The sequence below is a fragment of the Schistocerca cancellata genome, chromosome 2, assembly GCF_023864275.1.
Source record: "Schistocerca cancellata isolate TAMUIC-IGC-003103 chromosome 2, iqSchCanc2.1, whole genome shotgun sequence".
Taxonomy (NCBI): domain Eukaryota; kingdom Metazoa; phylum Arthropoda; class Insecta; order Orthoptera; family Acrididae; genus Schistocerca; species Schistocerca cancellata.
Window position 1 is genome coordinate 1,039,355,813 of NC_064627.1, and position 288,358 is coordinate 1,039,644,170.

General features: G+C 43.0%; 1 pseudogene; it reads left to right on the forward strand.

The window, feature by feature from the left end:
• The first annotated feature begins 13,039 nt into the window (after nucleotides 1-13,039).
• On the forward strand, nucleotides 13,040-13,157 carry LOC126163487 (5S ribosomal RNA; annotated as a pseudogene).
• The last annotated feature ends 275,201 nt before the right edge of the window (nucleotides 13,158-288,358 follow it).

Below are 288,358 nucleotides of genomic sequence, written 5' to 3' on the forward strand. Positions count from 1 at the left end.
CTACAACATGTTTTTTATTTAGATTTCTATATGTGTGTAATTCTATTTAATTATGTTTCTGTGTATTTATGTATGAGTAAGAGCAAGAGGAAGAAGCAATAGCGATGTAGAGTTTCTTAGTTTTTTTAGGGGAGGGGAAACTATGATGATAGACATAAGCGTACAGCAGTGTGATGGATTGTGAGTTAGAGGAGAAGGTGAGGAGCGAGAGGTCAAATGAAACTTTGAGTTGGGGGGAGGGGGGAAATTGTGGGGGAGTGGGAGGGGGTGAAGGATGGAAAGGGCTCTTTTCTTCTTCAAGTAATTTCAACAATTATTCTACATAGAGGCTGGTCTCCAATATTTATGTGGTCATTGAGCAACTGTTTATTTTGTGTTAATGCTTTTTGTATGTAGAAATTTTCTTGTAAAGGGAGGAGGTGTCTGTCTTTATTGTTTTTTATGATATTCATATCGTTTTCAGTATTACTAGGTGCAATGTGTTATTCTTTTAGATGATCCGCAAATGTTGCATGGTTTTTACCGTATTTCAATGCTTTGATATGTTCTTAATATCTCGTGTCAAATGTCCTGCCAGTCACTCCAGTGTGTATCTTCTCACAATCTCTGTAACTGAGCTGTTAGATACCACATAGTTGGTGACTGTCTGGTTTTGATTTTAGTTTTGGGATGTGGATTGTATGTAATTATTTGTTTTGTAAGCAATGTCTATGCCTTGTTTTTTGTATATGTTTCCTATTTTATGAGTGAATTTGTTGTGGTAGGTCATTGTATGCCAGTTTCTTGTTGTAGTACAAGTTGTACGAATTAGTGTGGTTTGGTTAGTTTTTTTATTATTCGTCTTTTTATTTTTTTGTTTCGTTTGTCTACCATTGTTTTTTGTGTCCATTTTTAATGCTATTTGTTTTATAATGGCTAACTCTTTCTGGTAATTAGAATTGTTTAGGGGGATCCTGTTCAGTCTGTTTAACCTGTATCTGACTGCTGCTTGTTTGTGGTTCTGTGGGTGGTTTGAAGTTGCATTTAAGATAATGTCACTTGTTGTGGGTTCTCTGTATATGTCAAATTTGTGTTTATTATTGTCTTTTCTTATGGTTATGTCTAAAAAGTCGAGTGTGTTTTCTTGATCTTCTTCTATTGTGAACTTTAGGTTTTTGTGTACAGTATTTATGTCTCTGTGTAGTTGCTGTATTCTATTTTTAGGTTCATCTACCATGCATATTATGTCATCCATGTATCTGTACTAGTAGACGACGTTGTAGCTTTTCTCTGTTATTATGTCTTCAAATATTAATTTTCCTATGTGATTAATGAAAATGTAGGCTAATGTTCCTGAGATAGTTGAATCCTTAGGTAAACCTTCTTCTTGTATGTAGTATTCTTCATTGAATTCAAAATAATTTTGTTGTGTTATCAACTGTAATAATTTTATAGTTTGATTTGTGTGTTCATGAAGTAGCTGGCTGCGTGTTTTCAGGTTTTCTTCAATTATTTTTATGGTTTCATTAACAGGGATGAAGCTGTACATACTTTCTACGTCAAAGAAGAACAATATTGCTTTGTCAGTGATTTTAGCGTCTATTATATCTTCTACCAGTTGAAAGGTATTTATGATTGTTCTATCATTGTCTAGTTTATAATACTGGGTGAGCTGTGACTGCATTTGTTTTGCTGGTAGGCATGAAGGAGCTGCTCTGAAATTCACTGGAATGACGTCAGTGGCATAGGAGAACTGAGAGGGAGGGGCGTGAGCTATACTGCGCCGTCATACACAAGGTTATATAACTTTGATGTATCCTCCCGTTTTGATTTCTTACCTCCTTTCACATTGCCCCCCCCCCCCCTCCGGAGATCAGAATGGGGAACTATTTTACCTCCGGATACTGATTTAACATGAGAGGAAGCCATTTTTGTGCATAAAATGGAGACTGCATTATGCAGGGAAGATAATCTACGGTGGTATTCCGTTGCCTTAGAACTCTGCTACAAGCAGGAAAACTAGAAAACCTTGAAAGAGAGATGGAAAAGAATCATATGGGCCTCGTAGGAATTGCTGAGGTAAGATGGAACGGATGTGGAGAGTTACAGTCAGATGAATATGTATTGTACTACTCAGGAGGAGAAGTAAAAGGAATGAATGGAGCAGGAATGATTATGGCAAAGGAATTGGCCAAATGTATGGAATATGTGGACTATGCAAATGACCAGGTTGTTGGTGTAAGGCTGAAAGGAGCACAGAAAGACTTACTGATTGTACAGGTGTATATGCCAACTTCAGAACATGATGACCAAATTGTAGAGAAAACGTACAATGTAATAGAGAGAATAATGGACGAAAATACAAAATGCTGCAAAATACTAATGGGAGACTGGAACGCCATTGTAGGAAAGGGGAAAGATGGAAACATAGTAGGCAGTCATGGTCTTGGAAATTACCAGGGGATAAATACAGAAACCAAATAGATTTTATACTGATAGAGGAAAGATACAGGAATGGAATCAAGAAGGTTAACAGATTACCAGGTGCAGATATTAATAACAACCACAACTTACTTATGGCAGAAATAGAAATAAGAACGAAAAAACTGAAGAAGGCGGTCATGGTGAAGAAGTAGGATCTAGAGAAGATAAGATCCAACAAAGAACAAATTACAGTAATGTTGCCACTTGAGTTTCTAAACACATTACGAGACAAAGAATCACCTGATAATGTCAACGAGTACTGGAATATGCTGAAAGAAGGAATCATTAAAGCAGGATAGCAATATATAGGATATGTAAAAGGGAAAATAGCAAAAAAACCATGGGCCACACAAGAAATGATTTCCATGATGGAGGAGAGAAGAAAATTTAAAAACAAGAACACTGAAGATGCAAGTAAGATGTAGCGAAGGTTAAATAAGGAACTGCGAAGAGAAACAGAGCAGGTTAGGAAAAAAATGGCTAAAAAGGGAATGTGAGGCAACTGAAGAACTGGACAGGAAGGGAAGATACGACTTACTATACAACAGAGTAAAGACTATGATATGGGATCAAAACAGAGCAGGACGTGCTACTATGGAAATTTTGAGTAAAGACGGAGAGGTAGTGTACAAAGATCGTGACGATATCCTCCAGAGATGGGAAGAATATCTAAAAGAGCTATATGACACAGATCGCAAAACAGAAACTCAGGAACCTGAATCACTCAACATAGTAAGTGATGACGAGAAAGGACCAACCATCATAATGGAAGAAGTAAAGTCTGCCACAGCTGCAATGAAAAATGGCAAAGCAGTAGTTACAGATACGATACCGGGAGAAATATTTAAAATGCTTGAACCAAGATGTAATAAGAGACATATTGAGGTTATGTAACAAAATATATGACAGTGGTGGATGGCCTGAGGACTTTTTGACAACAGTAATGATTCTATTACCGAAAAAACAAGGAACCAAGAAATGCAGTGAGCACAGGACAATCAGCCTCATTTCACATGCAGCCAAAGTGATTTTAAGAATAATTAATGAGAGGCTTGAAAAAGTAATGGAGGAGAATCTTGGCGAGGAGCAGTTTGGCTTCAGACGGAATACGGGCACCAGAGATGCAATAGGGCTCCTACGAATCTTGGGAGAAAGGAAGAGACCTCTATACGTGCTTCATCGATCTAGAAAAGGCATTTGACAATGTGGCTTGGGACAAGCTGGCGACTATAATGAGGGAAAAGAGAGTGGACTGGAAAACCAGAAGACTTGTAGACTCATTATATCTGAACCAAAAAAACCTCAATTAAAGTGAGAGGAGAAGGTACAAACTGGATCGGACTAGGAAAAGGAGTAAGACAAGGATGCTGTCTATCACCTACCCTTTTCAACCTCTAATTGGAATATATGATTGATCAATGCTCATTAGATGACAAAGGAGTAGAAATTGGAGGAAGAAGAGTAGGGTGTTTCAGGTTTGCTGATGACATAGTCCTTCTAGCCACAGGGGAAAAAGAATTACAGGATTTAGTGGACACCATTGAAGCTAACGGAAAAAATTACGGAATGAAAGTGAACAAGAAGAAAACAAAAGTACTGAAACTAGGAGGAAATAAAGAAATAAAAGTTGTGCTGAATGGAGAAATATTAGAACAAGTGCAAAATTTTTAGTATCTTGGAAGCAGGATAGACACCGACTGGAAGTGCAGCACAGAAATTAAAAAAAGGATAGCGATGGCAAAAGAGGCATTTCATAAGAAAATGAGAATTTTCTGCAGCAGTCTGGACAGAGAACTGAGGAAAAGACACATAAAATGTTTTGTATGTAGTGTTCTTCTGCATGGCGCTGAAAAATGGACTTTGAGGAAGAAAGACAGAGAAAGGCTGGAGGCTTTTGAGATGTGGACATGGCGGATGGTGGAAAGAATAAGCTGAATGGACAGAGTAAAAAATGAAGAGGTACTGAGAAGAGTGGGAGAGAAAAGACAGTTACTAGATGTAATAAAAAGAAGAAATAGAAACTGGATTAGGCATATATTAAGAAAGAATGACGGACTGATAAAATCAGCTTTAGAAAGTTATGTAGAAGGGAAAGGAAGCTAGGAAGGAAGAGACTGCAGATACTGGATGACGTAATGGACGGTACAACATACAGCAGCCTTAAGAAGGAAGCAATGGATGGCAGAAAATGGAGAGGCAAAGGACCTGCTAATATAGCAGAAAACCGATGATGATGATGATCCTCCCGTGCAAATTTTCGGTATAAAATAGATGTCAAAGAAAGGCAGTTTGTCACGAATTGCTCTTCCGTGCCATCCTCTTCATCTCTGCATAGCATTTTAACTCAACATCTTCAACTGTTGCGAAATATGAATGACTTGCTACCACAATATTTCGGAGCGACATTTTGTGGAACAGTTTTTAATTACTTGTCGGATATACTCCACTTTCTGTTTTCCTCCTTAGTTTTTACACTCTAAGCTCCATAAAATGCAGTGGAAGTTACTTATTCCTTAAGTCTTAACACGTGTCCTATCATTCTCTCTCTTGTTGTTGTCAACATTCCTCTCCTCGCCGATTTTAGCGGAGAACCTCCACATTCCTTACCTTATCAGTTTATCTAATTTTCAACGTCCTTCTGTAGCATCAGATCTCAAACGATTCGATTCTCTTCTTGTTCGGCTTTGCACACATTCACTTTTGACTGTGCTCCTAACATACATCCTGGGAAGTTTCTTACTCAAATTAAGGCCGATGTTTGATACTAGTAGATTTCTTTTGGCGAGGAATGCCATTTTCGTCTGTCCTAGTCTGCTTCTTATACTGTCTTCCTTCACCTTCATACGTACTTTTGCTTCCAAGGCAGCGGAATTCTTTCACTTTAACTACTAGATAGCCCCCATTTTGATCTTAATTTTAACGCTAATCTCATATCTGCTACTCCTCATTTTTTCTCTCAGTTCAGGATGTGAGCTCATTAGACTTTCTCTTCCTTTAATAGGTCCTGCTATTCTGTTTCAGCATCGCTGAGGATAGCAATGTCATCAGCGAATGTCATAATTGATGCCCTTTCACTCTGCATTTTAATATTGCCTCTGAACCGTTTTCTTTGTTTTCGTCATTTAATCTTCGATGGCCGGCCGAAGTGGCCGTGCCGTTCTAGGCGCTGCAGTCTGCAACCGCGAGACCGCTACGGTCGCAGGTTCGAATCCTGCCTCGGGCATGGATGTGTGTGATGTCCTCAGGTGAGTTAGGTTTAACTAGTTCTAAGTTCTAGGGGACTAATGACCTCAGAAGTTGAGTCCCATAGTGCTGGGAGCCATTTAATCTTCGATGTACGGATTGAACAGCAGTGACGAAAGACTACGTTCCTGCATTACACCCTTACCAATCCGAGCACATCGCTCTTGGTGTTCCATTCTTATATTTCCCTTTCGATTATTGTACACATTGTAAAGTTACACGTCTTTCGATATAGCTTAAACTTATTTTCCTGAGAATTTCGAACATCCTGCAACGTTCTACATTGTCGAATTATGTCGACAAATCCTACGAAGATGTCTTACTTACAATATCAAGCGCGTCAGGAATGCGTCTCTGGTGCCTTTACCTTTCGTAAATCCAAACTGTCCGTCATCCAACAGATCTTCAATTTTGTATTCCATTTTTCTGTATATTATTCTTAGTTCAAATTTACACAAACAGAAAGAATGCGAAGAAGACGAATCTACATTAAGAACTTTAGTGCGCAGATAAATTACAGCACTCTTTCATCCATGTGGTGATTGAGTTATCCTTTACTGACAGAACCCGCTGAGAAGTATATTTTTTCAGAGAATTGTCACAATGCAAATATCCAGTCATATATTTATGCCGTAAGCGTGCTCTTGTTAATACATAAGACAATCGTAATTTAATTCACGTTACTCGAGATGAACTAGGACTGCCGCAAGTCCGAAGAGTTTATTGAGACTGTCTTTTGCGAAGAATAAAACTTTCCGTCATAAATTTAAATAAAGTTTTGTATTACTGTCTATTCAGGGCGTGTTTAAACTGGAAGCTGGACAACGGAACAGCTTGTTTTTACTCTTGTTGTCACGAAATGGAAAGAATAAGGCGACCAGTGTTCCATGTTTTAGCCATCGCTCGGCTTACTGGTAAACTCACATAGATAAGCGAAATGCCTCATTAATAAAGTTGAAGAATAAACTTGAATAGTTTGGTCCTCTGGACAGAACAACGTTTCGCGGCACCCCCAGTACGTGTATGTCACGCACCAAATCGTAGCCACACATCTGCGTGGTATCGCATAACCTGCGTTGTGCTTAACCAATAATAGCCAGTAATAACAGTGCGACATTTAATGGGAGAGGATGAAAACATTGGCGTACCTGAAAGGGTTACACACGTAATCGCGCACGAAAACATGCAGAACTGCGTTGTGCTGTCTCAGCCAGATGATGCAGTGTACAGCCACAGAGACAGCCACGCTGCAAAGCCAGTTCCACATGAACAGAACACAGTTGTGGTCAGACGCCAGAGAGGTCGCACAAAACTTGCACTTTGTTGTGCTTCCGTCATACGTCACGCAAATAGTTTCCAGGTGAAGATCCATTTACCAAACACGGACTTAAGTGGACGCACTACTTCATTCAGTCAGAGTGTTTATCAGCTGTGTATTGGAATGACGAAAATTTTTGGCGTACCTGTAATCGAACCTGGATTTCCGGCTTATCGCGGGTGGTCGCCTTACCTTTTTTGTAGTTGAAATCACTTTGCTCGTCATTGTTCGTTCGATTTGTTTGGGGCGGACTTCACGTGACGCTTGTTTAAGTTCATCGTTGATCCGTTTCCTCATTTCTTTTTATTACAGAGCGCAGCTAAGCCTCTGACAGGACACGCTGAACTACTGTGCCGGCTACCAGTAGACTATGCGAGGTCTATTGACGGCAAGACTCAAATTTCCAAATTTCGTCTTCTGTGTGGCTATGTCCTGTACTCGTACATTCATTATGTACTGTGTATCTCCGTGCAGGGGAGACATTATAAATGAAGTAAGTTTTCCCGGTGTCGGCGGGTAAATACACTCCTGGAAATGGAAAAAAGAACACATTGACACCGGTGTGTCAGACCCACCATACTTGCTCCGGACACTGCGAGAGGGCTGTACAAGCAATGATCACACGCACGGCACAGCGGACACACCAGGAACCGCGGTGTTGGCCGTCGAATGGCGCTAGCTGCGCAGCTTTTGTGCACCGCCGCCGTCAGTGTCAGCCAGTTTGCCGTGGCATACGGAGCTCCATCGCAGTCTTTAACACTGGTAGCATGCCGCGACAGCGTGGACGTGAACCGTATGTGCAGTTGACGGACTTTGAGCGAGGGCGTATAGTGGGCATGCGGGAGGCCGGGTGGACGTACCGCCGAATTGCTCAACACGTGGGGCGTGAGGTCTCCACAGTACATCGATGTTGTCGCCAGTGGTCGGCGGAAGGTGCACGTGCTCGTCGACCTGGGACCGGACCGCAGCGACGCACGGATGCACGCCAAGACCGTAGGATCCTACGCAGTGCCGTAGGGGACCGCACCGCCACTTCCTAGCAAATTAGGGACACTGTTGCTCCTGGGGTATCGGCGAGGACCATTCGCAACCGTCTCCATGACGGTCTACGGTCCCGCACACCGTTAGGCCGTCTTCCGCTCACGCCCCAACATCGTGCAGCCCGCCTCCAGTGGTGTCGCGACAGGCGTGAATGGAGGGACGAATGGAGACGTGTCGTCTTCAGCGATGAGAGTCGCTTCTGCCTTGGTGCCAATGATGGTCGTATGCGTGTTTGGCGCCGTGCAGGTGAGCGCCACAATCAGGACTGCGTACGACCGAGGCACATAGGGCCAACACCCGGCATCATGGTGTGGGGAGCGATCTCCTACACTGGCCGTACACCACTGGTGATCGTCGAGGGGACACTGAATAGTGCACGGTACATCCAAACCGTCATCGAACCCATCGTTCTACCATTCCTAGACCGGCAAGGGAACTTGCTGTTCCAACAGGACAATGCACGTCCGCATGTATCCCGTGCCACCCAACGTGCTCTAGAAGGTGTAAGTCAACTACCCTGGCCAGCAAGATCTCCGGATCTGTCCCCCATTGAGCATGTTTGGGACTGGATGAAGCGTCGTCTCACGCGGTCTGCACGTCCAGCACGAACGCTGGTCCAGCTGAGGCGCCAGGTGGAAATGGCATGGCAAGCCGTTCCACAGGACTACATCCAGCATCTCTACGATCGTCTCCATGGGAGAATAGCAGCCTGCATTGCTGCGAAAGGTGGATATACACTGTACTAGTGCCGACATTGTGCATGCTCTGTTGCCTGTGTCTATGTGCCTGTGGTTCTGTCAGTGTGATCATGTGATGTATCTGACCCCAGGAATGTGTCAATAAAGTTTCCCCTTCCTGGGATAATGAATTCACGGTGTTCTTATTTCAATTTCCAGGAGTGTATGATATTGCAGTGCCTGTGTTGTTCAGAAATACGATGCAAAGTTCCTTCGGATATGCATGCTTAGGACATGCATGCATATCCGAAGGAACATTGCATCTTATTATGTCCAAAGGTACTTTGCATCGTCTTCTGAACAACACAGGCACTGCAGTATCGTATTTATCCTCCGACATCAGGTAAGCGACTTTCAGTTAAAATGTCTCCCCTTTACGGGAATACGCATAATGGATCTAAGGGTGCAGGTTGTAGACACACGGTTGATGATATACGAGGTCTGTTCAAAAAATTTCAGAACATTCGTAATTTCGCGCCAGTGGCGTGCCGGAGCGAAACGCTGCTGGCGTCCCTCTGCACGCCTGTGGTTAATGTGTAGCTGCCGGAAGTTTCATTGTTGTATGCCTGTTAGTTTTTGTTGAGTGCTGGATCGAGTTGAACGTTGTGTCGCACAGTTTGCGAATTTCGAGATGGCAGAGTTAGAGGAGCGACGCGTCTGTATTAAATTTTGCGTGAAACTAAAAAAAAAGAAGACCTTTACAGAGACGCCAAATTATGCAGAAAACCTACGGTGATGAGTGCTTAAGCGGTACTCTGTGTTACGAATGGTTCACACAGTTTAAAAATGGCCAGACGGAAGTTACAGACGACCCTCGCTCAGAGCGCCCTTCGACGTCTACCGACTACCCATACGTCAGGAACGTCAACGAAATTGTTGTGCCAATCGAAAACTGAGTGTCCGAGAGATTGCAGAAGAATGTAACATTTCAGTTGGATCATGTCATGAAACCATGACACAGCATCTTGGAATGCATCGTGTTGCCTCCAGTTTTGTCCTACGGGCGACGGCTCATCAGTCAAGGCCAGAAAGACCTTCGCCTCGCAATCTGTGAAGAGCTTTTGGATTGTGCAAATGGGGGAATGAGATGTTCCTTAAGAGAAACATAACTAGTGATGAGACGTGGGTGCCGGCCGCTGTGGACGAGCGGTTCTAGGCGCTTCAGTCTGGAACCACGCTGGTGCTACTGTCGCAGGTTCGAATCCTGCCTCAGGCATGAATGTGTGTGATATCCTTAGGTTAGTTAGGTTTAAGTAGTTGTAAGTCTAGGGGACTGATGAGCTCAGATGTTAAGTCCCTCCCACAGTGCTCAGAGCCATTTGAACCATTTTTTGAGACGTGGGTCTACGATTATGATGAAATTAAAGTCGGGAAATGTTGTCAAACAACAAAAAAAGCTCGTCAGATCAGGTCAAATGTCAAAGCCATGTTTTCTTTTACTTTGAAGGATTCGTTCATCATGAACTCGTGCCACAGCGACAAACTGTTAATCGATGGTATTATCGGGACGTGTTGCGACGCCTGCGAGAAAATGTGAGAAGAGAACGGCCTGAAATGTGGCGTGACAATTCATGGCCCTTGCATTACCATAACGCATCCGAACATTCATCCGTGTTGGTGCGTGACTATTGCACAAAAAAACGAAATCACTGTGCTGCCTCATGCTCCGTACTCTCCAGATCAGGTCCCTGTCGACTTTTTTTTTATTCCAGAAGTTGAAAACTCCGTTGAAAGGTTGAAGATGCGCAATGAGAGAATGATAGATAAGATAAAAGAAAATTTACAGAAGGCGCTCCGCGCGATCGAGCAACAGGCGTACCAAGACTGCCTCCGGAGGTGGAAACGGCGTTGGAAGAGGTGTATCAGTTGCGGAGGAGAGTGTTTCAAAGGCGACCTATCACAATAAGTAAAAGTAAGTGTAGAAAAATTTTGTAGACAAAGTTCTGCAATTTTTGAACAGACCTTGTATGGAAGTTTGGGTCTGTCAGTCGTGCTCGGATAGCCTAATGGTGAGGCGACCGCTCGTGTTAGAGGAAAATCCAGGTTTGAATGCCAGTCAGGCACAAATTTTCACTGTCGTCAGTCCATTATACAACTGATGGCTGTTCATATTCGCTACTGTGAATACATTTCATGTATTTTATAACGGCTGTAGTCGCCGCATTGCCTGTTCCTTTGGACGTAAATGCGTGTCCGAAGGAACTTAGCATCGTGTTTCTTAACAACACAGGCACTGCAATATCGTATTTCTCTTAATTGTTTATAGTGAATTGCTGCTGCTTTGTGTTGCCTTTAGTCTTTCCGCAGTTTGGCTGCCCTGTTTGGCCTCGTGACAAGGCTGTGTATTTGCTGCATGCAAGCAAGGCATCTCAAAACAGCAACAGTTTTCGGTGCTAGGAGGTTCTCCTATACCACATTTTTGTCGGATACCAAATGTATTTTCACATTGAATCACGGTAGGCATACACACTATAAAGACACACAGTGGCTCAATTTAAGATAAATCAAGTAATGTAAAGCAGAGTCACAAAAGCAACAAAAAGTGGAGAGTATCATTAATTTTAATTCAGGCGAATACCTGTCAGTCCTCAGGACTATCCTGGTTACGATGAATCACCGATACAGTGCCTCAGTCATTATTTTTATTTTAATACAACTACGCGTTTCAGTGGTCACGCCACGATCTTCAAATGCATCCTGAAGATTATGGCATGATAATCGAAACGCGCAGTGGTGTTCAAATAAAAATAACAGTGATTGAAGCAGTACACCATTTATTGTTTGTATCTAATCAGTCGTAGCCTTAACAAGCAGTACATTCTGGACGACGTATTTGTTTTTATTCCGGTTGTCTGACCATTACTTGTGGTGCGAGGAAATGTGAACAGATGATGCACAACGATTCTAAAGAACTGGCATGTTATAGTTTACCTTATATAATGTGCCATTTGGATAAACCACCTTCTGGTAGTACCAAATGACTGTCAAGTAATCCGTACGTTCCGAAAACATCATGAAATCAAGTAACAGCTTTTAGATGACTGAGTTTGAAGAAATTTTCTACGTGTTAAGGGAATCATTGCCACTCCGGTTGCTTCGAACTTCGCAGTGCTTTGATGGATACCGGTATCGCTAACAGACTGCCAGGTCAGTTTCTGATTGACGATACTCACTTGTTTTCGTAAAGCAAGCGCCTTCTGTTTGCAAGACATCGTATGCCAAAAAGTTAGCTATGTTGGGGACGAATGTTGTTTACTAAACCCAGGAGCGAATTTTGCGAGAAGTTTCTTTTTCTCCAAAAAGTCTTCATTTTCGAGCCTAAAGTGCACTCAAGGATCCGCAAACAGACGTAAATTCCGAAAAATTCTTCATAAGTACTCGTTATTTTATTATTGCTGTAAAATGAAATATCTGTGCACTTTCCGTCTCGCTCGATCGTTCGCAGTATGAGAAATTCTCGATAAAAATGAGCTAGGAAAGGAGATACGTCCGTAGTTTGCATTCCGTTTCAGTAATGGGTGCGCTTATTTAGTATAACTAATTTCTGAGTGTGTGTGACTGTCGAGCTTGGTTGTAGGAAACTCAAGTGAGAATACTTTTTTATTGCAGACGTAAATATTTCGACTTTCTGCCTGTTACATCAGGGGAGCTGAAGAAGTTTCCGCTTAAGGGCGTTGCTGCGTAGTGTGACTCCGAAGCGGATATATAAGCACTGAGACGTATGTACATGGTGGCAATTATTGATCTATACGAAATAAAATCGTCATAACTTCTGAGCTGTTTATATTAGGACGTTCAAACAGCACGGCTAGGCGCGGAGCATGATGGAAATTGTATGGTTTGGTTTAGCGACGAAGCCCACTTTCATTTGGATGGGTTCGTCAATAAGCAACATTGAAGCATTTGGGGGACTGAAAACCCGCATTTCGCGATCGAGAAGTCCCTTCACCCTCAACGTGCGACTGTGTCCTGTCACGGAATAATTGATGAGATGTTCCTTGATGGCACGGTGACTACCGAACGGTACGTGAAGGTTTTGGAAGATGATTTGAATTTCGCTATTCGTCTGCGCCACATTATCGCCAGTGATGGTAGGCATAACGAACATGTCGTAACCTAAATCCTAATATCTGTAGTGACGTTTACATGTTGAATAATGTGTGTCCACGCCATAGTTTGTAACTAATTTACGTTTTTTTCATATAGTTCAATAATTGTCACCCAGTAAGTGATTGGGGGCAACGGTCTTGCCGCAGTGGATACACCGGTTCCCGTCAGATCACCGCAGTTGAGCGCTGTCGGGCGTGGCCGGCACTTGGGTGGGTGACCATCCGGGCTGCCTTGAGCTGTTGCCATTTTTCGGGGTGCACTCAGCCTCGTGATGCCAACTGAGGAGCTACTCGACCGAATAGTAGCGGCTCCGGTCAGAGAAAACCATCATAACGACTGGGAGAGCAGTGTGCTGACCACACGCTCCTCCTCTCCGCATCCTCAGCTGAGGATGACGCGGCGGTCTGATGGTCCCGATGGGCCACTTGTGGCCTGAAGACGGAGTGCTGTAAGTGATTAGTATGGCATTCGTGTCTTTCCGAGGTGCGTGCAGTGAATGGGGAAACGTGAAAAATGGCGACGTTATTACCAAATGTATCCGAATAGGACCAACGCGCTGTTATCCTTTTCTTGTCTGTCGAGGGACAAACACTGGTAGACATCTATGGGAGAACGAAGAATGTGTATGGAACAGCATCGTCCCCTCGTCCCAAGACGTTCACCAGCCAGCCAGCTGGTACAAAGGTGATGCTCAAACTGTTCTTTTGATTATTCCAGCCAAAAGTGAAAATGTAATGGGATGAAATAATCGTTTGTTGATTATGTCGACCACGTGGATAACGAAAAGACAATAAAAAAATCTCGAATTAGCTCTCGTTTCCAAGTTAAAGGGAGGCGGGGTGCATTTAATTATATTTAATTAGCTGTCATTGTCAATTCCTTCCCATATAGGCTTTGAAATCCCGCTGATGGTAGACAGACCGATGACGTTTCAGGCAACAATAGGTGCGTGTATTTTGTGGCTGTTTTTAGCCCGGGCTCGTAGCAAGAAGGGGATGGGGAGGGTACCGGAGGAGCGGAGCATATGTCATTTAAGCGTAGTTTCAGTTTGTTGCAAACTATATTCCGTTCATGTGATGGAAGAACGTGTTACTGAAGGGTAGCTAGTGCATGTACCAGATGTAGAAATATGAAGCCGGAATTTGGTTGCAATGATTAAACGTCTGTTGTTTGAAACTGATAAACAATAAAAAAGTAAAAATAAACTACGCCCGCACAGGCCATGGAGGCTCAACGGCACCGACCGGCCGCCGTGTCGTCCTCAGCCCATAGGTTGTATGTGGATAATTTTATTCAAAATAATCTCCATTGGTATTTATACATTTCTCCAAACTCTCCGGCAGGCTATGAACGCCACAGCTCTTCTTTTCAAGTGAACCAGTCAGCGAGCCATTTTTCGTACATTCTTATACGAATTGAGGAGTTGTTGAGCAAGAGCGAGTCTCAGTGATTCAAATAGATGGTAATCTGACGGAGCCAGGTCTGGATAATAAGCCGCGTGTCCTAGTATTTCCCAAATGAACGCCTCAGTCGATTCCCTGACCTGTTTTGCTGTGTGTGATCGGACGTTATCATGGAGCAATATGACTCTCTGTTGTCTTTTTCCATATTCCGGTCGTTTATCACGTAAAGCTCGATTTAAATCGATCATTTGCTGTTGGTAGCGATCAGGTTTTAGTAGCTCATAATGGATGACACCTTTCTGATCCCACCAAACACCGAGGATTGTCTTCTTTCCAAAGCGATTTGGTCTTGCAGTGGATGTCGATGGTTTGCCTGGATTCACCCATGATTTACGACGTTTGGGATCCTCAAAATATATTCTTTTTCATCACTTTTCACTATTCGATGGAGAAACAACATTCTTTTGTACCTGTCGAGCAGCATTTCACAAGTGGTCTTTCGATTTGCTTGCTGTCTTTCATTCAGTTCATGCGGAACCCATTTTCCCCACTTTCTGCACCTTTCCCATAGCTAACAACCGAAGATAAACGTCGCCATCTGCGTCACATTCAATTGTTACGCGAGTTCCTGTTGAGTATGAGATCATCTTGATCCAATAAGGCCTGCAATTAGTTGTCTTCGAACTTTTTCGGTGGTTTCCCGCGCTCGTCGTTTCTCACGTCAAAACCACCACTTTTGAATTCTTTGAACCACTTGAAACACTGTTTTTTCCCAAGAGCATGTTCGCCGAAAGCTTCGACAAGCATTCAATTGGATTCTGCAGCAGTTTTCTTCAAATAATAAGAGAAAATCAATGCTGTATGCAAATCGTAGTTCGTAGGCACAAAGCTCGACATGTTTACTGGTTTGAAGCAGATACCGATGTATGGAACTTGGATTACGTGTGTTGACATTTGTCGTCAGCCGTTACAGGAAGTAGGTGGCGCTGTGAAAGCGGGCTCACGGGCCCTACGCTGACGGCTAGCACCATCTACAGGGAAATTCCGGTTTCATAATTCTACACTTGGTAATTTCTATGGCTCAATATGCCTCGCAAATGCGTAAACAGTGCTGACAATTTTTGCTACATTTTCGAAAAGGCTACACTGAAATCGCATAGGATGCCAATTACGCCACATGTTAGGAAGGCGTACAGACTGTGAGATCCCCTGCTAGACCCGCGGTACAGGACAGATAGTTTAATTTGTGGAAAGGGCCAAAATGAGTGGCTGTCAGTTGATTCGAACATACTATTTTATTCATTTGACAAGCATTACAAAAGTAAAGAAAACATTAAAAACAGAGCAAGCCAAACATTAATTTTAGAACTTAATTACCGGCAAAATGCGCCATTCAGTCTTACGCCTTAAGGGCAAAACAACTTCAATTTAAAACCGGCTGAAGGCCAATCACTTAAGACTCAAAAACAAGAATTTAAATTTTAAAAGGCAGAAGGCCTCGAATTAAAACACTTCTCTAAATTAGGCTGAAGGCCCAAACAATCTCACGCCCTAAGGGCGAAACAACTTTAACTTAAAATCAGCTGAAGGCCAATAATTTAAGGCTCAAAACAGACCTCTAAATATTGGGACAGCGTTATAAGGGAGGCTATCGAAATTCGCACCAAGGAAGATCTTATCAACCGAGACTGCGGCTACAATCTCAGCAAGGCTTGGGACCCGGCGGTGAATGTAATTAAGAAGACTCTCAGGAAGAAGTACGATCTGGCGACCAGGGCGGACGTAGCAAGCACATCGACGCTACGACAGATTCCGACGCCCACGTCTTCGCGAATGCCGGCGCGCGGGTGCGGACGGCGAAGAGAGCGGCCCGCGGGGGGAGGGGATTTAAATCGTCCGCCCGCCCTCAGGAGCTCAGTACGTCAGCGCACCTGACGGTGGCGACATGTCTGTTCGCCGAAATATTGTGCCCGTTGGACACTATGAACTGGCAGTATACCCGTGGACTGTTCGAGCAACAAATACGCCTGGAGAAACTGAAGAATCACATCACTGTCAGGGTGTGTGGGATAACCGTGAGGGAAGACGTATAGACACAGTGCCACAATTAGGGCAACTGACGCTAAGAGGAAACTTCAACATCCCCCTCCCCCCCCTCTCCCCCCTGCTGTCATACGAAATCGCACCCAAGACCGTAACTCGAGATGTAGGTCTAATCTGTCTAACACGCAGACAGGTTGGTTTCATTAATCCTATACACATATGTTACTATCTTATTAATAATTACAGAAGCATATTTATTTGCGAAGAAGTTAAACTCATCCGTAATGTCATAATGATTAGGTGTAGTAAAGTTCTGAGCATTTTCATCATATTTCTCTGTAGCACCCATTTTCCCGTATTCAAATCGAAGACCGTCGGACTGCGTATACTCAGTACGCCATTTACACATCCTCCCGAAATATGGCCTAGTCAGAATGTTCCGTCGGCGTATCCAACGCCTCGGACGCGCACGGCGAACACGGGTCATCATCCTCGTCCGACGAAGTGCATAGAACCTCCTCCTCGGCCTCCACGTCCGACGTGTCCGACGCCACCTCCTCCTTCATTTGTAAACAATGAATGATGCGGCAATCAGCATGAACAACGTTAAGCCGTGATATTAAAGCTTCATCACCAATTGAAAATTCGTTAGACACAAATATAACCAACCCTCGGTGATTAATTACCATCCCCGGTTTATTTTTAACATTAACAGTTACAGGGCGTCCTTCAACAATACGTTTCAATATGGACGCAAACGGACGCCACCTTAACCACTCAAATTCTTAAAAAACTATAACTTTATGAACACGTGGATCATATCCACCAAATCCAAATTCTGAACAAAATGGAAGATAAACATGTTGCTTCCGTGACAATATTTTTTCCACTAGTTCGTACAAAGAAGTACATTGCCACTTCTCTTTCTCGTTTCTGAACTTGTGCACAAGCCTATACTTGTTTTTACCCTGAGACGGAGACCTCACTGAACGTGAGGCCATTTTCTAGGATGGCCTACGGCTGTGTGTCTGAGAAGGACTGTGTGGAGTATTATTGAGGTTCTAGTAAGTGTACCTAAAGTGTACCTAAAGTCGTAGTAACGATGAGCACACCTTATACCATTCGGCATGAAAACAAACTCTCTGTATGCATCCCTAAATTGTGCGATCAGTTGTTGCAAATTAGGCTTGTAGTACCACAATTCTTCTAAAACAATTACAGCAGCTGAGTAATTAATCTTGTTTCCATAGAATGTTAAAGCTAAATCGTCGATTCGTTGCTGTGAAGTAGGAACGAGGAAGGCCAGGCGCAGGTCGTCAGGATAGTTTCTGATATGGTCCCAGTTTCCATAAAAAAATTCCAACGCAGACATTAGCTGTAAACAATAATCTTTATTTAAAATGTGACCGTACCTTTTCGTTTACAAAACGTCATATACACTCTGTTCCTAACTACAAATGTTACACTGGCCTTCTCATAACCAACAAGCGGCCGTTACTGACGTCGCGCAGAGACAGCTGTCATCATAAAACACGAGAGACCTCTACCCCGCCCTTCAGTGAGCTCTCGCTTGACACTTCAGAAGTCGCACATGGCTGTCGGTTGGGCACGCTACTGGGCCTCTGGCTAGGAGATGTCCCAGAAGTAACCGATTTGTAACAGTTCGTTGTGTCTCTGTGGCGCCAACTGCTGTACAATGGGCCAAAGACACACGATGAACACGACGGTCTTCCCTCTCGGTAGTGTCACGTGGCCGTCTGGAGGCTGTCTTCTAGCGACTGTACATTATCGAGACCACCGCTGCCAGCAATCATGTACAGTGGCTACATTCCTGCGAGCTCTTTCCGCAGTATCACGAAAGGTACATCCAGCTTCTCGTAGCCCTTTTGCACGACCTCGTTCCAACTCAGTGAGCCATTCTTGACTAGCATCAGCTCACCACGTCCAATCTCAAAGGCAACTGACGCTCACGACCGTTACAGCTTTCTCATAGTGGCACTTGTAGCGCCATTCTTATGCTACTGTCGTGAAACTTGAATAGACGTCGTCTTTCATCTACATCTACATCTACATTTATACTCTGCAAGCCACCCAACGGTGTGTGCCGGAGGGCACGTTACGTGCCGCTGTCGTTACCTCCCTTTTCTGTTCCAGTCGCGTATGGTTCGCGGGAAGAACGACTGTCTGAAAGCCTCCGTGCGCGCTCGAATCTCTCTAATTTTACATTCGTGATCTCCTCGGGTGGTATAAGTAGGGGTAAGCAATATATTCGATACCTCATCCAGAAACGCACCCTCTCGAAACCTGGCGAGCAAGCTACACCGCGATGCAGAGCGCCTCTCTTGCAGAGTCTGCCACTTGAGTTTGTTAAACATCTCCGTAACGCTATCACGGTTACCAAATAACCCTGTGACGAAACGCGCCGCTCTTCTTTGAATATTCTCTATCTCCTCCGTCAGCCCGATCTGGTACGGATCCCACACTGATGAGCAATACTCAAGTATAGGTCGAACGAGTGTTTTGTAAGCCACCTCCTTTGTTGATGGACTACATTTTCTAAGGACTCTCCCAATGAATCTCAACCTGGTACCCACCTTACCAACAATTAATTTTATATGATCATTCCACTTCAAATCGTTCCGCACGCATACTCCCAGATATTTTACAGAAGTAACTGCTACCAGTGTTTGTTCCGCTATCATATAATCATACAATAAAGGATCCTTCTTTCTATGTATTCGCAATACATTACATTTGTCTATGTTAAGTGTCAGTTGCCACTCCCTGCACCAAGTGCCTATCCGCTGCAGATCTTCCTGCATTTCGCTACAATTTACTAATGCTGCAACTTCTCTGTATACTACAGCATCATCCGCGAAAAGCCGCATGGAACTTCCGACACTATTTCAGATGTAGAAATACGCCTACCCACTTTCTTTTATGTCGCACAAGTCATTCTTAGTGTTGTAATCTTTTTCCCGTGAGTGTAGGTAACAGACGTGCTTGTGGAATCCAAGAGATGCACAGCACAAATGCCGAAGGATAAGAAATGTGACTGGGAGAAAATTGCCAAAATACTGAAAGGTCCCACTGAGGACGTGAGAATGTTATAAATTGATCAGAAGCTTGCATCATACGGGCGGATAAGCACTAGCTGTGTAATTCTTTTTGTTAAAAATTAGAAGTACAACGAATATTCTTGAAAGTGTACAAATGCGAATATGTATCTGTTATGCTGAATAAAACAAAAAATATACTAAAGACTGATCACTCTCGTTGGTTATGATTATGGTATCTATAATTCAATGTCTGACAGACTTTTGATGATAAATAATAATGGTTCGCCTGGCATCACGCAGTATTCTCTCTATTTTAACTGAACAGGACCATCCGATTGTACAGTGTTTGTTCTCCGTTGGTGTCCCAAGAAGACAGGTCACACGTACATTCGGCTCGCATCGTCCAGGTCTGATTTTGTAAACACGACGATGAATTGTCGCATCTCCTGTGTCCGCCACAGTCTCCACATCTCAATATTATTGAGCCTTTGTGGACTACTTTAGCGAAGGGCACTTGGTCGCTACCCACCTCCATAATCGTTATCTGAACTTCCTACCATTTTGCAGAAAGAATGTTGTAAAATACCGTTGGAAACCATACAGGACCAGTCTCTACCCATTCAGAGACGATTGGAGGCTGTTTTGCTTGCCAACGAGTTTCCTGTTCCGTATTAGGCGTGGTAATGGATTGTGTTCGTGGTGTTTTCATATTTCTGTCCACCCTCTGTATATCTCACATTTCATTAATCGTATTATTGACATTATCTTCCTGATATACACCGTACTATAATAAAATCCATGAAGTGCTTCACAAAAAAATGGTTCAAATGCCTCTGAGCACTATGGGACTTAACATCTGAGGCCATCAGTCCCCTAGAACTTAGAACTACTTAAACCTAACTAACCTAAGGACATCACACACGTCCATACCCGAGGCAGGATTCGAACCTGCGACCGTAGCGGTAGCGTGGTTCCAGACTGAAGCGCCTAGAATCGCTCGGCCACTGCGGCCGGCCAGTGCTTCACATATGTCACTGCAGACATTACAAACAATCTGACATAAAGCAGCCATTGAAACGCTAAACAATCAGTAATGCAAATGTCTCCGGTTGCTTACATGTTGGTCACCGCTAATTAGTATTTTAATTTTAAATTTTCTTCTCAGTTGCAATGAGAAGTAAGCGGAAAGTGCCAACCGACATATGCGCAAAGCGTTGGACTAATGCTAATGAAATCTGGAGCTGCCTTTGCAAAATAATCCTATCTAAATACCGAAGTTCTGCATCGTTGCTATATGTGGTTATGTGTCCTGTGTGCTTGTTATTAGCGCCAGAAAACAATATCGGAGCGCCCTTGAGCTATGGTGACTATGTCGTGTTCTCCTCCGTTCCCTCTCGTGTAAACGCTTGTTCACAGATGCAAGCAAATGGTAGTGTCTAGTGAACACTGGCGAATAATCTGCGAATGCGCATTTGCTGTTTTCGCTTCCATCCACTCATTTGATAATGGTGCTTTAGAAATCGCTGTTCAAGCAAACGTAATTCAAACTTGATGTTAAACTCGAACCGTCTTCGACGTCGGGAAGTTTATCACGGAAGCTACGTGGGTTTCCCTCGTTGCCCGCTCAAGGCTCGTTAGCGAGTACGGATCTTCCCGTTTCTTTCCAGTAGGTACGGGATGTCGTTATCGGTATATGACGTGCCTAAGTATCGATGCCGAGGTGGCCTGGGATTCTCCTGCTGGTGCAAGATGGAGTCTGACATTCTGTATCCGTCAAAATAGGACTTATCAATTTACTGCTGCACAAAGAGATTCTTCAGAAATCTGAGCTAGGAAAGTGGTTAACTCCGCATCTTACCCAGTGTAAAATCTAACTGGATTTCCTGTAGGGCTAGTGTCTTGGTCACTTTAACTTACTCTTAATTGTTTATTTAATAATACGTTACCGAATCTGTGTTTTAAATTACTCAACCTTTTTTTTGAAGAAGGTAGGTCGATGCTTTCACTGGAAAGCAACTGTAAGTTAGTATTGGTCGCACTAGTGTACCTGGGAGCTAATAAGAAAAGAAGAATTTCGTTAGCACGCTGACCACTCACCAGCTGTGTACCACTGTGCTAAGAATTGTTGAAGAAAAAAGATGTGGTGCATTACTTTTAGTGCAACCCTCATAGATGAGTGAGTTATGTATGATGCTACTCTCTGGATTCGGGGAGACACACTTGGTCTAAATCGATGGCCGGTGTGCTGCCCAGTCTGGATGTGGTTATTAGGCAATTTTCCACATCCCACTAGATGGATAATACCCAAGTCCCATTTCCGTTAAACGATTCGGAAATTTCTTCTTAGGTGGGGGGGGGGGGGAGGGGGGGTGACGTCAATGGCATCCAGCCACCTCTACCAATAACACTGCCAAATCCGAATTAACTTGCCGACCCTGTGTAGATTAGGGATTAGGGTAGGACAAAGAAGTATCAAGAATGACAGTTTACGCTTCTGCAAACTCCATCTCGTTCTTCATCTAATTGAGCTATCATACGGAGGAGGCTGATATAATTTTCAGAGTTACTGTCATTTTTTCTTAGTGAAAGGGCTGTGACCACTCAGCCTTATTAGGACAACTGGGGAGCTACTCAAAGTGAAAACGGCGACTCCTGTTTCAAAAGCCAGCATGAACGCTCCTCCAACGTCGCTGACTAGTGCCGCCGTAAATATGGAATAAAGAAACAAGATGCCTATATTGCACGTTCCGCTGGACCTTGACAATTTTTTCTTCTATGGTAGGTAGCAAATAATTCGTCGGAACGTCCTTGGAACCTCCTGCCTCACGTTGTCACACAGATGAGCAATAACAACCATAAGCCCTACTCACAACAAAATTGTTGTAATTTCTCCAGTTGCAAAATTTACCAAGCCTTTATTAACTCTCATACACAGCGTTAGTCAGACATTCGCCACACACCCACGCTTCCATCGCAGAACATCACTGCATATCTTGCTTTGTCAGCCTATAGTCTCATTTTTCTCCTTCGTATGGCATGGCTTCATGTAAACATGCTCCCTATGCTCCTAGAGGAATTGCTTCTATAGTATCTCCTTACCTTAACTAAGTTCTGCTAAAATGTGGAGACTTGACTGAATGCTTCAGAAATGCGATTATCAAAGCATCAGGTTTAATTTCCTCTTGGCAGAGCGAAATTAAGACCAGTCTTCTTCTCGGTCACATTTGTCGTGATTAGAGCTACATATAATTTTTTGGGCAGGAGGGGAGCTCAGAAACCAATAGCCAGATAAGCATTGCATTTAGATTCGACTAAAAGACACAACCTTATTAATGGACGTCAAAAATACTGAAATATGGACACAATTTTATATTACAGAAGAGTGTCACATCAATAATAACCGAAAATAATAATTGGGCTGGTTGTAAAGATCTGTTGGGGATTTTGACTATACACTGTGATTACATTTACCAATAAATTATGAACATCTAAAATGACTTTGATAATTATTGCACAAACAGATCTATCCACAACCATAGAACGAGATCTGGCTGGTATTTAAGTTTTCCAAGAAAAAATAAACATAAATCTCGAAGCACCATTTTCTACATAAGACTAAAATTGTGCAATAACTTTTCCATGGAGATTAACACATTACTAAAACAAACTTATTTTAAAATGTTCTTAAAAGTGGCTGTTGAGCAATATATTCTATTCAGAGAATTACTACACACAGAGCAGGGATTTATTCAAAAGGTAACACAAGTTAATACTAAGAAAAAGAAACACAGCTATCATTTCACTACACACTCGAGAAAATAGATAATACTAATGTCCTTTATCTGATCTCAACATCACGCTGACTGTGGACAAATGCTGACTCAATTTTTCAGCCAAGCAAGCTACCAGAAAACTTTTCAGGCAATAAAATGGAAAATATGATACGCAAAATGAAGCCAAACATCGTCGTTATGGTCCTGTCGTCAGTAGACAGTGTGTGAATCAAATGAATAGTGTGTGCAGTGACTATGTTGAGAAAGGAATAAACAGAGTAGCACTAGCTTTTTAGGTACTAAATGATTTCTTTGCAAGAGTTTTATCACCAATTTGGTGATAATTTGTAATTTTTCAATGTTTGCTTTAGCAAAGATAAGGTATCAGAAAGGCAGTTCTGATGTTGCACTTAATAATGGAGGCAGGCAAAACCAGGACATCTTTATTGAATTTGTCGAATAAGAAACTACATTCAGCAACATGTGATGAAGCAAGCTGAGATAATATTACTTCCCCTCTTGTTTTACCATCTAGCTCCTTAAAATGCATTTTTCATGTCTGGCTAATAACAATTAACATACATGAGCATAATCTGCATTTGACCCTCAGTTTTAAAGAATATAACACCAGATCTAATTCTGTGCTTAGTTTTATGTGTGTAATTGATTTTCTAATTTATTTTGACTATTACTGGTTATTACCTTTCATTACAGGGTGAAATCACTAATTGTTTCCTAACTTAATTTCTCTTGTTGTCTTATAAACAAATATAAATTCTGTACTAATTATAAACATTTGGAGGGACAACTAGTAGTATTCTTAAAGGATCTATTTGCCTCTATTCGAAAACATGTTAGCAAAGCCAGCTCATAATTAATTCAAAAATAATTACCAGTTTTGTCAAAAATAATGTTTGTGTAACTATATCTGTTAATTTGATCATTTAAACAAATAATTCGGCCTAACTGTTGTGGCAGAAGAAACTGTTAAAAAGATGGAAGTTTTCGATGTATGCAGTTAATTGAAGGAGTTAAGTTTTAATTGTAACTTCTGTAAATTAAACATCGAACAATGTGTAGTGCTTATTATTATGTGGATATATAAGGGCCCGATTTCTAGTCACAAGACAGTCAGTCCACAGACGAGTTTCAGATGTATTGGTTAGACCAACAACAATGCACCAACTTAACTGTGAAATAAGTGTTACACCAATAGGCCGTGTGTTAAAGTAATGACAGTGTTTGTTCAGTTCAGTTGAAAGACTGTGAAATATGTGGTTAAGTTTTTACTGCTTGTAGATGTTCAACAGTAAATAATTGTAGCAGTATGTGGATGTTTGTCTGCAACCTATTAATGAGGCTTATCGAAAGTTAAACAATAGCTAACTGGCCATATTAAATGTGTATAATGGGGAGTTGTGAGCATTGAAAGTAAAGAACTGTGAAATGCAAATGTGTACTAGTCGTCTACATCATTTAAAATAGTCAGTGTTGAAATTTACCCCCATTTTTCAGGCAATATAGCAACACAGTACGTCGATACCGAGAACAATCAATGAGGGAATAAAGCAAGCGAACGTCACAAACATAAAATGGTGCAAGTTGTTCGAAAATCTCAACAAAATAGGCGCACACAATTTGGAAAGTCGGGTGATATACTATATGTACAAAACCCAAGAGAAAAGTTTTTTAGATTATATTATTATTAGATAAAGATTACATAAAGATTATAGAACAGAGGCATAATCTCTATATCAAAGAAGCAATGGTGGAAATAAAACAAATCCTCAAGAGTGGGATTACAATTCAGAGTTAAAAGATATCAATGTTAAGGTTCACTAATTATGTCACCATCCTCATTGAAAGTCATGGAGGACTGCAGGATGTGTTGAATGGCATGAACAGCTGAGCACAAGAGTGTGGATTGAGAATAAGCAAAAATAAATATGAAAGAAATTTAGGGTAGCAAAAATGAAATTAACATTAATCTCAAAATCGTATTTGGGGCCACTTAGTAGATGAAAGGAAGGAATTCTCAGACATTTTCTCTAGGCAGTTATCAACAGAGGTGGTATGTTTTGCAAAATGTGTGTAACAAAGCTGTAAGGTCTGTTGCAATCATTTATTATTGTTACCAGATTTGGTCATAAACCATCATCTTGGCATCTGTCTGAAAGACATGGAAACTAAAAAAATTAGCGTAGAGCAACATATAGAATCATGTGGGTGCGAGCTTAAGCTAAATAATGGCACTTTTATAATTGTAGGCATGTATAGATCTCCATTGGGAAATTTTCAACTAGTTTTGAAAAACGTGGATTCTTTGTGCTATCTGTCAGACAGAGGAAATCAAATTATGGTTTGTGGGGATTTCAATGTAGATTTTCTGAAAGAGTCCAATAGAAAGCTTGACCTTGAAGTATTACTTGGTTGTTTCAATTTGACATCAGTTACTGATTTTCCTGTTCGGATGGTACAGGAGAGCAGCACACTGACAGATAATATTTTCACAGACCAAGATAAAATTAATCAAATAATAACTTTTCCTGTTAAGAATGGTCTCTCTTGTCATGATGCACAGCTAGTAACAATATATGATACAGCTCCATACATTAATGCAAAACAGTCCTTGAAAGTAGTGCATTCAATTAACGATTTAACAATTCAAAATTTTAGGGAAAGCTTGCAACAGCTAGACTGGAATAATGTGTACAGGGAACATGATGCTAATTTAAAATTTAACCTATTTCATTATATCTTTGTGAGTACATTTGAAAACAGTTTCCCTAAGAAAACAGTGAAATATAATTGTAAGAAACCATGTAAAAAGCCATGGCTTACTAAAGGAATAAAAATATCTGGTAAACAGGAAAGGGAAATGTATCTTATAGCTAGGAGAAGTAATGATCCTGAAACAGTGAAACATTATAAAAACTACTGCACTGTATTAAGAAAAGTTATTAAAAAGTCCTGAAGTATGTGCATTAAGTCTGAGATTAGCACATATGCTAATAAAATTAAAACAACTTGGAATAATGTTAAAAGTGAAACAGAGCAACCAAGAGCACAAGAAGACTGTATGTCTATTAAACTCAATGAAAAGTTTCTTAACAAGAAGTCAGAAATAGAAAACATTTAAATAATAATTTTTTAAGTGTTGTAGAGAAAATAGGATCCAGCTATCCATTAGAAAATGCAAGGCAGTATATGGAAGAGGCAGTACCTATGCAATTTGATAAATTGAAATTCAACCCACCTCTCCTACTGAAATTAGGAAAATAATAAATTCACCCAAAAGTAAAAGCTCACATGGAATTGCTGGCATTTCCAATGAAGTACTAAAAGTTTGCTACCAACAAATAAGTGGGATTCTTGGCCACATATGTAGTAGATCACATAACAGAGCATTTTTCCAGAAAGACTGAAATACACTATTGTTAGACCATTGCATAAAAAAGAGAATAGGTTTGAGGCTAACAAGTACCGCCCATTCTAACTTCTGACAGCTTTATCCAAAATTCTGGAAAAAGTAATGTATTCAACAGTAGCATCACATATTTTTAAAAATGAAGTACCAACAAAAAGTCAGTTTGGTTTTCAGAGAGGCTTGTCAACAGAAAATGCTGTATACGTTTTCACTGATTAAATATTAAATCCATTGAATAACTGAACATGATCCATTGGGATATTTTGTGATCTTTTGGAGGCTTTTGATTGAGTAAATCATGAAATTCTTCTAGATAAGCTAAAGTGTTGTGGTATGAATGGTTTAATTCATACTTAACTGAAAGAATGCAGAAGGTTGAAATTAACAGTACAGATAATCTGCAAAAATCAACAGAGTCCTCTAAATGGGGGGGGGGGGGGGGTAATCAAAAATGTTGTCCCACAGGGTTCAATCTTGGGGACCCCTTATTGTTCTTAATGTACATTAACGTCTTGCCACTCCATATTCATGAAGATGCAAAGGTAGTTCTTTTTACTGCTGATACAACTACAGTAATCACTCTGAACAAGCAAGAATCAGCTGAGGAAATTGTAAATAATGTCGTTCAGAAAATTATTAACAGGTTCTCTGCAAGTGGACTCTACTAAATTTTGAGAAAACATAGTTTATACAGTTCTGTACAGTAAATGGCATAAAATCATTGATAAATACAGACTATGAACGGAAGTCTGTTGCTAAGGCAGAATACTTAAAATTTCTGTGTGTGTGTGCATTGATGAGAAATTGAATTGGAAGAAATAGATCGACGATCTGAAGCAATAAGGTTGAGCTAATTTTGCTATTAGGGTTATTGCACGTTTAGGTGATAATCATATCAGTAAATTAGCCTACTATACCTATTTTCATTCACTGCTTCCATATGGCATCATATTTTGGGGAAAGTCGTCATCAAGAGAGAAAGTATTCATTGCACAAAAGTGTTTAATCAGAATAATAGCTGGAGCCCACGAAATATCACCTTGCAGACATTTATTTAAGGAACTTGAGATATTCACAGTACCTTCGCAATACATATATTCACTTATGAAACTTGTCATTAATAACCCATCCCACTTCAAAAATAACAGTGAAGTGCATAGCTGCAACACTAGACGAAAGGATAATCCTCACTGTTCTGGATTAAATCTCACTTTGGCACAGAAAGAGGTGAATTATGCTGCCACAAAAATCTTTGGTCATTTGCCAAACAGTATTAAAAGTCTGACAGTTAGCCAACCAACATTTGAAAGCAAATTAAAAGAATTTCTGAATGACAACTCCTTTACTCAATAGATGAATTCCTAGGTATGAAGTAGTAACTGTAAAAAATTTAATTAATTAATTTGTGTAAAGAAAACTTATGTTAAAGTGACACATTCCACATCATTATGAAATGTCATATTCATGATCTATGGAATAAGGATTAATGTAATCTAACACAAAGAAAGCAACCAACAACAGAAATAACACAGCTCATCATGTAAATTACAGAACATATGATGATACAAAAGAATCAGCAATACTTCTCACATGTCACATAACTGAAACAAGGAAACGCATTTACTGGTATATTCATTACAACTGTGCACATCAAGCAAAGTGAAAATATATAAATATGACACTGAGGCCCATTCAATACCAACATAGTAACTGGACAAATGAAGTCAGAATAAAAAGCTCAAATATGAGAGATAAGTGACCACAACACTCACAGCCACAAAGATGAAGAAAAGTACTTGATATAATCGATGCGAGATGTATCATATGTCAATACAATTATAAAATAAATACAGTTTTTATATTACTACAAACTAACTATGGAACTTGTGTAGCTAGTCAACTAAGAAAAGTCAAATACAGTAAAAATAATAATAATTATTATTAAATATTTTTTTGTTCTGCAGAAGATGATTACTAAGTAACATACAATAATTCTTTATTCTCTTATATGGAAAAGCTACTATCAAGTGAATCATAGCAAATCAACAATATGCTCAGCATCATGATAATGTAATTTAATATGTAAAAATACAGTGTTATATCTTTTGCATAAAAGAGTATGGAGACAAGAATGGCAGATAACTTCCAGGCAAATACATAAATAATGTGTGTTTAATCAGAAACAAGAGCAGGTTATTATTGTTATCAATGCAAAGGAACACAATATCTGTGAATATCACATAGCAACACAAAGTAACGAAACAAACCGAGGAGTGAAGCGAAACCCCCAATGAAAATAAACAAACAACTAGCAGCGGTAACTAACCAGCAATGTGACAAGCCATAGCGCTGGCAGTAATACAACGCCAAAAACCAGTCTCTTACATGGATAAGCTAGTGTCAAGGGCACCCTATACAACACTAACAATATTCTCAGTATCATGCTATCATATGATACGTAAAAATACAGTGTCATATTATTTGCTAAAAAAGGAGTGGAAAACAAAAATGAGGCATAACTTCTAGGAAAACACATAAATAATGTGTATCTAACCACGATGTGTAACCTTTATACACTCCTGGAAATGGAAAAAAGAACACATTGACACCGGTGTGTCAGACCCACCATACTTGCTCCGGACACTGCGAGAGGGCTGTACAAGCAATGATCACACGCACGGCACAGCGGACACACCAGGAACCGCGGTGTTGGCCGTCGAATGGCGCTAGCTGCGCAGCATTTGTGCACCGCCGCCGTCAGTGTCAGCCAGTTTGCCGTGGCATACGGAGCTCCATCGCAGTCTTTAACACTGGTAGCATGCCGCGACAGCGTGGACGTGAACCGTATGTGCAGTTGACGGACTTTGAGCGAGGGCGTATAGTGGGCATGCGGGAGGCCGGGTGGACGTACCGCCGAATTGCTCAACACGTGGGGCGTGAGGTCTCCACAGTACATCGATGTTGTCGCCAGTGGTCGGCGGAAGGTGCACGTGCCCGTCGACCTGGGACCGGACCGCAGCGACGCACGGATGCACGCCAAGACCGTAGGATCCTACGCAGTGCCGTAGGGGACCGCACCGCCACTTCCCAGCAAATTAGGGACACTGTTGCTCCTGGGGTATCGGCGAGGACCATTCGCAACCGTCTCCATGAAGCTGGGCTACGGTCCCGCACACCGATAGGCCGTTTTCCGCTCACGCCCCAACATCGTGCAGCCCGCCTCCAGTGGTGTCGCGACAGGCGTGAATGGAGGGACGAATGGAGACGTGTCGTCTTCAGCGATGAGAGTCGCTTCTGCCTTGGTGCCAATGATGGTCGTATGCGTGTTTGGCGCCGTGCAGGTGAGCGCCACAATCAGGACTGCATACGACCGAGGCACACAGGGCCAACACCCGGCATCATGGTGTGGGGAGCGATCTCCTACACTGGCCGTACACCACTGGTGATCGTCGAGGGGACACTGAATAGTGCACGGTACATCCAAACCGTCATCGAACCCATCGTTCTACCATTCCTAGACCGGAAAGTGAACTTGCTGTTCCAACAGGACAATGCACGTCCGCATGTATCCCGTGCCACCCAACGTGCTCTAGAAGGTGTAAGTCAACTACCCTGGCCAGGAAGATCTCCGGATCTGTCCCCCATTGAGCATGTTAGGGACTGGATGAAGCGTCGTCTCACGCGGTCTGCACGTCCAGCACGAACGCTGGTCCAACTGAGGCGCCAGGTGGAAATGGCATGGCAAGCCGTTCCACAGGACTACATCCAGCATCTCTACGATCGTCTCCATGGGAGAATAGCAGCCTGCATTGCTGCGAAAGGTGGATATACACTGTACTAGTGCCGACATTGTGCATGCTCTGTTGCCTGTGTCTATGTGCCTGTGGTTCTGTCAGTGTGATCATGTGATGTATCGGACCCCAGGAATGTGTCAATAAAGTTTCCTCTTCCTGGGACAATGAATTCACGGTGTTCTTATTTCAATTTCCAGGAGTGTACATTACTTTACATGTCAATCTGGTATTCCCATCTTATTAAATGTTTCAGTAAGATTAACTTGATTAAATTTTTAAGGTGAGTGAAGGAAGTATGGACTGTTAGATTATGCAGGCCCTCTACAGTTTTCGTCACCTAGCTCTTTTACACAGATTATTAGAGATTGTATTCTTACATGAGAAGTGAAGTTATCAGGATGTGGAAGCCTTTATAATAGCGTTTGCATATAAAAAATAAAGCATTGCTGTATATGTGACCTCACATCCATTTTATATTGATCAAAAAAGTTATTTAATGATAATTGTTATTACTTTTTAGTATTTGGCTTTTCTTTCTCGACCATCTGTGCAAATTCTACACTTACTTAGCAGTCACATAAAAAACTGTGGTTATTTTATAATTGTATTGTCATATGGAACTGCTTATGTTGATTATGTCAACTACTTTGTTTCATCTGTGTAAATGTGAGTCCTTTGGTCTCACAGCTCTGACATCTGAGTTGTCTGCATCTTGACTACATATGTCCACTTACTCTGTTGCTGTTGAATGGGCCTCAGATTCATATATATGAAATTTCGCTTTGCTTGATGTGCGCAATTATAATGAATATATCAGTAAATGTGTTTCCATGTCTCAAATTGATTGACAAGCGAGTAGTTTTGTTCATTTTTTTGTAAGTATCACTGTGTATTCTGTTATTCATATGATGATCTGTTTTTTGTTATTTATGTTGTTCTTTTTTTTTCTTTGCGTTTATACAGATTCCAAGATGGTGGCTTATGACCGAAATCGGTAGTGACTTTGTGTCATGAAGAAATTCTGCTACGTTGGATGACAGATGAAACACGGAGGATATGAGGAGTGGCCAGGGAAACAGACCATTTCTCACTGAAATAAACACCGTACTAGGTTAAAAATGGCCTTAATTTTAGGAAGAAATTTTGAGAATGTACGTATGGAGCACCACATTGTGTGAAACTGAATCGTGGACTATAGAGAAAACTGACAAAGAACAGAATCGAAGCGTCTGAGATGTGGTGTTAGAGAAAGATGCTGAAAATAAAAAGAACTAGTAAGATATGAAATGAGGGGAGTCTTCACAGAATTCGAAATGTTAGGAATGTATATGAAGCACTGATTAGAAGACGGGTGAAGATAGTAGGACATGTGTAAAGGCATCAAGAAGTAACTTACATGATACTAAACAGAGCCATAGGGAGTGAAAATTGCAGGAAAGACAGAGATTGGAATATAGCTAACAAATAATCATGGATGTTGGATGTAAGTGGTACTTTGAGATGAGGAACCGATGATGTGGCGCATCGAAAAAGCCAGAAGACTGTGACAAAAAATGTCGCTATTTAACTAGCCGCAAAAATCGGTAACGTTGTTATGTTACGGTCATGTGTTAGTCACATCAGCGACATACAGATATTCAGATTTCGTTAATAACTCTTGAAGTTCACTAATTCCTGCATTATCACTTCTTCTACATAATTCTACGTGCTTTTCTGATATGTACATACAAAAGCCACCCATTTGAGGGTGTGGCGTCACCTATTGTTTTTCAGATAGCGGATTATGTGTAAATGCTTCGTAATGTAAACATAGAATACACGCAAAACAGTCATAATAAAGGAATGTGGACATATCTGGTGATGGTGAAGGTACTCTGTCAGGTCAAAATTATCCAGATGCGTCCTATGTAATGCAGAACTGATCACTCGCAGTCACGACAGGCGGACCCACTAGTATAAAGTGAGGCAGTAAGTATTATTAGCGGGAGAAGCAGTAACAGTAGAATGGCCCAGCGTCCTCGATCGTGGGCAGCTCATAGGATTCTTCAGGGACACTTCAACCCTTCCAAAGCAATCCAAGCCGACTGTTGGTTATGTGACTGAAGCTGAAACGCGAAGGAACAACCCCAGCTAAATGAAGGCCAGGCAGGCAGAGCCCGCGCACCGACGGACAGGGACCGTCGAGCATTGCGCAGGGTATCGGTAAAAAATCGTATGAGACCAGAGGGAGGAATCACTCGTGGGCTACACAGTGCCGCCAGCTGTACAGCCAGCGCAATGACTGTGTGTGTAAGGAGTCAACAAGAATCAAGAACAACGGTCGAGCCCATAAGCTGCTCATTTCTGCAGTCAGTGCTAAGTGACACTTGAGGTGGTGTAAAGAGCGAATCCACTGGACAGTGGATGACTGGAAAAGAGTCATTTGGAGTCATAACTCACGCTACACCTTGTAGCAATCATAGGGAAGGGTTTGGGTTTGGCAAATGGCTGCGGTTAGTGCCACCAGTGAAATTATAACATTGTTTATTTATGGTTCATTTAAATTTTTCATAATTTTTCGCTTCAAAATTTCCGCATTTTGGTACTATATTTTCTGTATTTTTAAAGTAAAGTGTGCTATACTGGAGTTTGAAGTTCTTTGCATGGTATGTGAGTAATGTATGTAAAATACTATGGAAATGAGCGCTTGGCGTCATTGGCCGGGAGGCCCCTTGCGCGGCCATCACTGAATAACCAACAACACGGGTCTATTGCGGGGCATTCCGCCTACGGTTCGTCAGCTTCACGTTTGCTGCCAGAGGGGTGGCCCAATGGCGAGTATAACACTGCTTGTTCATGGTTCATCTAAATTTTTTGTAATTGTTTCCTTTACAATTTTCGCATGTTGGTTCAATATTTTCTGCAGGTGTAAAGTAAAATGTGCCATACTGGAGGTTGAAGATCTATGCATTGTATGTGAGTAACGTATATAAAATACTGTATAAATTGTTTCGTACGCTAAATAATTTTCTGATGACATTTTGTATTTAAAAATATTTGTGTGTACAAAATGTTCGTGTTGATGTAAATTTGACAGGTGTAAGAAATGGTCACGCTTAGGAACAATGTCAGAAATAGGTGTTATGTAAAAGCCAGGGTGCTTTTGTTTGAAACGAAAGTGGCTCTGGGGAGAGGAAATGGTGACGAGGGCGAATTGGCGCGTTACTTAGAGCAAGTACGGGAAGTAATTCACACAATCTGTAGACAGCAGTGATTGAGGCAACACCTTTGTGGAGCAAGAGAAGCTTTGGCTGCAAATTTGCACAAAAATGCCTCGGATGAGGACTGCAAACGGCTTACGGCATACCTGCAAGTTTTTGGGCTACTGAATGTAAAATCGAAAGACGCCAAAAAGAGAAATTGAGTCCATACAGGAAGATACTTGCGGGCTATACTGTGCGTAGTGTAGCCGTCATAACTGTTCGCCACACCCAAGCTTACAGCCATCACATAGGATTTTTTTAAATTTTACTTTTGTACAGCGTGAACCATTAATTTAAACCGTGTTTCAATAATCATTCTTGAACTTGTTTTCTTAACTACTGTAATGTGCTATAGTAAAAGTTTGCTTGCATAAAATTCAATAAGAGGGAAGCCAAGTTATTATAATCTGTTTAATGACTATACAGAATTAATTCAAAGAGTAACAGCGTTTGAAATTAAATTCCAGTAAGAACTAGTTTTTCTTGAAGTGAAATGATCAGTGTGAAAAGTGCGTGCTTTAGTACCTAATTGTTTTAGTATTTAAGTTTTTTTGTTATGGAAAGTGCATTTCTAAAGGTCCCCCCTGGCCAAAATTTTTCAGCTTCCTTGAAGTTACCTATTGGGCTCTTTCTCTTTCAAAAAACTTAATGTATAAGAGTGTAGTCCAACATTGTTTGCGTGGAGTAACATTTATTTGAAGAAGCAACTTAAACAACAGCAAGAAAATTGGCAAAATTCATAGTTCTGCTTTCCCAGTACTTCACTGTTTCATTGCCTGGCTAGGCTGGCGACAGTTAATACATATTTTAAACCTCTAAATGAACTTGTAACTGAGTAGTCCTAGCTTCAATATAATATTCTATTTAACCGCTGGGTAAAATCTTAGGAAAAGAAGTGTATAGTCTGATTTACCTCTCCATTAGACACAACACATGGTCAATTCCTGTAAAAAGGGTAACTCTATTGATTAGCCTTTTCTTTTAACAGGACTGTCCTCCCATAGTGTACTTTATTTGGAAACTAAACTAAATTTTAGTAATAGGGTTATAGGTAGCAACATAGATACAGGTTTTATTATCTAGGTACAAGAATACTAAATTACAATAGTAGTGGCACGATTATAAAGTATGGAGGAGATGGTGTTACTGTGTGGGGTTGTTTTTCCTGGTTAGGGTATGGTCCCCTTGTTGCGCTTAAGAAAACATTAAATGCTGAATGATATGCCACACTTTAAGCATTGTACACTGCATACAGTAAAGTAACCATTCGGAAACGATGATTGTATCAGCATGACAATCCACCGTGTCATAAAGCAGCATTGTGAGGCAATGGCCAGGGGACAATAACTTTCCTGAAATGGAGTGGCCTACCCATAGACACGACTTGAACCCAACGGAATTCCTCTAGGATGAGTCAGAAGGTCGTCTTCGCTCCAGACCCCAGCATCGAACTCCAATACCTTCTCAGGTTTCGGAGAAGAATGGGCTGTCATTCCTCCGCAGATATTCAAACGTCTCACTGGAAGTTCAAGCCACCACAAACGTGGAGTGTGGACACACTCCATATCAATTTCCACTAACAGTCGTCCAGATACCTTTGCTCATGTAGTGTAGCTGATCGATTTTCACAGTAGGTTTTTCAGTGCTCGTCATTCTCTGAAGGATGCGCTTGGTCAGATGGGCAACTTAAGGGCTGCTCTCCCTTCATCCTGTTTCCACTTCTCTGTGGAGTCTGAAGTTCACGAGTACGATATTTTTAGACCTGTTACACAAGTAGCACTGTAACGTGTGACTTTCCTGGTAGCAAGGCAAAATTTCCGTCTATCGCATTAACCTGTTGCATCTGCGAATGCTGTGTGTATGTGAATCACGTGTCGTTTGTGTCACCGCCTAGTCTACAAAATTGTCCTTGGGCTCTGTAGTCACGCGTTTTGGACGCACAGTGTATATGTCAGTGAGCAACTTCATATTTAAATACGACTGAGCGTCACAATCTCAGAACACTACGCATCCTTCTTTATTTCTACAAGTTTTCAAATAGTCTCTATATGTCTATCTTTTTAGCGATGGTTGCGGGACTCGGCTGTTCGATACAGGATGTCAAATTAAACGCCTTTGAGCCATCAATTTTCAGCCTTATTTCATTGGGCAACCAGTTTCAGCGTTTGACTCCGCCATCTTCAGGCCCCTGACCGACTTGCAGAAATAATCTACCTCGCTTGTGATCAAAACGGGGGCCAGCAATGCTGCCTTTAGTAGATATTTGTTGCAGTGACAACTTCAGTCATCACCTGCCCAATAAAATAAGGTTGAAAATTGATGGCGGAAAGGCGTTTAATTCGACATCCTCAGTTTTCAAATATGTTACACACAAACACAGTTCAACAAAATGTTGCCACATTTGCCTCTGTGGGAAACAGTTCTTAAGTTGTGAACGGTTCATTTATCTTTATTTAAAAAGTGTTTACTAATAATTCCATACTCTGTTATTCTGTCACTCATCATCTTCAGAATAACTTAAATGTGATCGATGAATGAGCCCTGGCCTGGAAAGTGAATCAGCTACTCTCTTTGTGCAATGCTGGGTTCAAATGATTCTTTTACAAAAAAAAAAAAAAAAAAAAATGTTGCCACTGAATGATTCTTTCCCAAAGATTTTCTCTTTCAGCAAAATATCAATACAGTCGTTCAGAGTTCTCAGTTCATTATTATAACAGAACAATGGATCTTAAGACTTTAATAGGAAACCAACAATGGTGACTCTAGTTCCTTAACTAAGGAATTAGTGCATTTTATCAACATCAGATGCTCTTAATCGGGAGCAGCAAAGAACCTGACTCGCTAGCCAAGACAAGGCTCACGTGTCATAGCGCTCGGTCTGGTTGCACACTTCCCCTACCGCCACATCGTTCCCCTATCTGAGCTTGAGGAGGGGGAAGAGAGGCAAACTGCAAACGGGCCGTATTTATATGGCAATGCAGTCACACTGCATATGACTTCGGTTCATATTTCATATTTTTCAACACTACAGATCACAAGTGAAGGAAATTTTCATTAATTATGTTTGGCATGCTGAAGATATAATGTAATGTTTATCTGGTACACATTGTCGGCATATGGACAAACGAAGACAGTTTCACAGCTTCTTGCACGCAGGTTACCATATAATTGTGACTTAATTTGTTTTATGATAAAAAAGGTCTTTCACACCTATAAGTTGATCCAAATATTCTAGCACTTTTGCAACCTCGTTATGGAAACTTGGAAATTCTGCCATATGAAAACAATTCAATCATCTGGATAGTTTTGGCACAGTGGGATTTGTCTTTAAAACGGAAATTACACTGCCAATCAATCAGTTACATCTGCACATGCGCAGGGGAGCTTTTCAACTAAATGTCAAACGCTCTCGAAAAGCGATCGAAAACAAGTGTAAGATTGGCAGAATCTTCAAAATATTTTGAATCTGTCCTTGTAATTCTTTCAAAGCCACACTGAATAGTTAAAATCTCGCGTTTTCCTTAACACCAGTGAGCTTAGCGAACTGGACTGTGTTTCTCAGAAGCTGTCTCCTCTACAATCCGATTTTACTTTTAAATGCATCCCCATCAAATCGGAAATAAGTGGTTCCTCACTTATCAATGTCTTATTGTGGGCAGTGGGCAGTCAAATCCACTTAAACTGTGAGATTGGCGGTTCATTCCAGATGTTCTAACTTTCGTTCCTGCACATCATTTTCCTTCATAGCTTCAACAATGGCGAGTTTCAAATCTAAAAATAGTTCGAGACATTCTCCTTGACTTAACCAACGTACTTTGTAATAATATATAAAGTCTCCATACTCTTCGTTCAATTTCATCTTCAAAGACTGTTGCAAATGACAGTGGAGTAATGCGTGAGACTTCAGAAATTTTATTATTCATACCATCAGTTTCTTCATATGCTCCATGCCTGCAAATTTTGCACAAAGTGCTACTTGATGTTCAGAAGAATGCATTCTGTCTGTCGATCGTTGTAATTTTTTGATCTTTCATTGTCAACTAAATCTTTAAATTTTTTGTGCTTGGTACTGTAACGTCGTTTCATAGCAAATTTGCAGTATTCATCGATTTAGCGTTTGCATGATAGATATTGAGAATTATCTTCTCTCTGTACTGTCATTCCCATTCATTTTTAAAGGCTTGTGATGACACATTGCTAGACCGTCTCTTTTGTGCTTACAGTCACTGGACCTGTGAACGTGTTTCATACCATAAACCATAAACAAATAGTGAAGGATAAACAGCGCTGACATCATGATTCTGCCGAACTGAAGAGAGTTGTACCGGTCGAAAAGAACGACGCCGCAATACTAAATGAAATGTCACAGTGTACTGGCTACTTCCGGAAAGTCCGACCAAAGCCGAAACAGACAGAGCACAACGATGGATAATGTGTACAAGACAGCTACACACATTAATCAGTGCCTCCACAAGAAGCCAACCATCAACCCAAAAAAATTGGTTTCGTTAAAACCTTGTTGGACAATGCTCATAAAATTTGTGAGGCGATTTATTTACAAGGTAAGCTGAATCACTTATGATCGGCTTTAAAGAAAATTGGCTATTTCCGTAAGGAGGTACATCGAGCACTTCAGGCCAGTAAGTGATAATGCCAGTACTAATATGAAACAACAGCCAACAGCTGAGAGAGTTTTCCTTCTGTTTATTAAGATTGCTGATCGGATCGGGAAATTGTTTGCCAAATATGGAATTGAAATGATCTTGACACCCACCGAGAATATAAAAGAATGCATAAGAACGACAGAAGATGTACGGCAACCACCCGCGGAATATGGGGTATATAAAATTCCGTGTTGTTGTGGGCAAGTATACATTATTATTACTATTATTATTATTATTATTATTACATGTTTTGCCTGAAGGAAGGTCTTTGAACAGTTGCCCTCAATATCTTTCTGTCTTTTGCTGCTCTCTTCGTTTCAATGCAGCTTTCACTGCCTTTAGTGTCATCCATTATCTTGTATCTTTTCCTTCCTTTCATTCTTCTCCCACACATTAATCCTTCCATTGCATTCACCATCAAGAACTCTTGTCACAACAGCTGACCAAGCCAATTATTCTTTCTTTTTCTTATAACTTCCGTAGTCTTCTTCCCTCTTCCATTCTTCCCGACACTTCTTCATTAATCACTCTCTGTACACAACTAATCTTTTCCATCCTCCTCCACACCCACATCCTAAATGCTTCCAGTCTCCTTTTGTCGTCTCTTGTAGCTGAGTGGACTGCCAGTCTCCAGACAGAACATTTATCTAATCTTTTCCTGAGCTTTTCATTCAGTTTTCTACGTAAAAAGTTTCTCTTGCCATGGAAGCTACCGCAATTGGAGCTTTGACCTCCTAGTGTCACCTTTGATCCCCCTTCATTATGCTTTCTAGGTACTTCACAGCTGTCATTTGCCTAATTTTAATTTCACCTATCCCAATATTATCTAGTTTACCTCCTTTCCCAATGCTCTTTCCTCTTCTTGCTCTTCGCACCATATTCTCCACAGGCGTCATTCCTATCTTGTAACATTTGAAACATCCCCTTATAAAAATTAATGAATTACTGTGCTGATAAACCTCTTACATTATTTGATTTTCAAACAGCTGAGCAAAACTGAACGTACTCAGACATTACTCTCTTTACTTATTCTGATCAACACTAAACTGACACAAAATATTTTTAGCGCAACGCAGTCTGACTTTCAAAAATCCCTACAAAAGAATGGCCCTGACTAACATTAACCTATACGTTTCACAAATCACTTACCTCACAAAAATCTTCGTTATCGAACTACTGCAATACAGCGAGCGCCACTACTGCCAGCTAAATAAAAGATTCAAACTACTGAAGGCACTAACTACTGATAGGCATAGTTAGCAAATGAAAGATTTTGATAGAGAACAAACAATGTATTTACCTTAATAGTGTTCAAAAGTGATAATATATATATCAGTCCATGATACCCAATATTACAAATTTACTCTTTCTGATGGACACACGTCCAGATCGTCCGCTCTCAAAATTCTGCCATCTCTCTCCCCACATCCACCACTGCTGGCGGCTCACCTCCAACTGCGCAGCGCTTCGCTCTGTTAACAGCCAATTGCCCAACGCTACAATGGCGAGTATTACAACAATGCCAATGCCAATGCCACAGACTGCACACAGCACAGCCAGTGATTTTCATACAGAGCGCTACGTGGCGGTGGCGTTACCAATATAAGAACCTAAACAGCCTACTTACATAGCCCCCATGCTCCCCACAAAAAATTTTACAAATGGTTTTGGGCACTGACCAATACATATTTGTTAAAATTTTTTCACAATTACAATAACAAAGAAATCAAATGCACACACTTATTGATACAATGTTGGTCAAAAGCTAAAATTTTCTCACAGTCCACAAAGACAGTCCAGATCATTCATCACAGTAAAATTGCAGTGTTTTTTTCTCAAAGTCTGAGCAGTAAAAGAAAATGCACTCGGAAGTAGTGGATTTCCATGCAGTCTTGAAGAAGTAGTGTTGTCCTTCCTACGGAATGACAGTGCTGACTCTTGACATGCAGACAGGTAATGGGCCACAACAGAGCAAACCCACAGCAGAGTCAGTCAAAGTTGAAGAATATTGGTAGGTAGGTCATCACGGAGCAGACCACTGTAGTCTTGTTAGAGAATACGGTATTTGTGGGCCACCAGAGGTGCAGACCCACTGCAGTCCTTGTAGCAATAATGGTATTGGAGGGTCGTCAAAGGTGCAGACCCACTGCAGTCCTTGTGGAGACGGCCAGCAGCCATGTGTTGCGACATGAAATATGTGCAGTGAAATGAATACTTACAAGTTGCTTAATTTGATGAACTGGTGACAATTACAATTTTATAACATGAGAATACGATCACAAAGGTACAGAAAACATCATTAAAAAACGTAGTAATACAGATAACATTTGTAGTAATACAGGCTTTACAAAAGAATAGAAATAAACATGTGCATCAGTGTTACAGGAATTATGACATAAGAAAATAAATAAAATAATGAGAATAGTTTTCGAAACATTAATTTTACACAAGAGCATTGAAACAGAACAGAATAAATAATGTCTAAACATCTTTACAAAGTAACTAACATACTATTAATGCAAATTATATTTGAGGATAACAGTATTCCTCATCATAGTGAATGTAGCTGAGTATTAGAAAAATTCTACAACATAAGTCTTATCAGACAAACATATAAAGACAGGAAGAACACAAACACACAAGGGTACACAAACACATAGCGAAATAATACAAAAGGAAGGGACAGGGTTTGTTTTACTGCAGCATTTTGCAAACAAAACTTTCTTTACTTCTTGGAGATCTCCCTACACTCATCATTATTCCCAAAAAGTCTTATCTATACCTGCTTTCTGTATTCTATTCATATTTCTTCCAAAATAATTATTTCTCGGTGTACAATACTCATTTTGGCCCAAATCTTTTTCGTATAACTTCTCAATGCATTCTTTCCCTATTGCCGGCCGAAGTGGCCGTGCGGTTAAAGGCGCTGCAGTCTGGAACCGCAAGACCGCTACGGTCGCAGGTTCGAATCCTGCCTCGGGCATGGATGTTTGTGATGTCCTTAGGTTAGTTAGGTTTAACTAGTTCTAAGTTCTAGGGGACTAATGACCTCAGCAGTTGAGTCCCATAGTGCTCAGAGCCATTTGAACCTTTCCCTATTCTCCATAGTTAGGTTCTTATATAGTCTACCCCTCTTAAGCTAACTTAAATCTACTGAGCTCAGACATATATACTAAAGGACGAGGCAATGCAGCAGTACAAAACAATTAACACAAACAACAATGACAAAAAAATGCAAATTGGCAAAGCAAGCAGCTGTATATCTAAATTAGCAGAGCAAAATGCAACATTACAACGAATATGAGCCAATGTACAGCAACAAGAAAAATTAATCAGTAGTAAAACTGGCTTAACAGAGTAATACAAAGTGAAATTCAGTAGCACTATGCCTGGCAAACAGCAGCAGCAAATGCAATAACTTATATCTAAACATGACAAACCCACAAGCAGAAAAAATAGTACACTAAAGACAATAATGCAGATAAGGGAAATGTCTATTCACATCTTAATGTCTATATCATTAAAGTGGTGCACCACAACTATTTCTACAAAAGAAATTACCAAGTACTTGAAAAGAAAATTATGTATGCAGTAACTGTTATTAGTCCCTTCTTACTGGTCTTTCCTTTCCAAGTGCTCCCTTTTTGAAGAATGTGGATCATAAAATTATTAAATAATAGATCTGTTGACAGAAAGTGTTCACATTAGCAAATGCATTTAATTTTATTTTATAAAACCAATGCTGCAACACAACTGGAAACCAGATATCAAATGAAATAACCAACTATGTAAAGCAAAGCATAACAATATCATTCAATAGTCATGTGGCATTTCATAAGTTAGCAGAAATTCTCTCAATTCTTGTAGAAAGACACATGTCACAATCAGGTGTGCTGATGTAAGAATATTTCCCGTCAATTCATAAGCATTTCAGTAAGAAGCACAAAGTACGTGCTCCACAGTATAATCATATGTTTCCAAGTAATAGCGTGTCATATTTGCGATGCTTTCTACAAAGGAATGTCAATAGCGAGGATAGTGGCCTCTCTTTTTTTTTTTGTTGTGCCTCTGAAAGGCACGGCTTTTTTTTCCAGGCAACTGTCGCATAGCTTGGCGCCTACAGCGCATTACGTCAAGGTCACTTAGCTTTCTTACCGAAATATTTATGACAGCAGTTTGCGCTACAGTGACAGTCTCATATAAAAAATTTCACAGGTCGAGAATTTGCGTTACAAATGTGTAGAAACAAAATCCTATAAATATAAAAGTGTCCAAAAAATGTTCAGTGGCATTGTGATACATTCACACATGTACACACATTTCATAATGCTTAAAGTACGATTCTTGATTTCCAACATCCTTTTCCACAAATCAGATTCCCTAACCACTACTCATTATTCATATACATATAAACACGTAATCACATTCCTCACATGCGGTAGCATCATCTTATTGATCATAAACATACCTCAACAGCATAATACACATCGTCGTCGTAATAATAACATCATAACACCTCAGTTAAATCTCAAAAATGTCGTAGCCTTCTGCAATAATTTCAAAACCTAAAAAAAATTCTCTTCTCATTTCAATAGCGTCATCTACCTCAATCGTACTTTAAAAATCGTGATCCCATACCAAACATATCATTCAAAGCTCTCATAGTATCACAATGGTTCAGAAGAACTATGAACAGTTCACAAAGTACAGACAAAATACAATTTCATAAGTGTGAAATTATCCAACTGTGTAATTGCGTAAACATGTGCCACTGACATAGTAAAAAAATTTTTGTTTCTCTGTTAAATAATCAGATAGCTGTGTAATTCAGTGTTAGAGAAATATGGTACCGATGTGTAAAGTTGTATAAGCAAATACCATATTAGCTAGGACTCCTTGTGCTTGCCATACAGGTACCCCCCTGAGGATTAATGTAATTAAACCCTCAGGTGTTACAGATTACAGCAACGGAATGAAATGTATCACGGAAAACCTTTGTATCATTTAATTCAAAATTCTTTAAAGATAAATGTTTTAAGTACAAAATTAATCACTCAAATACGTGTACTGTAGCGCTAAATTGTGCATCTTGTTGTAAGATAACCTCTGTCATTACTTGAGGGTAAAAAATGTGCCAAGTGTCGTAATTATCGTCATCCATCAGCAAAGTTATGTAGAAGTCAATGTACTTACCTCATAATAAACAAAAGTGAAATGCTTTGCCTATAGATATCGTAGTTATTACGCTTATTGCCGTGATGAAGTAAGCACTGTACTGTAATTTATTGTTGTGCTACGGAAAAGGCTGTCTCATTGTAGCTATACCACAAAGTTACTACTAAAACATGTTTTACTTTCCACAATAATTCAGAAAAACTGTGCAGATATAAAACAGATACAGCATAAAAGCAACAATGTAAATTGTGTTACACGTTAGTAGCGTCGTGATATAATCGTGTAGCTGTCAAATAAACTAACCACTGCGTTATCTGGTATCTCTCAGAAAGTACTTTAAATCCAGAATGTATTTTCAAGTAAACCAAAATGTTGCATTAAAATCTCATTAGCAGTACCGGTACATGTATGGGAGCCTTATAGTCGTTACGTAATCGTGCAACTAACAAGCAAGAATGTACACACACAATAACACTGTGTCATCTGTTCACTATAACAATGCACTTGTAAATACTGTCTAAATATGTTCCCTAGGTTCTAGACTGGATACTTAACTTCAAAACATTGTTGCATGTTAACAGTTTCTCAGTGTGACAAATTGTACTAGTAGCGTGAAGTGAAAAATTTTATGGCAAAGCCTAAGTTAAAAAGCAGATTATCTTTCAATAAACGGTTTTACATATGAAATGTGGTGCAAGCCTTTTCCCTTACTACTATGTAGAGCTCCAGCTTCAACGGAATTATCATGTGGTATATGGTACATCGGTAAAGAATGCTCAAATTTTTCTCATTGTTAGCGTCTATGTTACTTTTCTCTGAGCCAGCCGGCGCACGTGGCTGCCTGCGGTGCGAGTCATTGTCTGTCTCTTTGTTGGCGTGCGTCGTTATTGGGATTAGGAGACCTAACTTCTACAAATTTACCTTGTCGAGAGGGCCCTGCCCTGTTTGAATCCCGCCAGTTCTGATGAAATTCAGGTCTGTCGTTACGATTATATCGTCTGTCGTCATGTCGGTAGATTCCATAGTTTCTCTCTTGTCGGCCACGTGGTGGAGAATTTATCCCTGAATCGTAACTGCGCGCTGAACTGTTGCGTCTGAAGTTATTCTGTCCCCCTTGATAATAAATATTTTGGTTCCCATATTGTCTGTTTCTATGGTTATCTCTGTCATATTCATTACTACAGAAATGTGATCTTTCTCTGTAACTATTATTCCGCCAACGGTTGTCATACGGGTGGTGTCTGTTTCGGTCGCGATTTTCGTTGTAAGAATAGCCTTGTCGTGTCCAGTTATTATTTCTTTCATTGCGGAATTGTGGCGGATGTGACCTGTAATTGTTATGTTCCTGTTTTCGCGTCCTGCGATTGTCAGTGTCGATTTCCAATTCTTGTAAGAGTCCCTGAAAAGCTTCAATGTCGTCTTTGCAACGTCCTGCCAAAATAATATGTCGTAAATGTTCAGGCAATTTGATTAAACAAATGCGGATGAGTTCTGAGGGGCTGTATGGATTTGAAAGATACTGATTCTTGTGTAACATGTCTTCAAAATATTTGACAGGACTGGAAAATTCAGATTGTTCGAAATGTTTCATCATTATGATTACTTGGTCTTGTGTAGCTTAAGACCAATATGCTGAGAGGAAGGCATGATAAAATTCTCCTTCACTGTGACAATCGTGAATGACCGATCGCATTCTTACAGCTGGTTCATTCTCCAGGTAGCCACACATAAATTCTAACCTGTGCTCCAATGACCAGTTGGGAGGAAAACAATGAGAGAATTGATGAAGCCACGCTTGTGGATGAATGTCGTTGCCGGAATTCTTAAATGTTTTGAATTTACGTGTAGAAATAAACAGCTTATAGTCAAAATCATTATGTCGGCGAATCGCATATCGGTCATTGTTACTTCATTTCGGCGGTTCCATCTCAAAATTCGGTGTACCTTGCCAATTTATTTCATAATTTCCGAAGTACCCCGTGTTATTATTTTGTGGCTGTTCCGTATTTCTATGTCCCTCTTCCCGTATTGGAGCGCGAGTGTCCTCTGAAATATGTAATTCTTGTATTACCTGTGTCAGCGTATATTGTACATCCTGGATTTCTCTTTGGTGTTGCGTATTAATTTGATTCTGATTTTGTTTGAATTTCCTAATTTGTTCGTACTCTTCTGCGTCATTAAAGACTACCGGCTTTGTGTCATTCAGATTATCATCTACCTTCGTAAATAAATTATTTAGCTGATCCGAAAGTTCTACTACTTTCTCTGATAATGAACTAATTTCCTCCATGTGTCTTTCTGAACCAATTTTCAGATTATCTACTGTGTCCTTTAAGTTTTCCTGAGTTTTTGCAAGTTGTGTAACCGAATCGGTAGATGCAACTGAGTCAGTTTTAGCTTGCAAGGTCTCATGATTTTCGTGAACAATAGTTTGCAGTTCTTTTATGGCTGCTTCGTGATTCTGTAATGCATTTTCATGCCGTGAAAAAATAGGTTGAAAATGCTCACAAATTTGTGTTTTTACGTCATTACAGACATCAATGATATGTAACTCAGTAGTTAAATCTTCACGTGTTAGTTCAAGCGTGGTATATAACTTCCGAAGATTTTGTTCCATTGTGTCTAACTTTCGAAGCTTTTGCTGTGTTTGTCTCTGATTTTCTTCCATTGTGTCTAACTTTTGAAGATTTTGTCCCATTTGTTTCTGATTTTGTTCAAGCGTTGTGTCTAACTTTTGTAGCCTTTGTCCCATTTGTTGCATTAACTGTAATAACAATGTACTGATGTCTGAAACATGTTCCTCAGTGCTATTCGGCAATGCGTTTGAACCGGCAATATTCGCATTTTGAAAAGCAGAAAATGTGTCTTGACTTATTTGAGAAAACGGTGAGGACCCAAAACCTGAATCTACAGTATTTGCGAGATTGTGTCCTGTCATTTCGGATTCCTGAGGCAAGCTGTTGCCGACCGATCGATCGATAATGCTTCCCTGTTCACTAATTGTTTCACTGTCTACACCATTATTTGCAGCCCGCTCCATTTCCCTATGCGCAATTGCCAAATTACTACTTTGAACATTAGTTAATTCATTACACGGCGGCGCTGATGCACTGCTTTCGTCTTCACTGTCGTTTCTCAGTTTACTTTGGAGCCTAGTATTATGTTTTTCACACGCCATTATTGTCACAATATTTCACACGATAACACAGAAAAGCACAATTTGAAGAGCATAATAAGAAAACACATTAATATACCATTGAAAATAATATCTAGTTAATTTGCAAGCGCAGCTGCGAAATACTTGGTGCAAATGTACATGCATGCCACAACTGTTTTACTGTACAACAATGAAAAACTACAACTACAAAGGAAATTTTCTCTATAATTACGTGCTAGCAATAAACAATAGCTATGCTAATTACACAAACTACAAGAAAAAATCAGAAGATTCCAGTGAGGTATCCTCGGCTAAGGGTCGACATATGAAACATCCCCTTAAAAAAATTAATGAATTACTGTGCTGATAAACCTCTTACATTATTTGATTTTCAAACAGCTGAGCAAAACTGAACGTACTCAGACATTACTCTCTTTACTTATTCTGATCAACACTAAACTGACACACAATATTTTTAGCGCAACGCAATCTGACTTTCAAAAATCCCTACAAACGAATGGCCTATACCTTTCACAAATCACTTACCTCATAAAAATCTTCGTTACTTGAACTAGTGCAATACAGCGAGCGCCACTACTGCCAGCTAAATAAAAGATCCAAACTACTGAAGGCACTACCTACTGATAGGCATAGTTAGCAAATGAAAGATTTTGATAGAGAACAAACAATGTATTTACCTTAATAGTGTTCAAAAGTCCATGATATCCAATACTACAAATTTACTATTTCTGATGGACACACGTCCAGATCGTCCGCTCTCAAAATTCCGTCATCTCTCTCCCCACATCCACCACTGCTGGCGGCTCACCTCCAACTGCGCAGCGCTTCGCTCTGTTAACAGCCAATTGCCCAACGCTACAATGGCGAGTATTACAACAATGCCAACCAGCCACAGACTGCACACAGCACAGCCAGTGATTTTCATACAGAGCGCTACGTGGCGGTGGCGTTACCAATATAAGAACCTAAACAGCCTACTTACACATTTTATTTGTGCTAATTCACTTCCTGGCAGTAACACCATATAATCCACACATTGCATACGTGCTATTAAGTTTCCTCCAATACAAACTCCATTTTTTTATCTGGGCATTTCAGAATAATTACCTCTAGGTATATGCTAAAGAACAGTAGGGAAAGACAGCAGCCTTTCCTCCCTCCCCTCTTACTCATTGTTTCCTCGGACTATTTCTTTCCAGCTCTTATCTTTTGTTCTAAATACAAATTTTCTACTAATCTTCTCTCCTTCCAGTAAACTCCTTTTTTCTTCAAAATACTGATCATCTACTTCCATTGTATTATCTCTAAACTCTTTTCTAGGTCAACGTAAACACTAAAAGATTTCCGTCTCTAAACACATCTCTCTTCTATACTTCTTGGTAGTCCACTTGCACTTTTCCACTTTCGAACTGTTCGTTTGCACTGTGTCAATCTAGCTTTTCCTGTAACCTCTTGTTAACACTCACAGTATCATTTGGTTACATGAGAAATTAAACTGATAGTCCGATGTTCTTCACAATACAGATATTCTTCTTTTAACAGGTGGTTACATTACTGTCATGATGAAGTCCTCAGGCCATTCCCCTTTTTCGTATATGTCATACAAAGGTGGACTGTCCCTCTCCTCCCTCTGTCTCCCAAGCTGTTCATCATTCCTGCTAGCAAATAGTCAATTCCACATGCCTTGCTATTTTTTATTTCATTCAGTGTTTTTAGCAGTTCATCCAAAATATCATATCCTTTTCCATCACCTGGCACATTTACCTCTCCTTGATTCTTTGTATTGCTTAGTCTTTGATACTTCTCATGCAGACATTTCCTTTTCATATATTTTTGTCTTGCATGTTCTGTCACTCTTCTTAATTCATTATTCAGTTTCCTATACGTTACTTTTCCTTCTCTATTCTCCACATTCTTCCATTTTCCAAGATGTACCATCTTTTTCAGCATGTTTTCCGTTACCCATTTTTGCCTGATGTTTTTAGACTCTGTGTGTCCTACAACTTCTAGAGTCTCCTTAGAGTCTTCTCTTTAGCTTCTTTTGTCCATATTTTCTTCAACTTCACTTGTATTTCCCCTATCAGCAGGCCGTACTCAGATCTTAGGTCAGCTGCTGGGTAAGCCTTAGCATTCTTCTGGCAGTTCCTACGTATTTTATACATAAGTATGTAGTCCACTTGGTACCTCTCTTCATTCAGACTAGAAAGCTATGTATATCACCTTCTTGTGTTTTTCTGAAACCAGGTATTCCCAACAATTAACGAGTTCTCTGTACATACACCGTTAAGCCAAAACGTTGTGACCACTGCCCATTGTGACGTTGGATACCGGCTGGTGACTTTGTGGGCACGTGACGCTCTAACAAAAGTATGTACAGCAAGAGGAACAAACACGGACGGTGGATCAAATAAATGGTTCAAATGGCTCTGAGCACTATGGGACTTAGCATCTGAGGTCATCAGTCCCCTAGAACTTAGAACTACTTAAATCTAACTAACCTAAGGACATCACATACATCCATGTCCGAGGCAGGATTCGAACCTGCGACCGTAGCGGTGGCGCGGTTCCAGACTGAAGCGCCTAGAACCGCTCGGCCACTCCGGCCGGCGACGGTGGATCACCCTAGCGAAGATATGGGGTGCAAATGGGGAATTCGATTGAGATAAATAACAAAGGGCAGATTATTATTATTACTTAGAGCCTGTGAACGAGTATCTCGAAAGCGGCGAAACTGGTCGAATGCTCACGGGCTCCTGTCGTGAGCATCTACGGAAAGAGGTAGAAGGACAGTGAAACTCCCACTAGGCGCTAAATGGTTGGACGTCCACGACCATTTACAGAACGTGGGGTTCGGAGTCTAGTCTGCTCTGTAAAGCAGAATAGATGGTGATCTGTGGCATCTCTACCGAAAGAGCACAATGGTGATGCAAGCACAAGCATTTCGGAGCACATTGTTCAATTTGCAGCAGGCCACGTACGCGGGCTGGTGGGTGCATTGTTATGCTATGGGAGACATTTTCCTGCACTTACATGGGACCTTTGGCAGTAGTCGAAGGCAAGCTGACAGCTGCGAACCATCTGCATCCCTTCATGCTTGATGTCTTCCCCGACGACGATGTCATCTCCCAACAGTATAAATGTCCACATCTCGGAGCCAGTGGTTTGAGGAGCATTATGTGAACTCACTTTGATGTCTCGGAAATCAGTTTCGCCTGATGTGAATCCTATGGAACCCATCTGGTTCGCTATGCGGCGCCATCACCGCGTACGCAAATTAGCGGGCCGTTGTGTACACGAATTACATGCACTGTGCCTAGACATTCAGTGCTACATACCTCCACAAACCTGCCAACAAACTGTCGGATCCCTGATACGCAGAATCAGTAATATATTTCGTATCAAAGACGGACCAACAGGCTATTACGCAGATGGTCATAACGTTTGGGATCATCAGTGTAAATTAATCAACATTTCACCTCTATTGTTCCTGGTGGTTAGTCCCACGTTTCCAACAATATTTCCTCTGTTTTCTTCTCCAGCCACTGCGCTTCAATCCTCCATAACAGAAATATAGGAATTTTCGTTCTCTATTTCCTCTGAGACATTTTATCTTTTCATAGTATTCTTCTATCTCCTCATATTAGTGTTGGCTGGTTGGCATGTATACCTGTGTTAATACCACGTCTCTTTGTTTTCCCTGTAGACTTATCATTATCAGTCTTCCATCTATATATTCTATCTACTTTACCTCGTTTTTCAGTTTCTGTCCTAACAGTATTCCCACACTATTTGCTCCGTTTTCTACCTCTTCGAAATAGTACAGGCTTTATTTACCACTTTCTGTCACACTGTTTCCTCCGCATCTCACCTCGCGGATGCCAAGTACATCTCCTATATCTCTGTCATCTAACAGCAAAGTCGATACACTGAAATATCTATCATCAACAACTCGTCCAGCGGCATGTATGAGTAGCCAGTGGGCATTCAGAAGGGCCTGGGTGCTGACGTCAAGCCAGAGATAAGAAACTCGCTCTCTGGGCGGCTGCGAAACACTTTATTTTTTAATTTATTTGCTTTCGGGACGTGCCCATACAGCAATCTTAACGTTGGAATTTCAATTATGACGTGCGGACAACACAACACCCAGTCACCTAGCGGATAACACATCAGACTCAGTCGCGAAACGAACCCGGCCCCCTTCGGTTAGCAATACGCCGCGCTGGTCGCGCATACCTAGGTGGACCTGCAAGGCACTTCGAATCATGCTGTGCCAAAATCTCCACTTCGATAAGATCGTACTTTCATGAACTGGCTGTTCATTGGATTTGAACTCGATTACATTTTGAATTACACTTCTGCAAGTTATTGACTGGTTATCCTCTTGATGTTTGCTGCAATATACGACTATCTAGAGGTGACGAAATTACGAACTGTTAAGTGATTATACTATGTACATATTTTCTGTGTAATGAAGAGTGTGGTGCACTGATCCAGGTGTAACAACATGTAGTTATTCTTTACTATGTCTTGTTTAACATCCACTATCTTTCCTCTCTGTAGTAAAGTCAGTACCTTCCATGTTAAACAGTTATCATCATTTCTTGGTTTTCTTCTACACTCAAAATGTTCCCCTCTCGGAGGGAACTATACCTCTAGAACGTTTTATATGGAGTGTCGTACCATGTATGTCCTGGAAGATTATAGTGGGGTAGTAAGATGCTACTTTTCACTTTGTTTTATATATGTATACAGAGTATCCTGGTTGGAGGCATACAAAAATATTTCGTTCGTGTTTCAGTACCTGTTAAGGTTTACAACTTTATTTGGCCAAAGTTGTACACAGAAATGCAAATATTTTTATGCACGTTGGTACAGCTACAGTTTGTAGCTCGACAGACGTCGAAAAACGGTACTCCACTTCTCACCACATATTCGTATGCATGACGAATGTCATGACCTTTATTGTGGCGTGTCTCAAATCTAGCAGATCTCTAACCTTTGTTATGTAAACAATGTCCTTGATAAATCCCCATGCACTGCAATTCATCTGGGTAAGATCGGGACACCGAGTGGTCCAGCCAATGGGACTCCGCCCCCCCCCCCCCCTCATCCCATCCACTGCTCAGGAATCGTCTCATGGAGAAATGTGGACACCTCGTGATAGTGGGGCAGCGCATCGTCATCATTCTGCTGGAAAATGACGTCGGGCCATCTGTGTAATTGCATACTTAGCTGACATGTCGAGATTCCTGTGCCTTGTCACTGTAGACTCCATAAAAAAATGTACCTGTCACACCATGTTTATGATGTGTCCATTTCGTACTCCGTCACTTCTCATGCAGTCTCGGTTCCCCATTTTCGACAGTTATGCCAGCTAACTTTGTCACAGACGTGGAAGGTAGATTCATCACTGAGCAGCACTGCACTGAAGAAGGCGTTGTTTTCGTTAATACCAGTGGTTGTCAACCTGGTCACTATCGCTTACGAGTGGGCGTTCCAGGTTTCATGGTGGACGGTAGGCAGTAGGGGTTTTAAAAACATTTTCTTTAGGTTTAAAAAAATTGACGTAAAATACTTGGTACCTAATTATTATCGTATGATTTAATTCGATGACTGTGGCTGATAAATTTTAGAAAGTAAAGTTACTTCTGTAGTTTATAAATCACCATTACTGTGGAACCGGTGGGCAGTTAGAAAATTTTACTACCAACAGAGATACAAAAGTGGGTGTTCGGTGAAAAAAGGTTGAGTACTCCTCGTCTATAAAATGCAACATTTCAACAGCAATGTCACATCGTATGCAGTGATTCGGAGGTTTAATGTGATGTAAAAGTTGGTGTTCTTAAGCCCGCAAACTGGAGACGTTTGTGCACAATATCTGCACCTTCGAACGGGGAACGGTTAATTGCCTACTAGCGTGTCTAATGGAGTCCGCCTGCTTAGCTGAGTGATAACGTGTTTGCCTACCATGCGGTTCGATCACGGCCGGTTCGGAGATTTTCTTCGCACGTGGACTGGGTGCTGTGTTGTCCTCATCATCATTTCATCATCACCAACGTGCAAGTCGCCCAATGTGGCGTCACGTGCAATAGGACTTGGGGTGAAGAGGAAAGAGTAAATTACGTCTTCTTTGGTTGCGTGTACCTGAAGGACTTTCCAACCATTCGCTGTACCGTCCGCACGAAAAGACATTTTCATTCATGGGATGATCTTTACTTGCACTTCAAAAAAATTTTTACTTACAGGATAATAATCAAATTATGTTCCCATTTTACAAAATTAATGTTTGAAAAGGCTTCCACTATCTCCAACATTGCTCTGTCAGTTTGAACGACTTCCGCACGAACTGCTTTCTTCAGTTCTGCAAGTGGACGTGGTTTATGCAAGTGTATAGGCGACTTGCGGTAAACTCACAAAAAATAGTCGCAGATGGACAGAGCTGGGGAATGAGGAGGCCAACTATTGTCACCAAATCGAAAAATGATATGACCACGAACAGTCAGAATAGCTTCCATTAATATTCTTGGTGTGTGAGCTATAGCCATGTGCTGCTGATACCAAACTCGCTGGATAGGAATGCGTTTTCTTCTTAGTTCAGATAAGAAGAACTCAGTGACCATCTGTCTATAACATTCTGAGGTTACAATTACAGTGTTCTCGTTATCGTCTTGGAAAGAGTATGAGCCAATAACATCTGTACCGGTTACAGTACACCAAACAGTACATCTATATTTACGTGATTATTCTGCTATTCACAATTAAGTGCCTGGCAGAGGGTTCAATGAACCACCCTCTCTACCGCTCCACTCTCGATCAGTGCGCGGGAAAAAACGAGAACTTAATTTTTTTTTGTGCGAGCCCTGATTTCTCATATTTTATCGTGATGATCATTTCTCCCTATGTAGGTGGGTGCGAACAGAATGCTTTTGCAATCGGAGGAGAAAACTGGTGATTGAAATTTCCTGAGAAGATCCCGTCACAACGAAAAATGCCTTTGTTTTAGTGATTGGCACTCCAATCCACGTATCATGTCTGTGGCACTATCTCCCCTATTTCGCGATAATACAAAACGAGCCGCCCTTCTTTGAACTTTTTCAATATCACCCGTCAGTCCCACTTGATACGGATCCCACATCGCACAGCAATACTCCAGAATAGGGCGGACAAGTGCAGTGTAAGCAGTCTCTTTAGTAGATCTGTTGCACCTTCTAAGTGTTCTGCCAATGAGTCGCAGTATTTGGTTTGCTCTACTTACAACATTATCTATGTGATCGTTCCAAATTAGATTATTTGTAATTGTAATCCCTAAGTAATCTTTTAGTACTCATGTGAATAACTTCACACTTATCTTTACTCAGTCAATTGCCACTTTTCGCACCACACAGATATCTTATCTAAATCATTGTGCAGTTCATTTTGGTCATCTGATGACTGTACAAGACCGTAAATAACAGCATCATCTGCAAATAATTTAAGAGTGAAAGGTCTCTGTTGGATTCATGTTAATTTTTTTAAACTGTTGTCATTTACGGCATACATTCCACTTCTAAATTTTGCTGTGTTGTTTCTGACTATCTGGGAGAAGACTGAGCAGTGGAGCATGTTACTTTTACACATAAACAAGAACGATCTTTCACACTACTACACTTTAAAACACAGTTTATATGTAATTCATCTTTTATATACTGTATATGATAACATACTGTCATCCCCCTTTCCTTCTGTGTGAAAGGATGATTGAGCAAATGTATTTCTAGTTGCATGCTTGATGGTAGCATACAAGCCTGTCTGTTAGAGAACAGTAGGACCAACGTCGGAACAGGTAGCTATGCTTTCTAAAAGCAGAGAGGTTTCTATTCTTAGTATGGTGCTGTCCGTCCCTTGTCATGTTGGTATAGGAAGCTGCCTCTCTGGTCACTTCCGTTTGTATCTGTTAAGCACCCTCGGTGGGGGCCGAGGCCAGTCAATCTGCGGCGAGCGTCTGAAGTGGTAAGATCTCCGGCTAAGTGCGTCTCTGCTAAGTCCGTAGGACAATGGATTTCTTAAGTTCAGCCTAACTGAAAATTTAATCACCTTTATTTCAGCTTTAGATCTAAAATATCTAATATTATCTTAAATTGCAACGCAGTGTAATTTGAGTGTGAAGTTCAGAATATCTTCCAGTAGTTGCTTTGTCACTACTTTGTGAGTGAAGTGGAACCACGTGTGGATGATCCGTAACTCTAACTAAGATCATCAATCTTAAATGCGAATGTGCTTGAGATTATAACGTCTCGTCTTGACAATATTTTTCAATATAGCAACTTTTCTTTATGTTCAACCGACGTGGGGTGTACTTTGTGAGACCAGTACCATGTGCTTATATAATTGTTTGACCCATCAGGTTAATAGTATGACGATAGTAACCAGTTCGAGGTTTTTCTTTTGTAAATTGCGTTTCGATGTAATTTATTTTAATTATCAAAATTATTGTGGAGTTATACTCTTTGTGTAAACCAAGTTGACCACGTGAAGCATGTAGTGTAATCATCAAAGTAGCCCTCAGCTATTCTTTTCAGGAAGATTTCACAGAGAGTTAGTATGAATTTAGTATACCAGTGTGTGGTAATTTCATGATGGACAGGATTGCGCTACGAACGTAACTTCTTTGGGTGAAAATTGAATCGGTTGGTTGTGGTTAATTTCCTCTTGCATATGTTTCAACGTTCTTGGTGTGTTATTTTATGAGTGCAGTGTTGTATGCAGTCTCCCAACCTTGACTCCATATTTGATGTGTTCCGTAAGATTACAAACTCACATTTTCACAATCCTAAATAAGGCACCAGTTTAGTTATGAATCAAGTTTAATATGCTGAAATTTTAACGGAACAATGATCAGTGTTAAAATAAATGTCCAAATATAAACTGATTTATTTCTTTTTATTTAAATTGTCTTCTTATATGTATATCACCGGTTATCGTAAGACGACTACTAAAAGATTATAATTAATGTCAGTCTGGTTGGGAATTTGGTAAGCTAGACTGGATACCCGGTGAAACAGTTGCTCAGTAATGCAAGGTTAACTTCCCCAGATAGCTCACAGCTTTTAACCCGCTTTTATTGTCTTGAATATCATCACCGCTTTCAGAACAAACTAATGCATCAACATTACAAGAGGACTACTCAGATTGTCTCCCACGTCGTTAGTATAGACCAGGAGCAATAGAGGGCCTATAACACTTCCTTGGGGAACGCAGGATATTACTTCTGTTTTACTCGATGACTTTCCGTCTATTACTAGGAACTGTGGGACTATGTACTGGTCACTCGTGGATTAGTTTTGGATTTTCACTGGCCCAATAACGACAGTTGCACTGATGCCGCATGCCGTTCAAACGAAAATGAGCTTCATCACTCATGAACAAAATAATGTAATTTTGTTCAAGTATGGCCTCCATTTTCGAGAAAAATTTAGCCACTGTATATAATCTCTAGGGTTCAATTGTTTCACCGTGGACATTTTTTAGGGATGAAATCCTAGGTCAATATGCAGAAAAACGACTTACTGAACGATTACTGAGGCGCAGTTCAGCAGAAAGTCTCCTAGCAGATCGACGAGGACTACAGAGTATAACCTGCCGAACTCTTTCAACATTTTCTACTGTCAGTACTGAGAGTGGAACCACTATTTTCTGTTCATTACTGTTCCCTGTAAACGAAATGATTCAGTCTAACGTAAAATTCTATTATGAGCAGAGAACACTGTCATGTCTCGCAAGATTGAAAGAGCGACGAAACTCATGCTGAACTGCAATGGTAGTCTAGTTACTATGCACAAAACAATCGTATGCAAACACACGATGTTGCACAGACCACCCGCTTCATGACCTCGACTAATCCAAATGGCAGCAGCTACCAAACACTTGACCCAGTCCACCCACGCCTAGAACCTGAGCTTGATTACTACCTGTGCTAAAAACGTCCGTCCTTTCTGCCTCACCCTGTATCTTTATATAAGCGAGCCATGTTCTCTGGAGGCCCGCTACAGAGTAGTAATGTAATTATTATTCACTCGGTTTGTTACCATAATCACAACCGTTTCTGTGAAAATATCTTCACAGTGATGAAAAAAGCTCGGAATATGCAGTCACCAAAACGTACAGTCAGCGCAGAGGTAGCCTTACCGCCTACCACGCAAGGGGGCCCGCTTCGATTCCCGGAAGGGGACTGGGTGTTATGTGTCTTTCATCGTCATTGACACGCAAGTCGCCGAAGTGGCGTCTACCAAAAAGACTTGCAATACGGCGGCGAATCCCGAAGGGGATATACCAGCCAATAAATGCCATACGATCATTTCATTTCACCAAAACGTACAACACAACACTCAGAGTAATGCGACAACTTTCTGACGAAACCTCGTACAGTGTTGTGGCCGCCATCGCTGTAGGAACAGCTCACGGAAGCGTCGTTGTGCTGCACTTCCATTGCATATTGCATTCAGTGAATGTACGAGACACTTAACGGCCAACTCTTCACCAGTAAATCTATGCAAACTCCGGTCTTATCACTGCTAAGGTACAGCCAATACTTCCGAGAAAACAAAACCCGAGACAGGACCGAGCAGCACTCAATGGAAGCTTGGGGGCGAAGAAAAATGTGGGCATTACTGTTGTTAAGGGTAAGTAACGTGAGTAATCGAACAAATTTTTTTCGAAATAAAGCACAATTCAAACGAAATCTCTTGTAATAAACTACTCAGAATACAAATTCATGTACCACCTCCGAAATCTCGGAGGCTCATCTGTACAGGACATCATGACTTCGTAACTGAAGCTAAGCTTCATATTGTTACAGTAATTCAGTGTGGCTTATTGACGATTTACAGGGAATGAGGAAGAGGAAATCCCAGGACGCTTGTGGGTGCGGAGTTATGGTGCTGGTGGTAAAAGCTGTACTGTGGACTGATGCATAGTTAGGTTGTTGAGCATGGGAAAGTTGCGGAGTTCGTGTAAGACGATTCCCACACCCTAATGAAGTTTCTAGATAAAAAATGCACTGAGTCCAACAAAGAAATTACGGCAACCTCAAATGTGTATATTGCTGACGTTTGAGAATGGATCCACTCACTGGAAAAGTGCACGAGCCTAGAACTGGGCAACGTCAGAACACAAGTGCAATTGGACTTGACACTGACCTTGGGTGGCGAGCCCAGTACTTTCAGTCATATTAACGTAATTGCAAACTAGTTTTTTTTTTCAGACAAGGTCGAGATCGATGGCGGAAAAGCGTCGATTGTAGTAGATATTAAGCTTATCCATTATGGATTTTCTTCGACCAGTGATTGTGTCATGAATATGAAAACTACAACTTCCCATAAGTCTTCTGAAGTAAGAGTGATTTCAGGTGTGCCGCAGGGGAGTGTCGTAGGACCGTTGCTATTCACAATATATATAAATGACCTTGTGGATAACATCGGAAGTTCACTGAGGCTTTTTGCGGTTGTTGCTTTAGTATATCAGAAGAGTGTAACAATGGAAAATTGTACTGAAATGCAGGAGGATCTGCACCAAATTGACGCATGGTGCAGGGAATGGCAATTGAATCTCAATGTAGACAAGTGTAATGTGCTGCGAATACACAGAAAGAAAGATCCTTTATCATTTAGCTACAATATAGCAGGTCAGCAACTGGAAGCAGTTAATTACATAAATTATCTGGGAGTAGCCATTAGGAGTAATCTAAAAGGGAATGACCATATAAAATTAATCGTCGGTAAAGCAGATGCCAGACTGAGATTCATTGGAAGAATCCTAAGGAAATGCAGTCCGAAAACAAAGGAAGTAGGTTACAGTACACTTATTCGCCCACTGCTTGAATACTGCTCACCGGTGTGGGAACCGTACCAGAGAGGGTTGATAGAAAAGATAGAGAAGATCCAACGGAGAGCAGCGCGCTTCGTTACAGGATCATTTAGTAATCGTGAAAGCGTTACGGAGATGATAGATAAACTCCGGTGGAAGACTCTGCAAGAGAGACGCTCAGTAATTAGGTACTGGCTTTTGTCGAAGTTTCGAGAACTTACCTTCACCGAGGAGTCAAGCAGTATATTGCTCCCTCCTACGTATATCTCGCGAGGAGACCATGAGGATAAAATCAGAGAGATTAGAGCCCACACAGAGGCATACCGACAATCTTTCTTTCCCCGAACAATACGAGACTGGAATAGAAGGGAGGAGCGATAGAGATACTCAATGCAGTCTCCGCCACACTCAGTCAGGTGGCTTGCGGAGTATGGATGTAGATGTAGATGTAGACCTACATTTGAATCATGTTAGAGTTGATCTTCAGCTGAGGCACATACAAATTACGTATTTATTTTCGTAGATTGATACTGGGCAATGGTTCTGTGACAAGAAGAGAGGAAAAACTGTAATGTAGCACCATATTGTTACACGGTGATTTGTTTTGGAAAACGAACTGTTTTTAGTTACTACGACAGTATGGGAACCTTCCATTCTACTTGCTTAATCTGTGGCCAATACGCAATTAAGATGTAAGCTGCCAGTTGGCTACTAACTGCAGCGACGTCCATACTGCCGCAGTAAGTAAAAGAATCCGTTTTTCGACTCAGTTCACCATATATGACTATCACTTATGGCGATACATTAAAATTATTAATTTACCTTCTTGTCACAGAGCCAATCACGGTAGCACCACCTACGGAAATAAAGATTTAGCTTACATGTACCCCATCTAAAGGTGAGGTTGCAAAGGCTCGAAAACCACTTATGGGAATCAACAAATATTTCAGAAAGTGAATGGTTGCAGTTTCTCGCATTTGTACTGACAGAGAATGAGTTCTATGTTTAGTAGTACGTTTTGAGAGATCAAAAGTCGCTCCAATGACATAGGCAGTTTGGACAACTTGCATGAGCCAATAAAAACCTTAGGACTATTTTGTCGCCGCTTTCAATACAACACTTGTAATGTAACTTCAGAAGACGCGACGCAATTTTATCCGCGTAGGAAGTGGGGCTGCTAAAAAAATGTCGATAGTATCTTATCCTAAAAGTGTCGTTATACATAGGCGATACATTTTTCTCCGATATATAGATGTCGAAATGGCAATATCGACTGCCGATATTTTTATTTTATATTATATTTTTTTAGCAGTTTTCCTTAAATACACTGAAGCGCCATAGAAACTGGTACAGGCATGCATATTCAAATACAGATATATGTAAGCAGGTGGAATACGGCGCTGCGGTCGGAAACGACCATACAAGACAAAAAGTGTCTGGTGCAGTTCTTAGATCGGTTACTGCTGCTACAATCGTAGGTTATGAAGATTTAAATGAGTTTGCACGTGGCATTGTAGTAGGCGCAGGAACGATGGGGCACAGCATCTCCGAGGTAGAGATGAAGTGGGGATTTTCCCTTACGACTATTTCACGAGTATACCGTGAATATCAGGTATCCGTAAAACATCAAATCTCCGACATCGCTGCGGCCGGAAGAAGATCCTGCAAGAACGGAACCAACGAAGACTGAAGAGAATCGTTCAACATGACAAAAGCGCAACTCTTCCGCAAATTGCTGCAGATTTCAATACTGGGCCATCAACAAGTGTCAGCGTGCGAACCATTCTACGAAACATCATCGATATGGGCTTTCGGAGCCGAAGGCCCACTCGTGTACCCTTGATGACTGTACGAGGCCAGCCGCGGTGGTCTCGCGGTTCTAGGCGCGTAGTCCGGAACCGCGCGACTGCTACGGTCGCAGGTTCGAATCCTGCCTCGGGCATGGATGTGTGTGATGTCCTTAGGTTAGTTAGGTTTAAGTAGTTCTAAGTTCTACGGGACTGATGACCACAGCTGTTAAGTCACATAGTGCTCAGAGCCATTTGACTGTACGATTCAAAGCTTTACCCCCTGGCCTGGGCCCGTCAACAACAACATTCGACTATTGATGACTGGAAACGTGTTGCCTGGTCGGACGAGTCTCGTTTCGAGTTGTATCGAGCGGATAGACATGTACCGGTATGGAGACAACCTCATCAATCCATGGACCGTGCATGTCAGCAGGGGACTGTTCAAGCTGCTGGAAGCTCTGTAATGGTGTGGGGCGTGTGCAGTTGGAGCGATATGGGATCCCTGATAGGTCTAGATAAGACTCTGACAGGTGACACGTACGTAAGCATCCTGTCTGATCACTTGCATCCATTCACGTCCATAGTGCATTCCGACGGACTTAGGCGATTCCAGTAGGAGAAGTGACACCCCACGCTTCCAAAAGTACTGTGGAGGCGCTCCAGGAACACTATTCTAAGTTTAAACACTTCCGCTGCCCAATAAACTATCCAGACATGAACATTATTGAGCACACCTCGGATGCCTTGCAACTGCTGTGCAGAAGAGGTCGCCACCCCCTCGTACTCTTACGAAGTTGTGGACAGCCCTGCAGGATTCATGGTGTCAATTCCCTCCGGCACTTCTTCAGACATTCGTCAGGTGTATGCTACGTCATGTTGCAGCGCTTTGATCGTGCGCGCCGGGGCAATACACGATATTAGGCAGGTGTAGCTGTTTCTGTGGCTCTTCAGTGTATTTGAAACTGTTCTTCTGAAGTTTTAGTAGAACATAATTTTACTTTCACTGTGTCAAGGAGTCTTACTAGTTTTTGATCTTTCATCACATCCGCCGGCCTCTGTGACCGAGCGGTTCTAGGCGCTACAGTCTGGAACCGCGCGACCGCTACGGTCGCAGGTTCGAATCCTGCCTCGGGCATGGACGTGTGTGATGTCCTTAGGTTAGTTAGGTTTAAGTAGTTCTAAGTTCTAGGGGACTGATGACTTCAGATGTTAAGTCCAGTAGTGCTCAGAGTCATTTGAACCAATTTTTCATCACATTCAGTCTTTCTCTTTGACTTTGTGAAGCAAGTACAGGTGACACAAAGAAGCCCCATTGCGCTGGGGAGAGGGGGATGAGAGTGAAAATATTTACGATGTGAAAAAATAGCACACCAGTTGTGCTAAAAAAAAATTTCATGCAACTACGTGGTATTTGTTCACATCAGCACTCTCCAAAAACAGTTTCTTAAAATGATGAACAAAAAACAAAATGACAAGATTGGTCTTAGCCGTGGGCGGAGACGTGTTGAGGGAAATGCTGAAGTAACCGGCACTTGGTGTCGCCAACAGAAACAGCAATGTTTAACTTCTCCACACAGTTTTGAAGCACGCAACTGCTAGGTCACTTGCGTCTGCAGAAACAAACAGGGAAATCGACATGAAGTGTTCGAGACAAATCCGATATGTGACGAATCGAACGACGGACCCGTCGGACACCTTTCATTATGACACTTACATGCAGTTTCCATTGTTATCAAAGTGGTTATCGCCAAGCATGAACGCGCACTGTTTTCCCTTCTTGCTCCAGGTTCATTCAGGCTTCTAGCTTGTTGATGTTCAGAATATCTAATAATAAATCAGTACTTAAATATACAGTACAGGCAGTATATTTACAGTGTGCAGCCGATCTTTTTATTGGCCTGAACGTCGATACCTGTGCTATCGATATATCTATACCTTCGTCAGTATATCGAGCGTCGGCCATGATTTTTTTCTAAATATCGATGTATAGGATTCTCGATATATTTAAAAATATCAACAGCTATAATAGGAAGCGTGCAGCCGCTCACGAGGAAGACCGGAAGTCTCGCTGAGCGATGAGCAGTGTGTACTTGGTGGCCTTTGGATTACGAAACTCAGACAACCAGCTGAACCTCGCGTTGCGCTGTCGGGGAAATTCCTGGCAGTTGCGACGGCGGTGTTCCCGCTCGTTATAACAGCGCTGCAGCTTCTGTTTTCAGGCGCAGGGGAATCTCTTTCTCACGCAAAACAAGAATACTTCCATATCGAGCTCCTCTCTCCTCAAACTGCAGTCACGAGCTTACCTTCTCAGGTAACTTGGAATTTTACGTTTTTGTTTCCATTTCCTTAATATTTAAATGTTATTCATATTTTTTTTTTAGTTTAGGTTTCGAGATACAGCTGACTGTCGATAATTCGAAGAAAGAAAATTTAGGTACTCTTTCTTGGCAAACGGAAGTAGAAAGTCAACACTAGAAACAGGTCTTTTACGCGAATTATTGTTTTTACTTTTTTAAAGGTATCGAGGAAAGAAACATGCAAATTTCCGAAAATACCTCACAAAACTTCGATTTTATTTTCCAAAGAAGTGAACGAGCTTTTTCTGCTTCAATGATGTTCAGCGTGTTTAGCCAATTGAATTATCTATTGTGGCCGAAACCGAACATACATCGTCCTCTATCGTTGTTCTAAGGGTGTACACGCTCAAAGACTTTAACTCTTTCCGCGCGCTTCTTTTTTTTTCGTCTTAAATTTTGTCATCCAGAAGAGTTTAAACTTCAGCGTCAGTCAGGAGAACGCAGCATTCCACTATCATAATGTACGACATCATTAAATAAACAAGAATTTTTGCAGCCAATTTCGCGTGCTGAAATAGTTTTATTTCCTCAATGATCAGTTTCGACACATCTAGCTGTCATCTTCGGAGCTTCTGGAAATGATATTGATGAACCGGTTGCACGATTTATGCGCAGTAATACTATTCCCAGAAGATCCGAAGATGACAGTTACACCCGTCGAATCCGGTCATTGAGGATATAAAACTATTTCAACACTCAATCTTGGCTGCAAAACTTATTATTTATCAGTAAAGATCAGATCGCACCCAGCAACATGTGCAGCTTATCTGTCACCAAATGTATCGTTTTCCCACAATCGGGGATTGGCCCTAAGAGAGAAAAAACACTTGTGCTTCCTTGAAGTCATTATTACAACTTATTTATATATTATGAGACGTTATTCATAGTTGAGTAAACAGAGGAGCGCTGCCAAGTGCTGCAAATCGAAACAATTGCCGAAGCAATCGCGTTACCAAGCACCTGGTAGCTGCTAACTAGAAACTACAGAACGTTTATGGGTGATCTGTCATGACTGACAACTTCGATTTTTCGAGGATTTTCAAGGGACTGGCTAATTAGTTCGATTTATCGATAAATTCGATTTAGCCTATTGCCTTTCAAATCAGCAAGAGTCAACTGTACGTAAACAGAGTATCCACGTCATTTGAGCGCAAGTGAGATTTAGTTAACAGTTAACTGTAACACGTCCACGCTTATCATGTCCATGACATAATTTTTTATTTAGCTCTCTTGGTCGCAATGTTTTTTTGAGCAAGATTGCCGGTTTCAGCTATGCAATAGCCACCTTCAGAGTCCACGATAAAAGTGAAAGAAGACAGCTTTCTTCTCTTACTTCTATTGTAGATGCCGAAGATGGCTATTGCATAGTCGAAACCGGCAACCTTGTTCAAAAAATACTGCGATCAACACAGTTAAATAAAAAAATTATGTTAAGCTTATGATCGCTCTCCAGATGCTCATTTTATGTCAAATTTTACACAATTTCTGTGGCACTCTCTTCCTATTTTGTGATAATAGAAAACGAGCATCCCTTCTTTGAACTTTTTCGATGTCCACCGTCAATACTGCCTGGTAAAGATCCAATGCCCAACAGCAGTACTCGCTAAGGGCACGAACAAGCGTACCACAGGCAGTGTCTTTCGTGTATTTGTTACATTTTCTAAGTGATCCATCTACAAAACGTATTCTTTGTTCCCCTTCCCCACAACATTTTCTATGTGATGGTACCAATGTGTTCTTTAATTGTAATCCCGAAGTATTCAGTTGAATCGACAGCATTTAAATTCGTGTGATTTACTCTGCAGCGGAAATTTAATGTAATTTTTTTAGTACTCATGTCGAGGAAATAACACTTTTCACTGTTTAGTGTCAACTGCAACATTTCGCACCGTTCAGATATTTTGTCTAAATAATTTTGCAATTTATTTTGGTCTGCCGATGACTTAACTGGACGTTAAACGATAGCTTCATCTGCAAATAATCTAAGAGGGTATTTTTGTTTCTGTACTTGCAACTACAAAAATGCGTGGTTTTTTCACCAAACGCGTTTCGCTTTATTGAAGTAAAGCATCATCAGTGGTCTGTAATTAAGTTATTTACGTTTTGATTTGCTTTTAGATCGAAAAACAGTTCCTTACGAATAGGTTGATTTGTACTTACGGTGATTTTTTGTCTGATCAACTGAGCTGACAGATACCACATTGTTTTGATTTTTGTTTTGGGATGTGCTTTTGTATGGAATTGTTTGTTTTTTAAGCAATATTTATGCCTTGTTTTTTGAATATGTTACCTATTTTACGAGTGAATTTGTTGTGGTAGGTCATTGTATGCCATTTTTTTCCTGTAGTGCAACTATGAACACCATGGGCACACAAATGAAAAATCTAAGACGACCACCCAGTCTGTCTTCAGAATCGTTTTGATGTTAATTTTGAGTGGAATAGCGAAATTTTAGCTTTGTACTGGCGACGAGATTAAATGATAGGAAACGTGGTATTTGCCGAAATGACAAAAACCACTGTTACAATGACTAATTAGTTAGACGATGAAATTGTCAACAGGGGACTGACAACTGCACTGGTTTGAAAATAATTATGTTGTTCTGTTTGATTTTCGTAAATTCTGTGCCCTTATAACGTTTCAGACTCATTATGGTTTACACTACTTGGTAACAAGTAACAGGCTGCAGCATGATAAATTAATTTGCACAAACTTAATCAAAATTACCTCGAGTTTTCTTCCAAGTATTTTAGCAGAGGAGACCGCCACATTCGGCAGTAGAAGTACTTTTTACCATCTCGTTTCGTCGCCAATTGTCAGGCTTACGTTCACACGGTCACTGTTATTTGTCCGAGCGTAATGTCTGGAGAGAAATGACCATCGTGATAAAATAAGCGAAATCGGCCTGAAGATTTTTGTTTTTCCCACGTGCTGTTCGAAGGTGGAACGATGCATTCAGAGAGTTGTTCTATGAACCCTCTGCCAAATACTTAAGTGTGACTGCAAACAAATCGTTTAGGTGCAGTCTGAGCTTTAGAGTTACTTCGATTTGAAGAAACACTTCTCCTACCAAATTTTAAGGAAAGTATAGTACTACACTACTGGCCATTAAAATTGCTACAACAAGAAGAAATGCAGATGACAAACGGGTATTAATTGGAAAAATATATTATACTAGAACTGACATGTGATTACATTTTGACGCAATTTGGGTGCATATATCCTGAGAAATCAGTACCCAGAACAACCACCTCTGGCCGCAATAACGGCCTTGATACGCCTGGGCATTGAGTCAAACAGAGCTTGGATGGCGTGTACAGGTACAGCTGCCCATGCAGCTTCAACACGATACCATAGTTCATCAAGAGTAGTGACTGGCGTATTGTGACGAACCAGTTGCTCGGCCACCATTGACCAGACGTTTGCAATTGGTGAAAGAGGTGGAGAATGTGCTGGCCAGGGCAGCAGTCGAATATTTTCTGTATCCAGAAAGGCCCGTAAAGGACCTGCAACATGCGGTCGTGCATTATCCTGCTGAAATGTAGGGTTTCGCAGGGATCGAATGAATGGTAGAGCCACGGGTGCTAACACATCTGAAATGTAACGTCCACTGTTCAAAGTGCCATCAATGCGAACAAGAGGTGACAGAGACGTGTAACCAATGGCACCCCATAGCATCACGCCGGGTGATACGCCAGTATGGCGATGACGAATACACGCTTCCACTGTGCGTTCACCGTGATGTCGCCAAACACGGATGTGACCATCATGATGCTGTAAACGGAACCTGGATTCATCCGAAAAAATGACGTTTTGCCATTCGTACACCCAGGTTCGTCGTTGAGTACACCATCGCAGGCGCTCCTGTCTGTGATGCAGCGCCAAGGGTAACCGCAACCATGGTCTCTGAGCTGATAGTCCATGCTGCTGCAAATGTCGTCGAACTGTTCGTGCAGATGGTTGTTGTCTTGCAAACGTCCCCATTTGTTGACTCAGGGATCGATACGTGGCTGCACGATCCGTTACAGCCATGCGGATAAGATGCCTGTCATCTCGATTGCTAGTGATACGAGGCCGTTTGGATCCAGCACAGCGTTCCGTATTACCCTCCTGAACCCACCGATTCCATATTCTGCTAACATTCATTGGATATCGACCAACGCGAGCAGCTGTGTCTCGGTACGATAAACCGCAATCGCGATAGGCTACAATCCGACCTTTATCAAAGCGGGAAACGTGACGGTACGCATTTCTCCTCCTTACACGAGGCATCACAACAACGTTTCACCTGGCAACGCCAGTCAACTGCTGTTCGTGTATGAGAAATCGGTTGGAAACTTCCCTCATGTCAGCACGTTGTAGGTGTCGCCACCGGCGCCAAACTTGTGTGAATGCTCTGAAAAACTAATCTTTTGCATATCACAGCATCTTCTTCCTGTCGGTTAAATTTCGCGTCTGTAGCACGTCATCTTCGTGGTGTGGCAATTTTAATGGCCAGCAGTGTATAAGTTGTACTGTAATTAGTATGACTCAAATAACACATAAAAGACAATGTAAACACTTCGCGACAGAATAATACTTACCGATATAAGTTTTCACCCACTAATCTGACCAAACAACAATTTTTCTGAATGACGCACGAAATTATTTTGCACTAAAAATGGCAGTACAACAGCGGAATATTGACTCTCATGCCACAAAAAAGTCATTAAAATATATCAACTCTTGTATGCAACCAATATGAAGGCCAACGAGCAGTAAACTAACAAATGAATGCTTGTCCCTCATACTGAGTTTCCACAATTAGAAAGGCATTACTGATTTTCGTTGTGGTTATGTTCCGTATTATTTTACGTACTTTTGAGTTTGGTATGAGTTGAACTGCCAACTCTGAAGGTAAAATTGAATAATTTTGAAATTGTTATTGTGACTGTATAATTTTGAAAACGATATTGTGAATTAAATACCATAGAAACAACTTAATGTATTATTCAGTAGTAGTATATTAATTTGTGTTATAGTTAATCAGTGAAACTGCCTTTTGCATACTGAATAGTCTAAATTACATTCCTTACAAGCTGGCGACGTCTTGATTGCGGTGGCGTTGGATGATCATCTGCAGCAACCCACCGGGCTCCCATATACATGTCTCTGGCTCTGAACACGAAGTGAACGGCTAACTCTGCTTGGTTATTTAGCCAGACAGCACCTGGTTCACTGCTGTCCACATATACACTGCGCATACTCTCCCTTTATCTACTGTTCCAGTGCCGGCCGGGGTGGCCGAGCGGTTCAAGGCGCTACAGTCTGGAACCGTGCGACCGCTACGGTCGCAGTTTCGAATCCTGCCTCGGGCATGGATGTGTGTGATGTCCTTAGGTTAGTTAGGTTTAAATAGTTCTAAGTTCTAGGGGACTGATGACCTCAGAAGTTAAGTCCCATAGTGCTCAGAGCCATTTGAACCATACTGTTCCAGTAACGAGCGCTACGTGTTTCCAGACTACTTTTTCTGAATGAAAAACGGAAGATCGTCAGAGAATGTCTCCCTGGAGCTCTGTTGTTCTGTTTTTAAAGAACTCTGGAGGACCACCTAATTCTGTCTTATTCCAAACATTCTTTTTAACGTTTTGAATGTTGTCCTGGTCATTTCAACAAGAAAATCTGAAGTTTTTCAATTGTACGGGAGAAAGTTTTTTCAGTATTATTTATTTACTTTTGGCGCACTGAAGACATACAATTTTTATCTAGTACAAATTATCGGTAAACCGACAGACGCGCACAATTTCACTCAGCTTGCCACACAATCGTGACTTACTTAGTTTCATAATCGAAAAATGGTTTTTCACACAAACATGTCGATCGAAATATTGTAGCAGTTTTGCAGCCTCATTATCGAGAAGTGGAAACTGCACCCGAGAAAAACAATGCACACATTCTGAACAGTTTTAATGTAAAAATATTTGTTTTTGAAACGGGAATTACACTGCAGGTCAATCAGTTACGTCTACACATGCGCAATGGAACTTTCAGCTGAAATGGCAAATGCTTTGAAGCACAGATGTGAGATTGGCATTGCCCTCAAAACATGTAGCAAACGATCCTCGTAATTCTTTGTAGGCCACAATTAGTTCTTCAGACTTCGTGTTTTCTTCAGCGCCAGAGAGTTTATCCCTAAACTGAAGTGGAGTGTGTTCCTCAGAATGCGTCCATTCTACAACGCGATTTTCTTTTAAAATGCGTCCCCATCATATCAGAACTAAATTCTCACCTTGCAAAGTCTTACTATGGGCAATGTGTGCAGTCAAGTCCACTTAAAATACGAGGCCGTCAATCCATTCCGGATTTTGTAATTTTCGTCCCTGCACTCCCATTTACCTTCATAAATTCAACAACAAACTTTTTTTTAAACTCCATCGAATGGGCCATGGAGGTCCAATGGTACCTACCGGCCGCCTTTTCATGCTCACCCCACAGGCGTCACTGGATGCGGATATGGAGGGGCATGTGGTCAGCATATCGCTCTCCCGGCCGTATGTCAGTTTCCGAGACCGGAGCCGCTCAATCAAGTAGCTCCTCAGTTTGTCTCACAAGGGTTGAGTGCACCCCGCTTGCCAACAGCGCAGACTGGATGGTCTTCCATCCAAGTGCTGACCCGGCCGGACAGCGCTTAACTGCGATCCTCCGACGGCAACCGGTACTACCACTGCGGCAAGGCCGTTGGCATAAATTCAATAATAGCGAGTTTTAAATCGAAAAATCGTTCGAGGCATTCCTCTTTGTTTAATTAAAGTTCTTTGCAGTAATATATAAAGTCTCCATACTCTTCGTTCAGTTTCATCGAAAACTAGCAAATGACAATGGAATAATGCTTGCGACTTTTACTATTCAAACCACTAATTTCTTCACGCGCTGTATGCCTGAAAATTTAGCTCGAAGTGCTCCTTGGTGTACAGAACAATGTAACATGTCCGTCGATCGTTGAAAGTTTTTGCTGTTTCATTATCAACTAAATCTTTTAATTCCTTCTTCATATCATTTCACATCAAAATTACAGTACTCGTCGCTTATGCAGCTGCATTATTTATATTGATAATTCTCGTCCCTCTGTTCTATCATTCCCATTCATATATAAAGGACTGTGACGATAAATCGCTAGACTGCCTCTTTTTGTGCAAACAGCCACCGAATCTGTGGACGTCCTTCGTACCTCAAACAAACAGTAAAGGGTAAATCAGCGCTGACACCGCGATTCTGTCGTACTGAGGAGGGCTGTGCCGACCGAAAATGCCACACGCACTACTACACGAACTGTGGAGCTGTTTGGAGTATTTACGGGTGGGAACGAGCAAAGCCGATTCAGGCCAAGTCTTGGCCCTCATGCGACCTGCAGTCCAAGCACGCCTAAAGTTTGGCACGCGGTGGCCGGCCCTGGTCTAAATAAACTGGCCTCCATCTCTACAATTCATTTTTACGTAAAAAGAATCTAATGTAGTATGCTCTCTTTGCAGGTATACTCTCTCGTCCGCACAAGAGGTCAATTCGTTGCAACACTTTTAAAATCAGATTCCATATACGGATCAGTTTTTTTGTTTCTTTGCTAACGTGGACGTCCACTTCCATGCGACAACAACTGTGTATTTTTTTTCAAATATGGTATTACCTTATTTGTTTACAGTGTCTATGGATGTAAAAAAATAAGAGAGGTGGCACTATAGATTTACTCTGTACGATGTTTTGAAGCCTGAGTGGGCGCCATTTTTAGTAGCCCAAAACATTAGCAGACTATTGTTTACGAGTGCTTCTTGTTCATTATTTCTGTCGTGTGCGTGCAAAACTGTTTTAAATCCTGAAAATTATATAGCTCACATGAAAAACGTAGTGTGAGGAAGGCAATTTCGAAAGTTTTTTTTCTGTTTTTGAATGCTTATTTGCTATAGTGACACGACAGTCAGAGTGACGGGGAAGTGTCACCGCGGTGAACTGTGGGGATATGAGTGCGGTGACTCTGTTTTGGGCTAGTTAAGATGGCAGACATCAGCTTCAAGTCTGTGACGCTGATACCATCGCTGAAATAGTCACTGATAATGTTTAATTCCAGTCCTGTGTAGGTGATTTTAACAGCAGGTTGTCGCATTTCCTGCAAAGGTAGTTTCCACGATGACTTTCCACTTTCTAGCTGCAAGGTAACAGCGCACTCTACTTTAAGGACTGAAAATAGTGACGCGTCCAATTTAGTTCCTGCTACGGGCGGCTGACAAATTCGCCTTATCGAGTAATAAAGAACAGAGTTAATTTTGTTTTGTTATGGATGAGAAGGAATAGCCCACTCGTCTAGAACAACAGGAGATATTGCATGTATACAGAAAGGGCAGCAGGAATGGTCACAGGTTTGTTTGACCCATGGGGAAGTGAACTGGCAGACTCTTAAAGGTAGATGTAAACTATCCTGAGACAGCTTACTCACAAATTTTCAAGAGTCGACTTTAAATGATGACTCTAGGAACATACTACAACCCGTTACATATCTCTCCCTTAGGGATCGTGAGGACAAGATTAGGATAATTACACAGAGGCATTTAAATAAACATATTCCCCCCGTTCCATACGTGAATGCAACGGCAAAAAACACTAATAATTGGTACAGTGGGCCATATCCTCTGCCATGCACTTCACGTTGGTTTGTACTGTATGGGTGTACACGTAAATGTAGATGAATAACTTGCAGGGGACTGCCAATCTGATGGATGGATCATCATCGACAGTGTATCAGTTTCTCACTCTATGAGACACTGAGAAGAAGTTTGGAATTTGATCAGAACATAGGCAACCTCAACTATGGAAGTGGGTTACCGAACATGTCGGTAAGATATTTAAAATACTTTATTGGTGCTTGTCATTTCCAGGTTTCATTATCAAATGATTGCAGCACATTTACTTCTTATGACTAATGTTTTCTGTGAAGTTCATAATGAGACGGAGGAATTACGTGACTTGAATATTTCACTATGTAAGCGTTGGACATGTCCGAAACAACAGACACCACGCATTCCTATTACTGATTCGCCTCGATAGGCAATAAATCCACAACCTTCAGTGTGGATGCACATTTCGTTCGACCTCCAGCAGGATTCTAAAAATTAGCGAGCATGGAGGACATGGATGGGAACTGTGTAAAGGTGGCGCCGGGTGGGAATTGTGAGTCGGCCGGGGAGCGTGCCGAGGTAATCCGCGCATTTGCGAATAACTCGGTGGCGCAGTGGTTAACGCAACAAGCAGCAGATCCCGGGCTGGAGTCCTGGTCCGGCACACGTTTTCACTTGTCACCACTGATTCTGCATAAAGTCCCGATGCAGCTGGTATCATTATAGTCCGATAGACGATGGCGTTTCGCCCATTTCTAGGCACGGACGTGGCTGGCATTGTTGACGATTCCAAGCGACCGTTCCATTACGCGCATGCGCGTGCTTTCCGCTTGAAGGGAGCGTATATCCTGAAAATGCCTATAACTTGTTTACGCGGAATTTACCACTTACCACCACCGTCAGCTATAATAACTCGCAACAAATGAAATAGAAATTCACTAAACAACTCGCTGCGATCACATTTAATGCTCGCGTTAGCTACGGCATTCAGAGCAGAATGCACAGAACACTACTGAACGCTCATTGGCTGTCGGAATATGCGTGACGTAGGTGCGTAAAACAAGCCTAAACTCGACCGCCATCGTTCGTGACACCAGCTACAGCTCTTGTCTTTTCCATTCCTCCGCCTCCCCCCCCCCCCCCTCCTCCCGACACCTTCAATTTACGTAATAGTACCCCTTACTGGACACACAACTATAAATATGCGATCTATTTCTTTTTGTCATTTCTTCAGTTTTACTTGTTTATTTCAGGTATCTCTAATGAAAAAACTAAATACAATTTCTGGAAATCGATATGGCATAGCTCAACGATGAGTTACGCAGCTGTGAACTCGAAACTAGTGAAAATTCAGCACTTGCGCATAGTCATCTTCTGGCCACAAATTCAGAAAATGAGCTTTCAGACAGTGGTGAAGAGTTTGCGATAACAGGTGATCGTGAAACAGTACAACTGTATGCCTAGTACAAGTTGACAATTTGCATGACTTGTTCTATACCACTGCGCAGTTCATGCATGTAACTTAGCTCACTTTCACCATTGTTAAAATTCTTATAGAAGGATATTTTTTTATTTTGATGTTTTTAAAATGCACATTTTAGAATTTAAGAAATTCATTTAGTTTGTTTTTTATCCCTTTTCTTAGCAATTTAAGTAAGTGCAAATTAAAGTAAAAAATTGATTTTGCTAATTACAACGTTTCTTAATGTTTAAGTTCAACGTTTAACAAAAAAATTAAAAATAAAACATTTTTTTCTTTTCTTATCATTTCAAAATAACTAGGTTCAGCGGATTCGCCATTATAGAAGCGTTACAACTTCTCACGACTACAGTTAAGGGTTCATGATTTTAGGTTAGATTTCAAATTTGATTTGCACATTTTGTGTTATTTGGCCAATAAAAAAAATTACTGCACACTGAGCACGTTTTTGAGCCACGACAGTTTCAGTAATGGATAAAAAAGTCATTCTTCCGCTAGTGTTGTAATTATGATCATAATTATTTTTCGCAATTTGTGTTGCATTATTTACGGCTAATTTCATTAGCGAATATCTGTATTGTGGTCTGCAGTTAAAGTGCCTAACTCCTCAGCAGTACGTACATCACGACTGCTGGTGAAAATCATTTGTTATTCTCACTGCTGGCTTTTGTGTAATCAGTACTTAATTTCTAAGTGATGAGTTGCTCCAGAAGATTAATCCATAAGACACGACTGCATGGAAATATGCAAAATAACGCTGTTGTAACAGGTAAAATTTAAGGTGGATTGCTTCTCACAAAACGGTACTGCTAAGTAGTCGCCACGTTCCATATCTTCTGCCAGAAAAAATATTTTTTGTATAATGCTAATTAACATTTACATTCGGATGCGTTTCTGTTTATTTTCAGTGTGAAGGTATCAATCATATAATGCCTTTGTGTTTTTTTAATTGTACACAAATCATTTCGTACTCTTTCCACATCATTTCGATAAAAGAACCATTCAAATGATCTATGGAGTTTATGACTAACTATCCGTACTCAAGATGACAGTGAGAGATAATATTAGACGTCGTTTAACAGAGTTTACAGGAAACTTCTGGTTAGGATAACGATCTAAGGTCAAGGTAACTGTTACGACCAGACGAAACCACAATCGTCCGACCGTAAATGTGGCTTCTTTGAGTGATCTGGGAGATGACTCATCGGAAGTGCAACGGATGAAACATTAGTTCACTTTATTAGGTGAATGAAAAGAGATTTACTTAACAAGTTAGTTTGCGTGGCCATCGTCCGCAGCAAGCACAGAAATACTCACTGTGCAAATAAAACCGCCTTTTCTTGCAGCAACTTAATTTATTTTTCCCGGACACATTTCGCCTTTTTCTTACTCTAGGGCATCTTCAGTGGGATCTAGAATGATACATTTTTGTTATTTTTAGATTATCAATCAGTTCACCTCGCGCTTTTTTATGTAAATAAGTAATTACTTACAGTTCGTTGGCATCTGCGTTGGTCGCACTATCGCTTCATTTCCAAAGCATAAGTACAATTTGGTATCCCGAATTTTTTCTTTCACTCTGTTCGCCATGTGTTCTCCTTCTTCTTTGTGGTGCACTATTATTCCTTTGTCACCAGTTATAACCTTTTGTTCGGACACTGTACTTTTAACAACATAAATATTATGACTTCATTACGCTTTCCTCTTGTTTGATTTGTTTACCTATATGTTGTCAACCTAATGAAGTATATGTTGGAAACCAAGGTCTGTTCATGATATTTGTACCCCTGTGTGTGTTTGTGTGTGTGTGTGTGTGTGTGTGTGTGTGTGTGTGTACGAGAGACAGAGAGAGACAGAGAGATCAAGAGTGTATATTTTTCGTGTGTGTGTGTGTGTGTGTGTGTGTGTGTGTGTGGGTGGGTGTGTGTTTGTGTGTGGGTAGGCTGGAGGTGGAGGGGGTGTTGGTGGTTTGAGTTGTAGAGTGTTGAATATATGTTATAGCTGTTAGAGTGTGGTTGAAAGCTTTGGTGATCAGCTGATCTGAGTATTGATTTAAATGTTCTGTGGAGGGCTTCATGACAAGTAAGTGAAAAGGTATTGGGTGGTATTATTATTATTATTATTGTTATTATTATTATGATAACAATCGTCTTTTGGAGTGTTAGTCTGTTATTTTATCTATTAGTATAAACAGTGAATTTTTTGGCATGTGTACTTGATCAATCAACACGGTCTTCTTTTCTGCTTTGGTTTTCTGTATGTGGTAATTTTCTTACAGGGTTAGGAGTTTTTTTTTTTTTTTTTTTTTTTTTTTTTTTTTTTTTTTTTTTTTGCTGTTGATTCTAATTATTTTCATGTTTTCTTCTCTAGTGGTTGGTTTGTGGATATGTTCTCTTAGGTGTTTGGAAATGTGGAGTGGTTTGTCCCATACTTTAAGGCTCTCATGTGTTCTTTGTATCTGACATCAAATGTTCTACCTGTTTGTTCTGTGTATCTGCCATCACAAGTGTTACGATATAGTTCAAATGGCTCTGAGCACTATGGCTCTGAGCACTATGGGACTCAACTGCTGAGGTCATTAGTCCCCTAGAACTTAGAACTAGTTAAACCTAACTAACCTAAGGACATCACAAACATCCATGCCCGAGGCAGGATTCGAACCTGCGACCGTAGCGGTCTTGCGGTTCCAGACTGCAGCGCCTTTAACCGCACGGCCACTTCGGCCGGCTATGATATAGTTCATATATACTTGTTTTCTGGTATATGTCTCTGTCTTTTGTCAGTTTTTGGATGTGTTTTTTGTGTAGAATTGTCTGTTGTGTATGCAATGATGTCTTTGAATATGTTGGTGATTTTATGTTTGCGTTTGTGTTTGTATGTCATTGTGTGCCATATTGTGTTTTCTTTCATATTTTTCTGATTGTGTTGCGTAATTTTTATGGTACTGAGTGTGTGTATCTGCTTCTGTTGAATTGTTGTCTGTGGTTTGGTGCTTCTGCTTTTATTTTACTTTTAGTTTTGTTGTTTAGCTTTGTGACTATGTTACTATTGTAACCATTGTTTTGAGCAATCTGCGGTATTATGTAAAGCTCTTTTTGGTAGTTTTCTTTGGTGAGTGGCACTGTGTTGAGTTTACGCAGCATGTGTCGAACTGCTGCTTGCTTTTGTTAGTGAGGGTGGTTTGAGAATTGGGAATGATAATGTCCATTGCTATGGGTTTACCGTGTATTTCAAACATATGCTTATTGTTTTGTTTTTTGATTGTTATATTCAGGAAGTTTATTTGGTTATTCTGTTCTCTTTCAATTGTGAATTTTATATTTTTATGAACCTTGTTGGTGTCAGTATGTAGTTTTTCAATTTTTGTTTGCGGTTCATCTATTAAGCAAAGGATGTCATCCATACACCTGAACCAATATAATATGTTGTATTCTTTTAGTATGTTGGAGTGCTTGAGGAGTGCTTGATAAGTTACAACTGTCACTGGCTATTAAAGCATCACTTGAAGCGCTAATTAACGAACTCATCTCTTGAAGGGCAATATTCAACGTTTACAAAAGTACATTTGCATTTGAGATGATATGGGTAACTCTTCAGTCCTACTCGATGAAGTTAACTGCTTCTACTGAGGTCACGAGCTGGGCAGAATGCTTCCAAACTCGGCTCCGTATTGATCTCCGTGCGAGGGCATCGCTCTGTTGAGAGAGAGAGAGAGGGCATGTTTTCTTGAGCCTCTCCCATTTGTGGTTGCACATTGCAGAAAGACGTCGCTAATGTCCGTGGTATTGCTGTGCACTGGCGACTCTGGCGAGGCGCCGCGATCTTTAAACGATACCGCGGTAACCACTCACACTTGTCTGGCAATCTGGCTATCGCAAGTAGTACTTTCGTGGTCGCTACGTAACTTGACAGCAATCGTGTGTCAAGATAGCCGCCCCCCTTTCCCTTCCACCACCCATGCCTGTAGGTCAATTGTGTGACTAAAGAATGGTTGAAAAATGAAGACCGCCCATCAACTGTCACACTACTGAAGTGTTAATGAGGTGGGGAATGGTCGCTTTCTGTCACAGGACGAACCGGTAGGTCATTTCGAATAAGATTTCAAGAACACTTTAACCCGCGATCTGCATAACCAGCGCACTTACGCGATGAGGGCACAGCACACAACACCTTCAGTAGATTTAAAACTACTCGACAAAAAAGGAAAAAGCCGTTTTTTTAATATACCGGGTGATCAAAAAGTCAGTATACATATGAAATCTTAATAAACCACGGAATAATGTAGACAGAGAGGTAAAAATTGACACACTTGCTTGGAATGACATGGGGTTTTATTAGAACAAAAAAAAACTTCGCAAAAGGTCCAACAGATGGCGCTGTACAGTAGAACGTCAGTGACTGCGCATAACAATCGTGTATAAAAGGAGCTCTAATGAGAGAGAGAATCAGATGCGCCAACAGTCGCAGCATGTTGACGTTACCTGAAAAGGCGCTTTTAGTGAAGCTGTATTATCAGAATGGGCAGCGTTACGATCCTATCGCCATAGGAAGGGAATTCGAACGGGTAAAGGTTCGTTGACAAATGCAGCTGTGGCGAGAATGATTTCGAAGTTCGAAGCCACGGGTTGTTTACACGATAGACCCCGTAGTGGCCGACCGAGCACAAGGCGTAATGCTGCTGAGACAGTTCAGGACGAAATGGAGACTGTAGCGGGTTCGTCTATGCACGGGGAAGTCAGCGCTCGTGCAATTGCACGTCGCACCGGCATTCCATACACCAGGCTGTTCCAACCGAGCTCCAGGGAGCCGGAGCGCTCCGGAGCGCTCATTGCGGCAGCTCGGAGCCCGCGTGGAGGGGGAAAGCGAACTCACTGCCCCCTGGCCGCATACAGCCGCAACTGACGCAATAATCCGTGTTCAATGACAGCTATGATTAGCCGCGGGAGCCCTGTACCTCTATTGGAGGATACCTTTCTATTCATTGAGAGGGATGGTCGTCCGCAGTGTCTTGTATGTCATAAAGTAATTAATTCTGCGAAGAGGTACAATATACAACGACATTATACACGTCTTCACGCAGCGCACTACGATCAGGTAGAAGGCGTTGCACGCAGAGAACTGGTGGCCAGGCTTAAGAACGACATACCAGGAGACGTTAAGTTTAAAAACGGTTTCGTAATACGGAGGGTATCAAAACATGCAACATAGTTCGTGATCTGTAAAGCGTTTATAATTTTCAGGTGAATGAGAGCGGAGAAAACACTACTGAGTCTGCAAATCGAGCAAGCTGCAGGGTGGCTCACATCATTGCGACGAGTGGCAAGCCGTATTCGGTGGGACCACTCGTAAAATCGTGCATGGTAGCCGTTGCAGAATGTTTGTTTCCAAGGGAGGTGCAGGCAACTGAAGGGGTTTGCCTGTCGAAGCAAACAATGTCTCGTCGAATCCTAGACATGGCAGCGGATTTAGAGACACAGCTCAGGAAAAAGGCGGAGAGCTTTGTTGCATTTTCGCTAGTGCTTGACGAAAGCACCGACATATCGGACTGTGCTCAGCTTGCAGTTTTTGTGCGTGGACCTGCAAGTAACTGAAGAACTCTTGGATGTGGTACCACTCGATTACACCGCAACAGGACGTGACATTTTTGAAGCTGTTTGTGAATCAGTGGACAATATGAATTTGCCGTGGGATAAGCTCCATTCTGTAGCGACAGACGGTGCACCACAAACGATCGTGTGTCACCAAGGTTATGCTTCTCGTTTGAAAAATAAACTCAGGGACGAATTCGGGAAAGACATTTTGACTCTTCATTGTTTTATTCACCAAGAGGCACTGTGCGCTGAAACAATAGAGCTAGGTGGCGTAATGAAAGATGTCGTGAAGTGTGTGAATTTTGTGCGGCGTCACGGTATGAATCATCGCCAATTCAAAGGATTCCTGAAAGATATGGAAGCGGAGTATGGGGATATACCTTACCACAGTACAGTTCGTTGGCTGAGTCGGGGAAAATTTCTTGATGTTTTCTTTGCCATTCGTGAGGAAATAACCCTTTTTCTCGAAATGAAAGGGGAAGAAATGCGTTTTCTGAAAGATATAAAATGGATATCAGAGCTGGCGTTCCTAGCTGACATAACTATGTATCTAAATAATGTAAATCTGTCATTGCAGGGCAAAGGGCAGCTAATAGTTGACATGCACGACCAGATCAAAGCGTTCATGCAAAAGTTACGTTTATTTGAGAGGCATATGAATAATGGACATTTAACGTTCTTCAATCGTCTTGCTTCTTTAAAACTACCTGAAGGTACTACTTTCGGCGATTACCAAGCAAAGTTAAAGCAGCTCATCACATCGTTTGAAACACGATTCCGAGACCTCACTAGTTTGGAAATGGAACTTAAGGTGTTCAGCATTCCTTTTTCAGTTTCCCCCGATGACTTGTCATCATCACTTCATTTGGAGATTATTGATTAGCAAAATTCAACTTTGTTGAAAGACAGGTGCTACAACACGTTGGCTTTGTCATGATGGTATCGTTCATTACAGCAAAAAACATTTCCCAAGCTTCACAACAATGCTGCTCAGATCATGGGCATGTTTGGATCTACGTATTGTTGTGAGCAGCTTTTCCCAGCAATGAAAAGAGTAAAAAGTAAGGAACGATCGTTTCTTCAGGATGCAACAATGAAGGCCATCCTCCGCATTACCGCTGTGAACACTTTGACGCCTGATATTTTCGATCTTGTAATGAAAAGAAAAGTCAAGCTACAGAGGCCCAATAAATTTAGTATGCAATTTCTTATAAAACAGTTGTTTCTTATTTATTTCCTGAACATCGTATTTCCTGGTGTAGCATGTCACCACGTCTTAGGAGCTAAAAGTATGAGGTTGTCGATCTTGTAAGACGCAACTGGCACATCAAAACGCTTGCCTTGCCGCCTGCCTCAGCCTGCCGTGCCACCTGCCGGCGTGTGGGCCTACTTGAATGGTCACAGCGAGCGACACGGCTCCCTGGAGCAGGGAGCGCTCCGCGGCTCACAACGAAGCCGACGAGCTGGAACAGCCTGCCATACACTATTGTTTGGTTGGCACTTAGGCGTACCCTCAGATGCTATCCGTACAAAATCCATTGGCATCATGAACTGTTACCTGGCGATTTAGTGAAGCGGAGGGCATTTGCGGTGTGGTCGTTTTAGAAGATAGCGGAAGTTGACGATTGGTTGAGTAACGTGTTGTGTATCAACGAAGCTTCACGCTCCGAGGGTCTGTCAACGCCCACAACTGCAGAATTTGGGTTACCGAAAATTCTAGAACTGTCGTGGAAACTCCATTGCACGACGAGAAAGTCACGGTATAGGTTGGATTTACCACATCTACCGTTATCGGGCCTTTTTTCTTCGAGGAAATGCGTGATTCTGGTTTTGTAACTGCTACCGTGACGGGTGAGAGGTATGCCGATATGTTACAGAATCGCATATTCCCAGCCTGGCTGATAAACACCTGCTGGAAAGTACGATGTTTATGCAGATGGCGCTCCACCCCACATTGCTAGATGCGAGAAAGATCTGTAGCGCGCGTAGTTTGGTGATGATCGTGTGCTCAGCCGCTACTTTCGTCATGCTTGGCCTCCCAGGTCCCCAGACCTCAGTCCGTGCGATTATTGGCTTTGGGGTTACCTGAAGTCGCAAGTGTATCGTGATCGACCGACATCTCTAGGGATGCTGAAAGACAACATCGACGCCAATGCCTCACTCCGGACATGCTTTACAGTGCTGTTCACAACATTATTCCTCGACTACAGCTATTGTTGAGGAATGATGGTGGACATAGCGAGCAGTTCCTGTAAAGAACATCATCTTTGCTTTGTCTTACTTTGTTATGCTAATTATTACTATTCTGATCAGATGAAGCGCCATTTATCGGACATTTTTTGAATTTTTGTATTTTTTTGGTTCTAATAAAACCCCATGTCATTCCAAGCATGTGTGTCAATTTGTACCTCTCTATCTATATTATTCCGTGATTTATTCAGTTTTCAAATTTATACTGACTTTTTGATCACCCAGTATTAGAGGAAGTGGAAATTTTTAGGCATAAAAAAGAAAATGCGCACTTCACGTTAAATACACAACTGGAATTAAATCACCATAGCATTCTGGCTAATGTTGATTGCTTGTATGATTAGGTGTTAGTATGTAATAAAATTCTGTATTATTCTCGCTTGTAAAGCCTATGAGTATCGGACATCACACTGGCCACATGGATAGCTTCTCTTTGTCGTTCGTGCGGGCCGCTCTTGCCTTGCTCTGAACTGATTAGCCGTGCTGTCACACTGGTAAGACACTGCCACCTGACGTTCTCCACATAATATTTGCATGTGCCGCGACTAATTGTGTTAATAGTGTCAATTTTGTATTGCCAATCAGGCATGTTTTAAAGAATGGAGCTTGTCTTTTTACATTTCGCTCGCGGTAGTAGAATGGGGCGCAGTGTCCTATTGGAAGAGGAAGTGCTTCATCAAATTGAAGAGAACCCATCGATAAGTACTTGAGCCACTGCACGTGATTCGCATATGTATTACTCGTCTGTCTGGAGTGTTTTCCATGAACAGCAACTCCACACATATCACCCTCATAAGTTATAAATCATGCTCGCGCCGAATTTTGTGTCACGTGTCAATTTCTGTACTTGGTTTTTACACCCCTCTGTGGATTTTCCTCAGCTTACGAGGCGAATTTTATTCAATAATGAAGTGCATTTCAACGGGGAAGGTGTTTTGAACGCTCGGAATAGCCACATTCGAGACCAAGAAAACCCCAAAGCCACGTGTACCCGAAGATTTCAGCACACCTTTGGCAGGAATGCCTGGGCAAGTATCTGCGATAGTCGTATGATTGGGCCACACATCCTTCCTGCCCACCTAACGGGTGTCAGGTACTTGCTATTGCCGCAACAAGTGCTGGCGGAGATTTTCAAAGATGTGCCACTGGACATTCTGCACGAATTGTGGTTCCAGTATGATTTCGTAGCAGTACGTTTTGCAGTTCGTTTCCCTAACCATCTGAATGTAGTCTATGGGGACAGGTGGAATTGTCGATGTGGACCACATGCTTGTCCACAAAGATCCCCACATTTAACCTCTTTGAATTTTTTCTGGTGGGGCCACTTGAAGAGTCTTGTTTACGAGATCCCGGTCCAGTCAGAGGAAGATCTGGTTGCACGGATCATAGGTGCGGCAGAAGTGATTAACCACACACGACGCATGTTGGACAGAGTTTATTCGAACTCACTGCGTGGACACACTGTGTACACCGAATATGGTGGACGTCATATTGAGCAGCTGTTGTGGTATCACAGCAAATAGGAGTAGAATCTGTACATCTTGTTTTCCTTGTAACATGGAAACGAACAGTTTCTGGATATGAGGTCCTGTGTAAAACTAAATCTACTGAGTCCCCTCTGCAACCTCTAGTATCATGTAAAGTAATGTGGAGGAACCAGACATCCTCGAAACACTCATTTTTTTCCTGCAAGATCATCAATACATGACCATTTTCCATATTTGCCATAATAGAAGCTACAATGTCTATGGAATGAACTGGGTGCGCTTGATTCTGTGGAAGCCTATCTTGATATATTAAACTGTAACGAACAGTATTTTTCAAAAATATGTTTTCGCTGTATTCTGTACTAATCACCACTCATATGGGGTTGTAAATTATAAGGCTGTTTCCACAAATATGACACATGTATTATACACAAGTGTCATGTTAAAGTTTGAAAAGTATATTATTCTCAATCAAGGACGTTGTTCTCCACAATAACATCAAATCAGGATTGGTTCCTACAAATAATGTTATTCCACAGGTCTAAGGAAAAGTAGCCAACTTGAACCATTAACTATTAAAGATTTCGGTTATAAAAGATATATGTAGCACCACTGATGTTCTGTAATTTTGTATACTGGGGTAATAAGATGGAGCTGTGTAGAAGAACATCTTCCAGACAATCAGGACTGAGAAAAGGTTGTAAACTATGCTCTGCATTACAATAGTTTTAACTACTTACCTGTAAGCTGTGTGGAAATCTATGTAATGCATCCAATTCCATTGTTATGCAGGAGTACTGACTATTCTTCATAAGCAAATTGGAGCAGGAGGATGGAAGCTGCGGCTGTGTATGTCTTAGAAGAGTGTAGTTGTAATAGAATGTTAATGGTGGGGGCTGTACCACTCAGCAATACTCTACTAACAGAGATGTGGCAGGTGTATTTTAGACTATCTCCTGGTGCAAATGTATGTTATGCATCTGATTCCATTAGTCTGCTGAGTACCGGATATTCTTCGTAAACAAGTTACATTTCAAACTCAGGAGGATGGAAGTTGTAAGTGCATATGCTTAAAAGGCTGTAGTTTAATGGAGTATTTTGTTAGCGGTAGGCGGCAGTACCACCTAACAATACTAAGAAAGGGGACTGACAACTGTACATAACGCAACTTGCAGGGTAGTCTACTGAGAGTTTTTATTTTTTCTGACTTGAGAGCCTTCTAAATACTTTATTTCATTATTGAAATGGTTTCTTTCTGTTATTTCCGATTCTTTGATGTTGTTCCTTTCTAGTTCTTTTTTTATTTCTGTAATTCATGTTACTGTCTTTTTTTTCGGGAATAAAGAAATATTTGTTTCATTAGCCTGTTCTCATTCATTTGGTAGGTGTGTTCAGAGAAGATTAATCTTAGTTTTGCCATTACTTCTGGTATTCTCTCTATATTTTCATAGATACTGTTACTTTGAATCTTCCAAACATCTGTAGTTTGTATTACACCTATTGTTTTTCTTATAATCTGTTTTTCAAGTACCTCTCTTCTGTCCAGCTTATAGGTCATCCTTAAACATTCACAGGCATATAAAAATTCGTCTTACCACTGTGGTGTCGTGCTTTAGTTTTGGTTTTCTGGATATTTTTTTACCATATCTTATACACTTTCCACTTTATTAATTCTTAAATTTATTCCAAATTCTGCTAGCCCATTCTGGTGTATAATTTTTCAAGATATTTAAATTTATTAATTCACTCTGTTTTACCTACGCATCTTTCTATGCATTTTTGTATTTGTCATTAAGTTTATTATATCAGTTGAAATTCTGAGACTGGTTCTATTTGCTATTTTTTTCAGAAGATTTATTTGAGTAACTACTTCTGTCAGATTTTCCGTTGGTATTGCAAAATCGTCGATCCCTTTCTTTATTAATTTATTTTTTCTTACTTCTTATTCGTCGTTCTAAGGCAGAAGGTGGGCTGTTTGAAATCGACTGTTTTTATAATGCTGTGTTCCTTTCAGCTAAATTCTAAAGAACTGATAGCGTCACAGAGGGATTTCCAGTTCCGGAATTTGTTAAGGACTACGGAAAACTTCCTGAAAGGATAATGTTGTTGACTGCGTTGAGCCAAAGTCATGCAATACTTTTTCAAAGAGTAAACCGCCATTTGACTGTATTATTATACTTACCATTTGTACTTTACAGATTTCGGTTTTTATGCCATTATCAAGTGCAATGCTAGAAGTTGTTAGACCATTAGTAAGTCATATCTGTTAAGGCTGTCCAAAGCAGGTTCGTGAAAGAACTTCGCCGGAATCGTGGTGATTCGAAGTAGCTTTAATATATTTCTGGGGGCAATTTAGTGATGTCAATACTGTAACATGACTGACAAGCATAGCACATGATTTTTTTTTTTTTTTTTTTTTTTTTTTTTTTTTTTAAAGGACTTGTAGTCCGGGGTGATAGGTTACAATACAGCATCACCGGTCTATTGCGGTCTAACTGTGTTGGTGAGCCAGTAAATTTCCACTGTGCAGTGACTGCGTCACTGCAGAAAGGAAATTGTTATAATGTGCCCAGCAAATTTTTGCCTGCGAGTGACGATTGCTGATATAACCCTTAAACCGAAACGTCGATCTCTCAGACACATCACTGATTTTTAAACCCCGAGTGTCGTAGCACAGTCTCTCTTTTTAAGTATCTTCGTTTTAATGCTCACGTAAAGCAATATTCAACAATCATCTTGACTCAATCAGTCTAATGATAAAATGTGTTATTTACAAGTGAGCGCGAAATTGGGTGCTGGTCTGACCGCACGTTTCGCATTACATATAATAATGAGGTAAGTCCAGTAGACCACGTTTATAATTACAACAAATTTTGATTTCAATTGCTTTTTCCGATTTTTAATTTATCATTTTATTATATGCGTGAAATTGTGTTATTTTTCAGCTATACCATGAAGCGACTTTCCAAGAGTGATAAGATATCAGCAGTTGACCCAGATTTTGAAGCTTGGCTGCAAGAGCAATTGCAGTAAGTGAGGAGAAAAATGGAAACGACGACGAACTTTTTGATGAGTCTAATGCTGATTCTGACTTTGTGGTAGCTGAAACAGAGAGTGGTATTAGTGAAGAACATGCTTTATTGCAAGAAGAGCTTGTTGTGACATGTACCACAGATATTTAATCACAGTAAACACAGTCGTTTATGTAAATATAATTTCAAGTGCAAACGTTCAGACTCGCCGTGTGTCAAAGCAAGAAAACATCTCAGAACAGCGTTCAGAAAGGAGGAATGTTTGGACTAAATGCAAAAACAGATTTTTGACCGCAAATGCTTAGCAAATCTCAAATATACGAGAACTATCTGATGACATGTTAGAGGTGCACCAAGTCATAGAATGGGAAACAGAAGACGTGTATGAAGTATCCTGGGGCAAAGAAAAGGAAAACGACGTACAAGTACACCAGATGTGGTCAGCCAAAATGCCTGGAAATGTAGTAGGAAGATGTGCGTCGTTTGTGCCGCAGTTCCACGAATTAATATTTTCAGTCCATTGATTATTACCTTATTTTACATTTTCTGCGATCTTCCATTTACACGCATGACTATAGTGACTGGTGTCATAATGAAAAGTCATTTCAAGATCTGTCCTAAATGACTAAACATACTCATGGTGTTTTGTGATCAACGAAGTCTTTATAAGCACCGAATAAAATTTCATCCACTTATAATATGAAATAGACGATTACTCACTTAATTCTTGTCAGCGAATGTGGAATTACGTGATAAAAAGCATAATGAAGAGTACGAGACCGTATGTTTCTAGTTATGAACAATTAAGAGATTTTTACTGCGAGAGAGATTGCTGACATAAGCGATATCATTCTGCTCTGGGTACAGTCCCACGCTGATATCGGCTATAATGAGAAAGTTGACGTCTATGCGAAGCAAGCTGCATCTACTGTTCTCGATGTGAAATTACCGTGTGCAGACTACTTACGTGACCCAATGCCGCGGAAAACAGCAATGGCAAGAGATGTGCAATGTGTCCCAGAAAACGAAAGGTGGATATTATGCGGCATTACAACCTCAAACCGCTACAAGGCCGTTGTTTACGAGAACGCGTTTGAACCGACCTACCATTTAAACCATCGACTCCGCTTCAACCATGCCTCGCATCCTTTACTCAGTATAGAATCAACATTTACGAGTCCCCTGCGTGTGAGTCTGATTCCGAGTCAGAAGCTAATCTAAACCTTATTCTGTTTTCGTGTTCCAAATTTGACAATGAATGATCGAAATTTCTGAAGACTTTGATGAATTTGGGTTACCTTCAGCCTCAACCATCGTCTTCTCTTTTGGTTTCTAAAGACATTCGTCTGTACAAAATGGTTATCAGTTTCCTAAGAGTATAGGGAAATATCTCTAGGATTCATATTTTCACTTACCTGTGTCAGTTATCATTAAATTTATGAAGTAGTATGAATTGATTAAATAAATATGTCTAGTTTACTTATCAGTCTATTTGTTAAACATTTGTTGTGATAGAAGCTTGATATTTCCATTGTGTAAGTATGCATTTTTGCACTTTCTTTATGCTGTTATGTATTCTATGTAAACATGTGTTCTCGATGGTTAAATAGCGTACAAATTTTCGATGCAAATAAAACAAAACAAACAAACAATATAAGAAACGATGCTTAAGACGTAAAAAGTCGAATTTCGTCTCTGCGATTTTCTATTCCCTTGCGCTGAAAATTCAGCCTAGTATATACTCCATCACATGAGCTAGGACACGGAAAGCGTACCGGAGAAATTTCATATATTCAAGAAGAAAATGTCGCCACAAACCCGTAACTTCCAGCTGTTGTTCTTTTCCCGAACACTGTTGTATGCATGGATCCGTCTGTGAAGCTATTTTCGTTATGTCATTGGAACGACGCCCTATTACATCTCGCGCACATTAATTTTAAATGCTCACGGACATCACTTTGCACTTAACTTCCCACTTCAACAAGGTAATCATTGAGATACAAATGAGAAAATTATGTAAATATCTGTTAAGTAATTCCACTCATCTTCAGCTTCTCAGTCTGCGTCAAGTCGAGGCCAAGCACATTACGGTGGCAATTATAACTGCTTTGCCATGTTTGTTGCTATGTGTGTTAGTTAAGAAGCACTTCCTGCACCTAGTATGCTGACGTCAACCCATCGTTATATCTATCCTTTTCTTCCCAGTGAGGATATCAGCTAGCTAGATGCTGTACTCCATTCCTTCCAATTTCGTACCGTCCTCTGGAACTTTACGTACTTACTTCACCCAACAAGCTCGATAATTCGATTGTCTTTTGTGCTTCTACAATTTTTTCCTCTACTATTAGTTCCATTGCCAGGTCAGTAGTTTCTAAATTTCTTAGAAGATTAGTATTAAAATAAAAGTGACACAGTACTCGCACGGTTTGATTGAATAACGGTTTCGCTCGTCAGGCGCATCAATAGGTAATCATTTCTCTGTTGTCAACATCTTATGACTTCAAAGCAGGGCTCGCTACCAAAAACCTCAAGTGTTATGAGTTGGATCATGTTCAGCACGTACCTTTTAATGCCTGACTGCGGTCCCGAGCTGCGCTTTTAACCCACAAGACGTACTGCCTTTATTATTCCTTAGGACATGTTCCGTTAACCCATCCCTTCTTCTATTAAGTGAGTTACGTGCAGTTATTTCCTTTATTATGATATTTAGAACTGACCTACTTTATACTTTGCTCATCATTCAGTGGAATTTTAGATGTTTCTAGTTCCTTCTCCTGATTTCACAAGGTCTACTTTATTTCAGCTATACAGGTCTTCCGTTTCAAAAGTTACTGAGCTCCAATGAATATAATAGCGCTCAAAAGTATTTTGTAGAAAGCTCTAGTTACAATTACAAAAAGCTAAGTGTCTAATAGAAAAAATTCCAGTGGATAACTGAAGAGTATGTAATTATAATCCATTTAGTACGAGACGACATTTACTTAAAAAAAGTTACCTTAAATCAAAACAAAAAATACCAGTACTTCTAGTTCAAAAGTGATTCGTGGCTCTAGATATGTAAGAATAAAACAAAACTATTTTGCTGTCTGAAGAACAACTCAGCATTCTTTGTATACCTTTGGGTTTGGATCACAGTTGCACATCTATTCGGCACTGAATCCACGTTGTTGATGTTGTGGTCTTCAGCAGAGACTGGTTTATCACTTTGATTGTTGTTGTTGTTGTGCTCCTCAGTCCTGAGACTGGTTTGATGCAGCTCTCCATGCTGCTCTATTCTGTGCAAGCTTCATTATCTCCCAGTACCTACTGCAACCTACATACTTCTGAATCTGATAAGTGTATTCATCTCTTGGTCTCCCTCTATGATTTTTACCCTCCACACTGCCATCCAATACTAAATTGGTCATCCCTTGATGCCTCAGAACATGTCCTACCAACCGATCCCTTCTTCTAGCCAAGTTGTGCCACAAATTATTCTTCTCCGCAATTCTATTCAGCATCTCCTCATTAGTTACGTAATCTACCCATACAATCTTCAGCATTCTTCTGTAGCATCGCATTTCGAAAGCTTCTATTCTCCTTTGTCTAAACTATTTATCGTCCATGTTTCACTTCCATACATGGCTACACTCCATACAAATACTTCCAGAAACGACTCCCTGACACTTGAGTCCATACTCGAGGTTAAAAAATTTCTTTTCTCCAGAAACTCTTGCCTTGCCGATGCCAGTCTACATTTTATATCCTCTCTACTTCGGCCATCATCAGTTATATTGCTCCCCAAATAGCAAAATCCATTTACTACTTTAAGTGCCTCATTGCCTAATCTAATTCGACTACATTCCATTATCCTCGTTTTGCTTTTGTTGATGTTCATCTTATATCCTCCTTTCAAGACACTGTCCATTCCGTTCAACTGCTCTTCCAGGTCCTATGCTGTCTCTGACAGAATTACGTCATCGGCAAACTCAAAGTTTATATTTCTTCTACATGGATTTTAATTCCTACTCTCAATGTTTCTTTTGTTTCCTTTACTTCTTGCCCTGTATAGAGATTGAATAACATCTGGGATAGGCCACAACCCTGTCTCACTCCCTTCCCAACCACTGCTTCACTTTCATGCCCCTAGACTAGCTGCCATTTGGTTCCTGTACAATAGCCTTTCGCTCCCTGTATTTGACCCCTGCCACCTTCAGAATTTGAAAGAGAGTATTCCTGTCAACATTGTTTTATTCTTATATACCTTACATAGCTTTCTCTAAGTCTGCAAATGCTAGAAACGTAGGTTTTCCTTTTCTTTAATCTGTCTTCTAAGATAAGTCGTGGGGTGAGTATTACCTCACGTGTTCCAATATTTCTAAGGAATCCGAACAGATCTTCCCCGATGTCGGCTTCTACCAGTTTTTCCATTCGTCTGTAAAGAATTCGTGTTAGTATTTTGCAGCCGTGACTTATTAAACTGATAGTTCGGTAATTTTCACACCTGTCAACACCTGCTTTCTTTGGGATTGGAATTATTATATTCTTCTTGAACTCTATGGGTATTTCACCTGTCTCACACATCTTGCACACCAGATGGTAGAGTTTTGTCAGGGCTATCAGTAGTTCTAACGGGATGTTGTCTACTCCCGGGGCCTCGTTTCGACTATCAGTGCTCTGTCACTCTTCACGCAGTATAATATCTCTCATTTCCTGTATCATTTCCATAATATTGCCCTCAAGTACATCGCCCTTGGATAGACCCTCTATATACTACTCCCACCTTTCTGCCTTCCCTTCTTTGCTTAGAACTGGTTTTCCATCTGAGCTCTTGATATTCATATAAGTGGTTCTCTTTTCTCCAAAGGTCTCCTTAATATTCCTGAAGGCAGTATCTATCTTATCCCTAGTGATACATGACTCTACGTCCTTACATTGTCCTCTAGCCATCCCTGCTTAGCCATTTCACACTTCCTGTCGATCTCATTTTTGAGACGTTTGTATTCCAGAGGGCCACTGTGGTCGAGCGGTTCTAGGCGCTTCAGTCCGGAACCACGCGGCTGCTACGGTCGCAGGTTCGAATCCTGCCTCGGGCATGGATGTGTGTGATGTCCTTAGGTTAGACAGGTTTAAATAGTTCTAAGTTCTAGGGGACTGATGACCATTTGAACCATTTGAACCATTTGTATTCCTTTTTGCCTGCTCCATTTATTGCTTTTTTATATTTTCCCCTTTCATCAACTAAATCCAATATTTCTTCTTTTACGCAAGGATTTTTACTAGCTCTCGTCTTTTTACCTACTTGATCCTCTGCTGCCTTCACTATTTCACCTCTCAAAGCTACCCATTCTTCTTCTACTGTATTTCGTTCCCCAATTCTTGTCAATATTTCCCCAATGCTCTCTCTGAAACTCTTTACAACCTCTCGTTCTTTTAGTTTATCCAGGTCCCATCGCCTTAAATTCCCATCTTTTTGCAGTTTCTTCAGTTTTAATCTACAGTTCATAACCAATAAATTGTGGTTCGGGTCCACATCTTACCCTGGAAATGTCTTGCAATTTAAAACCTGGTTCCTAAATCTCTGTCTTGCCATTATATAATCTATCTAAAACCTTCCAGTGTCTCCAGGCCTCTTCCACGTATACAACCTTCTTTCACGATTCTTGAACCTAGTGTTAGCTCTGATTAAGTTATGCTCTGTGCAAAATTCTACCAGGCAGCTTCCTCTTTCATTCCTTACCCCCATTCCATATTCACCTACTGCTTTTCCTTCTCTTCCTTTTCCCACTATCGAATTCTAGCCCCCTATGACTATTAAATTTTCGTCTCCCTTCACTATCTGAATAATTTCTTTTATCTCACCATACATTTCATTAATCTCTTCGTCATCTGCGGAGCTAGATGGCATATAAACTTGTACTGCTGTGGTAGGCGGGGGCTTCGTGTCTATCTTGGCTACAATAATGCGTTCACTATACTGTTCGTAGTAGCTTACCCGCAATCCTATTTTTTAAAAATCATTATTAAACCTACTCCTGTATCACTCCTATTTGATTTCGTATTTATAACCCTGTATTCACCTGACCAGAAGTCTTGTTCCTCCTGCCACCGAACTTCACAAATTCCCACTAATTCCCACTATATCTAACTTAAACATATCCATTTCCCTTTTTAGATATTCTAACCTACCTACCCGAATAAGGGATCTGACATTCCACGCTCCGAGCCGTAGAACGCCAGCTTTCTTTCTCCTGAGTAGTTCCCTCCCGGAGATCCGATTGGGGAACTATTTTGTCTCCGGAATATTTTACCCAAGAGGACGCCGTCATCATTTAACCATACAGTAAAGCTGCATGCCCTCGGGAAAAATTACGGCTGTAGTTTCCCCTTGTTTTCAGCCGTTCGCAGTACCAGCACAGCAAGACCTTTTTGGTTATTGTTACAAGGCCAGATCAGTCAGTCATCCAGACTGTTGTCCCTGAAACTACTGTAAACGCCCCTTTTCAGGAAGAACACGTTTGTCTGGCCTCTCAACAGATACCCCTCTTTTGTGGTTGAACATACGGTACGGCTATCTGTATCGCTGAGGCACGCAAGCCTCCCCTCCAACGGCAACGTCCATGGTTCATGGGGGTTTGAGCCCACAAGCTTTTGTAATAGGTCAAGTGGGAGTTTTGATTATTTGTGCATAAAACAGCAGCAATATATCTTCTACGACGAACACGTCGGTTCAATACATCCCAGAGATTTCAATTGGATTTAGATCCGGGCTCTGACTTGGCCATTCCAAAAGCTTGATTTTTTGTCTCTAAAAAGAAATTTTTTAAATGGCGAGAGATATGTTGTGAATCATTGTCCTGCTGAAACATATAGTTACTTGGTATAGTCTTTCTCTCACGTAGAATAATATTCTTTTCTAAAATGTCGCTGTACAGGAAACGATCCATTTTGCCTTCTATTCGGTCTAGAGGACCAACCCCACATGTAGAAAAATATCCCCACACCATAACGCTGTCCGCCCCGGTAGCTGAGTGGTCAGCGTGACAGACTGTCAGTCCCAAGGGTCCGGGTTCGATTCCCGGCTGGGTCGTAGATTTTCTTCGCTCAGGGACTGGGTGTTGTGTTGTCATAATCATCATCATTTCATCCCCATCGACGCGCAGGTCGCCGAAGTGGCGTCAAATCGAAAGACCTGCACCAGGCGAACGGTCTACCCGACGGGAGGCCCTAGCCACACGACATTTCAATTTTTACCATGACGCTGTCACCACCGTGCTTAATGGTCGATACCTGGTACTTTTTGTTGTCCCTTTGGTTTTTTTGATCGACGGATATACTGAACACCATCAGAAGAAAATACGTTAAATTTACTTTCATCAGTCCATGAAACAATAGACCAATCTGTGGCATTCCAGATTTGATGTTTCTTCGCAAACTCTGTCCTGGCCTACCTATTTTTTGAATTTATGAATGGTTAAGTGATTGTCGTCTACCATCTAAGTCACGTGGTAGAAGAGGACGTTTTGCAGAAGAGACGTGTAGGTTTAGTCCACAGTGCTGGTCAGATCATCCCTAACTTCATTCTCATTCCTTGTTGTTTCTCGAGGTCGACTTCACCTTGACTTAAGGTCTAGTGTTCGTTCCTGCTTTTGCCGTCGACTCCACACACTTATTAGTAGTTGTGATACGAAGTAGTCTCTAGCAACGCTAGACTGCGATTTTCCCTTCATCAAAGCATGCAAACCATCTTGTCTCACACTAAGTATTCTTGTGTTTTGACATGCTTCTAGTTGTCTCTTCAAATAAAAAAGACCGTATGAATATCTAAGTAACAATGGTCAATGAATACCGTATTCCCAAAGCAAATTACAAAATACTTTTAAGGTAAAGGACTATATACTTACCTTGTTATTGTATGGCCTTGTTTGTTTACCAGATATGAATATGTAACGACAGCGGCGACCAGCCCTTAATGGAATGACACAGTTATATGCATTACTCTGTTGTGACTGCAAGCAAACAGTACTGACAACGTAACACCGTAACTATGTGACACCAGTAAAACCCGTAATGAAGAAAGCTTTCTTCGCCTGCGCCACTTTGCTTCTGATGTCACCCTAACTTCGGCGATCTTATGTTATCTTAGAGCGACAATTCTTTCATCATTTTTTTTGTGTATGTGGTCGTTTCTCATTCGCTGAATTATTTATTATTATGTTCTTTGTTTATCGGTGTAGTCTCTGCGAGTGTATTTTTACACATACAGTATGGCCTTGCACTGAATGAGAAAGTAATGAATGAGCGATTTAATATAACTGTAATGAATCTATTGCTTGAGTCATTCAAACAATAATAAACTGAAATGCAGAGCAGAGTCGTGTGGAACTAAGACCCGACCAAACTTTTCACTACCACCAAAACCATAGTTATTCAAAGTACACACACACACACACACACACACACACACACACACACACACACACACCGATTTACTGGAAGAACACTGTTTTTCATTCCGTCGTCGTTTGATCCGAATAGATGTTACATAACGTCGATGACAATCTGCAACTCTGTATCATTGTTCTCTTGATCAATAAATTCTGTAAATAAACGACCAGCCTTTATCGCCTCTACTGTGTTCGTGTAATGACCTTGTGCAACTCACATGAGATATGAGGTATGCCAAGAAGACCTCCGATGTAGCGCTGTTGTATGTAATGCAAGTGGTTGAATGTTTCTACCGAGAAGTGGTGTGGTGGTACTCCCAGTTGCACAAGGAGAGTTAACGGCTTCGCAGCAATTTCGTCATTTCTGGAAAGTTGTTGTCGCAGTTCGTTCCATGATGAAATCCTCCTGATCAGCACAACGAACGGTTATCCAGTTTCTTCGAGCTGAATGGAAATATGCTTCACAAATTCTTCGCAAAATGGCAGAGGCGTACGGAGAGCAGTGTTTCGCATTTTGCACAATATTCCGGTGCTGTCAGCGCTATTATGTGTGGCCAAGAAGACAATTGATCTCCTTCAAAAACATTGATGTGAGGTCCTGGAACGTCCTCCTTGCAGCCCCGGTATCTCTCCATGTAACATATCTTCGGGTCCTTAAAACAGTCTCTGAAAGACCAGAGGTTCATCCGTGACAAGGAAGTGCAGGACGCTGTGGAATGCTGGATCCGTCAGCAACCCAGGAGTTTCTACAGTGAAGCGATCCACTGGCTTTCTACGCTGTGGGATAGGTGTATCAATATCGGTGGCAATTACGTGTAGTTGTGTTGTTCCAATGAACTGTAACTGTAATATTGTTGTTAAAATTTCTCTACATATAACTTGAGTCTCCTTTTCATTTGAGCACACTTTCGATGAAGTGAAGATACCAGAAGGTATTCTATAGGAACTCTTTGTCAAATGTATAGACTAATTTCTTTTTGTATACATACGGAGTGCCCCAGAAATGTTTTGAAAGACTTCGACGGATTGTTGATGGAGTTTTGAGGACCGTACCATTACTATTGTAATTTAGTATGGCTTCACCTAAATAACAGAAACTCTGTCTCTATGTTGCCACGTATAACCCTCGTACTAAAATTTAGTTTAGTTTCCAAATAAAGTACACTATGGGAGGATAGTGCTGTTAATAGGAAAAGCTAGTCAATATAGTTACCCTTTTTACAGGATTTGACAATGTGCTGCATCTAATAGAAAAGTAAATCAGACTATTCATTTCTTTTCCTAAGATCTTACCGAGAGGTTAGAAAGAAACGCAGTATGAATAGTATTGTATTGAAGCTAGGACAACTCAGTTTCAAATTCATTAATTGGTTTAAAATATGTATTAACTGTCGCCAGACTATCCAGGCAATGAAACAGTGAAGTATTGGAAAATCAAAAGTATGAATTTTGTCTACTTTCTTGCTACTGTTTAAGTAGCTTCTTAAAACAAATATTATTCCACGTAAACTATGTTGATGCAGACAGTGGAATTTCTTTTTGACTACTACACCCTTATACATTGTTTTTAAAAAGAGAAAAAGCCCGTAGATAAGTTCAAGGAAGCTAAAAAAATTGGCCAATGGGACCTTTAAAAAAGCACTTTCCATAACCAAAAAACTTAAATACTAAAATACTTAGATACACTTTTTATACTCAACATTTCACTTCAAGAAAACCTCTTTCTTAGTGGAATTTACTTTCAAAATTACTCTTTGAACTAACTCTGTATAGTCATTTAACAGATTCTAATAAATTGCTTCGCTCTGATTGAATTTTATCCAAGCAAACTTTTACTGTACCACTTTGCAATGGTTAAGAAAACTTATAAAACAAGAATAGTTTCACTTTATTTCTCTGTAATGTATTAAACCATGGACATGTTATTACTGTAACTAAAATTCTCATTACGCCTTTCAGTGAAACAATGGACAACTTTTTACACAAAAACTATTTAAATGGTGCCTCTTTATATTAACTTGGCACTTCATAAGTCTGTAAAACAGGATATTAGGATTGATCAACCAGGAAGGAACCCTATGTAGGTGTATGATTAGGATGAATTAACACGGTGAACTAGGTTATTTAAAGTTCAAGAATGGTTATTTACTAATAAAACACAGTTTAAATTAATGGTTCATGGTGTACGAAAGTAAAACACAAAAAAATTCTTATCTGGTGGCTGTAGGCTTGGGTGCGGCGAACCGTTATGACGGTTACACTACCCACAGTACGGCCTGCAAGTATCTTGCTGTATGGGCTCAATTTCTCTCCTTGGCGTCGTTCGATTTTACATACAGTAGCCCAACAACTCGCAGCTATGCAATAAGCCGTTTGCAGTCTTCATCCGAGGCATTTTTGCTCCGCAAGGGTGTTGCCTCTATCACTGCTGCCTACAGACTGTGTGATTTACTTCCCGCGCTTGCTGTAAGTAGCGCGCCAGTTCGCCCTTGCCATCTTTTCCACTCTCCAGAGCCACTTTCGTTTCAAACAAAAGCACACTGGCTTATACATAACACCTATTTCTGACATTGTTCCTAAGCGTGACCATTGCTTACAGTTGTCAAATTTATATCAACACGAACAGTTTATACACACAAATATTTTTAAATACAAAATGTCATCAGAAAATTATGTAACGTAATAAACACTTTACATAATTTTACATACATTACTTACTTACAATGCAAAGAACTTCAGCCTCCCGCATAGGACACTTTACATATACAGAAAATATAGTACCAATATGCGGAAATTTTAAAGGAAAAAAATTCTAGAAAATTTACATCCCTCTGGCAGCCAACGTGAAGCTGAAGGACAGTAGGCGGAATGTCTCGCAACAGACCCGTGTTGTTCGTTTTCAGTGATGGCGACTGGTCGCCAGGGGAGAAGATGGAGCTGGCTGTAGCATAGAAAGGCCTTATCTGTTATGAAGGCCTCGGGGAAAGACGATTTCGAACACGGGTTTCCAGCCGCAGTTTATTTTTCTCCTGGAACCTTCTAAAATCTGCTCCAAATAAACTCCAAATGGAAACCTGTGTCCATGAGCGTCATCCATCAAGGAACCAGAGCGTCGCATTCATAGGAGACAAGGCCCCAATACACAGCAGTTAGCTCCATCTTCTCCACTGGCGATCGTGGAAATCAGTCGCGATCACTGAACAACAAACAACGCTGCGAGACGTCCCGCCATCAGTCAGTCAGGGTACAAGGTCACGTTTGCTGCCGAAGTGGTTGTTCAAAAATGGTTCAAATGGCTCTGAGCACTATGGGACTTAACTTCTGAGGTCATCAGTCCCCTAGAACTTAGAACTACTTAAACTTAACGAACCTAAGGACATCACACATATCCATGCCAGAGGCATGATTCGAACCTGCGACCGTAGCGGTCGCGCGGTTCCAGACTGCAGCGCCTAGAACCGCTCGGCCACCCCGGCCGGCCCGAAGTGGTGGTCTAGCGGCAGGCGCCGTCGCCTATAGCTTCGACGCTAGGGTCTTTGGATGACGTTTCTTCTTCCGCAAGACGCCGTTTACTACGCCTCGACATTTGTCGCAATATTTCTGGGACACAGTGTATAAGCAACACAAGCCCTCTTATAGAGGTCCCTTTGTTTCCCTATTATTTTCCTAATAGAAAACACACTAACTGAGCAGGAGTATCATTTACTGAAATCGCTTTGACCTTCAGAAAAGGCTGTTTCAGAATATCAAAGTGTTTCAGGTTTTTTCGATCTAAAACAAGTTTTATCTAATAGTTTTCATCGCTAAAATAATAACTGATACCCAGTTTCAAGCAGTATTTGGAGGGAGAGGGGGTATTATAGTAAGAGATCACGGCTTGTATACATAAACTAGGGACGGGCGGGGGAGGGGGGGGGAAGGATTGTAGTAGGAGAGACTCAATAGCACCTGCTGGTGCTGTGGGTCGTATCGTGTGACTAGGGCCTGCCGTCGGGTAGACCGTTCGCCGGGTGCAAGTCTTTCGATTTGCCTTCACTTCGGCGACTATCGCGTCGATAGGGATGAAACAATGATGATTAGGACAACACAACAGCCAGTCCCTGAGAAGAGAAAAATCTCCGGCCCAGCCGGGAATCGAACACCGGCCCTTAGGACTGACATTCTGTCGCGCTGACCACTCAGATACCGGGGGCGGACGGTGCTGTGGATGAGTCTACGTCATTCGGTGGAGAAAATGTATAACGGAGCAGAGACGTAATGGGAATAATCCTCGCCAGGAAACGGCCCGCAGATGGGGAAATACACTGACATACGCGATTTTGACAGAGCGCAGGGTCCGGCACCCGCCAAGGAGCATTCACGTAAAGCACTGATGCAGTGGCTGAGAGGAAAACTACGCTGAGGTGACAAAAGTCATGGGATTCTTCCTAGTTTTGTGTCGGACCTCTTTTTGCCCGTTGTAGTGCAGCAGCTCGACGCAGCATGGACTAACGTCTATAACTGTGAAAGTGTTCCCGGTGCAAGATGTCGTGCACGAACAGACCTCTCGATTATGTCCCAGAAATGCCCGATGGCCAAATATTTCGCTCGAACTGTCCAGAATGTTGTTCAAATCAATCGCGAACAATTGTGGCCCAGTGACAGGGTGCATTGTCAACCATAAAAATTTCTGTGCGTTTTTGTGAAAATGAGGTCCGTAACTGTCTGCCATTGGTCTCCAAGTAGCTGAAGAGAACCATTTTCAGTCAATCATTGTGGAGCCACCACCACCCCGCATAGTGTTCGCAACTTGGGTCCATGGCTTCATGGGGGTCTGCGCCACTCTCGAATCCTGCCATCAGCTCTTACCAACTGAAACCGGGACCGATAGCCACGGTTCTTCAGTCGTCTGAGGTCCAACCGATATCGTCACGAGCCCAGGGGAGGTGCTGCAGGTAATTTCGTGCTGTTTACAAAGGTTGCCTCAGCGCGTTAATACCATTAACGCCAAATTTCTCCGCAGTGTCCTAACGGATACGTTCAGTGTACGTCCCACATTGATTTCTGCGGGTATTTCAAGCAGCACTGCATGTCTGTTGGCAGGGAGAATTTCACGCAAACACCACTGTTCTCGTTCGTTAAATGAAGGCCGTCGGCCTTGTGTTGTCTGTGGTGAGAGGTATTGGCTGAAATTTGGTATTCTCGGCGCCTTGACACTATAGATTTCGGAATACTGAATTCCCTAACAGTTTCCGAAATGGAATGTCCCACGCGTCTAGCTCCAGCTACCAATCCGCATTCAAAAAGGCATTGTCCACAGTTACATGCATATAGTAAGCTGTAACTGCTGAAATACAGGTTGCATTTGTCAATAAAAAATTGTGTAGCTATATATTGATGTAGGCTATGACATTTCAATTAAATATATAGGCCTATTTCAGTTTTACTTTTCAGAGCCACTATACCCTCTTAACAGTAATACAGACTGAAAACAAATGAAAATAAAAACCGGAAAAGTTGGCAACACAAAAAAAACAAAGAAAATGACAGTTAGGTGAAGTGTTACGAAAACACATGACTAAGAAAAATTGGAGGCTTTCAACAGGTCTTTCCACATAATGGAAAGTTGTTTGGCTTTCATACAATGACTAAGACGGTGATCTGTAACTTCATTTTCAGTTTATTATAAAAAAAAAAACTTCCAAGAACTGTTTTAAATCTGTAACCAATACTTGACAACGAAAATATCGTGTTGTATTACATGCTACCAAGTGGAGATTCCTTGTTAAAACGGCGAAACGCACAAATAAAGTAAACAATGTGCAGCATGTAAAAGATGATTTTCTGTGAACTGTCGCAATTTCAAAATCAGGGTTATTACAAATGATGGAAGCGATTTCACAGCTCTACAATAACTTTATTATTTGAGATATTTTCACAATGCTTTGCACACACATACAAAAACCCAAAAAGTTTTTTTAGGCATTCACAAATGTTCGATATGTGCCCCTTTAGTGATTCGGCAGACATCAAGCCGATAATCAAGTTCCTCCCACACTCGGCGCAGCATGTCCCCATCAGTGAGTTCGAAAGCATCGTTGATGCGAGCTCGCAGTTCTGGCACGTTTCTTGGTAGAGGAGGTTCAAACACTGAATCTTTCACATAACCCCACAGAAAGAAATCGCATGGGGTTAAGTCGGGAGAGCGTGGAGGCCATGACATGAATTGCTGATCATGATCTCCACCACGACCGATCCATCGGTTTTCCATTCTCCTGTTTAAGAAATGCCGAACATCATGATGGAAGTGTGGTGGAGCACCATCCTGTGGTACGTTTAGCTCCCTGCTTGCTTTATTCGTCGACTTCCGCGGGCTACGCGTGAAACTTGCCCGCACGCGTTCAACCGTTTCTTCGCTCACTGCAGGCCGACCCGTTGATTTCCCCTTACAGAGGTATCCAGAAGCTTTAAACTGCGCATACCATCGCCGAATGGAGTTAGCAGTTGGTGGATCTTTGTTGAACTTCGTCCTGAAGTGTCGTTGCACTGTTATGACTGACTGATGTGAGTGCATTTCAAGCACGACATACGCTTTCGCGGCTCCTGTCGCCATTTTGTCTCACTGCGCTCTCGATCGCTCTGACGGCACAAACCTGAAGTGCGGCTTCAGACGAACAAAACTTTATGAGTTTTTCTACGTATCTGTAGTGTGTCGTGACCATATGTCAATGCATGGAGCTACAGTGAATTTATGAAATCGCTTCAATCATTTGTAATAGCCTGTATCGTTTTTTGTCTATTCTTCCTGGTGTTGCAATTTTAATGGACTCCTGGATAGAAGCAATCTTAAATCGATCTGTCCAAATCGAACTAAAGTGGACGACCACATGTCAATCAGATTCTTTGCAAGAATCCTTAGGATACGTAACTCATTCACAAAAGAAGTACCTAGTTTAAAGTACATTCGTTGCGCCGATTGTCAAGTGTCTCTCGTGAAACTGGGGCGGTCATCAGGTAGGATTAATAGAGAAAATCCGGATAAGAACTGTGTGTTTCGTCAGTAATTCGCTTAGCAAGCGCGGGACTGTTACAGAGATGTTCAGCTAACTCATGTGGCAGTCGCTGTGAGAGAGAAACTGTGCATAATGGAGAAGTTTACTGTTGAAAATTTGAAAGTGATCGTTCCAAGAATATTCAGGAAAAATATTGTGATTCTTGAGTTTCTCCCGGCGTGTTTGATAATCAAAATATCCACGGGTGTGCTGCCGGTCTATAGTGTCCAACGGGCACAATATTTCGGCGATCATACATGTCGCCATCATCAGGTGGACTGACGGACTGAGCTCCTGTGAACGTGCCGGCACGGAGATCCGTACGGATCTCCGTGCCGGCACGTTCACAGGAGCTCAGTCCGTCAGTTCACCTGATGATGGCGACATGTATGATCGCCGAAATATTGTGCCCGTTGGACACTATAGACCGGCAGCACACCCGTGGATATTTTGATTAGGAAAAATATTGCTCACTCGCACATGCACCTCGACAGGAAAATCAGGGAAAGGAAAGATTAATCGACAGTCGCCTACAGAATTCGCGAATCGAGCAGGTACGGGCTTTTGTCAAAGTTTCGAGAACATACCTTCACCGAAGAGTCAAGCAGTATATTGCTCCCTCCTACGTATATCTCGCGAAGAGACCATGAGGATAAAATCAGAGAGATTAGAGCCCACACAGAGGCATACCGACAATCCTTCTTTCCACGAACAATACGAGACTGGAATAGAAGGGAGAACCGATAGAGGTACTCAAGGTACCCTCCGCCACACACCGTCAGGTGGCTTGCGGAGTATGGATGTAGATGTAGATGTAGAAATTAGAGAGAAGATGATGTTGTGAGGAGTACCCTCTACCATACGCCATAAGGTGACTTGCAGAGTACAGATTTAAACGTAGATGTACAGGGTGATTATAATTAAACTTTCACTATTTGAGTCCATGTAGATGGAAAACTATTTACTGTATATGTGACGAAGCAAGCTGGGATATTTTTACTTCCCATCTTGTTTTGCCATCTGCCTCCTTAAATTTGTTTTTGCACTTTTAACTAATTACCATTAACATACGTGAGTATAATCTGCATTTTCATAAAATAGAAAGGTTGCCCTCAGTTTTAAAGAATACAACACAAGATTTAATTTTGTGCTTGGTTTTAGATATGTTATTGATTTTCTTATTTATTTCGACTATTCCTAGTTAGTATCTTCTGTTATAAGGTGAAATCAGTAATTGTTTCGTAACATAAATTCTATTGTACTAATTACAAACCTTTGGAGGAACAACTAATAGTTTTCTTAAAGGATCTATTTGGCTCTATTCGAAAACATGTTAGCGAAGCCAGTCTTTAATTAATTACAAAGTATTTAACTGTTTTGTCAAAAGTATTACTTGCGTAACGATACCTGTTAATTTCATCATTTAAACAAATAATTCGGCCTAACTCTCGTAGTAGAAGAAATTGTTAAACAACGGAATTTTTCGATGTATTCAGTTAATTTAATGAGTGAAGTTTTAATTGTAATTTCTCTATATTAAACATCAAACAATGTGCAGTTTCACTGACTGTTATTGTGATGATATATAAGGGACCGATTTTTGGTTTCGAGACAGTCAGTCCACGGCCGAGTTTCAGACGAGGAACCCTTATTGGTTAGATCAACAACAATGCATCCACTTACAGGGTGTTTCAAAAATGACCGGTATATTTGAAACGGCAATAAAAACTAAACGAGCAGCGATAGAAGTACACCGTTTGTTGCAATATGCTTGGGACAACAGTACATTTTCAGGCAGACAAACTTTCGAAATTACAGTAGTTACATTTTTCAACAACAGATGGCGCTGCGGTCTGGGAAACTCTATAGTACGATATTTTCCACATATCCACCATGCGTAGCAATAATATGGCGTAGTCTCTGAATGAAATTACCCGAAACCTTTGACAACGTGTCTGGCGGAATGGCTTCACATGCAGATGAGATGTACTGCTTCAGCTGTTCAATTGTTTCTGGATTCTGGCGGTTCACCTGGTCTTTCAAGTGTCCCCACAGAAAGAATTCACAGGGGTTCATGTCTGGCGAATAGGGAGGCCAATCCACGCCGCCTCCTGTATGTTTCGGATAGCCCAAAGCAATCACATGGTCATCGAAATATTCATTCAGGAAATTAAAGACGTCGGCCGTGCGATGTGGCCGGGCACCATCTTGCAGAAACCACGAGGTGTTCGCAGTGTCGTCTAAGGCAGTTTATACCGCCACAAATTCACGAAGAATGTCCAGATAGCGTGATGCAGTAATCGTTTCGGATCTGAAAAATGGGCCAATGATTACTTTGGAAGAAATGGCGGCCCAGATCAGTACTTTTTGAGGATGCAGGGACGATGGGACTGCAACATGGGGCTTTTCGGTTCCCCATATGCGCCAGTTCTGTTTATTGACGAAGCCGTCCAGGTAAAAATAAGCTTCGTCAGTAAACCAAATGCTGCCCACATGCATATCGCCGTCATCAATCCTGTGCACTATATCGTTAGCGAATGTCTCTCGTGCAGCAATGGTAGCGGCGCTGAGGGGTTGCCGCGTTTGAAGTTTGTATGGATAGAGGTGTAAACTCTGGCGCATGAGACGATACGTGGACGTTGGCGTCATTTGGACCGCAGCTGCAACACGTCGAACAGAAACCCGAGGCTGCTGTTGGATCACCTGCTGCACTAGCTGCGCGTTGCCCTCTGTGGTTGCCGTACACGGTCGCCCTACCTTTCCAGCACGTTCATCCATCACGTTCCCAGTCCGTTGAAATTTTTCAAACAGATCCTTTATTGTATCGCTTTTCGGTCCTTTGGTTACATTAAACCTCCGTTGAAAACTTCGTCTTGTTGCAACAACACTGTGTTCTAGGCGGTGGAATTCCAACACCAGAAAAATCCTCTGTTCTAAGGAATAAACCATGTTGTCTACAGCACACTTGCACGTTGTGAACAGCACACGCTTACAGCAGAAAGACGACGTACAGAATGGCGCACCCACAGACTGCGTTGTCTTTTATATCTTTCACGTCACTTGCAGCGCCATCTGTTGTTGAAAATTGTAACTAATGTAATTTCGAAAGTTTGTCCGCCTGAAAATGTACTGTTGTCCCAAGCATATTGCAACAAACGGTGTATTTCTATCGCTGCTCGTTTAGTTTTTATTGCCGTTTCAAATATACCGGTCATTTTTGAAACGCCCTGTAAGTGTGAAATAAGTGTAACAGGCCGTTTGCTAAAACATTGACAGTGTCTGTTCAATACGTAACGTATTATGCGGCAAGAACTGTGTGGTTATGTTTTTACTGCCCGTAGATGTTCAAGAGTAATCTATCGTAACAGTATGTTGATGTTTGCCTGCAACCTATTAATGAGACTTATCGAAAGTTAAACGATAGTGCACTGGACATATAACTGCATATTATTAGGGGGTTCTGAACAGTGAAAGTAAAGAACTGGGAAACGCATCATTTAAAGAAGTCAGTGTTGAACTTCCACCACCCCCCCCCCCCAACCCCCAATGTAGCAACGCACTAAGTCGACACCGAGGACAGTCAACGAGATAACAAAGCAGGCGAACGTCACATACACTGCCCTGGCTGAGGAATATTGTAATTGGGCACAATAAACTAGGACTCGCAAACTTTGAACAGTGAGCTCAAGAGCGGTTTACAGCGCAATAATTTTATAGAAGGAAGTGCAATAGCCAATCAGCCCATGGGCTTCATGGCCACAGTATAATAGCAACCAATCCGCGAGTGGGTTCTATGAAGCAGCCATTGAGTACAGGAGCAGCCAATCAGCACACAGGTGGACACAGCTGACTGGGTAAACAAGATGCCTCGCGAAGAAAATTACAACTAGCAGCAGCCGTGCAGACGACAAATCGAGATGACAACCGAATCGGCAGAGCAGCAGGAGGAGAGTGAATAAGAATAAGGTAATTTCATAGGAAAGTAGTTTTATATTTAAGTGATACATAATGAGTGGCCTTAACGAACATGACAGTGTGATGGATGAGAATGGACAACAGGGAAGTGATGTCAAAATTGATAACGAAGCTGTGGAGCTTTTTAAATGAACAGAAGGGCTTAAGGGGGACTGGTTCTGTTGACGATAGTAGTTATAAATCAGACCTGAATGTAACTTTGAATGAGGGGACGGAAGTCCTATTGTAGATGGAATGATAAAAGCGTCATATCATTGTATGTTGATGTGAGCGAAATGGACGAAAACAGTACTGAAGTGGATGAGATTGTTAAGGTTAAGAAGGGGGAATCTAATAGAGAAAGTCAGCAAGGGCAAAAGTTTATAGCACACGGAAAAATGGAAGTGATGCCAAGGCAAATTATGAGTAGCATGTGTATGAAATAAGATATTAGTAGTATGCTAGAAGACATTAGTAGCATTAAAACTGGCATGAGTAGCTTAGAAGATGAACTGAAGAAAGAAATTAGAAAGGAAATTATGGTAGTTAGCTCTAATCTTCCAGAGTTAAATAAGGAGGTTGAGGCGGAGGTTAAAGATTCTGATGAAAAGATAAAGATAGTAGAGCAGAATACTAATGATAAATTAACATTAATGAGTAGTAAATGAGTAGAAGAGAGGAAGAAACTTCGTGATGACTCTAGTAGGAGGGTGGAGGCTTCTGAAAAACAGTGTAAAGATGAAGTCAAAACAGCCAGGAAGTTTTGTGCTGGAAACGGTTAAACTTGAGAACCAGATCGATCAGATTAAAAATGATTTTGAAATGGAGGTAGAAACCAAGTGTGCTATAGTCGTAGAGGAAAAACTGGTAAAATTAAATAAAAATGTAGATTCAAAATTGGGTGAAATCGAGAAACAGATGGAAGAAGTACAAAATCTAAAGCATAGAGTACGTAGTGTCCCAAACAGTCCTTCATTTGTTAGCTGTAAAAAATTTAATAACTTTGAGCCATGTGGGGAAGTGCATCCACTGGATTTCATTAGGGAATTTAATGATTTGCCTCGAACATGGAATGACAAAGAGAGAATGTAATTTGTGAGCGGTTTTTTGAAGGGGGATGCTTATGGATGGGCAGCTCAAGTAGCTGATAGTTGTACATCGTGGCAAAGCTTTGAGAAAGCATTTTTAGATGAATATTGGTCCAAAGAGAGACAGAAGAGAATTTTGAGTAAATTTTGTGGACTAGAGAGATTTGACTCTAGGGAGGGTTCAGTGAAAGGTTTCTGCCAACTTTGGATAAACAAACTGAAATATTTGGACAAAGTGCTAGGCAGTAAATCAATAATTATGGGTTTAGAAACTAAGGTGCCTCAGAAAGTTAGAGGATTGCTTGTACCTGCCCCTAGGGGTAATATTAGTGATTTCTTGAATTATTTGATAAAGTGGAGAGTGTGAAGCCCTCAGCGGAAAATCGTAGGAGGAATTTTTGGAGACAATTTCAGGTAAACAGGATTAATTATAGTAGAAATTGAAGGAATGGGTGTGTGGAGGAAAGTCATAATGGGTACAGAAATGGTAGGAGAAATTCAAGTAAAAGGAATTCATTCTGGACCGGACCATTTAAACTAGATAATACTCCAGTTTTAGCTCGCGCTCGAGCACGTAGTGATTAAGAGCCACTTCTATATAAATGTGCTGTAATCACAGGTAAGGGTAATGTAAACGATAGTAGTAAGACTAGTGTAATTTCTAATTCTAGTGAGATGTTGAATGAGTGTGTTGCTGTTGCTCAGGCTGTCCAAAGTGTCAAAACGAATGGTAAAATTTCAAGAGAACATAAGGAATTCAGGTGTTTTGCTCTGTGGTCTAATACTGGAAACAAGGATCAGCTAATTAGTCAAGCATTTGAGGACACTGAAAGTGACAGTGGGTCTGATTCTGGCAGTAGTGGTAATGATGATAGCAGTGAAGAATCCAGTAATGATGAGGACAAGGTATTTAAATTTATAATTGATAATGATGGCAATATGTTAAGTAAAGAATGAATAAAGTAAGATAAAGTTAGGACCAATGAGGGGTTAGAGTTTGAGAGTAGTAATGCTATCCGTGATTTGACTGTGTCTGATAATTATTTTGGTAAGCAGGATGATAGTTTTTCCAAGGAAAGGATTAATGATGATTTGTTGTATGAAGAAGATCACATGGTAAGTACAAAGGGAAGTGTGGCAGCCTATAATAACAGCAAGGGTACAAGGGATACATGTTAAGTGTTTATTAGACAGTGGTAGTGATCTGAATGGCATTTCACAGACGCTTTTTGAATCTATTGAGGACGCAGAGGGTATAGTAGTGTTGTTTCTGGAATAAAAATTATTGGTGCTACTGGTAAGCTATCAAAGAGGGTGAAACAAGAGGTACTAATAACTGTGGAACTTGTGGGACAGCTGTTGGAGAGCAATTTCTTGATAATTCAAAATCTCAGCATTGATGTAATATTCAGGACTAATTTTTTGTGCAAATTGTGTGTAAATATTGATTTTGCTAGTGGTAAGTTTAGTTTTAAGTGCAACGGAATTAGGTATGAAGTATCATTTCTGGAAGGTATGATCAAGTGTGTGCAAACCGAATTAGATTTGCCATTAAGAGGTTTCACCACTGAGCAGGTTACTGACGAAGAAGAGGAGGAGAGAGTAAGGTTGGAAATAATAAAGAGAGTTGATGATATTGAAGATATTACAAATAGCCAAAGGGAGGAATTAAAAGGTATTCTCCTGAGCAACTGTAAGGCATTTTCAGACAGGCCAGGTTTGATAAAAGATTTTGAGTGCAAATTAAAGTTTAAGGATCATGAATTGTTTTTCAAGAAACCTTATATTACTCCATTTTCAAAAAAGGAAGTGGTACGAAAAAAATTCAAAAGATGGTCTCTTGGGGGTTATTGAAAGGTCAACCAGCACTTGTGGTGGAAAAGAAGAAGAACGGTGGTGTCAGGTTGGTTCTGGAAGCCAGGAAATTAAAAGAAATTGTAGTAGGAGAGAGTGAGAGACCAGGTAACAATTTTGCAAAAGTTCCATGAATGTAAATTTCTGACTTCTTTTGATGTGACTTGTGGCTATGGGAATATCTGTTTGGTCAAGGATTCTAGGCCATGTGTTGTTCCATTTGGTCTGAACTTGTCTGTGTGAGTGCTTATCAGAACTATTGACAAGGTGCTAGGTGAGGTATTAACCAATGAGATAACGGTCCACGTAGATGATATCCTCGTAGCGAGTGCAGAATGGTTCAAGCACTGTAAGATTCTGGATGAAGTACTGAGAGCTATGTGTAGGAGAGATATGAAACTAAAATTAAGTAAATATGAATTTGCAAAGAAGGAAATTTCATTTTTGGGCCACAGGATTATCGAGGAAGTTATACAGCCTGACCGAGAAAAGCTTGCTGCTATTGCGAATTTCCCTTCCCCAAAGAACAAGAAGGATCTTAAAGCTATATTTGGCTTGTTTGTCTTCTACAGAAAGTTTGCAACATACCAGTCATTTAATCGTCCTTGCCTTGGTAATTTGTTGAAAAATAATGTTGTGTAGAACCGGACAGAGGAGTGTGACGAGGTATATCAGAGTTTGAAAAACGAATTAGTAAATAGTAGGATGTTAGGACATCCAAATTTTTCACAGCCTTTCTGTATGAGTACTAATGCAATTTTTTGTGGTTTGAGGGGTAGAAATGTTTCAATTAGTACCTACTGAGAAAGGGGTTGAACACAAAACTATTGCTTTTGCTAGAAGAACATTACAGCCACATGAAAAGAACTACTACATTTCAAAATTAGAGACTGGCAATTATTTTTGGATTGTAAAAGTTTAAGTACTATTTGCTTGGTCTTAAGACCATAGTGTATACAGATCATAAGGCTTTGAATTATCTTCAGAAGTGCAGGCTGAAACACACCAGGTTAACTAGATGGGCTTTGTATTTGCAACAATTTGATTTGGAGGTAAGGTATGTAAAAGGAAAAGACAATATTATGGCTGATGCGTTATCTAGGGTGCCAGCAGGGAAGAAGGATACTGACAGTAGTGAGAACCATCAAGAACAAGTAAGGTTGTTTTATTTGCAGGGAGTGAAGGATGAGATGCTTATTAGGAAAATTTGCAAGCAAATTAAAAGGGAGCAGAATGAGGATCTGAATTACAGTATTACAATTCAGACATCATGTCAAAGCTGAGACAGTACTATGCTATACATAAAGCGTTGTTGTTTAGGAGGAAAAATTTGAATGATCAGTACTGGAAGTTATGCTTTCCTGACCAACATATTGATAAATTTATTGGCTACTTGTATGAGAATTATGGACATTATGGGATCCGGAAAATAGTAGCTAAGATACAGGAGACAGTAATATTTAACAACTTGAGGAGGCGGGTTAAGCAGAGACTAGAAAGGTGTGATAAATGTCAGAGAGTAAAGACAACTGGTGTGCCATCAAAAGACTTAGTGCATAGTCTCCTTCCTAGCGAATGTAAAGAACTTATAGCAGTTGACATTCTAGGAGCGTTGCCTGCACCTATAGGAGGTTGTAAATATGTTTTCATTGTTTCGGACACATTCTCAAAATATGTAAAGCTGTATCCAGTTAAGAAGACACTGGTACTATAAATACTGGTACTATAATTGATAAGTTGACATCTGATTACTTTTGCAATGTAGGGGTACCAAAATCAGTTCTGTCTGACAATGGTCGGCAATTTGTTTCTGAGAACACTGTATGGCTATACACAAGCTAAAACACATAAAGATTTCTACCTACTTTCAACAAGGTAACAAGAGTGAAAGGGTTATGAAGGAGATTTGTAGTAAGAAACACACTGCTTTGGCGGGTAATATTCGACATTTTGAAAACATTATCAACAACCTGTGGAACGAATCGACAGGAAATGCTCAATGTGAACTTATGTTCAATGAGAGACCCAGCAGCATCATCAGAGAATAAATGGATTTCCCCAGGTAAGTGAAGTATCACAGGATGAGAAGATCAGATTGGCTAAAGAGATCATGAAAAGGAAAGCAATAGGAAGGAAGAGAAGCCCTAACAAAGGAGCGAATCTGTCTAGTTTCAGAGTACATGACCTTGTCTTCATAAAATCCAAAGAAAAATGTAGCAAAGTAAATGATGAAATAAAGAAATTTTTGCATGTGTATCATGGTCCTTTCAGAGTGGTACACATGACAACTCTTATGAATTGGCCTACAGAAAGCCTAAAAGGACTTTTGGGCTAAAGAAAATTATTGACCTGAAACCCTATGTATCACCAATTAGATGTTTGAATATTGATCCACAACAGTTTGAAACGTTTCTGAGCTTGGATAATGTTGATTTTGTTTGAGAATGGAGTGTGCACTGACCCAGAAGTAAGACCTACAAACAAGTAGAGGGTTCAGCATTTTGTGTTCGATTCATTACGTGGCGATAATGCTTATGGCAGCTGTCTGTCTCATTTTTCGTGTTTCCTGGTTTCCTGAGACGATCAAACGCTTCTCCTATCCTTTCTGTAGTTTATAAGCGAATCAGAAACACTCTATCTTCCACTTCCATGTGATTTTGTACAGATTGATACTTCAGTATAGAAATATTTTAGAGAAGATTTCCCCAGTATATATATATATATATATATATATATATATATATATATATATATATATATATATATGTATATATATTGGTACCATGGTTAAGAATTTCTGTCAAAGAGGTATGGTAACAGAAAATGGTGTTAGCAGTATGTGGAGGAGAAGGTGCAGATTATCTGAAAAGTGTAATTAACATCTGAAGGAATCAGCTCATGAGTGCAGTAGTAGAGGCAATATGCAGTAAATATCCATCTTGAATGTTATATCTTAATATTAAGTTGGTATACTAGAAGCGTTTGTGTTCAGTGTAGTCAGTATATGGAGATAACTATCTACCTATAGAAGTGTGTCATGGTACAGCCTTTTCAAACATTGAGGAATTACAGCTCCAAACATAGTTGCATGGATTAGTATGTGCGGAAAGAATAAGCAGGGTTTGTATTTATATCGCCCTTCAGGCTAGAATCTCAAACAATTTGATAGAATACAGAGAAATAATAGTTTTTCTAAGTGATAATTTTGTCTGATCAGTAAGAAGAGTTTAAGTTTGCCTTAGCATAAGGATCTGTTACTGTGGAGTGTTTTTCAGTAGAATCAATTTTGCATTGGAGAAGCAGAGCAGGTGTTGATTTATTAGTTAATGAAGTAATAATGAAATAATAAAATGATGAATAATGTTAGGGTCTTAATGGTTAGAGAGCCTGTCTCTGTAGGGATATTTTATGAGAATGCACTCCAATAGCAATGAGGTAAGAAAGGTAAGTAAATTAAAGGAGCTGACAGACATGATTGATGAAAAAGATAACTGTATACGCTCAAATGTGGTGTAACTATACTCGTGATCAAATTTGGAATTAGGCAACATTGGGTACTGTTTATGTTGTGCAATTCATGACAATGCAGCTGGGAATGAGAGCTTAACAGAAAGAGCAATACTTTAGTGAGGTACAAGTCATTCAATGCTGCATTATTGGATCTATACATTATCTGAAAACATCTATTTGTGTTCTGAGGAATTGAGCTTAAAGTGGTAATACTGGAACGGAGAAAAGTAATTTTTCTGATTAACTGATAACTGTGGTGCTAGACTGATGTGAATATTCTGACAGGTCAACTATTTGGTAACGTTTTGTGATTTTGTGAATATTTAATTTTCTGATTGGATGAGAGTAGTGCTCAGAGTTGATTAGAGAAGAGAGGATATGATTTGGTACAACTTCCATCCCCTTAATTTTGATTTGAGTAGTAATCAAGTTATATGATGGTGACTATTCTTTTTTCATAACATAATGATTAGTAAATCTATGCTACATCACATATTGAGTTTTTGCTATTTTGCAAATGCAAAAGAGACCCAAATCTTTCAAGTTTAATCAGTTTCAGACAGTTATGACTTAGAGTTATGTTTTGTAGTGTAATGTGTACTTGATTTTCAAATTTTACTAGTCCCCACATTACCTCGTATTATAGTCAGTTTTAGTGATAAATATTGTGATGTTATGAGAACAGTGTAATGCATCTATTTATGAAATAATGACTGTCATTTTAAGCATAAAACATTTTTTCTTTATATTTAGTTAGATGTAAAAGAGAGTGTACTGAAGTAGGGTATTTTGTCCAATTTTTTCATGTGCTGTGGTGGACGAGAACCACCTTCAAGAGAACTTGATAGATGTTCAACAGTAAACTATTGTAGCAGTATGTTGATGTTTGCCTGCAACCTATTAATGAGACTTATCGAAAGTTAAGCAATAGTGCACTGGCCATTTTCAGCCAGTGTAGCAACGCAGTACGTCGACACTGAGGACAATCAACGAGATAACAAAGCAGGCAAACGTCACATGTCGATACCCAATTTTGAAGGAATGATGTTTAGACTGTGTGCTGCAGGATTTGTGTTGTTAGTTATGTTAGTATTTTGACTTGCCGATGGGCGCCGGTACTGGAACGGCGGCATAGGTTTGAAACACAGGCATCAGCGTGCTTACAGTTGCAGTCAGTCAACATGGGTCTGGGAAAGATGAGCAGGGTTTTACTCCTAAAGCTGTTTCATCAAAATAACGGCAATTGTACCGTTGTTTTTCGCGAGTATCGACGCATGAAGTAGGGTTGGCCATGGCGTGCCAAACCTCACGGTTGCAGTGTGTGTGGGCCACGGGCGGGCCAAGCCTGAGGCCTGCCTTGTCATTCAGCTTTGCTCGGTCGTTCTTGGAAGCACCCGAAACAGCGGGACATTTCATTTACCATTGGAGTGCGGCATTTTGCGGTCGGCACAACTTCCTGAGTCCGGCAGAATCGGGTTGTCAGCGCTTATTACACTTCACTATTTGTTCATAGTATGAAAGACGTTCAGAGATCCTGTGGCTGTTTGCACAAAAAGAGGCAGTCTAGCGATCTAACGTCCCAATCCTGTAATAGGTGGCAATAACAGAAGAGAGGGATGAGAATTCTTAATTCGCATAAGCGACAGGTACCGCTTATTTGCTGCGAAACGACATTAAAGTACCTTGCAGAAAGCATTTAAAAGCCACGCGTAGTGGCCGCGCGGTTTCAGGCGCCATTTCACGTTTTGTGCGGCCCCTCCCGCCGGAGGTTCGAGCCCTCCCTCAGGCATGAGTGTGTGTATGTGTTGTTCTTAGCATAAGTTAGTTTAAGGTAGTTTAAGTAGTGTGTAAGTCTAGGGATCGATGACCTCAGCAGTTTGGTCCCTTAGTAATTCACACACCTTTGAATATCTTGAATTTAAACTTCTAGATGACAGTGAAGGAGCAAAAAATTAGAACGATCGACAGACGAGATTCATTGCTTTGTACCTCAAGAAGCACTTTGTGCTAAATTTACAGGCATGGAGCACTTGAAAAAATTGGTGCTACGAATAGCAAAATTTGTGAAGTCGCACCCATCATTCCATTTTCAGTCGCAACAGTTTTCAATTGAAATGAACGAAGAGTATGGAGACTTCCTATATTATTGTAAAGCGCGTTGGTGAAGTCAATGGGCATGCCTGGAACGATATTTCGATTTTAATCTCGCTGTTGTTGAATTTATCGAGGATAAAGGAGTGCAGGAACAAAAATTAGAACTTCCGGAATCGATTTAAAACTTCGCATTTTAGGGGGACTTGACTGCACACTACTCACAGCAAGAAATTGCAAGGTTACTTCTTTCTGATACGATGGGGATGCATTAAAAAGAAAATTGCGTTCTAGAAGGGACACATTCTGACAAAAACGATTCAGTTCCCTAAGCTCATTGGCGTTGAAGAATGTGCGAGGTTTGAAGAATTCATTGTGTGAAGAATTCATTGTGGACTTGCAAGAATTACAACAATAAAAGGTTTTGAGTACTCTGTCAATCTTACATCTGTTTTCCAGCTGTTTTAGACACCATTTGCTGTTTCAGTTGAAAGCGCCCCCATGCATGTGCAAATGTATCTGATTGTTCCGCAAGGTAGTTCTAATTTAATTACAAATCTTTTTGCGTTAAAACTGTCGAGAACGTCTACATTGCTTTTTACAGGCAGATTTTCCAAGTCTCCGTGTGAGGTTGCAAAAGCGCTACAATATTTCAATCGGCTTATTTATGTGAAAGAACGTGGCAAGTTGTGTGGGAAACTCTGCAAAAATGAGTGTCCGCCTATATGACAACAGTTTGTACCACATAAAAATTGTGTCTTCGGTGCGCCAAAAATACACTCCTGGAAATGGAAAAAAGAAACACATTGACACCGGTGTGTCAGACCCACCATACTTGCTCCGGACACTGCGAGAGGGCTGTACAAGCAATGATCACACGCACGGCACAGCGGACACATCAGGAACCGCGGTGTTGGCCGTCGAATGGCGCTAGCTGCGCAGCATTTGTGCACCGCCGCCGTCAGTGTCAGCCAGTTTGCCGTGGCATACGGAGCTCCATCGCAGTCTTTAACACTGGTAGCATGCCGCGACAGCGTGGACGTGAACCGTATGTGCAGTTGACGGACTTCGAACGAGGGCGTATTGTGGGCATGCGGGAGGCCGGGTGGACGTACCGCCGAATTGCTCAACACGTGGGGCGTGAGGTCTCCACAGTACATCGATGTTGTCGCCAGTGGTCGGCGGAAGGTGCACGTGCCCGTCGACCTGGGACCGGACCGCAGCGACGCACGGATGCACGCCAAGACCGTAGGATCCTACGCAGTGCCGTAGGGGACCGCACCGCCACTTCCCAGCAAATTAGGGACACTGTTGCTCCTGGGGTATCGGCGAGGACCATTCGCAACCGTCTCCATGAAGCTGGGCTACGGTCCCGCACACTGTTAGGCCGTCTTCCGCTCACGCCCCAACATCGTGCAGCCCGCCTCCAGTGGTGTCGCGACAGGCGTGAATGGAGGGACGAATGGAGACGTGTCGTCTTCAGCGATGAGAGTCGCTTCTGCCTTGGTGCCAATGATGGTCGTATGCGTGTTTGGCGCCGTGCAGGTGAGCGCCACAATCAGGACTGCATACGACCGAGGCACACAGGGCCAACACCCGGCATCATGGTGTGGGGAGCGATCTCCTTACACTGGCCGTACACCACTGGTGATCGTCGATTGGACACTGAATAGTGCACGGTACATCCAAACCGTCATCGAACCCATCGTTCTACCATTCCTAGACCGGCAAGGGAACTTGCTGTTCCAACAGGACAATGCACGTCCGCATGTATCCCGTGCCACCCAACGTGCTCTAGAAGGTGTAAGTCAACTACCCTGGCCAGCAAGATCTCCGGATCTGTCCCCCATTGAGCATGTTTGGGACTGGATGAAGCGTCGTCTCACGCGGTCTGCACGTCCAGCACGAACGCTGGTCCAACTGAGGCGCCAGGTGGAAATGGCATGGCAAGCCGTTCCACAGGACTACAACCAGCATCTCTACGATCGTCTCCATGGAAGAATATCAGCCTGCATTGCTGCGAAAGGTGGATATACACTGTACTAGTGCCGACATTGTGCATGCTCTGTTGCCTGTGTCTATGTGCCTGTGGTTCTGTCAGTGTGATCATGTGATGTATCTGACCCCAGGAATGTGTCAATAAAGTTTCCCCTTCCTGGGACAATGAATTCACGGTGTTCTTATTTCAATATCCAGGAGTGTACTTAATTAACACGATGTTGTTGAGAAATGTGAAATATAAAATCAAGTATTTGCAGTACGACTGTATTGCCATTTAAACGTTGCGCGTTCGCTGTTTTCCCTTCTCCCCCCTCCTCTAGCTCTAACAGTGCTGCGTGGCGGTGGCGAAAATGTGACTGAGCGCTTTGGCACTCGAGCCCAGGCATGACCCGCGAGCCGAAATCTTGGTCACCCCTGTATTAAAGGAATATGGAGAAGTTCTCTTTCCGCACTGTGCTTGAAGGATATAATCCGGAATTTAGAATTACATGGCGGTTTGGGAATTACTCCCGGGAGACGCTGGCGGGCATTTGCGCTACAAATTGTCGAAGAAAATACTGTTACCATGGCTGAGAATGATGGAAGCATTGTGCCATCTTCAAGCAGTGGACGAGCTTTGTCGCTGCAGCTGAATGTTCCATCCATATCTACACACATACTCCGAAAGCCACCGTATGGCGAGTGGCGGAGGGTACCACATATCACTACCATTCATTTCCCCTCGTATTCCACTCTCTACAAGCCCTAATATCTCGTATTTTGTCTTCGTGGTCCTTACAGGAAATATACGTTGGGGGCAGTAGAATCTTTCTGCAGTCGACCTCAGAACCTGGTTCTCTAAATTCCCGCAATAGTGCCTCACGAAAAGAGCGTCGTCTTCCCTCCACTGACCCCCATTTGAGTCTGCAATACTTGCGTGCATTTCGAACCTACCGGTAATAAATCTAGCAACCCGCCTCTGAAATGGTTCAGTGTCTTCCTTTAATCCGATCTGGTGGGAATCTCAAACACTTGAACAGTGCTCAAGCCGTCTCCTTTACTGTGGGTGAGCTACACGTTCCCAAATTTTTTCCAATAAAACGAAATCGAGCATTCGCCTTCCATACTACCAACCTCACGTGCTCATTCCATCTCATATCGCTATGTAACATTACATCTAGACGTTCAGTCGATTGTGTGAAGGTGCTGGTGCTGTATTTGAACGGTACAGGACTTTTTTTTTTTTTTTTACTCATCTGCATTAACTTACATTTATTCACATTTGGAGCAAGCAGCCACTCATCACACCAGCTAGAAATTCAGTCTAAGTCATCTTATGTATTCCTAGAGTCACTCAACGACGACACCCGTCCGCCACGTCACTTGTGTATGTAGCGAATAAGAAAGGTCCTATCACTCTGCCCTGGGTCGCACCTGGCAATACCCTTGTCTCAGATCAACACTCACCGTAGAGGACAACGATCTTACTTAAAAAGCCTTCCAGCCACTTACCTATCTGGGAACCTAAACCATATACTCGGACCTTCGTCAATAGTCTGCAGTCGGGAGGAGTATCAAACGCTTTCTGGAAATCCAGAAGTATGGAAACTGCCTGTTGCCCTGTATCCGTGGTTAGTAGTCTATCTGAGCGTTCTGAGTTTCGCACAAGCGACGCTTTCTAAATCCGTGCTGATTTGTGGATAGTGAAAGTGGGACGTCTATGATTCTGCTGTGTGCATACACAAACTCTGAGTCTGAGATATTATTATCGCAAGCAGTAGCGAGTTAGCAGTTATCGATTGGAGTCGGAAGTGGCCGGACCCAGGGTGCAGTAGAGAAAAGCCGCGCTACATGAGAGGTCGCAGCCTGCCGTGGTCGTGCCATTAGCGACGTAACAGACTTTGGTATTAATTGAGGATTTTTTTGGTAATTTGCTTTTTCTCTGCACGTGGTTGTTGGTTGCTTGCGCACAAGAGGGATTTGTCAAATTTTTGTATGCACACACTCAGAGTAGGCTAATATTCGTATCTTTGTTGTGACCAGAAACGTGTTTATTGAGCAAAGAGATTGTGGAATAATTAAAAGTCTGTGTAAAGTTTGTGATCATTTAAATCATCAATTTTCTGAATACAGCAAATTAAAGTTTTTTATTGGTTTCTTTCATTTTTCTTTCCATCGTTTAAGGTTAGTTGACCAAACCCCTCCTGATCATTCAGTTTATATGTATAAAAGTACGGCAGTAATTGTTCCAGTTAGTCCACTCATTGCACTCTGCATGGATCGTAGTATTGCTTTCTGAAATATTTTAGCATGTTGCTGATCACGCAGTTGCAGCGGAAAGACGAGGTAAGTTGTCTGTTGCGTACAGGAGCATTGCAGAACAGTTGTTAGGAGACATTAGAGGATATTTTAAATCTCACAGTCAGTTGGTTGAGAACTGTTTTCTTTATAATTCGTGGGAGAAGTAATTAATTTTCTGTTCAAAGTTCAGTCTTTATTTGTTTTCAATCAGAATCCCATTATTGTCAGAGATGCAACGTCACACACATGTTTCCGTGCATCTTTTAAAATAATTTAACCAAACTCCTTTGAATAGAAGCCATTCTGTAATAACGATGTTTAATACATTCGAACCCAGAATGTGTTCATGTACTGAGCTTTTTCCAATAGCTTGGTACTTTCCGATGGGCTAGAGATTCGCCATACATGTAAGCTAAGTAAGGGGCCAATGCCGCAGAGGGCTCTCTGTAAAACCGAATTGGTCTGTTCTTTCGGACATGTCCGAAATAACAGACACCATATCCATATAAATATAGTTCTGGCAATACCGGCCATGACCTTCTTCTTTTGTGCGGATGCACACATATTCCCCGAACTCTTACAGGACTTGGTAAGAATGTCTTCCACGAGTGATGAGTGTGTTGGGGTGGGACACTACGAATGTAGTGTGTGGACAAACGAGGTGAGAATGTGGGTCTCGCGGGAGGCGTGCGCTAGATAGTCCCTGCAGTCGCACTATCCTCTGTGCCCCCAGTCTGCCATGTAAGTAGGCCATGTAAGCAGGAGATCTGCCATGTAAGCAGGAGATCCCGGGTTCGGGTCCCGGTCGGGGCACACATTTTCACCTGTCCCCGTTGATATATATCAACGCCCGTTATCAGCTGAAGATGTTAATATAATTAATAAATGAAAAGCACCAGTTTGCTTTTGTTCTACAATATTACTTTTATTGTAAACCGGTTTTCGGCTTACAAGGCCATCTTCAGACATTTACTGAACTGGTGCTTTTCATTTATTATGATGTTGTTCTACCAAGAACCGTCGGAAGATTCTGTTAATATGTATTAATATAATTCTAATTTCGTTGGCGACTTACTTGTTTTCAACTATTTCAGTTGCTTCTCTAGGCCACAAATGCCTATTTCTATGTCCTCAATGCGCGAGTCTATACGACGGTATGTTTCTACAATCCTCCCGAGTCAATGATTTCTTAAACGTGAAATTTGGAACGTCAGCTTTCCTTTTGCAGTCTTCTATTGTAACAACAGACCGGTTGAAGAGTGATTGGATAGAAACTTCGACCCGCTCAGTGATTTTTCGTATCGCCACAATTTTGTCGCTTTCTCCGGAAGTTATTTCTCTAAGGTATGACAGTGGAAGCTGTTGTATGCTTCGCTCATTGATCTTCTTGCGGACGCACGAATTTGTATTAACTTGTGCCTGTCAAAATCTGAGCATTCTTTTTTGAACCATGAGTGCAATAATCTGTTTCCTCATCATTTTGCGGATTATCTTATTAAACCACGATGGAACCTTTTCATCCTTAATCCACTTATTTGGCACATATGTCTCTAGACTGCGATATACAATCAGTTTAAACTTTGCTCATAATTCCTCTACATTCTTCATACTGGAGCTAAATGATGTTCATTTATTGCCTAAGTGGGTTGCTAACAATTGCTGATCTGCCTTTTCTAGCAAAATACTTTCCTGGCCCTCGTGACGGATTTATTAACTTAGTAACTATCGTTACTATGACGACATTATGATCACTAATCTGTCTCTGTACTGACACTGTCGATAAGCGCAGACCTGTTTGTAGCTACAAGATCTAAAATATTTACATTGTGTGTGGGTTTTCTAACTAGCTGTTCGGGGCAGTATTCGGAAAAAGTTTTCAAGAGTACTTCACAAGACTGACTGTCCATACCACCTGCAGTAAATCCATAGACGCCCCAGTCTATACGCGATAGGTTATAGTCGCCTCCAACTTATGTTCCATGATCTGGGTATTTCCGCGGTACTGAGTGTGGACTTTCCTTGAACGATTTTACAACTGTTTCAGTCAATTCGGGTGGCCGGTAAAAACATCCTATAATTAACTTGATTTCACCTAAGTCTGCTGCTCTTGTCCAGGTAATTTCACAGTCAGACACAAATTTGACGTCAATAGTCACAATATGTTAGTTGACAGTCTGATCAGTCTTTTCGATATAAGTTCCATGCGTCGCTAACTACACAAACCAAAAAAAGTTTTGCCTCACCTCGGTTCCGAGAGTTCCGGTACCTGTACCGAAAATTGGAATAGAGATCAACATAAACATCATTTCTGGACTGTGCGGCTGGTCCCGGCGGAAGTTCGAGTCCTCCCTCGGGCATGGGTGTGTGTGTTTGTCCTTAGGTAATTTAGGTTAAGTAGTGTGTAAGCTTAGAGACTGATGACCTTAGCAGTTAAGGTTTCACACACATTTTTTAAACATCATTTCCGCTCTTTTTATTGCTCATGAAAACCACACATTGCATGTTGTACCACCATACAGCGAGACCTTCAGAGGTGGTGCTACAGATTGTTGTACACACCGACATCTCTAATACCCAGTAGTACGTCCTCTTGCATTAATGCATGCCTGTATTCGTCGTGGCATACTATCCACAAGTTCATCAAGGCACTGTTCGTCCAGATTGTCCCACTCCTCAATGGCGATTCGGCGTAGATTCCTCAGAGTGGTAGGTGTGTCACATCGCCCAACAGCTCTTTTCAATCTATCCCAGGCATGTTCGATAGGGTTTATGTCTGGAGAACATGCTGGCCACTCTAGTCGAGCGATGTCGTTATCCTGAAGGAAGTCATTCACAAGATGTGCACGATGGGGGCGCCAATTGCCGTCCATGAAGACGAATGCCTCGCCAATATACTGCCGATATGGCTGCACTATCGGTCGAAGGATGGCATTCACGTATCGTACAGCCGTTACGGCGCCTTCCATGACCACCAGCGGCGTACGTCGGTCCCACAAAATGCCACCCCAAAGCAGCAGGGAACTTCCACCTTGCTACACTCGTTGGGCAGTGTGTCTAAGGCGTTCAGCCTGACCAGATTGCCTCTAAACACGTCTCCGACGATTGTCTGGTTGAATGTATATGCGACAGTCTTCGATGAAGAGAACGTGACGCCAATCCTGAGTGGTCCATTCGGCATGTTGTACCGCGCTACATGGTGTCGTGGCTGCAAAGATGGACTTCGTAATAGACGTCGGGAGTGGAGCTGCGCATCATGCAGCCTATTGCGCACAGTTTGAGTCGTAACAAAACGTCCTGTGGCTGCACGAAAAGCATTATTTAACATGGTGGCGTTGCTGTCAGGGTTCCTCCGAGTCATAAACCGTAGGTACCGGTCATCGACTACAGTAGTAGCCCTTGGGCGCCCTGAGCGAGGCATGTCATCGACAATTCCTGTCTGTCTGTATTTCCTCCATGTCCGAACAACATCGCTTTGGTTCACTCCGAGACTTCTGGATACTTCCCTTGTTGAGAGCCCTTCCTGGCACAAAGTAACAATACGGACGCGATCGAATCGCAGTATTGACCGTCTATGCATGATTGAACTACAGAAAACACGAGCCCTGTACCTGGAACTGATCGACTGTCGGATCTCCTCCATCCAATAGGCGCTGGTCGTGCATGGTTGTTTACATCTTTGGGATGGTTTAGTGACATCTCTAAACAGGCAAAGGGACTGTGTCTGTGATACAATATCCACAGTCAGCGTCTATCTTCAGGAGTTCAGGGAACCGGGATGATGCAAAACTTTTTTGATGTGTGTATTTCAGAACTTTCTGCTTCAGGTTTCAGCCAGCTCTCAGTTTCGAGAATACTTTGAGTGCGGCAAACCTTCTTGGAGGGCAGTGACTTTAGGAACTTTGTGATGAATTTTGACAGTTGAAGTGTGCCTACTTCAGTGGTCCTCAAACTACCGCCTTGCCTAGAAAACTCCCACGTGTACTCCAGAAGTACTCTGCTATCCGAGTAGCTGCTTTCTTTGTGTAGTGCATCTCTGACCCATCAATGGGAGTTCTGCAGCCTTCCGCTCCATATCACAGAATACCACAGGTCCACAAATCTGCAGCCGTGACCATCACAGAACCGCCGGAGCCTATGGTTGATATTCTCCATTCGACGCTAAACCAAGGGTCCTAATCGACTCTGCTGCAAACAGTGAACTCTGCATGCGCCCCAAAAGTGAGGCCAGCTGTCTTCATTACCTTCACCAGCCATCTGTATGAACTGAGGATGTAATCAGAACCGAAGCAGGCGTCGTTGGTGCCGACATGAGCAACAACGAGTTAACTACTGCACCCTACACCCTCTCGACAGCAGCAGGTAGGACCTCCTCCACATCTAGGGTGATGCCCTTCAGTAGACGCACTGAGTGTACATCAGAATTCTTTCTGCACCTGGGTGCTAATTCCCTAAAGGGCTCCATAACTCGTCTAACATTGGAACTCCCGGTAACCAGTAAACTCCTGCCCTCGTGCTGCCTGCTCGGACCCTGCTGAAGGAGCGGGCAACTGTCCACTTACAGAGCGCATGGGCGAGACCAGAAAGTCAGCCTCCACATTGGATCTCCGCGTCGAGCGAAGCGACCGTCTAACAACCCGCCACTCCCCTTGCAGTGATTGCAGATCCCCTCGTCGGTTACGCTGGGAAGTGCCCTAAAATCAGAGTTCATGGGTATAACAAGAGACACCTGTGGTGTCCCATCCCGAGGCAACAGCTTACCGACGACTAATCGCGCCCATAAGCGTCTTCAGCTGTTCGCCAACTGCGGTCGCCTCCTGCGTCGCACACAGTATCCACACACCCTATCCATCCAGCTACTAGTAACTTGAGACCCGCGCCTAAAGCTATTTGCGATATCAACGTTTTGCACGCCGAGAAGAAAGGACGTAAATTAGATAATCTGGAAGAATTAGAGATTTTTAAACGTCTTTCTCGAAATGATATCCTCATTCTCAAAGAACTGCTGCAGTTGCGCAAGAAAAATTTCTTCAATGGTATAAAGCCGTTACTTGACATTTAATTTCGGGTCTCCTTGTGCAGTTTACCGAAAGGTTTTTTTTTCCATCTAAGTTAACTCATAATTGTTCATTTGTTATGTGGTTTATTGGCTGTATTTCAAGTTATATCGCTTTCTACAAGCTGTGTCATTCAACCCTTCCTGTATTTTCTATAATGACGTTTTTATGCTTCAAACTGTACTTCTAAACTCTGATGCAGACAAAATGTTACCTTATCTATCGCTGTGAAACAAAATATTGCTTTTTACATTATTCACTGAACAATATTCATTATAATTTTCGTCTGTCTACAATTGGATGCTAAGTAGGCAAGTTGTACCTGCGGTTACTAGATGGCACACTCTATGCAATGTCATGTTCACGTGCCCGCGCTTGTTAACGCTGGCGCCTCAGTCCGTTGCAACCTGTATAGGTACGAGCAGCCCATAGTAGCTCTCCTTCACGCATTCCTTTTTATATATTTTTTGACTAATGCCCTTCTGCCTTGTTAATTATTTTATATGTGACATGAAAGTACTGCCTCTGTCTTTTATTGTTAGTCAGTACTTACACTTTTTATATAAAATGTCCTTTCCTATAAATTTGTAACTATGTTATAGGCCATTTTAATTGTTTTAATTCTGATGAAGGCACTCTTAGAAGTGTTGAAACCTGGTCAATAAGACTAAAAATAATAGTGACCGAGGGCTCATTTGTTTCAATTTTAATTAAACTATGAGGTCAAACAGATAAAGCTACATATGTGACTCGCTAATCTCATGATGCCCGCCAAATCTCCTGCTGCTTCACCAAAGGAGGCCGGCAGCTCCAGTTATGATCAGCGGCTACTGGCCATCCAAAATAAACAAACAATTGACTACTGCACTACACAGTGCGCGAATGTACGCGTTACCGTCACAGAAACGCGGTACCATATCTCTGAAGTACAAAAATACGCAATGAATTTAAGAATTAAAGTTTGCAAGCGTACCAAAAACAACCAGAAAATTTAAGAATTAAACTGCGAAGACAAACAGAAAGGTTAAATACGCGATTTCTAGTCACCCGGTGCTTCACCAACGAAAGCTAACCTCTGACTGGTCCACCGTTCGAAAAATGCTGCCAACAACTGAAACTGTATCTCTAGAGCGGCTGTGGGTTGTCATGGATGCAGATGATCGTCACATCGTGCAACTTTTGTAACCTGTAAAGTAAATAAGGTATGCTGCCCGTTATGTGGAAACTAAATTGTGTTTATTTCTACGGTTTATTCGTTATTTCTCTTGCGCAAGTCCTTACAAATGTTTGTTCCAAAGTACCCTTGTCCTACAATCACTTTTTTTTCCCTGGGGGCCTCCTCAAGTGGCGAAAGTTTAGTTACAACAACCCTGTATAGAAACTCGCCAGCGGCTTTGCCGCATTAGTAGCACCGGTTCCTGTCAGGTCACCGGAGTTAAGCGCCGTCGAGTCTGGCTCTAGCACTTGGTTGGGTAACCGTACGAGTCTGCCGAGCGCTTTTGGCACGCGGGGTACTTCTCCGCCAAGTAATGGCCCCGGTCACTGCTAACGGCCGGGAGTGCGGTGTACTGAACACATGTCCCTCCATATCCGCATCCAGTAACGGCTACCGGCCGGGGATAACATGACGGTGGGTCGGTGCTGTTGCTTCTTCCGAGGCCAGTTAGGACAGACTACAGAAGCTCCCAGAGGCAGTACGCTATTCGCGGGCGGTGGTGGGTTCTTACAGACGGTGCCGACAGATGGCATATCTGCTGTGGTCTGGTTGAGGTGGCTTCCTGTCGTTTTCACTGGCCCCACGTAATGCAGCATTGCATATTGCATCACCGTGCCGTCCGCCCGGCTCTGTGGTCGGAGCAGGAGTAGGGGGCGGGTCTTTTTTTTTTTTTTTTTTTGGGCTTGATGCCGACCTCCTATCCTGTGCCAACTGCGCTTAAACTCAACGTGTTCAGTTATATGTTGGATATATTCCTCTGGAGACTTTGCCCTCTCACCTTATTCGCTAATATTTTTGCCTCGCACCTACAAACCGCGGGCCCTGAATTTATGAGATTTGCGTGACTGATGCGTAGAGATGTGGTGCCACGTCTCTCCACAGAGCAATCAAGAACTTGTCGAATTCATGCCACGCAGAATCGCTGCTATATTGCGTTCTAGAGGTGGAATACACCTTCTACGAGGGATTCTCGGTAAGGCGAGAAGGGACAGGATAAGGAATAAAATGATGCGAAACACCTTGCACACCACGCTCCTAAAAGAAACTGTGGAGAGTAATAGGATTACACTGTTTGGCCACATTGCACCAGAACGACTTCCGAGAAGAGCCCTTGAATGGATAGAATCTAGAAAGAGACTTTTGGGAAAAAAAAATTGACATGTTCCACATCCACGAGAATCTCCTCAGCACGGATCTATGGAACGAAAAACTAATCTAATCTAATCTAAATCTAATTAAGAATTATGTGAACTGCAATGACAGGAGCCCGCATCTCGTGGTCGTGCGGTAGCGTTCTCGCTTCCCACGCCCGGGTTCCCGGGTTCGATTCCCGGCGGGGTTAGGGATTTTCTCTGCCTCGTGATGGCTGGGTGTTGTGTGCTGTCCTTAGGTTAGTTAGGTTTAAGTAGTTCTAAGTTCTAGGGGACTGATGACCATAGATGTTAAGTCCCATAGTGCTCAGAGCCATTTTTTTTTGCAAGGACAGGAGGTACTAAACGATAGACTACGGGAGAAAAGAGAAGCTAGGAAGAGGTTTTGCGAACGAAATGCATACGCTGAAATATTTCAGGAAGAAGAAGGAGAACAAGAAGAATAATGTGGAACAATACACTACAAAGCAGCGCAGGTTGCAACGGTTTCACGGACATGAAGAGACCCTCAAAGGGTAGGGTAGCGTAGGGAGTTCCATCAGACTAGTTTCGGGACTAGATATCACAACAGCAACATCTATCGTACTAGTGAACCATTTTAAAAGAACTTGTTTTCGACAGAACGTTGAGCTGTATTCTTTATTCCTTCTTCCTGACCTATTCACCAATTTTTTTTGTTATATTTACCGCATTAGAAGTTTTGAGCGCAAATAAGCAGTTACTATAGAGCGAGAATAAGTTGTAGAAAAATGCGTTCCTCTCACGAGAAGATGATATGGATTTAATGTTTTGAACGTGGCTGTGCTCAGCAACCGTAATTAATTACAATGTTACAAACTTCCAGCTAACCAGTTGCAGCCAGCTGGAGTGGCCGTGCGGTTCTAGGCGCTACAGTCTGCAGCCGATCGACCGCTACGGTCGCAGGTTCGAATCCTGCCTCGGGCATGGATGTGTGTGATGTCCTTAGGTTAGTTAGGTTTAATTAGTTCTAAGTTCTAGGCGACTGATGCCCTCAGAAGTTAAGTCCCATAGTGCTCAGAGCCATTTTGAACCAACCGGTTGCAAACAGAATTTAAAATTCCTGAACTAGTTTTCATCGCCAACTAGGGGCGCCTTCTTCAGAAGAAACTGTTACCATACATGTGGTTAAAAGGAAAATATGAGCGACATCGCTCTAGTCAAGACATTAAAACCACAACTAAAACATTTTCCACCTGGATTCATAACAGATATAGTCAAAATTTTAAAACAATGTGTAAACATGCCTCTAAGGGCACTGCAGTGGTGTAGGCCACGAGTAAGTAACAGCAACTTACACATTGTTTTAAAATTTTGACTGTATCTGTTATGAATCCAGGTGGAAAATGTTTTAGTTGTGGTTTTAACGTCTTGACTAGAGCGATGTCGCTCATATTTTCCTTTTAACCACATGTATGGTAACAGTTTCTTCTGAAGAAGGCGCCCCTAGTTGGCGTTGAAAACTAGTTAAAGAATTTTAAATTCTGTTTGCAACCGTTTGGCTGGAAGTTTGTAACGTTGATATGGAATTGCATTACTTAGCGTAGTATCCACTCAGACGCGATATTTCTACTGGACGCGCCAACTACACTCCTGGAAATTGAAATAAGAACACCGTGAATTCATTGTCCCGGGAAGGGGAAACTTTATTGACACATTCCTGGGGTCAGATACATCACATGATCACACTGACAGAACCACAGGCACATAGACACAGGCAACAGAGCATGCACAATGTCGGCACTAGTACAGTGTATATCCACCTTTCTCAGCAATGCAGGCTGCTATTCTCCCATGGAGACGATCGTAGAGATGCTGGATGTAGTCCTGTGGAACGGCTTGCCATGCCATTTCCACCTGGCGCCTCAGTTGGACCAGCGTTCGTGCTGGACGTGCAGACCACGTGAGACGACGCTTCATCCAGTCCCAAACATGCTCAATGGGGGACAGATCCCGAGATCTTGCTGGCCAGGGTAGTTGACTTACACCTTCTAGAGCACGTTGGGTGGCACGGGATACATGCGGACGTGCATTGTCCTGTTGGAACAGCAAGTTCCCTTGCCGGTCTAGGAATGGTAGAACGATGGGTTCGATGACGGTTTGGATGTACCGTGCACTATTCAGTGTCCCCTCGACGATCACCAGTGGTGTACGGCCAGTGTAGGAGATCGCTCCCCACACCATGATGCCGGGTGTTGGCCCTGTGTGCCTCGGTCGTATGCAGTCCTGATTGTGGCGCTCACCTGCACGGCGCCAAACACGCATACGACCATCATTGGCACCAAGGCAGAAGCGACTCTCATCGCTGAAGACGACACGTCTCCATTCGTCCCTCCATTCACGCCTGTCGCGACACCACTGGAGGCGGGCTGCACGATGTTGGGGCGTGCGCGGAAGACGGCCTAACGGTGTGCGGGACCGTAGCCCAGCTTCATGGAGACGGTTGCGAATGGTCCTCGCCGATACCCCAGGAGCAACAGTGTCCCTAATTTGCTGGGAAGTGGCGGTGTGGTCCCCTACGGCACTGCGTAGGATCCTACGGTCTTGGCGTGCATCCGTGCGTCGCTGCGGTCCGGTCCCAGGTCGACGGGCACGTGCACCTTCCGCCGACCACTGGCGACAACATCGATGTACTGTGGAGACCTCACGCCCCACGTGTTGAGCAATTCGGCGGTACGTCCACCCGGCCTCCCGCATGCCCACTGTACGCCCTCGCTCAAAGTCCGTCAACTGCACATACGGTTCACGTCCACGCTGTCGCGGCATGCTACCAGTGTTAAAGACTGCGATGGAGCTCCGTATGCCACGGCAAACTGGCTGACACTGACGGCGGCGGTGCACAAATGCTGCGCAGCTAGCGCCATTCGACGGCCAACACCGCGGTTCCTGGTGTGTCCGCTGTGCCGTGCGTGTGATCATTGCTTGTACAGCCCTCTCGCAGTGTCCGGAGCAAGTATGGTGGGTCTGACACACCGGTGTCAATGTGTTCTTTTTTCCATTTCCAGGAGTGTAGATTAGGCGATAAACCGTTGAAAGCAATGTGGCACATTTAGCCGCTTTATAAACATTCTTTAAACAAAGCTTTACGTCATCTGGAAGAAGTGTGTTTTTATTGTGGCCTCCGGTCTGTTTTTACTGTGCAAGCCTCTTCGTATACAAATAACTACTGCAACCTACATCCTTCTAAATCTACTTATTGCTCTACAATTTTTGCCCCCCCCCCCCACCGAATTTTCCTTCCAATACTAAATCGATAATCCATTGATACTCAGAATGTGTTCTGTCAATCTATCCGTTCTTTTAGTCTAGTTATTCCACAAACACATTTTCTCTCCAGTTCTGTTCAGTACCTTCTCATTTGTTATATAATGTACCCGTCTAATCTTCAGCATTCTTCTGTTGCATCACATTTCAAAAGCTTCTCTTCTCTATAATTTACACATGCTGTTGAGGCGCTTTAATGTTGTAATTTATAAAATTAGAAACGAAGGTTGCTTGATGTGAAATAGTTTATTACATGGCCAATTCTGACAGTAACTAGCTGTCACCCTGAGATTCTTATATCTCTCGGAATATAACTATACATCAGTCTCGTCGACTTACTGAGAACTTGCTCCAGTTATAAAAATACAGCTCCAAACTGGTTTGTCAAATATATAAAACTTTCGTGGGGACGTGTTCCGTCTATACAGCTAAATGAAAGGCAGTTTGTTTTTTGCCATACGCGTTTCGCTTTTCTTATTTGTGAAGCATCTTCAGTGGCCTGCAACAAATGTTTCTTTTTATATATATAATGAATTATTATGTAAGAGTTATAATACACTACTATGTTACATTTTGTCAGGTGCTTGTCTTATTTTTCAAGTTAGAGACAACTTTAGTAGCACAAATATCAGGGTGTTAAATTGTCGTTTGGTGTTACTTACAATTTATAGTACTGTTAGTCCATTGTGTGGTCCTGGAGGTGTGTTCATTCGGTGCCTAAGCTCCAGCTGGCCGATTTCCGGCGTTTCCTCCCCGGCGTTTTCACCGCAATGTCCCAACTGATACGTTCGTCGTATGTAACAGATTGATTTATGCGGTTATTTCACGCAGTGTTGATTGTCTGTTAGCACTGACAACTCAACGCAAACGCCGCTGCTTTCGGTCGTTAAGTGAAGGCCGTCGGCCACGACGTTGTTCATGGTGAGAAGTAACACTTGTAATTTGGTACTCGCGACACACCCTGGACGCTGTGGATCTCGGAACAACAATCCCGAAATGGAATGTCCCATGCATCTAGCTCCAACTACCCTTTTGCATTCAAAGTCTGTTAATTCCGTCGTGCGGTCGTAATCATATCGAAAACCTTTTTACGTGAATCATCGGAGTACAAATGACAGCTCCGCCAACGCACTGCCCTTTTATACGTTGGATACGCGATACTACGCCCATCTGTAAATGTGCACATCGTTAACCCATGACTTTTTTCCTCAGTGTATAACCTTTCGCCCCCTGTATTTTTACCCCTCTGTCTTCAGGATTGTAAATTCCAGTCTACATTGTCAGAAAGTTTCTCCATCCTCTAAGATCAGTCTTAGGGTCATTATTGCCTCACGTGATCCTAATTTCTTCGAAATCAAACCTGATCTTCCCCAAAATCGACTTCTACCAATTTTTCCATTCTTCTCTAAAGAATTCGTGTTAGTGTTTTGCAAACATGACTTATTAAACTGATAGTTACGTAGGATTCAAATCTGTCAGCACCTGTTTTGTTTGGAATTGGAATTAATGCATTCTTCTTGAAGTCAGAGTGTTTCGTCTGTCTCTTACGTGTTGCAAAACAGATGGAATAGTTTTGTTACGGCTGGCTCAGCCAAGAATATCAGTAGTTGTGAGGGAATGTTATCTACGCCAGGTGTCTCGTTTCGCCTTAGTGCTTTGTCAAATTCTTCTCGCAGTATCGTACCTCCCATCTCATCTTCATCTACGTCCTCTTCTCTTTCTGTGATATTGCCTTCAAGTTAATTTCCCTTGTATATCCCCTCAATATACTACTTCCACCATTCAGCTTTCGCTTCTTTGCTTAGTACTGGTTTTCCATCCAAGCTCTTGAAATTCAGGCCGGCCGCGGCGGCCGAGAGGTTCTAGGCGCTTCAGTCCGGAACCGCGCGACTGCTACGGTCGCAGGTTCGAATCCTGCCTCGGGCATGGGTGTGTGTGATGTCCTTAGGTTAGTTAGGTTTAAGTAGTTCTAAGTTCTAGGGGACTGATGACCTCAGATGTTAAGTCCCATAGTGCTCAGAGCAATTTGAATTTTTTTGAAATACAGGAAGCTGCTTTTCTCCAAACGTCTTATTAATTACGGTATCTGTCTTTCAGCTAGTGGCGTATGATGCTATATTCTTACGTTTGTCCTCTAGCCATTCCTGCTTAGCTATTTTGCATTTCCTGTCAATCCCATTCTTTTAGACGTTTGCTTTCTTTTTCGCCTACCTCATTGCTGAATTTTATATTTTTACTTTTCATCAGTTAAATTCAATGTCTCCTCTGATATCCAAAGATTTCTATTTGACCTTGTCTTTTACCTGTTTGATGCTCTGCTGCCTTCACTATTTCAAAGCAACCCATCCGTCTTTTCCTGTATTCCTTTCCTCTGTTCCAGCCAACCGCTGCCTAATACTCCTCTATGAAACATTCAACAACTACTAGTTCTCTCAATTTATACAGGTCTCATCTCCTTAAATTCCTACCTTTTTGTACCTTCTTCTGTTTTAATCTACTATTCATAACCAATAAATTGCGGTCGTAGTCCACGTCTGACCCTGGAAATGTCTTACTGTTTATAATATGGTTCCGAGATCTCTGTCTTGCCAGTGCATAATCTATCTGAAACCTTCCTGTGTCTGCAGGCCTTTTCCTCGTATACAACCTTCCTTAATGATTCTTAAATTTTGGAAATTTGTGGTAAGGTCTTATGGGATCAAACTAATGAGATCATCCATCCCTAAGCTTACGCACTACTTAATCTAACTTTAACTTACGCTAAGGACAACACACACACCCATGTCCAAGGGAAGACTCGAACCTCCGACGGGGGCAGCTGCGCGGACCGTGACAAGGCGTCTCACAATCAGACCGCGCGGACCGTGCAAGGCGCCTGAGACCGCGCGGCTACCCCGCGCGGCTCATGATTCTTAAACCAAGTGTTAGCTACGATTAGGTCATGCTCTGTGCAAAATTCCTCTTTCATTCCTTTCCCCCAGTCCATATTCAGCTACTATTTTTCCTTCTATTCCTACTGCCGAATTGCAGTTCTCCATCACATATAATTTCCGTCTCCCTTAACACTCTCAATAATTTCTTTTGCCTCAATATACGTTTCTTTAATTTGTTCATCATCGGCGGAGGTAGTTGACATATAAACTTGTACTTCTGTGGTGTGCATTAACATGTTGTTTTGGTTGATTACGATAATGCGTTCACTATGCTGTTCGTAGTAGCTTTACTATTTTCTTATTCATACTCCTTTCTTAGTCATACTCCTGCTTTGATCGTATATGATTTTGTATTTATAACCCCGTACTCACTCGAAGTGTTCATCCTGTCCTGAATTTCATCAATCCCTACTATATCTAACTTCAAGCTATCTACACTCCTGGAAATGGAAAAAAGAACACATTGACACCGGTGTGTCAGACCCACCATACTTGCTCCGGACACTGCGAGAGGGCTGTACAAGCAATGATCACACGCACGGCACAGCGGACACACCAGGAACCGCGGTGTTGGCCGTCGAATGGCGCTAGCTGCGCAGCATTTGTGCACCGCCGCCGTCAGTGTCAGCCAGTTTGCCGTGGCATACGGAGCTCCATCGCAGTCTTTAACACTGGTAGCATGCCGCGACAGCGTGGACGTGAACCGTATGTGCAGTTGACGGACTTTGAGCGAGGGCGTATAGTGGGCATGCGGGAGGCCGGGTGGACGTACCGCCGAATCGCTCAACACGTGGGGCGTGAGGTCTCCACAGTACATCGATGTTGTCACCAGTGGTCGGCGGAAGGTGCACGTGCCCGTGACCTGGGACCGGACCGCAGCGACGCACGGATGCACGCCAAGACCGTAGGATCCTACGCAGTGCCGTAGGGGACCGCACCGCCACTTCCCAGCAAATTAGGGACACTGTTGCTCCTGGGGTATCGGCGAGGACCATTCGCAACCGTCTCCATGAAGCTGGGCTACGGTCCCGCACACCGTTAGGCCGTCTTCCGCTCACGCCCCAACATCGTGCAGCCCGCCTCCAGTGGTGTCGCGACAGGCGTGAATGGAGGGACGAATGGAGACGTGTCGTCTTCAGCGATGAGAGTCGCTTCTGCCTTGGTGCAAATGATGGTCGTATGCGTGTTTGGCGCCGTGCAGGTGAGCGCCACAATCAGGACTGCATACGACCGAGGCACACAGGGCCAACACCCGGCATCATGGTGTGGGGAGCGATCTCCTACACTGGCCGTACACCACTGGTGATCGTCGAGGGGACACTGAATAGTGCACGGTACATCCAAACCGTCATCGAACCCATCGTTCTACCATTCCTAGACCGGCAAGGGAACTTGCTGTTCCAACAGGACAATGCACGTCCGCATGTATCCCGTGCCACCCAACGTGCTCTAGAAGGTGTAAGTCAACTACCCTGGCCAGCAAGATCTCCGGATCTGTCCCCCATTGAGCATGTTTGGGACTGGATGAAGCGTCGTCTCACGCGGTCTGCACGTCCAGCACGAACGCTGGTCCAACTGAGGCGCCAGGTGGAAATGGCATGGCAAGCCGTTCCACAGGACTACATCCAGCATCTCTACGATCGTCTCCATGGGAGAATAGCAGCCTGCATTGCTGCGAAAGGTGGATATACACTGTACTAGTGCCGACATTGTGCATGCTCTGTTGCCTGTGTCTATGTGCCTGTGGTTCTGTCAGTGTGATCATGTGATGTACCTGACCCCAGGAATGTGTCAATAAAGTTTCCCCTTCCTGGGACAATGAATTCACGGTGTTCTTTTTTCAGTTTCCAGGAGTGTAATTTCCGTCTCCCTTAACACTCTCAATAATTTCTTTTGCCTCAATATACGTTTCTTTAATTTGTTCATCATCGGCGGAGGTAGTTGACATATAAACTTGTACTTCTGTGGTGGGCATTAACATGTTGTTTTGGTTGATTACGATAATGCGTTCACTATGCTGTTCGTAGTAGCTTTACTATTTTCTTATTCATACTCCTTTCTTAGCCATACTCCTGCTTTGATCGTATATGATTTTGTATTTATAACCCCGTACTCACTCGAAGTGTTCATCCTGTCCTGAATTTCATCAATCCCTACTATATCTAACTTCAAGCTATCTATTTGCTTTTTTAAATGTTCTGTCTCTCCGAGCAAAGGCTTATAACATCCCAAATTCCGACCCATAAATAGCCATCTACATCTACACTGATACTCTGAAAATCACACTTAAGTGCCTGCCAGAGGGTTCATTGAACCATCTTCACACTCATTCTCTATTGTTCCAACCTCGAATAGGGCGCGGAAAAAACGAACACCTATATCTTTCCGTGCGACCTCTGATTTCCCTTATTTTATTATGATGATTATTTATCCCTATGTAGGTCGACGTCAGCAAAATATTTTCTCATTCTGAGAAGAAAGCTGGTGATTTAAATTTCGTGAGAAGATTCCGCCGCAAGGAAAAATGCCTTTGTTTTAATGATGTCCACCCCAAATCCTGTATCACGACAATGACACACTCTCTTCCCTATTTGCCGATAATACAAAACGTGTCGCTCTTCTTTGAACTTTCTGTATGTACTTCGTTAATCCTACCTCGTAAGGAGCCCACAGCGCGCAGCAGTACTCCAAAACAGGACGAACAAGCTTACTGTAGGCTGTCTCTTTAACAAATCTGTTGCATTTGCTAAGTGTTCTGCCAATAAAAGACAGTCTTTGGTTAGCCATTCCCACAAAATTTCCTATGTGTTCTTTCCAGTTTAAGTTGTTCGTAATTGTAATTCCTAGGTGTTTACTTGAATTTACGACCTTAACGTTTGACTGATTTATCGTGTAACCGAAGTTTAACGGAATCCTGTTAGCACTGACGAGCATGGCTTCATACTTTTAATTATACAGGGTCGATTGCCAATTTTCGCACCATACAGATATCTTTTCTAAATGATTTTGCAATTTTTTTGGTCTTCTGATGAGTTTACTAGACGATAAACGACAGCATCATCTGCAAACAACTTAAGACGGCTGCTCAAATTGTCTCCGAAATCGTTTATATAGATAAGGAACAGCAGATGGCCAATAAACTACCTTGGGGAACGCCAGAAACCACTTCTGTTTTACTCGATGGCTTTCCGTCAGTTACTACGAACTGTGACCTTTCTAACACCTTTTACAGATGACGGCATACTCCTGAGTAGTCTCCGCCAGGAGATCCGAGTGTACACCGCGCTAAATAATCGAATAACGAACGGGCAACTGCGAAGATAATAGCGTGCTGCCGAAACGCGTGATGCCAAATTATTACTGGCTATAAAAAGAGTCTGAAGGAAGTTCTAGTTTTGTAACAGAGGTTCTACAATTTGATAAAGCGAAGGATGTTTCACCTTAAATTCGAGGTGTACCGTAAGTTGTAAATCCAATTTTTAATCATGATAGCGTAACAATGACCTTGCAGGTTTCCAGTTTACTACCGACTCGTGTTGCTACTCATCTGTTTCTTCCGCTTTCCTGTTTTCCATTCCTGGAAACGTGTATCGAGGAGTGGTTGGAGCTCTCACATGGTGCCTATAAAGAGCAAAGAATGTCCCACAACTAAAAACGGAACGCTTAAATGCTCCACATAATCGAAGCTTCATTAGTTTCTGAAGGAGAGGGTGTGCTAACTGTAATGGAGTAGGGACTTACTCGACGTCCTGATCCAAAAACCAGACAGGTTAGACGACAGCGCAGTGCCTGCTGCTCCCTTCAGTATTGTTTAAGTAAAGAGTTTTGTAGGAGCGGAGGCTGGTGTACTTTTTTCTTCGAAGCATTTCGATTCCTGGCGACGCACCACTGTAGCGACGAGAGGCAATGAAAAAGTGTGCGGGTAGCCTTACTGTCTACTGCTATGTCTAGTTTACGAGAAAAATTGTTACAGAGTCGAAGTTACTAATCTGCTTGTCATTCTAATTTCCACTTCGGTCTAGTTTCGTAATGTAACGGACTTGGAAAGAGCAGCAGGGCAGGCATAGTACTTTTTTTTAAATAGGGGAATGCAGTTGACGCACTTGCGGTAGGTATCATAAACCGCAGAGGATACGTCAAGTCATTGTGTGCGGTGCGGTGTGACTTCAGCGGTGGGAATCCCTTGCTAGACTGTGAGTCCTACACTGTAGGCGTTTGCTGGTCACTGCAACCACCAATTTCCCCCTTCCCTTCCTCCCCCCAAAGTCATTATGGTCTCTACAAGGCCAGATCGTAAGACGCGCAACAGTCCTTCAGTACTACGAAGAAACATGTTTGGAATTTCCAGAATGAATTTTCGTTCTGCAGCGGAGAGTATGCTTATTTGCAACTTCCTGCCAGATCAAAATTATGTCCTACCGGGACTCGCAACTGGGATCTTTGCCTGTTGCGGACAAAAGTGCTTTACCGACTGAGCTACCCAGGCACGTTTCACGACCCACTATACAGCTTTACGTCTGTCAGTACCACATCTCCCACCGCCAAAACTTCACACAAGTTCTCCTGTTTACATTACGAGTCTAGAGCTCTCAGAAGAAATGATATTGCAGTAATAGCCTGGAGATTGTTTCCAAAATGAAATTCTCACTCTGCAGTGGGGTGTGCGCTAATTCGAAACTTCCTGGCAGATAACAACTATATACCAAACCGAGACGCGAACTGGGGACCTTTGCCTTCCGTGGGCAACAACTGTGCTACCCAAGCAAAATTCGCCACCTCTCCTCCTAGTTTTACTTCCTCGAGTATCTCTTCTTGTACCTTCCAACAAACTTCAGAGGTCATCTCCTGCGAAACTTGCTGGACTAACACTCTTGGAAGCAACGATATTGCGGAGACGTGGCTTAGCCACTGCCTGGAGAATTTTGACTCTGCTGTGGGGTGTGTGTGATATGAAACTTCGTGGCAGAGTAAAACAATGTGCCGGACTGCGGCTCGAACCTGCTCACCGGCTGAGCTAAGCAAGTGCAACTAAGGACCCGCCCTCACAGGTTTAGTTCCGCAGGTACCTCATGTCCAGAGCAAAAATTTATCCTCGAAACAATCTTCTGGATGTGGTTAAATCATGTCTGCATAGTGCTAGCACCGCAAGGCATGCACGAGAAGGTCTGTCAAGTTTGGAGGGTAGGTGTGGTGTCACCACCAGACACCACACTTGCTAGGTGGTAGCCTTTAAATCGGCCGCGGTCCGGTAGTATACGTCCGACCCGCGTGTCGCCACTATTAGTGATTGCAGACCGAGCGCCGCCACACGGCAGGTCTAGTCTAGAGAGACTTCCTAGCACTCGCCCCAGTTGTACAACCGACTTTGCTAGCGATGGTTCACTGACAAAATACGCTCTCATTTGCCGAGACGATAGTTTAGCATAGCCTTCAGCTACGTCAATTGCTACGACCTAGCAAGGCGCCATTATCAGTTACTATTGATATTGCGAATCATGCACCGTCAAGAGCGACGTTCATTATTAATGGATTAAAGTTAAGTATTCCACCACCTACGTCCGTTTTTTTAAATTCTAATTTCCTTGTCCTGTTCCAGACCTCACGCCAACCTGCGTGAGCTGGAAACATCCTCCAGGCAGGGGCTAAGCCACGTCTCCGCAATATCGTTGCTTCCAAGAGTGTTAGTCCAGCAAGTTTCGCAGGAGATGACCTCTGAAGTTTGTTGGAAGGTACAAGAAGAGATACTCGAGGAAGTAAAACTAGGAGGAGAGGTGGCGAATTTTGCTTGGGTAGCACAGTTGTTGCCCACGGAAGGCAAAGGTCCCCAGTTCGCGTCTCGGTTTGGTATATAGTTGTTATCTGCCAGGAAGTTTCGAATTAGCGCACACCCCACTGCAGAGTGAGAATTTCATTTTGGAAACAATCTCCAGGCTATTACTGCAATATCATTTCTTCTGAGAGCTCTAGACTCGTAATGTAAACAGGAGAACTTGTGTGAAGTTTTGGCGGTGGGAGATGTGGTACTGACAGACGTAAAGCTGTATAGTGGGTCGTGAAACGTGCCTGGGTAGCTCAGTCGGTAAAGCACTTTTGTCCGCAACAGGCAAAGATCCCAGTTGCGAGTCCCGGTAGGACATAATTTTGATCTGGCAGGAAGTTGCAAATAAGCATACTCTCCGCTGCAGAGGTCGCGAGTCGTGTTTGGATAGCTCAGACGGTAGAGCATTTGCCCGCGAAAGACAAACGTCTCAGGTTCGATTCCCAGTCTAGCAGACAGTTGTAATGTGACCGTAAGTTTAATCCTAGTAATTATTAACACCCAATGAAGTTGTAATTCTGTCAGAGACGGCGAATAACTTAGAAGAGCAGTTGAACTGAACAGATAGTGTCTTGGAAAGAAGTTAGCAGCTGCATATAAACAAAATTAAAAGAATAACGGAATATAGTTGAATTACGCCAGGTAACGCTGATAGATGCTGATAGAATCAGAGCACGAAATGAGACTCAGCAGTCAACGTGTTTTGCTATTTAGGGAGCAAAATAGCTGACAATGACGGAAGAAGACATGATATAAAATACAGGCTGGCAATAGCAAGGAAAGCGTTTCTGAAAAATAGAATATCGAATATAAATTTAAATATTAGGAAGTCTTTTGTGAAGGTAGTTGTATGGAGTGTACCCTTGTACGTAACTTAAAAGTGGATTATAAGCAATTCAGACAGGAATAACTAATGTGCAAGTACTGAATCTAACTGTGGCAAAAATAAATGTTTGTGATAGCTTTACGAAAAGAAGGTACACTATGTGATCAAAAGTATCCGGACACCCCCAAAAACACACGTTTTTCATATTGGGTGCATTGTGCTGCCACCTACTGCCAGGTACTCCATATCAGCGACCTCAGTAGTCATTAGACATCGTGAGAGAGCGGAAAGGGGCGCTCCGCGGAACTCACGGACTTCGAACGTGGTCAGGTGATTGGATGTCACTTGTGCCATACGTCTGTACGCGAGATTTCCACACTCCTAAACATCCCTAGGTCCACTTTTCCCTATGTGATCATAATGTGGAAACGTGAAGGGACACGTACAGGACGAAAGAGAACAGGTCGCCCTCGTCTGTTGACTGACAGGGACCGCCGACAGTTGAACAGAGTCGTAATGTGGGAACGTAAACACTGGACGATTGAACAGTGGAAAAACGTTGTGTGGGGTGAACGAATCTCGGTACACAATGTGGCGATCCGATGGCAGGGTGTGGGTATGGGAATGCACGGTGAACGTCATCTGCCAGCGTGTGTAGTGCCAACAGTACCTGTAAAATTCGGAGGCGGTGATGTTATGGTGTGGTCGTGTTTTTCATAGAAGGGGCTTGCAGCACGCCTTGTTTTGCGTGGCACTATCACAGCACAGGCCTACATTGATGTTTTAAGCACCTTCTTGCTTCGCACTGTTGAAGAGCAATTCGGAGATGGCGATTGCATATTTCAACACGATCGAGCACGGTCTGTGGCGGAGCGGTTTCATTACAATAACATCCCTATAATGGACTGGCCTGCACAGTGTCCTGACCTGAATCCTATAGAACACCTCTGGAATGTTTTGGAACGCCGACTTCGTGTCAGGCCTCACCGACCGACATCGAGACCCCTCCTCAGTGCAGCACTCCGTGAAGATTGGGCTGCCATTACCCAAGAAACCTTCCAGCATCTAACTGAACGTATGCCTGCGAGAGTGGAAGCTGTCATCAAAGCTAAGGGTGGGCCAACACCGTATTGAATTCCAGCATTACCGATGGAGGGCACCACGAACTTGTAAGTCATTTTCAGCCAGGTGTCCGGATACTTTTGACCACATAGTGTATCAGTTGTAAGGCCCATGGAATCGTCTGGTAATGGAAGGAGGGAGTATGTGGAGTATGTGTGTGTGTGTGTGTGTGTGTGTGTGTATGTGTGTGTGTGTGTGTGTGTGTGTGTGTGTGTGTGTGTGTATGTGTGTGTGTGTGTTTGTGTCTGGTGGCTGAACTGCACAGACACCACATTTTAAACACAGCAAGCGGATGCAGATTGTAGCAGTCCTTTCATGTAGGGTAGCCGATGCAATTTCAATAAAAGTACGCGATAAATTTTTATTATTGTTACTGTATATTTACTATCGTATTTTCATCTGTAATGTACAGTATATCATTGATTGACACTATTTGAAGCAATTTATGGCTTAGACTACTTCTTATGAAAAGTGTAATGCTGCAGAAACTGAAGCTTAGTGCATACGTGTTTCCATTCAGTCACCGAAATGATTTTAAGTCCGAAACGATGAAGAACTATGTTCTTAATGCAAATTTAGTATAACATGTATAGAAGATTTTGGTCAAATTTAGTATAACGGATTATCGAATAATATATAGTGAGAAGTTCAGCATTTGGTATGTTATCAACCTTTAGGAAGATTTTAAAGACATTTCTATGTTTAAAAGTTTAGCACTGGAGATTCTGCAATTGAAAGCACATAAAATACTTGATGTATATTTGTCAAATTTATATGTCTTAAAACTGATTGTTAAAATTAACTGCTTTACGAAAATTAGTACAGGAAAACTTCGTTTTTAACAAAAGCATGCATTCCAAAGATGTTACTCGTTTGTTCAGAATATGTTACTATAACTGAAAATTTTCAAATAATCGTTTGTTCATTGTAAATCATCATAAATTAAAACTACAACAACATGGAGGTATTCGGCAGTCGTCATTTATGTATTTAAGATCCGGTGCATTTCTCTCAGCAACCTGGTCAGAGACTACACAGCTTGAAGTTAAGGACAAACTCATCAGTTTGCAAAATTCACTATTTCCAATCTTAACACAGTTATTCGAGCACATGGTACAACAGAGCCAAAATTTAACCAGGATCATCTGTTTGGTGTAGGATACAAGGGGAGTTGCAGACAGGATGGTGGGGCTGGAGAAAGGTTTCATTCAGGAGGAAGGTGTCGACCTGGCGTTGGCAGATAGTGCTCATGAGAAGGTATTTGTTGGTGCAGAAGCAGCAGATGTTCTGGAAGAGGATGTGACACTCGTGTCGCGCCATGACTAGAAGAGAAGGTGGTGACGGGACAGGAGAGGAGAGCCTTAAACTAGAGTGTCTAGGTGGGTGAAGGTGAAGTGGTCTTGGTTGTGGAAATAGGTGGCGAAGGTGTTGAGTTGGAAGATGGAGCAGGCAGTGAGGGAGATCTGTTGGAGGGTCTGGGGACGTTGGAAAGGGTGGATGTTTTGGAGGACTAAAGAAACGGATGATGTCTTCAGCCTTGGGGGGCAGGTGGAGGGAATTGTTGGGTGGATGGCAGGGGTTATGGGATGGATGGGGGTGGTAAGCTTGGGGGTGGCAGGAGGTGGCTTAGCCTTACATTTGTAGGAGTAGGTGGGATGTGGTCCATTAAGGTGTTACAGGAAGGAAAGGTGGTATGAGGTTGAGACAGTTCTTGAGTAAATGAAAGGCCTTGTAATGGGGACAGGTGAAGGAGTTTTCACAGTTCTGGGTCAGGTGGTCATTATACATTAAACAGCACTGGCAGTGGTAGGACTGAGGAGGGGATTTGGAGGATTCAACTGGGTGGTGGCAGGAAAAATCAGGGCACCTGGTGAGAGGAGTTGGTCAGTGGAGGGGGTAGACTCGAGAAACACCCACAAGAGATAAGTATGACTTGTGGCATTGTGGATACGGCGAGCAGAGCGGATTTCAAGGTCAGGGTGAGAACTGAGTTCAGCCAGCACCTCATCCTCCATGATGACCTTGCTGAGCTTGGCGATAATGGCGGTGTAGGTCGGGGGGCAACGGGGAGGCTGGAGTTGGTGGGGAGAGGAAGAGGAGGGGAAGGGTGTGAGGGACACATGGGGCCAAATGTGAAACTGAGTAGTTTACAAAGAAGGTCCGTATGAAAGGAGGAGGAGGGGGACTTGCTCGATAAGGACTGAGTCCCTGTGGGGAATCTGTTGAGAAATGGGAGGACGAGGACCTGGGATATACTTTCGTATCTCCATGGTGCGGGTACAGGCATCTAGGAACTTGGCGTCTGGGGATTGAAAGGATAAATGTGTGGAGGGCAGGTGCAGGGGTTTGGGTGACAAGAGGAGGGGTGGTATCCATGGAGACGATGGCAGGAGGGGGATGGAGCAGTCATTTTTTGTTGGATGTGGCAGGAAAAGAGTCAGCATTTATGCCCTTCTGAGACTTTTTGGTGAGGGTAGCCTGTGAGGAGGGGAGAGGGACAGGGAGGAGAGGGAGATGGCGGGTGGCAGAACCTTCAGGTGTGGCAGAGGTGTTGGGAGGTGCTGAGGGTTCTATGGTGGCAATCATGGCCTGGTGTGATGTCATTAAGGGAAGGGAGGCAGAAGATGAGGTGACTGGGCAGGTGAGAGGGGGTATAGTAGATGTGGCAGCAGATGCATATGTAAGGACAGGGGCAAGAGTGGAAGCTGTTGCTGGCATTGAGGCTGGGGGGAAGGGTGTATAGGTGTGTGTAAACTGCTGGGGAGGAGAAGAGGGGATAGGTGAATGGGAGGAGGGGTGGAGAGGTGTAAGGGAAGAGGTCAGAGGTGGCACTCCAGGATGTGATAGTTGAAGTGGGGAGGGGGAGGTGGGGAGGTGTAGTTGACGGTAGTGATGGAAGGGCTAATGGAAAAGTGTGGAGCCTACTGTGACAAGTGTCGCTGAGGCATGGAGATGAAAACTGAGCCAAGGAATGAGGGTGGGTAGGCAAGGAAAGGAAAGGGGACAGCGATAACAGCAGGCAGTGGCAGACCGCAGGCGGCAATGGGCGGACAGCAGGCGGTGATGGACAGACAGCTGGTGGCAACAGACAGGCAGCAGGCAACGACAGACAGCAGGTGGCGACGAATGAACAGCAGGCAGCAACGGACAGACAGCATGTGGTGATGGATGGACAGCAGGGAGACAGCAGGCGGTGACAGAAAGACAGCAGGGAGACAGCAGGCAGTGATGGACAGACAGTAGGAAGACAGCAGGCAGCGACAGACAAACAGCAGGCAGCAGTGGATGGTCAGCAGGAAGACAGCAGGTGGCGAAGGACAGACAAAGGGAAGAGAGCAGGTGGCGACAGATGTAGAACAGGTGACTACAACAGCAGGTGGCAGCCGGAGAAGGGGAGGATCTTCCAAATCAACAAATCCAGTCCACAGGGGGTATGCCTGGCAACCGTATTCTTCCACTTGGAAGGTGAGGGTTCCAACCCTCGAGAATGGTGGCAAAGAACAGCGTGTTAAATAAGAACAAGATTTTGTTTGAACAAACAGGAATAATTCCTCTCACTTCTGTGATGGGAGAAACTTTGAAATCAGACTTTGTGAAAATGATTTCATCAGAGACACCAGCTTTGCTCTTAGCAATGCATGGAGGCATGCACTAGACAATGAAAAAACTTACAGGAATACTTCTCGCAGTTCACCGCCTGATGCAATGGATGGCGCTGCAAGCAACACCAGATAGAGAGTGCAAGCAAAATCTATGAACATAGAGCACGCCACCTCTGTCACCGCCATCATGACGTAATCCAGCCAATCGAATGGCGTTCGCCGGCCGCGGTGGCCAAGCGGTTAAAGGCGCTACAGTCTGGAACCGCGCGGCCGCTACGGTCGCAGGTTCGAATCCTGCCTCGGGCATGGATGTGTGTGATGTCCTTAGGTTAGTTAGGTTTAAGTAGTTCTAAGTTCTAGGGGACTGATGACCTTAGAAGTTAAGTCCCATAGTGCTCAGAGCCATTTGAACCATTTGAATGGCGTTCTGTGGGTATAAAAGAGGGAACCTTCCCAGTCCACGATAATGGTATTCGCAATCGAACAGCCGACCTGAGCGGACCGCTGCTCTCTGCGCCTGGCGTAGCTCCACTAGGATATCTCTACGGAGTGGTCGCTAATAAGCTGTAACAGGCGTAGCTGCCGGTGACGCTCTTCAGATCGCCGCGAACTAGCGCAACTGGCTTAACGCTGCCGAGCGCTTAGCAGCAAGAGATTTGGCTCAACTCCCCGCAACCTTGGTTGCAAACGCCCCAGCGGGGCTCTCCCGTTCTTTGATAGGGTTTTTCAGTTTCAGGGGTTCGTTCACGTCAGATAACGCAACGCGCACGGTAGATTGCTCTCTTCTTCTCGTGCTCTCTTGCGCCACACAATGCACTTCGCGCAGATAGACTGTAGGGGCTCTCCTGTAGGTACACAAAATTATTGCATTCTAACCGAAAAAGCAAAAGCTGTCATTTTCGAAAGAAGCAAAATTATCGTAGGCTTCCCCCGCCTCCCCTCGCCCTCCTCCCCCTCCGGAGCCTATCCAAATAAAACATCCTTATGCAGAAACGATGTCCGATCCTTCCCGCATGTCCCCTCCAGTAACCCGCAGCAAAGCTGCAGCACAAGAGGCGGGGGATGCCGACTGTTCCCGCCAGCATCTCTGTCGCATTCCCCACGTTCCAAGAGGCAGTTGCCTCGAAGAATCAGCAGATCGCCAAGCAGAAAAAGCTGGTCGAGCTGCTCATGGAGACTGGACACGTGCAGACACCAACACACACACAAGCGCCTGCCGCAAACACGCTAGACATGCCGTCTCTGTCACCTCTGGTGGCTCAGGCACCGACAGAGCCGGAACCGACAGAAGATACAAACAACACAGAAGGCAGACCGTGGCAACAGGTCAGTCCACGACGCAAACCCTGTAAAGACACACAGACAAGTGAGCCCACAAACTCACGAGGCAACCGCAGAATGCTGCTGCCAACTCCGACGACGCAAAATAGCAACACGAGCAACACAGGGGACAACACAAACAACCCTGCCACCACTGCGCACTCAAGTACACAAGCAACTACGCAGAATCCAAACAAGTCCTCCGCTGGCTTCCCACCACTAATCGTACACAACAGAGAGTTTACTAACAAGCACAACTCCACAACATTCTACTCAAACTCACTGGGGACCACGCCACATTGTACATGACGAACAAGCCAGATTATACGAATTTGCTGGACTTTCTAAAAGAAAGAAAGTTAGAACACTTCACGTACAGACCATCTTGGAAAAGACCCAGCAGTACGTAATCAAGGGGACAGACTCTCGAATCCAGATCGAGACAGTACATGAGGAACTAACCTCCCTTGGGTGGGAATGCATTCGTGTAAACCAAATGACTGAGATCGGCACAGTGAGACAATCGCATAACTACATGGTTGAGCTGGTCGACACGGTCAAATCACGAGACCTGCTGAAGATGAAATTACTTGTTCAAATGGTCATAAATGTAGAGATTTACAACACGCTGCGAACCCCCCAACAATGCGACAACTGCCGGCGCTTCACACATGCGGTTATCCGATGCGGTCTCGCTGTCCACTGCCACAAGCGTGCTGGTGGTCACACAATCCGACACTGCAAACTCCCATCACAGCACCGTGCAAATGTGCCAGCTGTGTTGCAGCCCATCTGGCCAGCTACAGGGGGTGCATTGTGTACAAGTAGGTTCAAACGGTTCAAATGGCTCTGAGCACTATGGAACTTAACTTCTGAGGTCATCAGTCCCCTAGAACTTCGAACTACTTAAACCTAACTAAACTAAGGACATCACACGCATCCATGCCCGAGGCAGGATTCGGCCACGCCGGCCGGCTGTACAAGGAGGCTCTGAGGCGCAAACTGCCAAACACGTAATAATTACCGCCATAACAGCTCCGAAACCGCCCCCACGCCCAATAAGGAGTGGAATATCCTTTGCTGGAATGGTAGGTGGTGCCCCCAGCAGCGCGTGACGATCAGAGGAATCTCAGAGCTGCGCAGACACACAACAGACATCCCCAGCAACAGACATATAGCCAAGATGTACAACACCCAACACCACACCCGCGCCGGCTACACCACAAAACTCAAATAACAACAACACCCTATCCTTGGAGACCACGGACTGCAGCTCACCACAGGCCACAGAAGACATACCTACACAGGGACCGCCACAACCCTGGAGAAGAAGAAGGAGAAGAAAATGGAACACGGGAAACACGACCACACCACAACAAGTACATAGACAACAGGACACCAGCACGCACACACACAAATCTGACACCAACACAACGATCCATACAACACACCCACTCACCACAGAGACTACACTGGCGCCCACAACTACGACTCAAACAGCTGACACACAAGCCAGTCCACACCCGACGCCAACACAAGTACCAGTGGCCACCAACACAACCAGTAATCCACAGGCCGACACTCCCAACATTAACTCAACACTCCGAAGTATAATGAAGACATTAATCCCCGAACTCACGACCACCGAGGTAGTCATGAAGATTATGGAATATGTCTCACAACTCTTTACACAGTTCATGTCGGGCTCGCTCAACTGGACTAGCATACAAACTAGTATCACACCACTGTTTACACCAATACATAGATAACACGCCACATCAGCCCCAAACCGCAAACGGCAACACAAACTCACAGATCCTGTTATGGAATGCCAATGGGATCGCAAACAAAAGAGCCGAAATTGTTGCGTTCATGGAACGAAAGAGTATCCGAATCACCCTAGTGAACGAAACACTGCTTACGCCTCACAAATAGCTGAACATCCCATGTGGACGGCAGGAAGGGGGGCGGCACAGCCATCATACTCGAAGATATAGAACACACGGAAACATCGAGCTCCCTGCACTTGAAAATACTAGAGGCCATGGCCGTCAGGGTCAAGTTCAACGGAGCCACACCACACTGGTATCGCTGTGCAACCCTCCTAAAAACATAACACGGATATCAGCACAGTTCTCAACATAGCAGTGCGGATAATCGCCACTGGAGATCTAAACGCAAAACACCCCGACTGGAATTCATGAATACGTACCTCCAATGACAAGAAACTATACGAACATGCACTAGGCGGAAACTACACTCCTGGAAATTGAAATAAGAACACCGTGAATTCATTGTCCCAGGAAGGGGAAACTTTATTGACACATTCCTGGGGTCAGATACATCACATGATCACACTGACAGAACCACAGGCACATAGACACAGGCAACAGAGCATGCACAATGTCGGCACTAGTACAGTGTATATCCACCTTTCGCAGCAATGCAGGCTGCTGTTCTCCCATGGAGACGATCGTAGAGATGCTGGATGTAGCCCTGTGGAACGGCTTGCCATGCCATTTCCACCTGGCGCCTCAGTTGGACCAGCGTTCGTGCTGGACGTGCAGACCGCGTGAGACGACGCTTCATCCAGTCCCAAACATGCTCAATGGGGGACAGATCCGGAGATCTTGCTGGCCAGGGTAGTTGACTTACACCTTCTAGAGCACGTTGGGTGGCACGGGATACATGCGGACGTGCATTGTCCTGTTGGAACAGCAAGTTCCCTTGCCGGTCTAGGAATGGTAGAACGATGGGTTCGATGACGGTTTGGATGTACCGTGCACTATTCAGTGTCCCCTCGACGATCACCAGTGGTGTACGGCCAGTGTAGGAGATCGCTCCCCACACCATGATGCCGGGTGTTGGCCCTGTGTTCCTCGGTCGTATGCAGTCCTGATTGTGGCGCTCACCTGCACGGCGCCAAACACGCATACGACCATCATTGGCACCAAGGCAGAAGCGACTCTCATCGCTGAAGACGACACGTCTCCATTCGTCCCTCCATTCACGCCTGTCGCGACACCACTGGAGGCGGGCTGCACGATGTTGGGGCGTGAGCGGAAGACGGCCTAACGGTGTGCGGGACCGTAGCCCAGCTTTATGGAGACGGTTGCGAATGGTCTTCGCCGATACCCCAGGAGCAACAGTGTCCCTAATTTGCTGGGAAGTGGCGGTGCGGTCCCCTACGGCACTGCGTAGGATCCTACGGTCTTGGCGTGCATCCGTGCGTCGCTGCGGTCCGGTCCCAGGTCGACGGGCACGTGCACCTTCCGCCGACCACTGGCGACAACATCGATGTACTGTGGAGACCTCACGCCCCACGTGTTGAGCAATTCGGCGGTACGTCCACCCGGCCTCCCGCATGCCCACTATACGCCCTCGCTCAAAGTCCGTCAACTGCACATACGGTTCACGTCCACGCTGTCGCGGCATGCTACCAGTGTTAAAGACTGCGATGGAGCTCCGTATGCCACGGCAAACTGGCTGACACTGACGGCGGCGGTGCACAAATGCTGCGCAGCTAGCGCCATTCGACGGCCAACACCGCGGTTCCTGGTGTGTCCGCTGTGCCGTGCGTGTGATCATTGCTTGTACAGCCCTCTCGCAGTGTCCGGAGCAAGTATGGTGGGTCTGACACACCGGTGTCAATGTGTTCTTTTTTCCATTTCCAGGAGTGTACATTGTACTTGGGCCCGACATAGCCACGTAAATGCCTGCACAGACTCGACTCAGGCGACATGTTAGACATGTTAGACATAGCCCTCATCAAGGACATAACATGCACACTCAACCTTATGGTTGAAAACGATCTGGACTCAGACCACATGCCTGTAATACTACACACGGAAGACACACTGCAGGACACAGAACCACGTAGTATACTGAACTACAAGCGCGCGAATTGGACCCTATTCAAGGAAACGCTTGACAGACGTATTCCAGACACCCACGAAATTAACCGCACGCAAAAAAATTGATGCGGTGGTGGAGGTACTTACTACTGCCGTCCAAGACATAATGATTGACGCTATTCCACGTACAACACCAAAACAACACTCGACGGGCTGCCACAGGAAATCCTGGGCCTTGTCTCAATGAAGAAACGCCTCAGGAGATACTGGCAGCGTACCAGGCGCCCGTTCTATAAACTGCACGTCAACAGACTCCAGGGTATAACACATGACAAAATACAATATTTCGAAACGAACAATGGGGGCAGAAACTCGCAGGGCTGGATACCACATGTCCTGGCGTGTGGGAGCTAACCAGACACTTCACCAGGGAGAAACATTATATCCCCACTCTACAAGGACCAGATGGCCCAGCTTACTACGCGAAGGAGAAGGCAGAGCTTATTGCCACAACACTTGCAGCGTCTTTCATGTCAAATCTGCCTCCTTCAGACCCAGTATTCGCATTTGAAACGCACTAGAAGTTTACACATCTTGTAGCCCAGCCCATGCGTTACGAAATCAGATGTACTAGTACAAACGAAATTACTTCGGGTCTCAAGCATACCAATGCTAGGAAAGCCCCTGGGCCAGATGGCATTCAAAACTGTGTCCTCCAGGAGTTCACGGATAGAGCCGTGGAATACCTTGCACACAAAACGAATTCCATCTTGAAACACCAACACTTCCAAGACTTTTGGAAGGTGGCCAAGGTCCTGATGTTCAGGAATCCAGGGAAAGACCACTCCCACCCACAAAATTACCGACCTATCAATCTGCTGTGCTCTCTCAGAGCCGGCTGGGGTGGCCGAACGTTTCTAGGCGCTACAGTCTGGAACCGCGCGACCGCTACGGTCGCAGATTCGAATCCTGCCTCGGGCATGGATGTGTGTGATGTCCTTAGGTTAGTTAGGTTTAATTAGTTCTAAGTTCTAGGGGACTTATGACCTAAGATGTTGAGTCCCATAGTGCTCAGAGCCATTTGAACCATTTTTGAATCCTGCCTCGGGCATGGATGTGTGTGATGTCCTTAGGTTAGTTAGGTTTAAGTAGTTCCAAGTTCTAGGGGACTGATGACCTCAGAAGTTAAGTCCCATAGTGCTCAGAGCCATTCGAACCATTTTGCTCTCTCAGCAAGATAGCTGAGAAGGTAATACTAAAATGCATCACTAGGCACTGCATCGACAATGATACCCTAAGACCGGAGCAATTCGGCTTTATGAATCACCATTCAATAACACAACAACTCCTCCGCATAGCTGCACATATAACACATGGCTGAAACACGAACAAAGCCACAGGGGACGTGTTCCTGGACACTGAAAAAGCTTTAGGCCGTCTTTGGCACAACGGCCTTATACACAAACTCATCGATGCTGGTTTCCCCGACGGACTCGTACGTATCATACAGTCATATCTCATGAGCAGATGTTTTAACACCGACGTGCAGGTCAAACAGTCGCTACAACACGGTATCCTAGATGGAGTACCCCAGGGAAGCATCCTGGGGCCCAATTTGTTCAACCTATACATTAATGATTTTCCAGCAACACAAAACACGATGTTAGCCTTCTACGTGGATGTCACAGCCATCCTTGCGTAAGACTGGAAGCCATCGAACAATAAATTCACGAATACGGACAGCACTCAGAACTGCTGAGCCTTGGTTGGAACGATGACGTATTAAAGTAAACATCGACAAGTGCGAAGCAGTTCTGTTCGCACGCAGGCCGAAGCTACTGCGCAAGCATCAACACTGTCGACAGGTAACAAACACTACATGCACGCCCAGTGCGTTTCAGAGAGAAAGTCAGCTATCTCGGTGTCTGGCTAGACCGGAAACTTACATGGGGGTACCACATTGAATACATTGTAAACAGAGCGTACGCGAGGCACTAACAACTCCATCCAATGCTCAACAGGAAAAGTACACTGAAAAGGAGGGTGTCGGGGTCCATATACATGACACTGATCAGACCTCTGATGAAGTACGCAGCTCCCGTCTGTGGATATGCAGCTCCTACACTCCTGCGCCGCCTGCAGATCATACAGAACAAAGTGCTACGCATCGTTAGCAAAGCTCCACGCTACACACGCATGTGGATCTCCACAATGAATACCGCCTTGAAACCGCCAACTAACTATTTAAAAAACACGCCACACGACTATACAGGAACTCGAGACACTCGAACAATCCCTTCATCCTTACTCTGGGAAACTATGATCACAACCATAGGTGGAAGCATAAGCGGCCAAAGACTCTACTAGCTAGGGCATAACCACCTATGGCAAGCTAACATACACAAACATCGGCAAGCTCCTGCGTATCAGCAACGTTGACTAGATATGAAAGCTGCTATTAAAGCCCACTAACAGGCTACAGCAGGGAACCGTCAAGTTCGCACACTGATGCACAAACAAACCACCAACATTACCCTACACTGAGAATCCGATATAAGACCTATCGGACACTAAACGATGATGAACCTAACTGTTACAGGTATGCTGACGCTGACCGAGAAGTCAAAACCGGCACCCAGCAGCTGCCGTCGAGTAACACCACTACAAACAAAGCCTACCCTTGCATGACCTGTCGCACGCAGCAAGAAAACCGTTACTGCTCTTATAACACGACCCAACTATCGCAAGGTTTTTTTCCCTTGGCTCTTGCCTTGGCACTTTTTCCCCCTCTGCCTTTCAAACCGCTACCCTTCGTTCAACTTTCGACCCAATCTATCTCCAGATGAGCGCATATTAATGGTTGACCTTTACCAGATGTACGCAAAACATCGCAGTACCCACATTCTGCAAGACCTCACTTTAGTGAAACCTAATCATTATGCAGAGATGGCAGTAGACCTTACGTGTAGGCCATCATGCCGGTGTGGGCGTGGAGGGGCTCCACCTCTATGAAAAGTCCACGATAGTCAGATTTTGTCCCCGACGAAGATGACGGTGGATATCATCAAAAGCTTGCAATCATATCGGAATTTCCGTGGGAAGTGAACCGACAAATTTTTATGCGCGTCATCTGAGGGATGATCGGCTTCCACAGGCATGGTGCCGATGACGTCGGCGAGGCCGTCTCTTGCTGAGGAGGTTGTGCACTGGTTGTTTATGTGGCGTCCAATACGTGCGCCAATACAGGATCTGGAAGGTGCTAAGAAATTGCAGGGGCAACGAGAGCTGTCCGTAGGAAACTGGAAGGGAAATCGGTTGTGGTGCAGGTGTCACGTCAGAGGCTGGCAGTTATGTGGCGCTATGCTGGAGACATTTTGATGCTCTTCCTTGCCGCTTCCTGAACGAGTCCACGGTTAGCCGCCATAAATGAAGACTGCACCTTAGCCGCATAACTGGAGATAGGATAGCACATGACGATAGAGGTCCATAGTACTCTGGTGGATCCCGTTGAGGACCGGGTATGTTCGAAATTATGCCCACTGTTCGGCTCCACGGCAGTGAACGGTCCCATAAGGATGGAAGGTGTCCATGACACCAGACAACAGGAGGTGAAACAACAGTTCAAAAACTTGAATTGTCCTCATGCCTAATCCTGTGTGATCGACCGTCACCACGCCGACTTTACCGTTGGCGTGGTAGAAGCGAGGCCCCTGCCGCTTGTCCCGAAGGATCTTATTGCAAGTCGTATCATCAGTAACTAACTTACACAGTATATTTTGGCTACATCACAAACGCCTTTGGTCTTGCACAGTCATTGCATAATGTGAAATGGAGTATTGATTTATGGAATCTGGTCGCCATTGGTATGGAGTACCAAACGGCGCGCAAGTAATGGTCACAGAAGGTAAACAAAACTAGTACACGCACTCTGCAAGTGTAAATATGACACGTCCACACTACTCAGTTGCTAAAGGCAGACTGTACCACTATACCATGGGCTGTAGACTGGGTGGGAATTATTAATAGTTGATAGTAGTTACAATTGATTGGATGGATAAATAGGGGGCGGATTTCATTTTCTGGAATAGAGAGTCAGTTGAAATTGAGTTGGGCTAGAATATGAAGTGTTGTCGCTAGCTGTTGTGGTTCGCCAATTTATATACAGGGTGTTTGAAAAAGAACTCCCTAGTTCTAAATATAAATTTAATAGGGAAGTTAATGAAAAATTACGTCAATGAGTACATATCATGAAAGAGAATTCTTTCAAATTTTGTTTAATGTTCGTAGACATCAACGTAATATCTATTTGTTGCCCTGCACACGTCGAGACTATATTCCACTTCTCGCCACATATTCACCAACATTTCAGGTGTAACTGTCCCATCTGCCGCGACTATTCTTTCCCATGTATGATTGATGTCTCTGATCTTTTCACTGTACACAACATTTCTTATGTGGCCCGAAAAGAGAAAGTCCGGTGGGGTTAAGTCTGGGCTTCGTGGTGGCCAAGGTATTGGGCCAGCCCTACCTATGCACCTTCCTGGAAAGCGAGTGTCAAGAGCACAAGGTTACTGTAATGAGGTGGAGCGTCATCTTGTTGGAAAAACACAAACTCCTTTTCAGCCTCAATATCGTCCACGTGGGGAATGATGTACTCTGTTAACATGACACAGTAAACTTCCCCGTTTATTGTTTTTTCTACAAAAATGAAAGGACCAATCACACGATTTTCCATAAAACCTCACCAGACATAAACTTTGGGACAGTCACGTTGATGCTGAATAACTTCATGTGGATGCTCTGCCCCCCCCCCCCCCCCCCCAAATTCTGCTGATATGACGATTAACTGTTCCACTGACATGAAATGTAGCCTCATCAGAAAAGAGAATCTTTTTTAAAAAATTGACATCATCATCAATTCTGTGTAGAAAGTCAATAGCAAACTCATTCCTTTCGATTTTATCAGTAGGCTTTATTTCATGTAACAGTTGCTATTTGTAGGCGCCCAACTTAAGTCTTTTATGCACAACATCATACACAGTTGACAACACTAAGGCCTGCTTGGTCCTCAATCTTGCATTCAGTACTGCTCGCTCCACTCTTGTGTTTGTTTTTCCAGCAGTGTTAGTCGTACGTTTTAACAATGATATACAACGGTAGGGATAGGTTTACCCACGAAGAATGGGCCGATTTTCATCTCGTCTATGGGTTCAGTGAACGCAATGGGAAAATGGTACGACTGTCATATATGCTCAGCTGTTCCGGCAGCGACGGCAACCCCATAACAGCAGTTTTGCATCTGTACGTAGGAGCTCACGAATAACTGGACGAGTTCAAGTTATTATGTTTTGACTGTTGTGAAAGTATTTTCGCAGAAACAAACATAATCCCCGCATCAAAGTCTGCTACCCATGATTACATTACTGCTTTGTAGCGAGCCACGGGAGATTAAGGCTTCTTATACAGAAATACTCAGAAAATATCCCTGAACAAACTCTGAAATTTTGTCGGAAGAGTTCTGGTTCATCCTCTATAGATGGCATGAGTTGTACGTAGTTTATTCTCCTACTCATAGTGCAATATGTGCGCTTCCTCTGTATGAGACTTGAAAACATGAAAACAGTTTCCTTTATAACAATAATTCTACATCTAAACCCATACTGTGCAAACCAATGTGCAATGCATGGCAGAGCGTACTTCCCATTGTACCATTTAGGTTTCTTAACGTTCCATCCACGTATGCAGCGCACAAAATACACTCCTGGAAATGGAAAAAAGAACACATTGACACCGGTGTGTCAGACCCACCATACTTGCTCCGGACACTGCGAGAGGGCTGTACAAGCAATGATCACACGCACGGCACAGCGGACACACCAGGAACCGCGGTGTTGGCCGTCGAATGGCGCTAGCTGCGCAGCATTTGTGCACCGCCGCCGTCAGTGTCAGCCAGTTTGCCGTGGCATACGGAGCTCCATCGCAGTCTTTAACACTGGTAGCATGCCGCGACAGCGTGGACGTGAACCGTATGTGCAGTTGACGGACTTTGAGCGAGGGCGTATAGTGGGCATGCGGGAGGCCGGGTGGACGTACCGCCGAATTGCTCAACACGTGGGGCGTGAGGTCTCCACAGTACATCGATGTTGTTGCCAGTGGTCGGCGGAAGGTGCACGTGCCCGTCGACCTGGGACCGGACCGCAGCGACGCACGGATGCACGCCAAGACCGTAGGATCCTACGCAGTGCCGTAGGGGACCGCACCGCCACTTCCCAGCAAATTAGGGACACTGTTGCTCCTGGGGTATCGGCGAGGACCATTCGCAACCGTCTCCATGAAGCTGGGCTACGGTCCCGCACACCGTTAGGCCGTCTTCCGCTCACGCCCCAACATCGTGCAGCCCGCCTCCAGTGGTGTCGCGACAGGCGTGAATGGAGGGACGAATGGAGACGTGTCGTCTTCAGCGATGAGAGTCGCTTCTGCCTTGGTGCCAATGATGGTCGTATGCGTGTTTGGCGCCGTGCAGGTGAGCGCCACAATCAGGAATGCATACGACCGAGGCACACAGGGCCAACACCCGGCATCATGGTGTGGGAAGCGATCTCCTACACTGGCCGTACACCACTGGTGATCGTCGAGGGGACACTGAATAGTGCACGGTACATCCAAACCGTCATCGAACCCATCGTTCTACCATTCCTAGACCGGCAAGGGAACTTGCTGTTCCAACAGGACAATGCACTTCCGCATGTATCCCGTGCCACCCAACGTGCTCTAGAAGGTGTAAGTCAACTACCCTGGCCAGCAAGATCTCCGGATCTGTCCCCGATTGAGCATGTTTGGGACTGGATGAAGCGTCGTCTCACGCGGTCTGCACGTCCAGCACGAACGCTGGTCCAACTGAGGCGCCAGGTGGAAATGGCATGGCAAGCCGTTCCACAGGACTACATCCAGCATCTCTACGATCGTCTGCATGGGAGAATAGCAGCCTGCATTGCTGCGAAAGGTGGATATACACTGTACTAGTGCCGACATTGTGCATGCTCTGTTGCCTGTGTCTATGTGCCTGTGGTTCTGTCAGTGTGATCATGTGATGTATCTGACCCCAGGAATGTGTCAATAAAGTTTCCCCTTCCTGGGACAATGAATTCACGGTGTTCTTATTTCAATTTCCAGGAGTGTATGACTGCTTCAACTCCTCACTGGCCGCTGTAATTAGTATAAACTGCCCTCGCAATCTCTTCTGGACCTGTAATCTACGTAGGGAGTTGTGATACATTGCTAGATTCATCATTTGAAGCTGGATCTTGAAATTTTCTAAGTGCTGCCAACACGAGTAACTTAGAAGAAGATATCCCCGATGTAACGAAACAACTCAAAACGCTTAATAAAGGCAAGTCTTCCGGTCCAAACTGCAGACGAATTGGATTCCTTTAAGAGTATGCCGATGTCATAGCTCCATATTTACCGATCGTATACAACAGCTTGCTTGACGAAATATCCGTACCAAAAAAACGAGGAAGTTGCAGAGGTCTCACCGATACTCAATAAAGGAAATAGAAGTAATCCGCTGAGTTACAGACCCATTTCACGGACGTCAATTTGCAGGAGGATTTTGGAACATAATTATACTGTTTTCGAACATTACGAATTACCTCCAAGAAAACGACTCATTGAAGTAGAATCAGCACGGATTCAGAAAATACCGCTCATGTGAAACACAACTAAATCTTTATTCGCACCAAGTAATTACTGTTGTCGACAGTGACTCTCAAACTGATTCCACGTTTCTAGATTCCAGAAGGCTTTCGACACCGTTCCTCACAAGCTACTTCTAATCAAACCATATGCCCAAAGAGTATCGTCTCAGTCGTGCGACTGAATTCGTGATTTCCTATCAGAAAGGTCACAAGTTCGTAGTAACTAATGGAGAGTCATCGAGTAAAACAGAAGCAATAGCCGTTCCCCAAGGAAATGTTACAGTCCCTCTGGTATTCCTCGTCTACATAAACGATTTAGGACGCAATATGAGCAGCTCTCTTAGATTCGTTCCAGATGATGCTGTCACTTATCGTCTAGTGAAGTCATCATAAAACCAAAAACAATTGCAAGATGATTTAGATGAAAAATCGGTATGGTGCGGAAAGTGGCAACTGACTTGTCATCCAGGTGAGTTCTAAAAGGAATCCGTTAAATTTGGGTTGCGCGGCAAATCACACAACTGAGTATACAGGGTGGTCCATTGATCGTGACCGGGCCAACTATCTCACTAAATAAGCGTCGAACGAAAAAACTACAAAGAACGAAACTTTTGGAGAAAAGAGAACCACTTGTATGAATATCAGGAGCTCAGATGGAAACCCAGTTCTAAGCAAAGAAGAGAAAGCAGAAAGGTGCAAGGAGTATATAGAGGGTCTGTACAAGGGTGATGTACTTGAGGACAATATTATGGAAATGGAAGAGTATGCAGATGAAGATGAAATGGAAATATGATACTGCGTGAAGAGTTTGACAGAGCACTGAAAGACCTAAGTCGAAACAAGGCCTCGGGAGTAGACAACATTCTATTAGAACTATTGATAGCCTTGGGAGAGCCAGCCCTGACGAAACTCCACTATCTGGTGAGCAAGATGTATGAGACAGGCGAAATACCCTCAGACTTCAACAAGAATATAATAATTCCAATCCCAAAGAAAGCAGGTGTTGACGGGTGTGAAAATTACCGAACTATCAGTTTAATAAGCCACGGCTGCAAAATACTAACACGAATTCTTTACAGACGAGTGGAAAAACTGGTAGAAGTAGACCTCGGGGAAGATCAGTTTGGATTCCGTAGAAATGTTGGAACACGTGAGGCAATACTGACCCTACGACTTATCTTAGAAAATACACTCCTGGAAATGGAAAAAAGAACACATTGACACCGGTGTGTCAGACCCACCATACTTGCTCCGGACACTGCAAGAGGGCTGTACAAGCAATGATCAGACGTACGGCACAGCGGACACACCAGGAACCGCGGTGTTGGCCGTCGAATGGCGCTAGCTGCGCAGCATTTGTGCACCGCCACCGTCAGTGTCAGCCAGTTTGCCGTGGCATACGGAGCTCCATCGCAATCTTTAACACTGGTAGCATGCCGCGACAGCGTGGACGTGAACCGTATGTGCAGTTGACGGACTTTGAGCGAGGGCGTATAGTGGGCATGCGGGAGGCCGGGTGGACGTACCGCCGAATTGCTCAACACGTGGGGCGTGAGGTCTCCACAGTACATCGATGTTGTCGCCAGTGGTCGGCGGAAGGTGCACGTGCCCGTCGACCTGGGACCGGACCGCAGCGACGCACGGATGCACGCCAAGACCGTAGGATCCTACGCAGTGCCGTAGGGGACCGCACCGCCACTTCCCAGCAAATTAGGGACACTGTTGCTCCTGGGGTATCGGCGAGGACCATTCGCAACCGTCTCCATGAAGCTGGGCTACGGTCCCGCACACCGTTAGGCCGTCTTCCGCTCACGCCCCAACATCGTGCAGCCCGCCTCCAGTGGTGTCGCGACAGGCGTGAATGGAGGGACGAATGGAGACGTGTCGTCTTCAGCGATGAGAGTCGCTTCTGCCTTGGTGCCAATGATGGTCGTATGCGTGTTTGGCGCCGTGCAGGTGAGCGCCACAATCAGGACTGCATACGACCGAGGCACACAGGGCCAACACCCGGCATCATGATGTGGGGAGCGATCTCCTACACTGGCCGTACACCACTGGTGATCGTCGAGGGGACACTGAATAGTGCACGGTACATCCAAACCGTCATCGAACCCATCGTTCTACCATTCCTAGACCGGCAAGGGAACTTGCTGTTCCAACAGGACAATGCACGTCCGCATGTATCCCGTGCCACCCAACGTGCTCTAGAAGGTGTAAGTCAACTACCCTGGCCAGCAAGATCTCCGGATCTGTCCCCGATTGAGCATGTTTGGGACTGGATGAAGCGTCGTCTCACGCGGTCTGCACGTCCAGCACGAACGCTGGTCCAACTGAGGCGCCAGGTGGAAATGGCATGGCAAGCCGTTCCACAGGACTACATCCAGCATCTCTACGATCGTCTCCATGGGAGAATAGCAGCCTGCATTGCTGCGAAAGGTGGATATACACTGTACTAGTGCCGACATTGTGCATGCCCTGTTGCCTGTGTCTATGTGCCTGTGGTTCTGTCAGTGTGATCATGTGATGTATCTGACCCCAGGAATGTGTCAATAAAGTTTCCCCTTCCTGGGACAATGAATTCACGGTGTTCTTATTTCAATTTCCAGGAGTGTAGTTGCGCATTCTGTCCAACTGGCTCATTAGATAGTCAAAATGCCTAGATGGTTGGAGGGGCCTTTCTATAATGGTCCAAATGTTCTCAATTATGGAGACATCCGGCGACTTTGCTGGCCCAGGTAGCATTTGGAAAGCACGAAAACTAACGGTATATACTCCAACCAGTAGAAACTCTCGTCGTGTGCGGGCGGGCATTATTTTGCTGAAATGTAAGCCAAGTATGAATTGACATGAAGGGCAACAAAACGGGGAGTGTTTTTTCGTTGACTTATCACCGTGCTATAAGGGTGCCGCGGATGACAACCAAAGGGGTCTTGCTATGAAAAGAAATGGTGCTTCAGACCATCACTCATAGTTATCGGGTCGTATGGCGTTCGATAGGTTCGTATAGCACCACCGTCCAGGGGGTGTCTAGACACGTCTTCGACCTGGAATCTTGTGGACTGGAGTAGAATTGTCTTCAGCGATGTGTCCCGTTTCGAAATAAGTTCCAGTGACTAGTGAAGATGTCTCTGGAGACGCCCTGTACCGTGGTGAGATAACTACCTGATTATCGCTCGACCCGACAACTATAAGTGGTAACAATTCATTTCATAGCAGGATCCCTTTCGTTGTCATCCACGGCATCAGGACGTCGGTACGGTACGTCGACGAGATTCTACGTCCCGTTTTGTTGCCCTGCATGGCAAGCCATCATGGACTTACATTTCAGCAAGATAATGCCTGCCCGCACACGGCGAGAGTTTCTACTACAAGTCTTTGTTCTAACCAAACCCTTCTTTGACCAGTGAGTTTTCCTGATCTCACCCTAATTGAGGACGTTGGTACAGGGTGAGAATTATTAAACTATATGAAATAAAATCGTCATAACTTGTGAATGGTTTGCGTTAAGACTTCCAAACTGCACGGTTGGCCTCGGGGCATGATGTGAATTAGTGTGCGCATGCTCACGCGCATCGTTTTTTCATTTGAATGGGTTCGTCAATAAGCAAAACTGGTGCATTCGGGGAACTGAGAATCCGCATTTCGCGATCAAGAAGTCTCTTCACCCTCAACGGGTGACTGTGTGATGTGCAATGTCCAGTCACGGAATAAGCGGCGCGATATTCCTTGATGGCACGGTGACTACCGAACGGTACGTAAAGGTTTTGGAAAATGATTTCATCCTCATTATCCAAAGTGACCCTGATTTCGACAGGATGTGGTTCATGAAATACGGAGTGCGACACCATCGAAGCAGGAGAGTGATGTCCTGGGGGAGCACTTTGGCGACCACATTCTGGCTGTGGGATACCCAGAGGCCACTGGCACGGGCCTCGATTGGTCGCCATATTCTCCCGATCTGAACACACGCGAGTTCTTTTTGAGGGTCTATATTGAAGAGAAGGTGTACAGCTATAACCCCAAAACAATTGCATAGCTGAAAACAGCCATTCAGGAGGTCATCTACAGCATCGATATTCTGATACTTCAGTGGGCCATGCAGAATTTCGCTATTCGTCTGCGCCACATCATCGCCTATGATGGCAGGTATATCGAACATGTCATAAGGTAAATCCTAATATCCTGTAGTGATGTTTAGATATTGAATAAAGTCTGTGCACGCCGTAGCTTGTAACTAATTTACGTTTTTACATATAGTTCAATAACTGTCACGCAGTATCATTATGGGCAAGACCCTCCAACCAGTTCGGCATTTTGACGATGTAACGCGCCAGCTGTACAGAATTTGGCACGATGTCGCTCAGCAGGACGTTCAGCAACTATATCAATGTCAAGCCATATAACTATTTGCATGAGGGCCAGATTTATTCCACGCATTACTGACTTGCTCAATTTGTGAAGCTCTTTCTCTTGAATAAATCATACAGTTTTTCTGAAATCATTTGTTTTTCTATACATGTACATCAGCTACCGATTTCCGTCACATTCGGATAATTCTTTCGCGGTGAACTGTTTTCTATATCTGTCTTAGAGCATGTTAGAGTTACTTGGCACGGAAGAAAGAACCGACAGCGAGATTCGATCCAAAGACCTCGCGATGAGGAAACTAAGTGCTTACTATCTCGGCTGAGGTCTCTGTGAACACTAGCGACCTTTCAAAGAACATAGGAACGCCTAAAATTTTCAGACTCGATTTTGTCGAAAGCGGTTTAGAGTTGTACCTTCCTGTATACATACGATTTCATATTCCTAGATTTCCAGAAGGCTTTTGATACCGTTCCTCACAAGCAACTACTAATCAAATTCAGTTGTGTGACTGGATTCGTGATTTCCTCTCACAGAGGTCACAGTTCGTAGTGATAGACGGAAAATCATCGAGTAGACCAGAAGTGATATCTGGCTTTTCGCAAGATAGTGCCATAGGCCCTCTGCTGTTCCTGATTTATGTAAATGATCTAGGTGATAATCTGAGCAGCCCTCTTAGATTGTTTGCAGATGACGCTATAACTTAATCAGACGATCAATTCCAATTAGAAAATGATCTAGAGAGAATTTCTGTACGGTGCGAAAAGTGGCAATTGGCACTAAACAAAGAAAAGTGCGAGGTCATCCACATGGGTATTAAAAGAAATCCGATGATTTTTGGGTATACGATTAATCGCACAAATCTAAGGACTGTCAATTCGACTAAATACCTTGAAATTACAATTACGAACAACTTAAATTGGAAAGACCACTTAGATAATATTGTGGGGAAAGCGAAACGAAGACTGCGCTTTATTGGCAGAACACTTAGAAGATGTGAGAAACCCACTAAAGAGAGAGCCTACATTGCACTTGTCTGTCCTCTGCTGGAATATTGCTGCGCGGTGTGGGATCCTTACCAGGTGGGATTGAAGGAGGACGTCCAAAAAGTGCAAAGAAGGGCAGCTCGTTTCGTTTTATCGCGCAATAGGGGTGAGAGTGTCACTGATATGATACGCGAGTTGGGCTGGCAGTCACTGAAACAAAGGCGGTTTTCTTTGCGGCGAGATCTATTTACGAAATTTCAATCACCAACTTTCTCTTCCGAATGCGTAAATATTTTGTTGACACCCGCCTACGTAGGGAGACATGATTATCATAATAAAATATGAGAAATCAGAGCTCGAACGGAAAGATTTAGGTGCTCCTTTCTCCCACGCGCCATTCGAGAGTGGAATGGTAGAGAAGTAGTATGGAAATGGTTCGATGAACCCTCTGCCAGGCACTTAAGTGTGAATTGCAGAGTAACCATGTAGATGTAGATGTAGATTTAGCGGCAGCCGGCAGTACCAGACAAGGCGCTGTCGGTACGCCGGCCAAGGCCGCTGGCCACGCGATGTTCGTGTCTTTTCTTCTCACAGCGGAAACGGCAGCTGTTTGGCAAACCAGTGACCGGGCACGGCAGTCCTGAGTGCTGCGAAAAACAGTTTATCAGATTTTACATTAGAGAAGACAAACTTCTTTGCCACGATCACTAATAATATTTATTCTCGATAACCTGTTTCGGTAATCAGTGTTACCATCTTCAGACTTCGACAGACAGGTTATTGCATATTTCTTAAAATAACAGTAAAAGTACTCTTTCTCATGAACTGTTAGGTACGTAACAGACTAGGAGACTGATGCATCGGCATGTCAGAATTAAAACAACTATGTACACAGTCCTATAATGAAATTTCCACTCTGCAGCGGAGTGTGCGGTGGTATGAAACTTCCTGGCAGACTAAAACTGTGTGCTGGACCAATACTCGAACTCGGGACCTATGCCTTTGGCTCTACAGACTGAGCTACCCGAGCACGGCTCACTACACCTCCTCACAGCTTCAATTCTACGAGTACCTTTTCTCCCGCCTTCAAAAACTCAAAGAAGCTCTCCTGTGAACCTTGCAGAAGTAGCACTCCTTGAAGAAAGGATATTGCGGCGACATGAATTGGTATCCTTTCTTCCAGGAGTGCTATTTCTGAAAGGTTCGCAGGAGAGCTTCTGTGAAGTTTGGAAGGTAGTGTAAGTGGCGTGAATATAAGTAGCGTGAATAAAAGGACGGTAGGTGCAAGAAGCAAGAAGCGCCCTTCGAATGTATCCTGATAGCTAAAAGAGCCACGCACACTTTGAATAAGAAAATGCTACTTGACACTGAAATCAATATAAAAGATAGGGTCGCCACCGACTCTAGCCACACGACAAGAAGAGGTAGCACTGAGTCGGAAAATTACTTAATTTATTAATAAGAAAAACTCACAAAAGAACATTCATTGTACAGTCATTGATAATGAATGGGATGTAGTTATTACGTAATATGATCCAGGCATTCTTCCCGTGAATCAAATATTGAGTAAAGTAAAGAGGTCGTGAACACCATGCGTAAGTGCAGCCTGCAGCAAGATTCGTGAAAACACGATCTATTCCAGAGCATTTGTTTCAGATAAAAAAAAGGACACTAATCACTACACCTGTGCACATGGAAACGCTATAGGTGGGCCAACAAGGAAAACTATAAGGTAAATGGCGAAGGTAACGGCGACGTAACAGCGGTACACAAGATAAGATTGAAGGCAAAATTATTTATTCCTTAAAACATTGATGTAGTGCATCTATAGACTGCTGTTGCATGCTAACTATGTATCACATGAGACAAAGAAAATTCACAAATACACAAAAATTACCAAGATCCGGAAAAGATTAGAAGCATACATACACAGATGTAGGCACATAAACATTCACACTGAACCGAGGGCACTTCAACATATGCAACTCCCTTGTGCTGCGTTCCTCTCACGGATCAAAGTCAAGACTGCATTGGGAATCAAACTGAAAGTCTACAAAAGCCTTGCATTCCCTGCTGCAACCCAGCAAGTAAATCTTAATAAGACGAAATTCGTGACCAAAAGCTAAAAGCTCCCCTCTCTATGTGACAACGCGCCACGCGGTCAGTCCAACTCACCCTTCTTCAACTGGAGCACAGCTGTGTACACTTCCCGTACCGGCGGCAGACTGCCTCCCGCTTCTCTAGCCTCTTCCACGCTCCGCGTGGACCGGAAAACCCCAGAATGCCATTTCCGCCACCAACCTAACGCAGGTGGATTTCTCACCAGTAGCGGAAACCTCTTTGCCGACTTGACCACTACGAGAGTTGGCAATGAAAGGTGGCTACAGGACCCTTTCATCACCCCAAACGTCCCGGAGAAGACTGTGCCGCGAATTTTCTCGCCATGCTAGGAGATTCGCCAACAGTCTTCGAAACAAACATACCCTAACGAGTAACAATTGCAACAGTAAACAGCAGCACAAAGGAGTTGATTAATCTCTTATATCCAAGTGAGCTTTATCTGACCTTAGTCAATAATTGTGACCTCATGCGGTCCGCAAAGCAAACAGAACAAATTAAATTAAGCGTGATATACTACGCTAACATCATGTCATCTGACCTATTACGACCACAACCATGAGATATTATTTTAAAATTGCTTTAACCAACTATCAAAAGTTAACATAGAGACATAGGTGAACAGGTACATAATATATATAAATATATAAACAAATACAATGATGCAAAATCATTATCACGAACCAAAGCAGTATCATCTGGTGCTGACATATATAAAAACATGCAAGTGAAAGTGCAAAATACAATATTCACAACAAATACCGTGATACAAAATCATTAATGAACCCAGTGGTATGACAGCTGGTAAATAATCACCTATGGAAAATAAGACATGAGTACAAAAACACATCCAGAAATCAACTCGTTGACACGCTGTCATTTTTCAGTTTCGCCACATGGTTGTTTCACTGGGTATTCTCTTTAGGTGCTGGGGTGGGCGTCTCTTCTAAAGGCGACTTGGAGGATAAGCTACTAGGGGACCACAACACTGAACTGGGGAGTTCGCAGCGGCGTTGATTGTAACGTCCGTTGTAACCCAGGTTGTTCATCCTAGACAGCACCCCGCGACGTTGCCTCGTGCCCGTTTCCACCCTCTGCGTCCATACTGTGGGATGGTTCTGCGTTGCAGATTTGCAGGACATCGTCGCCTGTGGGCCCTGCCTCATCATCGAGAAGGCGGCTTGGCGGTCGTCGTCCGTGTGTTGTGGAGGAATGTGTTTTACCGACACACGCCCCCGTCTCCTGTCGTGTCAATGGGGAGACACGCGCTCTTCTGCGTCGCATCGAGGTCGACGTAAACTCGTGCGGGTGTCGGGCTCGAGACCCGCTTATCACCTCTTTGCACCGTCTCAGCTGATGCGTCAGTGGTGGGACCCGCGTCCCTCCGGGCAGTGGGCGTTACCGCAGCAGCCGTCTGGACTAGCGGCGCTCAGGGATCGGCGGCCTCGCCTGGTGTGCGTCATACTTTCCCTTTCGCTTGTCAGATGACTAGCGCATGGGGTGGAACGCCGGCCATCAGCTGGCGCTGCCGTGGTGACACGCCTGCGGACTCCGGTGTGAGCCTGCGCCTGGGGGCAGACCAGCGTCCCCTCCCCTCTGACGGGGAAACAGCTGTGACCGCTCGCCGCATCACTGCTTCGCCGTTGATACCAGGGTTCGGCAACGCCTGCCGGTGGACCAAGCCCTGTGCTTTCTGATGCGGAGGCTCCCTAGGCGGCCTTGCACCCACTTAAGAACTGCGCTCACAGGGATCGTTACAAAATATCATGTGTACAGATTACCACAAAATCTTCGGAGTTTCTCACTCCTGATCAATACATGGAATAGTGCCCAAAATTAACTTGACAAAAAGGGCCTTCTTAACATTACTAATAAAAAAACAATGAAGAAAATTAAATAACCAATATTCAAACAAACAAAAAATCCTTTTTATAAAATATAGTTCCAGCATTACATCTGCTGTCAATCATTCAGGGTAGATCTTGTACAAGGTTTGGTCAGGATTTGGATAGGATTTGGCGCCGCTGCTAGCTACAGACACAAAACTCTACCTGCTCCTAACTACGCTCTCACACACAATCTACACATCTCGTACTAGTCACCATCACCATATAGCCCGACTACAATTCCCACATATAAACAAAATATTCCTTCCAACACCAATACCCATATCGTTGTTCATTGACTGCTCCTCCAAGGTTTGCAGAACATGTTTGCTGATCTGTGAAAAATTTCCGAGACTTCTTTTCTATGGACATTGCGTAATAAAAGTTATGATTAATGAGACACAGAAGGTTCATTCAAGTCACATCTGGAATGGTAACTGTTTCAACATCTATTCATCAGACTAATGCAAAAGGTCAGTGGGCATAAAAATGAAAATAAAAGTCATCCTATCCTATTAGCAACACATAAACACTTCGTCCTATAAGTACATAAAAAAATACTGTCAAAAGAAATCCATTGTCCAGGGCCATGAGTACCCAACTTACTGCTATCATAAGATACTCATAATGATTACACACTTACTCACCACATGTCCCCAGGGGTCCTCACCTACCGTCATGTTATTTTAGCTTGGAGGTAGTCGCATTGATTCTCTATTAAATATCAAACTGCTTGAGTTTATAAGCTGTTTCCGTACACATCTTCTGGGGTTTCACATCCTGGTGCCCTCAACCGTACCTAGTAGTATGTGGCGGCAAGTTACACTTTCCAAATGTCTTATAAGGTGGCAACTCTGAAAATCAAACACTATTAATCTCCTTTCATACACAAATCCTTCACCTACAAGTCACCAAGTCGCTTCATCAACATCGCAGTACATTTGAAAAGTCTCACTGAATCTTGCTCACCTAAGGGGAATAAGAACACTAAAACTGTAATTTATCATCAAGAATTACCTTACGACCATTGACTCGCCACGCCAACACACCCGATACCTTTTCAGTCATCAAAAAACGAAAGCCATCTTACTGTAATAGGAAACGCTTCATATGAGCCTCGTAATCATTCACATTCAGATGTTTTGAAACCGCACAACACTACTCCTTTCTGCTGACAAGAAGAAATAACTACACACATATTGGGGGACCCTTTACAATTCATAAAAAATATACACTTTAATTTTAATCACACCAGAGTGAATCAAAACATTGGAAAATATACACTGTAATTTTACGAAACAGAGGCGACTGGGTTTACCACGGGCACACCAATACTGTGGCGCTCCCTCAACAAATCTTCCCTAATATCGTCTTCCTTTATTCAAATGCACATCAATATCATCAATAGCACCGGTCCTCATTAAGTTTGATGCCAACCGAGCCAGCCAACAGTCATTGATCCCTTTGATTAGAGGCATTTGTCGGATTGTGCCGCGGGTTTGCGGGACGAATTTCAACACCCACTGGCAGACCACCCGTACTGTTTACGGCACCCCTGTTGTTGCTTGTTCGATAATTATTCTGTGGTCGGTCACGACTACCGTTCCTAGGTCCGCTATAATTACTCCAATATCTCTGCTCATTACCGTATCTTCTAAATTCCCGGGGGTGTCTTTGATTTACTCTCGGCGAATGATGACGATTGGCATCGTTCGTTCTGCCCGCGTTCCGTGAGGAATCGCGACGCTGCCAACGCTCGCGCGCCCTGTAACTCTGAGGCGACCCGTTACGTCTGGAGTGCCACCTGTCTCTACGGCTGCGGCTTCGCTCGCGCGGCCGCTGCTCGTAGGCGCTCTGACCGTAATTCTGCGTGGTGCCATTCGCATCGCACTCAAGCTCTAAAAGGAAATTGCGAAACCCCTCTACGTCATCCTTACATCGTCCTGCAAGGATAACGTGCCGCAACTGCATTGGAAACTTTCCCAGGCAAATACGAATAATTTCTGCAGGTCCATAAGGATCGTCAAGATGTTCATTCGCCTGCAGCATGTGCTCGAACATCTGCACAGGGCTGGAGAATTTTGACCTGTTTAACTCTGGTAGCATAATGAGTCCGTGTTTTACACGACTTTGCGCTGCCACTGACCAATATATCGACAGGAAGTGTTGACGAAACTCCCCAACAGTGTAGCAATTGCGTGCAATTGACCTCATCCGCGCCGCTGGCTCACCTTCGAGGTAGCCGCACATATACTCTATTTTGTGCGCACTGGGCCACGTAGGAGGGAGGGAGAACTCGAACTGCTGTAACCAGGCCCGCGGGTGAATCCCCGTAGCCGAGTTACGGAAGACTTCAAACTTCCTCACGGTCAGAAAATGTTTAAAGTCAAATTCGTGAGTTTCCCTTGGCGAACGTTCCTGAGGGGATCCGCGCCGTTCCCACCTGGTACGAGATCCGTGATCATGGCGATGATCAAATTCGCCATCGTTCCCGGAATCATCGTCGGAATAATGGCCCTTTCGTTCATTTCTTTCAACTTCATGGGCCTTTAACCCTTTTAGGTGAAGTTCTAAACGGGCAATGCGCTCACATATTCCCTCGGTAACCCCTCCTTGTTGTATGTTTATTTCACACTGTCCACGCCGACATTTCTTTATCGACGGTATTTCGTCTGCATCCGCTGATGACGAGGTAGTCGTTTCCCTATTATTGTCAGACTTACGCGCCACTGCGTCTGAGATCCTGGCTATTTCTTCTCGCATCTCTCGGTGGGCCGTGTCTTGTTTTGTTTGCGTAAGCCCTTGCTCTCGCTCGAGAGCTATTATCGCCTGGCTGAGGGTTTCTACCTGCGCGCTAAGGTGGACCGGGCACTTAACCGCAGTGTCCTCTATTCGGGACACAAGAGCCGCGTGGTCACTCTGGCATTGTTCTGCTAACGCGCGGAGATCCCTGGCGGAATTTCGTCCTACTCGGGACTCAAGGGCCGCTTGTTCACTCTGGCATTGTTCTGCTAGTACACGTATATTCCCAGCGAACCTTTCTTCTTGCTCCATGACCCGCTTGCTAATGACTTGGTGCCCCTCTTCTAAGGCGGAGATGCGTTGGTCAATGATCGCCAGTTTCTCCCCAACACCCTGTACTATTTCACTAGTCAATCTTTTATTCGCTTCCTCGATATGCCTCCTATTTTCTTCTGCTTGTTTTTTATTCACCTCCTCGATATGTCTCCTATTACTGTCTAGTAATTGTCGTAGCATAGCCTGTAATGAATTTGCATCTATCGAATGATTCGAAATCACTACGGCGGGCTCAGGATGGACAACACTTGTACTTGCGTTTTCCGCGTTTCGTTCCTGGTCGGACTCGACGTTTTGACCTCGTCCTTGTTCAGGGTTATTGTCTGGCAGGTTATTCCGATCGCGGCTCCCTGAACAGCTACGCGTCTCCATCATAAGGATTACTCCGTGCTCCAAAATACAACAAGAATAATGCCAAAGTCTCCTAATGGACTCACAGTCCCCACAAAGCACCCAAGATTTACTATATGACACCGATACACGCCACAGGACAAGAGTCAACCCACACTTGTAACACAATTGAATACTAAATCACAATATCTATACAGTAATACATATACAAGATAAAACATGTAAGAAAATGCACACCTATATCATAAATTCACGTAAATTCTGTATCACAGAAAGACAACATACCAATTAGCACATCCAACCGAAAATAACTAATCCTCACTGCGCATCAGAAGATTCCCTGGTTTACCGAAATCCTGGCAGGGTCGCCATGTGTAAGTGGCGTGAATATAAGTAGCGTGAATAAAAGGACGGTAGGTGCAAGAAGCAAGAAGCGCCCTTCGAATGTATCCTGATAGCTAAAAGAGCCACGCACACTTTGAATAAGAAAATGCTACTTGACACTGAAATCAATATAAAAGATAGGGTCGCCACCGACTCTAGCCACACGACAAGAAGAGGTAGCACTGAGTCGGAAAATTACTTAATTTATTAATAAGAAAAACTCACAAAAGAACATTCATTGTACAGTCATTGATAATGAATGGGATGTAGTTATTACGTAATATGATCCAGGCATTCTTCCCGTGAATCAAATATTGAGTAAAGTAAAGAGGTCGTGAACACCATGCGTAAGTGCAGCCTGCAGCAAGATTCGTGAAAACACGATCTATTCCAGAGCATTTGTTTCAGATAAAAAAAAGGACACTAATCACTACACCTGTGCACATGGAAACGCTATAGGTGGGCCAACAAGGAAAACTATAAGGTAAATGGCGAAGGTAACGGCGACGTAACAGCGGTACACAAGATAAGATTGAAGGCAAAATTATTTATTCCTTAAAACATTGATGTAGTGCATCTATAGACTGCTGTTGCATGCTAACTATGTATCACATGAGACAAAGAAAATTCACAAATACACAAAAATTACCAAGATCCGGAAAAGATTAGAAGCATACATACACAGATGTAGGCACATAAACATTCACACTGAACCGAGGGCACTTCAACATATGCAACTCCCTTGTGCTGCGTTCCTCTCACGGATCAAAGTCAAGACTGCATTGGGAATCAAACTGAAAGTCTACAAAAGCCTTGCATTCCCTGCTGCAACCCAGCAAGTAAATCTTAATAAGACGAAATTCGTGACCAAAAGCTAAAAGCTCCCCTCTCTATGTGACAACGCGCCACGCGGTCAGTCCAACTCACCCTTCTTCAACTGGAGCACAGCTGTGTACACTTCCCGTACCGGCGGCAGACTGCCTCCCGCTTCTCTAGCCTCTTCCACGCTCCGCGTGGACCGGAAAACCCCAGAATGCCATTTCCGCCACCAACCTAACGCAGGTGGATTTCTCACCAGTAGCGGAAACCTCTTTGCCGACTTGACCACTACGAGAGTTGGCAATGAAAGGTGGCTACAGGACCCTTTCAGTAGGAGAGGAGATACTGGTAGAATTAAAGCTGTCAAGAAGACGAGCGAATCGTGGTTGGGTAGCTCAGTCAGTAGAGCATTCGGCCGAGAAAGGCAGAGGTCCCGAGTTCGAGTATTGGTGCGGCACGCAGTTTGAATCTGCCTGGAAGATTTATATACACAGTTGTACACCACATACATTTGTTGTAAGTGACGTAAGGCAGATGTATGCGGTGAATATCTGTGTATACAGTTGTTTTAACTTTGACATGTCGATGCATTTGTCTCCTAGTCTGTTACCGTCCTTCCAGTTCATGAGAAAGAGTACCTGTACGGTTTTTCAAGAAATATGCAATAACCGGTCTGTCGATATCTGAAGATGGTGACACTGATTACCGAAACCGGTTATAGAGAAGAGAGGTTATTATTAGCGAGCTTGGCAAAGAAGATTATCTTCTCTAATGTAATATCACAGATAGTCCCTTGCGGCTCAAAATCAGTAAACTAGAGATTACCAGATTTTGCAATCTACACGGAAGTACAGAATGAGCTAAAAGGTTTCCACTGATTACAGAAGATTGTTCTTACGTAACTGCGTTAAATACACCTAAACGGTTTGTTCCAAATGGTAGCTTAGCTCACGAAATTATTGAGACTCTCTTATCAACTTTTTGATACATTGCCTGTTGACGTCTGTCTCGGGTTCTTCAACCGACGTATGTTTGACGATTTTTCTGACGATTCTCGCATGACATCACCAGCCTTTTTCTCGCACGTCTTACCACGAGCTCCTTCGTGTGGAATGGCGATTTCAGCGAATACCTGGAAGGTGTCGCCGTGGGTGGTCCACTTAGTTCATTGGTGGCCAGTTTCTTCATTGAGTTTCTGAAGGCAGGCAATGGACCTAATAAGTTTTACATCTAAGATGTGGAGCAGGTACGTCGACGATACCTTCGTCCTGTGGAGCGATGGTGAGGAAGAACTCGGTGACTTCCAAAGACACCAGAACAGTCTCCGCGCCACCATAAAATTATGCTACAGAAATAAAAAATAATAAACAATCGGCTGAAAGTAATAATAGATGCATGTTTGAGAGAGGCAAAGTAGATTTAGGAAAGGACACTCTTGCAGGATAATATTGTTAGCATCAAGAAACTTTTAGAAGAGCGACCGGAAGTCAATTTCTAAACACATGTTACTTTCATTTTCTTTGAATAAGCCTTTGACTCGGTCATGAGAAAGAGACTGAGGACAATAACGGACAAGCGATGATAACCGATGCATTTTGTGCAGGTAATGAAATGCATGTATGAAGACACCAAAATAATCATAAATACAGGTATGTCAAAAACAAACAAGACAACAAGAAATCAAGGTGTCAGTCAGTGATTTAGCTTGCCACCGACTCGTTCAACATACATATATTAAAGATGGAATAAGAAAGTGGAAGAAGGAAGTCCATGACGGCGTACAGCTGAAAAGGAACTACCGTTACAAAATACCGAGGTAGACCTACAACACGCTGTGTATAAGCTATATGAGTTGGTAAGAAAACATTACGATCTAAAAATATCAGCTACCAAAACAAAATTTATGCTCCACTACGGGAAATTCCGAGTTAGATCTAAGATAGTTATCGAAAACAAGGTACTTGAGCGAGTTGCATTTTCAGTTATTTAGTCAGTGACATAAGTCTGGACATAGACAAAGACATACATATGAATCATAAACAAAACTTTAAAAAATAAAGTCAGAAAAGCCACAAAATTGAAATTATATAAAAACAATGGCAGTTTCTGTGCTGCTTTATGGCAGCGAATCCTGGATCGAGAGAAAGAGAGAAAAAAATTGCATGCAGTCAGCAGAAATGTGATTTTTGAGAACTGCCGAAGGTTGCTCAAGAAGGGACCACATACAAAATGATGACATTCGGACAGAATAGGCAATTTATGATTTTTGAGAAAAGATTGAAGAATACAGAGAAGAATGGAAAAACACCTCAAGCGGACGGATGAAGACAGAATTCCAGCCGTTGAAAACAAGAACAAGCCCTCAGGAAAAAGAGGTGTAGGACGGCCGAGAAACAGATTGAGTTAACTATGTGCAGTCGCATCGGGCATAATGGCTAAGCCAGAAGAAGAAGAAGTACAAGAAGAAAAAGAAGAAGGTAGAAAAGGACCAAAGCTACACTCTGTAGAAGTGCTGGTTACGAGGAATGAACACAGCATGTACCAAAAATCGACACACAGACAGTACTTGTACAAACTGTCAAATCATCAACGCAACCAGAAAAGAGGGATGATCAATGCACCGTGATGCGCTCACCGACGAATATGTGAGCCGCAGTGTGTCAGACGCTAGGTGCAACACGTGCAAAGTGTTCTGAGGAGCACCTATCGCGTAAGAAGTGTCACGAAACCTAACATTTGGCGAAGGGACACACTAGAAGAAGAAAGTTCGGGTACAGTCTTTCTGCCATTCAGCCACAGGGTGACAGAATCGGCCGGAATTGTGAAAATACGGCCTAAAGAGTATTTCCATTTCGACCAACAAGATCAAAGAATGTCTCAGATCTGCAAAGGACTAAAGGGACCCATTTGCAGTGTGGGAAGTATACCGCATATCCTGAATATGTGGAAAAGTCAATGTGGAAATAAGTGGACGATCCATCAAGAAAAAAATGGTTCAAATGGCTCTGAGCACTATGGGACTCAACTGCTGAGGTCATTAGTCCCCTAGAACTTAGAACTAGTTAAACCTAACTAACCTAAGGACATCACAAACATCCATGCCCGAGGCAGGATTCGAACCTGCGACCGTAGCGGTCTTGCGGTTCCAGACTGCAGCGCCTTTAACCGCACGGCCACTTCGGCCGGCGATCCATCAAGACCAAGATCTCTGAACTTAAACTACATTGCAGGTTGTGGCAGGTGGAGAAATCGGCCGTGGCGGAACATGTGCTGTGTGAGATCGACATCATAAAAAGTCGCTGACACAGAAGTTCTCAATTTCGTTCATCATATTAGATGATTCAGTATAGTCTGCAACTGTGTCGTTCATGATTTAAATAATGAAAACTGCGCTCTCGTAATATCTTTGTAGCATATTTTGTAAACAAACAGTGTAAGTGATGATTTGCGTGCGTGTGATATTCTGTACAATGGAGGAGGCACAATACTTTTAAGTAGTCACACAAAAGTACCATTTCTAACAGCGTTTAAAAACAGTCAGCAATTAATTTTGTTCGATTCTCTGATTGTAGCCTAACCTATAAAAGAGGCAAGGGAGGCAGAAAATCACACATCCGAACATCAGCAAACATATTCAGGTAAAGAAACGCACAATTGTAGTTGAAAATGAGAATAAATTCTCGAAAATAGTTGTGCTAAACATCAAAAATAAATAACTGCCACAGTTTTCATCATTTAAATCACGGAAGTTCTCGATGAGAAGAAGGGCTACTATGCGCACTTATTCATGGAAGCCATAGAAATTCATAAACATGACAATAGCTTCAAAAGGAAAGAGCAAAGCTTTAAGCTATCTGTTTTCTTCAGAATGAACAAAGAGTGTTTTTCTAAAGCTAGCAGGTTCGTTCAACATTCCAACCACTTGCCAGCAAACAAAGGACATTTGTCTACGATCTTTTTTTCCTCCCCCCACAGATATGACATTTCCCTCAAACAGCTGCAGCGAGCCTGATTGAGGAAAAAAGGACTTGCTGGTATGGCAATCAGAGTTCCTATTGGTCCTCTGCAAAGTAGAGGGTAGAGTCTGAAGCTATATATAGCACAACCCCCACTACAATCATCACAGTCTTTGACAGTGCCTAGTTGTGTCCTGCAACATGAAACAGTCAGCAATGATGCCATCGGTAGTGATGGTGGCAAATGGCCAAACTTAGGTCAATATCTATATATGTGCTTACAAAAAAAAATTATGAGCTCAAACTGGGATAGTTGTAAAATTTCGTAGCAGTGTATTCAAATTTTTGGAGTTTGTGTTACATTTTTGTAACAAGTATTTATAAAAGTTCTTTTTTCTTACTATTACAGCATTCATTCCTGAAATGTTGATAGAACTAGAACGCCAGCTGAAAGTCTCCAGCAAGTGGAAGAGGTTGTGATTCCATCATGTAAGCACATCTCCAAATTCTGTGTGATAGTTTACATGTTCAGAAAACAGCTCTTGATGTATTCGGATCGTAACTAGTGTTTATAAAAATTTTGGTCTCGTTGTTGCAGCATTAGAGCAGCAGCTGATGGACATTGAGCTGCTGCTGGAGTCTGAAATGCAGCAAAAAAGTAAGTACAGTTGTAATATATAGCCGATAGGTTTTTTTTCATTGTATACAGTTGTGTGAAATATATATTATTCATTGTTGTAGATGTTGCTACAGATCAAGAGGAGAATGGGATTCTAGTAGGGGTATGCATCGAGAATGATGACCAGGAGTCATCACTTCCATCTGGTATGAACTTTTTATTTATTTATTTATTTATTTAATTTTCTCATACACTCCTGGAAATTGAAATAAGAACACCGTGAATTCATTGTCCCAGGAAGGGGAAACTTTATTGACACATTTCTGGGGTCAGATACATCACACTGACAGAACCACAGGCACATAGACATAGGCAACAGAGCATGCACAGTGTCGGCACTAGTACAGTGTATATCCACCTTTCGCAGCAATGCAGGCTGCTATTCTCCCATGGAGACGATCGCAGAGATGCTGGATATAGTCCTGTGGAACGGCTTGCCATGCCATTTCCACCTGGCGCCTCAGTTGGACCAGCGTTCGTGCTGGACGTGCAGACCGCATGAGACGACGCTTCATCCAGTCCCAAACATGCTCAATGGGGGACAGATCCGGAAATCTTGCTGGCCAGGGTTGTTGACTTACACCTTCTAGAGCACGTTGGGTGGCACGGGATACATGCGGACGTGCATTGTCCTGTTGGAACAGCAAGTTCCCTTGCCGGTCTAGGAATGGTAGAACGATGGGTTCGATGACGGTTTGGATGTACCGTGCACTACTCAGTGTCCCCTCGACGATCACCAGTGGTGTACGGCCAGTGTAGGAGATCGCTCCCCACACCATGATGCCGGGTATTGGCCCTGTGTGCCTCGGTCGTATGCAGTCCTGATTGTGGCGCTCACCTGCACGGCGCCAAACACGCATACGACCATCATTGGCACCAAGGCAGAAGCGACTCTCATCGCTGAAGACGACACGTCTCCATTCGTCCCTCCATTCACGCCTGTCGCGACACCACTGGAGGCGGGCTGCACGATGTTGGGGCGTGAGCGGAAGACGGCCTAACGGTGTGCGGGACCGTAGCCCAGCTTCATGGAGACGGTTGCGAATGGTCCTCGCCGATACCCCAGGAGCAACAGTGTCCCTAATTTGCTGGGAAGTGGCGGTGCGGTCCCCTACGGCACTGCGTAGGATCCTACGGTCTTGGCGTGCATCCGTGCGTCGCTGCGGTCCGGTCCCAGGTCGACGGGCACGTGCGCCTTCCGCCGACCACTGGCGACAACATCGATGTACTGTGGAGACCTCACGCCCCACGTGTTGAGCAATTCGGCGGTACGTCCACCCGGCCTCCCGCATGCCCACTATACGCCCTCGCTCAAAGTCCGTCAACTGCACATACGGTTCACGTCCACGCTGTCGCGGCATGCTACCAGTGTTAAAGACTGCGATGGAGCTCCGTATGCCACGGCAAACTGGCTGACACTGATGGCGGCGGTGCACAAATGCTGCGCAGCTAGCGCCATTCGACGGCCAACACCGCGGTTCCTGGTGTGTCCGCTGTGCCGTGCGTGTGATCATTGCTTGTACAGCCCTCTCGCAGTGTCCGGAGCAAGTATGGTGGGTCTGACACACCGGTGTCAATGTGTTCTTTTTTCCATTTCCAGGAGTGTATTTATGTATAATCAATATCTTGCTGTAGTCAGATTCAGTACCAATTTTTTGTTGTTTTTTCTAATAATCAATATCTTGTTGTAGATGAATTATGTGAGATGGATCGCTTTTTATTTAATCGTATGGCTAGGGCCCCCTGTCTGGCAGACCGTTCGCCGGGTGCCGGACTTTCAATTTGACGCCACTTCGGCGACCTGCAGCCGATGATAATGATAGCAGGATGATGAGGACAGCACAACACCCAGTCCCTGGGCGGAGAAAATTCCCCGACCCAGCCGGGAATCGAATCTGGGCCCAGAGGACTGACAATCCGTCACGCGGACCATTCAGCTACCGGGGGCGGACGATGTATTGATGGCTCCACAACATTAATAATTCCGGCGAGGGTTAAATTCTTGAGTGGGAACGTGATATGGTGGCTGCTGAAAGGCGTGCGATCTCTCTCGTCTGCAACAGGAGATGGAGATATTTGACTGGATGGGAGAGCTACCAGAAAGATGGACTGAACTGCTCAGTCCTGGCACCGAGTGTGTAAAAACTGATTATAATGTGACCGTCATCGTTAAAGCATATAATTATTATTCAGGAATGGAGATGTACTTAATTGTCGTTGTTTGTTTACAGCATATAGTTTTAAAAAAATCTTGGGCATTGTGCTTAACTTTATTTGCGTTATTCGTATGTTACAAAGGTGTCACCATCACCACCAAGACAACAGCTTGCTGTGCCACGTGCACCTAGAGCAGTGATTGTGGGGGCGGGTATCAAACACGCGCCATTCGTTGCTGCGCGAGAGGCGGCCGCGGCTGCTGCAGTGCCTGCCGCCGAACCACCACATACCCTCTGGCGTCCGTGGGTAGTTCAATCAGAGCAACGATCTCCCACCCCCCAGGCTGGGATGGTGCAGCAGCATCAATGAGCGCCCTCGTTGCAGCCTGGGTGGCCCCATAGGAGCTCACCGCCACCTTCTCCTCCTACTCACACTCCGGCTGCTCGCCCTCGCCCACAACGACAGGTATGTATGCCACGGCGCATACCCCTCCCCCATGAAGGCGCCTCCTCCCCAGCATCCTCATCCACTAGCTGGACGCAGTCGTCGCCTAGCTGTAGAATTAATGATAATGAACCTGTGGCTAGTGGTAGTTCTCTATCTCGTATTGATAGTGAAGTACATCATGACCTCTCTAGAATACTCGACATTTGCTAGGGCCTTTCAGGGACGTATCTCATTTATTAGAAGTGAGAATCTGGCTGGGGTGCATTTAATTATTTTTTATTTACACTTGAAGTTCCTTAGGACCAAATTGAGGAGCAAATCTCCAAGGTCATGGAACGTGTCAGTACATGAAATTACAACATAAAAGTAATAACAGATAAAAGTAAAATGTTCATGAACCCAAAAGAAGTCAAGCCAAAAGTTTAAGAAAACGCAATCAACAATACAACAAGAATCAGCTTAATTTTTCAAGGAACTCCTCAACAGAATAGAAGGAGTGACCCATGAGGAAACTCTTCAGATTCGAGTTGAAAACGCGTGGACTATTGCAAAGGTTTCTGAATTCGGGTGGCAGCTTACTGAAAATGGATGCAGCAGTATACTGCACACCATTCTGCACAAGAGTTAAGGAAGTCCGATCCGAATTGATTTCTACCGAGTATTAACTGAGTGAAAGCTGCTTATTCTTGGGAATAAGCTAATATTGTTAACAAGAAATGACAGTATGGAATATATATCAAAATACTCAGACTCGTGAACAGGGATCGACAAGAGGTTCGTGAACTTAAACTTATTGCCCGAACCGCCCGTTTCTGAGTCAAAAATATGCTTTTGGAATGGGAAGAGTTACCCCAAAATATAATACTATACGACATAAGAAAATGAAAATAAGCAAAGTAGACTAATTTTCGGGTCGAACGATCACTCAGTTCAGAAATCGTCCAGATAGTAAAAATGGCACCATTAAGTCTTTGAACAAGATCCTGAACGTGGGCTTTTCACGACAGTTTACTATCTATCTTAACACCTAGAAATTTGAACGGTTCAGTTTCACTAATCATATGCTCATTCTGTGAAATTAAAACGTCAGGTTTTTTTGAATTGTGCGTTAGAAACTGTAAAAACTGAGTCTTACTGTGATTTAGCGTTAGTTCATATTCTACAAGCCATGAACTTACTTCATGAACTGCGCTATTTGAGACCGAGCCAATGTTGCACACGACATCCTTTACTAACAAGCTCGTGTCATCAGCAATCAGAAAAATTTTAGAGTTACTCGTGATACTAGAGGACATATCATTTATATAAATAAGGAACAGGAGTGGCCCCAACACTGATCCCTGAAGCACCCCCCCCCCCTCCCCTTCACCTTACCCCACTCAGACCCCGCATCACAGCTATTATCAACATTGTGAATAATGACCTTCTGCTGTTTGTTGCTAAAGTAAGAGGTGAACCAATTGTGAGCTACTCCCTGTATTCTGTAATGGTCTAACTTCTGGAACAAACGCCTTAGTTAAATCAAAAAAATATGCCTAGCGTTCGAAACCTTTTGTTTAACCCATCGAGTACCTCACAGAGAAAGGAGAATATAGCATGTTCAGTTCTTAAACGACTTCTAAAGCCAAACTGTGCATTTGATAGCAAATCGTGTGATATAAAATGATCAATCATCCTTACATACACAGTCTTTCCAATAACTTAGCAAACACTGATGACATATAAATAGACCTAACATTATCTACATAACCCCTTTCTCCCTTTTTATACAGCGGCTTTACTACTGAGTAGTTTAATCATTCAGGAAACTGACCATTCCTAAAGGAAAAATTAGAAATATAGCTAAATTCAAAGCTAACATGTGCAGCACAGTACTTTAATATTCTGCTACGCACTCCATCATAGCCATGAGAGCCCTTAGTCTTCTGTGATTTAATTATTGACTCAATCTCCCTCTTGTCTGTACCACAGAGGAGTATTTCAGACAGGAATCTCGGAAAGGCATTTGCCAAAAAAGTTATACGATTCTCTGTAGAAACTAATTTTTTATTTAATTCACCAGCAATGCTCAGATAATGTTGGTTAAATACTGTACATATATCTGATTCATCAGTAACAGAAATATTTTTACTACAAACTGACTTTATATTGTAGACCTTGTGTTGCTGACCAGACACTTTCTTCACAACTGACGATACGGTTGTAAATTTTATCCTGTGAATTAGCTATTCTATTTGCATACCACATACTCTTTGCCTTCCTAATAAAATTTTTACGCACCTTACAATACTGTTTGTAATGGGTTACTGTGACTTGATTGTGACTACTTCTAACATTTTGATATAATTCCCGCTTTGTTCTACATGATATATAGTCAGCCACCTGCCTATTACTGCTAGTATCCCGTTTAGAACGTTCTAATAGAAAGCAACTCTCAAAGAAAAATTTGTGAAGGAAAGCATTATATTTATCATCTATGGTATCGGCACTATAAACATCCTGACACTCTTGTTCCTTCACAAGGTCTAAAAATCTCTCTATTGCTGTTGGATTAACTTTCCTACATAGTTTGTAGTTATATGTGACATTTGTTTCACTATAAAAGCCTTTTAGTGTTAAAATTTGTGCATCATGGCCTGAAAGGCCATTCACCCTTTCACTAACAGAATGCCCATCTAGTAATGAAGAATGAATAAAAATATTGTCTATGGCTGTGCACTGTTTCTCCTCCACCCTAATTGAAAAAAAAATGCATCAGATCATGTGAATTTAGGAGATCTACCAACATACTTTTTACTGCACCATCATACACAAAATTTATACTGAAGTCACCACATATAACTAATTTCTGGTACTGCCTACAAAGTGAATGAAGAACCCTCTCTAGCTTGAGCAGAAATGCTCTTATGTCAGAGTTAGAGGACCTATAAATAACAACAATCAGAAGTTTAGTTTCACTAAATTCAACTGCCCCTGCACATCATTCAAATATCTGTTCAGTGCAGTGCCATGATAAGTCTTTGGGCTCAAATGGACTACTGTTTTTTACTTACGTAGCCAATCTCCGCCCCACAAGGAACTCCTTGAAAAACAGCCAGCTAATCTGTATCCTGGTAAAGGAAGCCTCTGAATTGTGTTCCGACATGCCAAGAATTTCAGAGTCAACATCTATAAGCAGTTCACTATCTCTAATGCCCCTTATATTTTGACGAAATATGCTAATTCCTTCTCTACTTGAAAACATGATGTCATCTGAAAGTGAGCCCTTAGTTAGAGAAACTTCTTTTAAGTAGGTATACCTATCAGCTGACTTCAATCTAAAAAAGGTGCAGCCCTAACACCAACTACTATAGGAATTTTTCCATGAATGATCCCACCACCACCCACTACACTATCACCTGTAAGCTTTGCCAGCCTCCCCTTCCCACACCTATTGAGGTGCAGGGTATTCCTAGTGAAACCCGATCTACTGATGGACCCAATGGGCACCACTGATATGTGACTCATGCCCTCTGCCACCAGCGCCCTCCACAGCCCCATATCAACGCGCCAACAGCCGCATTAAGGTGAGCCGATCATGACGCCGAAACAGTTGCACGAAATGCACATTAGTGCCACCAGTTTGAGTAACAGTTTCTAGAAGCATGCCTCCCAGTACTGGAGGCAGAGCTCCTCAAAGCCCTAGACGATCCGAGATATAGTGCCATTAAATGTAATGCAGTGCTCTGCTGCGAGTTGGGTCACCCATCCAAACAGTAGGAAGCTGCTGAGGAGAAAGCCTTGCACTACATCTCGGGTGAGAATGGCGTTGCATCTCGGAGTACATCAATCGCTGAGTGGTATCATGATACCAGCTTGGGTGCTGTACTGGCCTGGTGTCCCAAGATGGTAGTAAGAGGGTCAGCTAAAGTACTCAGCCAAATACCACACCTCGACATCCATATCCATGTTTATGATCCGTTAAATGGAGGGTCCAGCTATATCAAACTCCCTGGCGATTAACAGTAAGCAGGCCTGTATTAACGTTCAAAATGAAAAGGATAACGCTTGTTTTGCATGGTCAATTCTGGCTTCTGAGAGAAATTACCATTACAGATACCATCCCGAGTGCACAAAAACATACAATGTATGAAGGAATAAAATTCCCAGAGGTCATAATTTTGATGGTATTGAGTTCCCTGTAATGATTCAGGACATACCAAAACTTAAGGCACAAAATCCTGAAATATCGGTTCACGTTTATGGTCTGAAGCAGAAGCAGAAAGGCAAGCCAGATGTGCAGAACAAGCATACTATAGTTGGACCACTCCATTTTTCGAAATATGTAAGTGAGTGTGATCTTCAAGTAAACACGCTGCCGTTCTCCGAAGGTGATAATGAGCATTACGTATGGATCAAAGACATGTCCCTCCTCCATAACTTCCAACTCAATAAACACAAGTGTAAACAGCACATTTGCTTCAGGTGTCTAAATACACTCCTGGAAATTGAAATAAGAACACCGTGAATTCATTGTCCCAGGAAGGGGAAACTTTATTGACACATTCCTGGGGTCAGATACATCACATGATCACACTGACAGAACCACAGGCACATAGACACAGGCAATAGAGCATGCACAATGTTGGCACTAGTACAGTGTATATCCACCTTTCGCAGCAATGCAGGCTGCTATTCTCCCATGGAGACGATCGTAGAGATGCTGGATGTAGTCCTGTGGAACGGCTTGCCATGCCATTTCCACCTGGCGCCTCAGTTGGACCAGCGTTCGTGCTGGACGTGCAGACCGCGTGAGACAACGCTTCATCCAGGCCCAAACATGCTCAATGGGGGACAGATCCGGAGATCTTGCTGGCCAGGGTAGTTGACTTACACCTTCTAGAGCACGTCTGGTGGCACGGGATACATGCGGACGTGCATTGTCCTGTTGGAACAGCAAGTTCCCTTGCCGGTCTAGGAATGGTAGAACGATGGGTTCGATGACGGTTTGGATGTACCGTGCACTATTCAGTGTCCCCTCGACGATCACCAGTGGTGTACGGCCAGTGTAGGAGATCGCTCCCCACACCATGATGCCGGGTGTTGGCCCTGTGTGCCTCAGTCGTACGCAGTCCTGATTGTGGCGCTCACCTGCACGGCGCCAAACACGCATACGACCATCATTGGCACCAAGGCAGAAGCGACTCTCATCGCTGAAGACGACACATCTCCATTCGTCCCTCCATTCACGCCTGTCGCGACACCACTGGAGGCGGGCTGCACGATGTTGGGGCGTGAGCGGAAGACGGCCTAACGGTGTGCGGGACCGTAGCCCAGCTTCATGGAGACGGTTGCGAATGGTCCTCGCCGATACCCCAGGAGCAACAGTGTCCCTAATTTGCTGGGAAGTGGCGGTGCGGTCCCCTACGGCACTGCGTAGGATCCTACGGTCTTGGCGTGCATCCGTGCGTCGCTGCGGTCCGGTCCCATGTCGACGGGCACGTGCACCTTCCGCCGACCACTGGCGACAACATCGATGTACTGTGGAGACCTCACGCCCCACGTGTTGAGCAATTCGGCGGTACGTCCACCCGGCCTCCCGCATGCCCACTATACGCCCTCGCTCAAAGTCCGTCAACTGCACATACGGTTCACGTCCACGCTGTCGCGGCATGCTACCAGTGTTAAAGACTGCGATGGAGCTCCGTATGCCACGGCAAACTGGCTGACACTGACGGCGGCGATGCACAAATGCTGCGCAGCTAGCGCCATTCGACGGCCAACACCGCGGTTGCTGGTGTGTCCGCTGTGCCGTGTGTGTGATCATTGCTTGTACAGCCCTCTCGCAGTGTCCGGAGCAAGTATGGTGGGTCTGACACACCGGTGTCAATGTGTTCTTTTTTCCATTTCAAGGAGTGTACCTTTCCAGAAGAAAAGTATTTAAAAAGATATCTGGAGTACTGTGAATCTAAGGAACTGGTACGTGTTGTTATGCCTACAGAATAAAACAAGTTCATTAAATTCAAGAATGCTCACCATCACGAACGATGTCCATTTGTTGTATATGCAAACTTCGAATGTCTCCTTGCGCTATCACCTGCTGTGAAGGTAACCCCTTAGCCTCGCATACCACCTTCATGCAAAAACACATACCGTATGTGGCGGCGTACCAACTTGCATGTTCATATGATTCAAGTCTTAACCGCTATGAATCTTATGTTGGGGTTAATCCTGCGGTTTGGCTGCTCACTGAGCTTGTAAACTCTCATGGCAAGTTGACAGGCTTTACGGCACCAACATCCCCATGACCGAATCCGAGGAGGATAAAAAATTATATAATGATGCGGTTAACTGTCATATTTGTGAGCTCCCATTAGATAGAAAAGCTGAAACACCCCATAGAGATCATTGTCATCTTACAGGGAAGTTCCGCAGTGCAGCTCGCAATGCATGCAATTTGAAGTACCAGTTACCACGACACATACCGGGTTCTTCCATAATTTAAGAGGGTATGGCGCTCACTTTCTAGTTGAGCAATTGGTTAATTTCGATTGGGAGAAAAATCAGGAGAGTATTGAGAATCATATTTCATTCTAGAAACGAATGACACCAAAAATTACACCCCCCTTCCTTGACACGCTGCCTTTAATGTAGGTGCCACTCCAGAAACGCGTTGAAACTCTACCTCGGGAGGATATGAATATCACCCGATCTGCATACACCAACGAGGAAAAGTTTCAGCTTATGACTAGGAAAGGGGTTTTCCTGTATGAGTGTCTGGATAGTAAGGCGAAACTCGACGAAACCAGGCTGCCCGACATATCTGCCTTTACCAGTACTCTCGCAGGCGATGCCATAACTACATTCCAAAACTACACATGGACACCGACGTACGCTTGCTTGCGGATGTTTTTGAAAAGTTCCGGAGTTCAGATGGCTCTGAGCACTATGGGACTTAACATCTGAAGTCATCAGTCCCCTAGAACGTAGAACTACTTAAACCTAACTAACCTAAGGACATCACACACATCCATGCCCGAGGCAGGATTCGAACCTGCGACCGTAGCGGTATTGCGGTTCCAGACTGAAGCGCCTAGAACCGCTCGGCCACAACGGCCGGCAGTTCCGGAGTGTACGCATGGCCACATACTCTCTGGACCCTGACTTTTGTTACACGGCACCTGGGTTGTCCTGGGATGCAATACTCAAGAAAGCGAGGCGAAGCATCGAACTTTTGACTGATGAAGATTTGCTTCTTTTCTTTGGGCGCGGGATCCGTGGAGGACTTTGCCACTGTGTCCACAGACACGCCAAGGCAAATAATCCACCTATGGATGTGGGGTTCAACACATCCCTCGCTTCAAGTTATATTCCATATCTGGATTTGAATAACTTATACGGGAACGCCATGATGCAGCCACCGCCGGTTGTTGGGTTTCAATGGGTGTCCGTAAACGAATTAGAGGGATTAGGTGACTGATTGTGATGTACGGTATTTGGTGGAGCAGACCTCATATATTCTGTTAGTTTGCATGAAATGACAAGTAACTTGCCCTTATGTCCAGAGCAACAAGTTCCGCGACGGAGCACTACCCCTAAACAGATGACCACCTTTGGACACATGCAGAGGTATGTAATTCATTATCATAATGTCCAGCAGTGTCTCAGCATAGGGATGGAGCTAGATAGAATCACCTGGGTTATCTCCTTGAATCAGACCCCTGGTTGAAGGAGTATATTGAATTAAATACTGCAAAGAGGGCGGGCGCTGCTAGTGATTTCGAAAAATATTTTTATAAGTTGATGAATAATTCAGGTTTTGGTAAAACCACGCAGAATGTAAGAAATGAACGCGATATTTTGATTATTACCGAATGGGGTGGGTGTTAGGACGTAAGAAACTGTGTCGCCAGACCAAATTTTAAGGAGGCCACTATTTTTAATAAGAACTTTGTTGCCGTGGAGATGTCGAAGCCGGGCGATGTGGCCGAGCGGTTCTACGCGCTTCAGTCTGGAACCGCGCCACCGCGCAGGTTCGAATCCTTCCTCGGGCATTGATGTGTGTGATGTCCTTAGGTTAGTTGGATTTAAGTAGTTCTAAGCTCTAGGGGACTGATGACCTTAGATGTTATAATGCTCAGAGCCATTTGAACAATTTCTTCTCCCCCTTTTTTTTTTTTTTTTTTTTTTTTATATGTCGAAGGTTTCAGTAGAGTCTTCGAAACCAGTCAATTTGGGTACGCGTATAGTATAGTAGATGGAGACACCCAGAGGCGAGCTAAGGGTGCGCGACGTGCGGCATCACGTGTCCGAGGTCGAAGACTACTTGCAGTGCCTGTATGGCGGCGTTCACCGTGCTTTGCCGCAACCTCCGCATTTGGTACAGCAAACTAGTGTTCGATCGCGAGGTCAAGAGGTGTACACTGTGCTGCAATCGTAAGTCGGATTGTCACCTCATGACGATAAAGAAGTCATTTGTGATGAAGGGATCGAAACCCTCCCGTACTCACACTATTTACTTGAAGCCCGAGAGGGGGTGGATGACTCCGACTGTGTGACTGAGAGAGAGTGAGTGAGTGGCTGGCTGAGCGAGAGCTTGTATCTAATATTATGGCTCTTTTATCGTAGTTTAAATAGTGTGTGCGTGATGTATGGCGTGCCTGCAAGAGTCAGTGCTTATGTGTGTCTGTGTGTATGCTTGTGAGTGCGTTTGAGTGTGGATGTCTGTGAGTAAATATATTCTGTTTTTTTTCTAAATAAGTAGCATATATCCAGCCAGGAATATATAAGCAGTATGTGCTAGGAATAAATTATAACTCTTATTAAAAATGTGCTGTACGCTACGAGCAATTTTTCATTTTAAATAGTATGAAACAAATCTCTTCTACTGCAAGTTCTTTGCTTTCCATAATTTGGGAAGTGGTAGTATGGACCGAAATAAGAAAAAAATGTGCGACAAACATGTGCTCTAAAACGCATAATCAGAACTACTATTTTTAAAAACCAAGAACCGTAAATAAAAAAAAATTCCAACAGAAATAAGAACTGTGAATTTAAAAGCAGTAGTACTTTGTGTATTGTAAAAACAACAGTATTTGTGGATGCAAAGCTGTATTACTACTGAGTATTTATGTCTGAATAAAAAATTGTTATTCGTTACCATACTGTCTTTGTTGTTACTTCACAAATCCCTACCCTTACAAATGAATATGAAGGCAGTGTAAGATGCACAAGATATTTGTTTAAAGCATGAGGGAGGTGACGTTTAAGCTGGAGAAAAACAAAATATATGTAATGCTTTTTTCATTTCATTTTTTCGCCTATCGTGCTGCACGTATAGGTCTCTGGGAATAGCCGGCGCGTGATAGTGTCCGCTTCTAAATACATACAGCAAACATTTCTGAAATTATATCTCCTGTGTTTGAACAAAGACACAGACATAGGATCACGGCAAGCTACATACTGTCTAGGTAGAGCGAGGTAGAAAGAAAGGAAAACACAGAATGTGAGGTAAAATTTTATTTATTTTCATTCATCTACCTTAAAAGTAATTTACATTTCCATAATTTAATAAGTAATTTACATTTCCATAAGCAGACACAACACTATTTTAACTCACCTTCTTCTTCCTGGGCTTATGACAGCAGGACACCCGTAGAATTCCAGGTCTTGAATAGATGCAAACTTGAAGATTCGCTGTATTTATGTGATCTTCTCCTAGCCTTTGACGTAGATATTGGTCTCAGAACGATCGAATATTCGAAGTGACGTCATCATTTCTTTATAAGGTATACCAGGATCATCCAGTGGAGTCCATGAAAGAAACGTGTTAGCCACTTTGCACTCCTCCGTGTTTTAGCACAGTTCACATCCTTGAAAGGCCTCGGTGATGCAATTCTTTCTGAGAATGTCTCCATTATCCATCTTCCGTGTATGCTAAGAGTGCAACATCTTTAAATATGAATTGTCTATACTCATCATGATAGAAATCTTGAATGTCGGCAACGACGTTCACACTGCAACTTGTCATTGTGAAATGCTTTGGGCATGCCACAGCACTTGGTCATCTATACAGCACGCTACACATCACAACTGGAAGAGTGCAGAAATTTGAAGTAAGCAGTTCAGATAATATGCAAAAAACTGGTGATTTCTCAAACTGGGGAACAATCAAGAATGGGGTGCCGCAAGGTTCGGTCTTGGGTCCTCTACTGTTCTTAATATATATTAATGACTTGCCATTCTATATTCACGAAGATGCAAAGCTGGTACTTTTTGCCGATGATACAAGTATAGCTATCACACCCAACAGACAAGAATGAACAGGTGATATTATAAACGATGTTTTTCAGAAAATCAGTAAGTGGTTCTCTGCAAATGGGCTCTCATTAAACTTTGGCAAAACACAGTATATATAATTCCACACAGTAAATGGAATGACACAATTAATAAATATAGACTTTGATCTAAAATCGGTAGCTGAGGCAGAATATTCAAAATTTCTATGTGTATGCACTGATGAAGGTTTGAACTGGAAAAAACACACTGAGGATCTGCTGAAACGTTTGAGTTCAGCTACTTATGCTATTAGGGTCATTGCAAATTTTGGCGATATACATCTGAGTAAATTAACTTACCACGCCTATTTTCATTCTCTGCTTTCGTATGGCATCATATTCTGGGGTAAATCATCATTGAGTAAAAGAGTGTTCATTGCACAAAAGCGTGTAATCAGAATAACTGCTGGAGTTCATCCAAGATCATCCTGCAGACACTTATTTAAAGAGCTAGAGATCTTCACTGTAGCCTCACAATATATATATTCACTTATGAAATTTGATATTAACAATCCGAATGAATTCAAAAGTAATAGCAGTGTACATGGCTACAACACTAGGAGAAAGGATGATCTTCACTACTCAAGGTTAAATCTAACTTTGGCTCAGATGGGGGTAAATTATGGTGCCACAAAAGTCTTTGGTCACTTACCTAATAGCATCAAAAGTCTGACAGATAGGCATATAGCATTTAAAAGGAAATTAAAATAATTTCGTAATTGCAACTCCTTCTACTCATTAGATGAATTTTTGGATGTAGTAAGTGGGTAATTTCCCCAACCCCCACGAAAAAATTAAAAATATTAAGTGTCGTGTAATATTTTGTGTAATGTAATATCTTGTAATATCTTATTAACCTGACATGTTCCACATTAATACGAAGTGTTGTATTCATGATCTATGCAACAAATAATAATCTAATTTAATCTGATCTAATCAGTAAGTGGGCAATAGTTAATCACATAGTTATGTAGAACTAGAGCATATGCTGCAGTGTGTTCTGGGAGATTTGATAAGAATTCAGATTCTATTCTTACATCTATAGGTACTCATTTAATTATCTCATTCTGCTTAGAACGGTCTATTACGATGACTGGCGCCAGCTTCTTGAATTTCCATGGACTGAGTAGGCATCCTTCCTCTTCAGCACCTTCATAGTAAGAACCACTGAATCTTGCATACATGTCAAATGCAAGACTGTACATATTCTGATCCCACTGTAACAGTAAATTGTCATACGGATAGAATTCGGAATTCAAGTAGTCTCTGGCATTAATTAAATTACCATTGTCAAATACGGTGGAATCATTGGCTAAATTCCCCCTTCTATTGGTCTGGAATGCAAGTATGATGAATCTTGATGTTTCCAGCTGCACTCAGGTTTTAATAGCCCATGTTTGTCTGATCGCTGTCGGTAATTTGGGGTACCCTAAACCTCCCATGAGCGGAAAGTTAGTGGCAGGTATGTACTGGTATTCAGAACTTTTAAAAGCTTCAAATGCTCCTCGTCTGCCACAGTGGTGTGCGGCATTTTCCATATAATTTTATTGATGATGATCTGATTCTCCTCTTGAGCTCCTTGAATGTAAGAGTTGCTATCCGTTGCGCTTCGTACCGGGATAATCTCCTGTTTAGCATTCATAATAATTCGCTGCATGCCCTCAAAGTACCCCATAAGCATTTTTAGAGGTATGTGTGCAGTAAATCGGCGGTACTCTTCTGCTGTTCTGCACATTACATGGTTCTCTAAAAATTGACTACTTCTTAATTTTGAGAAGACACACTACATGCAGTTCTATACAAGAAACTGTCATACCAGCTACTCATGTAGGACGTGAATAAGAGTCAGAAAATAGGGTAGAATACTCTAGACTTTTGAGTGTACATATTGATGGAAACCTGAACTGGAAGAAACGTATTACTGAGCTTCTCACACGATTAAATTCAGCCAGTTTTGCCCTTCTTATAATTGCTAGTCTTGGAAAGAAGCGAATCAACTTTCTGGCGTATTTTGCATATTTACACACAATGTCTTATGGAATGGTTTTCTGGAATATCACTTACAAAGAAAGTATTGATTGTACAAAAGAATAATATTTGGTGTGTTCACTCGCAGCGATTTTGTAGGAACTACTTCAGGGAGTTAAGTATTTTAAATGCAATTTCACACTATATATATTCGCTAGTGAAATTTGTCACAATTTGGAAACATCGATGTTCTCACCTACAACACTAGAGAAACAATGACCTCTATCACCTATTATCAAAGCTATCAGTGGCTCAGAAAGAAGTTAAAATGCAGTAACAAAAATTTTTGATCATTCGCTCAATAACATAAAATGTCTGACAGGTAACCAAAAAAGGTTTAAATCTAACCTAAAATAATTTGCTATTGGACGTACTCGACCAATCCATCGTCGACGAAACAATGCAGTGAGGTACTGTCGCACTGTCCGTAGAAACTAGGGTTGTGTCCATCGCGCATGAACCACAGTCGTCTTTCTGCAAGGGTAACGTTCTCCAGTAGAGGTGGTGATTCATGGCACAGAAAACGATAATCCAAAACACCTCTTTATCTGTTTGAAGAAGTGTAAAGCGCTACGAATCTGTCACAGACCACTCCTGCTCTTACATTGATATTGAAACGATTCTGATGCCTCACCTTGAAAGTTATCTAAACAAATAATAATATATAGTGAAAGTTATCTGAACTAAGGACATGTCACACATCCATGCCAGAGGCAGGATTCGAGCCTGCGACCGTAGCAGCAGCGCGGTTCCGGACTGAAGCGCCTAGAATAGTTCGGCCACAGCGGCCGGCTGATAATAAAAATGGCTCTGAGCACTATGGGACTTAACTGCTGAGGTCATAAGTCCCCTAGAACGTAAAACTACTTAAACCTAACTAACTTAAGGGCATCACACACATCCATGCCCGAGGCAGGATTCGACCTTGCGACCGTAGCGGTCACGCGGTTCCAGACTGAAGCGCCTAGAACCGCTCGGCCAGACCGGACGGCATCATTATTGTATTTAGCTGAAATTCCATTAGATTTCTTCCTTCACAAATCAGTTTCGTAATCTTGTTGATTGAACAAAAAGTGACATTAAATTTGAATCATAATACTGCCATAGCTTCCTCACTAACACTGCCTATAAAATTATCAGCTTAACTTTAACACAGTTGAACTTCGACTGCGTCTCTCTAAAGCTAAACATTGTCTATTCCATTGCGCCCTCGAGCAGCTTAAAGGTGCTTAACTTCTGCGATACAGCTTACAGCTCCGCTGCTCGCTCACGATCGATTCAGGTACCAAAAATTCACATACCAAAATTATACAGGACACTTATCAACCTTAATGATTGCTCCAGGATTTTCATCTGGCCACATGTGCATATTATTGTAATTCAGTGAGCCATCTCTTGTAAATTCTGCCTCAACTATAAATACTAGACGTTACCCGTCACGAGCAAAACGGCCCATACGTCAACAGCTACACTCCTGGAAATGGAAAAAAGAACACATTGACACCGGTGTGTCAGACCCACCATACTTGCTCCGGACACTGCGAGAGGGCTGTACAAGCAATGATCACACGCACGGCACAGCGGACACACCAGGAACCGCGGTGTTGGCCGTCGAATGGCGCTAGCTGCGCAGCATTTGTGCACCGCCGCCGTCAGTGTCAGCCAGTTTGCCGTGGCATACGGAGCTCCATCGCAGTCTTTAACACTGGTAGCATGCCGCGACAGCGTGGACGTGAACCGTATGTGCAGTTGACGGACTTTGAGCGAGGGCGTACAGTGGGCATGCGGGAGGCCGGGTGGACGTACCGCCGAATTGCTCAACACGTGGGACGTGAGGTCTCCACAGTACATCGATGTTGTCGCCAGTGGTCGGCGGAAGGTGCACGTGCCCGTCGACCTGGGACCGGACCGCAGCGACGCACGGATGCACGCCAAGACCGTAGGATCCTACGCAGTGCCGTAGGGGACCGCACCGCCACTTCCCAGCAAATTAGGGACACTGTTGCTCCTGGGGTATCGGCGAGGACCATTCGCAACCGTCTCCATGAAGCTGGGCTACGGGCCCGCACGCCGTTAGGCCGTCTTCCGCTCACGCCCCAACATAGTGCAGCCCGCCTCCAGTGGTGTCGCGACAGGCGTGAATGGAGGGACGAATGGAGACGTGTCGTCTTCAGCGATGAGAGTCGCTTCTGCCTTGGTGCCAATGATGGTCGTATGCGTGTTTGGCGCCGTGCAGGTGAGCGCCCCAATCAGGACTGCATACGACCAAGGCACACAGGGCCAACACCCGGCATCATGGTGTGGGGAGCGATCTCCTACACTGGCCGTACACCACTGGTGATCGTCGAGGGGACACTGAATAGTGCACGGTACATCCAAACCGTCATCGAACCCATCGTTCTACCATTCCTAGACTGGCAAAGGAACTTGCTGTTCCAACAGGACAATGCACGTCCGCATGTATCCCGTGCCACCCAACGCGCTCTAGAAGGTGTAAGTCAACTACCCTGGCCAGCAAGATCTCCGGATCTGTCCCCCATTGAGCATGTTTGGGACTGGATGAAGCGTCGTCTCACGCGGTCTGCACGTCCAGCACGAACGCTGGTCCAACTGAGGCGCCAGGTGGAAATGGCATGGCAAGCCGTTCCACAGGACTACATCCAGCATCTCTACGATCGTCTCCATGGGAGAATAGCAGCCTGCATTCCTGCGAAAGGTGGATATACACTGTACTAGTGCCGACATTGTGCATGCTCTGTTGCCTGTGTCTATGTGCCTGTGGTTCTGTCAGTGTGATCATGTGATGTATCTGACCCCAGGAATGTGTCAATCAAGTTTCCCCTTCCTGGGACAATGAATTCACGGTGTTCTTATTTCAATTTCCAGGAGTGTATTTGTTTCTGGGCATCTAATTATGGGAATTCTACATCTTGTTTTAACCTCTTATAGAAATATGAGGCGCTTATTTCTAACACCCTGCATATGTTATCCACATTTGCATTCAGCTTCGTAATCCACCATTAAGTCACAGTGTACTGTTTTCCGTGAAAGTGTTAAGAAGTTGTTGATTGTCTATTTGATTGCGCTGTATGTTACGAGCATTAGTTATCGGTGTACTAGCACTGGCCGGGTAGCCAGTTAGGCAAAATAAACTTAGGACAGCTACATGCCTCTGTGAAGGAAGTAGACTATGTGCTGCCCTGTGAACAAGAAGAAAGTTAGTTGCACGAGTGAGGCGACTGCATGCAGTGTGGCGTATATACCGTTGCGCAGCCTACATTCTTATGCACAGCCCGGACGTTCTCATGCGGACGTTAGCTTCATGTGAAACGGGGACACTGGGGCGAAACTTCTTGTCTTAGCGAGATGTGTGGCTACACTAGACCGAAGCGCCAGTCTCCAGCGAACCATCACGACGGCTCTTTCAATGCAAATTCCTGCGCATTACCTGAAGTGACGACCGGCTTTTACGGTCAGACTGGCTGCCAGATGGTGTATGTCCAAAATTCAAGTTTGTCAGGAGAGCAAATTTAAAGTTTGTAGCTCATTATCAAATATTTAATAAATGAGGACACGGTAATAACTTGTAAACATAAACTTTCTATCACATTTTGTAAATCTATTGCTGAAAGATTTTAACTACCTCAAAATTAATTCTTACAAAATCAGTATCTAAAACAAATGATTTCGGAAGGGGAATGATCTTAAAGAAAAGCTGACTCAAAAAACCGAACTGAGACATATTGTCAAGAGATAGTAAGAGAAAGGAAAATTGAAAGAACACGAAATAAAAATTCAGGAAATGTCATTACTTTTGTGTTATCATGGTTTCATCAAATTGTTCGTCATCGTTTGAAGCGTTGCCACTACAACATTGTAAGCCTAGAAAGGAACGACAGTGGGAAGGTCCGCCATGTTTCTTTCTTTGCTTCTGTGAGGAACTTTCCATCAGGGAAAACCGTTTGAAATTCACGCCAAGCAAAGATCTAGAAATCAGGCACCTAAAATCCGGCCTTCACGTTCCTTCACTTTCATGAAGTTGTTATTTATACAAAAAAAAAGTCCTTACGTTCAATGCTCTATATCGTATTTGATATGACGCTTTTTCAGCCCGTACTTTCGTTTTCAGCAGCATTTCTTTTTTCCTCCTCGTCGTACACTCCTGAAAGTGTTTGTCGTAAAATCTGAACGTTGCATTTCATGAACAACAGACTCTTTCGTTATCATACGACGGTAACGGACCTGACTGCCATGAACATTTGAACGTACAACACTCGATCGCCAAGGCACTCAGCAGGTCCATTCAGTGTAAGCCACCTATCAAATAAGAACCCACGTCACTTGTCGGATACAAAGATCTGCCTGTCTAGTAATAAGTGGTGTCAGCCTATTTTTCAGTTTCTGTGACTTAGACCACTTGGCAGCGAACCCGCTCTTATAGCCTCGGGACCATATGCCCTTAACAGGGTACGGTACCTTCGCTAGAGCGGCGCCGACCACGTAAAACTAGTGGCTACTGTTTTTCCCTCCACTTCACAGCCTTCCTTTCTTATGAGTAGTCAGGGCCGCCTCTGGAGAGGAGGTGGAGGGGGCGGAGGGGAACCTGGCCACCATCCAGCACGGTAGATGATTGGGGGCAGCAAAATCTTAATTTTTAATGTGGTTCCAAAAATATGAATTAAACAAGACAATGGAAGCTTTGCTTAAATAAAGACGTGTGAGCTTAAGTTGTAAATACATCTCATTCATACACAAAACTCGATCTTAGGCAGGTACAACGTAGACTCATGCTCATAAATTAAGAATAATACTGATACATGGCGACACAACGCTCTGGTGGGCGGTTTGCGAGTTTAAATCACCTCGGGGTATGACCATGTGGTACATTTGACCTGCGGTCGTCGCACGGTGGCGCTGGCAGCAGTCCACGTACACAGAGGTGTGTTGGTGCATGTCAGAGTACGGTGCAGTGACTACGTGTACAGACGTTTTCAGACGTGCGAATGGTGACTGTGTGTCGAAAATGGCTCAAAGCCGTTATGAGGGGTAGAATACTAGGGTGACTCGAGGTTCGCCAAACACAGCAGGTCGTAGCACGGGCCCTCCGTGTGCCACAAAGTGTGATCTCAAGATTATGGTTGGTTGGTTGTTTTGGGGGAAGAGACCAAACAGCGAGGTCATCAGTCTCATCGGATTAGGGAAGGATGGGGAAGGAAGTCGGCCGTGCCCTTTCAAAGGAACCATCCCAGCATTTGCCTGGAGCGATTTAGGGAAATCACGGAAAACCTAAATCAGGATGGCCGGACGCGGGATTGTCAAGATTATGGCAACGATTCCAGCAGACATGAAACGTGTCCAGGCGCTACAGTACGGGACGTCCACAGTGTACAACACCACTAGGAGACCGATATCTCACCATCAGTGCCCGCAGACGGCTACGGAGTATTACAGGTAGCCTTGCTCGGGACCTTACTGCAGCCACTGGAACAGCTGTCACCAGACACACAGTCTACAGACTACTGAACAGACCTTGTTTATTCGCCCGCAGACCTGCAAGGTGCATTCCACTGACCCTTGGTCACAGGAGAGCCCGTAAAGCCTGGTGTCAAGAACACAGTAGATGGTCATTGGAACAGTGGTCCCAGGTTATGTTCACGGACGAGTCCAGGTATAGTCTGAACAGTGATTCTCGCCGGTTTTCATCTGGCGTGAACCAGGAAGCAGACACCAACCCCTTAATGTCGTTGAAAGGGACCTGTATGGAGGTCGTGGTTTGATGGTGTGGGGTGGGAATATGATTGGTACACGTACACCCCTGCATGTCTTTGACAGAGGAACTGTAACAGGTCAGGTGTACCGGGACGTCATTTTGTACCAGTACGTCCGCCTTTTCAGGGTCGCAGTGGGTCCCACCTTCCTCCTGATGGATGATAACGCACGGTCCCACCGAGCTTCCATCGTGGAGGAGTACCTTGAAACAGAACATATCAGGCGAATGGAGTGGCATTCCTGCTCTCCAGACCTAAACCCCACCGAGCACGTCCGGGATGCACTCGGTCGACGTATCGCTGCACGTCTTCAAACCCCTAGGACACTTCAGGAGTTCCGACAGGCACTGGTGCAAGTCTGGAAGGCTATACCCCAGCAGCTGCTCGACCACCTGATCCAGAGTATGCCTACCTGTTGTGCTCCCTGTGTACGTGTGCATGATGATCATATCCCATATTGATGTCGGGGTACATGCGCAGGAAACAGTGGCGTTTTGTAGCACATGTGTTTCGGGACGTTTTTCCCAATTTATCACCAATACCGTGGACTTACAGACCTGTGTCGTGTGTGTTCCCTATGTGCCTATGTTATTAGCGCCAGTTTTGTGTAGTGCCACGTTGTGTGCATGAGTGCAGATACGAAAGAGACGGAAGAAGAAACAGTTCCAGTACGAGGGAGAATATGAGAAAGCTGAAGATCCACAAACGTTGTACAAAATAGATGTTTACTTTAAAATATTTCATGTTATATGTGCTCTCAGTGAGAGATTTTATTAGCTTCAAAGTCACTGAGAGATTTTCTTTCGTGCTGCATTAATAAAATTAAAGAGATGTCACCTGACGTACTAACCTACAAGTGTTCCAAAGTGTGTGACAGTTTGTCTCGGACATGTTAAAGGCATCAGTCTTGTCGATTTTAAATAATGAACTTAAACTGGTCTCAACGCTGGTAAAGCCTGCTAGCACACAACTGAAACTTAGAAACTCATACAAGAGTATGGCAGTGCGCTCAACGTAGGTGCAGCCTTACGAAGTCTCGTAACACAACCGTTGACAATGCCAAGTGGAGAAAGAAGTTTTTCAAAGTTTAAACTGATTAAAACATATCTGAGGTCAACAGTGAGACAGAAACGACTGTGTGGGCTGGCAAGGATGTCGACTGAGCATGAGATAACGGAATCCCTGGATTTCAACGAAGTCAAATAGAAGTTCGCTGATGGCAAAGCAAGAAAAATTTATGCAATATAAGGTAAGTCTGTGAGTGTACGTTTATCATTAATTTTAGTTTCGATTTAAGCTATAATATTGAGGTTCAGAGACGCGAGTTTTGTGCTCTCGAACAGATTAGTGATTTAGACTGAAATAAAACTTAGTTTAATACCGATAACACGTTAAATACGTTATTAGTGTGCTGAAGCTTACCATTAAAGGTTTCACTTTTCTTTGTATATTATTCCAGAACACGCAAAAAGACCATAAAGTAGGGTTACAGTTGTATTTTTGTTTACGTTTTGGAGCAGTTAACTTACAGAATCTCATTTAACTGTTCCTTTTCCTTCCAACAAGTTAAGTACAGCGAATCCCTTGACTGTTTTAATTCTTATTTGCGAAACGCAGTATAAATTTAATTTATTGGAACTAGAAACTTTGCACGTAGCAGCTTTGTTAACATACAATTGCAAGTAGGCCTAATTTTCATAAATGTGTTTTCTTGTTTTTCGGCAATTTGACTTACTGAACTATTATTTTGCTGTGAGTTAAGTGTCTGACTTGCCGTAGGAATTGTTAGCTCCGCGGTTTTATTTCTACCTAGTTTTATCTCAGTCAGTGTGAAACGCCAACTGCCTCTAACGCATCAAAATATTAGAGGGCTAAGCGGTAAAATCAATGAACTACTTAACTGCATTGATGAATTAGTCAACCAACCCTGTTTACATAATCTGCCTCTCAGAATATCATTTGACCTCTGGTATGAACATGTTAAATGTTGCAGGATTTAGGTTAGCTTCTCACTTTTGTGGGACGGAAATGAAGGAAAAGTTGCCACTTTCATAAGGAACTGCCATAAATTAAATAACATAGACGTTCATAAATTTTGTTTACAGTATCATATGAAAACATATGCAACAGAAGTAGAATTGCATAATAAATCATTCATAATAGTAAGTATAATTTAAATCTGTTCGGAAATAATTTTATAACTCTATTTGCTATGTACAATCTTATTTCTGTACAAATTTTGTGCAGTAATGTGATCATTGCAAGTACATACTGTAAAAACGGTTTTTTTTTAATTTGATGAATCGTGGCTACAGAACCTAAGAATTATCATATGCTATGAAACGTCCCCTTAGAACAATTTATACACGACTGTGCTTAAACTGACACACAATAATTTTAGCGCAACACAATCTGACTATCAAAAATCCCTACAAAAGAATGGCCCAGACAAACATTAAACTATACCTTTCACAAATCACTTACCTCACAAAAATCTTCGTTACTCGAACTACTGCAATACAGCGAGCGCCACTATTGCCAGCTAAATAAAAGATTCAAACTACAGAAGGCACTAACTACTGATAGGCATAGTTAGCAATTGAAAGATGATAATAGAGAACAAACGATGTATTTACCTTAATAGTCATAATATATATAGTAGTTCATAATATCCAGTATTACAAATTATCAAAACTCCGCCATCTCTCTCCCTACATCAACCACTGCTGGCGGCTCACCTCCAACTGTGCAACGCTACGCGCTGTTCACGTCCAGCTGCCCAACACTACAATGGCAGACAACAATGCAAACTAGCCACAGACTGCACACAGCACAGCCAGTGATTTTCGTACAGAGCGCTACGTAACGTTGCCAATAAGAAAACATAAACAGCCTACTTACATAGCCCCCATGCTCCCCACAAAAAATTTTACAAATTGTTTTGGGCAGTGGCCAATAATGATTTGATAAAATTTTTCATAATTACAATAACAAAGATATCAAATGCACACACTTATTAATACAATGTTGGTCAAAAGCTAAAATTTTCTCACAGTCAATAAAGACAGTCCTGATCATTCATCAGAGTAAAACTTCAGTTTCTTTTCTCAAAGTCTTAGCAGTAAAAGACAATGCACAGGGAAGTAGTGGATTTCCATGCAGTCTTGAAGAAGTAGTGTTGTCCTTCCAACGGAAAGACAGTGGTGACTCTTGACATGCTGACAGGTAATGGGCCACAACAGAGCAAACCCACAGCAGAGTCATTCGACGTTTTGAAGAATATAGGTAGGTAGGTCATCACAGAGTAGACCCACTGTAGTCCCAGTAGAGATTACGGTATAGGTGGGCCACCAGAGGTGCAGACCAACTGTAGGCCTGATAGAGATTGTGGTATTGGTGGGCCACCAGAGGTGCAGACCCACTGTAGTCCTGGTAGAGATGGTGGTATTGGTGGGCCGCCAGAGGTGCAGACCCACTGCAGTCCTTGTAGAAATAATGGTATTGGTGAGTCAGCAAAGGTGTAGACCCACTGTAGTCCTTGTAGAGATGATGGTCAGCAGCCATCTGCTGCTACTGTACAGGTGCACAATCACCATCGAGGAGTCTTGCAGAGAAGATAGCAAGTCCATAAACCACCACTTGTGCACGCACAAAGTTTTTGGAATTGTCCTTAGAACCAGCAATGCTGTTATCCAGTCCCTTGCTGAATTTGTAACACATGTGCAAACACTAACAGTCCTCACTTCTCGCATATTGTCCATATACTATGACCAACAGAAACGTGTGCAGTGAAATGCAACTTACAAGTTAATAATATGATGAACTGGTGTCAATTACAATATTATAACATAAGAATACAATTACAAAGGTACAAAATACTTCATTAAAGAAAATAACAATACTGATAACTTTTGTAGTACAGGCTTTACAACAAAATAGAAATAAACATATACATCAATGTTAGAGGAATTATGAGATAAGTAGATATATAAAAGATCAGAATAATTATTGAAACATCTACTTCACTCATGAGCATTAAAACAAAACAGAATAAATAATGTCTAAGCATATTTACAAGGTAAATAACATATTATTAATGCCAATTAAATTTGAGGATAACAGTATTCCCCATCATAGTGAATGTAGCTTAGTATTAGAAGAAGAAAAAATTCTATGAAACTACACAGAGACAGGAAGAAAACAAATACACAAGGGTACACAAACACATAGTGGGATAACACAAAAGGAAAGGACAGGGTTTGTTTTCAGTGTAACATTTGGTACTGCAGTCCAACCCAAAACTTCATTCCATAGATCGTTCCTCTTAATTCGATATTTGCTCCAGCCAAAAAATTCTATCCAAGCATGCTTTCTGTATTCTGTTCACACATTTCTTACCTCATTATTTATTTACCATTATCTTACCTCAACATTTATTTCCAAGAAAATCCTACCTAAACCTGTTGTCCCTAAACCCTACTTTTTTTGTTCATATCCTCTTTCAAAATTCTTTTTTTGGCCACACCATTTTCTTATAGCTTCTCAATGCATTTCTTCCAATTCATCATAGTTAGTTTCTTATATAGTCTACCCCCTCTTAAGCTAACTTAAATCTACTGAGCTCAGATGCATAAACTACGGGACGAGGCAATGCAGCAGCACAAAACAATTAATACAAACAGCAATGACAAAAAAAAATGGAAATTGGTGAAGCAACAATATTACAACTAAGATAAGGCACTGTGCAGCAAACAAGAAAAATAAATCAGTAGTAAAACTAGCTTAGAAGAGTAACACAAATTAAAATTCAGTAGCACTATGCCTGGCAAACAGCAGCAGCAAATATAAAAAATATAAAAAATATAAAACTTATATCTATACATGACAAAGCTCAAGCAGAAAAGATATTACAGTAAAAATGGCTATGTTTAATACTTATGTCACACCTTAACACTAGAGTGATGCATCACAAAAACTTACTCTACCAAAAGAAATTACCAAGTAGTTGAAAAGAAAGTTATGTATGCAGTTCCTGTGAAGGGAAATGTTTTTGTGCTCCCCCATTTTTGGGAAATGTATTACAAAATTAGTATTTTCTGGATCTGTAGACAGAAAATATTTATATTAGTACATCTATAAAATTCTATTTTAACCAATGCTGCAGTGCAGCTAAAAACTTGATATTAAACAAAATGTGTAAATAAATACATAAAGCAAGCCATATGGCATTTTTCTCAACTAGCAAGACAATAGCCGTGAAATGTTTCTCATCGTTTCATTAGGCATTTCAGTAAATATCATAAATTACGAGCTCCACAGTATGCTTTCAACAAGGAAATGTCAATAGCGAGGATAATGGCCTGCCTTTTTTTTTCTACCTGTGCTTCCGAAAAGGCACACCCTAATGGCTTGTTCTCCAGGCATCTGACACAGCTGGGTGCCCACGACGTATTACGTGCAGGTGGTCACTTAACTTTCTTACGGAAATATTTACGACAGCAGTTTCCGCTACAGTGACAGTCTCATATACAAAATTTCACGGGTCGAGAATTTGCGTTGCAAATGTGTAGAAACAAAATCTTATGAATATAACAGTGTCCAAAAAATTTTCGTCGGCATTGTAATACATTCACGCATTTACATACATTTCATAACTCTGAAAGTATGATTCTTGGTTTCCAACATCCTTATTCACAAACCAGAGTCCCTAACCACTACTCATTATTCCTTACCTCATTATACATATACATATTCGTCGACACTTCTTCAATATTTCATCATAAGAGATACGTAGCATAATCAAATAACTCATATAACATCAGCCTATTAATCATAAACATACCTCAGCAGCATATTACACATCGTCGTCATAATAATAACATCATAACACCTCAGTCAAATCTCAAAAACGTCGTAGCTTTCTGCAATAATTTCAAAACCTAAAGAAAATTCTCTGCTCATTTCAGTAGTGTCATCTACCTCAAACGTACTTTAAAAATCATGATCTCATACCAAATACATCATTCAAAGCTCTCATAGTATCACAATGGGTCCGAAAAAATATGAACAGTTCACACAGTACAGACAAAATACAATTTCGTAAGTGTGAAGTAATCCAACTCTGTAATTGCGTAAACATGTGTCACTGACGTAATAAAAAAGTTTGTCTCTCTCAGTTAAATGATCAGATAGCTGTGTAATTTATGTATTAGAGAAATATGGTACCGATGTGTAAAGTTGTATAAGCAAATACCATATTAGCTAGGGCTCCTTGTGCTTGCCAAACACATGGTACACAAAGCAGGAGTGTACCCCCCTGAGGATTAAGGTAATTATACCCTCAGGTGTTACAGATTACAGCAATGGAATGAAATGTATCACAGAAAACTTTCTTTGTATTTCAAAAATCTTGAAAAATAAATGGTTTAAGTACAAAATTAAGCACTCAAATGCGTGTCCTGTAGCGCTAAATGTGCATCTTGTTGTAAGATAATCTCTGTGGAAGTGTCGTAGCTATCGTCCTCCGAAAGCTAAGTTCTGCAGAAGTCAATGTACTTACCTCATGATAAACAAAAGTGAAATGCTTTGCGTATAGATACCTTAGTTATTACGCTTATTGTTGTGATGAAGAAATTACTGTGCTCTAACGTATTGTTGTGCTACGGAAAAGGCTGTCTCATTGTAGCTATACCACAAAAGTTACTACTAAAACATGTTTTACTTTCCAGAAGAATTCAGAAAAACTGTGCAGATATAAAACAGATACACCGCAAAAGCAACACTGTAAATTGTCACTCATTAGTAACGTCGTGATAAAATCGTGTAGTTGTCACATAAACTAATCACTGTGTCATCTGGTATCTCACAGAAAGTACTTTAATTCAGAATGACCGAGCGAGGTGGCGCAGTGGTTAGCACACTGGACTCGCATTCGGGAGGACGACGGTTCAATCCCGTCTCCAGCCATCCTGATTTAGGTTTTCCATGATTTCCCTAAATCGTTTCAGGCAAATGACGGGATGGTTCCTTTGAAAGGGCACGGCCGATTTCCTTCCCCATCCTTCCCTAACCCGAGCTTGCACTCTGTCTCTAATGACCTCGTTGTCGACGGGACGTTAAACAACACTAACCTAACCTAATTCAGAATGTATTTTCAAGTAAACCAAAATGTTGCATTAGAATCTCATTAGCAGTACTGGTAAATGTTCTAAGTATGTGAGCCTTATAGTCGTTACGTAATCGTGCAATTAACAAGCAAGAATGTACACACACAATAAGACTGTGTCATCTGTTTGCAATAACAATGCATTCATAATTTCTGTTTAAATAAGTTCTCTTGGTTCTTAATTGGATAGTTAACTTCAAAACATTGTTGCATGTTAACAAATATTAAGTCTGACAAAGCATACTAGAAATGTGAAGTGAAACGTTTTATGGGAAAGACAAAGTTAAAAAGCAGATTATCTTTCAGTAAATGGTTTAACATGTGAAATGTGGTGTAGCCCTTTGCTCTTCCTAGCACACAGAGTTTCAACTTTAACGCAGTTATCATGTGGTATACGTCGGTAAAGAATACTGGAATTTTGCTCAAGGTTAGCGTCAATGTTATTTTTCCCTGAGCCAGCGGGCGCAAGTGGCTGCCTGCGGTGTGAGTCATTGTCTCTTTCTTTGTTGGCGCGCGTCGTTACTGGGATTAGGAGGCCTAACTTCTACAAACTCACATTGTCGAAAGTGCCCTGCTCTGTTTGAATTCCGCCAGTTCTGACGGGATTCAGGTCTGTCGTTCTGTTGGTAGTTTCTGTAGTTTCTTTCTTGTCGGTTAAGTGGTGGAGAATTTCTCCCTGAATTATCACTGCACGGTGGACCGTTGCGTCTGAAGTTATTCTGTCTCCCGTGATTATAATTGTTCTGGTTGCCAAATTGTCTGTTTCTATGAGTGTCTCTGTCGTATTCATTACCGCAGAGAGGTGATCTTTCCCTGTAATTATTACTACTCTGCCAACGGTTGTCATACGGGTGGTGTCTGTTTTGGTCACGATTTACGTTATAAGAATAGCCTTGTCATGTATTATTTCTGTCATCGCGGAATTGTGACAGATGTGACCTTTAATTGTTGTGCTCCTGTTTTCTCGTTCCGCGATTGTCAGTGTCAATTTCCAGTTCTTGTAACAGTCCCTGAAAAGCTTCAATGTCGTCTTTGCAACGTCCTGCTAAAATAATATGTCGTAAATGTTCAGGCAGTTTGATTAAGCAAATGCGGATGAGTTCTCAGGGGCTATATGGGTTTGAAAGATACTGATTCTTATGCAACATCTCTTCAAAATATTTCATAAGACTGGAAAATTCAGATTGTTCGAAACGTTTCATCATTATGATGCTATGTTTTACTCGGTCTTGTGTAGCTTGAGACCAATAGGCTGAGAGGAACGCATGGTAAAATTCTCCTTCACTGTGACAATCGTGAATGACCGATCGCATTCTTACAGCTGGTTCATTCTCCAAGTAGCCACACATAAATTCTAACCTGTGCTCCAATGACCAGTTGGGAGGAAAACAATGAGAGAATTGATGGAGCCACGCTTGTGGATGAATGTCGTTGGCAGAATACTTAAACGTTTTGAATTTACGTGTAGTAATGAACAGCTTATAATCAAAATCATCATGTCGGCGAGTCGCATGTCGGTCATTGTTACGTCGTTTACGGCGGTTCCATCTCAAAATTCGGTGTACCTTGCCAATTTCTTTCATAATTTCCGAAGTGCCCTGTGTTATTATTTTGTGGCTGTTCCGTATTTCTATGTCCCTCTTCCCGTATTGGAGCACGAGTGTCCTCTGAAATACGTAATTCTTGTATTACCTGTGTCAGCTGATCTTGTACTTCCCGGATTTCTCATTGGTGTTGCGTATTAATTTGATTCAGATTTTGTTTCAGTTTCCTGATTTGTTCGCACTCTTCTGTGTCATTAAAGACTACCGGTTTTGTGTCATTCAGATTATCATCTACCTTCGTAGATAAGTTAGTGACCTGATCCGAAAGTTCGGCTACTTTCTCCGATAGTGAACACATTTCCTCAGTGTGTTTTTCTGAACCAAGCTTCAGAGTGTCCATTTGTGTTGAAATCGAATCTACTGTGTCCTTTAAGTTTTCCTGAGTTTTTGCAAGTTGCGTAACCGAATCAGTAGATGCAACTGAGTCAATTTTAGCCCACAAGGTCTCACGATTTTCATGAACAATGGTTTGCAGTTCTTTTATGGCTGCTTCGTGATTCTGTAATGCATTTTCATGCCGCCAAAAAATAGGTTGAAAATGCTCACAAATTTGTGTTTTTACGCATTACAGACTTTTTGACATTTCGATTCAATGTTATGTAACTCACAAGGGAACCTCCCCATCGCACCCCCTTCAGATTTAGTTATAAGTTGGCACACTGGGTAGGCCTTGAAAAACTGAACACAGATCAATCGAGAAAACAGGAAGAAATTGTGTAGAACTATGAAAAAAATAGTAAAATATACAAACTGAGTAGTCCATGCCAAGATATGTAACTTCAAGGACACTGGGACTCTAGGAGCGTTGTGGTCCCGTGGTTAGCGAGAGCAGCTATGGAATGAGAGGTCCTAGGTTCAAGTCTTCCCTCGAGTGGAAACTTTAATTTTGTATTTTCAGTTTATGTGACAAACTCTTATGTTTTCACCACTTTTTTTAAGTGATTATCACATCCACAAGAAAACCTAAACCGGGCAAGGTAGAAGAAACTTTTTACCCATTCGCCAAGTGTACAAGTTAGGTGGGTCGACAACATATTCCTGTCATGTGACGCACATGCCGTCACCAGTGTCGTATAGAATATATCAGACTTGTTTTCCTGTGGAGGAATCGGTTGACCTATGACCTTGCGATCAAATGTTTTCGGTTCCCATTGGAGAGGTACGTCCTTTCGTCTACTAATGGCACGGTTTTGCGGTGCGGTCGCAACACACAGACACTAAACTTATTGCAGTGAACAGTGACGTCAGCGAACGAACGGACAGATCATAACTTTGGGAAAATAAAGGAAGTAAAATTTTCACTCGAGGTATGACTTGAACCAAGGACCTCTCGTTTTGCAGCTACTCACGCTAACCACGGGACCACGGCGCCCCTGTGCTCACGTTCTCCTTGATGTTGTATATCTTGCGCATGGACTACTCAGTTTGTATATTTTACTAATTTTTTTCACTATTCCACACAACTTCTTCCTATTTTCTCGACTGATATGTGTTCAGTTTTTCAAGGCCTATCCACTTTGCCAACTTATAACTAAATCTGAGGCAGGTGCGATGGGGAGGTTCCCTTGTCAGTAGTTAAATTTTCACGTGTCTGTTCAAGTGTGGTGTCTAACGTCCGAAGATTTTGTTCCATTGTGTCTAACTTTTGAAGCTTTTGCTGTGTTTGTCTCTGATTTTGTTCCACTGTGTCTAACTTTTGAAGCTTTTGCTGTGTTTGTCTCTGATTTTGTTCCATTGTGTCTAACTTTTGAAGATTTTGTCCCATTTGTTTCTGATTTTGTTCAAGCGTTGTGTCTAACTTTTGTAGCCTTTGTCCCATTTGTTGCATTAACTGTAATAACAGTGCACTGGTGTCTGAAACATGTTCCTCAGTGCTATTCGGCAACGCATTTGAACCGGCAATATTCGCAGTTTGAATAGCAGAAAATGTGTCTTGACTTATTTGAGAAAAGGGTGAGGACGCAAAACCTGAATCTACAGTATTTGCAAGATTGTGTCCTGTCATTTCGGATTCCTGAGGCAAGCTGTTGCCGACCAATCGATCGATAATGCTTCCCTGTTCACTAATTGTTTCACTGTCTACACCATTGTTTGCAGCCCGCTCCATTTCCCTATGTACAATTACCAAATTACTACTTTGAACATTAGTTAATTCATTACTCGGTGGCGCTAACACACTGCTTTCGTCTTCACTGTCATTTCTCAGTTTACTTTGGAGACTAGTATTACGTTTTTCACACGCCATTATTGTCACAATATTTCACACGCCAACACAAAAAAACACAATTTGAAGAGCAAAAATAAGAGAACACATTAACATAGAACTGAAAATAATATCTAGTTAATTGCAAGCGCAGCTGCGAAATACTTGGTGCAAATCTACATGCATGCCACAACTGTTTTACTGTGCAACAATGAAAAACCACAACTACCAAGGAAATTTTCTCTATAATTACGCGCTAGCAATAAACAAAATCTACACTAAATACACAAACTACAAGAAAAAATCAGAAGATTCCAGTGAGGTATCCTAGGCTAAGGGTCGACATATGAAACGTCCCCTTAGAACAATTTATACACGACTGTGCTTAAACTGACACACAATAATTTTAGCGCAACACAATCTGACTATCAAAAATCCCTACAAAAGAATGGCCCAGACAAACATTAAACTATACCTTTCACAAATCACTTACCTCACAAAAATCTTCGTTACTCGAACTACTGCAATACAGTGAGCGCCACTATTGCCAGCTAAATAAAAGATTCAAACTACAGAAGGCACTAACTACTGATAGGCATAGTTAGCAATTGAAAGATGATAATAGAGAACAAACGATGTATTTACCTTAATAGTCATAATATATATAGTAGTTCATAATATCCAGTATTACAAATTATCAAAACTCCGCCATCTCTCTCCCCACATCCACCACTGCTGGCGGCTCACCTCCAACTGCGCAACGCTACGCGCTGTTCACGTCCAGCTGCCCAACACTACAATGGCAGACAACAATGCAAACTAGCCACAGACTGCACACAGCACAGCCAGTGATTTTCGTACAGAGCGCTACGTAACGTTGCCAATAAGAAAACATAAACAGCCTACTTACAATGCACCTAAGTGCACTGAACATTTAATATTTGATGACAAGTTTTATATTATTTTAAATGTAAATATGCCTAAGCGGCCGCAGCTCGTGGTCGTGCGGTAGCGTTCTCGCTTCCCGCGCTCGGGTTCCCGGGTTCGATTCCCGGCGGGGTCAGGGATTTTCTCTGCCTCATGATGCCTTGGTGTTGTGTGATATCCTTAAGTTAGTTAGGTTTAAGTAGTTCTAAGTTCTAGGGGACTGATGACCATAGCTGTTAAGTCCCATAGTGCTCAGAGCCATATGAACCGTTTGATTTTTTTGAAATGCCTAAGGTTTTTTTTGACCGATTTCACATCTACAACGACAATTTCATCTGGGGTTTGTGGAAGGTACATTAGTACCTTCTTCTTCTTCTTCTTCTTCTTCTTCTTCTGCCACTCTGGCGTCTTCCACTATCTCCTTCCATTTATCCCAGTCCCTTGCTAGTATCTTCTCGTTCCTGCAGCACATCTTCCATGATTCTGTCATCCCATCTAGTTTTCGGTCGACCACGTCCTCTCTGTCCTCCTGACTTTCCTTGCAAAATCTTTTTTGATGTTTCCGCATCATTCATCTGTGCCAAGTTTCCGACCCACCTCAGCCTCGATGACTTCACAATTCTTTTAACACATGAAATGTATTCATAGTTGTGAATGTCGATAACTATCAGCTGCACAATGGAATGACAATGAAAATTTGTGCCGGACTGGGACTTGAATCCTGATTTTCCGCTTATCGCGAGCGTTTGCCTTACCATTTGGCTAACCGAGGACGACTATGGCCAGATCGAAACTTACATATGTCGTCAACCATGTGTCCACAACCTGTACTTGTGCATCCATTACGTATATTACATATCCGAAGGAACTTTGCATCGTTTTTAATGGGACCAAACTGCTAAGGTCATCGGTCCCTAAGCTTATACACTACTTAATCTAACTGGAACTAATTTACGCTAAGGGCAACACACACACACATGCCCGAGGGAGAACTCAAACCTCTGAAGGGGGAACCGTGGCAAAGCGCCTCAAACCGCACGGCTACCCCGAGCAGCATCGTTATTAGGAATAGCACAGGTACTGCAATTTCGTATTCTTCTAACAGGCTGATCTTTGCAGATGGCTTACAACTCACGGTTGCATCTTCTCCTCCATCTTCCCCTTTCGCAAATTGGGCCGATGATTCTCTTGAGTGTCCTTCTCTCGAATGCATCCAGCGATTCAGCATCCCTTGCTGTCAGAGCCCAGGTTTCAGAGGCGTGTGTAAGCACTGGTCTCGTCTGTGTTCTGTAGGTGGTTAGTTTCGTGGCGCCAGTCAGGAATCCTGAAAATAGAAGCTTTGCTTAGACGAAATAAGCTTTACTGGCCGCAATTAGGCTCTGCTTCATTTCATAGCAGCTATCATTTAGGCTGGTTACAGTTGAACCCAGGTAATTGCAATGACCGACTCTTTCAGAGGTATAACTACCCATTTCGGCTAGCATGTTCTCTCTGTGCGTTGTCCCAGCAGCTAGGTATTTTGTTTTCTGCTCGTTGATATTTAGTCCTGTTTTCCAGCCGGCCTGTTCAAGTGCGGTAAATGTCGCTTCCATAGCCGTCAGAGTTCTTGCTACTATGGGCCAGTATCTGCACAAAAAATGGTTCAAATGGCTCTGAGCACTATGGGACTTAACTGCTGAGGTCATCAGTCCCTTAGAACTTAGAACTACTTAAAACTAACTAACCTAAGGACATCACACACATCCATACACGAGGCAGGATTCGAACCTGCGATCGTAGCGGTGGCGCGGTTCCAGACTGTAGCGCCTAGAACCTCTCGGCCACTCCGGCCTGCTATCTGCACAGATTTATGAAAAATCGGTCCCCTATTCAAAATATTTGCTTCTGTCATCACCTTATCCAGGGCGGCATTGAAGAGGAGGCATGTCAGCGCATCACCTTGCCGTAGTCCATTTTTAATTTCCAAAGTATTGGACAACATTCCTCCAGTTTTTATGCTATCTTGCTTTCGTCTCATTCTCATTCTTACTATGCTTATCACTGTTTTTGGAATACCAAGTTCATCTAGAGCTCGATATAGTTGCTCTCTGTCTGTACTGCCGTAAGCTGCTTTAAAAAAAAGATGATACGTTCCGATCCCATAATCCTCTGCTTTTTCCAGAATTTGTCTAAGGATAAATTTCTGGTCGATAGTTTACTTACATCGGATTAATCCACATTCGTACGGCCCCGTTTCCCTCACTGTTATTCAAATGAGTCGGCCGTACCAGTATGTTAGAGAGGATTTTATATCCGAGATTAAGCAGTGTGATCCCCATGTAGTTAACGTATTCCATCTGGTCTCCTTTCATATATATAGGGCTTATAATTCCCTCTTCCCGTGTTTGATACATTTCCTCTTCTTCCCATATGAGATTAACCAGTTTCAGAATGTTGCTTTCCCATTCAGAGACTCCTTGCTTGAAAGTTCTGCAGGAATGCCGTCCGCTCCTGCCGCTTTGTTGTTCTTTAATTACCTCATTGTTGTGTTCCACAGCAATAACAGCACGCGATATGAAACGCGTGAAGAAAAAAGTTCTGAACATGAAAAAGTGCTTATGTTTCGTAAGTAAAGTTATAGTGCGACCTCCAGCATGTAACCATATGAGAGGAAACGCAGATACCAATCAAAAATGCGAAGAGCTATAAGTAATCACTTATTTACGTAAAAAAGGAGACGCTAACTGTCTTATAATCTGCAAATATCACACATAAAATGAAAACTGTAGCATTCTAGATCTCAGTGAAGATGCCTGAAGATATAAAAGGCGAAACGCGAATGGTAGGAATAAAATACAATGCAGCAAGAAAAGGCGGTTTTTACTTACAAAACGAAACAAATATTTTTGTGTTTGTTGCGGATGATGGCCACGCAAACGAACGTGTGTTTCACTTCTGTTTTGAGTGGTTGGTGCCCCATACCTGGCTCTGATCTTAAAGTTCTTTTCACGTCAAAAAGACGAGTGAAATAGTATCATACGTGAAAATAAAAAGTCATCGGAGAATGTCATTGAGAAATAGGTTGACTATGTCTCAAAATACAAGGAGAGGAGAGGGCAGCGGCCCTTGACATTTGCGCATCGGGGCGACAAAATCCCTGGAGCCGGCCCCGTTAGTAGCTTCCCATATCAACCACTGCCGGTTTCTCCAAATATATTTCTTTAGTATTCACACCTGAAACGTCTGCCATTCCCACAGTCTTGCTTCTACAGATTTTCATTTCCCCGCTAGCCACTCTTCCTTTGCCATTTTGCATCATCTGTTGGTCTCATTTTTAAGACGTTCGCAGCACCTTTTGCCTTCTTCATTTTCTGCTCTTTCGTATTTTTTCCCTTTCATCAATTAAAGTTTAAACCTTGTATTATCCAAGGGTTTCCTCTGCGCCTTGTCTTCTTGCCCAATCGTTCCTCTGATGCATTCATTACTTCTTCTGTATATATGTTCTCCGCAGAATCGACGAAGAAAGGAACATATGGTATACACTGACAAGAAGAAGGGGGGACAGGATGAGAGGACATGTTACGATATCCATAGTACTAGAGGGAGCTGTACAGCGGAAAAGCTTAGAAGAAGACAGACAAATAATTGGGGACTTAGAGTGCAAGTGATTCTCTACATTTAAATCATACTCTTCAAGCTACCTAACGGTGTGTGGCGGAGGGTACTTCTGGTACCATTAAGTGATCGCACCTTTCGTGTACCACTCTCGCGTGGGAAGAATGATTGTCGGTAAGCCTCTGTATGGGCTCTAATTTCTCGAACCTTGTCGTCGTGGTCTTTTCACGAAATGTGGGAGGAAGTAATATGTCATCAGACTACCCGGAAAGCGCTCTCTCGAAATTTCAATAGTACGCCTCTCCGTGATGGAAACGCCTCTCATGCAACGTCTATCACTGAAGTGCTTTGAGCATCTCTGTAACTCTGTTGTGCGGACTAAACGATTCTGTGAAGTAAGGCGCCGCTCTTCGTTGGATCTGCTCTATCAGTCCTACCTGGTAAGGATCCCATATTGATGGACTAGATTCTAGACTCCGCCGAACAAGCGCCAAACCCACTTCCATCGTGGACATTTCCTTAACATTCTTCCTAAAAATCTGAAGAGGAACAGAGTTTGGCAATATCTCTGTTTGTAGAATCCATGTTGATTTTTATAGAGATTTTCGTTCTCCAAAAACTTCATAATTCTTGAACATAAAACATGTTCCACAATTGTACAGCAGACTGCCGTCAACGATATAGGTCTACAACTGTGCACATCTGTCCTAAGACCCTTGTTAAAAACGAGAATGACCAGCGCTTTACTCCAGTCGCCAGGTACCTTTCGTTGTTCGAGCGATCTACGATAAACTGCTACTAGAAGGGCAGCAAGTTCTTTCGGATCATTTTTGTAGAATCTTATAAGTATCTCATCTGGTTCTGACACCTTTCCAGTACTAAATGATTGTTGTTGCTTCTGTATCCCGCGATCATCTCAATGACTGCCATTTCGATATTCGTACTACGATTCAAATGAGCGTGTTACGATCTTCCGCGCTGAAACAATTTCGGAAGACCGAATTCAGTACTTCGGCCTTCTCTCTGTTATCTTCCTTTTCGGTGCCAGTATGGTCACTGAGTGAATGAATAGGGAATCTTGAACCACTTACTGATTTTACGTAAGATCAGAACTTCTTAGGGTTTTTGCTCAGAACTATTGACAGGATTTTATTTCCAGTGTCATTGAAAGGTCTCTCATTGCCCACTTTACTTTCTGAGGTGAATGGATTGGCACAGGAGGGGAGTTGGTGATGAACCGCATCAAATCAGTTATAAGAGTGATGAGAATTACGCTGAGATGACAAAAGTCATGGGATACTTCCTAATATCATGTCGATCTCATTTTGCTCGGCGTAATACAGCAACTCGGCATGCCTTAGACTCAAGTCTTTGGAAGTCCCTGCAGAAATATTGAGCCATGGTGCCTCTATAGCTGTCCCTAATTGTGGAAGTGTTGCCGGTACAGGATTCTGTGCACGAATTGACCTCTCGATTATCTCCTATAAATGTTCAATGGGGTTCACGTCGGGCGATCTGACTGGCCAAATCATTCGCTCGATTTGTTCATAATGTTCTTAAAACCAATCGCGAAGAATTGTGGCCGGCCGCAGTGGCCGAGCGGTTCTAGGCGCTTCAGTCTGGAACCGCGCGACCGCTACGGTCGCAGGTTCCAATCCTGCCTCGGGCATGGATGTATGTGATGTCATTAGGTTAATTAGGTTTAAGTAGTTCTAAGTTCCAGGGGACAGATGACCTCAGATGTTAAGTCCCATAGTGCTCAGAGCCATTTGAACCATTTTGAAGAATTGTGCCCAGGTGACATGGCGGATGGTCGTCCATAAAAACTCCATCGCTGTTTTGGCGTATGAACCCATGAATGGCTGTAGATGGTCTCCAAGTACCCGAACATAACCCATGATCGGTTCTGTTGGACCAGAGGACTGTCCACACCATTATGGAGCACCAGCTTGCACAGTGCCCTATTGATAACTTTGCTCCATGTCTTCGTGGAATCTGCGCCACACTCTAACCCTACCATCAGCTCTTACCAACTGAGATTGGGACTTGTCTGACCAGGTCACGGTTTACCAATCGTTTAGGGTCCAGACGATATGGTCATGAGCCCAGGAGAGGCGCTGCAGGCGATTTTGAACTGTTAGCAGAGCCCATTAGCACCTAATTTCATCTCACAGTCCTAACGGATGCGTTCGTTGTGCGTCCCACATTGATTTCTGGGGTTATTTCAAGCAGTGGTGCTTGTTTCTTAGCACTGACAAAGTTACGCAAACGCCGCTGCTCTCGGTCGTTAAGTGAAGGCCGTCAGCGACAGCCTTGTCCGTGGTGAGAGGTAATGCCTGAGTTTGGTATTCTCGGCACATCCTTAACACTGTGGAACTCGGTATATTGAATTCCCTAACGATTTCCGAAACTGGTTGTCTCATGCGTCTAGCTCCAACTACATACTACTATTAGTCACGTCGGAAGCCTTTTCACGTGGATCACCGGAGTACATACCTTGTGTAAGCGGCACTGCCGCCACCTGTATATGTGCAGTCGCTGTCCTATGGCTTTCGTCATCTCAGTGCACTTCATGCTGACCTAGAAAGTGATCCACTCCGTACATCCAGTTGTAGAGACGAGCGCCCTGCTGGCTACTGACAGCTGCCTCGCCCACACGCTCCGCTCTGGGCGTCCCCCTAACAGCCCTGCGTCCTGTCGCAACCTCTCGCCGGCTTCCACAGCCACAGCCACAGCCACACCGTCGACCACGACCCGCCAGCTGGTACGCGGCATGCGGGCGCCAGCACATCGCCGCGCGCCGCACGCCCAGCTATAAATATTCCGCTCCGCCTCACAGCTTCCTGCCGTGGCCCGAATGGCTAAAAGTCTGCGCGCTCTCCCTCCCACACCAACACTGTTCTCGGCGGTGAGAAACTTACCGAGAGAGTGTTTTTTTTTTATTCTCAGCAGTCTTCTGCTCCATACTACAACCTCTCAAAATATGGAATAAATTTTTAACACCCAGTACATATGTATGTATCAGTAGTAAACCTAAACTGTTATCACACGAGAAGAACTTTAAATATTTGCCAAAAAACGAAGAATCAACTACTGGGAAAAAGCGTTCCTGCTGTAGTGGATACCATGATATACAGTACGTACTAAAACGAAATTAATCATAAGAAAATCGAAAAAAATACCCTTTAGCTATACATCTCGAGTGGAGAATGTGATACTAAGATACACTGATCAGCCAGCACATTACAGCCACCTACCTAACAGTCGGTATGCCCACCTTTGGCACGGATAACAACGGCGTGGCATGCAAGCAATGATGCCTTGGTAGGCCGCTGAAGGGAGTTGGCATCACATCTGCACATACAAGTCACCTAATTCTCGCAAATTTGGGGGAGGGGGGAGAAGGGGGGTAGTGATGAGCTCTGAAGCCACGTTCAATCACATCCCAGATGTGTTCGGTCACATTCAGATCTGGCGAGCTGGAGGGCCAGCACATTAATCGGAACTCGTCACTGTGTTCATCGAACCACTCCATTCCACTCCTGGCCTTGTGACATGGCGCATTATCTTGCTGAAAATTACCTCTGCTGTCGGGAAGCCTGATCGTCATGAAGAAGTTGTACATGCTCCGTAACCAGTCTAAGCCTTGCTCGGGCTCTGCCGGACTATTGAATGCCCAACCGAATCTCCCTCGTAGTATAATGTAGCCGCCGCTAGCCTGTCTCCATCCCTCTGTACAGGTGTCAAGGAGTTGTTCCCTTGGAAGAAGAAGCGTTCGCACCCTCCCATCAGCATGATGAAAAAGGTGTCGGGATTCATCAGACCATGCTACGCTCTGCCACTGCGCCAATGTCCAGTGCCGATGGTCACATGCCTTTTTCAGTCTTAAGTTGCCGATGTCGTGGTGTTAACATCGGCACATGCATGGGTCGTCGGCTGCCGAGGCCCATGGTTAGGCGTGTTCAGTGCACAGTGTGTTCAGACACACTTGTACTCTGCCCAACATTAAAGTTTGATGATAGCTCGGCAGCTGTTCGCCGCCTGTCCTGTTTTATCAGTCTGCCCACCCTGCAACGTCTGATTTTCAGGGTATCTACTGTGTCCTTTAAATTTTCCTGAGTTTTTGCAAGTTGCATAACCGAATCGGTAGATGCAACTGAGTCAATTTTAGCTTGCAAGGTCTCATGATTTTCATGAACAATAGTTTGCAGTTCTTTTATGGCTGCTTCGTGATTCTGTAATGCATTTTCATGACGCGAAAAAATAGGTTGGAAATGCTCACAAATTTGTGTTTTTACGTCATTACAGACTTTTTGACATTTCGATTCGATGTTATGTAACTCAGTAGTTAAATCTTCACGTGTTTGTTCAAGTGTGGTGTCTAACTTTTGAAGATTTTGTTCCATTGTGTCTAACTTTTTAAGATTTTGTTCCACTGTGTCTAACTGTTGCTGTGTTTGTCTCTGGTATTGTTTCATTGTGTCTAACTTTTGAAGCTTTTGCTGTGTTTGTCTCTGATGTTGTTCCATTGTGTCTAACTGTTGCTGTGTTTGTTTCTGATTTTGTTCCATTGTGTCTAACTTTAGAAGATTCTGTCATTTCGGATTCCTGAGGCGAGCTGTTGCCGACCGATCGATCGATAATGCTTCCCTGTTCACTACCTGTTTCACTGTCTACACCATTATTTGCCGCCCGCTCCATTTCCCTATGCACAGTTACCAAATTACTACTTCGAATGTCTGACCCAGTGGTGCTGATAAGCTACGCTCGTCGTCACTATTATTTCTCAGTTTACTTTGGAGACGAGTGTTACGTTTTTCACACGCCATTATTGTCACAATATTTCACACGATAACACAGAAAAGCACAATTTGAATAGCAAAATTAAGAGAACACATTAACATAGCACTAAAAATAATATGTAGTTAATTGCAAGCGCAGCTGCGAAATACTTGGTGCAAATCTACATGCATGCCATAACTGTTTTACAGTACAACAATGAAAAACTACAACTACAAAGGAAATTCTCTCTATAATTACGCGCTAGCAATAAACAAAAGCTACACTAATTACACAAACTACAAGAAAAAATCAGAAGATTCCAGTGAGGTATCGTAGGCTAAGGGTCGACATATGAAACGTCCCCTTTGAACAATTTATACAAGACTGTGCTTATAAACCTCTTACACTATTTGCTTTTCAAACAGCTGAGCAAAACTGAACGTACTCAAACATTCACTAAAGTGACACACAATATTTTTAGCGCAACGCAATCTGACTATCAAAAATCCCTACAAAAGAATGGCTCTGACAAACATTAAACTATACCTTTCACAAATCACTTACCTCACAAAAATCTTCGTTACTCAAGCTACTGCAATACAGCGAGCGCCACTACTGCCAGCTAAATAAAAGATTCAAACTACTGAAGGCACTAACTACTGATAGTCTTAGCAAATGAAAGATTCTAATAGAGAACAAACAATGTATTTACCTCAATATTCATAATATATACAGCAGTGACGTTTTTCAAAACTCCGCCATCTCTCTCCCCACATCCAACACTGCTGGCGGCTCACCTCCAACTGCGCAACGCTACGCGCTGTTCACATCCAGCTGCCCAACAATGCAAACTAGCCACATACTGCACACAGCACAGCCAGTGATTTTCATACAGAGCGCTACGTGGCATTACCAATATAAAAATCTAAACAGCCTACTTACAACTTGTACTCTGCCCAACATTAAAGTTTGATGATAGCTCGGCAGCTGTTCGCCGCCTGTCCTGTTTTATCAGTCTCCCCACCCTGCAACGTCTGACATCTGAATGAGGGGTGGCAGCCCAACCCCACGACCTCTGTACCTGGTTTTACTTTTGTTCTGCCAAGTGGTGAAGACATTCACCACGGCATTTCTCGAACACCCGACGAATCGTGCAGTTTCCGAAATGCTAATGCCGAGCCTCCAGTCCATCATAATCTGCCCTCAATCAAACTCAGATAGATCGTGCGCCTTTCCTATTCTACACACGGACAGCATTCTCAGCGATACTACATGCACCGTCCGTGTGTCTGACTAGCTGTCATTCCCCACCAGGTGACACTGCTTTCGCCTGGACGGGTTCATATCGATAGTAGATCGGTGGTCATAATTTTACGGCTGATCACTGTATGTATGTAGGATGAGTAAATCAGAATGGTTACCTCAAAAAGAATAACTATTTATCGAAAAATAAAATTAATTGAGTGTCGAAGAAAGTAGTTCAGCTTTGGTGGGAACCACGATAAACAGTATGAATTTAAAATAAAATTATCATAAGGAAACAAGAAGCTTGATACAGTAATGGACTGAAAACGTAATTCCCTACGAAAAAGAAGACACAGTATTTTGTTTCTCATACATAGCAGAGGTTAAAAAATAACTTTTCTCGAAACCATGAATATAAGAGCACAAGTGGCGCTATAACAAATGCGATTCGGAATGTGCACCAAGAAGTGATGTGGGAGCAGCCATTATTATACTCTGGAGAACCAAAGAAACTGGTACACCTGCCTAATATCGTGTAGGGCCGCCAGAGCAAGCAGAAGAGCCATAACACGACATGACATGGACTCGACTAATGTCTGAAGTGGTGCAGAAGGTGACTGACACCTGAATCCTGCAGGGCTGTCGATAAAGCCGTAAGAGTACGAGAGGGTGGAGATCTCTGGACAGTACATTGGAAGCCATCCCAGATATGCTCAATAACGTCCACGTCTGGGGAGTTTGGTGGCCAGCGGAAGTGTTTAAGCTCCGAAGAGTGTTCCTGGAACCAGAAATTCCGGACGTCTGGGGTGTCGCATTGTCCTGCTGCAACTGCCCAAGTCCGTCGAGATGCACAACGGACATGAATGGATGCAGGAGATCAGACAGGATGCTTGCGTACATGTCACCTGTCAGAGACGTACTAGACATATCAGGGGGTCCCATATCACTCCAACTGCACATGCCCCACACTATTACAGAGCCTCTACCACCTTGAACAGTCCCCTGCTGACATGCAGGGTCCACAGATTCATGAGATTGTCTCCATACCTGCACACGTCCATCCGCTCGACACAATTTGAAACGAGACTCGTCCGACCAGGCAACATGTTTCCAGTCATCAACATTCCAATATCGGTGTTGACGGGCACAAGCGAGGCGTAAAGCTTTGTGTAGTGCAGTCATCAGGGGTACACGCGGGCCTTCAGCTCCGAAAGCCCATATCGGTGATGTTTCGTTGAATGATTCGCACACTGACACTTGTTGATGGCCCAGCATTGAAATCTACACCAATTTGCGGAAGGGTTGCACCGCTGCCACGTTGAATGATTCTCTTCAATCGTCGTTGGTCCCATTCTTGCAGGATGTTTTTACGGTCGCAGCGATGTCGGGGATTTGATGTTTTACCGGATTCCTCATATTCACGCTACACACGGGGAATAGTCGTACGGGAAAACCGCAACTACATCGCTACCTCGGAGATACCATGTCCCATCGCTCGTGTGTCGACTATAACACCACGCTCAAACTCACTTAAATCTTGACAACCTGCCATTGTAGCAGCAGTAACCGGTCTAACAACTGCGTCAGACACTTGTTGTCTTGTTTAGGCGTCGCCGAGCGCAGCACCGTATTCTGGCCGTTTACATACCTCTGTATTTGAATACGCATGTCTGTACCACTTTCTTTGACGCTTCAGTGTAGCTTCACTGGTCCAAGTCGAGAGGCTAACTGATCAAGGAAACCTGTGAGGAGAACGACTTTTGAATGGCGAGGTCACCTTTGTCTCATACAGCAGACGGTCTCTCAACATATTCTGGCAACTTTCAAAGCGCAGCTGCTGAGATCGGCTAGTAGCAGCATCAGGAGAGCGGCACGTTCACTACAGACACACGTCGGGTTGTAAGACGAGCCGCTGGTGGGAATTCCGCACATTAAGTTGCCGTGGCTCAAGGTGAGGCTGTTCCGCGCTGTCCACGGCAGCTGCTCGCGAACACACGTCCCTGCTCTCCCGTCCGCAAACCTGATTCTCTCAACCATATCTGCCCTTGCAAAGTTATTTGTGTTTCGAGGACCCCTTCATACTGCAGTAAATATCAGCGTTTCTTGTAGTATTTTACTTAGCCACGTAAATTATGTCATACAGTAGCTAGTATATACAAGGGTGGTTCAAAAACTATGGTAACGTGTGTCTAGGACAAAAGGTTTAATCAGCAACTCACAGATACGTACAGTTACCAAGGCACTGGTACATATTAATTTTCAATGTAATCACCTCAGCTGATGTCCGCACCCAGTAGCTGAATATTGGGAGCGATGAACATATTGAATACAAGATGTATATGGAAAATGAATTCGAGAAAATACTCAAATATCAGAATCACAATAAGAAATATGGCAACATGCTCCGAATTGTCTTCAACCGAATGGGTATAGGTTAGGAACTGGATTTCTAGTAGAGAGGGAATGGATTGGGTCGCGTTCCCGACCCTAACCTCACCTGCAAGTCACACATGAAAAATAAATCAGCAGTACAGCAGATACAAGAATATGGCGAGAAACATCTGGTGTCTGATATAAACGAAGATCTTGAACTCCCTATAGATGCGTTTAGAAGGCTGGAACTGACAAAAATAACAAGGCAGTGAAATATTTTGCGATGTCGCTGCTCCGGACTTCTCTTCTGTCCATGTAATTTACCCTGGAAGGAACACACATCAAGGATTTACTGAATGATTAATTTGGGTCTGGGAAATGATGATGAGGAACCGGCTGCAGAAGAAGAAAATGTGCATGCTGAACTGCCACCAGTTGAAGGTGACAGCGAAGGTGCTAAATTGTGCTACTGCTAGAGACTCATTTTTTGAATGCTGAAATTTATGACTGCAATTATCTGTCACCTTATTTATGTCATTTCATTGTAACCATTTTTGTTACTGTTTTTGGTGAATTAAAAAAAAAGTAAAAAAAAATGGTCAATCCTCTGGGCCCGGGTTCGATTCCCAGCTGGGTCGGGGAATTTTCTCCGCCCAGGGACTGGGTGTTGTGCTCTTCTCATCTTCCTCATCGACTGCAGATCGCCGAAGTGGAGTCAAATTGAAAGACCGGCACCAAGCGAACGGTCTGCCCGGGCTGTGATTGCCCCGTAATTCCTAGTGCTCCTAGTGCACCGTGCTATATCAGCTAAAGGCCATAGTGACAAAACCCATCACTATCGTGTATCCTCGTATGCTATGTTGCTGCATTAAGAGAAAATCTAATATTTGAAGATATTAGCTGTTAACTAGACTATCTACGTGAAAACCTGCGTTGTGAGTTAGGCCCTTCGTTGGGAAAGTATTTATTCTTCAGCAAAATCGAATCACGTAACTGTTAGAACACGCATAATCCAGCTTATATTTCAGAAAAAAATGAATGATTTATTAAATAAAAAGTGCTTCACAAATTTAGCAGGTCAGTAACACGTTGGTCCACTTTTGGCCCTTATGCAAGCAGTTATTTTGCATGGCATTGATTGATGTTATTGGATGTTCTCCTGAGAGATCCTGTGCCAGATTCTGTCCTATTGCCGTGACAGATCGTTAAAATCCCGACATGGTTGGAGAGCCCTGCCCATAATGCTCCAAACTTTCTCAACTGGGGAGAAATGCGGTGACCTTGCTGGTCAAGGCAAGGACAAAGACTAGTAGTAGAAACATCGCTGTGTGCTGGAGGGCATTATTTTGCTGAAATGTAAGCCCAGGATGGCATGCCACGAAGGGCAACAAAACGGGGCGTAAGCCGCACGGGATTAGCCGAGCGGTCTTAGGCGCTGCAGTCATGGACTGTGCGGCTGATCCCGGCGGAGGTTCGAGTCCTCCCTCGGGCATGGGCGTGTGTGTTTGTCCTTAGGGTAATTTAGGTTAAGTAGTGTGTAAGCTTAGGGACTGACGACCTTAGCAGTTAAGTTCCATAGCGCTCAGAGCCATTTGAACCAGCCAGTTAAGTCCCATAAGATTTCACACACATCTATGAAAACGGGGCGTAGAATAACGTCGACGAACAGCTGTACTGTATGGGCGCCGCGGACGACAACCAAAAGTGGCCCTTTTTATGATATCAAATGGAGCCTCAGATCATCGCTCCTGGCTGTTGGGCCGTATGGTGGATGACAGTCAGACTGGTATCCCATCGCTGTCTGGTGCGTCTCCAGACACTCCGTCGCTGGTCATTGGGCCTCAGTTCGAAGCGGGACTCATCACAGGGGAGAATTCCGTTCGATTCAGTGATATTCCAGGCCGACGATAACGTCTGTCCACACACGGCGAGAGTTTCTACTGCTAGTTTTTATTTGTGCTTGCTAAATCCTATCTCTGCCAGCACGGTCGCTGGATCTCTTACCAATTAAGAACGTTTGCACAATTATGGGCAGAATTCTCCAACCAGCTCGTGATTTCGGCATCTAACACGGTAGTTGGACAGAATTTGGCACGATATCTCTCAGAAGAACGTCCAACAACTCTTATTAATCAATCACAAGGCGAGTAACTGCTTGAATAAGCGCCAGAGGTGGACCAATGCGTTATCGACTCACTCTATTTTCGAAGCTCTTTCTCTTGAATAAATCATCCACTTTTTCTGAAATTGTTCTTATTTGTTTGTCTGTACATGTGCTTCACATCTGATTTCCGTCCCATTTACTTAATTCCTTCGTGGCGCCTTTCTTTTTGTCTTAGAGTGTATATGTATATAGGGTGTGTGTTTTTCCCCTGCAGTGAACAATCTTTCCACAAATACTTCACAAACTGTACGACCTGAGGTTTTCTGTACAGTCGTAACTGGACCACTAAGTGGACTACATCTGTCCACGTGTCCACACTTCAACACCTGACCTGTTGCCCAAGGGAAAATGAGCATTAATGGCTCGCTCTTTCCATATATACGTGACGGTACTACTCGATCTAAACACATACGACATGTAATAGCTATAATTATTAGTCTGGAAATGTCGTAAAGTCGGCCGGAGTGGCCGAGCGGTTCTGGGCGCTACAATCTGGAACCGCGCGACCGCTACGGTCGCTGGTTCGAATTCCGCCTCGGGCATGGATGTGTGTGATGTCCTTAGGTTAGTTAGGTTTAAGTAGTTCTAAGTTCTAGGGGACTGATGACCTCAGATGTTAAGTCCCCAAGCTTGCTCAGAGCCAAATGTCGTAAATGCTGATGTAATGTTGTTCAGTACACCGTCCTCGGTCACCAATAGAAATATCTGTACTTACAACCATTACGCCCTGTATATAGCAGACTCTGCTGGTTGTACATTGGTGTTCTTATAAACATGCTTTCAGTGGTAGTTTACGACTCTCCTTTCGGATTTGGACTTCAATGTGGTTGTGACATGACGTTGCTTGTTGCAGGCGCCAGATATATTCATACATCTCCCCTACATCACTGTGGCTCCAACTGCCCAAGGTAAAAGCCCGTCACCTACACGGACAGAAACCGGAAAACAAGCAGTACGTCGTTACCAAGGTCTGTATATTCAGAATGCCAATCGATTCCAAAACAGAAGAAAGACAGCTACACATCAGGCATCCATCAATGTTTTCCAGAGACGCTGGTCACCAAAATGGTTCAAATGGCTCTGAGCACTATGGGACTTAACATCTGTGGTCATCAGTCCCCTAGAACTTAGAAGTACTTAAACCTAACCAACCTAAGGATATCACACACATCCATGCCCGAGGCAGGATTCGAACCTGCGACCGTAGCAGTCGCGCGGTTCCGGACTGAGCGCCTAGATGCTGGTCACGAGTAGAGAACCAAAAACTCCCTGAAAGTTTAATGATATCATCTTGCAGCATTTTGTCCAATTCCGCCTGGATTGTTTATCGTTCAGCTTGGTACATGATTGGTGGATGCTCTCCAGTATTGATACAACGTTTTACCGTGGACCTCTTTCTCTCTCTTCCTTCACCCCGGATTTGAATGCATCCGAAAGCTGGAGCAGAACGGCTGACGTAAGCCCTCGATCAGGCCGATCCCACTGGCAGTTCGGCAGTAGGTTCATCCGCTGCTTTGTCTGTTGTGGATGACACTTACCTGCCCTTCATGGACTGGTTGGGCTGTCCCTACTTACAGTATCTTTAAGGAAGAGTTGCAAATGCTTGTGAGAGTTGCTGATCCAAAGTTCTCCCTGACCACTTACAATACTCATGATAGCCGCTGCCATATATATTTATTTTGTGAGCCTGAGTAGCTTTTTGCAATCGACAAAAGGTTCATAGTTTAACTAAGCAGTTCTATTGTCGACTGAAACTCGTCTAGTTAACGACCGCGGGATAACAACTCTTCAGCAACCAGTTAACGATTAGATTAGATTTACTTTCACTCCAATTGATCCGTAATGAGGAGGTCCTCCAGGACGTAGAACATATCAGAAAAACAATCATACATGACAAATATTTACAACTAAAACAAATAAGCTAATGTACTTTACACAGGTCCCAATCGGAATAATCATCATTTTTTTAATGAACACTGTATGAAAGGATCATTTCACAGCACTCATTTACTAAGAGCGCATTAATGCAATGAATTTATAATTAAATACGTTTCTTATTTATAAGGTAATAAACATATAATAGAACTACTACAATACTTATTTACAATGAACACATTACTGCACTGAAATGGTGCAGAAGTTATATTGTACTTTATATACACATACACACACACACACACACACACACACACACACACACACACACACACACAATCAGTTGGTTCTACTGAGAAATTCATTAGTGGAGTAGAAGGAGTGGGCTACCAATAAATACTTCAGGCTTCTCTTAAACTGAATTTCATTGGTTGTTAAGCTTTTTATGGTTGCTGGCAAGTTATTGAAAATGTGTGTTCCCGAATAGTGAACACCTTTCTGTACAAGAGTGAGTGACTTTAAATCCTTGTGAAGATTAGAGTTTAACGTCCCATCGACAGTGTGGTCATTAGAGGTGGAGCACAAGTTCAGATTATGAAAGGATGGAGAAGGATATCGGTTGTGCCCTTTTCAAAGGAACCGTTCTGGCATTAGCCTGGAGTGATTTAGGAAACCAGGTAAAACTGAGATGTAAAATGCGCGTCCATTGTCCCAGCCACTGTGTCACCTCGCTCAGTACAACCGTCCAGAGCGATGCCTGTTGTGTACGCTTGTTGGAATAGCTTAGCGAAACCTTAGCTCTAATTTTACATCTTTTATGTCGCTCTGATGACTGCAAGAAGTCCCACCTCACAATAACATTATGACAGCATTCTGCTAAAGCGACAGATTCGAAGGGCTGCGTTATATCATTGATAGCTATTCTTACAATACATGTTCCTGTCAGGTGGGCCTATTGCCACGAGTTGAGGCGGATGCCATTGGCTAAATGGTTGGCGACAAAAACTGGTGACCCACAGCTATGTCACATGGTACCCGCCACTTTTGTGGAGCGATTGCACATATATTTATTAATTTTCCATATAGGATACTCTAATACTTAGTAAAAGTTCTTTATGTCATATATAGCTTCTAGACACGGGAAGGATCGACTGTGTTCCCCTTGCCTGTGATGTTGGCCTGGTTCAATACTTAAAAGTAAATGAACAAAAATAACTGTATGATACTGCCACTTTATCTTATTAAAAAATACTTCGCCACTTCAGGTATTGGCTTTCACCGGAACGAGCTTCCCAACCTACATTATATCATTGTAAAATTCATTCGTGGTCCTACATTCTAGTAACAAAGTATGACAAAGTGCTGCTCAAGCCTTGTGCTCTCTCATCTGTTAGTTTGTGGACTGTCTTCCGCCACCGATAGAGGTATGGAAATGGTTAGCACACTAGTGTCACGTTTGTGAGGACGACAGCTGAAATCAGCATTCTGTCATCCACATTTAGATTTTCGTTACTATCACTAAAACGCCCCAGGCAAACGCTAGGATAGTTCCTTTGAAAAGGGCACGCGCGATTTTCTTACTAACGCTCCGTAATCTGAGCTTGTGTTTTGTCTCTAATTACCTTGACACCAGTGAAAGTAATTACGCAGTGCAGATTCTGGACGTCCTTGACCCCATTTTCAATGTAAAAGGGAATAATTCCAGGAACTGAGAAAATAAAGAAGGTATCAGATTACATTTCTGGTATTATGCTACACCTTAAGTAAATGGACAAGTTATATTCAACATCAACCCCCCCCCCTCCCAGGAACCTCAAACTCCTCCCCCTCCTCTCCCTCCTGCAACAATTGGAATCAAGATCTCCTTCCCCCTCTTCATCTCTTTATAAATAGAGAAATTAAGCTGGATGCATCTTTCGAGGTCTGTATGTCGCCGTGAAAGGATCACCATGAAGTGTCAGGGATCAGCCACCACTTCCAGGCAGAATAAGAAGACCTGTAAGTACAAATAACCTCTTCCTTTCGTAACTAATTGCTATTTTACAATTTTAGGCAATTCTTCACAATTTTGCCGATTTTCCAAATACCTACTTTGTATCCTAAGACATATGTAAATATGATGTTAAACAATTACCATAGCATATCATTCAACAAATTACATCAATACCTCAAGTTAAACAACTTTCACAATGCATTATTTAACAAAGAACGCACTATTGGCGATGAATTAAATGTTTAATAAATTCGACCAATATTCCATATTAAACATACTCTGCAATGCTTTATCAGCAACCTATGTGTTGTTGCTGAGCCTTTAAAAACGTTAAACAAGTTCCACAACATGATTTTTAAAGAAAAAAAACTCTAGCTACAAACCAAACCTACAGCATTCCAACATTACTAGTGTCTGTGTGACTCGGCATATGTTAAAACGAGCACATTGTTCTATGTTAATACGAGGATATTGTTCTATAGACGGAAATACGGTAATATAATGATGTCACGACGTATTCTGGAAACCTCAACAAATGTTAACAAACTTTTGACGTAAGACGCTTTGAAAATATAATATGATGTGGCTGAGTCATTACAATTTAATGATGTCATAGGAAAATTTTGTAAGCTACCATCTAAGTTACAAGGAACTCACCCTATGCATTATTAGTGTGTGATGTCACTAGAAATGGATAGAGAAATCGACTTTGTTTAAAACAAACTGAAAAAATTGCGATTTGGTGGGCTGTGCATAATGTCATCACCACACCACTCTCTAGCTAGGCTCGGCAGGATCAAATAACTCTAGCTCTGGCTAGCACCGGACGCGTCCCACCTACACCTGCAGGTACAGACCGGGGACTTTACCACTGAGGATGCCGGTATCTGTGGGGTACAGCACACAACACACTGTGGTCACCAGCGACTGTCGAAAGCATCCCAGGCACACACTGGAGACGGAGCAAGTGAGAAGTAGAATATGTCTCTTTCACTAGACACCAACTGTCAAGAAGTCGCCCAAAATATGGTACACTGCAGGTAGCAGAAAGTAGCTGGCAGAGCTGCGTCCATCGCAAGAGATAACTCACTCTGGAGAATACGGATCAAACCATGATAAACGGCAATTACCCAGAATACAGTTTGTATTAAATGCTCTCGCCATGTTTCACACTGCCTCCGCCAATCCCGTATCCAGAACCCGCACTGCGTAACTACTGACAGGACGTTAAGCACTAAGCTGCAGCACCAAGAAACAGTTGTGTGACGTACACGAAAGTTGATAGGCGTGTTTCTACATCTGAAAGACGATGTCTATTCCAATTTCGCGCCAGTGTGTAAGAGTGGCGCTAGCAACGCCACTATGAGGATGCAAATCAGGTTTCGTTTAAATACACGCTGTAACGCTCGTGAGCGTTAGTTACCTTTGAGATTGGAATGATGGATTGATGTTAGATTAGATTAGATTAGATTAGATTAATACTAGTTCCATGGATCATGAATACGATATTTCGTAATGATGTGGAACGAGTCAAATTTTCCAATACATGACATAATTAAGTTAATTTAACAACATACTTAAGTTAATATAACAACTCTTTCATTTTTTTGTGTTTTTTATTTTTTTATATTTTTTTGTTTTTTTTTTAAATATTTTTTTTTTAAATTTATATCTAAAAATTCCTCTATGGAGTAGAAGGAGTTGTCATTCAGAAACTCTTTTAATTTCTTCTTAAATACTTGTTGGTTATCTGTCAGACTTTTGATATTATTTGGTAAGTGACCAAAGACTTTAGTGCCAGTATAATTCACCCCTTTCTGTGCCAAAGTTAGATTTAATCTTGAATAGTGAAGAATGCCTTTAAGGCGCCAAAGACACCATTATCAGCACCTCGCTGAGTTTGAACGAGGTCGTGTAATAGCGTTACGAGAAGTTGGATGTTCCTTCTGGGATACTGCAGGAAGACTTGGCGGGAATGTAGCCACTGTAAACGACTGCTGGCAGCGGTGATCATGAAAATTTACGGTCGCAAGAAGACCGGGCGCCGAACGACCACTTGGCACTCGCGAGAGAAAAGACCGTCGTGTTCGGGGTATGGCTCTGGCTGCATCTGCAGCAGCAATCTTAACCGCAGTTGGCACGATAGTGACACAATGAACTGTTACAAATCGGCTTCGTCAAGGAAACCTCCGAGCCAAACGCCATGTAGCGTGGGTTCCACTGAGCCCAAACCATCGCCTTTTGCGACTTCAGTGGTGTCAAGCGACAGGTCATTGGAGGGCACAGTGGGGTTGTGTTTTGTTTTCTGATGAAAGCTGATTCTGCCTCTGTGCTAGCGACGGCAACCAAGTGTCTGCATACTACACATACTGGACCTACAACTGTAGTTATGGTCTAGGGTGCGATTTCGTTTGACAGCATGATACGTGGGGCCTTTGGCTCCAGTTACTTTGTAACGTCTACGCTCGGGCGTACGTTAACTCTTTAAAGCCTGTACTATGGTAAGTTGACGGGCTTCACCTTACAAGAAAGGATTTTAGTAAATATGTTGACCGCGTGTACCTGAATGGAGGCAAAATCAGACTTACACCCACTCAGTACCAACAATGATACGTCAAGCAAGTCTAAAGTGCAACTACACGTTAGAATGGAAAAGAAACACACACAGCAGATGCTACCAATTGTTAATAATACGGTCGCCAGCCTAATTAGGCATTAACTGAGTTTCTTCCTTGTACAAGAGGAAGTACGTTCAAGCATAACAACACGTAGTAACATTGCATTATATGGTAAATTTTAGAACCAGAAAACTCTACTGAACTGATATTTTCACTTTCTGTACTAATATGGACAAGCTATAAATACACAACATTACACTACAATGTTTACTACAAACTTCGTATTGTCTATTGACCTGACTGAAATCGGACATAGGTTACCCTAGAAATAGCGCTTTTGAAACACACATACAAAGTCAATTTTAAGAAGGGTAAAACACTGATAAATTTAGGTTTTATATTGACTATAACTTTGCTGGTCAAATCAGTTCAGTACACTTCAGAATTCAAATGAATAGAAAAGAAAGAAAGAAGAAGAGGGGGGGGGACCTTGAAACTGTTATGATCACTGTAGTGAAAGTTTGATCACTGAGAGCCTTAAGCATTCTCGATTTCCAATATATGATTTACCACTCTTTTTGTCTTATTTCCTACTCATTTAACTACCGTTATTTTTGTCTCAATTTAAATAAACTTCATTACTAAACCAATTTCAATATTATCTTCCAACTTGGTCAGACCTATATTATTCGTCCAGTATTTCATTAACAACAAAGTTCTTTAAACATCATTCTAACATAGATAGGTCTGCAGGTAATTATTATTAACATAAACTTTAAATCTTCATCTTGGGATACTCGGATTGCACAACATGTGGAAAGGACCCTGTCTAGGTTAGTTGTGAGGATAATTAATTGATAGGACAGTTCTGGTAAAATTTAAGTTATTATTGAACAGTATGTAGCAAAAGTAACACTGGTCCACACGAATACAGTACTGAAAGTTTCAACCTGTTCGTATCGATGAGGTGGTCGGCAGGCGGCGAGATGGCGAGGCACAAAGCACATGTGCAATTACAGCAATGGCTCATGAAATATCGGCACTTTACTTCTTCATGGCGTCGCAATACTTTTCCATTTAGTGCCTATGGAATATTGTCATGCTGTATAGACGTCGGAAACAGCGCATCTGAGGCTCAACGAAACCACTTTTTCCAGGAGAGCCTCCTCGATCCAGCACGTGTTTCTCAGATCGATGCCCAACTCCGACTACTACTGCTGAGCCCGTTGTGCCGTGCAGCGCCCGTGTGCATTTTCCCGCGCTCGCCTGCCTCCACCTTTTAGCGCTCCCCTACAGACAGGGTATTCACCGAAGGTTTTACATTCCACATATTCTAATACATTGCCTACGTATGGACCAGGCGTACAAATACAACTTTCACATCTTACAATAGTTTCAACATTAGGTACCCTTCTCTTCGATTACAACATTGCTTGAAATTTGACATAAATATTAAAATTTACATCGAAAATTGTTTATAGCTTTTTCAACATAATGTAATGAAACAAAAAAGGAATTAAACCAGAATATCGATTATACTAATTTATCGAAATTCAGAAGACAAAAATTTATTACATATACAGTAGGATAACGTTAGTGTTGTTACAACTTCTCTGTATTCATTTAAAGTCTCTGCGACTCGACTCGAAGCTTTACAGATATGAGTCGGGCCTTGATAATATTTAAAAGTGGTGCAAAGATTGGCATCTTTCTTTAAATGTTCAGAAATGTAAAATTGTGCACTTCATAAAACGAAATAACATTGTATCCTATGAATACAATATCAGTGAGTCACAGTTGTATGCCTATAAGGGACATGAAGTGGAACTGTCACAGAGGCCAAGTCGTGGGCGAAGCAGGTAGTATACTGGAGAAATGCGATCTATCTACAAAGGAGAATGCTTACAGATCACTCGCAACCCATCCTAGAATATTGCTCAAGTGTGTGTGACCCGTACCATATCGGACTGACAGAGGATATTGAGCCTGGGCAGAGAAGGGCAGCACAGAATGGTCACAGGTTTGTTCGACCCGTGAGAGAGTGTCACAAAGGTGTTGAAGAAACTGAGCTGCAGATTCTGGAAAATAGACGTAAACTATTCCGAGAAAGCCTACTAAAAAAACCTTCAGGAGCCTACATATATGCACTTCAGAGTGGTTTTTAGACTACGCGTGCAGTTTTTGATGGATTATTCAAGGTCTTGGAATGTGGACGCTGTACAGGTTGTTTGTAGGCGATGCTGTTAAGTACATGGAAGAAACCGTTACGAAATACAGTGAGACATGAAGATTGACCCGTGCGCAGTTCGATATGAACTCCCAAAGCAGGGTATAATTTCTTTGCCTGTGCGGCCAAGCAACCGCCTCCTTAGCGTCCCGTGAGAGGGCATGCGCAGCGTGCCGTCTTAACGGCAATGTGGAAGAGCTGTCTCTGTCGTTTACCAACGGTAACTGCACGACGGCCATTAAAGAACAAATGCTGTCTGTTATGTGGGACATGGACGCTAAAAGCTCAATCTCACCTTTTTCCGGTGTGTCTTCGTGGTTGTGTCAATTTACAAGCCCACAAAAGACGTTCCATTGATTTGGCGGCAGGCGGCTTCGGAACTTTGCTATTTGATGTCACGGAATTCAAAGGCAATGGGGATTACTGAGCCGTAATCATAGGCGCTCCTTGCACTTGTTTGATAAGCACATTAGAGTGTAGACATCTTCTTCTTCTTCTTCTTCTTTTGCGACTGCCTGTGGCCCCCATGTCGCGCAGGGTCGGCAGGGTTAAGTACAGATTTGGCAAGGTTAATTTTTAAGGGGTGGCCTGGTGCTCTTCCTGCCGCCACCCCATAGCCCCCATACCCCAGCTGTCTGTGTCTAGTGTAAATCATGAAAGAGTGCGAATGTGTTTCAAATGTCTGCAAGCCGTGTAACTGAGGCGGGACGTGGGGATCAGCCCAATATTCACCTAGGTCCTAGAGGGATGTGGAAAACCACCTAAAACCCACATCCAGGCTGGCCAGCACGCCGGTCCTCGACGTTAATCCGCCGGGTGGATTCGATCAGGGGCCAGCGCTCCTACCCGAATCCAGGAAGCAGCGCGTTAGCGCTCTTGGCTAACCTGGCAGGTCATTAGAGTGTAGACTATGCAGAGTTATTCGGAGCTGTCCGTGGTGCCTGTGGTTGCTTATACTACGTGCCGAGGTTTGATTTAATTCCACTTTTATTTGAAAAGTTTACCAGTTTCCATTTGGTTAGCTGACACAGCTGAACTTATTCATTGGGTTTCAGGACTGTTGGTAGGTATCAGTATTATTTGTGCTGGTTTCCTATAATTTAGTTTGTATTCACGATTACTGTAAGTAACAGAACTAGCCTGAGTTATCTGCGTTCTACTTAAAGAGTTTGGATACTATTTCTCTCGTTTACTTAAAGAGTATATTTCGATTGTTTTATAGCTGTTCACTGATTGTTCTGATCTGCTGTACATATAGGTGTTAACTGGCGTGTTAACTAAATGATTAGTGATGCTTTTTTTTTAACATGTACTAACTTAAATCTTATCTGTGTGTTCTAGTAGTGCGTAAATTCATCTGTGCTTTGTTGAACTTATTTCGAGACACAAGCTCTACACAAGGACATGCTGTCAAACCTCAACTGAAACTTTCTGGCATTTTAAATATTAAATATTTATTAGTCTTTTTCTTACATTCATTCGACATTGTTAAATTTCGCAACTTCCTACGTAAATATGTCTTTTCAAGGTGAAATTTGATGTCTTTGTGGCCTGGTACCTTCTACATCTACATCCATACTCCGCAAGCCACTCGACTGTGTGTGGCGGAGGGTACTTTGAGTACCTCTATCGGTTCTCACTTCTGTTCCAGTCTCTTATTGTTCGTAGAAAGAAAGATTGTCAGTATGCCTCTGTGTGGGCTCTAATCTCTCTGATTTTATCCTCATGGTCTCTTCGTGAGATATACGTAGGAGGGAGCAATATACTGCTTGACTCCTCGGTGAAGGTATGTACTAGAAACTTCAACAAAAGCCCGTACCGAGCTACTGAGCGTCTCTCCTGCAAAGTCTTCCACTGGAGTTTATCTATCATCTTCGTAACGCTTTCGCTATTACTAACTGATCCTGTAACGAAGCGCGCTGCTCTCCGTTGGATCTTCTCTATCTCTTCTATCAACCCTATCTGTTACGGATCTCACACAGGTGAGCAAGCAGTGGGCGAACAAGTGTACTGTAACCTACTTCCTTTGTTTTCGGATTGCATTTCCTTAGGATTCTTCCAATGAATCTCAGTCTGGCATCTGCTTTACCGACGATCAACTTTATATGATCATTCCATTTTAAATCACTCCTAATGCGTACTCCCAGATAATTTATCGAATTTACTGCTTCCAGTTGCTGACCTGCTATATTGTAGCTAAATGATAAGGGATCTTTCTTTCTATGTATTCGCAGCACATTACACTTGTCTACATTGAGATTCAATTGCCATTCCCTGCACCATGCGTTAAGTCGTTGCAGATCCTCCTGCATTTCAGTACAATTTTCCATTGTTACAACCTCTCGATATACCACAGCATCATGCGCAAAAAGCCTCAGTGACCTTCCGATGTTATCCACAAGGTCATTTATGTCTATTGTGAATGGCAACGGTCCTACGACACTCCCCTGCGGCACACCTGAAATCACTCTTACTTCGGAAGACTTCTCACCTTACCACTTCCACCTCCTAGTAACGAGCTAAATGGTTCAAATGGCTCTGAGCACTATGGGACTTAACATCGGAGGTCATCAGTCCCCTAGACTTAGAACTGCTTAAACCTAACTAATCTAAGGACATCACACACATCCATGCCCGAGGCAGGATTCGAACTTGCGACCGTAGCAGCTGCGCGGTTCCGGACTGAAGTGCCTAGAATTGCTCGGTCACACGGGCCAGCAAACGAGCTAAAAATAGACGAAATAATCCAATATCCAGAACGAATTTTTAGTCTGCTAGGGAGTGTGCAGTGGTTTGAAACTTGCTGAAAAATTAAAATTATATGTTGACACTGTACTCGAACGGCCGACGTTCGCCTTTCGCTGGCAAGTGCTGTATCAACCGATATATCCAAGCACGACTAACGAGTTTCCCTCACAGCTTTATTTCTGCCACCACCCTTGACCTGCTTTCCAAAATTCACAGAAGTTCACCTGCATACATTGTGGAACTAGCTCTCCTCGAAAAAAGGATACCGCAGAGAAATGTCTCAGTCACACCCTTGGTAATGACTGAAGTGAGACTGTGAGAACGAGTTGTGAATCGTGCTTGTACACCTCAGTCGGAAGAGCACTTGCCAGCGAACGGCAAACGTCCCAAGTCCGAGTCCTGGTCCGCCACACAGTTTTAACCTCCCAGGAAGTTTCCGATCCGATATCATTTGACTCAGTAATCGTCATGAATCACTGGTATCTGTCACAATCGCGAAATATGTAAGATTATCTGTCCGGAGCGATTTAAAATCGAATGAGCACATAGATATAGCCATGGCTAAGGCAAAGGGCACACATGGTTTAGTGGAAGGATAGTTGCAGTTAGCCGGCCGGAGTGGCCGTGCGGTTCTAGGCGCTACAGTCTGGAGCCGCGTGACCGCTACGGTCGCAGGTTCGAATCCTGCCTCGGGCATGGATGTGTGTGATGTCCTTAGGTTAGTTAGGTTCAAGTAGTTCTAAGTTCTAGGGGACTAATGACCACAGCAGTTAAGTCCCATAGTGCTCAGAGCCATTTGAACCATTTTTGATAGTTGCAGTTCAGTCTTTAGGTTTGTTTTCGGTGTTGCTGATAAAGTAATAAATCTCAGGTTCACGGTCGGAGATCTGTGTGCAACGTGCGCAGTAGTTCAGAAAGCGACGATACAGGCATCTTCTGGCGTGCAATTGCACAGGGAACGGACTGCCGATCGGTGAGGGCGCGGCTTATACACTGGTGTCCGAAACAAACCACCATTTCCCAGCCCTGTGTCTAATTCACGATATAATCCCGCAGATTGTTAACAGATGTCCGTACGATCGTGTTATGCACGGTAGATGGCATTCGAGTCAACTGACAACCACGCCAGTTTCCCGGTTGTTCCCGGGTAGTCCCACATCCACAGTCGCTGTGTACGCACTCACACACGGTGCGGTATGGCACAGAGAAGATGTCACAGACTGATGTGGCCCGATGGCATAATGTGACTCGTTTTGTTGTTTCTCAGATGTGGCGACAGTACGTAGAGACCGAAACTATCGCAAAGACCATGGCAGGGCCGACCATATGTGACATCAGAAAGAGAGGACCGTTATTCGGCTGTAAGGGACCGACGGGACCGTCTTAGTACTGGGCGGCAACTGGCACCTGATCTCGCAGCATCCAATGGACGTGTTGTAAGCAGGCAAACGGTGTACGGAAAGCTTCGGCAGAGTGGCCTTTATTTTCGGAGACCTGCTGTATGTGTACCTTTGACGCGTCTTCGCAGAAGGAAACGTCCAGAGTGGAATCATCAACACGCCACCAGGACGGTCGAACAATGGGGCGAAGTTCTTTTCACAAATGAGTCCAGATTTGGTGTGGAGAGTGATTCTCGACGGATTCGCATCTGGTGGGAACGTGGAACACGATTTCTGGACGTAGACATTGTTGAAAGAGGCCGATATCCAGGAGGATCCCTAATGCTGTGGCATTGATTACATTGAGCACTCGAACACCTCTTCATGAAGTTGCACAGATGAATCAGCAAGGTTTAACTGCTGTCAGGTAACGTGACGAAATCTTGGGGCCTCACGTGCGGCTGTTGCGATGTGCTGCGGGCCCAGACTTCGTATTGATGGACGATAATGCTCGTTCTCGTAGAGCACAGGTGGTTGATGTTTTCTTGGAAAGGGAAGATATTGCATGCATGGCGTGGCCTGCTCGCTCTTCCGATGTCAGTCCTATAGAACATGTCTGGGATGCTCTGGCGGGACAGGTTGCATCACGTCAGCATCCACCAACCACTCTCCAATATTTGCGAGCAGTTCTGCAGGAAGAACGGGCATTATTCCTTCAAGATGAGATTGATGACATCATTAAGACTATGCCCCGTCATTGCCAGACCTGTACTGCTGCCTGTGGTAATCACACCCTGTACTGAGCACATTAACAAGTTGTCAGAATGTGCGTGCAAATCTCTAAAGTTGGGAAAAACGAAGAACATTTTTTTCTAGCATTATGCATGTTGCAGTTGTTTAAGTCCTGTATTCTTTACATTGTTTCTACTTTGTTGTCACCTCTTTATACTATTTTGTGGCAAAATAAACACAACCTTAGAAAATTTCCGTTTGTTGCTTTAATCTTGGACACCAGTGTATTTAGTGTTGCTCCCTCCTGTCATCCGCCATCTGTGATCAGTCGTGGGTCCACATACAGACGTGCAAGTCTAAACGCCCTTCTCAGGGGCTACCACCATAAGCTCCCTGTAATACTGCGATAAATCTGACAACCAGGCAATTTAATTATGACGCCGTTTCAGTGCCGTGAAAATGACTCTGCGGCAACTCCGAGATCCACATATGCAACGGATTCAATTGTCGCATTGGAACAGGTGACCAAGCACCTTCCACATGAGGTACCTGAAGAAGTACGTTGCGAAACCTATCTACATCCGCACTCTCTAAACCACGGTGAAGTGCATGGCAGAGGGTAATTACTATTGCACAAGCACTTCTTCCCGATTCATTTAAGTATGCAGCATGGGAAGAATCATTTCTGAAAAGGCTCTGTGCGCGCTGTAGTTAGTCGGATTTTGTCGTCGTGACCTCTACGGGAGCGATATGTACGGCGTTATAGTATATTCCTTCATTCATCACTTAAACCTAAAACTTTGTAAGTAGTCTTCCTCCTGATAGTTTGCTTCTGTCTTCAGGTATCTGCGAGTTCAATACCTTCAGAACCTCCATGACAGCTGCCCCAGGGTTCGAACAAACCAGTGACCATTTATTCTATATAGTTCAGTGTTATCTGATAGTCATGTTTGTAAATTGAAGGGGATCACTGCTGTCAGCTACAGCGGGACATTACGTGGAATCAGCGGCGACGAGCGAAAATGTGTACCGGATCAGGATTCGAACCCGGGATCTCATGCTTACTAGGCAGGTGCGTTAACCACAACGCCATCGGGACACAGCGTTAGCTCAGCTGTGAAAACTATCTCGGCACGCCTCGTGGCCTATCCAGGCTCCCACCGAGCCTCGCCACCTATTCGCTGTCCCTGACCATTTTACTCACTGTTCATTACTCTGAGATTCCCACAGGAGGTCGGACATATTTCTGCATCCGCACAGAAAAAAATGGTTCAAATGGCTCTGAGCACTATGGGACTTAACATCTGAGGTCATCAGTCCCCTAGACTTAGAACTACTTAAAGCTAACTAACCTAAGGACATCACACACATCCATGCCCGAGGCAGGATTCGAACCTGCGACCGTAGCAGCAGCGTGGTTCCGGGCTGAAGCGCCTAGAACCGCTCTGTCACAGTGGCCGGCCTCCGCACTGAAGAAAGTGGATCCATTGCCCTGCTAGGTGCATCAATCATATATTTACGTATAATTCACAGCTGCAGATTCTGCGTGTTGTCTGTTCTTTCGGACATGTTCCACACACTTGAGCAACATTTTAGTATATGTCTCACGAATGATATGTAAGCAGTCTCCTTTGCGGATCTATTGCATTTCCCTAGTATTCTACCAATAAATCGAAGACCGTCACCTACTTTACCTACGACTGAGCCTACGTGACCGTTCCGTCTAACACGCCTGCAAACTGCTGTAAGTAGGCTGTTTAGGTTTTCTTATTGGTAACGCCACGTAGCGCTCTGTATGAAAATCACTGGCTGTGCTGTGTGCAGTCTGTGGCTAGTATGCATTGTTGTCTGCCATTGTAGCGTTGGGCAGCGGCAGCTGGATGTGAACAGCGCGTAGCGTTGCGCAGTTGGAGGTGAGCCGCCAGCAGTGGGGAGAGAGATGGCGGAGTTTTGAAATTTGTAACACTGGATGTCATGAACTACTATATATATTATGACTGTTAAGGTAAATACATTGTTTGTTCTCTATTAACATCTTTCAATTGCTAACTATGCCTATCAGTAGTTAGTGCCTTCTGTAGTTTGAATCTTTCATTTAGCTGGCAGTAGTGGCGCTCGCTGTATTGCAGTAGCTTGAGTAACGAAGATTTTTGTGAGGTAAGTGATTTGTGAAAGGTACAGGTTAATGTTAGTCAGGGCCATTCCTTTGTAGGGATTTCTGAAAGTCAAATTGCGTTGCGCTAAAAAATATTGTGTGTCAGTTTAAGCACAGTCATGTATAATTGTTGAATGGGGACGTTTCACTGCTACTTGCAGGTATTTGTACGAACTGACCATTTCCAACAGTGAAGCTGTCATACTTATTGATACTATCATTTCTCGTTCTCTTTAGTACACAGTTCTGAATTTATGAACATTTAAAGCAAATTGGCAACCTATGCACCACTTTGAAATGTTATCGGGATCCGACTGCAGATTTGTCTGCAGATTTTTTGAGAAAGCCCGTAGAATTTTTATTATGCATGTTGATATTCCGGTTGCTATGGGTTTATTTATCGATTGTCATTTTTATATGTAGTTCACTTTTGCTATTTGGGTTGAAATATTTTCATTTTGCCATTTCGAGATATTGAGTGGCACTGTGGACGCTAGGAAATGGAGTGCCAAGAGGAGAAATCGGAACATTTCCTACATACTTTTCTTTTTGAGTTCAGTAGAGGGGTGACAGCAACGGAGGCAGCCAGAAACATTTGCGCCGTGTATGGGGATAATGTCATTGGGCAGAGCACGGCAAGAAAATGTTTTTCGTGTTTCAAAGAGGAGCGTTTTGTCATTAGCGGCTCTCCACTTTCAGCAAGAAAGGCATTCGGCGTTTGATGAAAATGGTTTGAATACATTAATCCACAGTGATGCACGTCACTGTACTCGAGAAGTGGGAAATGTGATGAACATTGATCATTCCACAATCGTGCGGCATTTTCACGCAATGGGTAAGGTTTAAAAGTCTGGTGTGTGAGCACCGAATGCTCTAAGCCAAAATGACAAAAATCAGTGGGTGACCATATGTTGATCTTTTCTTTCTCGTTATCAATTGGCTCGTGAACAACGCCGACCATTTCTATCCTGTATCCCTACTAGTGGCGAGAAATGGTGTCTTCATGCTAACATCAGGAAAAGAAAGGAGTCGTTGAACCCCAGAGCAGCAGCTCCCCGTACAAGACCTGCGCGCATCTGCTAAAGATGTTACGCATCTGGTGGCACAGCGAGGGTGCGCTGTACGAGGTGCATTCAAGTTCTAAGGCCTCCGATTTTTTTCTCCGGACTGGAAAGAGATAGAAACATGCGCATTGTTTTAAAATGAGGCCGCGTTCATTGTCAATACGTCCCACAGATGGCAGCACCGTAAGGAAGATGGAATTTTACCGCCAGCGGCGAGAATGAGAACTGTTTTAAATACTTAAAATGGCGACGTTTTCCTTACTTGAACATCGTGCAATCATTCGTTTTCTGAATTTGCGTGGTGTGAAACCAATTGAAATTCATCAGCAGTTGAAGGAGACATGTGGTGATGGAGTTATGGATGTGTCGAAAGTGCGTTCGTGGGTGCGACAGTTCAATGAAGGCAGAACATCGTGTGACAACAAACCGAAACAATCTTGGGCTCGCACAAGCCGGTCTGACGACATGATCGAGAAAGTGGAGAGAATTGTTTTCAAAATGGCTCTTAGAACTATGGGACTTAATATCTATGGTCATCAGTCCCCTAGTACTTAGAACTACTTAAACCTAACTAACCTAAGGACATCACACAACACCCAGTCATCACGAGGCAGAGAAAATCCCTGACCCCGCCGGGAATCGAACCCGGGAACCCGGGCATAGGAAGCGAGAACGCTACCGCACGACCACGAGCTGCGGACAGAATTGTTTTGGGGGATCGCCGAATGACTGTTGATTTCCGTGGGTTCTGTGCACACAGTCCTGCATGACGACCTGAAAATGCGAAAAGTGTCACCCAGGTGGGTGCCACGAATGCTGACGGACGACCACATGGCTGCCCGTGTGGCATGTTGCCAAGCAATGTTGACGCGCAACGACAGCATGAATGGGACTTTGTTTTCGTCGGTTGTGACAATGGATGAGACGTGGATGCCATTTTTCAATCCATAAACAAAGCTCCAGTCAGCTCAAAGGAAGCACACAGATTCACCGCCACCAAAAAAATTTCGGGTAACCGCCAGTGCTGAAAAAATGATGGTGTCCATGTTCTGGGACAGCGAGGGCGTAATCCTTACCCATTGCGTTCCAAAGGGCACTACGGTAACAGGTGCATCCTACGAAAATGTTTTGAAGAACAAATTCCTTCCTGTACAAATTCCTTCCTGCACAGCAACAAAAACGTCCGGAAAGGGCTGCGCGTGTGCTGTTTCACCAAGACAACGCACCCGCACATCGAGCTAACGTTACGCAACAGTTTCTTCGTGATAACAACTTTGAAGTGATTCCTCATGCTCCCTACTCACGTGACCTGGCTCCTAGTGACTTTTGGCTTTTTGCAACAATGAAAGACACTCTCCGTGGCCGCACATTCACCAGCCGTGCTGCTATTGCCTCGGCGATTTTCCAGTGGTCAAAACAGACTCCTAAAGAAGCCTTCGCCGCTGCAATGGAATCATGGCGTCAGTGTTGTGAAAAATGTGTACGTCTGCAGGGCGATTACGTCGAGAAGTAACGCCAGTTTCATCGATTTCGCGTGAGTAGTTAATTAGAAAAAAAATCGGAGGCCTTAGAACTTGAATGCACCTCGTACTACGAGTTCCTTCCCCGAGGTATAACGATCACGCTGCTGACATTTATATGAAGATGGTATCTGTTCTTTCGGACGTATCCGAAAGAACAGATACCATCTTCATTTATAGTTAAGGCTAACCGGCCATTGACCTTCTTCTTCTGTGCCGGATGCACACGCATTGCCCGAACTCTTACGGGACTCGGTAAGACTGTCTGCCGCGAGTAATGAGTGTACCGGGCAGGGGCAATACGAATGTAGTGCGTGGACATTAAGTTGGGAATGTGGGTCTCACGGGAAGCGTGCAAAGGATAAATCCCTGCAGTCGCACTATCCTCTGTGCCCTCGGTGGCTCAGATGGATAGAGGGTCTGCCATGTAAGCAGGGGATCCCGGGTTCGAGTGCCGGTTGGGGCACACATTTTCAACTGTCTCCGTTGATGTACGAGGGTAATCCCAAAAGTAAGGTCTCCTATTTTTTTTATAAGTGCATAGACCTGTTTATTTCTACAATGGTTTAAATCAGTTTACCGCTTGAACATTTAGCTATTTTTCGACATAATCACCATTTCTGTCGATGCATTTTTGTAGACGCTGTATGCCCATGTCATACCAGGCCGCCGCAGTGCTGTTCAGAAAGTTATGAACCTCTTCTTTCACCTCGTCGTCGGAGCTCAATCGCTTTCCGGCCAAATGTTCTTTTAACCTACGGAACCAGGGCTATAGGTTGGGTGGGTGATTATGTTCCACTGAAACTGTTGTAGGAGAGCAACGGTTTTCCGAGCGATGTGTGGGCGATAGTTGTCATGGATAATGTGTACGCCCTTGCTCAACATTCCTCTTCTCCGGTTCTGAATTGCCCGTTTGAGTTTTTTCAGAGTTTCGCGGTACCTGCCGGCGTTAACTGTGGTCCCAGCGATTCATCTCCGACGACGAGGTGAAAGAAGAGGTTCATAACTTTCTGAACAGCATGGCGGCGAGCTGGTATGACATGGGCATACAAACCTGCCACAGCGTCTACAAAAATGCATTGACAGAAACGGTGATTATGTCGAAAAATAGCTAAATGTTCAAGCTGCAAACTGATGTAAACCATTGTAGAAATAAACAGGTCTATGTACTTATTAAAAGAAATAGGAGACCTTACTTTCGGGATTACCCTCGTAAATCAACGCCTGTCGACATCTTAGGGTCTTCATTTAATTATCATTTCACTGCTGACGTTTACTGTCAACAACTGAGATGGCTTGCAGACGCAATCCGAGAACAAAGGCCAGCAAGACTGTGTGAAGTGATGCTGCTCTACGGTAACGCCCGCCTGCACTCTGCTAGACTGATAAAAAACGCAACACATGAGTTGAGTTGAGAAATCATTCCCGCACACACCTTATGCACCTGATCTTGCGCCCTCAGATTTTCACCTTTTTCGCTTTCGATCGAAAAACATTCAACGAATTTCCTTTCCGGACTGAAAATGCGCTCCGAACATGGCTCGACGAGTTCTTCGCGTCAAAAGCACTTGGTTTCTACAATCGTGGAATCAAAAAGTTATCCCACTGTTGCCAGACTGTGCCGAGGAATACATTATTGATGACTAAAGTCTATGGTAAGTGTATCTGTTGTGTTTATTAAACTTGTGGGGCTGGGAAATGATGATGAGGAACCGGCTGCAGAAGAAGAAAACGTGCATGATGAACTGCCACCAGTTGAAGGTGACAGTGAAGGTGCTAAATTGTGCTACTGCTAAAGACTCACTTTTTGAATGCTGAAATTTATGACTGCAATTATCTGTCACCTTATTTATGTCATTTCATTGTAGCCATTTTTGTTACTGTTTTTGGCGAGTAATAAAAAAAAAATAGCTGAACGGTCAGCGCGTTGGATTGCCACGCACGGGGGCCCGGGTTCGATTCCCGGCTAGGGTGGGAGATTTTTTCCGCTCAGGGACTGGGTGTTGTGCTGTCCTCATCATCATTTCATCCCCACTGTCGACGCGCAAGTCGCCCAATGTCGCGTCGCACTCAATAAGACCAGCACTTGGCGGCCGAACTTCCCGGCCTCTGGCGCCATAGGGTCATTTCCATTTTCCATTAAACTTGTGGAAAAACGCTACGAACTTACGCACCAACCCAGTAGTCTGTGGTATCCTTTGCGAAAAGTCTGACGTTACTAATAATGTTGTCTGCAAGGTCATTAATTAACAAGATGAACAGCTAGAGTTCCAACAAGCCTCCATGGGGCACACCTGAAGTCACTTCTGCATCTGTCGATGACGGTCCGTTCAACATAACTTACTGACAAGGGAACCTCCCCATCGCACCCCCGTCAGATTTAGTTATAAGTTGGCACAGTGGATAGGCCTTGAAAAACTGAACACAGATCAATCGAGAAAACAGGAAGAAGTTGTGTGGAACTATTAAAAAAATAAGCAAAATATAAAAACTGAGTAGTCCATGCGCAAGATAAGCAACATCAAGGTTACTGTGAACTCAGAAGTTCCGTGGTCCCGTGGTTAGCGTAAGCAGCTGCTCAGCGAAAGGTCCTTAGTTCAAGTCTTCCCTCGAGTGTAGAGTTTAACTTTTTATATAATCAACTTCGCTCTCCAAAATTCCAGCTGCAAAATACTAACGCGAATTCTTTACAGACGAATGGAAAAACTGTTAGAAGCCGACCTCGGGGAAGATCAGTTTGGATTCCGTAGAAATTTTGGAACACGTGAGGCAATACTGACCTTACGACTTATCTTAGAAGAAAGATTAAGAAAAGGCAAACCTACGTTTCTAGCATTTGTAGACTTAGAGAAAGCTTTTGACAATGTTGAACGGAATACTCTCTTTCAAATTCTAAAGGTGGCAGGGGTAAAATACAGGGAGCGAAAGGCTATTTACAGTTTGTACAGAAACCAGATGGCAGTTATAAGAGTCGAGGGGCATGACAGGGAAGCAGTGGTTGGGAAAGGAGTAAGACAGGGTTGTAGCCTCTCCCCGATGTTATTCAATCTGTATATTGAGCAAGCAGTAAAGGAAACAAAAGAAAAATTCGGAGTAGGTATTAAAATTCATGGAGAAGAAGTAAAAACTTTGAGGTTCACCGATGGCATTGTAATTCTGTCAGAGACAGCAAAGGACTTGGAAGAGCAGTTGAACGGAATGGACAGTGTCTTGAAAGGAGGATATAAGATGAACATCAACAAAAACAAAACGAGGATAATGGAATGTAGTCAAATTAAGTCGGGTGATGCCGAGGGAATTAGATTAGGAAATGAGACACTTAAAGTAGTAAAGGAGTTTTGCTATTTGGGGAGCAAAATAACTGATGATGGTCGAAGTAGAGAGGGTATAAAATGTAGACTGACAATGGCAAGGAAAGCGTTTCTGAAGAAGAGAAATTTGTTATCATCGAGTATGGATTCAAGTGCCAGGAAGTCATTTTTGAAAGTATTTGTATGGAGTGTAGCCATGTATGGAAGTGAAACATGGACGATAACTAGTTTGGACAAGAAGAGAATAGAAGCTTTCGAAATGTGGTGCTACAGAAGAATGCTGAAGATAAGGTGGGTAGATCACGTAACTAATGAGGAGGTATTGAATAGGATTGGGGAGAAGAGAAGTTTGTGGCACAACTTGACTAGAAGAAGGGATCGGTTGGTAGGACATGTTTTGAGGTATCAAGGGATCACAAATTTAGCATTGGAGGGCAGTGTGGAGGGTAAAAATCGTAGAGGGAGACCAAGAGATGAATACACTAAGCAGATTCAGAAGGATGTAGGTTGCAGTAGATACTGGGAAATGAAGAAGCTTGCACAGGATAGAGTAGCATGGAGAGCTGCATCAAACCAGTCTCAGGACTGAAGACCACAACAACAACAACACAACAACACACGGAAAAATTTGAAAACGTTAAAAACATATGTTTTGACAGAGCACAGGGAAAACTGTGCGACTGTGAAACTGTTGCATTCATTTGCTGCAGTTTATCTGACAAACTCTTATGTTTTCATCACTTTTTTGGGAGTGCTTATCACATCCACAAGAAAACCTAAATCGGGCAAGGTAGAAGAATCTTTTTACCCATTCGCCAAGTGTACAAGTTATGTGGGTCGACAACATATTCCTGTCATGTGACGCACATGCCGTCACCAGTGTCGTATAGAATATATCAGACGTGTTTTCCTGTGGAGGAATCGGTTGACCTATGACCTTGCGATCAAATGTTTTCGGTTTCCATTGGAGAGGCACATCCTTTCGTCTACTAATCGCACGGTTTTGGGGTGCGGTCGCAAAACACAAACACTAAACTTATTGCAGTGAACAGAGACGTCAATGAACGAACGGACAGATATAACTTTGCGAAAATAAAGAAAATAAACTTTTCACTCGAAGGAAGACTTGAACCAAGGACCTCTCGCTCCGCAGCTGCTGACGCTAACCACGGGACCACGGCGCTCCTGAACCTACACTCTCCTTGATGTTGCCTATCTTTCACGTGGACTACTCAGTTTGTATATTTTGCTTATTTTTTTCATAGTTCCACACAACTTCTTCCTGTTTTCTCGATTGATCTGTGTTCAGTTTTTCAAGGCCTATCCACTGTGCCAACTTATAACTAAATTAGACGGGGGTGCGATGGGGAGGTTCCCTTGTGAGTCATCTCTACCAACAAATCGTGAGTCCAGTTACAAACCTCTTTGATACCTCATGCGACAGTACTTTAGACAGTCAGTGTAGGTGAGGTACTGACACATGCTTTTTGGGAGTCAAAAAAATACTACATCTACCTGACCGCCTTTATTCAAGGCTTTCAGGATATCATGCATGATCGGTGTTTTTAGAATCAGTGCTGTTTGGAATGTAGGAGGATTTTCTGTTCGGCATATCTCATTAAGTCTGAGGTCGGAATATGTTCTATGGCTACAACAAACAGATGTAAAGGATACCGGACGGCAGGATTACAGGTTGCTCCTGCCACTCTTCTCGTAGGTAAACGTGACCCGTGCTCTTCCACGATTGGTACCACATATTCCTAGGACGTACAGAGCAGCCACTCGTGAACTATTGTTAGAGTATTTCACCCGCCGGCAGTCAATAGGACGGTAGTCCTAGAACTCCAGTATTACTATGACAAAATATAGTGCGCGCCAGATGATAATCCTTACCAGAACATCGACACAGAGCCCACTAAAAATGCAGAGAGGGACCAAGTCTCTTCTCAAAACCTCAGGCACGTCAAACGACGTTCGTAACAGACCACAACCAGGAGCACCAGTTCCGCCGAAACTTCATGCCTTCCGAAGGTTAATGAACTAAGAACACCTTCACACTTCGTTGTTAGGTACCATGGCACGTATTCAGGAAGAATATTGCCTGTGACGGTCAAGTGGCTAATAGCAAGAAAGTTGTGAAAATTAATACATCGGGTGTCCACCCTAACAGTCATCAGGCGCTTTTCCCTTGGTGTTTTGCTAGATATTTGCAATTTTGTTTTTACATTTTATAGATGGAATCACACCAAACAAATATTGCTCACCATGTCTTTCATGTGACACCCAGTTCGAATGGACCGACCTAGGTGACCGTCGTAGTAGCACACTGGACTCGCAATCGGGAGGACGACGGTTCAAACACGCGTCCGGCCAACCTGATTTAGGTTTATCGTGATTTCCCTAAATTGCGGCCGGCCGGTGTGGCCGTGCGGTTCTAGGCGCTTCAGTCTGAAACCGCGAGACCGCTACGGTCGCAGGTTCGAATCCCGCCTCGGGCATGGATATATAGGTTTAAGTAGTTCTAAGTTCTAGGGGACTGATGACCATAGATGTTAAGTCCCATAGTGCTCAGAGCCATTTGAACCATTTGAACCCTAAATCGCTTCAGGCAAACGCCGAAATCGGCCGACTTCCTTCCCCATCCTTCCATAATCCGACTGGACCGATGACCTCTCCGCTTGGTCGCTATCCCCCAATCAAACAACCAACAGTCTCAACGGAAAGCGTCGGCTTTTTTTCCATTACAAACAAAATGATTTTTAAGACTGGGTTTTACGTGCTCACTCGATAGAGAGGTCCCAGATTAGTCTACTGCGATATGCATTTCATTTATATGTGTTAACAAGGACACTAAAACTCGAAAACTAACCAACACTTCCGCAACGACAGTTCAGCAGCGCATCTGCGTGACGCTAGCAGCCAACTCTGGCCACGGCGGTGCTTTGCTGCTGATTACTCTTCAAGTTTTATCCTGTTACTACATACAGATAAAACAAACATCGCAGTAGGCTAATCTAGGACCTCCCTATCGAGTGGGCACGTAAAACCACGTCTTAAAAGTCATTTTGTCTGTAACGGAAAACAAGCCGACCCTTTGACTTGAGAATGGATGTCGTATGAAAAGATGTGATCAGCAGTATTTGTTTGAGCTGACTTTAACTGCACACGGCAAAATCGAAATTTCGCGGAATACTAGAGAAAAACGGGCCTAACGACTCCTTTGCATGATAAATTGTATCTTGTTGAAACGTCCCCTTTGAACAATTTATACCAGACTGCGCTTAACCTGACAGACTGTGCTTAACCTGACAGACGGTGCTTAACCTGACAGACTGTGCTTAACCTGACACACAATATTTTTAGCGCAACGCAATCTGACTTCCAATAATCCCTACAAAAGAATGGCCCTGACTAACATTAACCTATACCTTTCACAAATCACTTACCTCACAAAAATCTTCATTACTGGAACTACTGCAATACAGCGAGCGCCACTACTGCCAGCTAAATAAAAGATTCAAACTACGGAAGGCACTAACTACTGATAGGCATAGTTAGCAAATGAAAGATTTTAATAGAGAACAAACAATGTATTAGCTTAATATCATCAAAAGTCATAATATATACAGCAGCTCATGACATCCACTTTTACAAATTTCAAAACTCCGCCATTTCTCTCCCCACATCCACCACTGCTGGCGGCTCACCTCCAACTGCGCAACGCTATGCGCTGTTCACATCCAGCTGCCGCTGCCCAACACTACAATGGCAGACAACAATGCAAACTAGCCACAGACTGCACACAGCACAGCCAGTGATTTTCATATAGAGCGCTACGTAACGTTGCCAATAAGAAAACATCAACAGCCTACTTACATAGCCCCCATGCTCACCACAAAAAATTTTAAAAATTGTTTTGGGCAGTGGCCAATAATGATTTGATAAAATTTTTCATAATTACAATAACAAAGATATCAAATGCACACACTTATTGATAAAATGTTGGTCAAAAGCTAAAATTTTCTCACAGTCCATAAAGACAGTCCTGATCATTCATCACAGTGAAACTGCCGTTTCTTTTCTCAAAGTCTGAGCAGTAAAAGACAATGCACATGAAAGTAGTGGATTTCCATGCAGTCTTGAAGAAGTAGTGTTGTCCTTCCAACGGAAAGACAGTGCTGACTCTTGACATGCAGACAGGTAATGGGCCACAACAGAGCAAACCCACAGCAGAGTCAGTCGAAGTTTTGAAGAATATTGGTAGGTACGTCAACACAGAGCAGACCCACTGTAGTCCTGGTAGAGATTACGATATTGGTGGGCCATCAGAGATGCAGACCCACTGCAGTCCTTGTAGAAATAATGGTATTGGTGGGTCATCAAAGATGCAGACCCACTGTAGTCCTTGTAGAGATTGCCAGCAGCCATCTTCTGCGACTGTGCAGGTGCACAATCACCATTGGCGAGTCTTGCGGAGAATATAGCAACTCCATAACCACCACTTGTGCACTCACAAAGTTTTTGGAATTGTCCTTAGAACCAACAATGCTGTTATCCAGTCCCTTGCTGAATTATCAACACACGTGCAAACACTAACAGTCTCTGCTTCTCACATATTGTTCATATACTATGACCAACAGAAACGTGTGCAGTGAAATGTAACTAACAAGTTAATAATATGATGAACTGGTATCAATTACAATTTTATAACATAAGAATACAATTACAAAGGTACAAAATACATCATTAAAGAACATAACAATACAGATAACATTTGTAGTACAGGCTTTACAAGAGAATAGAAATAAACATATACATCAGTGTTACAGGAATTATGACATAAGTAAATACATAAAGATCAGAATAACTTTTGAAACATCAACTTCACACATGAGCATTAAAACAAAACAGAATAAATAATGTCTAAACATCTTTACAAAGTACATAACATATTATTAATGCCAATTATATTTGAGGATGACTGTATTCCTCATCATAGTGAATGTAGCTGAGTATTAGAAAAATTCTACAACATAACAACATCAGCTAAACACATAAAGACAGGAAAAACACAAATATCCACCACTGCTGGCGGCTCACCTCCAACTGCGCAACGCTATGCGCTGTTCACATCCAGCTGCCGCTGCCCAACACTACAATGGCAGACAACAATGCAAACTAGCCACAGACTGCACACAGCACAGCCAGTGATTTTCATATAGAGCGCTACGTAACGTTGCCAGTAAGAAAACATGAACAGCCTACTTACATTGTATGGTAGACGGAAAGAACGATTGCTGCTAATCTTCCGTGTGAGCTTGAATCTCTGTCATTTTTACCGTCACGCTCTTCTTGTGAGATATACGTAAGAGGAAGCAATATACTGCTTCAGACAGGTGAAGAGAAACTGAAATAAACCTGAAATTTAGCACATGTCTCTGTCGTAATCTCATCACGATGTTTGAAATCGACTGAAAAATTTCACACACACAACACTAAAAGGGAGAAAATAATTGTTTAAATAAAACTGAATTTTTTTTATATTCCATGTTTTTAAATCCGGCTAAAAGAAGTACAAAATAATTTCTCCTAGTCCTTACAGATTCCTCAACTCATACAGAAAGTCTTGAAAATTTGTGATTGTGAATTTTTAATAGATGAAAATACTTGCCAGCTTTGAAACGAAAAAGATGGGGCACGTGCAGTACACAATTGATGTATTAATATTTCACCTCTTACACTGCCTATTAATTGATACATGAATAGCTCACCTTCTTATTATTATCTGTTGCATACACCCCACAGTTTGAATGTTACTAGTCTGATGACTATATTGTGAATTATTGCCTGTGCACGACCATCTTGTATTTCTAGGGGAAATGGACTCAACTCTGCCTCGTTAATAAAACTAAACCGTAGTAATACAAGACATGCGAGTATAATGCCCGTTGGTGACGCAAAATAATACGTAAATTATCATTATACTTGGCTACTGTGCACAAGGACGACGTCGACGCAGTGAAGTTAACCAATTAAGCACACAACAGGTTACATTTATTTTTAATGGGTCACCTGACAAGGAAACGTCGTAGGACAAGTTTAAGGATCTTGAAATTTAAGTCAAGTCTGCGTATAACAGCAGTTTATTTCCTCTATGTGTTTTTCGTACGACGTTTGTTTGACGGATTTCTGAGTTTTCGCCAGCACGAGTGGCTGGCATTGTCAAAGCTTCACCCTCCGTTGCTGGTGGTGGACTGGATTCGAGCTCGTGGCCGCAGATTATATAGGGTGTTAAAAAAAAGTGTCGGAATACTTTAAGAGGTAGTAGTCCAAAAGCATGGGTGCTGAAATGCATACTTTCTTAAATAAGTCCATTAATTTGGGTCCGGAAACGCATAGTTTCTGCGATAAACACGTGTTTACATGAGGTGTTCAACGTGGCGTCCATTCAAGACAGTGCACCTCTCTGCCCTCCGGCGTAAGGGATGACGCACCATTTTAAGTACACCCAATTGTTGTTTTACTTTCTGGCACACATTGAAGATGCGATCCTTAGTGTCCTTCCCCCGAACAATCAAGCGGTCCTGAAACGTCTGCTTCAAGTGTTCGTGCCACTTGTGGTTTTACAGATATGAGCAGCCCATAGTGGCTCGCCTTCAAGCATTCCTTCTAAAAAAATTTGTGACTAAAGCCCTTCTGGCCTGTTATTTATTTTATACGTGACATGTAAGTACTGTCTCTGTCTTGTATTGTTAGTCAGTACTTACACTTTTATATACAGATTTTTCTTTTCCCATAAATTAGTAATTACGTTATAGGCCACTTTAAACATTTAAATTCTGATGGAGGCACTCTTAGAAGTGTTGAAACCTGGTTAATAAGACTATAAATTGTGACCGAGGCCTCATTTGTTTCAACTTTAATTGTGATAAAAGTCTGCTGGTGCGCCTTCATGCATGAACCACATTTTTATTCGTTGTTGCAATGGCACAGCTTCCAGCAAGGTAGGCAATATATTAATTAGGACGTCCGATAATGCGCCACAGTTAACTTTTGTGGGAGTATGTATGCCCGATTAATCTGTCGCCCAGTTTGCCTGCCCATATGTTGATTGAGAACCAGTGTTGATTCCCTCTTTCCTGAATTGCTTAGGAATTTACATCTGCCATAAATGTTGGTTATGGAAATTAACATCATCATCTCTCGTGAACCCCGCCTCATCGGCAAGTAAAATGTTGGATGTGAACAGTTGACCTGCGGCACACTTCTGCAACAGCCATTGACAGAACTTACTTCTGCCACGTTGATCCTGCGGACTTAGGGCCTGAACGCATTGCCGGCCGGGTGGCCGAGCGATTCTAGGCGCTACAGTCTGGAACCGCGCGACCGCTACGGTCGCAGGTTCGAATCCTGCCTCGGGCAAGGATGTGTGTGATGTTCTTAGGTTAGTTATGAAGTATTCCCCAGATAAGACAGTGAGACACTCCTTCTGCTGTTGCTAATCGACCCACACTGGTCCCAGGGGTTTCTTCCACCGAACGTAGCACATCCTCCTCCATGCCAGGTGTAGGAACTGTGCGGGGTCTTCCGCTGTCAATCTTCCGAAATGCAAGGGTACCTGTGTCCCTCAGACGCTGGAAAAGTCTGCCGAACAGCTTACCAGAGGGCACTTTGCGCTGTGGATCTTTTTCAGCGTAGAGGGCACGGGCTCGCAGGCTACGTCGATTTGCTAAGCCAAAGTAGAATATCTTATTCGCCATTTCATTTGTCGAGAAGTAGGCTCCCATTACTAACAAGTGGTGGAAGAGAGAAAAATGTAAATTTACTACATCACCTGTACGTACAAACAGCGCAAAGAAGTAAACACGTAAGTGAATCCGCCTTTGGAGGGAAGTAAAACACCAAGATGAGTACCCAGGGTTGACAGTACTGTAAAATAGGGCACACAAACACTAATGCTAGGTAGAATATTCAGAGTAAGACTTCATAATACCCTGCTGACACGTTTGCGGAGCGCCAATCCAACTACTGTGCTAATATCGGCAACCAAGAGGCGTGCAGCCCTTCCTATAAACGCATGTTTATCTCGGAAAGTTTGCGTTTCCATACCCATGTTTATTGGACTTATCCACCTTGTTTCGATTACTACTTCCACCTCTCAGAGTATTAGACATTCTTTTTCTTGACCTCCCTGTATGTACATGGCGCGCGCACGCAAACGCCCAACGGCTTTCGCCTAGTCATTGCAGCGCGGAAATCCAGGATCCGTTCACCTTGAGGTTTTCATCTTTTTCGTTGAAGCTGTTGTCATGTTTGTGTATTTCTATAGCTTCCTGGAACAAGCGGATGTGACGGCCCTTCTCTACAGCAAGAACTTCCGTGTGGGCGAGTTTTACTATGTGGTCGGTCTCGCACAGCGCATGGCCCGTCACGGTCGACTTCTCCACCTACCCAAACCTACAATGGGGCTCAACAAGAAAGATGAAGGACTCAAGGTGAAAATATCCTGGATTCCGGTGCAGGAGTGAACGAATGTTGCAGGTAGCAAAGGGAGAACCTCAGCGGTAATGACCGCGGAAAGGCCGTTGAGCGTTGGAGTGCCAGGTACATTTAATCTGTGGCCGCGAGCTCTACTCCAGTCCACCACCAGCAATAGAGTGTGAAGCTTTGACAGTGCCAGTCACTGGTATCAGCGAAGCGTCAGCAAAAAAATGAAACTAAAGTTGGCCTTAAGAATGTTGTATCTGTATGGGATTTTGAATCTTATGGAGCTAGGAGACATTGCATTATGCTTCCGATTTTAAAATGTGGTTATTAAAATTTGTATGTGAATGATTACAGACTCATAATCTCTGACAGCCAAGACAGTACTCCTCACTAAAAAGTAGTCTACTATTACCACAAAGAAAGGCCACAACTTGACAACAAAATTTAAGGGTAGGTGTTTGTTCAGTTGTCTTTGACGGATTACAGATTTAATCTCTATTCTACGGTGGATCTGCATTTTCTAAATCCGGCTTCATACTCATTTAGTTGTCTATCTACAGGTTTTTTCAGTCCTGTTCAGCAGAAGTTTTGAAAATTATATAGAAGACTCACAGAAGACATGTTCTGCACTTATTGACGTCTTATTTTCACGCATTTCTTGTGTCGTGGGTGTATTGCTAAGACCATCCATTCCTTCCGGAGTAATTCCAGTTATCCACATTTTTCAAAAACTGTTTGACGGCATGCAGGGTGATTCAGCAGACTATACCGATATCGTTTTGTATAACCTGTAGTGTTATATCTGGCATTCAAGAACCACGCGCGACATCATATTCTTTCGCTTGCTACGCGCTAACTTACTCATACAGAAAAAATGAACAGGTCCTTTTGTAAGAAAGGTAACGTAGCTTAATTTTGTACTGGGATACGTTTTCGATATAGGTCATGATTTTCGAATTATTCGGGAAAAACGTACAAGAGTGACTTTCAAATACACCTCCACACCCGTACTCATCCCTCTGTAAAATCTTATTGGAAAATATTACAATTTTTTATTTGCTAGTTAGTTAGTGTCTTTTCGAAGAAACAAATATTATCGTTATGGACACAAGATTTTTTTGCAAGTAGTGTAAGTTGTAAATGTTTAAAGCTTGCACACTCTTTAAGATCAGAAAGTTTAATATTTCGTCTATTAACGTGAAAGTAATTGCGTAGGTTCTTGTTAGTACACCTTTGCATTACACGTAGGCCACAGAAATAGTATCTACACGCTTTTATACTCAGTACTTTACATGCTGAAAGCAACTGGGGCTTATGTATTTAAAATTATACCGGTACAAGTGAAATTAATTCAGTTTATGTCGGACGTTAAGCGTCTGTTCCTACGTGTACATAAAGTATGAATTAGACACTACAAAAACATAGTTTCAGTATTGCAAAATATCCCCCATAAATCAGTAATTTTGTTATGATTCAATATCTTTTACTTTTACACCATCATAAACTGAAAATTAATTATTTTACCTTAAGCCTTGAAACCAACCGTTATCGATTCTGGACATTTTATTTACATCAGCTCTACACCTTTTGTAGAAAAATATCTGTGACAGTCAGATCTCAGAACTCCTGTGGAATGATAACTGACTGTGCGCTTCACGTTGCGCTATTTCATAAATAGTTAATGAAAATTAAAATTTCCGCGTAATGGCGGACAACAAGGAGACCAGCGATGTTGCGTTCCTTCCCGCAGCAGTTTGTGCTAAAAATGTTGAAAACTAAAGAACGTGGCAAATAGGAATTACTTTTCTATAAGTGAAAACATGTAACCACATTTACTGCGAAGTCCCTCTTTCAGAATTCAACAGAATGACAGACGTGAGTATACGGATGCACTATTACTCACATCGAGTATATCCGATTAATAGCGAGCGAACAAAACGACAAGACAGTAGCAAGCGAGAGCAAAACGAACAGAATCCCCAGAGATAATATTATCGCAGGATTATATATATTAAATTACACCAGCCAGCGATAACATGGTGACTTCTTCTATACACATCCTGTCATAGTCTTTAGCAATCACAAACGAGATATTTACTAAACGTACATAATCACAGATTTCATTACAGTTTCTAGTATCAGAATAATATTTCACTGTTAACAAAAATCCATATAGTTCGTGTATTTTATATTTAGTTGTCAAAAGTCTCCACGGGGACGCTACACCTCACCAGTCAGAATTTCTAGTATGTTGTTCGTGGCACCTACTCCTACCACTGTACAAAAATTTCCGACTGTACGAACTGTTAAAGATATTCGACCTTGTTTGGTCTTTACAGATTGGGCTCTTACGCCACCAACATAGGCGAATATTTCGGTTACATTATTAATTTAAAAGTGCCCGTGAGGATAATTAAAGAAAAACGATTTCTGTAAACGTGACGATAAAAGTAATTACGTTGACATTTCGATCTAAACTTAACTCTTACAAGCACAGTAGATTCGTAGTCAGAAGGCCTCACGAATACACCGATAAAATTGTTTATTTTAAGCGGTTAAAATTTACAAAATTGTAGGATAAAATTTACAGAAACGTCAATTTTACAATTTATAAGTGATCTTCTAAGCCGTTGACGTAATAAGACCAGCCAATAAAGACCAAAAAGGGTCGAATGTGGGAAATAATTCATACAGTCGCAAATTTTTGTACAGTGGTAGGTGAGAGTCTCATGACCAACACACCAGAGGTCCTGGCCGGTGGTGGCTGAGTGTGGGAGTGGAGGTCCGTTTGAAGGTCACTTTTGTGCGTTTTTCTTAAACAACTCAAAAACCATGGCCTTCAGCGAAAACGTTTCCCAGTAAAAAAAATTTAGCTACATTAAATTGCCTACCAATGACGGGAGGTGCAATGAGGACATCAAAAGCAGACTAGAACTGGCAAAAAAGGGAATTCCTGGCCAATAGAAGTCTATTAGTATCAAATATAGGCCTTAATTTGAGGAAGAAATTTCTGAGAATGTACGTTTGGAGCACATCATTGTATGGTAGTGAAACACTGACTGTGGGAAAACCGGGACAGAAGAGATTCGATGCATTTAAGATGTAATGCTACAGACGAATGTTGAAAATTAGGTGGACTGATAAGGTACCTCTACATCTACATCTACATCTACATGAATACTCATGGAACCACCTCCACGGTAATTCTCGATCACTCCGCTCTCGAACAGCGCGAGGAAAGAACGAACATTTGTATCTCTCCGTGCTAGCTCTCATTTCCCTTATTTTATTATGACGATCGTTTCTCTCTATGTAAGATGGCCTCAACAAAATATTTTCGAATTCGTAGGCGAAAATTGATGATTGAAATTTCGCGAGGAGAATCCACCGCAACTATAAACGCCTTTGTTTTAACGATGTCCATCCCAAATCATGTATCGTGTCCATGACATTCTCTCTTCTATTTGGCGATACTACAAAACGTGCTGCCCCTCTTCGAACTTTCTCGATGTACTCCGTAAATCCTACCTGGTAAGGAGCCCACATCGCGCAGCAGTACTCCAAAAGAGGACGGACAAGTGTAGTGTAGGCAGGCTCTTTACTAGATCTGTTACGTTTTCTAAGTGTCCTGCCAATAAAACGCAGTCTTTGGTTTGCCTTCCCCACAACATTTTCTATGTGTTCTTTCCAATTTGAATTGTTCGTAATTGTAATTGCCAGGCAGTTAGTTGAATTTACTGCCTGCAGATTTGACTGATTTATAGTGTAACCGAAGTTAAACGGATTCCTTTCAGCACTCATGTGGATGACCTCACACTTTTCATTATTTAGAGTCGATGCCAATTTTCGTACCATACAGATATCTTACCTAAATCGTTCTGCGATTTGCTTTGATCTTCTGATGATTTTACTAGACGATAAACGACGGCATCATGTGCAAACCCCTAAGAGGGCTGCTGAGATTCTCTCCCAAATCGTTTATATAGGTAAAGAATAGCAGAGGCTCTATAACATTACCTTGGGGAACGCCAGAAATCACTTCTGTTTTACTCGATGACTTTCTGCCAATTACAACGAACTGTTACCTTTCTGACAGGAAATCACGAATCCAGTCACATAACTGAGACGATATTCCAGAAGCACGCAATTTCACTACAAACCACTTGTGTGGTACAGTGTCAAAAGCCTTTTGGAAATATAGAGATACAGAATCAACCTGAAATCCCTTCTCAACAGCACTCAACGCTTCGTGTGTGTAAAGAGCTAGTTATGTTCCACAAGAACCTTGTTTTCTAAATCCGTGTTTACTGTGTGTCAAGGTACGAAATGAGGAGGTTCTTCGCAGAATGGGGGAGAACAGGAATATGTTGAAAACACTGTCAAGGAGAAGAGACAAAACCTGTAGAGGAAGACAGAGGCTGGAATACAGCCAGCAAATAATTGAGGACGAAGGTTACAGGTACTACTATGAGATGAAGATGTTGGCACTGGAAAGGAATTCGTGACGGGCCACATAAAACCCGTCACAAGACTGATGACTGAAAAAAAAATGCCTACAGAAAGGTCTTATTCATTTGTCCTATAGGACTAACAATTTTCGCTTAGCGAGCGATATAATATGAAAATCTAGTGCACGGTTTTTGAGGGATAGGTATAACATTGCGGGCTGCATAAAACGGCGTCGGTAGGGGCAGCAGAAACATCGTGCATGAGCTTTGTGTGTGCCCACTTCAAAAGTCCATCGAGCTTTTAATATTTTTACTAGTTGTCACAGATCTGAGCGTGTGAGAGACCAGGGTTCCTGTTGAAGGCGCCCGCTTCCACCACCAGCGCTCGTTTTCCCGTTGCTGGGCGTGCTGCTGCGATACCTGCCAGATAGCTGGACATGACAGACAGCTCGCTGGCAGATCTCCAGAGCCTCTGCAATGAGGAGGCGCGCCGCGACGTGTCGCAGTTTTTGCTCCGCCGAGGACAGCCGGTGCAGACGAGACGGAGCTGCGTCCTTGCAGCTGGCCAGCTAAGATTGCAGAAATGCTGCGTGCGTCTCACCGTGTCATTACTGCAAAGTGAGTGCGGTATTTGCAGATAAGAGACGCGGGACAAAAGGCGCTTAAAACGCGACCGCGTTACTGCTGCGCCGTCACAGCCCAGCTTCGAGGGAGAGACCACGTGTCCGGTGGTGCCACCACAAGACAAAAATGGCTCTGAGCACTATGGGACTTAACTTCTAAGGTCATCAGTCCCCTAGAACTTAGAACTACTTAAACATAACTAACCTAAGGACATCACACACATCCATGCCCGAGGCAGGATTCGAACTTGCGACCGTAGCGGTCGCGCGGTTCCAGATTGTAGCGGCTAGAACCGCTCGGCCACCACGGCCGGCCACAACACAAGTAACTGGAAGTCCTCCATAACGACTGAATAGTCGTCTTCGTCATACAGCGTTCCTCCAAAAGATTAATTCGATTTCACAAGACTATATCACCTACTTGAACGAAGATAAAAACTTGGGATGAATTTTGACTTAAGCACTGAAACTAAAGTTTTACTTTGGCGCCAGTCATAACTTGTCGTTTGAAGTGGTTGCTGGTAGGGGCTTCGCTGGAGCAGCTAGCTTGCCCGCTCGTTCGCTATCCAATTTGAGTCGAGTCGATAGTACAGCGGTTTTAACAGGTGCAATTCAGTTGCAACTGTACGTCGCTGTTTTTCTCGACAGTACAGCAGTGCACCTCATCTAGCTCAAGGCATTCTCATAGCAGCAGTAGTTTTAAGAAACTAGCTGTTTTGTTATGACCAGACGACACTACAATAGCCCGGCCAAAACGATGGCTTCCTTGATTGCTCTGGTTGGTCGGTTGGTTTGGGGGAAGGGGACCAAACAGCGATCCGATTGGATTAAGGAAGAATGGGGAAGGAAGTTGCCCACGTCCTGTCAAAGGAACCATTCCGACATCGGCCTGTAGCGATTTACGGAAATTACGGGAAACCGACACGGGTTTGAACCGTCGTCCTCCCGAATGCGAGTCCAGTGAGTTAACCACTGCGCCAACTCGCTCGGTGATTGCTCTGGAAGACAGTTCATTGGAACTAAAACGTATTAGTTCACTTTATCACATGAATGGTAAAAGGTTTTACTGAACTTGATACAAATGTTTGCCATAGGAGTTTTTCATAATTTACAGCTGTCAGTGATTATTGTTATTAAAGCATCACTTGATGCCCTAATTAAAGAACTGTTCTCTTGAAGTACCATGTTCGACATTTACAAAGGTACGCTTCCACTTTAGATTTGAATAACATGTTTGTCCTATTCGATGATGTCGACTGCTTCAGCTGGGGTCACGAACTGGTGCATGAGGCTATATATTGACCTCCGTGTCAGGGCGCTACTATGCCTTGTCTCCTTCAGCCTCTCACATTCGCCGTTGCAGAAAGCAGCGAAACATATTGTAGCTATTGTCTGTGGTATAAATGTCCATTGCCGACTTTTGTGTGCCGCTACGATCATTGGATGATACCACAGTTTAAGAGGAAATCCACAGGTCGCTATCGCGTACTACTTCAAAATCTGAGCATATTCAACAATATTTGCGGAAGTCTACACACTGTGCCTGATGTGTGTGTGTGTGTGTGTGTGTGTGTGTGTGTGTGTCTTTTAAGTATTTTGCGGCGACGTTTGTGCTCTATGCTATAAAGAATTCAACAGCTACTAGCCTTTCATGATGGCGACAAGCACTACAGTGTTTCACAAATTCACTCTGAGTGTAAAAATAGAAGCTAAGTCTGTTGTCACATCTAGTGTCAAGTGATGAGGCTACCTTCCATTCAAGTGGGGAGAACACAGTAGTCACACATAGTCACACACACTCTCTCCAAAGTTCATATATTTTAGCCATATCCCGAGAAGGTGTTTACGATGCATTATTTTTTTGCCGAAAATACTTTTTTGGACGCTTGTATTCAGAAATATTGAAGACCTGGCTCTTTCCACAATTGCAAGAAATTGCATAAAAAAAATATTTTTTACGAGGACACGTCGGCACCTGCGCCTGTGAGCATTTCCCAACGATGGTTGCCTCAATGACAGTCCGGCCGCAAGCGGTGTATGGTTCCCGCACTGCACCACTAGCAGTCAAGGTCACCTGCTCTCACGCTATGTGACTCTTTTTGTGCAGTTTTGTGAAACTCTTTCTCTATGTGGCACCCCTTGCAACCAGCTTTAGGGAACTGTAATGCCACATAGCAACAGCAGTGAATGCAGTAACCGCAGACGTGCAGTGTTGTGGCGAAACAGGCGCTGTATCATTTGAGATGTACAATGGCGAGCGAGTGTGCCGGGACTTACCCCAGTTCACTGCTACTAGCGCCATGTGTAGCATACAAAGTATTGCGCCATAATCTAAGAATGAAATTAAAATAACTTTTCCTAACTTTGTCAGTATATGCTTTAGTATATTAAGGTTAAAATTGTTAAATTTCAGAACGATTAGATAAATAAGTTTTGCTAAATATGTTTTTTAAGGAATAAGTAAGTGCGGCTAACTAATGTAGCTAGAAAGCTAAAAATTGTTCAGAATGTGCGAATGTATGTTACAATCAAAATTTACAAGTATCAACTTGATCGGTGCGATCTTTTGGTCAAAATCGACGTTTTTACCAAAATTTCAAGGCGCTAAATATTAGACTCAGAAGGATGGCCGGCCGGTGTGGCCGAGCGGTTCTAGGCGCTTGAGTCTGGTACCGCGCGACCGACCGCTACGGTCGCAGGTTCGAATCCTACCTCGGGCATGGATGTGTGTCAAGTCATTAGGTTAGTTAAGTTTAAGTAGTTCTAAGTTCTAGGGGACTGATGACCTCAGATGCTAAGTCCCATAGTGCTCAGAGCCATTTGAACCATTTGAAACGCGTTTTCGGTAAAAGTAGGAAGCAAACTCGCGAGGACTGTACACCAACCTGGATCACTTATTATTTCATGGAAGTAACTGTTCGGGTGCCGCCCTTAATGTTGACATAACAGATCATTGGAGGTTGGTGAGGTTATTTCCACTTTTGTGGTGAGAAATTAACTTTAATGATTAGAGGTCAGGGCGACAGACCATTTTGCTTGCAACTTGCCATAGAGGTCGACCCTGAACTGCTAATAGTGCTACTCGTGATAGGGACATTATTATTATCAGGAATATTATTATGTTTCTGCGTGTGAAATTTTGCTGAATGTATTAACCAGTCAGAACTCACAACTTTTGTTTGTAGTCGTAGTTCCTGATCCCGTTGAGTAAGTAGCAAGTAGGAACATTTTCTTTCAGTGAGCACGAGAGGAATGTGGACTTGCACATTGAAAATTATGGTCAGTATATTCTCCATCGATCTCTGGCTGACCACAAAAATAGTTTTCGGGCTCTTATAAAAATAGCGAAGATAAATAAATTCCACCTGTCGCTCCCATTGCGTGTGACGAGTCTATCATTTGCATTTTTGTCCTACATCAGATGGAGGGCACATTGAACAAATGTGAAAGGTTAATTAAAATTTGGAACCTAAAAGTAGTTAAAGGTTTTTCACTCCACGGCGTGATGATACAGCAGCCGTATGTAGAATGAGCAGAAGAAAACAGTCTTGGTTGCTATTTATTTATTCATCAATGCCATCCGTTTCGCCTAGTTCTAGGCATCTTCAGACTGGCCGATAAATGTTGATAAGCCGATAAATGTTGATAAGCAAGTCATGAATATCGATGATTTTCACCTAAAAGTTTTATCTTCGATATTCGTAGCTTACTTATCAACATTTATCGGCCAGTCTGAAGATGCCTTGAATTAGGCGAAACGCACATCGTTTACGAATAAAAAAAACAGTAATTTCAACATCGCATCCAAGACTGTTTTCTTCCCTTACTAAACTTAATTGTTATAAGTACATTAAGTTTGAGTGGCGTGCATGTAAAAGATCTAACCTCATAAAATCGGATGATCCATTGACAATTCAGTTAGTTAGTTACATTGTCCATAGATAATTTAAACGTTTATTTTATCGAAATGATATGGAACGAGTGAGTTTATTTTACTTTTCTTTACTTTACTTACTTAATCTAATCTGACCAGGGCCATCAGGCCATGTCTTACATCGTACCAGGGTTTTCCACAACCAGTACCTTTTTTACACCATAATTACCCTTTAAGAAATAACAATTTAATATGACAAACTAATAACTTGAATACAAAGTATTGATGTTCCATAATAATAGTTATTACTTCGTTATGAACCGGCTTTCGGCTTCTTAGTCCATCGTGATATAACTTAATACTAAACAGATAGTCGACACCACTTCGGTGAGAATTCATAGCTGTACAAAGATACGACATTTTAAGACTACATCGATACAAAACGCAAGCAAAGTATATTTCACTAGGGAAAAAGTGGATACCGCCTGCAGGAAGATTAAAGAGGCCTTTGACGGAAAGAGAAACGGCTGAATGAGTATCAAGAGCTCACAAAGAAAACCAATCCTAAGCAAAGAGGGAAAACTGGAAGGAGTATGTAGAGGGTCTATTCGAGGGAGATGAAATTGAAGTCAGTATTATAGAAAGGGAAGCGGACATAGATAAAGATAAGACGGGAGATATGATGCTGCGAGAATAATAATCTCAGACGGTCGAGTGACGATATGCGCACCTCCTGAGAAATGTCCGTGGTAGTCACTCTGATCGTGAGATTGCTGCGAATCAGTTCCTCTATTGCCAGGACTTTGTTGTCTGTGGTTGACTTTCCTTCCCTAATAGCATCGCTCACGTCTGTGCGGCACAGGTGAAATTGTTGGCATCATTTCACCGAGGTTGGACGCGACGCTGCATTTGGTCCACGTACTGCCAGAACTTAACGGTGAATCTGTGTGCAATTTAGATGTTTTCCCACGAGATTCGTAATGTCGCGCCTGTTTCAACTTTGGAGCACGTTTCCGGTATCCGCACCATTTCACTCGCATACTGTGATTCATCTGTTATCCGTACCACACAAGAATCGATAAAAGTAGTAGTTACAGTATAAAGAAAGGTGGAGAAAGGTAGTTGGTTGAGGGTATACTGTATTATCAGTGTTGTAATGATACATCGATGTGACTGATCTCGGAAAGTAAGACGTATGTTACAAAAATAATTACAGTTGATTCTCAAGTCAATTTTGGAATCCGCGTATTTCATTAAAGGTGCGTAAAGCCTCTTCTTACCAAACTCTTGCGCAGAGGTTTTACTTTCCCTCAAGAGGAAAGTTCTTCCGACGTCTTTTTACAGCGATGATGTCGTACCTCTTCTCTCTTGACCGCATCGTCTATGTTTTAAAGTAATTAACTATTTTTCTGAACATTACTTAACGGGAAGGCCCAAAGTTAATTTTCTTTCATTTGTGGCTGTATTCTTGCTATAAGTACAGCTGTGATACGTTACAGTTGACGTGTTTATCACGTCCGCGATAAAATAACTTTTGTATATTATTCAGAAAAATGTTTTGCTTTAGCAACTTCACTAATACTCACGGGAAAACGCTCAGACAATGCAGTATAGAGTTCCTAAGATTTCATGTCTTTAATGTGCAACCGTCCAGAATGTAACTATGCTATGACGCGGAACGTTTATGCTCAAGGCACAGTAAATTTTATATAAGTTAAAATATTCTTATTTGATTTTCATTCTCATTTGGGATCTTTTAGCATTCGTTAGGATGAATCCCATAATTTTAAACAGCAGCCTACTGAAGCCGTCGTAGACTGAAACGGTACACCATATTCGTCTTCCCATTTACCATAATAAGTACTAACGTTCTTATGGATTACGGCAGACAGCATCTATGTCTGTTACATGAACATGCTTCGCATAGATTTTGAACAGTTACATTTATGGTTCTTTTACATGTTTTTTAAAATTTACTTATATCTAAAATTTTCTTTTATCGTTTGGTCCAAGATAGAGAAATCGTTTGTTACGGACTATTTCTTTTAAAATACATGTCTATTCAAAAATTTCTTATAACACTTACATACTAGAGACTAAATAAAAGAAAAACGTAAAATATAAATGGAAATGTCGTGTGGCTAGGGCCTCCCGGCGGGTAGACCGTTCGCCTGGTGCAGGTCTTTCAATTTGACGCCACTTCGGCGACCTGCGCGTCGATGGGGATGAAATGATGATGATTAGGACAACACAACACCCAGTCCCTGAGTGGAGAAAATTTCCGACCCAGCCGGGAATCGAACCCGGGCCCTTAGGATTGACAGAAAAATACGGATATTCAGAATGGTAATTCCGAACGTACGAGGATTGTCCAGAAAGTAATGCACCGCGTTTTATTCAGCAACAATTCTTTTATTATACATATCTAGAATAACATACACGAAAGAATGGTGTTTTAGCTACACACCCATTTCTCCACGTAATCTATGGCCGTCCTCCAGCGCGAAGCAAGGGCGTGTACGCCCTGTCGGTAGCAGTCCTTGTCCTGGTGGCGGAGCCAGTGCTTAATTGTGTGAACTTCCTTTGCTGATTGACAGATACAGCGCCAACTGCCGAGTCATAATGCGCCTGTCCTCGCGAATGACGTCAGCTCGCTGCAACATGTCACGTGCGACAGCCGAGAGTGGTCTCCGCGACCGCTGCAAATCGTGGAGCTCCACCGAACCGCCTTGTGATGACCTCACCCTCCGTGCACAGCGACTAACTGTACTTCTGTCGACAGCAGATGCTCCATAAACTTTGCACAAGCGTTTGTGAATATTCCCCACAGTTTCTTTCTGTGCAGTGAGAAATTCAATGACGGCACGTTGCTTATAACTTAGTTCATCTCAAAGACCTTGTAAAAAATAACTAGACTCACTGATGGCGCTGCAGTCGCGGGATAATTTTAACCTTCGCCTGGACGCCATTATAGTGGTTGTAGTCTGATGTGTTGCGTAGTATTGTTGTTTATGAAGACCCTGATTCAACGTTGTATATGTGTTGGGGCGTACATACAGTATTTGTTAATCGTAATTCTACTGTCTGTACGTTCCAATCGAAAGAAGTAGAATGGTGAAGAGTTGTGCAGCGATTAATTGTACAAATAAATTCGAGAGAGGAACGAATATTACATTTCACAGGTAAGTGAATATTTTAAGTTGTTTTGTATGTCAGTGCACTTGCTTAATAAATGTTTTTGTAACACGGTATTAGTATAATGTCTGTGCATCTATTTGCAGGTTTCCTTTCTCAAAACCATAGCTGTTACAAAAATGGTTACACGCTGTCAGGAGGCAAGATTTCCGACCGACAGAATGCCATTTTATATGTTCCGATCATTTTGAAGAAAGTTGTTTCCTTGAAAATTACGTAAATCGCAGAAAGCTGAAAGATGATGCTGTTCCATCCATCTTTCGTTTTCCAAACCATATACAGCAGAAGATAATTTTTTCTTTGTGAACCGCATATTATTTAAAATATAAAAGTTTCAAAGAAGTTGAGTTGCAAGCAATACGAAATTTGAGTTAGCAGGCTTTTTATCGTTATAAAATGCAACTGAATGTGTGTAATTGTAATCTGATTTCACAACTTCTCTCGAGGGAACAGTTGTTGAGTTTTATTTTTTATATGAAAAGACCACACATATAAACTGAAGTGTACATCTTCGAAAGTAAATATTTTGACTAGTGCGATACTGGATGCCTGCCTGAAGTCGTGTTTGTTGTAGCTGGCCGATCGGTAGTGTTTCCATGGTCTAGGTTAGGTTGAAACTTGATAAACGCACTTCTCATCATAAAATCTAAAGCAAGGTAGAGTCAGAAAATATCTATTAACATAGTGGGCAAATCTTCGAGTATTTTGATGCATTTTGCGTACATCTATCGTAAATGAACTACGAAAAATGCTAGGGGTCCAGTGCATTAACTTTTAGCTACGGCAGATTCCATGTAGTACGTAAGATAAATTCATAAACAGTGACTAGTTGCTGTTTGTTCGTAAATTAAAAACTATATTGTAGTAACGTATTTAAATGTGGCATTATGTTTGTGACCTAACTCTAGGGAAGGCATTTTATAACCGAAAGCGATGTACAAACATTCGAACTCCGCGCGTCAGTTTACCACTCCAATGGCCGCCGCCCAGCTATTCTATTTGTCCGCTCTTCCCAGTTGACCACTCGTGCGGTTGTGGGGGGTCTGCTTCATCTTCAGACGCCATTTTGAAACTGTCTTGCAGCTACGCTATCTGTCGGATGTGACGGAAACTTGCTGCGCTCACTCAGGAGACTTCAAATAACACGTATGTAACGTTTCACATTCGTAGCATTGTTTTCGGGTGAGAAAAAAAAATGCGGGGCATTACTTTCTGAATAACCGTCGTATGATACTGTCCATTGACATTTTTCGGCGTTTCCAACTTTACTCATCTCATACAATTTAATCCGCAGCTCGTGGTCTTGGCGGTAGCGTTCCCACTTCCCGCGCTCGGGGTCCCAGGTTCGATTCCCGGCGGGGAATCATCGAATCGTCATCATCGTCATTCATCCCCTATTACGGTCGGTGGAAGGCAACGGCAAACCACCTCCGCTAGGACCGTGCCTAGTCAGCGGAGCGGGTCTCCCGCATCGTCCCCTGCGCTCCTCGGAGTATGGCACCTCATCATCATCATACAATTTACACAGTGTGTTTAATACAGTGTTTCTACAAGAATTCCTTTAACTTTCATTCACGAAAGATCATTTTGGATTATTTTTGTTCGCGCTGCTTTTCCAACTCTCTTTGTTGAGTGCGATCTCTGCACTCTCAGCGTTGATTGCCTCAGCGATCCGGACGCTTAGTAACCGTGCACAGTCGTGGTGCCGCGACGGTATCGGCTGTAGAGATGGGCAAACTGAAACACGTAACTGTTTCGAAACAAATGAAACAGTACAATGTAGTGTTTCGATACGCTGTTTCGAAACAGTTTGTGTTTTGTAATCTAATAAACCTAGACATTTTATCATCTTGAATGTCTACTGTATAGGTATGTCCATATAAACACAAATGAGGTGCGAGAGCGCTAATCATATCGCAGAAAGTATGAAACTTAGGCGTCTTGGCAGTTTGGTATTTCATGCAGGAAATGCGCTGCTTTCGTGTCGTGTGACTTTCATACTTTTCAATTGGCTGAGGACAGCCATAGCTGAAGACAGAAGAACCACCACGAACGGAACTGGAGGTGGGAGCGAACTGCAGAAACAACGGATATGGTACTGGGATTCCTACATTCCGCTAGTATGGGAATATACCCATCCTGCTAATTCCCATGCACACAAAGGGAATCATTGTGGATAATAGGCACAGTGACTATAGACTCACAAATAATGCCAAATAATTCGAATAAATAACAAAATATAACAGAAAATTTTTTGTCTTTCAAGGTGTTTCGGACCGAAACTATAAATTCACCATGCTTCCCAGCCCTTTCCCGTTCACCATTACACTATCAGTGATATGTCAAACAGATTGCTTGCAATTATACCTACATTAAATTTATGTATATGTATAATAACTGTCACTCTACGCCTTTTTATATTCAAAATGTTCTAGGTTTACTTGCGTTTCTTAATATGATTACTGTACCTGAACAGAGAAACGTGTGTTATAAAAAAAAGTGTAATTTAACTGAATGATTTTCACATATTTATTATTTTGAATGTGAATAGTATGCGTTGTTTTATTGTTTGGTTAATGTTTATAAAGCAAATGTTAACGCCATTTCGGAATAGGACAGTCATCTAGAAACGAAGCTTTATTTTCGGATATCTTAAGCTTCATGCTATTGCTTGTCAAAACGATTTCGACACTCTTGAAAGTGTTTCACGAAGTGGTATGTTGTGTTTGAGTACCTGTGCCGAGCCCGAATCTCGTCCGACACAGAGCGGAATGAAACATCACTGTCTCGATACAATCAGTCCGTTCCAAGCACAGGTGAACTGAAACAGCCTTATTTTGAAACAACGATACAGTTTCTGTGTCTGGCTCGAGATCGAATCTGGTCCGGATATCCGAGACAGGGGCGGAATGAAACACCACTGTTTCGAAACAGTGAACCACAGCCGTTCCGAAACACTGAAACAGTTCCACGTATCGATACACTGTATCGAAACATAGAAACAGTGGCCAAGTCTAATCGGGTGGAAATATTCCGTCCTAAGACGTACGATGGCATCTGTGGAGTTACAGAGCCGAAGAGTACCCGACGCACAGCTCGCTAGCCGCAGACTTCTATCTGGTGAGTACCCAGACCACCATCTTATTTTTTAATCATTGTCTTCTGTGTTCCTTAGAATGTGGATTCGTTCATCGTTTATGCGCCGGTTAGCAATTTTTTAACGACGCCTCACTTCTCACTTGCCATACCACTACAGCAGTTACACATATGCCCTTTTCGCGACTTTTGCTTATGGCTTTGGATTACTTACACTTTTCTTGATTCTTGAACATTAATTTCCCATGAGTACATTACAATACATCACATACAGTACAATAATTACAATCAAACGCAAATAAATACAGGTTTACATTTAAAAGCAGATACGTAAAAATAGTACTGTAATTCTACATTTTTACCTTACAGGCAATGACAGATTTCCGCATACCGAGGTCACATCTGCGCACCACCTGAAGTCTATGTGCCATGCAGAAAATTAACAGACACATTTGCATCCATTGTATTTAACTACGGAGCATACAACTTTCTACGAAGTTCAGTATAAGAGGCTACGTACTACAGAGATCGGAAAGAATTATTATTCGCAGAGGAGAATAAAACTATTTCAACATGAAGCCACCTCGTCTCATCAACCAGGCCTTACCTGATTGTCAACACTTCGCTCCATGCAGATTCTTCAGCATCTCGATGCACCCATGTTGTGAGGTAATAGTACATGTTGTTGTTATGAGTTCTTGTGTTTTGCACTATAGTATGTGACATAGGTGTTTTCTTGCATTTTTCACATTTGTGTTCCTTCAAGGCAAAGGTAAAATATTCTTTCCAGCTCTATTAGGAGTCATATTTGTTTTTCCTTGGCAGGTGAATGTCCTGACATGCTATAGTTCTCTAATAAATACTTTCCCATTCATAAAACACTTCCATACAAAATGCTTATAACTACACTCAAGCAGGGCTCACCACCAGTACCTCTGCCTTAATCACATACTCCCTTCATAGAAAGTGTAAAGTGCAAAGCAGCATTTCCATCATCTTCATAAAAAGTATACCAAATTAACTAGTTAGTCTCGTTTCCCGCAGGTCAACTAGTTGTTCATACATTTATAATCATCCCTACAAAGGGTTCCTAGTGAAAGAATATCTACCAACAAAATAACAGGTATGTATTTGTATTCTTTCACTTTACAAGTATTTCCATTAAGTTCATACTACATACCTATAGTCAATGGAGTGTAACTTTTCACTCTGATAGATTTAATAATCTATAGTTTTATACCATATTCCCTCCTCAGTAGGTTTTTTTATATTGTATAGTATAGCAGATTACAGTTGTGGGTGTAGTATTTATTTAGTTTTAGTGTCATTGTTAACTTAGACTTCGTGTACATATTGTATATATCTAGATGTAGTTAGTCTGTAGCTCATTGCGCTGTAAATAGTAGTACATATCAGTAGACCATTGTTGTACATACCTGTATATATTCATAGATACTTTTATATATTTTGTACCTCGATTTATATATTGTTCGCTGGTGAAGCAGCATGCTTTTGTATATTGTGCAATATTTACCTAGGTTTCCATCTTCCTTATTATTCGGTTTCTCTTCTACCTTCCTCCAACAGGAATACTTTTCCTGTAAACAGTTTTAAGTAACAGTGTCTATAATTTTCGTCTTGTATCAATAAGATACTAAAATTTGAGGGCTGTTCATTTAGTTCTGTAAATTCATTTATTCCTTGTGGGGGTCAAGAAAGTGCATCGGCTATAATGTTTTGTTTCCCTTTTATTTTCATTACTTTAAAACTGAACTCTTTTAAGAATGAGGACCATCGAGCAATTTGATTGAGTAACAAGTTGCAAGTCAACAGAAAAGAAAAAGCCTGGTGGTTGCAACAGACTTTCATGTGTTTTTCCCACAGACAGCACTGAAGCTTCAGAAAGGCACATACTACGACTAACGCTTTGAGTTTGGTAACCTAGTATGATCTTCCACCCTCGCTGATCGTATGGTTGCCAAAGCTCATTATACAACTTGTGCTCTTTCCATCTATTTCTGTAATTTGAAACAAGCAAGCATTTCAACCCCAAAACAATGCATCTGTGCTTCAGCAAAAAAAACCTTGTGTCATGTCTGGATGGTGTGATTACTGAAGTTTCTTTTATAGCCTGTAAGTCTCTTTGGCACTCTTCAGTCTATAACCATGTATTATTTTTTCATTGCAGATTCGGAAAAGGATCACTATTTAACAATTGTTTAGGTACAAACTTCCTTAAGAATGAAGTTAGTCCTAGAAATGCCTTTAATTGTTTTCTGTTCCATGGCGTAGAAAAGTGTTCCGGGATCAGGCAAAATGCCTGTGGGAGAGATAATGTGGCCAAAATTTTCTTTTCTCTTTGAGATCTGTGCTTTTGTAAATTAATTGTATCACCATATTCAAGAAATTCTTTTAAGTACCTTCTCTAACAAAGATAAGTGTTCCCTGCATGAACTTGTTGCAATCAATATATCATTGACATACATGGTCATTGTCTTGTGCAGCACTGGTCCCAAAACAGTGTCCAGTGCTTGTGTAGAGACACCCACACTAACACTGATTCTGAAAGATAATGAACAAAAGTGGTAACTGTGACCAGAGCATACATGTGCAGTGTGTTTCTTACTTTCTAGATGCAGAGACACCTGCCAATATGAAGTGCACAGATCTATTGAAGTTAAATACTTAGTTCCATGAAATTTCAAGAGTTGTTCATTAATAGTTTCAGGTTTCATCCTTACAGAAACAATGATTTTGTTACTGGATCATGCACCAAGTACTAATCAAATACTACCATTTGACTTATTGACAGCCAACAATGGGCTGCAGTACCAAGAATTCGAAATTTCTGTAACTTGTCAACTCAACATTATTTCTATTTCCTTACTCATCGTCTCTTTGTTCACCCAATGGATTGAGTAAGGACCATTCTGTAACTGTAATCTTTTGTAACACTTTGCTTTCTACAAAACGCTTTTTGTACTATATGAGTAATTTATGTAACTGTTTCCTTTGTGCCTCAGCTAAGTGACCAAACTCCCCAACCATTTCATGGCAACATGATGTGGTGCCACGATATCCAACACCTCCTCACTACGTTGCTAGTTTATTAAAAGTATTTCAGGATAGATGAGATGGAAATTTACATTACCGCTGTTTCGAGCACGATTTTCCTTCATCATACTCAAATTAATTGACAAGATCTCTTTAACACTTGCAAGCAGCATTTATCAATGCCCATATGGATGTTTGCCTTAAACTGCCTGTAAAACTCGATTCCTGCAGTATAATTTACTACTAATTTCTCAACCACAAGAAAATAGCTTTTAGCTGTTATTATTTTGCAGCTCTGTGTAGGGAAAGTGAATACATGCCTATATTTCGCTATAGCATCAAAAAACCTCTTGGACAAAACGTTCACAGACGCACCTGTATCCAGAATTATGCGTTATGGTACACTGCTTGTATTTGCGCATATTATTGCTTGTATCACTTCCTCTTCGTCTCGTTGGAACATAACATTCCCCACCATACCTCAAAAAAAGAATAGTTGCTGAATACACTCCCCTAAATCCAGGATCTAGCAGACTAGCATTTTCCAGTGGTGACATTAGAATACTCTCATTCTATTAATCACCTCAACTATTCGAACTGGATGCCTGTGTGGATGCGAGTTATTGTTTTGACTACTATGAAATGTCGGTCCCCTTCTCTAATGTTAGTACTCCAACTCAGGTTCGTGTGATCATTTGAGTTTCCCTGATTGTCATTGCTGTTGTTTAGTTTCTTGTTAGAGGGTACACCATACAAGTTGTTTTGTCTGTTCCAGTTATTACCAATACATTGCATGTTGGGGATACCAGGGTTATATCTGTTCCACCCCCTTTTCTATGCTTTTTCATTTGCTTGAAAATTGCGGCTGTTGGGTCTATTATCCAGTGTCGTTGGCTGTTGCCACCCCTGTTGGTGTTTAGTATTATTGTTTTATCCTGCTGTAGGACCATCATAAAACCATATGGCAAATCTCTGTTTCTTGTTTGCATACGTCTCTCCTCATAAATGAAGTCAATGGCGTTAACTGCAGATAGAAAAAACTCTAAATCATTTTCTGGTATAGTAACTAACTTTTCCTTAATGTGTGTAGGCAGCCTAGCCTTTAGAATTTTAAGTTTTACACCGATAACGAGTATTATCCAGATATTTTTCAAAACACTTTCTTAATCCACCTTGTCTATTATTGAATGGTACTGTGTCAAAAACTTCTTCTTTGGGTCGCCCTTGTACTCCAAGTGACCAAAGCTTAGCAAGAAAAGCCTGTTCAAATAGATTATAGATTTCACAACCCATAGCAAACTGTCTCCTTGTGAATATCCTACTACGTAACGAATCTTTCGCCGTTCATTCCAGCTACGCGGTAGAATACCTCGAGAAGATCTATTGAACACTATGGTGTGTGTCCTGTTAGTTTCCGTAGAAATACCTGGAACAGTGTTTGTTTTAATAGACTTTCGTCTGTCAAGATCGTCGACAGGCAAAATGTATTATCATGTACATTCGGTATAGTTACCAGTGTCACGTATCGATAGTTTCCTTGCTGTACATAATGTACTGATAGCTGCCCACATGCCCCATAGTCTCCTTCGCTTACATTATGTGTAATACTAGGCGAAAAACTGCTGTTTTGCTTCTTTACAGTTTTACTATTTGTCGTTTTATTGTTAATAACAAACGGTTCATTTGAACCTAAAATTCCTACACCTGTTTCATTACGTATTTGTTGAAAGGCATTCTTCAAATCGGTATCGAGTTTGTTAACAATCTTTGTGGTGTCACCGCCAGACACCACACTTGCTAGGTGGTAGCCTTTAAATCGGCCGCGGTCAGCTAGTATACGTCAGACCCGCGTGTCGCCACTGTCAGTGATTGCAGACCGAGCGCCGCCACACGGCAGGTCTAGTGAGACGTCCTAGCACTCGTCCCAGTTGTACAGCCGAATTTGCTAGCGAAGCTACACTGACAAATACGCTCTCATTTGCCGAGACGGTAGTTAGCATAGCCTTCAGCTACGTCATTTGCTACGACCTAGCAAGGCGCCATTACCAGTTATATTGAGATTATGTATCAACAAGAGCGATGTTCACTAATTATGGAATAAAGTTAAGTATTACTTCAACTACGTACTTTATTTGCTATATTAATTGCATTGTAATGTTCCAGACCTCACGCCAGTCTGCGTGAGCTTAAACGCGTGCATTTCGGCCTCCTCTAGCAACACGGTGTTGGCTCTTCTGCCATCACATCAATCTTATCCTCTCCTTCGGTTACTATCCTCTCCACTTCCGCAAGTTGAGTGCTGTGTTGCTCTACCACCTTTTCTGCATCACTGTCAAATAACCCAACATCAGCAAGATCGATTAATTTTTGCACGCCATTAGTGATGCGTTTCTGTTCTAATTTAAGAAATCCCATATCCTGCGACATCTTTTGTACTTGATCCAGTAAATCACAGTATGTGTTGCGTAAATCTGACATGCTAGCTTGAATCTCAGATATCTTCTTTATATTAAAAATGAAGAAATTCCCCCAGCTGTATTTAAGGCGACGATTTTATTTTGGCAGCTAGTTTCAACGTTGTAACAGCGTCATCTTAGGCCCATACACTTGTTGACGTCAACTGCGTGCGGCTGATATTTTAAGTCAGTCACTGACTTCTAGTATCAGCCGCACGGTCAACAAGTGTATGGGCCTGAAGATGACGTTGTTACAACGTTGAAACTTTTTGCCAAAATAAAATCGGCACCTAAAATACAGCTGGAGGAATTTCTTCATTTTTAATATAAATTTATACCAGCTGACGTCCCACTGTCCTCCATTTCAAGTATGGATGCTCGAAGATATCATCTTTGGTAAGCTAACATGTTCTGTTTGTAAAATATTTTATTTTAGGCTAAACTCATCTAACCGGTGAACGGTTTTCTTCTACTCATCTGGAACTCTGAAAAAAATTTTTGTCAAACTTTTGGTCTAACTCTCGGTCAAAACTAGAATAGTCTGTTTTTAAACTCTAAAATTTTTGGTCAAAGTTTCTTGTCATTTGTTCCAGGTGCTAAGACGGTATTTGTTCAACCTGCTTGGATGTCTGCCCAAAATATTGTGAGATAATATTGTCACCCCCCGAGCCGATAAAACTGGATTTCCTACTCTTTGCTGTTGTTCCATTTCAGTAGGTATTTCCTGTTCTATTGTTTGTGGACTAGAAAAGATATGTGATTCACGTAGATCATTACGACAAAAACTATCGCCCGAGAATTCGCTTGTGGGCGAGGATCCAGACGGCCACTTATTATAAGTTTTCATTGGGTCATCTATCCACGAAAAACCGTGGTTTGTTATTTGTACTGAATTTAAGATCCGGTTATCATTTGCCCTGCTTTCATTGTTTTCTCGTGTCGCCGCAATTTCCATTGGCGACTGGTTACCAACTGTCGGTACATTCATTTCGTCGGACTGTATTATTTCGTCCGGTTTTTCAGTAATATTGTTCACTTCCACAGTATAATTGTATCAGTAATATCTATCTTTGCTAAGAGATACCACTTATTACAGTGGATCTGAATATTCTACTGGCAGGATGGTTTCTGTCTACGCATGGAATGCAACAACAATACAAACAACTGCCGGCCGGAGTGGCCGTGCGGTTCTAGGCGCTACAGTCTGGAGCCGAGCGACTGCTACGGTCGCAGGTTCGAATCCTGCCTCGGGCATGGATGTTTGTGATGTCCTTAGGTTAGTTAGGTTTAATTAGTTCTAAGTTGTTGGCGACTGATGACCTCAGAAGTTAAGTCGCATAGTGCTCAGAGCCATTTGAACCGTTTGAACCAATACAAACAACTACGCCATCCGCCACTACATGTTATTCTAATAAGAAATATTATCTGTACTAAAGAAAGAAAAACTATTTTCACAGAAGTACTAAAAATAGACTTCCAAAAGAGTTGTACAAAGCGGATGCAAACGTGCCTAGTACGATTCAGTCGATATTATTAATTGAACTTTTGCCTTACGGCATGTAAATATGAAAGTTCTTTCATGAAATGGAAAACTATTGTCTTTAGTACATGTACATTTAATTAATTCTGGAAAATTATATTCACTTCTATCCTTACGAGGTCGAAACTCTCGCGTGTTTCGAATAAAAAGGCAAACAATTAGATTTTTATAAAGGACCTGTGCGCACAGACGCCTGTATACTATGTTATCAATATAGGTAATGAGACAACGGTGTGACTGACCTCGGAAAATTAACAAATGTTACAAAAATCTATATGTACGTCTACATGGCTATCCTGCAAATAATACTTAGGTGCCAGGCAGACGGTTTATCGAACCACCTTCACAATAATTCTCTGTTGTTCATTCTCGAACAGCACGTGGAAATGACGAACACCTATATCTTTCCATGCGAACTCTGATTTCCCTTGTTTTATTATGGTCATTGTTTCTCCTATGTAGGTCGGCATCAACAAAATACACTCATGTTCGGAAGGAAACAGAACACCTTGAACGACTAGAGATTGGACGCTCACATTGACAGGACATGTACATTAGTATGTTCGGCAGAAATGATTAGCATTTCAGTCATCTCTGTTTAGCATGTGTCCTGTTGCCTAGAAGTCACAGCGTCCGCCATGGGCCCTGAAAACTTCCCCATGCGTGATGGTATCGACGCGCGTAAGGCGCGAATGGCGTCATCTGCGGTGGTTAGCATTGGGTCACAACGCTGCACCCATCATTTGACCATATCCCACACATTTCTGACTGGCGACAAGCGTGATGATCTGGAGGCCAGAACAAAAGGCTGACATCCTGTGACAACAAGAAAGCACGTGTTCGTGCAGCAAAATGTGGTCGTACATTGTCTTGATGGAAAATGGCGTTTGGGGTGTTGTGCAGAAACGAAATAGTTCCTGGTCGCAGGATGTGATTCACGTAAGCCACACTGGGCACAGTGTCCTGGACACGCACCAACTGTGATTTGTGTTTGTACCGAATAGCACTGCACACCATCAGGCCTCGAGTTGGCACTGTATGTCGTGTGCTTATACAGTCACTGCGATGCCGCTCCCCTCATCTGCGGCGAACCAAAATGCCATCATTTTCAAACAAACAGAACGTGGATTTGTCCGAAAATACTGCCGACGTTGGATAAGCAGCTGCCAGCAGCAAGTCGTATACTCTTAGCTGACTTATTTGTTACATAGTTTAATTCTTAATTTCTTTGCGTGTTTTTGGGTACTTGCATTGTTTAATTCATAAATTTTGGGCGTATTATAGTATTTGAGAGTTGTAGCATCGCGTTTTAGTACCTGAATAGTGTAAAATCGCGTAGTCTCCTTCCGCCGCCGAGCAGTATGTCAGCAGTGCGCAAGTAGCAGCATTACTGCATTTCCTAGGCAATCTTTTATTTTAATAGCCGTTTAAATTTTGTGTCGAATTGTTTGTGCTCGCCGGCCGGAGTGGCCGTGCGGTTCTAGGCGCTACAGTCTGGAACCGAGCGACCACTCTGGTCGCAGGTTCGAATCCTGCCTCGGGCATGGATGTGTGTGTTGTCCTTAGGTTAGTTAGGTTTAATTAGTTCTAAGTTCTAGGCGACTGATGACCTCAGAAGTTAAGTCGCATAGTGCTCAGAGACATTTGAACCATTTTTTTGTGCTCTCTGTAGATTAGTTCAGACGTTCTTTGCACAACAGTTTTTAGAATGGATAGGAACTGCAACTGCTGTGTTCGGATGGGGGCTGAGTTGGCATCCCTTCACCCCCAGCTTCAGGCAGTGTTGGCTTCAGTCACACAGCTTGAGGCTGATGCCAATGGGCATCACTGTGGGGGTCCGGATGGGGGTTTGTCGGGGACGACCAGCTTGTCCCACACGTCCCCCGATCGGACTACGGCTGTGGCTGCCCGGGATACAGCCCACATTGAGGCTGACCCCTCACCCCTGGTAGAGTGGGAGGTCGTCTCGAGGCGTGGCAGGGGGCGAAAGACATTCCAGGGAGCTGAACGGAAGGCCTCTCCAGTTTGTCTGACGAACCGGTTTCAGGCTCTGTCGCCGGTTGATACCGATCTTCTGCCGGACATGGCTGCTTGTCCTGTTCCACAGGTTGCCCCTCAGTCTACAAGATCCGGGCGGTCGTAGAGGGTGGGCTTACTGGTAGTTGGGAGCTCCAACGTCAGGCGCGTAATGGGGCCACTTAGGGATATGGCAGCAAGAGAGGGGAAGAAAACCAATGTGTACTCCGTGTGCATGCCGGGTGGAGTCATTTCGGATGTGGAAAGGGTCCTTCTGGATGCCATGAAGGGTACAGGGTGCACCCATCTGCAGGTGGTCGTTAGAGGTGGGGCCCCTCCACGCCCGCACCAACGTGGTGACCAAACCAAAAGTTCTACTGTCACCTCCGTCAACATGTTAGTTATCTAGTAAGTGGATCACAGGATGCCGGTCTGTGATGTTATCCGTGTGTCTGGGTAAGACTATGCATTAACATGGGCCATCAGGTGATAGATAGTGGACGAAACGCGAGTGAGGGTAGCGATTTGAAGAGCAGAGGGAAAAAGTGCCAAGGCTCGTGCTGTAGGAAAAAAACCTCTGCGACAATGGGGTGGGTAAGAGCAGTAGTGGCTTACTAGCTGTGATAGTTCATGCAAGGTTGGATTTGTTAGTATGGGTATCATGCATCATTACCGTGGCGAGCGATAGTGATGTATCCCAGTTGCTTCAGCCGCTACATTCCTGGAGCAATCAAGATCGTTATACAGTAGTGGGAGATCGGCCATAGATCATCTCACTGTGTGGGGGATATGTGGAGCTTGTCTGCATGCAGTGTACAGTACGGCTTCCCTGCGTGGTGCCAGTTATTCGGCAGTGTATTCCAGCTGGATATCCAGTAATTGCGTCTGATTAACAGGGGCTCACCTGTACCGTTGTGTTTGCGTGTGCTTGGCCATAGATGTTAGGTTCTTACAAGTATGTCTTTTGGTCTTTTATGTTTCCATCTATGGTTGTGGTTGTAGTTCTCCAGGTTCAGAATAAACGGGTTCTGCGAATGTCTGGAGTTTCAGTACAGTCTTGCGGTGAGTTTGTGGATTACCTCCGTGAGAGTCTCAAGTCGGTATTCCCGGTGAAGGTCCGCGATGCGTGTGTATCGTGGGGCATTGCTTATGATTCTGAGTACTTTGTTTTGTATGATCTGCAGATGGCGCAGGCGTGTAGGCGCAGCGTATCCCCAGACAGGAGCTGCGTACGTCATCAGGGGTCGAATAAGTGTCATGTACATGGACCTCGACACCCTTCTGTTCAGTGTGCTACGCCTGTTGAGCACAGGGTAGAGCTGTTTGAGCCTTGCGCTAGTTCGGTTGGTCATGTGTTGTATGTGGTCCCCCCAGAGTAATTTCCCGTCCAGCCAGACACCGAGGTATTTGACTTTCTCACGGAAACGTATTGGACGTGCATGTAGAGTTATTGGTCTGCAGTAGCGGTGTTTGCGCAGTTGCTTCGGTCTTCTAGTGAACAGAACGGCTTCGCACTTGTCGACGTTTACTCTAACACGCCATTTCTCCAACCAAGGCTCAGCCACTCTGAGTGCAGTCTGTAATGTTTGATGGTTTCCAATCTTGCGCGAGGATGGCTGTGTCATCCGCGTAGATTGCCATCGTTGTGTTGTGTGTGGTTGGGAGATCGTTTATGTAGAGGTTAAACAGTAGGGACCCTAGGATGCTTCCCTGGTGTAATCCAGCGTGTATACCGTGTCGTGTTGATTGTTTTCCCCGCACGTCAGTGTTGAAACTCCTGTCTGTGAGGTATGAGTGTATTAGACGCACCAGCCCGTCGGGGAAGCCCGCGTCGCTGAGTTTGCGAATGAGGCCGTTGTGCCATAGACGGTCGAAAGCCTTTTAGATGTCCAGGAACACCGCCCCTCTAGCTTTGTTTATGTTGAAGCCATGTGTTATATGTTCAACGACCCGTAAGAGTTGTTGTGTTGTGGAGTGGTGATTCCTGAAGCCGAAATGCTCCGGTCTCAGGATGTCATTTGTTATGCAGTGCCTAGTGATGCGTTTGAGAATCACCTTCTCAACAATCTTACTGAGCGAGCTCAGAAGGCTGATGGGTCAATAATTTTGTGGGAGGCTGTGGTCTTTTCCCGGCTTCCTGAACATCAGGATCTTGGCCGGGGAAGTGTTGGTGTTTTAGTATGGCATTCGTTATGTGTGTTAGGTACTCAGTAGCTTTATACGTGAATTCCTGGAGGACATGGTTTTAAATGCCATCATGTCCAGGAGCTTTCCTAGCAGCGAAATGCATTATAGCCCAGGAGACTTCGGCTGTGCTAGCATGTCGAATGTCGTCGCGCGATGGTTGGGCTAGAATGCGTGTAACCTCTTGGTCAGTAGCAAGTGTGAACACTGGATCTGATGGTACCAGGTTCGGTGTGAATGACGCTGCGAGTGTGCGGGCCATTAGTTCTGCTTTCTCTTCCGCTGAGTATGCATGTCCGTCAGACCCTTGAAGCGTTGGGGTATATATTTTCTTCTTGATGTAGTGTCGGGCTAGTTGCCACAAGCCAGGTCGTGCGGTGTCCAGACCTTCGAGTTTTTGGTTCCACTGTTGTGTTCTATGTGTTTGTATTTTGTCGTGTATGATGCCCTGTAGCCTTTTAATGTGCCGTTTGAAGTACGGACGCCTGGTGCGCTGCCATTGTCTCCTGAGGCGATTCCTCATTGAGATTAGGCCCAGGATTTCCTAGGGCAGTGCCACACTGTGTTGTTGTGAGGTGCGATCAGGTATGGTGCCTGCCATTGCGTCCTGGACGGCGTTAGTGAGGGTTTCTACTGCCTCGTCAATTTGTGCTGTTTCGTTAATTTCGTGTATGGGTGGGATGTGGCTATCGAGCGTTTCCTTCAACAATGTCCAATTCTCACGCCCGTAGTCCACGTGCTGCAGTGTTTCCTCAATGTATAGTATTACAGGTTGGTGGTTTGAGGGCAGATCGTTTTCAACGGCAAAGTTGAGTGTCGATGTAATGCCCTTGATGAGGGCCATGTCTAACACGTCTGGCCTGTGTCCCCTCTGATAGGGAATGTGCGTCGGTTCAGTCGGCGCTAGTATAATGTAGTTTCTACCTAGTGAATGTTCGTACAGTTTTTTGCCTTTGGGATTTCGTATGCGTGAATTCCATTCTGGGTGTTCTGTGTTCAGATCTCCAGCGACTATTACTCGCGGTGAAATGTGCTGATATCGCGTGTTGAAATGCCTACACGGCTGTTGTATACCGATACCAATGTGGTGTAGGCTCCGTTGAACTTGACTCTGACGGCCGTAGCCTCGATCTTATCCAGTTCAGGGAGCTCTATGTTTGTGTGCTCAATGTCTTTGTTTCTGACGATTGCAGTTCCACCTGCCACGGCGTCGCCCGGTCGGTCGGTACGATAGACGCAGTAGCCAGGAAAGTTTAATCGTTTGTGCGGTTTAAGCTTAGTCTCGCTCAATAGCGCGACAAGGATTCCCTTGCGCTCCATGAACGCGGCAAATTCTGCCCTTTTGTTGTGGATCGAGTCTGCATTCCAGAACAGGATCTGTGATAATGTGTGCGGGTTTGCGTTACGGGCCGTGTGTGGTATATTATTCATGTAAGAGTGTGAAAGAGTGTTGTGAAGGCAGTGCGTATGACAGCCCAGTATTGCCCGGGTCCGACGCTCATGAGCTGGGTGATGAGTGTAGTGACGGCCGTCAGCACCTTGGTAAGAATTTGAACGGTCGTGTGTCGAGGGAATAGTGTTTCCAGTATTCCCCCACGTGATGTGTTGGTGTTGGGTGTGTCAGCCTGACGTGCTGTTGTAGAGTTAGCGGCCGCTTGTGCGGGTATTGGTGTGTTGTTAGGAGTGGCATTTGTGTTTATGTTTTGTGACAGAGGTTGTGGCACCTGTGTTACTTCTGTGGGGAGGGGGATGGTAGTGTGGGTTACAGTCTCGATGTCTTGTTGAGTGTTTTCCTGTGTGTTATTGGTCTGTTGTTGCTGGTTGGCCTGTTGTGGTGATTTCGTGTTCCCCACCCTGTGTTTACGTGTACGTCTATTCCTCCTCTGGGCTTGGGGTTCTGGGGGTTCTTATGTGGGTGTATTTTCCTGTATAGCCATGATTTGTGTCGCTATGGATAGGAGGAAATCCTCTCTGGCTTCCGGCGGCTATCTGATTTGGTGAAGACTGCCAGTCTCGCTAGCGGGATGAAAGCAGAGCTCACCATCTGCTGCATCGTCGACAGGACTGACTTCGGACCTTCGGTACAGAGCCAAGTGGAGGGTCTGAATCAGAGGCTGAGACAGTTCTGCGACCGTGTGGGCTGCAGATTCCTCGACTTGAGCCATAGGGTGGTGGGGTTTCGGGAGGAGGGGAGGAGGAGATTGGTGTTTAACGTCCCGTCGACAACGAGGTCATTAGAGACGGAGCGCAAGCTCGGGTGAGGGAAGGATGGGGAAGGAAATCGGCCGTGCCCTTTCAAAGGAACCATCCCGGCATTTGCCTGAAGCGATTTAGGGAAATCACGGAAAACCTAAATCAGGATGGCCGGAGACGGGATTGAACCGCCGTCCTCCCGAATGCGAGTCCAGTGTGCTAACCACTGCGCCACCTCGCTCGGTTTGTGGGGTTTCGGGTTCAACTGGATAGGTCAGGAGTCCACTACGCGCAGCAGGCGGCTACACGGGTAGCAGGGGTTGTGTGGCGTGGACTGGGTGGTTTTTTAGGTTAGATGGCCTCGGGCAAGTACAGAAAGGGCAACAGCCTTAAAGGGTGTGGGGCAAAGTCAGAACATGCGGGGACCAAGCAGCAATCGGTATTGTAATTGTAAACTGTCGAAGCTCATTGAAACTTCCCCTTAGAAAAATTATACATGACTGTGCTTAAACTGACACACAATATTTTTAGCGCAACGCAATCTGACTTTCAAACATCCCTACAAAAGAATGGCCCTGACTAACATTAAGCTACACCTTTCACAAATCACTTACCTCACCAAAAATCTTCGTTACTCGAACTACTGCAATACAGTGGGCGCCACTACTGCCAGCTAAATAAAAGATTCAAACTACTGAAGGCACTAACTACTGATAGGCATAGTTAGCAAATGAAAGATTTGTGAGAGGGAACAAAAAATGTATTTACCTCAATAGTGTTCAAAGGTCATAATGTATATAGCAGTTCATGACATCCAGTCTTACAAATTTCAAAACTCCGCCATCTCTGTCCCCACATCCACCACTGCTGGCGGCTCACCTCCAACTGCGCAACGCTACGCGCTGTTCACATCCAGCTACCCAACACTACAATGGCAGACAACAATGCAAACTAGCCACAGACTGCACACAGCACAGCCAGTGATATTCATACAGAGCGCTACGTGGCGTTACCAATAAGAAAACCTAAACAGCCTACTTACAGCATTGGTAAAGTACCGGAACTTCAAGCGCCGATAGAAAGCACCGAATCTGAAATCGTTATAGGTACGAAAAGCTGGCTGAAGCCAGAGATAAATTCTGCCGAAATTTTTACAAAGGCAGAGACGGTGTTTAGAAAGGATAGATTGCATGCAACCGGTGGTGGCGTGTTTGTCGCTGTTAGTAGTAGTTTATCCTGTAGTGAAGTAGAAGTTGATAGTTCCTGTGAATTACTATGGTGGAGGTTACACTCAGCAACCGAGTTAGGTTAATAATTGGCTTCTTTTACCGACCTCCCGACTCAGCAGCGTTAGTGGCAGAACAACTGAGAGAAAATCTGGAATACATTTCACATAAATTTGCTCAGGATGTTATAGTCTTAGGTGGAGACTCAGATGTTTAGGACGGGTGGTAGGGACAGAGCATCGAGTGACATTATACTGAGTGCACTATGCAAAAATTACCTCGAGCAATTAAACAGAGAACCGACTCGTGGAGATAACATCTTGGACCTACTGATAACAAACAGACCCGAACTTTTCGACTCTCTATGTGCAGAACAGGGAATCAGTGATCATAAGGCCGTTGCAGCATCCCTGAATATGGAAGTAAATAGGAATATAAAAAAGGGAGGAAGGTTTATCTGTTTAGCAAGAGTAATAGAAGGTAGATTTCAGACTACCTAACAGATCAAAACGAAAATTACTCTTCCGACACTGACAATGCTGAGTGTTTATGGAAAAAGTTCAAGGCAATCGTAAAATGCGTTTTAGACAGGTACGTGCCGAGTACAACTGTGAGGGACGGGACAGACCCACCGTGGTTCAACAACAAAGTTAGGAACTACTGCGAAAGCAAAGAGAGCTACACTGCAAGTTTAAACGCAGCCAAAACCTCTCAGACAAACAGAAGAAACGATGTCAAAGTTAGCCTAAGGAGGGCTATGCGTGAAGCGTTCAGTGAATTCGACAGTAAAATTCTATGTACCGACTTGACAGAAAATCCTAAGAAGTTCTGGTCTTACGTTAAATCAGTAAGTGGCTCCAAACAGCATATCCAGACACTCCGGGATGATGATGGCATTGAAACAGAGGATGACACGCGTAAAGCTGAAATACTAAACACCTTTTTCCAAAGCTGTTTCACAGAGGAAGACCGCACTGCAGTTCCTTCTCTAAATCCTCGTACGAACGAAAAAATGGCTGACATCGAAATAAGTGTCCAAGGAATAGAAAAGCAACTGGAATCACTCAACAGAGGAAAGTCTACTGGACCTGGCGGGATACCATTTCGATTCTACACAGAGTACGCGAAAGAACTTAACCCCCTTCTAACAGCCGTGTAACGGAAGTCTCTAGAGGAACGGAAGGTTCCAAATGATTGGAAAAGAGCACATGTAGTCCTAGTCTTCAAGAAGGGTCGTCGAGCAGATGCGCGAAACTATAGACCTATATCTCTGACGTCGATCTGTTGTAGAATTTTAGAACATGTTTTTTGCTCGCGTATCATGTCGTTTCTGGAAACCCAGAATCTACTCTGTAGGAATCAACATGGATTCCGGAAACAGCGATCGTGTGAGACCCAACTCGCTTTATTTGTTCATGAGACCCAGAAAATATTAGATACAGGCTCCCAGGTAGATGCCATTTTCCTTGACTTCCGGAAGGCGTTCGATACAGTTCCGCACTGTCGCCTGATAAACAAAGTAAGAGCCTACGGAATATCAGACCAGCTGTGTGGCTGGATTGAAAAGTTTTTAGCAAACAGAACACAGCATGTTGTTCTCAATGGAGAGACGTCTACAGACGTTAAAGTAACCTCTGGCGTGCCACAGGGGAGTGTTATGGGACCATTGCTTTTCACAATATATATATATATAAATGACCTAGTAGATAGTGTCGGAAGTTCCAAGCGGCTTTTCGCGGATGATGCTCTAGTATACAGAGAAATTGCAGCATTAGAAAATTGTAGCGAAATGCAGGAAGATCTGCAGCAGATAGGCACTTGATGCAGGGAGTGGCAACTGACCCTTAACATAGACAAATGCAATGTATTGTTAATACATAGAAAGAAGGATCCTTTACTTTCTGATTATATGATAGCGGAACAAACACTGGTAGCAGTTACTTCTGTAAAATATCTGGGAGTATGCGTGCGGAACGATTTGAAGTGGAATGATCATATAAAATTAGTTGTTGGTAAGGCGGGTATCAGGTTGAGATTCATTGGGAGAGTCCTTTGAAAATGTAGTCCATCAACAAAGGAGGTGGCTTACAAAACACTCGTTCGACCTATACTTGAGTATTGCTCATCAGTGTGGGATCCGTACCAGATCGGGTTGATGGAGGAGAAAGAGAAGATCCAAAGAAGAGCGGCGCGTTTCGTCACAGGGTTATTTGGTAAACCGTGATAGCGTTACGGAGATGTTTAGCAAACTCAAGTGGCAGACTCTGCATCGCGGTGTAGCTTGCTGTCCAGGTTTCGAGAGGGTGCGTTTCTGGATGAGGTATCGAATATATTGCTTCCCTCTACTTATAGCTCCCGAGGAGATCACGAATGTAAAATTAGAGAGATTCGAGCGCGCACGGAGGCTTTCCGGCAGTCGTTCTTCCCGCGAACCATACGCGACTGGAACAGGAAACGGAGGTAATGACAGTGGCACGTAAAGTGCCCTCCGCCACACACCCTTGGGTGGCTTACGGAGTATAAATGTAGATGTAGAGGTAGATCCTGTCCTCAATGACGTCGTTCCATACACCATTGCCATCTAGCATGTTCCTGCACATTCGTCAAAGGTAGGCAGAGAAGTGGACGACGCGCACGTAACCCATGCCGTAATAAACGACGACGGGCTGTCACTCCTGATAGTCTTAGATGTGTTACACTGTCCCACTGTTGCGCCAGAGCCGAGGAGGGCGCAGATCTTTGCTGCAGTGCCATTCGGATGAGGTATCGATCTTCTCAGGGGGTGATCTCTGTGATGCCACCCGACCCATTTTGTTGTGTTCTATGGCCTTCTGTGAACCACTCTGGACACATCGGTTGCACTGCCGAAACACTTCGTCCCACTCGAGTAGCAGTTTCTCGGGTGGACGCATCTCATTCTCTCATGTCAATAATGCTCCCTCTTTCAGGCTCACTGATTTGACGGTACGGTTCGCGCACACGTCCTCGACGCAACGTGCACGTCTGCACTAGCTGTGTATAAAATATAAATATTTGCCACTATTAAAGTTCCAACCCTCGTACATGTTCTGTGAATGTGAAGGTCCTGTCTCTAGTCGTTCATGGCGTCATGTTTATTCTGAACATGAATGTATTGTCACACTCGAAGGACAAAGATCGATTGAAATTTCGAGAGAAGATCCCGCTGGAACGAGAAACGCCTTTGTTTTAATTATGTGCAACCCAAATCCTGTACCATGTCCGTGACACTCTCTCCCCTATTTCACGATGATACAAATCGTGCTGCCTTTCTTTGAACTTTCTTGATGTACTCCGTTAATCCTATCTGGTTTGTATGCCACATCGCGCAGCTGTACTTCAAAAGAGGACTGATAAGGTGGTGTAGGCAGTCTGTTCAGTAGATCTGTTGCACCTTCTACGTTTTCTGCCAAAAAACGCAATCTTTGGTTGGTTTCTGAGTCAGTTTTGGAACCAGTGTATTTCATTAAAAGAGTGTCAAGTTTCTTTTATTTTCTTATCAAGCTCTTGCCCAGTGATTTCATTTTTGCGCATGAGGAAAATTCTTCCGATGTCTTTTTACAGCCACGATATTGAACCTCTTCTTTCTTGATTTTAAAGCAATGAACATATCTTCTCATCATTGCTTAACGAGAAGGACCAGACTTAATTTTCTTTCAATGGCAGCTGTATTCTTGCTCTAAGTACATCGCGATACGTTACAGTTGAAGTATATATCAACTCTGTGATACAATAACTTGTTTATTATTCAGAAATGACCTTTGGTTCAGCAGCTTCATTGGTACTCAAAGAAAAAAGCTCAGAAAATGCATTACTGAGTTTATAAGACTTCTTGTAATAACACGTCTTTCATGTAGAGCTGTCTGCAATGTAATGTATTATCTCACGATAACTATTCTTTGGCGCGGAAAGTTTATGCTCAAAGCCCTTCAAATTTTATATTTTGTAAAAGCGAAAATTAAAATATTCTCATTTGGGATATTTTAGCATTCGTTATGACAAATTCCGTGATTTTAAATACCGACCTACAACAGGGCGATGGAGGGGGGGGGGGAGGGGAGGAGGGGGGAGCTCTAATGCGGGATTCGACGGGGAAGGTTCAAAATGGTTCAAATGGCTCTGAGCACTATGCGACTTAACTTTTGAGGTCATCAGTCCCCTAGAACTTAGAACTAATTAAACCTAACTAACCTAAAGACATCACACACATCCATGCCCGAGGCAGGATTCGAACCTGCGACCGTAGCGGTCGCTCGGCTCTAGACTGTAGCGCCTAGAACCGCACGGCCACTCCGGTCTGCCACGGGGAAGGAAGATTCATAACTGATTCAGTGGAATCTGCCGTAACGTCTATCAGCGTTCGGCTGAAGAGCTGCAGCGAACGATCTTCTTATTTACAATTGTAGTTTACTATTCATTTCACCACGATTGTCACTTCTGCACAAATGAATGGCGTGGTTGACTTCTGTTATGCTTAGTACGAGATACCCCGCAGACCTTGCGCATGTTTACAGGACATGGTTCAGCGGAGCGCAGCTGGCGCCGTCTATCGTTTGTGAATGGAGGTTTTCCGTGTGCCGCAGGAGTCACGATCGCTGTGGGGCCTCGGTTGTCAACAAGCCCGTCGTCCGCCTCTGACGCTCGGCCGTCCCGTCACGCCACGCCAGATGTTATCGCAGCGGGGAATCCCCAGCGCGTCTGCGACTTGGGCTGACCTGCTGGGCACAAACACTCCAGCTTGCCACGTGCGCGCCAAGGACGCGTTAAACAGGTGACAACCGCACAGCCTGTCGTTCAGCTCAGAGGACCCGTTTACTGGGAGTGCCACAACCAGATGGTTATCTGAGCAGTGGAAACACTTAACACTATGCGACCGTTGGTCATCGGGCTATCTACTGAAACAGTGTGACGTGTGATGCTATGAATCAGGGAGTACACAGCTGAACGCATAAGCCGTGGATCTATGTTTCTTGTCACGATGAGCCAACGGAAAAATGTGAACGAGCTCCAGCGACTATGACTGTAGAGCCCAGTCCGTAGCGACGACTATAGGGTGTTCCATTAAAAAAGAATCATCCGATTTCACATGTTGAAAGTCTTCGCTCCGGCCGATTTTCAGCTACCTAAAAGTGCACGTAAGTTAATACTCCAGTATTAGTATACCTAAGACATTCTTGTTTGTGTAAGGATGTACTCATGAAAGAACAATCAACGATATCTGATTACTGGTTACGAAGTATGTGGTGCTGAGGGAAATTGTATATCGCAACGGAGTATGTAATAGGACCTTGAAATGTTTTTAAGTGAGGCAAAATTATATTCAAGTTCTTTAACGTCCTAATACAAACTTTTAGAGCGAATACGTATATTTAAGGTATCTGCAACTCGCGACTAACCTTGAATGTCTAAAGCTGTCTAGAAAAATAGTAACTGTTTCAGCTGCTGAAGGCACTTTGTAGTGGCATGGACTCTGGTGAAGACAGATTGTTTCTACTACGTTGTGCTCCCACCTGCTACTACTCAGCAGAAAGGTAAACGAGTACATGTGCACTGACTCGAATATTTCGAAAACTCAAAGAATGATTCCGGAAGAAAATAATTAAGTAAATTTGAATTACTATTCAAAATAAATATGGGAATTCCTTGACCATAGATACAAATCTCCACAATCGGATACATAGTTGTACAAATACCAGGGATTCACAAACTCGGAAAAGAAACCTACATAATGTACATTCAGATGCCCATAACAGTATTAAATAAGCGAGAGAGTAACATAGAGTTCGTCATATATCCACGCAATTCCTAACAAAAGACTGATACTGATCCTTGGATACTCGAACAAGCCTCGATGAGAACGAAGAAACATAACCTTAGCACAATGATGTGGTTCAAATAGTTCAAATGGCTCTCAGTACTATGGGACTTAACATCTGTGGTCATCAGTCCACTAGAACTTAGAACTACTTAACCCTAACTAATCTAAGGACATCACACACATCCATGCCCGAGGCAGGATTCGAATCTGCGACCGTAGCGGTCGCGAGGTTCCAGACTGAAGCGCCCAGAGCCGCTCGGCCACAGCGGCCGACGGGTTCCAGGCCGCCTAATACAAGACCATAAGAGCAACGAAAGACCATCTGTGCAAAATTGCTTGCGCGTTAAGAGTCTGATCGTGACAATTTTTTTGTCAAACGTCGTCACAGGTGATGAAACATGAGTTCATCTCTTCGAACCGGAAACAAAACTGCAATGCATGGAGTGACGCCACACCACCTCTCCTCCGAAGAAAACGTCCAAAAGGCGCACTCTCAGTCGGTAAAGTGATGTTGACGGTCTTCTGGACTCTGAAGTGGCTATTCCGTCTGATGTCCTCCAGCTCTGAAGTGTATTGTTGCTGTTGTTGTTGTTGCTGTGGTCTTCAGTCCTGAGACTGGTTTGATGCAGCTCTCCATGCTACTCTATCCTGTGCAAGCTTCTTCATCTCCCAGTATTTACTGCAACCTACATCTTTCTGAATCTGCTTAGTGTATTCATCTCTTGGTCTCCTTCTACAATTTTTACCCTCCACGCTGCCCTCAAATGCTACATTTGTGATCCCTTGATGCGTCAGAACATGTCCTACCAACCTGTCCCTTCTTCTTGTCAAGTTGTGCCACAGACTCCTCTTCTCCCCAATTCTATTCAATATCTCCTCATTAGTTATGTGATCTACCCATCTAATCTTCAGCATTCTTCTGTAGCACCACATTTCGAAAGCTTCTATTCTTGTCCAAACTATTTATCGTCCATGTTACACTTCTATACATGGCTACACTCCATACAAATACTTTCAGAAACGACTTCCTAACAATTAAATCTATACTCTCTTCTTCAGAAATGCTTTCCTTACCATTGCCACTCTACATTTTATTTCCTCTCTACTTGGACCATCATCAGTTAATTTGCTCCCCAAATAGCAAAACTCCTTTACTAGTTTAAGTGTCTCATTTCCTAAACTAATTCCCTCAGCATCACCCGACTTAATTCGACTACATTCCATTATCCTCGTTTTGCTTTTGTTGATGTTCATCTTATATCCTCCTTTCAAGACACTGTCCATTCCGTTCGACTGCTCTTCCAAGTCCTTTGCTGTCTCTGACAGAGTTACAATGTCATCGGCGAACCTCAAAGTTTTTATTTCTTCTCCATGGATTTTAATACCTACTCCGAATTTTTCTTTTATTTCCTTTACTGCTTGCTCAATATACAGATTGAATAACATCGGGGAGAGGCTACTACCCTGTCTCACTCCCTTTTCAACCACTGCTTCCCTTTCATGTCCCTCGACTCTTTTAACTGCCATCTGGTTTCTGTAAAAATTGTAAATAGCCTTTCGCTCCTTGTATTTGACCCCTATCACCTTCAGAATTTGAAAGAGAGTATTCCAGTCAACATTGTCAAAAGCTTTCTCTAAGTCTACAAATGCTAGAAACGTAGGTTTGCCTTTCCTTAATCTTTCTTCTAAGATAAGTCGTAAGGTCAGTATTGCCTGACGTGTTCCAACATTTCTACGGAATCCAAACTGATCTTCCCCGAGGTCGGCTTCTACCAGTTTTTCCGTTCGTCTGTAAAGAATTCGCGTTAGTATTTTGCAGCCGTGACTTATTAAACTGATAGTTCGGTAATTTTCGCATCTGTC